General features: G+C 41.5%; 3 protein-coding genes and 1 non-coding gene across 6 annotated transcripts in view; 3 read left to right on the forward strand and 1 right to left on the reverse strand.

Moving 5' to 3' along the window:
- Positions 1-497: 497 nt before the first annotated feature.
- On the forward strand, positions 498-115,050 carry PIK3AP1 (phosphoinositide-3-kinase adaptor protein 1). Of its 3 annotated transcripts, XM_037805401.1 has the most exons (18): positions 516-648; positions 1,885-1,984; positions 8,782-9,198; positions 52,020-52,150; positions 53,809-53,953; positions 55,695-55,837; positions 55,966-56,098; positions 58,694-58,890; positions 62,274-62,463; positions 76,101-76,196; positions 80,824-81,021; positions 84,937-85,002; positions 86,814-87,019; positions 90,101-90,173; positions 96,015-96,170; positions 101,386-101,456; positions 102,359-102,477; positions 113,703-115,050. In XM_037805401.1, the coding sequence occupies exons 3-18, from the start codon at positions 8,811-8,813 to the stop codon at positions 113,758-113,760; spliced, it is 2,370 nt and encodes a 789-aa protein (XP_037661329.1). In that variant the 5' UTR covers positions 516-648; positions 1,885-1,984; positions 8,782-8,810; the 3' UTR covers positions 113,761-115,050. The 3 variants fall into 3 exon arrangements, with proteins under 3 accessions (XP_037661328.1, XP_037661329.1, XP_037661330.1); XM_037805400.1 differs by lacking the exon at positions 1,885-1,984 and having other exon boundaries at positions 498-648; XM_037805402.1 differs by lacking the exons at positions 516-648; positions 1,885-1,984; positions 8,782-9,198 and adding an exon at positions 14,772-15,203.
- Positions 115,051-121,930: 6,880 nt separating this feature from the next.
- On the forward strand, positions 121,931-195,998 carry TM9SF3 (transmembrane 9 superfamily member 3). The gene is made up of 15 exons (XM_037804361.1): positions 121,931-122,191; positions 130,635-130,830; positions 139,160-139,282; positions 144,948-145,108; positions 146,175-146,252; positions 152,470-152,601; positions 153,984-154,150; positions 168,988-169,082; positions 172,046-172,176; positions 179,367-179,506; positions 181,901-181,969; positions 185,903-186,049; positions 186,618-186,701; positions 186,829-186,905; positions 194,344-195,998. Exons 1-15 carry the CDS (start codon positions 122,096-122,098, stop codon positions 194,409-194,411), a joined length of 1,764 nt encoding a protein of 587 aa, XP_037660289.1. The 5' UTR covers positions 121,931-122,095; the 3' UTR covers positions 194,412-195,998.
- Positions 143,578-143,684, reverse strand: LOC119511036. Its single transcript, XR_005212125.1, has one exon. It is a non-coding gene; the product is annotated as a U6 spliceosomal RNA (small nuclear RNA).
- A 6,927-nt stretch (positions 195,999-202,925) lies between the features above and the next one.
- The window catches only part of TLL2 (tolloid like 2), a 146,198-nt gene continuing 60,765 nt past the window's right edge, over positions 202,926-288,358 (forward strand). The window contains exons 1-5 of the mRNA XM_037804520.1: positions 202,926-203,234; positions 231,856-231,966; positions 267,485-267,562; positions 283,210-283,377; positions 285,983-286,100. Coding sequence (XP_037660448.1) covers positions 203,057-203,234; positions 231,856-231,966; positions 267,485-267,562; positions 283,210-283,377; positions 285,983-286,100 — 653 coding nt within the window. The 5' untranslated portion in view covers positions 202,926-203,056. The remainder of the gene's footprint in view (positions 203,235-231,855; positions 231,967-267,484; positions 267,563-283,209; positions 283,378-285,982; positions 286,101-288,358) is intronic.

Here is a 288,358-nt window from a genome sequence, read left to right on the forward strand (position 1 = left end):
AATTGCAGAAAGGTCACTGGAGGGTACTTAAGAGCAGTGCCGAGCACCCCGGACGGGGTCCCCCACTTCCTCCCCTTCCCCTCCCTGGGCCCTCCCCTTTCCTGTCGGGGCAGTGGCTCAGGAACAAAGCCCCAGGGGATGAAGAGGTGGCTTGGCCAGCTGGTGCTCATATTACACCCCCCCAACCCCAGGTCGCAGAGACTGGGCAGCTCAACCTGCTCCCTATCACCTCTCCCAACCTCCCCACCCTTGTACCTCAGGTTGCCTTTGGTGGCCGATCGGGGTCACCTGGTTTTACGAGGAATGGGGCACACGAGGTGCGAAGCTCCTTCCCTCTGCCCTATCCCGGTGCTATGGGGGGTGGAGGGGGGCGTGCGGGGATCAGCAGCCCAGGCCCGCGTGGGGCTCTCACTTCCCCTCCCCAACGGCCGCGGGTGCAGGTGCCGCGGGCCGAGCCCCGCAGGCGGGGCCCCTGTGGACACGCCCCCGCGGCGAGTCCTCGCTGTCCGTCTGGAGGAAGCGCCAGAGCTGAGGCAGGTCCTGCGCGGAGCCCCGCCACCAGGGACGCCGCGGGGCAGCCGGCACCGGGCACCGGGCTCGCAGCCAGCCGGGGATGTGAGCTGCGCCCCCGCGGCATGGCAGCCTCAGGTGGGTAGGCGGGGGACCTCGTCCCTCTCCGGATCCTCCCCACTCGCGAGCCCCTTCCTCCTCTCTGCCGCTCGCTCTCGTCCTCCGGCTGCCTTCGAGCGCGGGCCCTCTCTCAATTCTGTTTGCTTCTTCGGTGAGGGGATCTTGTGTTCTTTCTCTCTGTTCTTTTTCTCTGTTCCTTGTGGCAAACTTCCCACCCCAACTTTCCTACGTCCCCACTCCCGGCCTTTGCGCGAGTGTCTTCAGCCCCTGCTTGTCCTCTTCCCAGCCCTTGTCTTCTGGGTCCCCCCTTCACTGGCCCTCAGAACTTCTGGGGGTTTTTCTCCCCTGTTCCTCCAACTCTGAGCCCGGAGAAGCGGGTGGAAAGACGGCGAAGGGTCGACGCGTCTCTGCCGGCGAAAGTCTTCTCCTAGGGCCTCACCAGACCAATAGGGGGCGCTCAACAGCCCGGTGCCTGCGCTGGGAGGTCCGGAGGCGGCCCTCGCGCCACTTTCCTCTACCTATCCCAGGGTTTGTGTTTCTCGTTTAGAATTGCGCTAGGAACTTAAGGACACTATTCCCAGACTTTTTCTTTAGCTTTATTTCTCCTGTGTTCCTTACAGAAGTTTGGGTTTTGAGGAGAGTTGGAGATTGCTGGGGAATCTACCCCATCACCTGGTGCCAGGGTCATTAGTCTTGGGTTCCCCTCTGGTTAGTCCCTCAGGCCCATGGGCTTGTACACTTGACAAGTCACTCACCCGCTGAGGTCCAGGACAAACCGCATATTTATGAAAATTACAGACATTTAATGAGCACCTACTATGTATTTGAATTGGATACTACGCACCTAATATGTTCTCCATGGTGACCAGGAAACACCTAGTTTCTGCTCTCAGTAATTTACAGTCTTGTAAAGTGCCAAGTAAACAGAGAATCACTAGATGAGGAGATACAGAGTTACCTTGTTTGCAAAATGGTTTTACTTGTATTTATCCAGCCCACCTTATGATGTTTTAATGGAGCTGACATGTGGAAAACTGATGCAAAAGACTCTAGAAAAACAAAATCTAGTCTGCCTGGAGACTGCTTAGCATGAAGAGCCAGTTTTCGCCAGATCTTCTAAGGGCTAGCCTGGTAATGGTGTTTTGGAAGCAGAGATAGAAAAGGCCAATGGTGATAGTTTTATTATATTTGCTAATGCAGGCTTATTATTTAAGTGGAGTGGGAGTAGCTAATCTTAGGCTCACTGCTTTCTAGATGGCCTCTGGAGGTTAGAAGAGGCTGTATTGTGAACAAGAAGTCCCTGGTAATAGCAGGCTCACGGTCCATTTGAAAGCCAAAGAAGAGTTATCTACAGGTAATTTATTTATTCAACAAATATTTATTGCATGCCTACTATCGCCAGGCACTTTCTAGGTGTTGGGTGTATGTTCAGTAAACAAAACAGACAAAAAGCCATGGAGTTCACCCTATGTCTTTGGGAAGGCAGGCAATACACTTAATAAGGAAAGTATATGGTAAGTGCTATTAAAAAACAAGAAAGAGGAGTAAAAGGGTCGGGTTATGATTTTAAATGAAGTGGCCAGGTTAGGTCTCATGGAGAAAGGGACATCTGAGCAAAGACGTGAGAGAGGAGAGGAAGGATGGTGTGTGTTCCAGGCAGAGGAAGAGCAATTGGGTATATGTGGTGTCTTTAGGAACAGCAAGCAGGTTGGAGTGGCCAGACTAGGTGAGTGAAGGGGGAGAAGTAGGAGATGAGGTCAGAGAAAGAAGAGTGAAGCTCCCACCTCCTTCCATGGCTGGGAACAAGTCCCAGGGAACAGCAAACTGGGAGGGCCTTTTGGAAGAGGAGGCAGAGAACACCACTGGTATTCCAAGCACATCCCTCTAGTGGAAGTGGCCAAAGGGGCTAGAAGAGTGTGCTCGGGAGCAGATGGGGACTCTAGCCAAGTGTCCAGACCCGGGGCTGTTTATGGGCTCTGTAGTGGCTTCTGCAGACGTCTCCAGTTGTTAGAGGTGCAAAACCCTCTTGCTGTCAGCATCCTCTGTAGTGAGAGACCGCTCCAGTTGCTACAGGTGAAAGGTGGGCCTCTGAGGGTAGCTGGGGGCTCCCTGAGGCCTGTAGGTACAAGGACCCCTGGGGACAGGTCACAGCAGTGAGTGTACCTCTTGCCAAGATGCCGTAGGCTTGAGAGTCATCCAGCCCACCCTTTCATGCAGTCTTCTTAAGTTCTTAAATTCTTTCCCACTGAAGGGTCACCATCAATCTTTTATTTCTGGAAGCCATGTTTGTTTGTTGATATGGAGAACAACTTGGTGGCAAGATAAAATGAAGTGGAATCAGCCTATCCCGGATGGCCCCCCCTGATGGCATCTCTTGTATTTACATATGAGAGAAAGAGAGGGGAGAGACAGAGGCTGTACATGACTTTCCCACGTGGCCAAGTCTGTGGCTGGGTAAAAGCTAGAACCCAGGCCTCTTGCTGTGTTGGCCTCTCCTGCATGTGCCAGCCTCAAAGTACTTGAGAAAAGCTCTCATACATTTTCCTGCCCCCTCTCTCCAAGGCTTCTCTTAGCTTTAGGTCCTTCTGCCTTTCCTGGACTTATGGACAATAGAGATTGAAGGAACCTTTCATTTCTCCTGTTCTTAACTTCTATCTGATCCTTGAGGTCCCTTAATACTTCTGCTGGGACTCTAAACTGGAACACCTCCAGGGACTGGAGGCTCTGCATGTGAATTATCACCAGGTTAACGCCTGTTCTGGTCACCTACCCCCCCCCCCCCCCTTCAAATATGGTGTCCAGACTCAGACACAATGCCCCAGGGCAGATAAGCAGGGAGCTAGAGTTACCTATAGACTAAAGAAATTATCTGGACTGGGTGGTTTGAGAAGGTCCCTGGCACTTCCTCTCTACTCTTTGCTCAGATGAATTCTGAATCTTCCAAAGGAATCTCTCTTCTATCACTGTGTTTCTTATAACCACTGTCACTCCCTGCTGCCAGCCAGCCAGGCCCCTCTCTCCTGTGGCCAGCTCCTTTTTCCTTCTATAGCCAAACCTTCTGTTCTTTAAATGCCACAAGGGCAAAGACCCTTCCTCATTTCTGCTTAGGATTTACGGGTTCTCTCTTGGTTCATGTATCTAGTTTCATTTAATAAACAACAACCCCAAACCCCTGAGAAAAGTGATTTGGTTTATGTGGAGAAATGACTGATGGTTAAAGGACGGGAATTATTGTTGAAGAAAGGGGTGTCCCCTATAGGAGGGCAAGTTGCTGAGAAAGGCTGAAGACCTATGTTGTTTCCCAGCACATTATGGAGGGACTTTAACTTCCACTTTGGACTTTTTTGCAACTTCCCCAGCTTTCAGTTTCAGCAGCACAGCAAAATTCAGGAAGGTGGTAGCTTTCGTTGTCTGCATTTACACTGAGGCAAAATTTGCATAGAGGTTTGAAGTCACACCACAAGTTGGTGATGAAATAGGTTGTGGTATTGATAAGTTGGAGGCACTAATCACTTTCTTCTCAAGGACTTTTGCCCCAAGGGAGTTGAATTTAATACCAGAAACCCAGGAATGAGACATTTTACATAGTTGCTTTCCATGTAGAAGAGGCTAACCCCTTAAGGACTTTTAATTTTAATTGCATGTTTTAAATAAATGTTTAGCTTTAGAGCAGTTTTATATTTACTGAAAAGATGCGAAGATCGGACAGAGTTTCCGTATATTCCACACCCAGTTTCTCCTCTTAACATCTCACATCAGCGTGGTACATTTGTTACAATTACTGAGCCAATATCGATACATTATTACTAACTAAAGTTCATACATTATTCAGATTTCCTTAATTTTTGCACAATGCCCTTTTTCTGTTCTAGTATCCCATCCAGGATGCCACCTTACATTTAGTTGTCATGTCTCCTTTGGCTCCTCTTGGCTGTGACTTTCTCAGGGCTTTCCTTGTTTTTGATGATCCTGACAACTTTAAGGGGGTACCGATCAGGTAATTTGTAGAGTGTTCCTCACTTAGGATTTGTCTGATATTTCTTTTATGATTAGACTGAGGTTATGTGTCTTTAGGAGAAGACTACAGAAGTAAAAGTGCCATTCTTATCACATCATACCAAGGGCACATACCATTAACATGACTTATCATCGTTGATGTTGACCTTGATCACCTGGCTGAGGTAGTGTTTGTCAGGTCTCTCTACTATGTACTCTTTGGAAGGATGTCATCACGTGCAGTCCACACTTAGGGAATGGGGAGTTATGTTCCACCTATTTGAGGGTGGAGTATTCACAAAGATTAACTGGAATTCTGAAGATTTGTCTCTTCTCCCTCATTTAATTATTAATCATTTATTTGTATCATTATGGACTCATGTATGTATATTTTATACTTTGGGTTCTAATTCAATACTACTTTATTTATTTTGTTGCTTAATTTGTTCCAGCTTTGGCCATCGGGAGCTCTTTCAGTGGTTCCTGTGTCCCTTTGATGTACCCCTAGTATTGTAGGGTTTTTTTCCTTTAATTTAAAAAAAAAACATGTTTTCTTACCTCTTTACCTTCTGCACCCCAGGATGCTCCAGGCTCATCTTGTATATTTCCTGCCCCCGCTCTATAATCAGTCATTTCCCCAAGGAATCCTGGGTCCTTTTATTGGACAATGGTATTAGAAACAAAGGGCATTAGATGTGTTCTAATTGTATTTTCTAAACTATGTCTGCATTTTCTTGACTTTTTAAATAGAGGGCAGTTTAGAGATTAAGAACATGGGATTTGAAGTCAGGTAGACCTAGGTTCAAATCCTCACACCAACACTTAGGAGTGTGATCTTAGGCAGGCAGCTAATCTTTGCCAAGTTTTAATGTCCATGTCTTTAAAGTGGGGCTATTATAGTATATACTTTATAGAGTTGTTCTGAGGATTAAATGAGAGAATGCATGTGAGATGCTTAGCAGAGTGACTGGCACTAAACTTTCCTTGATGAATTGGGGTATTTAATGAACAGCAGGTATGGCAATGTGCTGTGAACAGAGGAGCAGACATGATGGGGCAGGATCCAGGGTAAACGAGTGCTCACTCCCTCAGTGGCCCTGGGAACTTGTCATCTTAAAAGAGTTGTTTTGCTTTGGGTCATAAAGGTGGAGGAAATCGCTCATGACCACACAGTGCCAGGGCAATGTAAAGTCCATTGCATTTCTGCAGGGTCAGTCAGTGCTCAAAGACCCAAACTGCCTTTCTAAGTGTACTTCTTATGAAGCTCCAGAAATCCTCTTCTCCCCTTCTTTGTTTCTTTGCCATCACTTGCCAACTCTATTGTAAAATGTTGCCTGTGGTTTCTTCATCGCTAATGCATGGGACCACAGCCCACTATTTCTGAGTTCTTACTCTCCTTTTAGTCCATTTGCACAGATTGCTTCTCTATTCATGTATGGCTACTGTTCCTTACTTTGGTACTTTTAACTGAATTCTAAGCACAGCATCACTAACATTGCATTCTTAATATTATAATGCAATTTAAAGACTTGTACATTTCATACCTGATGGATCAAGCTCACGCACTCTTTGCACATGAGATTACACTTCGTGTTTAGAAGAATATTTGCTCCTTAGGACAAATCTGCCACATAGGAAGAAGGGGAAGAAAGAAGGTAAATACCTTAACTACTTTTCTCAGTGTGAGTGCCATAGTTTATGCAATTTTATGTGTCCTTTTCTGAAGGACATTTCTGAAGGTAATTGAGGTACAGAAAAAATGTTCTAAGCAGAAAAAAAGATCCAGTCAACAAAGATTTTACTTTATGGAAGGTAATATTGATATACTGATATATGAAAATTCTGTTCTTAATCTGCTTAAACTTTGGGATCAGGGTAAGCAATCCTAAATTAGGACCATTTAGTCTACAATTGAGGAGAGAGATCATGCTTAGAATTGAGTTCTTTGCAGAGCTGCAAATGTCATGGCGTTGACAGGAATTACTGTTTTTCTCCAGTTCCATGTTGTCTTCTAATATTGACCTCTTTTAAAACATACCTGCTTTCCCTTTAAAAGTATTCCCAGGCTGATCAACTTGATGCTGCTGATAAGCCTGTTGGGTTTTGTATTAGCACTGGATTAGGGCTCCAGCAATGCAGGAGCTCCAAAAAGAATGAAACTCCAAACTTTTTTTTATTTACTATTTTAAAAAAATTGGTAATGTCATCCCTGGGAAACATCAGAACTGTGTTGGGTTTCCTTACTCCCATTTTACAGTTTACATGTTGTTCTTTCCCTTTTTTTTTTTTTTTTAAATTGAAGAAGTTGTGGGTTTACAGAAAAGCCATGCAGAAAATACAGAGTCCCCATCTCCCCCCTCCCCCAGCCTTCCCTATTACTAGTGGTCTGCACCAATGTGGCACCCCTGCCACATGAAACTATATCATCGTAACCATGCATAACTATGGACGTATAGTCCACGTGAGGGTGCACTGTCTGTGTTGCACGGTCCCGTGGCCCATGGCCCTTTTAAAAAAAATTTTATTCTAGTAATATATGGACATCCTAAAATTTCCCCTTTTAACCACATTCAAATATATAATTCAATGCTGTTAATTACATTTACAATGTTGTGCAACCATTACCACCATCCTTTTACTTCTATTATAGTGGTGAATAGAGGCAGGAAAGAGGATTCCTCCCACAATCCTTTTAGAGTTTAGAACATCAAGGTCTCACCCTAGAACTGCCAAGAACATTCAGGGAAACAAGGTCCAGGGCTCACCTTTAACTGTGGTGACAATCCACCACCTCAGATGGTTCCCAATATTCACAAAATTCCACCAACTTCCTTCCCAGAGCAGGAGGAGAGCTCCGGCGTGCATTGCACTGGTGTGTGGGCACGTTTCTGTGCTCAGCCCTCCCAATCACTTGCAGAACAGTTTGTTGGATTAGTGGAGAGACGTGGACCCACACCAACGGAAACAGTCATGTTAAAAGCAAAGCTTCTGTAAAATATGATTTATTGTTCATAAGATTCTTAACAGAATTTGTGATGGGAGGTAGCAGGTGGGTTGGAAAGAGGACTGACTGGGAATCAGGGAACCACCCGAGTTTCAGTCCTGGCTCTGCCGCTAATTTGCCTAGTGTGAATTTAAGCAAATCCCTTAATCTTCTCAGATGAAGTGTTTCTTTTCTGTGTAAATGAGGATTTTGGGCCAAGTGATCCTCAAAAGCCCATTCCAACTTAATGCTTCTTTGAGTCTTTTTTACTGTGTTTCTGGCATCTGTAGTTTATTAGAAGAAGAAAGCCAGTGTCACAGACCAGGTGCGTTGAGGGACAACTTAGAAATAGTATTGCATAAACCAAAACATCAATTCCACCATGATTACCATTTACATTAATGCATTATTTATATTCTTCTGAGGATGACACTAGCTGCCAATTATTGAGGTTTTACTGCATGCCAAGTAATTTACATTAAACATCTAATTTAATTCTCATAAAACACTGACAAATGTTGCCATTACGTTTCCGTTTACAGGTGAGTAAACCTGGATTTAGAAGATTTAAGTAACTTGCCCAAGATTACACAGCTAGTACCTTGCAGATTCTAACTCTGGCCACCTGATTCCAGTTACCACTCTGCTTGTTACCACTGTATTTGGGGAAGAAGGGCCAGATTCTGGGGCCAAATGGTTTGAGTTCAAATTCTGACTCTGCCACTGTGGACCTTGGGCAAGTGACAACCTGCCATACCTCAGTTTGCTCATCTGTAAAATGGGGCTAAAAGTAAAACCTATGTGAGGACTAAATGAGTTAATTAAGCAACATGCTTGAAAGAGGGCCTGGAGCAAAGTAAGCACTATATAAATGCTGGATGTTACTACTATCATTATCATTATTATTATCCTATTCTGCACCAGCTAAGGGCAGGCAGAACATGCCAGGTAGAAGCAACAACTCATCCAAAGTTCTGGAACAGCATAGTTCATTTGGGCAATGGCACTGGTGTGGTTGGAACATGAACCGTAAGTGGGGAAAGACAGGCACGCTGGAAGCAGTCAGCGAAAGACCCTGGGCGCCAGGCGCCTCGTCTGGATGGTGTATCCTTCGGGTTGTGGGATGCCCTAGGAGGAGCAGGTGTGTTCACATGCCTCTCATTCTTGCTCAGGGGTGCTCGGAGGGTGCGACATCCTCATCATGTACAGCCCAGATGCTGAGGAGTGGTGCCAGTACCTCCAGGACTTGTTTCTGTCGAGTCGGCAGGTGCACAGCCAGAAGACACTGACTCACAGGCTGGGCCCCGAGACGTCCTTCTCGGCAGAGGACCTCAGCCTCTCCCTCAGCGCCCGCTGCATCATCGTGCTGCTGTCTGCGGAACTGGTGCAGCATTTCTACCGGCCAGCGGTGCTACCCCTGCTGCAGAGAGCCTTCCATCCTCCGCACCGCATGGTCAGGCTGCTCTGTGGGGTGCAGGACAGTGAAGAATTCTTGGACTTCTTTCCAAATTGGGCCCACTGGCAGGAGCTTACCTGTGACGATGAGCCTGAGCTCTATGTGGCAGCTGTGAAGAAGGTCATCTCTGAAGGTAAGGATCTCGCTGGGCCAGTGGAGAGGAAACCACATTGTCCCTTGGGTTCTGTGCTAGGGCAAAAGCCTTCTTTCCAGAATTTTCTACACCTTGGAAAGACAGTGGACAAATTGAACTCCTTCTCAGGGTTCCAACCTAGAGAGCAGAGGGAGTGGGAGGCTGACACTCTGGCTGGTGGGGGTGTGAGGAGCACAACTGCCAACCCTCCTGCTGTTATGTCACTTGCGTTTCATCAATCCTTGACCTTATGATTTTTATTGAAGAGGTGTCGCGTTTGGATAATATGTTTTTCGAGAAACACCCCTCTTCTCTATTTCCTGCCAGCCTAGCTTCCGTCTTTTGCCATTTCTCTTTTTGAAAGTGGGAAAATTCCGATCCTCTCTATCAGGGCTGATGACTTCAGTGGCCCCAGGAAGTGTGACATCCACTCTGATTAATAGAAACGGAAGATGTGCTCTGGAATGGACGCATATTATGGCGTTTCTTCCTCTTTTGGTTTTCTATTTTCGCCACACTGTGGGCTATAAGTGGCCTCTGTGTTTATCTTCTGTTCTCTTTCCACTTGAGATCTCATATACCCGAAGTCAGCAAAGAAGCCTGGAAAAGTATGCCCCCATTTCCTCATGCCTCAGTTGTCCCTGGTGTAACGGGGGCATTGATTTGGTTCATCCATCCGTGTACCATTTGATGAACTGAATCAAGAATTTACTAATTCTTAGTGATGTGAGAAAGCTAATGCAGGTTTCCAGATGCTTTTTTTTCCCAGGAATAGACTGTTCTAAACCAATAAATACTATCAGGTCTCTTTACATAATGAGGCCCCATTTTGTTTTGTAACATGAATGACTAGTGTTAACGTAAAAGATGTCTGAAATGCCTGGGACCTGGTTTGGTCATTCTTCTAGGGTTTACTTTTATTTGCTTCCGAAGGGTGCAATAAGAGAAAAAGCACCTAATTCATATTTGCATGATAATACGTCATTGCTTTGAAAGACTTGTGATCTGCCCAAATGTACAAAACCCTGAGACACAACGGATGTGTTCCTGCAGATGAGCACTGCTGTGTTCACTGCGGCGGTCCCTTATGGTCTCGTGGGCAGACCACTGTGACCCACCAACTGATCAACCCAAATGCCATGGATGTGCTGTCACTGTTCCGGCACCTCACACTCTGTGCTCGAACGGCTTGTGCTTTAAAATATTCTGGGGGTATGATTTTTAAAATTACATGGTAAAAAAAAAATCCTTTTAATACTGTTTTATTGTTTGGATGCATTCAATATTTAGATGCCTGGAAAAATTGATCTCCTATGCTATTTTACTTTTTACTAAGGACTGGCTCAGTATGCTGTGAGCCTTTAGCTTCAAGTGTTTCAGAAAGAATGAAATGTTTCACAGTGGTGATTCTGTTCTGAGAGCAAATAATCTCTCATCAGAAAGAGATTATTTTAATGGGAGATTAAAATAAGCTGCTTAGCGGAAAATTTCTGCCATTCAGAATCATGGCTATGCAGGGACAAATGGAATTACAGGAAAGAGAGGAGGAGGAAGGAAGGCTTGTGGCTCCAATATAAGATATCTTAACTTTCTTATCTGGTATTAGACTTGTGGATTTTGGGATTCAAGGCATCTGTCTGTGCCAGGAGGGCTTGGGTTTGCTTTTGGGGGATCCCATATCCATCGCCCTTGGTCAGCTGTGTAATGTGATCCTTGATTCTTAGGCTAGACAAGCTTACTTAAATCCAACCCCAAGTCTGGGAGTGTAGCAAAAGAGTGTTGAACAAGGATAAGACTCCAATGCCTGGCTCTGCTCTAGGTAAATCCCCAATATTGGGCAAGTCTTGCTGGGTTTTCCTCTCTGTGGAGGAAGAATTAGACTTGATCTAAAACGGTTTCAAGAACTAATAATGTATAACTCACCTTGGCTAGAGAGTCTCAAACATGTTTGAGGCATCACCTCCCTGCCCCATTTCAGAGCTGCTTTAACTCCCAGGAAAATCAGGACTAAAACAGTATATAGGAACAGTGCTATCCCTAAACTAGATTTCTAGTATAGTTGTGTCCTTTCTTATACTCTATAACTTGTGACAGTTTATTTTAATACTCCTCTTGTATATATGGGTTTTCCTAAGGCACCTCAAAATGAAAGCAAAAACAAAATTTTCACACACCCTACTGTACTACAAGTTGCCCCACTCCCATGAGAAATAAATATATGAAACTGGTTTCTTTGACGTTCTGTGTTTTTAAACTTTCTGTAAAAATCCCAGTGGGAAAGGTAATGGGAAATTGATAATGGGGATGAACCCAAAGTAGGGACAATAATTGTAGGGTTATTGAAAGCTTCAGGGAGATAAATTTCAGGAAAAACTTCCTAACAGTTAGAGCTGGGCAAAGATAGAGTTGGTTGCCTTTGGAGGTGGTGAGCTCCATATCACTGGAAGCTGCGCAAGCAGCAACTGCAAGTGTGTCATAAAGGGATTCAGCTTAGGAACCATGGCTGGACCATGTGACTTTCACAGCCTTTTGATCATGAAATTTCCTTACATGAAGTTCTGCTTCTACATCAGGTACAAATTTTCATTCTGAATTCAGTTTTCCTCCTTTAACATGTCTCCCTGGGGTTTCTAACTGACAACTACAGAAATATTGGTCATGTTCCTACTATGACTCCAGCAGAATAATAACAGGAAATTAGACCTTTAAAATGGTAAAGCATAGTTACACACACATACACATATATTTTCTTCTTAACTTTGAGATACCTTTTGAAAATACATGACTATTTAAGATATTCACTGCGACCGACCGTTTACAATTTAGGCTAAAGTTTAGGTCATTTAAAATTTAAAATAAGGCTTACAGATAAAAAGCTTTAGAAAGTAGAGCTGGTAGTAGAGGAGATAATTATTCCAGAAACATAGATTAAAAGAAGTTACAGGTAGTCAATTACATTTTCTTTTGCTGCTGCATTGTCTAAACCAGCGCTTCTCAAAACTTTTACATACGTAAGAGGACCTGAGGTCTGGTTAAAATGCAGATTCTGATTTGGTAAGTCTGGGGTGGGGCCAGAGATCCTGCATTTTTAACAAGTTTCCAGGTGATGCTGCTGATGCTGGCCCAGGGATCCCCGAGCGGCAAGCAAGGGTCTAAACCACTCCTCCCTTGTCAGGTCAACAGTCACATGTCTATTGTGCATGGACCGTTTTCTCAAAGCTCCACTTTCCTGGAAATGGAGGCACTGCCACATCAGGGCAGCTCTTAGGCACCCATCAATTTAGGCATAAAATTAGGTCAGTGCCTGATGCTTAGTCCAGTAGACTTCACTTCAAGGGGGCACTCCTCAGTCGTCTTCCTGTGTTCTCACTCGGATCCAACCTGTTAGCTTTGACAATTTTCAATCTTTCAGTTTTCCTGACGTAAGTGGTCCTAATGTTGGGGTTGGGGTTGATACTGCAATTATGATCCTTACTGCTTCTTCATTTAATAGGCCCATTGGTCGTTCATAATTACTATTCTACTAGAAATTTTTTTGGAGATTTTATTTTCTATCCTCCACCCCAAATTTGCCAGCCACCTTAAATTGAACAGATATTTTAATTAGAGTCTTCAGCGTGTTGCAGCAGCCAGTTTTATTTCTCAAGATCTTCATCTAAACAATGATCTGTAAGGTTTCTTCCAGCACCCAGTGCTGAATTTTTATCATTATAGGTTTTGAAAGAAGGTGGCAAATTATCCGGAACCTTTTTACTGATTAGGTTTTGTTCCAAAATGTCTGCCATCATGTATACCCAGTGTGTAGAAGACTGTTTTATTGTTCTTAATTTTTTGGACTTGTTGGATGATTATTTTTAAATAAGGAAGTGAGAAAACCCCAGGTACAGCACAGAAACTATTTCCTCTTTTTACTGGAGCTCTACTCTTTGCTGCAAATCTCACTGGAATACAAAAATAGATTCTGTTAGACTGTGTGGGAGAGGACTCTGTGGGTGATAACTGAGTTTTATTTCAAAAGTTCTCATCTGTGTGTGTGTGTGTGTGTGTGTGTGTTTAGGGGGGAGGGAAGCACCAAACCTTATTCTTCCAATATTATTCAATATTATACTGGAGATTTGTCTGCTTCTTTATATGCATTACTTTCTCTTTGCCCTCCCAGGCCCCTCCCCATCCCCTTTGTGCTTCAGAAGCTCTATGGTATCCACAGTTATGATGTGTTTTGTCTTTTGCTCCCATGGGAAAAATTGGGAGGGATATGCCCACATCTGGCCTTCCTTTATTGATACTAATGTTCTAATCTGAATATTAAACTGGAGTTTAAAAGAAAATAATGGGATATTTAAAAATGCTTTCAGCTAATCAAATGGATTCCAAAAATCTTTTCCTAAATTTAAAAAGGAACTTTTTTTTCTGAAATAAAGTAGCATATGTTCATCATAACGTTAAAAAGAAAAAGAAAAAAAAATCTGCAGATTATTCCTAGTGTTTTGTGTTTAATAAATACCATTGCAATAAATCTCCATGTAGCTTTGTGCCTAAATCTTTGTGAATCTCTGTTAGCTTCTTCCTGATCATATTTCTGTAGAACCCGCAGAGATAAGCTTACATGCCTGCTCTGGGCATTTCCCCACCCTTCCTGTGTAACCTGAATCCATCACCCTCGTTACTGCATTTTTCTTGTTGCAGTTTAGTTTTGTTGATTTCTTCCCTGTATGCCTGTTTAAGTCCATTGTCTACATTTGCATTTTCTCCTTGCAGAGATGCCCATATGGAGAACTGCCCTGAACCCTTCCTTCCTGTCACGGAAAGAGCTAATATTAAGATGAGTGCTTCTTAGGACAGTTACTATGTGTGATGGGTTGGACACTTTTTGTGTATTTTCCCCCATAACCCTGAGGGGGTAGATTGTTTTACTGCCATCTTACAGATGTGGAGTCTGAGGTTCAGAGAGGTTAAATGACTGTGTAAGGACCGGGAACAGCTCACTTCGGGATCTAGGGCCTTTAGACTCCAGAATGCTTTCCACTTTGCCTTGCTTTTCCTCTGTCTTCCTTCCCCACCCTCCTCTTACATGTTGAGAAGAGGGGTGTGAAGAAAGCTCATAGAAGAGAAAGGACCGGGGAAAACAAAACTCCCCTGAGTTCTCTAGACCACAGCTTCCCAAGTCAAGCTGGGCATCGGTATTGCCTGTGCAGCTTGTTAAAAATGGAGACACCTGGGTCCCCAGACTTTCTGGGGGCCCCAGGAATATGAACTTTGAAAGACCTCTACATGAAAACAACCCAAGTGTCCATCAGCAGATGAATAGATAAAGTTATATCCATGCAATGGAATATTATTCAGCCATAAAAAAGCAGTGGAGTTCTGATACGTGCTGCAGCATGGATGAACCTTGAAAACATGATGCCAAGTGAAATAAACCAGTCACAAAAGGACGAGTATGGTATGATTCCATTTACATGAAATATCTAGAATAGGCAAACTCAGAGATAGAAAGTAGTTGAGAGGTTACCAGGGGCCAGGGGAAGGGAGGGATGAGAGTTAATTGTTTAATGGGTACAGGATTTCCATTTAGGGTGATGAAAAAGTTTTGGAAATATAGTATGATGGTTGCACAACATTGTATATGTATATGTAATTAATGCCATTGGATCATATACTGAAAAATGGTTAAGATGGCAAATTTTATGTTATATATATGTTACTGCAATAAAAAATAAAATAAAACAAATCTCTGCAGCTGGTTTTACTGCATAGCCACGTTCGGAAGGTCTCCTCCATGCCTGGAGCCCTGCTCTTTGGTTTGCTTATAGGAGGAGCCAGTAGCAGCTCCCGTCCTGGGGCTGTCAGCTGTCACAAGCCAGTAGTCCCAGGGGCTCAGAGTGTGGCGGTGGCACAACTTGCTTCAACGTCACAGGCAGCAACCATTAGAGAGGGGAAGGCAGTCAGACCCTCAGAGCAAAGGGGAAGTTGCTGCTCTCCTTGGTGCTCTGGCCTCGTGGATGGTAAGTCATCTATGACTTCTGGGGCTTCTATGGTGCTTGAGGAGGCTGAGGGGAGAAGCTGACCATGGGACCCTTGAAATTGATTGTTTAGTGGCCGTGGATTATTGGGTTTGTTGTTTCTCCACTGTGGCTTAGTCCCGACTCTGTGGTTGGCTCCTCAGGGGTCCAGAGGCCACTCCTCAAATGCCTCTGCTGAAGGATGCATACTTCATATGATCTTCCTTTTGAAAAGATCTTTGATTTGGGGAAAAAGATGCCCAGTTGGAATGGTGAAATCCTTCCCGGCGGCACTAAAAAGATACAGCCTGTCTAAGGGTCTTGGTTTCCTCTGCCAGGTAACCCTTAGAACAAGGGATGTTTACTCTCTTAACTGCAAGACTCACCACCAACTGCGCCTGGAAAAACTAATAAGGACTAATGCCCATGACAGATTTTTGTGCCCCCGAGGTCTCAGATTCCCCCAGGGTTACAGATTTTCCACAAAGCTGTGAGTGAACTTGGCCATGCCTGCTACTTCATCAGCCACCCAGAGGTAGCCTTTTCCTCCCGGTTTTTGTGAGACTTTCTGTGGTCCCTCAAGGAAAGTATCTGCAAGTCCCTTTGTCAACTGTGATTGGTGACTTGCAGTGGAAAGGGAGTGGTGAGTGCTAAAGTTTCTGCTAGTGTGAGAATCTCAAGTGTGCACCTGACTTGGTCTAAATTTGCCAGAATGGAAACATCAGATTTAGGATTTTTATTGGTTAATTTCTTGCCCTGCAGTTTCAGTATTTTTTTCATCTTGCTTCTCTAATGTTAGAAGATACTGGTGTTAGAAGAGAACACTAGAATTTAGGAGGGACCTGACATCTGCTTTACTCTTTCAAAGCCCTTTTGTAGATATTATTTCATTTGGTCCTTGTAACTTCCCTATGAGGCAGGCACTATTATCTCCACTTTAATGATGAGGAAAACGAAGCCCAGGCATTTTTGGCGACTTGCCTGAGGTCCCTCGGCTGCTTTTCCATTACAGCCAGGATGAGGGTGAGGGCCTCCTACCTTGTAATCCCAGGCCTAGTTATTGTCTTATCTAAATACTAGATGGGATCTAGAGCTGATAGGAATTTATTGGGCATCTTTTATTCTCAACGCCCTGCATTAGATTTTGGGATAGAGAGGGAAAAACAGACACAGTCATGGCTTAAATGGTGTTTACATTCTAAACCAGCACTGCCCAAAAGATGTATAATGTAAGCTGTAAATATGAGTCATATGTGAAATTTTTGATTCTCTAGTAGTTGCATTAGAAAAAATAAAAAGAAAGAGGTGAAATTAATTTTAATAATATGGTTTACTTAATCCAGTGTATCTAAACTATTCTTATTTCAACATAAAATCAGTATAAAATTATCAATAAGATATTTTACATTCTGTTTTTTATACTAGTGTTTGAAATCTGTTGTGTATTTTACACTTACAGCACACATTTCAACATGTTCAATAGCCATACTGTTCTCATATTAAACAGTGCAGCTCGAGAGGGAAGCTTACTTTTCAGAGAATTGAAGTCATGTCAATTAATATTTTAGTATTTTAAGTGCCATATGTGTTGAAAATATGCTTATCCTGGTTTCTTCCTACATACATACATTCATTCATTTGTTCATTCATTTGGAAAGTATTGAATGAGCATCTGCCAGGTGCTGGTCCATTGTATAACACCTCTTTCTTTTTTTCTTTTCTTCTTTCACTGTTTCTCTTCCCTGTTGCTTCCCCTTCTTTATCTCTTTCTAGATTATGTCACCTTGTTTAGCTGTGTTCCCAGACTGCCAAGTAGTGTCAGTTAAGACAAAATAAGTTTTGATTAACATTGGGGTTTCTGTCCTTGAAATGAGCAGGTTATCACCTGAACCAATGAGAACGGGCCTCCCGGAGGCCTATGCTATGACAGAATCAAACCAGGTGCTTGTTTGCTCTTCAATAGGTCATGGTTGAGTCATGGCCCAGTTAAATAGATTATTATTATATCCATGCAATGGAATACCATGCAGACTTTCAAAAGAACTAGACAACTCTCTATGTGCTGATATGGAATTTTGCCAAGGTTTATTAAGGGAAAAAAAACCCAAGTATAGAAAAGTGTGCATAGTATAATGTTATTTAGGTATATATTTAACAAGAGCATATATATGTGTGTATAGAGACACACACACATATACTGATATTTGTATAACTTTTTTTCCCTGGAAAGATATACAAGAAACTGTTGATTGTGGTTGGAGAGATGGAGGGCAATTTGAACTTTTTGTTTTAGACATTTTCCCAGTGTTTTACATTTTTTCTACTGTGTTCATATTTTGGTTTCAGTTAGGAATTTTAAAAAGAGAAAAATGATAGAGTCGTGAGAATTTTATGGATCTGGAGGAAGATGTTGGGCTTTCACCCAGCTAATCCAAGTGGGCTGAATTTCAGGTTAAGTTCTTCTGTTTGTGCATACTCCTTGACCTTTTTCCCCAGCGTCATTAGTCTGACTTACTGGGTAAGGGGAAGTGACATGGTATTGGTTTGTGTTATTGCTGTAATGTCTGCACCATCACTCACTTGGTGTGGACAAATGCCTGGTAGGGGGAACAACTACTTATCGTTGAGTCATATGTTGACTCTTGTCAAATTTGGATTGATGTCTTCTCAGGTTACTACAATCTTTGTAGCAATCAGTAAGAGGATATGGGCATGTATTTCATAGACTCTAACTGGTTGTGTCACCTTGGGCAAGTCATTTGACCACCCTGGATGTGTTTTCATCCTCTTTAAGATGCTGAGAGAATACAAGATAACATCTCCGGCCTTTATAGTGGTGAAATTTCGTGATTCCAACTAAATGTGATTTTGCATACCTTGCATTTCATTAGTGGGTCTCAATCCAGTATTTTTCCAGATCCCATTAAGATGTAGTGTATTATTTCAGCTAACAAATTATCCTTCAAACAAAATTTTAAATAGAACTTTGAGTGGCATATTAATAATGGCTTCCTGTTAATGGACATTAGCCTGAGTTCTGTCTTAGGAAAATATATTGTGCCGTTATCTGTATAGGAGTGAAAGAAAGTATGCACTTAACATTCTATACATACTGTTCATTATTGTCTTCGTGTATGTTCTAGTTTGCTAATGCTGCGGAATGCAAAACACCAGAGACGGATTGGCTTTTATAAAAAGGGGGTTTATTTGGCTACACAGTTACAGTCTTAAGGCCATAAAGTGTCCAAGGTAATACATCAGTAATCGGGTACCTTCACTGGAGGATGGCCAATGGTGTCCAGAAAACCTCTGTTAGCTGGGAAGGCACGTGGCTGGCATCTGCTCCAAAGTTCTGGTTTCAAAATGGCTTTCTCCCAGGATGTTCCTCTCTAGCAAGCTTGCTTCTCTTCTAAACATTACTCACAGCTGCACTGAGTTCCTTCTCTTTGAGTCAGCTCATTTATATGGCTCCACTGATCAAGGCCCACCCTGAATGGGTGGGGCCATGCCTCCATGGGAATATCTCATCAGAGTCATCATCCACAGCTGGGTGGGGCACATTCCAAGCAAATCTAATCAGCACCAAAATGTCTGCCCCACAAGACTACATCAAAGATAATGGCGTTTGGGGGACACAATACATTCAAACTGGCACAGTGTATATTTAGTTATGCGGGTTCATAGGAGGATGATGGGGTAAGGGAAAATAGGGGGCAAACATGCATGACAGAATGGGTCTGTTAATTTACCTATCATTGCAGGATGTTTTGACGGCTTTTCAATTTAGTTTCCACCAGCCATTCACATGACTGAAAGTGTGTCTGAAATGGTCCAGGAAATAAGATGATTTATACTGTAAATGACTCTTGATCTACCCTTTGGAGAAATTATTGAAATGATGATGGGCTTGTCATATGGACTTCCTGTTTTAGCCAGTTTGGTAAAATTTAGACTTAAAGAGGGGCGGTTGGTTTCTTGGTCTAAGACACCGAGAAATGAATGAAATCAACAACTGATAAAATTGCATTTTCTTTGGGGGGAAACATTTGGAGACAATTTTATTTTCCCTGTGTTCATGTTTAAAGAAATACTGGTCTCCACTGATAATGTTTTGTGTGCAGAGGTGCCGAGTAAATGGTGGATGGATGGATGGATGGATGGATGGATGGATGGATGGATGTGTGGATGGATAGGTGGATGGATGGGTGCATTCATGGGTTGTTGTCCATCTTCTCTTATTCTTGGGCCCATTTCAGATATCCCAGTTGGATCTCTGGCATACATATCCTACCTAGGGGGTCTGCATTGCTAGTTCTATTTGGATGTGTCAGCCGTTTTCATGGAACAGGTTTCTCTTGGGTCACATAGTGTGTGTCTAAACTGAAAGTCATCAAGTTCATTCAAAGCAAGACAAGCTCTACAGAGTGCACCCTTTCCTCTAGGTCCACACATAAAAATGTACCAGATATGACAACTTGTCTCACAAAAAGAATTGGGTATGCCATTACTGAAGCTTGCTAACAACTGGAATTGATAGTTCCTTGGGGTATGTGGGGGACTATTAGTGGAAGAGATTAAATCGGGTGTGTCCTTTTTTGAAGAAAATCATTACAGTGAAGAAATCTGTTGAGTTTGGAAGAGACCTTCAGAATCGGCTTGGTCATTTTGGAAAATCCTTTTTTATCTGGTTTTATATCTTCTGAATATGTGCATCATGCTTACAAAGTTAGACCCATACTAGGTTTTTATTTAAAAGAATGCTCGTTGGACTTGCTTATTTAGTCTACCAAGTTGCCAGTTTCACAAATAGCCTGCTGGGTCTCTCTAACATCTGATAACACAGGAAATAGAGGAGGAAGGCTGATGATGAAATGAAAATGCTCTCGTTTTAAATTGGACTAAAATAGATTTCCTTTTACACATTTGGCTAATGTTTGAGGCTGTAGCTGTAGTTAAAACATGCAATATAATAGGACTTTCATCGAAACTAGCAGGTAGAATAGTATTAGTGTTAGCTGTTGACTCATTTTCTCGAGCATTTAAAATGTGGGAAAACATTTCTGTTGCAGGATATGGCATTTAGTATTCTAAACGGAGCCAACCTGTCACTTTTTCTGAACCAGATTTTCCCTTTTATTTTCTAAAGTTCTCTGAATATCATTCCTCAAATGCCGGTTTGTTGCCAGAAAAGGTCTTCGACTGTGATTGTAAAGCATTTGTGTGTTAGAGGCTTTTCAGGAGAAAGTAATGCCAAACCAATTGCACAGTAGTTTGACAGCCTACTTGTTTATCTTTATTTTGCAGTCATTTTGAGTTCGGAGTCCCCTAGGTTATAGATGAAACATTGTTTCATCTCCATCCCCTCCAAGGTCCAGTGTGTTTATGTGATTAAAACTTGCCCATACTCTGGAAACAATCTAACTTGAGAGATGCTGTTGGGAAAACTGAAGCAGGGAACCACTGACTCTACAAGATAGAAATACAGAATGTTAACATTAGAAAAGGAACCTTTGGGATCATGTGGCCCAACCCCTTAAGTTTAAATTGAACTAAGTAGGGCTCCAAAACATTTAGATGACTTGCCTGGTGTTGTACAGTTAGTGGCACAGATGAGACTGTTAATTTATGTTTCTGTTCAGCAAATATTTATTGAGTTTTATTGAATGCTTACCATGGGATTGACACTGCAAAGCCCTAGGAAGACTTGACAAAAATGTAGATGCATCCCCTAACTGCACAGAGTTTATAAGTCTATCATCTATGGGGAGAGAGACATTAAACAGCCAGTTGCCTTGTTAATTACCTAATGCCAATAGTGTTCAGTGTTATAAAAGAGAAGTCAGGAAGCTTGGTTATGAAGGAGACCTGAGATATTCTGGGGGCCCCTTTGGTAGTTGCCTACAGCGTCCATTAAGGAAAGAAGGAATTTCCTGAGCATCCATCTTGGAAAAGAGAAGGAAAGGCATGGCTTATAGTTAAGACAAATACTATGCATATGTCTATTTGATAGAAATATTTTCCAGAGCCCAGGCTAACAGTGGCTTTCAGGCAGGGCAGGCATTTCCCCGAGTAGTGATTAGGACTGTCTAAAATTTTAGAGCTTTATTACAACACTCAATTTTTAAAAATGAGCACTATGCTTCTTTCCTTTAGTTTGTATACAGCAGTGATATGGAATATATGTATTGGTACATTCCCAAAATTTGAAAGTTTGATGTTCTAGTTTATCTAAATGGGTGTTGTTTGGAAGGAAGGACTAAAGATAAGTTGAAAATTAATAAGGATCAATATAAAATCCTGCTCAGGGGTCCAAGAAAATAATTGAACAATTGCAGAAGAACAGGATTAAGGGACATATATTTTAACAGTAATATTTCTAAGAAGATCTGAAGGCAAGCTAAACACGAGTCAACAGAGCAAGGTCACCTCTAAAAAAATAAATGCCACGTGACATTTTATGAACAGAGGTATTGGTGTCTAGAGAAAAGATTTCTGCTCTACCCTGCATTGTAGAACTGTTCACCATTTCAGTGGGAGGCTTGCTGGCTAGAGAACATGCAGATATGCATCCATCCATCCTCTCATTCGTTCACTTACTCACTTTGTTTATTGTCCCTTTGATAGAATGTAAGTCTCAGGAGAATGGGGACTTTGTGCACTGATATATCCCCAGTGCCTAGAACAGTGCTTGACACATAGCAGGGCTTTACCCTATCAGATGAGAAATGGTTGAAAGAAATTAGCTTGTCTAGAGAAGAAAAGATTTAATGAAGCCATAGATGCTGTTTTCAGATTTTTGAAGGCCTGTTGTCTGGAAAAGCAGAGGGGCTAGGCCTTTTCTGTGTTTCTGCAGTGGACAGGGCAAGGAGCAATTGATTAAAGTTGCAACAATGGCAGCAATGCAATTTAGGAGGCCCTCATAATCTGAGGACAACTGATCCCAGGAAAAATTCACTTAAAGTGGATGCACTTAAGGAGGAGTTTAAATTTCATAGTAAATACTGAAAAAAAAAAAAAATTGATTGGAATTTTATTTTGAAAAATAAAATTTTAAACTAAGAAAATAAATTTATTTTATCATATTAACACAGTTAACATATATCAACACATAAAATTTGCCATTTCAACCATTTTTAAGTGTAAAATTCAGACATTAATTACATTCACAATATTGTGCAACCATCACCACCATCCATTACCAAAACTTTTTCATCACCTCATAACTGCTGATGGACACATGGGTTGCTTCCACCTTTTGACTATTGTGACTAATTATTTGCTAATTCTTAAATAACACAAAGAGTGAATCAACTGTTGCTTGGTTTTATGCAGAAAGGATTGGGTATATTTTTCTGACAAAATTTTATGCTAGCATAATATATCCCTTTTTTAAAAAAAAACTTCTTTTGACTTTTTTAAAAACAATTTTATTGAAATATAATCTACAGCATATTTGACTTTTACAGTCTTTTCAAGGCCTTCTTTTTAAGCATTATGTAATCCTGCTAGACTTTTTTGATTATTGGGTAGCATCACTGTGATTTTTCTCCTGTCCAATTGGTAATCTCTCCAACTGAAAGCGACTTTATCTGTCCCTTCTAGCCTAGAGACATTGTAAATTAAAAACCTGGGCCATGTTGCTTTATACTATTTTCCTCCAGTTTCTTTCCTAATAATAGTAATAATGATGGCTACGGCAGCAAGAACTATCACTGATTATATAGAGTATTTACAGTGTGCCGAATGCTGGGCTAAACACTTTATAGTGATAATCTTATTTAATCTTAACCTGCAAGACAGATACTATTATCTCCATTTTGCAGATGAGGCATAGAAACACTGAGTTCCTTTCAAAAGGCATCTAGGGGTCAAGTAGGAAAGCCGGGTTTGCTGCCCCTGGTCTTGACCACTATGCCCCATGGCTTTTCAACACCTTTTTGTTTCCAGTCCCTTTTTTACAATGTCTGGATCAAGTGTTCTCAAAGTGTGATCCTCAGGATACCTGCATCAGAACTATATATATTTTGAACTCCATATTTTTGTAAGTATTCATGTTCCTGGGATGTACCGTTTTCCTCTGTGCACAAAAGGTCTGTGTGGAATGGACTGTGAATATTTTTTAAGCAAGTACCGTGAATGATTCTGAACAGCACTAAAGGTTAAGAACCACTGGTTTAGAGCTTTAAAGAGAAGGTTGGAGAGGGAACCAGATCTTGAAACACCTCATATTTTTCTAAGCAGCTTAGATTTTGCTCCGAAGGCAATGTGAGGCACTGAAGAGTCTAAAGTCAGGATGTGACATGATCAGAATGGATTTCCAGAAAGTTCAGTCAGTGGCCGTGTGGAGGCTGGGCTGGAGGCCGGAGACTGGACAGGGGGCTACTGCATCCTTTCAGGGTGGAGGTGATGTGAGCCTGAGGCGAGCAGAGGCTGTGGGAATGGAGAGGAGGGGACACTTTTGAAGGGTGCAGAGCAGGCAGAATCAAGCAGGACTTGGTGATTGGTTGTGGGACAGAGGGAAAGGAAGCAGCCAACTGGGGGAGTTCAGTACATAACAGTAAAAGATGCCTTCTGTGGGACTGCCAGGCATGTGGAATTCAGACAATAAGAAAGCGATTGAAAGCTTCTTGGAGCAGATGGCACTGAAATAGTGAACTGGATTTTTTTTTTTTTAATATAACAGCTTTATTAAGATGTAATTCACAAGCCCCCAAATCCAGAGGCAGTAGCCTCTTCAAGAACATCAACTAGATGCATCCCCTTTTCCCATAATGTTGACACCCCTTCTTAACATAACAAGCTAGGATGGTCACTGCCTAGACATCCCTGAAGATTGGGGAAGTGATTAAACTAGAGGAAGGGGTAGCAACAGACAAGATGGAATTTAACAAAGGATTATGAATACTGAATCTTTATACAATTTTCTTTTTCTTAGTTGCTAGGGTACTAGAATAGCTAGAAGGAAATAATTGAAATGTTGGAACTGTAAAACATAGCATCCTTTGAAATTTGTTCTGTAGCTTCTTGTTAAATTGTAATTTGAAAGCTATACCTTTTTGTATATATGTTATATTTCATAACAAGGAAATAACTGAAACCATGGTACTATAACTCATAACAGCTTTGGAAATTTCCTATATATCTACTTGTTAAATTATACTTTGAAAGCTATTACCTTTTTGTATATATGTTATATTTCATAATAAGGAAATAACAAACTGTGGAATTGTAACCTATAATTTTTTTTCCTTCTATAAAAAGGATTTATTAGGTTACAAATTTGTATTTCTAAGCATCAACAAGCAATATGCTCTCGAACTACTGATTAAATTGCACTTAGAAAGTTATCACTACTATGTATATATGTTATATTCGACAATAAAAAATATGATTAAAAAAGATGTAATTCACATACTGTCCAATTCACCCATTTAAAGTGTACAATTCAGTGGTTTCTAGTATGTTCACCAAGTTGTGCAACCATCACCGCCATCAACTTTAGAACATTTTCATCACCCCCAAAAGAAATCCGATACTCATTACCAGTCACTCTCCATTTCTCCTTATTCCCACCCCACCTGCCCCTGCCCCAAGCCCTAGGAAGCCACCAAACCACTTTCTGTCTCCTTTTGCAAATCAGGGAAGCACATAAAAAAGTAGACTTGTCTACTCTGGTCACTTCATATAAACTGAATCATAACATAATTGTTCTATATGTCTGGCTTTTATCACTTAGCATAGTATTTTCAGAGTTCATTTATCTTGTTGCATGTATAAATACATCCTTCCCTTTTATAGCTGAATAATATTACATTGTAAGCATATAAGTGGGTTGGATGTTAACAGCATTGGTGGGAGTGAGAGGGAAAGACATCCCAGAACCATAGAACTCCAAGGAAGAGGCCTGAGAAGTGGTCTGAGAGGGAGAGAGGGAAAAAAAAAAGTTTGTAAAGATAAATTTGAGCCAGTGGGAGAAGGGCCTTGAACATCAGGTTGGGGAGCCTTGCCCATCTCATCTCAGCGGGTTTTTATTGGTTGGGGTGGTGGTTTGTCCAACATGACATTTGGAGAGTTTGTTTCAGCTCAGCTAAAGGGCTTACCCTAGTTCTTGAGGCAGCTTTTCTCCAAATGTCAGTTGAAGATAGAGCTAAACGTATAAAGGTGCTACTTAAATGAGAAATGGAACCCATATTACACCCAGATTTTCTGATAAAATATTATAGTAAATTTCCACAGGCTCATGAATATTTTACTGAGATAGCATCAAGTGCTGAGTACCTCTGACATCTTTACCCTTTGATTCTTATCGCCAACCCCCTTTACCATTAGTATTTATGCACCATGGAGATCTCAGGCTGTGTGTTTGCCTTGTCTCCAGTGCAGGGGGGAGATGCTGGTTGGCTAGAAGGGGAACGACCCTGACATGCAGTGCTGCCTGTTGAATAAACAGCGGAAACCCCAAGGTTTAAGGGGGGATTGTTTGTCCCTACATCTGCAATAACTATCTGCCACATAAACATACAGTTTAAGAGAAAACAGTGTGCTTGCTTTGCAAAGGTTTGTTACAGACACTTTTCCTATCCCCACTCCACCTCCTTGCCAATAGATTTCTTCCAAACCACCACAGTGAATATTCCCCTCTTACTTCCTTCCCAACCACTGCTTTACCCAGACACCTCTCCCAGCTCAGGCTTCAGGATAAATCAGGGACAGGGATGGGGGCTAGAGGAGATGCATATGCTTAAAATGCCCATCAGAGAGAAAGTTGGGTCTTGTTTTTATATGCTTTCCTGATTTGCAAAGGGAGTTGGTGCATAAAACCTTTAATGCTGGCTTAGGGCGGTTAGGGCCTGAATGAATGGTGACTAAGGGATTGGAAAGCAAAGGGGTATGTACAATAGATTTTGAAGGGAGACTTAATGGGATTAGAGAGAAATAGGAGTCTAGAAGCAGATAAAATATTGGACAGAGGTGACTGGAAGACCGATGTCATTGGGAGGTATGGTGACCTGTTGGGGAAGCCAGGTTGGGCATTTACTCTAAAGGCCCTGATCTTCGAGTGGTGATGCTGCAATGCAAAGTAAATGCAGGGTGGACATTTGGAAGTGTGGGACTGAAACTGAGAACCTGGGCCTGGACAGATGGATTTGTCCCTTTATTCACTATTTCTCGAACACCTGCCATGACCAGGCTCTGTGCTGTGGATGCAAAATCAAAGAAGACTCCGGCTGTTTGTGGAAAGGAGGGGATCTTACTCAGAGGCCTCTAATAGAGATAGAGATCAGATTCCAAAACACAGAGGAGAAGTGGAGTGTTTGAGGCAGTGGCTTTCAACAGGAGAGCCGGGACATACCTATCTATATCCCCTCACCCTTCATAGGGCAGAGTGGGCCAATTTTGGTTCCATGGTTTACCCTTATTTTTGCTACAAATGTTTATCAGCAGAGTTGGTTGTGGTTTGTGTTCTTGATGTTGTATGTCTCCTCTGGCATTTAAGAGAGTGTGGTCAGGGGTTTAACAGTCTGGTCCAATGGCTGCACAATGCTGGGGATGACAGGTGAATAGTGTAAAAACTGGTTGCTTTTATGTACAGTGTGAAATGCTATCGCATTCTTAAGAGGCCAGGGGAAGCACTGGCCCAACTCCCTTCTCTTTAACAATTCTAGTACCCTGGGTTTCTTTTCCCGGGACTTCTGCAGAACTCATTTGTAGGACTTCCACAGGTAACACTCAATTATATAACCCCTTTCCAAATTTCAATTTGGTTCACCCGTTAGAGCATAAGACTTTGGGCATAGGCCCTATGTTTCATGATTCTGTAGGTTTCTCCATTGTGCCTCACACAGTCTGGACAAACAGATCTTAGTAAATGCTGCTCAGTTGGATGACTGTTCGGTTGAGGCATTGTAGCGCAGATATTTTAGTTACTTTGCAGATGAAGCAGCTTTGGAACAGAGTGATTAAATTACTCTCCCATTAGAATCACAGTCATTATCTGTCACAAATGTGCATTGACTGCCTACATCCTGAATTGTTGAAAAAAATGCTTTTGGAACATTAATAATCTAAATAAGGATTCAAATGCAGTTTCACATTTACTTCACATAATCCTGCTGCCCTCCCATTAATATATATTTATTAAACACCCACTCAGTGAATTGAGTGCAGGCTTGGTGCCATATGAGATGCTGGAGAGGGATTACAGATACTGTAGGAAACAGGGCCTGCTGTCAGGAATCCTCTTAAGCTAAGCGGGCACATGGGCATTTGTCTGCTACTGGCCCAGTTTCAGCATCTGGGACTGATGCTCAACAGGATGGGTACACATTTCATCTTTGCGGGTCTAGCCATGGCCTGACTTGTGTTGTCAGAAACAGCTGCCCAGTTCCCTACTGCTGCATTGGGTCAAAACTCGGGCATAGAGAGGGCAGTGAAAGGGCGCCAGGTACAAAGAAAATCAGGTGGCCGAGGCAGTAAATCTAATTTTGGGGTCAGGCAGGCCAGGGTTCTAGGCCAGGCTCCGGTAACTGGCAGTGGTTCTGGGTCAAGGCTCTCTGCATCTCTTTGAGGCTCCATTTGATTATCTGTAAAATGGGGTGAAAATGCCCACCTCACAGGGCCTTCTTGGAATATAAATGAGATGATGAGTGGAACCACATCCACATCCCCCCCAACCCCACCACCTCCTTCACCCAGGCTTGTGCCTGCTCCTCCTCCGGCATCTGTCCACTGGTCCTGTTCCCTCCGTTCCACTCTCATAGCTCCTGGTTTGGCTTTTAGCCCTGATCGTTTTTTAATAAGGAAATTGTAATCTTTTGATCAGCTTTTATTTTAGGGTAATCTTTTAATTCTTTAAGTTTTGGAGATCTTTTTTAAAATTATAAAAGTAATACGTGCTTGTTATAAAAAAATTCTAACAATCAGAAGTCTATAGAGAAAAAAGTGAAAATATTCATCAGTTTTCCCCAATCCTCACTACTCTTCTCCATAGAGATAACTAACATTAACAGACCTTTTTTTTGTATTTATAAAACACACACAGGCATTTTTTTTCACTCTAAATGGAATCATTGTGTACATATTGTTCTGCAGCCTGACTTTTTTTCAATTAATTGGCCCTTTTCTGTGAATTTATAAAATGCACACATGGGAAATTTATGCAATTAAATGAATTGCTGCATGTATTTTGTTTTGCAGCTTGCTTTTTATCTTAGCTCATAGACAACTGTCTTCTAATTTGTCTCCTTGCTTCAATCTCATACCTGTCCAGCCCTTCTTCCACCAAGCTCCCAGAATGATTTTCCTAAAACCCACAGGGTAAAGTCCTGATTCCTTACTATGACAGTTCAAAGCTCTCCATCATCTGACTTCTCCAATTTTATAGATTTTTTTTATGTTAGAAAAACACACAAAACCTGTGTACACCCTCAATGTACACAACAGGTACCTGTGGAGCTCCTGGGATTGTGTGCATTTGTGGGGCCCTCTAGACCCCAGCTTCCTCATGCTCCTCATTTTCCTTCTCTGTTCCCCAACCCCATCTGCTCTCCTACTCTGTATTCTATCTTAGGGCATGCTGACCTCTCTTGAGATCAGCCTCAAAATGTCAGAGATGAATATAAGTCTTCTCAATTTCTCTTTATTCATTATGGGCTTGCAACCCAATACTTTTTTTGGGGGAGGGGGGAGCTTTTTGTTATTTTTCTCTCCTGGAGGAAATGAGTTTCATAATGTTGTTAACTTTTTGATGATGTGTCCTGAATAGATTTTGCAGGTGCTAAGGTATCTCTCTTGGACATGGAGATTTGGAGAGCCAGTTTGTGCTCACTCTTTCTGGTTCTCTGTCTTCTTCATGGTGAACATGGTAGGCATTCTGCTACTGTAGACCTTTTGTCTTTACTTTGGAGTTATTGTTATGTTTAGATCTCCATGACTCTGAAAGATGGTGAGGCTCTTGACAACTGTGTAGCATTTAGCTGGGTTGTCCATGTCTAGATGGCATCTGATACATAGTAAATGCTCAATTAAGTATTTAATAACTTCATCCTTGGAATGCTTGGGCAAGTGTGACAGTTCCCTTTGAGGTGGGTGATAAAGAGGAGATGCATTTTTTCCTTTTGCAGGACATATGAGGCCCATCATTTGCCAGCTGTCAACCCAGCCATGGAAGAGGCACCCAGACAGTAGGCTAATGATGGTCAGTATCCTTTCTTGCCAACCACAGCTTGGCTTCCTCTGCTTCTCCTAGCTGCATGGACCAGAACAATTAAGTCCCAGAATCAGAGAATTTTGGGGTACTCTCTTTGGTTAGTTCACACCAGTGATTGGTTTGTACATCTTGAGTTTGGCAACTACTGGGACGACCACCTAAAAACCACACTGGGATCATTTTATATTCAACAATGGTCATCTAAGAAACTCTGAAAAAAAAGTCAAGTCATAATTCACAAGCTGAATTTTGTGGCTTTTGTGGATATATTTATGTGTATTTTTCAAAAGCAGTAAGTGCACAACCCTCAGATATTCAAAATGACATTCTTTGCTTCTGTTGACCTCAAAAGCCACACATCAGCATCATTACCAGGAGACTGTGTTGGGAGATTGCCATCTCCCTACTGATATTTAAGAAAACCAAAGCCAACTAAACAAACAAAAAACTAAGAACTCTACTGTTGGTTGCAAGACATATATTTGTTAGGCTCTTCAATTCTTGCAAAAGGATTTCAAACTTATCCTCAGCTTGACTCGTTGTAATTGGCAGCATGGAGTATCTATCAGAGGATATCACTTCCAATGCTTTGATCTCTGATTTTAGTCATATTAAGGTCTTCCATTTTTTATACTTCTCGGTGCATGCTTTTTTTTTTCTCCAGTATGGAATGTGTTTGGTCAGCTTTTATCTTTTCCAGTGATTTGGAAGTACCCATTCTGTATTCAATTCTTCTAATCATGCCTCTAAGTTTTTCTTAAGATAGATGATACAGGGTGTGCCGGTTTGAGTGTATTGTGTCCCCCAAATGCCATTATCTTTGTGGTTTTGTGTGGGGCAGGCATTTTGGTGATGGTTGGATTTGCTTGGAATGTGCCCCACCCAGCTGTGGGCAATGATTCTGATGAGATGTTCTCATGGAGGCGTGGCCCCACCTATTCGGGGTGGGCCTTGATCGGTGGAGCTACATAAATGAGCTGACTTGGGGGGAGAAAAGGGAGTGCAGCTGGGAGTGATGTTTTGAAGAGAAGCAAGCTTGCTGGAGAGGAACATCCTGGGAGAAAGCCGTTTTGAGGCCGGAGCTTTGGAGCAGATGCCAGCTGCCTTCCTAGCTAACAGAGGTTTTCCGGAGGCCAAGCTTGCTAGAGAGGAGCGTCCTGGGAGAAAGCCGTTTTGAGGCCGGAGCTATGGAGCAGACGCCGGCTGCCTTCCCAGCTAGCAGAGGTTTTCCAGATGCCATTGGCCATCCTCAGGTGAAGGTGCCCAGTTGCTGATGTGTTGCCTTGGACGCTTTGTGGCCTTAAGACTGTAACTGTGTAGTGAAATAAACCCCCGTTTTATAAAAGCCTATCTATCTCTGGTGTTTTGCATTCTGCAGCATTAGCAAACTAAGACACAGGGTCATTGGCCTTTTCATGCACTAGGATTTTCTTTCGGATTATTCTACACATTCTCCTCACTAACTCAGTACCATATATTGCCCTTCACCCTGGCACAGTAGGCTGCCTTGTACAGTGGCACAGATTGTACAGTGTAGCCATGCCTGCTCCTAGACCAGAGTTCATTAATGGATTAAGGCACATTTTCTCATTGAGCTGGGACTTGACCTCAGCACTCACAGGGCTCTGGAAACCTACTATCATTCCACTGGAGTTGGCACTTGAGATGAAACCAGCATCCCATTTTTTGCTCTAGCACTTTCCCCACGTGTGTTATCTCACTTGATATGTAAGATTTTTCACATCTAGGTATATAAGATAATTTGGAAACTATTTGGAAGTATTCCCCTTTCCCCCACCCCTTACTCACTTTGAGTAACTAGCTATGTCAGTGAGCTTGAATGGAAGGGAATGACTGAGTACCTTCAAGAACTGCCTTTCCTTGTTCACAAACCTTGACTGTTAGGGGTATTTGGAGGGTCTTCATGATTTGGGGTTGAAACTGGGAGAAAGTCAAGGCATTTTCAGAAATTTGTAAATAACTGTCCTCAAGTGAGGTTTACTAGGTCTTAGTAATACAAATATGTTATCAAGTCATTAGTCCAGTTCTTATGTCCAGACTGGTGCCATTAAAAGTGGCACAGTGATGTGACTTGCATCACCTTCTCTATATAGACACACCTTGAGTGTTTTTTTTCAGGGAAAATGGGTTGATGTCTCCCTGACATTCTGGCATAAAATATCTGCCATACTGTTCAATTACAAAAGTAATGGTCTTGAGGTCTTGGGTGAGGTCTCACTCATCTTTATTAGACTCAGCTCTCAGCATAATGGTGGCATCCAGTGCTCAATAAAATTTGATGAAAGGATAAATGAGTGATTGGAGTATCACTATATATGGGTTTGGCTTTGAAAAAACAAGATCAAATTATTTAGCTTACGGAAAATGGCTTAATTTCTTTGGCTCAATTTGTGGTACAACTAAATTGCCATATTTCTGTGGCTGTAAGTAGCAAGAGAATGAGATGTATAGAAGTGATGAGATGGGTGCTCATTAATTTGTTGGTGGATTAGTGTCATAAGTAGATTATTTTTGTCTTAGTAAAATTTCTGAAAGGTGTCTTTTCTTATCTCTTTCTGAATCTGAATTACATTTCCAATATTTGCAAATATCTGGGGGTCCTTGAGTGGCATTATACTCATAAAAAAAGGAAAAAGATCTCTTGGGTGGGGATATATCCCTTTATTTCTAGCTTACTCTCCATTACCTTTGCATACTCACCACATAGTCTTGAGTCACATTCACAACTGAATAGCTTTTCTTCAGCTAATTGGTGAATCCTAGAAATTTCAAGAGATTTGCCAAGTGCACATGGATAGAGAACCTGGTTTTCTATCTATCTGTTTTTTATTTTTTAAACATGATGCAAACTATCCTTGAAATTAGCAAAATTTTCTGCCCTAGTTCAGGTTTATTATCTTGGGGCACCTTTCAAGGGACGGTTCTTACACTTATAAGGGAAGACTTGTATTGATTTTAACAATTCCTAGCACTGAGTCAAATCCTCAAAACTTCAATGTTTAGCCACCAGTAGAGGAAATAAATGTATGCTGCTAGAAACCACTTCAAACACCTGTTTTTAGAAACTTGTTACAGTCTTTAAATGTAGTTTTCAAAATAGGTTTTTAATGGTTATCTTCTGAATAGCTTGGATTTGCAATTGAAGAAGAAAGCAGCTCTCTTTTTTTTCAAGGTAGACTATTTGGGGGGGCAAGCTGTATTTAATTCTGTGTGATGGTTGCTATGGTGATGATGGAATGTAAATTTTAGTTTATGTAAAAGCCTGCTAAGGTTTTGATTAGAGACCACAGGCAAAGATTGTCAGTAAGTGAAATGCCTAAAAAGCATCTACCAATGGGCAGAATAAAAGGATGATGGAGTTGTCATAACCTTCTCCCCTGGCTATCATGCCAGCACGGACTCCTCTCAGGGATCATGAGGCAGTATGAATAAGAGTAGGGAATGAAGAGAAGGTGCTCCTCCTCTCCCTTTGCAATTTCTTCCTTGCGGAAATTGAGGAAGAGACTGCTTGCTTGGAGGAGAGGCAACTCCTGCAAAGCTGAACTCCCCTGTGCCAATTTCATTAGTTTTTAGCAGGTATTTGGCTTGTGGTAAAGGAGAGTCAGCTTCAGATGAGGTTGCTGAGAGGAGTCACCCTTTCAGCACCTCCAGCCATGATTTCTGTAATTTGAGCACTTGCTCTTATCAGCAAAAGAAAGGGCGTAACATCAAGTTACCCTAAACCTGAAGTACTAGAATTATAAATAAACCCACAAGGATAGTGGACTTTTAAAATCTAATGTAATTAATTAATTAAACTTCTAATTTTGAAATAATTTCCAACTCACAGGAAAGTTGCAAAAATAATACAAAAGCAATGCATAGAATTCCAACTTACCACCTTACCAACATTTAGCATGTTTTGCCATATCTGTTTCTCTTTCCCTTCCTTCCTCCCTCCCTCCCTCCCTTCCTTCCTTCCTTCTTTCCGTCCCCCCCCCCCCACATCAACCTATCTATTTTCTAAATCCTTTAGAGCTGGTTGCATATGTCATGCTGCTCTAACACTCAACACTTCCATGTGCATTTCCTAGGGCTTTTGCCTCTTTAAGTGATTCAATCTAAGATGGAGTAGTTAAGGATCAGTGAGCAACCAATTTAATTATGAACAAGTGTTTGTTTATCTAGCTCATACTTTTTAGTGCTACCTACTTAATTCTTTAGCATTAATCTGTAGCTGCTCTAATAGTATATTCCTTGCCCCCATATATATTTATATATGTGTGTTTTTTGTTTTAAGAGGATAAGAATGGGAAAGTATACCAATTGCTTTCCATTAACCACACCTGTAGAGACCTGGCTCTTTAAACCCCTGGGAAAAGTCTCACGCCATCCCTCTCCGCAGGGCTAACCGCAGACCAAAGTACTGAAGACAGGCAAAGCCAGTCTGTAATGTGGGCATTCCAGATAATTTACAGTGAACCAGATTGCAGTCACCGCTACCTATGTCCTAAGTAAAATTGGGAAGTAACTGAATTTGCCTTCTATAACCTTCTAGCTCCTTTTCTTTCAATTGACAGCCCCCTGATCCAGCGCTTCATGCCCAGCTTCACTCACTCTGACTGCAGAAAACACCCTAATAGAATCCTCTTTGTGCTCAATTAGAAGTGCCCCAGTCTCCAGAATGATCTTTCTTTTCGACACCCTCCCGAACCTGCTCAGAATCCCCTCTCTGAATTAGCTGATCTCAGCATAACATGAGAAGCTAATCAGGTTAATGGTCATTCTTTAATGTTCATCCTTGAAGGGGTATCTAGAAAAGTCTTAGACCTTTTGTCCAATTATTCTCTGACTTTGAGGAATGCAAAGAAGTCAGACATCAAATTGTTGGTGAATAACATTTATAGGTGACTGGGTGGTTATTACACTGAGTGGCAGAGCATTACTCAAAATTATTTTGTTCTAGTTCAATAGGGATGATTCTAAATTCTGCTCTTAGGTCCATAAAAGCAATTGAACCAGTGCTGGATGACAGAAATCTGGCTTGACATTAACTTGTGAAAATGAGCTGACTCATTTTCATTGACTACTTGTTTAATTAAAAAAAATAGCAGTGTGATGTTACTACTAAAAGCTATCACAACATTAAGTTACATTAATAAAAATACAGTCCCCAAGTTCTGGAATATTGTAATTTCACAATATTCTACCAAAAATATCGTTCCATCTTGGGCATCACCTTTTTATGAAGAAACTGGCCAGCTGGAATATTTCTACAGAAGGACAACCAGGAAGTCTGGAAACATGTTATACTACCCATTTTGTGGAAGGAGTTGTGGCTGTGTTTTGAGTTGCAGGGTCAGGGAGAACTCTGAGATGGAGGTTCCTGGGAGGCAGGAGTGGTGGACATATTGGTAGAAATTCCATTGTTCTTTCCATCCCAATGATTAGTGGAAGTCAGCCAATCCATGATATTTCTCTGGTGACTGTTACTGAGCATGTGATTTAAGTTGGAACAGTCAGAATGAAGGGAAGAGTTTAGATTCTGTGCTTGGGGGAATTTTCCCTGGACCTTGCTGTGTCTGAGAACGAAGCTCATGCCTAAAATGACAGAACAGAGCAATGGTAAGAACCTGGGTCCTTGATGATGTCGCTGAACCTGTATGTCAGCCAACCCTAACACCCATCCAACATCTAGACTCCCTATTCTAAGAGATAAATGTCCTTATTGTTTAAGGCATTTTGAGTTGGAATTTCTCTGACTTGCGGCAGAATGCGTCTTAATAGATTCCACAGAGTTGGATTGAAGATAAGGATGGGCTTTCACTCTCTCAAGAAGTATTTAAATAGAGGTTGACCATGATTTAAAAAAAAAAAAATTATTAAGTGGAATGATTCCTAAGGTTCTTTCAAACCTTGATGATCTAAGATTCAAAAATAATTTTTACTAAGGTGTGAATGACCATGAAGCTGAACCTTTCCCCAGAGCATTTGCATTATCCCCAGTGTGATAACTCAGATGATGTTTTTATTAGTAGAATGTGGAGGTGGGGGAGATTTTTGTGCATGAGAATCATCCAGGTGCCTTTTGCCTACTTCATATGAGTGGGCTACTCTCCTCTTCCTCTATGGGGTCTTTGTTGTGGTGTCCGTGCTTTTGGAAGGTCGGTGAACCCTGACCAAAGAGGAAATAAATCATATTGTGACTGCTGGACTTGCAAAACTCAATATACAAAGGGACTGCAGTGGCATAAAGAGGAAAAATGAAAAAGTGCAGAGTCTTGCGAACTGTGGGGCTGTTAGCTGGGAGGGGCCAGAGGCTGAGAGGAGTGGGGATTGGCAGACAAAAGCTTGCAAGGATTACATGGAAGCAGTTTTCAACCTTTTTTAACCCATACTCTCTTTTGACAAACATTCCCAATAGTTCCTGTTAGAAAAATAATAGTTTTTTTTTTCATTTTAAAAATTAAAAATAAATTACAACATCATATGGACTGTGTTTTTAAAAACTACACAATCTCTTCAGGCCCTTTCCAACCACTCCCACTCCTCTCTGAGAAGCTGAGAATCACTGGGATAGATTTCTCAATATCTTGATTCTAATGTTGATTAGGCTGTTAGTGGTTCCAATTATTTAAGATAAAATAACAGTGAAACTGTACTTTGTCCTCACGCTCGTCACTCTGAACCAGCTCTCGTGCTGTGGATCTTTACTGCACATAACTAAACTGGGCTTGTTGGGGAGTTATATCTGCAGAAGGTCAAAGGGCTGCTTTTTGGTGCTTAGTGAGAATTTAGTTGTCAAGGCCAGTGGACGCACAGATTGTTAGGGCTGGAAAGGGTCCCAGAAATCAAGTTGTACTGTCCACTCTACGTTAATACAGAGGCGGACACCTGGACTCCGAGAAGGAAGTGACTCTGAGGCTGAGTGGTTAATGGCAGTTAACAGATAGTTGACCTTTGGTTAGGAGTGTGAGAATGTCCAGGGTTTACTTCTGGGCATTGTATTTCAATAATTTGGATTTGTAAGAAAACCAAACATGACTGGTTTTTAAACTAGTGAGAAGGATAAATGTAAGCAAGAGGCAAATGAAGGTGGTGTGAAGAAGCTAATTGCTAAGCCTGTAAATGTGTTTATGTGTAATGGGGTCAGAAGATGGCTCCGCCAGCATTTGTCCCGGTGATGGGAGTTCTCTGCCCTGGACACTGGGCATCTGTGGTGCAGGTTGGTCCAGCACTTCCCAGCTCTCACTTGGGAGGCCAGTGAAAGAAAAGAAGCCATGTCCAGAGATGGCCTCAGTGCTTGTGTTGGAGGCTGCACGAGCAAATGTCTGGTTTATGCCCTGCTTTGGGGCTTTACTTCTGCTTTGGAGGGGCAGGGGGTCATTTCAGAGAGTGGCGTCCTCTTCCCTCACATGGCAAGGCCTAGTTTGGTTTGGTTGGGAGGGTTCAACCAGTTCCGTTCTTTCCATCCTCTCCTTTCCAAACAAGACTGCTCATGTGCTGGATTCCAGCCCCACCACTGAAACTTAGAATTCCCTGGAATAGACTAACGGGGAGATACAATTTGATCAGCTTTGTTAAACTGTTAATTATTAAACAAAATCAATGATTTTTTGTTTAATTTTGATTAATTGAAAGTTAGAGAAATTGAATGTCATTCCTCCAAAGACAAAACTACAGAAATCCCAGTGTGTGTTCTTGGTGACCCTCTAGGAAATGGGAGTTGGAGATGGTGCTGGGAAAGGTAAGAGCATGGTTTCCAGTTTGTCTGGGGGACCCTTTCCTTCGTTGGTTCCTGGTCACTACTGCCACCAAGACATGAGGGTCAGCAAGGCTGGGAGAGGCCTGAGCCAGCTAAAAGCCTTTCATTTTCTTGGGTGGTACCAGCCCAACAAGGGGACACTCTGTGATTCTGGTAAGAAGGAGGGGCCAGAGGCCAGCAGGTAGCCAGGCAATGACCCTCCCAGAAAGTTAGACAAGGTGTGAAAAAATAAAAGTCATAGAGACAAAGGCAAGCAAGGAGTCCCCAAATAGGTGCTCAAAATGTATGTGGCATAGCAAGGAGGCCTGCCTGTCAGAGCCCAGAAACGACCCTGTTCTTGGAAGCAAGGTTTCCCGACCCACTCTTGTCAAGGGAGTTGGCAGGCAACAGGCAGAGGACACTGTAGACAAAACACAACAAGCAGAAGAGAGGAAAGGGGCTTGTGGCTGTAGGTGGATTCCGATACAACACAACATACCCTCTCTGCTCTTCCAGGAAAGCGCCAACTTGGGAAAGTCCCTGTGACCTTTCATTTGTAGACAAACTAGTTTGGTTGTTTGGATTGTGATAGTGCCAAACCATGGTTCTGACTTCACATCACATGTCCCTCTGGTGGCCTCATAAATTCAAATACGAGAATGTAACTGCGTGGGCTGTTCTCATGTCCTCATTGCTAATAAAAGTTTTTTGTTGTTAATAATAGTAATGGGCATGGAAATGGCAGCCACCTTTTATTGAGCATTTATTTTACATCTGACAGCAACAATCCTGAGAGGTAGGAATTATGTAATCTCCATTTACAAATAAGGAAATGAGGCTTGGGGGTGGGGTGGGGATGGGACTTGAATAACCTGCCCAAGGCAACCAGCTAGTAATGGGCAGAGTCAGATTTCAACTCAGATCGTCTGGACTCCAAACCCCAGGCTCTTAAGTAACACCAGGTCTGTGTGACTGGCAGCCGTGGGAATGCACCTCACAGATCTCTGGCTGTGGGGAGTGGAATAGACTGAGGGCCCCAGATGCCACCCATCATGGCGTTTGACTGAGGCCATGCTTCCCACTGGTTGCTCCAGGACAGTGATTGACCATGGCAAGGGATGCTACAGTAGCCACGTCTTCCCGGTACTCCTCTAGCTACTGACCTTAGCTCAAGGACCCCCAACAGACTTGCAGAACTTTCCTTAGGGTCTGGGATGCTTCCACAGAACCTTCTTCCTCCTCTTCTTTATTTGGGTTCAGGCAGTCTGCAGGTTCTCCCAGCCTCCCTCTCCATTTTCTTTCCCAGGACTCTCCCTAATAAAATCCTTGCATGTTTAATTCAATTTTAGTGAATGCTTCACAGAGGACCGGACCAACCTAGTGTACCATGCAGAATTTTCAGGGCAGCTTGGTTCATCCTGCTAGCATAAATTAGGGGGCTTGACAGTTTCCTGTTTCTCTCCAGATTCCACACTAAAAACCTCAAGGCACGAAGCTTTACAGGGATCCTCCAAGTGTTTTTATTCCCCTGCTGGTAACTTAGGTGGTTGGTCTCTCATTCATTGATTCATCCATTTGCGCAAGAAGCATTATTGATTTTTCACTATGTTCTAGGCTCTGGGGATACAAAGATGAATGTCAGGGAATCTCTTTTAAAGAAACCGTGATCTTGTGGAAGAGCAATTTGGTTAACAGAAAAACAACACTAACTGCTAACAGCTGTCAAGTGCTTACTCTTTGGCTGACACTCTTTTAAGCATTTTCCATGAATTTACTTATTTTACACCTCCAACTATTGTATGAGTTAGGTGGTATTATCTTTGTTTCGCACATTGGGAAACTGAGGCACAGAGTGGTTGGGTGGCAAGAGAGTACATGGAGGAGTTGGGGTTCGAATGCAGGCAGGCTGGCCGTAGAACCCTTGCATGCACTGCTACTCTGCCTTGCCCCTTGCCCTGATGCCTGTCTTATGAGAGTGAGACTGCACAACCACAGGCAGAGCTGCCGTCTCCGCCCTGGGAGGACAGGCTTCCACCACAACCGATGCTCTGGGGCTGAAAGCGGCTCAGTTCCCACTTTTAGAATCCCCATCAGCTACACGGTGAGAACCATCTCCTGGGGCGATCTGGTGGGTGCAGAACACCCGTTTTGTTGTGGAGACTCATGACTGTTCTCTGCTGGACCTATTGCTGTTTCCTCTCTCTTTGGCTAAGTGGAGCATCCCTGGGGTGACTACGTGACACTCCCCTCCTGGGTCCCTTTTGGTAAGCTAGCTCTGGACCACTTGATGCGAAAGGTATGCACCGGCCCATTTTTCCACTGATGGAATCATTTCATAGGAACTCTCATTTGGTAAGTTAATAATAACAAAAATTAAAAATACCTTTGTCTACTGCTTTTCAGTTTTCAAAGAGCTCCTACAAATCACTTTACTCCCAACAAACCTGTGCAGTAGGCCAGACAGGTATAAAGATTCCCATTATATGGGAGAGAGAATTCAAGCTTAGAAATTTTTAGATCACTCAATAAATGGTAGAGAGGGGAATTGAGTCAAGACCTTTTGTGGCTTAGCCAAATGTCCTTTCCTGAGACCACTTAGTAGCTGCATTTATGTTGCTAGGAAATATAAAATAGCTTTAGATCCCTGCCTCTTGTAGCCCAAGTTTTAATTGTGTGGGCAATCAGTAACTCCTGATTAAAAAGGAGGGTTTTGTGGGTTTTGTTTGTTTGTTTTTGTTTTTTGTTGTTGTTTTTGTTTTTGGCCCATAATCGTTTAAGCAGAATTTGAAGTGCTGCCTTGTTTTGTGTTTCTTTAAGCCCAGTCACCAAAGAGAATCGTGCCCTCACTCCACCTTGGCCTAACTGTGAAGCTTTTGTACTGAAACACTGTTTCTGGGTGAAGTGAGAGATAGAAAGTTACCCTTTCTAGAAATGGAAAGCGAAACTGACCAGCCCAATTTCATAGCTTCAGCTGGTCAGATTGCTAAGGATCAGCAAAAATGGGGAAAAGTAAACACCATTTTAGCCTTTCCTGAAAGTTTGACAATTGTGAGGTAGAGCGACAAGAGGAAACGAATTTTCTTCACGATTTCCTAGGTTGGCTTTATTATCAAGAGTTGCTTTAGGCCTCTCAGTTCTTGGCTGGGTGGAAATAAGCCGTCTTGACTTGGCCAGCCCCAGACAAAGCCCGTTTGTCTGTCCTCACACCAGTCAATCCAGACATTGGTGTCTGTTTAGATTAGAATTGATTCCTGAACCAGGAAACCAAGAATGGCCTGTTAAAAGACTAGTTATTAATGGCCTCATTACAAGTCTGTGTTGTGCCATTTGAACCAAATTTACATAGAGAGAGGAAGCACATTTATAAGTGTCGGAAAGAGATGAAGAAAGAGGAAGCCTTTCAGGGGGGCTGTTGTATCTCCGGCTTTGTTAGCAACATTGGGGTTTTCTGAACAACGAGCCAGGGTCCTGCAGGCCTCCAGATCCCGGAGCCCTGGGTGAAGAGCTTTCTCCCCAGGGGTAGCCTTTGGGATACAGAGTGGAAAGTGAAGCTTTCCTGGGCTCAGTAAAAATTCTTTTATTGGGTTTGCTTGGTTGGAGCAGTCCAGAGATGCTGGGTGCAGGATGGGGGAGGTTTCCTTGAACCCACTTACCATGGTAGGGAAGCAGATTTTCCCTTACCTTTCATGGGTTCATCCCAGAGACTGGTTGGAGTGAACTGAAGTCTGTGGCCAGGAAGCAGCTCACTCAGGGGAATTATTTCTCTGTTAGGGTCATGTTTCCTGGGAGCAGCCATTCCTCTGGTGGGAAGGCTGGTTACGAGTCAGGATCCTTGAGCTCTAAACATGGTTCCACTGGTGGCTAATGACTAGGACAAGTCGATTAACTTCCCTGGGCCTCCGTTTTTCCACCTGCAAAATGGAGGTCACTGCACTTGTCACGCATGCCTAGGGATCCTGAAAGGAACAGATGAGAACAAATTTGAGGTGCTGGGTGGTGAAAGGGCTCCAAATAATGCTCCACCTTTTGGATGGGGTTGGAGAAGCTAGGCTCTTCTACTCAGGAAAGCTTCCTGAAGGTTGGATTTGGAAGAGGTTTAGAGGGCCCCAGCCCCAGCATGGGGAGGGCCAGAAGGGCTGCAGCCCAGATTTTCTTGTCAGTGGACAAGGGTGAGCACACACTGCCTGGTTGTCATGGCAGCCTGCGTTCTGGTGTTATTTTTGTTTGTGCCGAAGAGCAGGTAGGGTGGGTTGGGGAGGGAAGGGAAGAACCGTCATAGGTTGCTTTCAAAAAACACAAAACTACGCTTTGAATAGCTCATTTAGAGCATCTGGTGGAGGCCAAATAAAGGTCTCCGAGGCCTGAGGTAGCCTCTCCTCCTGCTCTGTTCCCATAAGTGCTGTGAAGAGGGCCAGGTGAATTTCCTGGTGATGGAAGGAAAAACTATTCCTTGTCTGTGTGAGCTGGAAAAGATTTGAATTGATCTGCAGTAGATTCTTGACCCAGAATCTCCTTCCCAGCACAGCAAATCCACTGATGTAATGAAACCAACCAGCCTTGGGAAACTGCAGCTGGCAGAGAACAGCTGGATGGCAAAGCAGGTTGGATGTGACAGGTGAGCCAGCCTGTGTTCCAAAAGCCAGTGGCACTGACTACACCAAGAAGGTGGCCTGGGGTTGTGGGGAGAGTCTAAGGAGGCAGAATGGTCACCTTTATTTATATATAGTCTGAGTTTGGGATGTGTCCATAGGACTCTGCCTTACCTTTTTACATTAGGAGGATGATAATGGCCATCATGAAGACAGTGATTGATTGCAGTATAATTAACTCACACTAACTCCACTAACTAATCCTGACTTGAATACCAGTAAGACATCTGGTGGGGAGGAGAATCTAGCATTTTGCGACCCTGTTACCATCAGTCTGCTGACTGTTTGTGACTTTGACGGTAGTTGGTGAATTGCAGGCTGGGTATACTTGTAAGTGAAAGGGGTGAGTTGGACAGGAAATTCAGTACTCATTAACCAGGGTGTGTGAACAAGGGGGAAGAAAGACCCATGGGTAATGACTAAAATGAAAAGGCAGTCTCCTTGTTTGCCAGGAAGCTGAGGGGGAGGGTGGTGGTTATTGAAACCTAAGATCTGAGTCCCACCATTGCAAGCCTCCCTCCCTGTGAACCCTTGTGCATTTGCAGCCAAGAAAAATCTCCTTCATTTGGGTCCGTACGTTGGGAATTTGGGAACAAGGCCAGGTTTGAGGTCTCCCTTTGCACTTTCTGAGGGTATGACAACAGCAGTGACTGATTTTCTAAACTAATAACTCATCCAAACAAGATACACAGTAGGAAAAATTCTTAGTCTACGTAAGAATCATTTTCTAAGCATTTTGGAAACCATGTTTGTGGGACGTTTTCAGACATCGGGCTAATTACAGCATCTTATTTCTTCATGCATTCCCATAGGGCAGGATGTTGACTTGGCTAACACTTTATTAGCCACTAGTTTGTGTTATTTTATATATTTATATATTTTATATATTTGCTATTTTATACATTTTTATATATGCTCAGCGTGTGATGGGTTAATCAACCACCACTCTTCTCAGTTCTGACCAGGCTTTACAAAGCTGCTGATATAGTCTGCTTGTGTGTCTGGAATTATTCAGGAAAAGAAAAAAAAAAAAACAAACAATAACAAAGAAAATTCAATTTTTTGTGTTAATCTACAGTTTCAATCTTTATTTTATAGATTTGGGTAGCATTTCCTTTTCTCTTTTTGTTGATTGCTCTTCAATATACAGAACAAACTCCTTCACACCCCTCCCCCAGGTGGAAGGCGCCCCCCCACCCCACCCCACGTTGCTTCCTGTTGCCCAAACACATCATTTACCCTCCTGCCTTTGTGCCTGTACTCATGCCAGGAAAGTCTTTCCAACCCGCATGGCAATTTTCTCTGTTCCTTTCAAGGCCCCCTTTGTCACTTTGCAGAAATCATTTCCTTCTTCAATCTTTCTGGTCACTGTAAACTGTTTCCTATAAATTCCTGCTTATCTCACATGAGGTTTTATTTTGAAGTTATTTGTGTTTTTACCCATCTCCGGAGGTTGGAGAGAAATTGTTTCTCTGCTGCATGGTCCCCCCAGTGTAAGTAAGATCAGAATTTTTCTCACTGTTACATTTCTTGGAGACCTAGTATAGGCTTTAAACACATGCAATGAATACTTGTTGATGGAATAAATGAATGAATTATGAGTTATTCTATTAATTTAAACAGAAAATATCATACCCTTTTTACAGAAGGGGAAGCTCAGCATCCAAATGCTATTTGACTTAAGATAACCAAGCTTGTCTTCTTCATCCTTGAAGAAGTTTTCCTTAACTTTGCTAAAGTTCTGTTATATTTTTTATGTGTCAGCACATTTTGAAATGCCAAGAAACCCTAACTAACTTAATTTAGGTATATTTATAGTCTTGTCACACAATTCAGAGCTTGATGGTGAGGTGTCTTATAGTTCTCTCAGTGCTTTCATGAGGAGCTTCATCTTCCACATTTGGTTGTAAGCTCTTAAAGGGCCAGACTATAGAGGACACACTCTTGGGATCCAGGCCAGTGCTAGAACAGATCCTACATGTTTAGTAGATACCGCCTGGTGATTAGAAAACTTTTTAATAAGGTCAGGTTTTGGAATATTTATGTTGGACTTTGAGAAATAGCTGTTTTGTGATTCTATCATCTTGTCTGAGGAGGGCAGATGAGAATCATGGTGGCTGAGAAATTTCATCTAGAGTGGAAAAGCCTCTAGATGCTTCTCTAGACCTCTGACAACTCTCTGTATTCCTGCCCCACTGTGAGTGTTCATGCGATGGTTAAACTTGGATGCCCCACCTGGGATGCAAATGCTAAGGGAAAACTAGTTTTTCTTGATATAAATAGAAGGTAACTATAAAAATAAAAACAATAAAAACCAAACATTGATAAAACATTCCACTAGATATTGATGTCTACAGAAGCCTCTGGGATGGAGACCTTGTTCTCTCTTCGTAAGAAGGGAGATAAATATGTTAAAGAAGGGTTAAAGACATCCTCTCACCACATTGAGACTTTCTTCTTGATATAAACGGGATTGAAAGAATTGAAAGGGGGCTGCTTTCTTATTATGTGGTTTGGAATCATCCTCTATATCACCAGGTATGAGGGTCCCAGGAAATCCTGACAGAGTGGATGGCAGCACAGATATGGGGGTCGCCTCTCCATACATCCTGCACTGTGTGACTTGAACAACTTAAATTTCTGTGCAGTAGTTTTCTCATCTGTTCAATGGACGTAATCATCCAATCTTATAGTCATGAGAGTTGTTAATCATATATGTTAAGTGTTTTGCATGTCACTGGCATATTGTAAATGCTCACAAACAGCTGATGTGGCTGTGTTTAAGAACAATTGTCATTTATATTTTTCCAAAGGCTTAGCATCGCCTTATGAGAGAAGGTAGCTTGTGTATTCTGAAAACACTCTCCAAGATCAGCAAATGCCATTCTTCAACCCTCTTTATTCTAATCCTCAGGCTATCCAAAACAAACAACAACAACAACAACAACAAAAAACGTAGTGCCGACTGAGTGCCAGATGTTGTGCAGTGAAGGAAGTAGTAATTGCTGTGTTCCCTGACCTCAAGAATCTGCAAACTTAACTGGAAAATAAGAGAGTGCAGCTTTTTGGTCAGAGGCAGCTATAGCACCTGGGACCCTGGCTGGTTCAGCTGGCATTAAATGTCTCTTGATTTAAACCCCATCCCTGGAGTGTGCCCGTTGCCTGGTGGTGAGGACACAGCATACTAAAAAAGGCGTCACTGCTCAGAACAGCAAGGCAATGTCCAGCTGCAGAGTCACAATTGCAGACCAGGAATAGCAAGTTACGCTGCCTTCTTCTGCTTCCCTGGACCGATGCATCCGTAGAGCAGGCAGGGTAGAGAGGCCTGGAGTGAATTCCAGCCCTGCCTCTTGCTGAGTGACCTTGCTGAGTTGCTTCCATCCTTGGAGGCATAGTATTTTCATCTATGAAGTGAGACTAGGATATTGATTCCTATCTCACAGGGTCGTTTGTGGTGATTAAACAAGATAAAGACTATCAAGCATTTACCGCAATAGTCAACAAACAGTAATGTTCGTTGTCTTTGTTAGTAGTATTAATAAGTCTGTCACCCGGGATGAGCTGCTCCTTGTGGGTCCAAGTGTGTACATGTGCACATTACATTTAAATTCATACTGTTTTTCAGACCTGGGAAATGTATTTTCTCCTTTTTTAAAGGAAAAACATTGTTATGAATCTTTAGTGTTGACATTATTTTGATTTTGTTTTAATATGTAGAAATATATTTAACTCCTTAAGCTTATTGTTCTTTTCCAACTGTGAAAGCTAAACAGAGAATGAGGTACAAATACAGGTATGAAATAAAAGGCACATTGACCACATTCATGTTCTGTGATAGAGGATGCTGGTGTGTTAGAGCAGCCTCATAAACGTGGCAGGGAGGCTGAGTGGCACTGATTCTGTCAAAGATGCAAACAGCATTCCCCCTGTTTTATTTTGTGACGTGGTTCTCCCACCACATTTCTCTATTTGAAGCACTGTATTGGAAAATACTCATTTATGTATTGTCCTGTCCTCTCTCTTCTCTCCTTATTAACCCCTGGCATTTAGCGCAGCATGACCTGACTGCGAACTGCAAACACTGACACTCACACAGGCACCATAGCCGTATGGCAGCACCTGATTATAATGAGGTCATCAGATCACCTGTAAAATCCTTGTATCACCTTTTAAAGGCATTATCATCTAAATGAAAACACCAAGTACAAATTCTCATAAGGAATATATCTGAGGACTTGCAGGGGATGCCAGTTTGAGAAACATTGATTGATAACCTGCTTAGATCCCCAAAGTATTCAAAGCAGACTCCAAAATTAAACAAAATATAAAAAAGAGAAATAAGCAAAACCAAGGACTGGATGGAGAGTGCACACAGTGGTTATGAACCAGATTTGTTACTGAGTTACCTGGCAGCAAGGGCAAAAGGTGAAACATCATGTTAGCATGTTCTCACTGTCTAGTAAGAGAAAGCAAGCAGGTTTTCTGAAGAGACAAACGTTTCCTGCCACTGAATTCAAGTTGTAATTTTCCATATGGGTCCTTCATAGATGAGACATTGGGGAACCAGCCGCACAAAGAAAGCCTTTTTTGATAATTTCTACAGTTTCTCCAGACCTTATAAAAGCTGAGAGAACACTGTTAAATATTAAACCAGTGATACTGCTACTGCTTACATTGGGAAGGATCCTTAGGGTTGTCAGAGCGCCTTCACTCAAACATTTATTACTTGAGTCTCAGGGTTCAAGCAAAGGTGGTGCTTTCTTCAAGATATGTTGTTTTGGGTGAGAGGGACGGAGGGAGAGGTCAAGGAGAGATCTGCATGTTCAGATGGAAAGTCTGGGGGGCATCCCACTCTGTCAGGTGGGTTTCAGCTCTGTTTATGCTTGGCTTGGTGCCTTCAAAGGAAACTGAATCTGCTAAAGTGGTTAGACACTGGCCCAGTCGAGACACCCATATTCTCTGTAGCGCACTGTGGGAGAGGCCGCTGAGCCTCGGAGAGGCCGCTGTGGCTCAGAGAAACATGAACGATGGTGACCAGAATTACCTGACAGAATGAATGGCATCCCAGCTGACTTCCTGAGTTAGTTAGCTGCTGTTAGCTATCTAAGGTGACTAAACCAATGGATGATTATATGGCTCATCTGAAGGCTGGGAAATATCTGTCAAGTGCTGCATTATTGGGATCCATCTCATGTCAAGCTGCACTTGATGGCCAAATGATTAGCCCATAGATTCAGTTGCTGCTTTTCTCTTCACCCCCACCCCCATTATCAAAGTAATGCTTTCTCACTGTGGAAAATATGAAAATACATGAAAGGGTAAAGGGAAGGTAGAGAGGGAGGGGGAGTGAGGAAGGAAGGAAGGAAGGAAGGAAGGAAGGAAGGAAGGAAGGAAGGAAGGAAGCAGAATTCAACCACACATTTTTTTCTGACCTTTTAAAGTGCATTTTTCTTTATATAAGATACATGATTCTATATACTGCTTTTATGTTTAACCTAGTGTCATCAACTTTTACTTGTGCCACTTAAAACTCTGAAAAAAGTGTTTTTAATATTCTTTCATTGGACATTTAGGTTATTTTCACTTTTTCACTGATACAAGTAATGATTCAGCAGATCTTGGTACGTCATCTTTGTCTACATTTTGGACGTTTATTTCCTCCTCAAGAGAGATTTCTGGAAATAGATTTAAGTGGCAAATGTATGAACATTTTTAAGGCTTTCTCTTCCTCTGTATGTGGCCATATGGCTTCCTGAAAAGTTTTACCAGTTTATACTTTCCTCAGCATCGAATGAGAGCGTCTGTCCTACCTCACCTCTAAACAGCACACTGAGTATACTTTAGAACATTCCCTAATTTTAAAAAGTAAACTAGCAATACGTTGTTTTTATTTGCATTTCTATGACAACTAGTGAGGACGAATGATATTTTAGTTTGGGGGATGAAGTAAATTGTTTACTTACAGAGCTTTGGGTATTTTCTTAGTGAGTTCTATGACCTCTTCATATATTAAAGAGATTAGCCCTTTGCCATATTTAAAATTTTTAACCAGTTTGTGATTGGCCATTGGATTTTTTTGGTAACAGCTTTTTTGAGATATAATTCACATACCACACAATTTACACATTTAAAATGTACAATTCAGTGGTTTTTAGCATATTCACAGATTTGTGCAGCCATCACAAAGCAATCTTGGATTATTTTACTTACATTGAAAAGAAGCCCATATCCTTTAATTATTGTCCCCAACTCTCCAAAACCCCCCTACCCTTAAGAAACCACCAACCTACCTTCTGTCTCCATAGATTTGCCTATTCTGGATATATGATATAAATGGAATCACACAATATGTGGTCTTTTGTGTCTGGCTTCTTTCACTTAGCGTACTGTTTTGAAGGTTCATCCATATTGCAGCATGTATCAGTACTTCACTCATTTCTATTGCTGAATAATATCCCATCATATGGATATATCACATTTTGTTTATTCATTAATCAAGTGATGAACATTTGAGTTGTTTCTGCCTTTTTGCTATTATGAATTATGTTGCTGTAAACATTTGCATTTTGATTTTAGTTTTAGTTTGTTTACTAAAGTTTTAAATTCATGTCATCAAATCTATTACTTGTTTAGATTGTGATTTCTTCAGTTGTTTTATGATAAACAATCTTTTCCCAAGCCAATGATAAAATGTTCAGCCATATTTTCCTCTTTTTAATTTTTAATATTTGTTTTATTTTTATTTTTAATTTTCATCTGAATTCCATCTAAATTTCATTTATTTATTTTTTAAATTCAGTTTTATTAAGATATATTCACATATCATACAATCATCTGTGGTGTACAATCAACTTTTCACAGTACCACCATATAGTTGTGCATTCATCACCCCAATGTATTTTTTGAACATTTTCCTTGTACCAGAAAAAGTAAAAATAAGAATAAAAAATAAAAGTAAAAAAGAACATCCAAATCATTCCCCCCACCCTATTTTTCTTTTCGTTTTTGTCCCCATTTTTCTACTCACCCATCCATACACTGACTGGATAAAGGGAGTGTGATCCATAGGCTTTCACAATCACACTGTCACCCCTTGTAAGCTACATTGCTATACAATTGTCTTTAAGAGTCAAGGCTACTGGGTTGTAATTTGATAGTTTCAGGTATTTACTTCTAGCTATTCCAATACATTAAAACCTAAAAAGGGCTAACTATGCAGCGTGTAAGAATGCCTACCAGAGTGACCTCTCAATGCCATTTGGAATTTCTCAGCCACTGAAACTTTATTTTGTTTCATTTTGCATCCTCCTTTTGGTCAAGAAGATGTTCTCAATCCCACAGTGCTGGGTCCAGATTCATCCCTGGGAGAATAACTATTATGTTTCCAGCACTGTCTGCTGAATCATCCTTCTAGTCAGTCATTTTCTTTACTCTGTTATGATTTCTAATGCTTTATCACATATTAAGTTTTTATAGGAATGAAGTTCAATATTGGGGCTCTCGATTATATTCAATTCTTCTGTCTGTCCATTCTGTTTAATTTTTCATAACTTTAGTATAAAATAGGACTACCCTTCATTATTTTTTTAAACTTTACTTGGAGACATAATATCTACATAAACGGAGTTTTCCTGGATAGGAAAACTGAACATTATAAAGAAGCTCATTGTTCCAAATAATTTTTAATTCAGTTCAAAGAGGGTGTGTGCCTTGTACCCTAAATTTTATTTGAAAAGATAGGGGTTTCTTTTTCATTTGTTATTGATTTAGTCAGGTTTTTTTACTTATTTTGAGACAAGTTTGGAAATTTATATTTTTCTATAAAAATTGAATTGAGATTTTTCAAAATGCTATGCATAGAGTTTTTCACATCAGTCTGTTTCTGTGTCCATGGTTATCATCCCTTTCTCATTGCGTTTATTTACATTTTTTTCTATTCTTTTCTTAATTATATTTACTAGAACTTTGACTCTGGCTAGCAGGCTAGTGGGTCAGTAATCTGGGAGAAATAAAGGTTTTTCTTTTCTTAGGCAATGGTAGGCTGCACTGTGGATCCTTCCCAAGGAGATTATACCTATGTAATAACTTTGAATGCATAGTTGGTAAGAACTGGTACCTGCCACCTTTGCCACTTGGGATAGTGTCTAAACAATTCTGGAACAAGAAGCAGTTCCAGGGAGCTTCTTTCTGTTTTAAGAAGCTGACTGAATGTTTTAAGTCAGTGGGGCTTTTTTCTCAACCAGGAAAAATCTTGGAAACTGCAAAATGGGATATCCAGGTACCCAATAATAAAAAATTGAAGCTTGATGCCATATTATGTAATCATAAAGATAAATAATATTAATGGTCCCTGGTCTTTTTTGGTTCTGTCCTTCACGGGGCTCCTGTGTTGGGTGGGTGTTGTTGGGCTGCACATACAGATAGGTCCATGGGGATAGACCCTGGCCGTTTTAGAAGGGACCCATCAAGGAGAGAAGGGTGTGGGGAATGGCAGATACAGTAGTGAAAATGTCAGCCTGGAGCTGATTTGGCTTGGAGAGCAGGGACGAGGAGACTACTGTAGTTAAACTTTGCAGGGGGATAACTAGCGCTGAATAAGGCAGGGAGCCAGTTGGAAAGGAAAGGAGAGAGATGAGGGAGAGCAATTGATGGCCAGCTAAAAACCCTGTTGCCCTCCTTGGAGATCCCAGGGTCCTCTGCCCCATCTCTTAGCACTGGTTTCCGCCTGCATTCCTACTGATCAAACCAGGTCAGACGATCTGGCCTCACTCAACCGGGCCTTCTGGAACAGTGTATCTGGGGAGAAATCACAGAGAGCGGAAGAGCGGCGGGAGGTGCCCATCCCCACGGGGGCAGCATGTCGACATCCATCAGCGCCAGGTGTCATGCTCTGGGGCAGGACCCAGGCCTGAGGCTGCAGGGCTTGGAAAATCACCAACCCCAACCCTGGCCTGATATTGGGGGTCCGTGCCTCACAGTTACAGCAGTGGGATGTGGTGGTAACTTCGCTTCCCAGCCCTGTACCTGACCTCAGCAGTCATGGTTGTGAGAGCACAGCCTCAACCCTGGCATGACCTGGGTCTAGGGTGCGAGCCTGTAGTCACAGTTTTCTGAGAGGACATATCAGGGGCCTGATCTGCCACCTTCTACCAGGACTTAGTGCCAGAAACCCTGCAGGAGGAAAACTCCTTCCCGAGGATCGAGCCTGCAGGAATCAGTCAGGCTAATCCTTACCTCTCACCCCATCTGCCCATTTAGATTGTGGGCTCTCTGAAGGCAGGATATGTGTTTGATTCAGCTTCATGTCCCCTCAGTTCCAAACACATGTGGCTGGTCTTCAGTAAGTGGTTTAGGAATGAATAAAAGGAAGCCCCTCCTCTTAGCATTTCTTAACTATTTGGGGGTCGTCCTTTGAGGATCTGATGAAAGCTTTGGACTGTGTATCCAGAAAGTATAGGTGTGTGTGCACATGCACACACACACACACACACAATCTTGCATACAACCCCAGGGATAGGCCTGTCAATCAGTGGACCCCGATTAAGAACTCCTGCCTTGGAGCTCTGATGGGTTTTTGTTATCCCATCTCAGCACCATCTTGTTCCGTGCCACACCTCAAACATCTGCACACCCCTGCTCACCTGTCTGAATCTGTACCTGCTGTAATCTTTCCACGGTAGAGGTGTTAGCTGTGGTACTGATGTGGAGGCGGTTGCACTGATGTTTGCTGAAGATAATTTCTTTCACCATTGCTCCCAGAGGGAGTGCTCTGACCAGCTGTGACCCCAAGGCCTAATGGGTTCTTGGGCAGCACAGGTTTTGCTTGATGTTCAAAGGATGACCTTTAAATGGATGGCCCCTTTCTGACCCCACCTGAGGAGAAGGGGCCTCCTTTTCTTGCTACCACCAAAACCAGTCCTGTGGGAAGACTAGAGGCAAAGCTTCGGGAAGCTATTGGTTGAAGCGAGGCTGACCAGCCCTCCTCCCCTCCAGTCATCCTCATGCCATCACCCCGCCCCCCTTGCAGCCTACATGGTGGTCACTGTGATTCATGAGATCCTCTTTTGAGATTTCCTGAATCACTCGCTTCAACTTGTATTTGCTTGACACTCGGAACCATTTCCTCTTTGTAAATGTTTGGGGCTTTCTTGGGGTGGAACATGCCCAGCAGTTCTCCTTCCTCCTGTGCCCACTCAGCAGTGTCATCTCTTCCTTAGATTCTGGCTGCGACTCAGTCACTGACACCGAGGCTGAGGACGAGAAGGTCCTTCTCTACTCAAAGCAGCAGAGCCCGGAGAGTTCGCCTGGGAGCCTGATGGTGGTGCAGCCAGACCGCATTCGCTGTGGGGTAGGCACTGCAGGGGTCCTGCTAAATAAATGTCAGAACATGGGCTTTTCAGCAGTAAAAGAGACTTCCTTTGGGATTTCCCCAGTACATCAGGTATCCTGGGGACCCCATTACCTAGGCCTCGGACACACACAGCTCCTGTAAGTTAAAGAGAGATGAGCCCAGGAAAGTGCATGTCCTTAATCTAAGACTTCTCTTTCCCAGATCAAAAGCATAAACCATCTGGGAGACCAGCAGACATGAGCATTACCAGACACTTATGCCAATCCCAGTTAGAGACCTGGTCTGCTCCCACTAGCCTGGCACTGTGAGGGAGGAGACATGCGGCATCCTGAGAGTGTGCTTCCCCATCACCTGGCTGCTGGCATGTCCCAAGCCGAGTGCCTCAAAGTTTGATGGCTGGAACTCACTGGCCAATTTTGCTTGCCAAAGAGATTAAACATATAAGAATAACGTTACTAAAGTTTGCAGGGGTGGGGCATATGTTAACAGGGCACTTGAATGTGATGGCCTGCCTGAACGCCCCTGTCCTACCAGGGTATTTATAGGTTTTTATTATATTTTCCTCCCTGATGAAAAATATGTGATGTTTGCACTAGTTCAGAGCATCCAAATGCTTCCCTCATGGATATAAGCCCCTCACTAAGTGTGCCAGTGTGGGCTTCTTGCGATGAAGGAGTGAGAGCCTTGGGAATGGGAAGCACTTGCTCCATTGCACTTGTTAGTGGTTTTCTGTGCAGCCTGAGGCCACAACTCCTTACATGGGGGTTGCAAACTGCACCTTTGGGCTGGATTTGGCCCATAGACATATGTGGTTTGGAGCCCCTATCCTTAAAAGTTCAGTCTGAAAGGACCACTGCCCCAGCTTAACCAGCACAATAAAACAAGATCATTTCATTTGGCAGACTCGGCAAGAGATGGTAAAGCTAGGTAAAAATAGTTAATCAGATTGCTCGATGCCTTTAAGTCCTCAAAATCCAGGTAGGGAAAATGAATTGCCCAATAAGTAATTTTTTGCCCATCTAGGAGCAGCATAGGGAGCAGAGCTCAAGATGGCTTCTCTGGGCCAGTGCCTCCCACACTTGAAGGTACAGACGAGTAACCTGGGGTTTTTGTTAAAATGCAGATTCTCACCCAGCTGGTCTGGGTTGGGGCCTGAGGGTCTGCATTTCTGACAAGCCCCCAGTGTTGCTGACGCTGCTGTTCCTTTGGCTGTACTTCGAGTAGCCAGACTGGTCTAGGACAGTGCTACTCCCACTATCTGTGGGGCAGGATTTTTTTTTTAAATTTCCAATTCTGCCATGGACCAAATGCTTTTATATACTGCAATAAAAAGATATTGCTATAAAAATGAAATAAAATGACACACAAAATGTAAGCCCCTGGTTTAAAATTTATTATTGTTAGATTCAACAGACATAAAATTACTCCATCAAATTACAAGAAAGGTTTATAAACCTTTACTACCAGTTTTGGTAACTTCTCTCATTGGGACGGGTGGCAAGCAGTTCGCTGCCCAGCTGGACTACAGACCCCACCCTGCTCTGAGCCCACTCACTAGAGAGAGCCGGGGCCCAGACAACTGGGAAACTCGCTGACCCAGCGCCCCAACAGGGAATCCAGGAGGAAAAGAAACGATGACCGGCCTCTCTTTCCAGGCAGAAACCGTGGTCTACGTTATTGTGAAATGTAAGTTGGACGAGAGAGTGACGACAGAAGCAGAATTTTCTCCCGAGGGTTCTTCCTCTGTAAGGGTAGAAGCCAAGCTGGAGAATGAGTACACCGTTTCGGTGAAGGCTCCCAGTAAGTAGCTCCATTCCCCCCTGGAGAGCAGGCATCCTGTGCGGGAACAGCTCACTCTTGCTTTCTTCTGCCTTTCTTGCCTTTATTCAGCAGTTGAGAGCAGTGACAGCCAAGATTTAGATTTACTTGTCATGTTCTATTTAAACGACACAGAGAAGTTGCAGACAAGTGTGTGTGATGGGTGAGAATTTGATATCTTAAAATTTTTACTATAATAAGTTTAATTTTTTTTAAATTAGAGAAAAGTAGAAAGAAGTTATCTTACACTCTGCCACTCAGCCTTTTTTGCCTTCCATCACAATTTTTAAAAACATAGTTGTTCCGATAGTTTCTATTACTTTGTTTTCTGTCTTTATGTAATCTTATATATTTATTCCCTCCCTGCCCCCTTACTCCTGTGCTATTAAATGGACTTTGTAACTTTTTGATTTTATAACATTTTTTTCTAATACAAAAATGTCTGCCCAATGCAGAAAACTTGTAGAATACGGTAACCATGAAAGAAAATAAATAGAAAATTATGCATATACTCCCCAAAAAGGAAATCACTGGTTTCTGTATTTGCCACACATTCATGCACATAGCTTTATACATCTTGTCACTCACTTTTGTTTTACCTGTATTTTCTCATGTTAATAAACGTGTTCTGTTTTTTTTTAAAAGAAATGATGCTTAATGTTTGCAAGGTAATCCATTGTATGGCTGTGCCATAATTTATATAACGAGTCCCTTGTGTTAGATTTGTGTCTAATAACCATAATTTTAAAAACTGTTTAATACTGACTTGAATCAAAGGATCATCTTTTAATTTTTCATTTCCTCATTGTTGTAAATTTATATAATTTCTGATTGCTTATTATGACATAATGAGCATCTTTGTGCATGAAGATTTTGTTTTGTTTTTTTCTTTTGTATTTAGGATTATTTCCTCAGGGTGGAATCCCTGAAACAATAGGCATTTTTAAGATTCTGGGAAAATAGTGGTTAGTGGCTTTTTGAAATATTATTATTATCAAGCATATTTGCTATACTGTCACCAACACTGGGCATTATCATTTTAAATATTTTTGCTGACTTGATATGTTTTTAAAAAGTAGTCCATTGTTTTCATTTGCATTTCTTGATTACTAGTGAGTTTGAATATTTTTCCGTGTTCTTGTTGCATTTCCTCTTTTGTGAATTGAATCTTTGTGGTTGGTGTATTTTTAATTTTTTTCCCCCCTCAAAACCCCTTCCTGTGGTGTAGAATCCTGACCCAGCTTGAGCACAGAGTAATGACGGCAGCAGAGCAAGTGAATCAATTTAACTCGTCCCAAGGTGGTAGAAACACAGAGTCCTGCCTCCCAAGACCCCTCCCACCTTCTGGCAACCATAACCTTGTGTAAACAGCTTGAAACCCAACTTTTCTTCCTATTTATTGAGGCACAGAAGTGAACAAAACAGACAAAAGTCTTGAAAATTAAATTGCAGTTCCAATGAGGATAATTCCTCAGACTCAGAGTCCTCCCAAGTGGTAGTTTCCTCTCTTCCACGTTCACCCTTTGCCTCACTTCCCCATCCCCCAGCTCACCTCTGAGCTCCTCCTTCCAGCCCCCAATTAATTTCTTCACCATTAAGATGGTGTGTGTGTGTGTGTGCGTGCATGCGTGTGCGTGTGCATACTGTATATACTGAACACTTTTCCCTGGACCCTTGTTCTTCCTCAGCACCTCAGTTTTACATTATCTTGTCTTCTGTTCAGAACTCCCATCTGGGAATGTGTCTCTGAAGCTATATTCTGGGGACTTAGTGGTGTGTGAAACTATTATCAGCTACTATACTGACATGGAAGAAATTGGAAATTTATTGTCTAATGCCGCAAATCCTGTGGAGTTCATGTGTCAGGTAAGGATGGCAGAAGGAAACCTGAGTTTTCTGGGCATTTAGTATCTGCTCATGGGTCAACAGCCTCAAATTCTCTGCATGGGAGATAGCTGGATTAAAGATCTGACTGTGTTTGTTTTTGTACTAAGGCCTTTAAAATTGTGCCCTACAACACGGAGACCCTTGATAAACTGCTAACTGAGTCCCTGAAGAACAATATCCCTGCAAGTGGACTGCACCTTTTTGGAATCAACCAACTGGAAGAAGAAGATATGATGACAAGTAAGTCAACAGGAACCCAACAGTGGGTTGATTCTAGCCTGCTGGTGTTAGCATCCAGTCAACCTGTGCGTGTCCTTTCTGCGGATCCCTCCTTTGAGAAGGTGGCCGGAGATTCTTCTTGTACACAAATCTGAATACTTCACTCCCTTACTTAAAACCCTTTGTGGTTCCTGCTTGCCTTTTAGATAAAGTCCAAACTCTTTAACTTGTGTGCAAACCTTTCCCAAGGGCTGCAGTTTTCAAGCCATGCTGCATTTCTGCTTTCTTCACTCTTCCCTTAGGCCTCCATACTCTACTCTATAGAAGGTACACACTTCTTTCACCTAATGAAAGTGCCACCTGTCTCTTGACTCCTTGACTCATGGGAATGAAATAGTTTCTTCCTCCCCTTTCTGGTTGCTGATCACCTGACTAACTCTTCTTCACCTTCTCTTCACCTTAGGTGGCACTTTCTTAGGAAGCCCTTTCCCAAACCTTCCGTGGGTTCCGTCCACCTGCTGTGGGCTCCCCTAACACCTTGTCCTCTGTCAGAGCACTCTTCAGCTTTGTCTGTCTTTGCTAGGCCATCAGCTCAGTGAGGGCTGGGACTGTGCCTGGGTGCCTGGCTCATTGTGGGCCCTAAACAAATACTTGTTAGGTGCTTGGTGCTCTGGACAAGGCACTTGTCACAGGGCTTCTGTGGACACGGTTGTTCCTTCACGCTGTGGTTGCACTGCACACATGGTTCCCAGGTCTCTGGTTACCTTCTGCATGTGTTCCATCCTTCCATAACCTAAGAGAACCATAAGGTAAGGCCAAGTCCTTCTCCTGGGGCATTCTCTATCTTGTAGCCCTTGGTTTAATCCTACCATGGAGAGTCTGTCCTTGCATCAGCTCCAGCAGAAGTTAATATTCTCTATTCTTAAACTTGGTGCTCAGGAGAGGTCATTTCATAATCTGAAAACATGGGGTCCTGCTGACATTGCAGACCGTTTATCTTGAGGAAGCTGGGTTTGTCACATTAAAAATAATGCACCACTGTTAGACATAGAAATCAACTTTCATGAGAACAACTGTTTCAGTTTTGTAATGCTACTGGAATGCAATACACCAGAAATGGGTTGGCTTTTACAATGGGGATTTATTAGCTTACAGTTTACAGTTCTTAGGCTGTGAAAGTGTCCCAACCCAAGGCATCAACAGGACAATACCTGGACTCTGAAGACAGGCTGCAAGCATCCGGGACACCTCTGTCACATGAGAAGGCATACGGCCTTTCTCTTTGGTCCTTCTCTCCCGGGTTTCATTGCTTCTAGCTTCTGGCTGTGTGTTTCTCTCTTTCAGCTTCTGTCTCTTAACTTTTCCAGGTGTGTTCTTGTCTGTCAGCTTCTCTGGGGCTTTTTCCATGAGCTTCTGTTAATTTTATCTCTTCGCTTCTCTGAGCTCTTTGGGCTTTTTCTGTGTTGTCCTCTGTCCTCGTATAAAGGACTCCAGGAAGAGGATTAAGACCCACCTTGAATGGGGTGGGTTACATCTCAATTGAAATAACCTACCTGGAAGGTCCTACCCACAATAGGTCTGCACCCACAGGAATGGATTTAAAGAACATGGCCTTTTCTGGGGTACATACAGCTTCAAATAACAACAGTAACAATAACAACAACAATAACAACAGATTCATTTCCCCAACTCCCTACACAGACATGTCTATTTTCTTGGTCAAGTTTAACTTGCTATGGCCAGATATTAATAGAGGAGGGGACCATGGGGATCCAATGACTCTCAGGAGTACTTTGTTTCCCACAAATCAGAGGGTTAACTGACCTCCATGGGCTCACATGCATTAATACCAACATCCAAAACCTCTCCCAGGCAAGGACCTCACTGAGCACTGTCTTACTAATCCTCCCAATCTCTTTGAAATAGCTTGGAAATATTTTTTAGTTCAAAACTAAGGGCTGCAGAAATGTTAAGTAACATACTCAGGTTCACTTTGAATATGATGAAATTGAGAATAAGTGCCAAGAGGACAGACTTTCTTTTTTGTTTAGGTGTTCAGTTTTATGAGATTTAAAAATTATTATTAGAGAAGTTGTGGGTTTACAGAATGATCATGCATAAAATTCAGGATTCCCATACACTGCCCTATTTTTAACAGTTTGCATTGGTGTGTTACATGTGTTACAACTGATGAAAGCACATTTTTATAATTGTAATATTAACTATAGCCCATGGTTTCACGGACTTCTCTCTAATCAGCACAAAACAATAATTTTAAAATGCTCCAAAATTTGCAGAAGTCAAAACCTGATTCCTGTTATACTTTGTGTCTGCTACTTAAGACTTTAGAAAACCAGCACATTTTTGATTAATACTGTTTCTCAGGATTCTCCAATCCTTTTGGAGAAGGAAAGTAGGGTATTAGTTAGTAGATTTGCTAATTACTCTGTCATCTGAGGACATGATTTTCAGTGGTGCTGCCAAAGAAGCTGTCAGATGATAGGGGCGGGCCTACCAGGTGCCATGCTGGGCTTGGCAGCTTCGTCTCCTTGAACAAGGGTGTCCTGTGCCTTCATTCTTATCTGTTCATTAAATTTTCCTTGACATTTTTTTCAGATCAGAGGGATGAGGAGCTGCCCACCTTGTTGCATTTTGCTGCAAAGTATGGACTGAAGAATCTCACTGCCTTGTTGCTCACCTGCCCGGGGGCCCTGCAGGCATACAGCGTGGCCAACAAGCATGGCCACTACCCCAACACCATCGCTGAGAGACATGGCTTCAGGGACCTGCGGCAGTTCATCGACGAGTATGTGGTAAGGTCAAGGTGGGAGAGGCCCCAGGACTGGAAGGGCATATGTGATCCCAGGGCTGCCTTTCTACCCAAGACATTGTCAGATTTCATCTCTAACATATCCTCGTGTGCCCTTTCAAGCAGCCGGCAATATTTGTGGAGTTAAGATACCAGCCCTGGATTCAAACTCCCTGCACCTACTCTTGTTAGCCACATGACTTTGGGCAGGTTCCCTCATCCTCTCTTTCAGTTTCCTAATATGTAGAAGGGAAGATAATAAACATTTTAGGGTTGTTTTGAGGATAAAAACTAATATTGTATGTAAAGCCCTGAGTTCCATCCTCAAAGAATTCACAAGGAAGTTTATCAAGTGAATCTGTCTTGGGCTGATGCTGACCTGGCCTCTCCACCCACTTGGAGGCATCTTGGCCAGATGCGCCCATGGTCAGGCCCAGGTGAAAGTTGTTGGGATTGGCTTAGCAGCAACCACAATAAGGTACTGCACCTGGGATGCTAAGTCTGAGGCTCTGCCTGTTGCTAACCGTCTGCTCTCTTCTGATGCTCTACCTGTGTCTGAGCTTTGACAGACAGATATGCCCAGCTTGTCTGCTCATCTGGTTTTGGACCCCAGCTCCTCCTTGATCAGCAACATCTGGGTCCTCCTCTGAGCCTGATTTCACCCCATGCCTAGGTCTTTTTTCTTTTCCTTCTTTATTAGAAAAGCTGTGACTTTACAGAACAATCATGTGTAAAAAATACAGGATTTCCACATACCACCCCACCACAATACCTTGCATTGGTGTGGAACATTTGGTACAATTGATGATAGTGCATTGTTATGATTGTGCTATTAATTAAACTCCATGGTTTAACTTAGAATTCACTGTTTGTGTAATGTAGTTCCATGAATTAAAAAAAAATTTATTACCATATATACAATCTAATATTTCCACCTTTAATCATATTCAGATATATTTCTCAGTGCTCTTAATTGTGTTCACAATGTTGTGCTACCATTACCATCATCCATTACTAAAATGTTTCCATCATTCCAAATAGGAACTATACATTTTAAGCCTTAATTTCCCATTCCCTATGTCTACCTTGTCCCCCGGTAATCTATATTCTAGATTCTGACTCATAGTTTGCTTATTCTAATAGTTTCAAATCAGTGAAAACATACAATATTTGTCCTTTTGTGTCTGACATATTTCACTCAACATGATGCCTTCAGGGTTCATCCATGTCACCTGTATCATGACTTCATTCTTTTTATGGCTGGCAATATTCCATTGTGTGTTTACGCCACATTTTATTTATCCATTGATGGTCACTGGGGTTGCTACCATCTTTGGCAATTGTCAATAATGTTTCTATGGACATCAGGGTGCAAATATCTGTTTGAGCCCCTGTTTTCAATTCTTTTGTGTGTATACCTAGTAGAGGGATTGCTGGTCATATGGTAGTTCTATCCTTAGCTTTCCCTGTGCTTAGGTTTCATTCCGTGCCTCAATACTGTCTCCAATGTCTTGGGCAGCTGCTTTTCATGACATTACCCCTTTCTGGTTTCCTTCTGCCTTCACAGGGGTACAGAGGGCAAGGGAGAATAGCTCAGACTCTATCCTAGGGCTATGGCCTCAAAAGGAACAGTAAAGGCTATCCAGTCTTGCTCTCTCTGCCTCCAGATAGAAGTGAGCCTGACACTTCTCAATAAATTAACAATCTGCTCTGTATTTGAAAATCCAGAAGGCAGTAACTCACCAAAGCCTGTAGGGGGGCTTCCCAAAGTTTTGGGGTATATGACTGTTTTGAATGACCAGAATAGCACAAGTCCCTGTATTGGGTATCACTGACATAAATGAAGCTGAAAGATGCTTACAGTAGAGGAGTATTTACTTGGTTTTTCTTTGGAGTCACAAATGTATCAAATATGGTGTTTCATTTCCATGCCCATAGCTTTTATTATGGATATTCTGTATTCATAGTAATAACTACTATTTATTAGAGTTATTTGCTTGGCAAATGCATTATCTCATTTAATCCTCAGCACAATCCTTTAAAGTTGACACTATTGGTATCCCCTTTCTACACTTGAGGAACAGGGCTTGGGAGGGCAAAGTAATTGTGCCTGGGGTTTCACACTAGGAAGGGTGCAGTTAGGGTTTGAACCTACTTTGATGCTAAAGCCAGGGATTTTTATCCTGCTCAATGTAACAAGGAAGTTTAAAGATGTGCTTTGTATTTGCATTGAAATTAATCTGGTTCACATTTCTCATGTTGTCTTCACTTTATGACTATAATCACCTTCAACCAATTCATCTTCAGCATTACCACCGAAAGATTGTCCCAACATACTGCTTACAACCTCTAAGAACTGTCCTGTTCTCTCTTTCCACCACATCAAAACCAGACGCCAGACCCCAAGTCTCCAGCACTTCACAACTGTCACCTTGTCCACCCCTTGGGTCCTACCAGGAAGCTGACACAGAGTGTCATCAGCAGATCTGCTCTTTGGGGGTAGTGATGATGATAAGGAGGATTTTTATGGGTTAATGCTGAAATAAGGATTGTGAAACACCAAAGTTTCTTACCAGGAAAAGGCAGAGGTTTCAGAGAAGCCAGCTCTTTGGCTTCACAACCATGCCCAAAGTGGGCAGCCTTTCCGACTTTGGTGTGCTGCAACCACAGCCATCTCACAAAGCCCACTTGGGTGCACAGGACGTGGCATGGAGGGATGAACCTGCAAACTGTCAGGTGCTTTGGATAAACCTGCAGGGAGGAGCGGGTACCGGTGTACCATGTTGCTGAGGAGCCTCTGTCTGCGCCTAAGCTGAAGATCACCTGGCTGCAGCCCTCTTTGTCCCATTTAGATTTTGTTGTGGCTTGTTGGTAGGGGTCACACAGCCTTGTGTCATTTCTTCCCTTTTGAGGAATCACTAGGGTGTAGTTGAAAAGTCAAAATCCTGGGCTGCAAGCTCTTGAGTAAGACACTTGTATTTTTTTGAGCCTTGGTTTTCTCATCTGTAAACTAGGAAATATGATACCTTTCTTAAGCAGTGTTAGAAAGGATGACATGAGATAACATATAGGCAAATACCTAGCTCTGTCCTTGACACATAATAGGTGCTCAGAGAAAGTTGTTAATTTGCAACCTTGAGTCATCGGACATTTGATGAATGTCTCTTGAGTGTATAATTCTGAAGATACAAAGATTAAAATAGAAAACCTAAACCACCAATAAAAAGACCTCAGGGAACTTCCAGTTTGGTGGGAAGTGCTGATGTACACAAGCAATTGCAATTCTCACCTAGCTGAGCCTTTACTCTGCCCAGCACAAGCCCATCCGGGTGCCCCACTCTATCCAGAAACTCCTAGTGAGGCTGTGGGTCCTGCTTTCTCCTTCAGGAAACTGTGGACATGCTGAAGAGTCACATCAAAGAGGAACTGATGCAAGGGGAGGAGGCTGATGCCGTGTACGAGTCCATGGCCCATCTTTCCACAGACCTTCTCATGAAATGTTCCCTCAACCCTGGCTGCGATGAGGAGCTGTACGAGTCCATGGCTGCCTTCGCCCCAGCTGCCACTGAAGACCTCTGTAAGTAGTGCAGCCAGTTCTACTTCTGTCTTTCTGCTGAGAAGCAGCTTTCTTCATTCTGGGTTATGGGGGGAAGTCCCTGCTTACCCCCACCCCAATGCCCCAGAGGGATGAAGATCCTGTTTTACACAAACTTAGATCTGTAGTCACGTGCTATGACAAGCAGAATCTTTCTCCCAACTTCCTCTGCTGAGACTGCTGTGGCCTGTGTGACTGGAGAGTTTAAGCAAAGACCTGGAAATCAGAATTGATGAAGGCATGCCTGGTGATCCGAGAATCTAAATCACTGGCTCTCAACCCTGTCATTCCCAAAGCACTCTTTTTATAAGAAATGTTTTGTAACTCCGCCTTTACTACCCTGATATGAGTCACACATAACATAACCGACCTATACTTAAAAAAATTTTAAATAAAATATACTACCCTAATTGAAATGTAAAAGAAAACTAAAGGGAGAGGAAATGCTCAGGGGTGCCTGCATGTGAAGGCAAAATAGAACTGTCAGATGTAGACAGTTATATTCAGAATCACTGTCAATGTCATGGCCTCAAATGCTGATTGGCACACATCTGTTCTGTCGGTGATTCAAATACTGCAAGCAGCATTGGCATCATGCCTGGATTTTCCTAAATGGTGAGCAACTCTTCACAATTTACTCTCCATTTGCATTGTAATTGAATTCCTGGAAAAATCAATATATGTTAAAATCATGCAAAAGTACAAGTTGACTGTATTTGAAACACTTTAGGTTCTAGGCTGAGAAAATCATAAGCAGTTTTTTTTTTTTGGCAACAAGATTTATTGTATTAGTATATAGTAAACTTACTTCCAAAACATTATATCCTAAGACATGATTTTTTTTTGCAAATTGCTTACAAGTTTTGCCCATTTTTGATAATCTTACTTGTTTTCTTTTCTAATTGCAGAAGTAATACATTCTTACAAAAACTTGAAACAACATAAAAACGTATAGCTGAGTTGATAAAAGTTCATAGGACTCTACTCAACCAACCGAGATAGCACTAGTAATAGTTTGGTGGGCATATTTACCCATATTTTCCCTTGTATCTGGTTATATTTACTAAAAATGTATACACATATACACCAATATGTTCATATATACACATACATATTAAAATGTATCATAAGCAGTTTTTTTAACCTAAATATATGTGTAGCAGGATATTTAAAAGTCATGAGAGGCACAAAACAATTTTTCATTTTGCAGAATTACCCTCCATCATTGTGACAACCCAAAACAGCTTCAGAGATTTTCAGGACGCCCCCTAGGGGGCAGTGCCACCCCCTTTGAGAACTGCTGTTCTAAATAATTTTGTGTTTCAATGAATATATCACGCTTGAAGCAGAAGGAGCAAACAATAGGCCCTCTAAGAGCCTTATTAATATGTTACCATCTTTTGCTATCAAATACTAAGCACTTTGAAACATTGCCTAAAACTTAGCTCTCCTTCCTTCTGGGACTAATTAATAGATTCAAGGAAGAGAAGATAACTGTCCCTCAATGCATCAGCTTTATTGATGGAGAGCTTTCTGGAGTGGCTAGATTGTGTATTACCACCTTTCAGCTTGCAAAGAAGACAGCAGGGATGCAGGCCCACAGGGAGCAGCCTGACTTACCCAGCCATGGGCAGAGGAGCAGGTGCTGGCAGCGGAAGGGACAGTGGGCAGAAGCCTGAGGTGTCCCGACACAAGAGGGCCTTTGACACTCTGACCCCGGAACCTGGAAGATGTGGTCCAGTGGATATTAGGCACTTACCAGGCAAACTGGCTGCTTCTCCGGGGAGAAGAGAGAAAGGGAGCAAGAGAGGCAGAAGCTCCCTTATAGTATCCAACTGGGAAGATGGGAAGCGCTGGTGGACACTCCACCCGATGTAAGTCACGACCTAGCAAGAATGTGAGGAGAGAGAGTGTCATCCTAACCATCCACATCCTTCTTCTCACTGAAGCCTTAAAGCAATTCTATAAGGATGACTTTATTAGCTGGACCTCACAAATGAGGAAACCGAGGCACAGTGAGGTTAAACAACTTTCCCAAAGTCTTACAACTAGTAAATGATAGAGCCCAGATTTCAACCTGGCTCTGCTGTCTCTAGGGCCATATTCTTTATACCATGCCAGAAATTTTCAGCTAACACCGCAATTTTAGTCCTGGTTTCTTCTAGAAAAACCATTTAGCAGCTGCGGCCAAGTTTCCTCTTTCTGTGGCTCCAGATGTGGGATAAGAAAACAGCCTCTGGCGCCCCCTGCCCTTGGTCATCCATCCTTGCATACATATATCCAACAAGTGTTTCCGCAGCATTTACTGTATTTTCACTACTTTCCTCTACTGAGTGTTGTGGATACAAGAGGGCCCAAGACTCGGTCCTTTCCTTTGTGGAACAGAGACCCGTTCACCACAGAACACTTGGAGAACCACCGGTATCCGCTTGCACCATCATTTCTGCCCTGTATCTTTATTATGGGGCTATTAAACAATTAAAGACTCGCCCACTTTACTGGCAGTTTAGTTGACAGAAGCCTCAACGCCTGATGTCCCCCGGGGTGCTCCAACACATGAAATCCCCCCACCACATCAGTGGAAAGCGGTGGGGGTTGCTGCAGGCGTCCATCCCATCGACTCCTCATCTGCCACGTCCCTCACAGCGGGAACATTTCCCAAGGAGCGGTGTGCTAGGGAGCAGGCCTGCTTTCTGGCCAGTTGGCAGCTTGTGAAACATCACACAGAGGGTTCTGGTAGCCCTGGAGCTAAAAGGCGGCCAGCAGGAGGCAGGCTGCGGAATTTGACTGCTTTTTGGATGGGGAAAGGAAACCCACAACACTTCTCATTTACCAGATCATATGAACTATGGATTTTCTGATTCTAGACATGGTTTGATTTATGTTTCTCTCTCTGTGGTTGTTGGATTTAATCTTGACATTGATCTACTGGCCCAGAAGCAGCAGCAACTTGTAGCTGGGGAGGAAACATTCCTTTTACTATCAGTGACTCTCTAGGTGAAAAGGCAGTTTAATTCATAAACAAGTAGGATACAGGACAAGCTGATAAGTCTAAGATGCATATTTGCAGCACTACCTAACACAGTAATCACTCTGAACTTCTGGCAGCCCTTTTAAGTCAGACTTCTTGTACTTCTCTCTCATTTGACCATCCTTGGCCTTGGTAGAGAGAGTTAGCTCCATTTTCCAGGGGATAAAACCGAGGCTCTGAGCTTCAGTAATTTGCTTAGGGCCTATCAAGGTAGAACTGGACCAGGAATCTGGGTCTTCAGATTCCCAGGGTAGGAGTCTGTCTGCTCCCCCTTGAGAACACAGGACTCTCCTCATCTGCTCTCTTAGGGTCTGCATTTGTCAGCCCTGGTGTGGACACTTATTTAGGTGCTGTTTCAAAATGTCTAAATAGCTGTGCTTATCTGTGCCCTGGATACTGAAAATAAACAAATTAAGGAAGTTAAGCTGTGTTTATTCATTCACTCAGTCATTTTCAGTTGCTCACAGGACAAACATTGTGGAGTGACACGCATCAGGCAAGTTCCCCACCATCCCTGCAGAGGTCACCTAACCATGATGGAACAAACATGCCCCTTTCTGACTTGAGTTTTGGCAAAGGGATGGTAATGGTAATGAGGTCCTCTTCTCCAGAGGGAATCCCAAACAACTGCCAAGTAGGAAGGTGTAGGAGAAGCTTCCAGTGTTACATGAAAGGGAGCTGGGGTGTGGTATTGGGTTCTACCCTGAGATTTTATGATTCAGCTCCAATCTCTCCTTCCCCTGAACTTGCATGGGTGTAAACACACACATGCGCATGTGTGCACACACACACAGATGCACACTCAGTCTTTAGTTTAGATGTGCTGCCACCAGGTGGTAACTACGTGTCTTTGTTATCAGACCTTCAACTTTGCTCCTGATTCTCTTGAGAATTTTTATTCAATCCCCCACAAATGTAAGCCATGAACTTGCATACCTTATTATATAAGAAATCAATGTCTTTATTAAAGGTAAGCTTATGCAAACATTAAATAAAAATCAAAGCAAACCTGTCTTTGGATTTTCTCACTATCTGCTAATCTTTTCCTCCCTTGGTTCTTTTGTTCCTATCTTTGCCTTCAGAGAATGGTGGTCCTTTGACTTAGGTAATTAGCTTCCTGTTGAAAGCCTTACCCAGTGACTAGTCATTTCCTTAAGGCCCTGGGTATTAAGGCTGCCAAAAACATTTCTGGGAGGCCCTTGTGTAGTCTGTTTCCAAGGCAATCAGCTTGGTGGGTTGTATCTCTGATTAAATATCTCAGAGGCTCATCTTTCTTCCATGAGAAGAAAGGAGAAAGGTATAGTAGCTTGCTATTGGAAACTCGAAACTCACAGGTGTCACTCTAACCAGTTCCAGAAGGCTGTTCTGCCTTGTGTTTGTTACTCCTGTGTCCCTCTCATGGTTCTGTGGCTGGAGTTTGTATGTAGCAGGCAGCTGACAGCACCAGCTAACTTGCTGGCTTCCCTTAGCAACCTCCTTGGAAACTGGCATCTTTGTAACAGATCACCTGGAACAGTAAGAGTTTTCTTTACATGAGCTCTCTGATTACAGCCCCTCTCTGCAAGTGGGGTTCTATCTGAGCTGGAGCACAGTTAAGGGCCTCACAGCCCACCCTGCAGGTCTGAGCCCAGCAGAAAGACCATTTATAGGCATAATTGCTAAGTTACTGCCTTGCTTCTGGAACGTGCCCTCTGTCCCCTATCTTCACCCTTTTTTCTCTGGAGCTGAGGCTCTGTCATCCTCCTGCTTTCCATCATGGAAAGATTCTGGCTAGTAGATTCAAGAGAGGGAAGTGGGCTGGGTGCAAGGCATGGGGTGTTACCAGCAGGGAACAGAACCCATTCTGAGGCAGGGTCGTTCCTGTCCCACGCAGGACTGACCCAGAACATTGCAGGGGGAAAGGGAGGGTTGATGTGCCTTGGGGGAGATGAGGCATGATGCACTTCCTGACTTCCTGTTGCTTCTCTTTCCTTCAGAAGTGCAAGAGCTGTCTTGAGGACATAGACACTTCGTGAGAGCATGCTGATTTGAATGTTTTAAAGTTAATGAGTGAATGTCCCCACCACCAGCAGTGACCTTGTTCCCTCTGGACCTGCACAGCTGGTGGGTCACACTTTTCTCAGGGGCACTGCACACAAGTCACTTTGGACTCTGGTGATTTACATGTTTCTCTTGTTACTGGCTCCTTACCTCTATTCGGAAGCATGTCTTACAGCTTCGTTTCCTCTGCAGTGTCCAGCACAGTGCCGTACACAAATGGTGCTCAACTGTTACTTGACTTTGAAAGCTCCAGAAAACAAGGAGGAAATGTAGATTCTGTGGAGTGTCGTCGTTTTTCAACACTGCAGTGTAAAGACTTCACTTTCCTATCAGGTGCCTCACCGAGTGTGGGACGTCTCCGGGTGGCAGTAGCTCCTTCAGCGGCCTCAGGCTGCCTTTTCTTCCACGTCTCCATACACTTGCTCATGCTGTTCCTTCTGCCTACACGGCCCTTCTCTTTCTCCAGCATGGGAAATACCCAGATGTCTTCACAAGGCTCAGACACCTCCATGTGCATATACTCATTAGTTATTTGTTCACTCATTCGTTCAACAAATATCTATTGAACTCCTTGTGTGTTTAAATCTCTCTGCCAGGAGATGAGGAGTCAGAGGAAAAACTGACATGATCCCGCCACCAAGAGCTTACATTCTTGTGGGAGAGCTGGCTATTAAACAAACTAAATATATAGCTGCACATTGTTTTGTATTGAGAATGAGTAAGTGTGCGAGGTCCGACTTTGGCTCGGGGCACCTGGATTGGCCTCTCCACAGAGGCCCCAGCTGGCTGTGTGGGATGCCCTGGTCCTCACTGTCTCCTCCTTTCCTGCCCGTGGACTCCTGAGATTCAGAGACCATGTCTTACCCCAGCCTGTTTCCTCCAGCCTAGCTCAGTGCTTGGCCATAGGTGTTCAATAAACACCATTTCATCAATTTCCCAGTTTTTCTGATTCTCCTTTTCCTTAAAATGCTTTCTTCATTTGCCAAGGCTGCTATAACAAATATCACATATTGGCTGGTATGCTGGTTTGGATGTATTATGTCCCCCCAAATGCCATTATCTTTGATGCAATCTTGTGGGGGCCGGTGTATTAGTGTTGATTAGGTTGGAACCTATTGGTTCAGTGTCTCCATGGAGATGTGACTCAATCAAGTGTGGGTGAGACCTTTCATTGGATTATTTCCATGAAGGTGTGGCCCTACCCATTCAGAGTGGGTCTTTGTTGGCTCACTGGAGTACTTTAAAAGAGCCACACAGGCCCAGACGCACAGCAGCTGTGAGTGACATCTTGGAGAGCAACTGAGAGAGACATTTTGGAGATGGCCATTGAAAGCAGACTTACGCTAGCCCAGAGTTTGCTCCAGAGAAGCTAAGAGAGGACAGAACACCCCAAGAGCAACATGCTGAACAATGGCACAAGAGCTGAGATAGGAGCTGGGACACAACCTGGAATCAGCAGATGCCTCCCAGCTAACAGAGGTTTTCTGGACACCATTGGCCATCCTTCAGCAAGGGTACTCTATTGTTGACACCTTACCTTGGACACTTTATGGCCTTAAGACTGTAACTTTGTAACCAAATAAACCCCCTTTATAAATGCCAATCCATTTCTGGTATTTTGCATAATGGCAGCATTAGCAAACCAGAATGGCTTAAACAACAGGAATTTATTGTCTCACAGTTTTGGAGGCTAGAAGTCCAAAATCAAGGTGTCAGCAAGATCATGTTTTCTCTGAAGTCTGTGGTGTTTTGATGGTGGCTTGCTGGCAACCTATAACTCAGTCTGTGCCTTTGTCACATGGCCATCTTTCTCCCCATCCATTTCCTACTGTATCCAAATTTCCTCTGTTTATAAAGACTCCAGTCATATTGGATTAAGACCCCCCCCCCCCATTCAGTTTGGCCTCACCTGAACTAATACCATTGTCAAAGATCCTATTTACCAATGAGTTTCCATCCACAAGGCCTGGGGTTAGGACTTGGACATGTCCTTATGAGTGGCATGAGTCAATCCAGAGCAAACACCAACACCATTGTCCCCTTTTTTTTGGAGCAAGAAGAGCGACTCTGGTGTAGTTGTAAGCTCTGAAACCATAAGGATCATACTTTATGCTTCTTTGTATACCCATGGTGCCTAGCCCAAGACTTGATATACTGCCTAGGGGCTTAATAACTTTTAGTTGGTTGATTTAATTTAAAGTGCCACACAGTTTTCACTTGTAGTTCCCAGTTATAATTCCTGACTGCAATCTTCTTGTTCCTCCTCTAAGTAAATAAATGGTAAAACAACATCAGTTCAAAGTCCTGGGATAGAGCAGAGAGACCTCTGTGTTAAGCACTTTGGTGATGTGGACCACTCCGAAAACTGTGGCTTTGATAAGTCCTGTCGGGAGGAGGAGAAACATGGAGGAGGAAACTGGGAAAGGAGTTAAATGTCTGCCTTCTCTGTGATTTCTCAGAATGTTGATGGTTGACAGTTCCGGGTTTCTACCAGAAACGGGAATTTGTACACACAGATACAAGGGCTAGAGTTAAGCTAGCTTTAAACAGTGAAGCAATGGGTGTTTACAAAGCTCATATATTAAATACTTCTTTTTTAGCCAGTGTTTCATTAGGCAGCTGTAGGAAAGGCAGAGAGATAACTAAAAGTAAAAGCAGGCCCCATCACTTGAGAATCTGTTGGGAATTAATTGGGGAGCAATAGAAAACCTACAATTGAGCTCTTCTCAAAACAGAATTCTGCTAGGTTTTCTAGCTCAGCTAATAAGTAGAAAGGGTTTCTCTTCCCGGGGAAGCCCTCATGTGAGAAGTCCTGACTTCGCAGCTGTGCACTCCACAAAGAGGCAGCGATGTCCTGGAAATGATGAAGGGAGGCCTTCAAACAGCTGCAAATCTCCTAGAATACAAATAAATGCACTGCACCTGAAAATGTGTGCTAAGGAGGCTGCCTCCAAGAGTGCAGCTTTCACTTTGGGAAATGCCGCTTTACACTACAAGTCACTCTAGGCTAATGATCCTGGATTATTTGTCAATCACTACCTCCCCAGTGCCTGGCACAACGTGTGGCACAAAGTAGGTGCTTAGTAAATATGAAATGAATGGACACATTGCATGTAAATGCTCATAAAATTGGCAGGTCTATCCAGTGGACAAGGTTTGGACATGACCCCAGATGCCAGTGGAACTGTGTCTTAGTTTGGGTTTGAATGCAAGTAGTTTATTTGAGAGGTGATCCTAGAAAACTCCTGCATGGAAATGAGTAAGGAAGACAGGGAAGGGAAAGAAGCCAATCAGAGGTGCTTCATCAAGCATGTTACCTGCTGGGGTACATAGGGAGATGGGGTAGAGCATGTGTCTCAAAGTTATCCCACCCAGGTGCTGAGAGAGCTGAGGAATCTGTCCACCACATCCTGCCAGTTGTCGCTGTGGGAAGGCGTTACCTCCCTGACACTTTGTCCTTGTGGCAAAGCAAGCCATCAGGCAGAGAGGCAGGCCTGGCTGGTGAACTGAGTTAGCAGGGGCTGAGGGGCTGAGGGGCTGAGGGTGAGGCCCACAGCATCCACTGCAGACCGCGTGAGTCCCTCGGGCATATGCTGGCTCTTGGGTCACAAAGGCATACACCGCCTTCGGCATGAGTCATGGATAAGAGGGTTTTCTGTATTTTGGAGGCAATGTTTATTTTCATCTTTTTGTTTTAACATGCTGCCCTGCCCACCCTTCTTAGCCAGGTGCTTACCGCATAGTTAAACTTGATCTCAGTTACCAGGAGTTGTCTTGTGAACCCCAGTCACGGGACTAGCTGCAGGTATGGATGTGGACAGCGAGGGGCTATGTGACAGGGAGTTACCTTACCCACAGCACCCCACCTGATTCTTGCACAGCTGAGGGGGGCTTGTGGGCTTGTGAGGGGTACTATTTGACGCACTAGTTGTCTGTGTAAGAAAACCACAAAACTTCTGTTGCTTCTCTTCTCCCTTTCAGTCTTAGCCTCTTCTCTTTCATTGCCAATGCCACCTACTCTTTGGCTTTTCTAAACACAGACTGCTCTTTTCCTCCCCCATCCCTCTCTTTAACTCTTTTGCCTTCTCACATCTCCGTTAGGGTATGGACAGGTCGGACATTGTCAGTCAAAGCTCTCCATTCCACTGGGTGCAAACTGAACCATCATATTTAGGTTCTCTTCAAATGTTTTTGACCACAAAAGATACTGGTTAAAAATTTTTTTTTTGTCCTACTTTCAGGGTTTGAAAGTCTTTCTGGAAGAATAGTCTTATGAAGATATTTTACTGTATTACATACTCAGACTTGGTTTTGTATTAAATTAGCAACATATAATCTGGAGTTTCCACTGCAGCTAAGTGGTCTAGCTTTACCTCCCATGAGGAGTATCAGATGGGCCTCTGGTAGAATTCATTATTGCTCTTGACTGATTCCTTAATTAAGTGCCTGCCTGGACTCTCATCTGCTCAAGCTTCTTTCTTTCAAGAATGGGCTCTTTTTGATTGACTCCTTAAATAAAGTATGATGTAATTCTGTAGCTGGCTCCTCCCAGATGGGGAATGTAGACCCAAAGCTTCTTTTTTTTTTTCTCCTCTGCTAAAATGAAAGAACTTTGCACTTTTCTCCTTAGACCAGTAGATTTAAGCACATTTCAGTTTATTTTTAACTGATAGATGGTGAAGGTTAAGTGTTTGTAATCTGAAGTTATAAACCCTGAGCATCCAGGAACACAGGGATTTGTTGTTCTGCTTTCCTTTAAAAAATGTCCTTTCACTTATAAAATTTTCTGTCTTTCAGCCACTCGTGTTTCACTGTATGACAGGTACACATAGGGTTGTAAAATGGAGAGTTTGAGAAGCTCTTATTTCCAAACAATAAGGTATATTTACTTTTATGTATTATGATAAAAGTAATATCTGCTACTACTAGGTATTTAGTGCCTAATATAGGTGTGGGAAATAGGTCTTTTAAAATAATGTACCAAGTCCAGTATTGAGTTGCTAAAGTGCTGTGTTGAGAAGGATTCTGAGGCCAGAAAGCAGCTTTGATTGATTGGTGATGTTTGCCATGAGTACAGAATACGGATGTGGAGGCCGATGTATATATTTTTGGTTTCTGGTCTAATTCAAAGATATTTATGTTTGATTAAGTATAAACAGAATCATTTTATCTAAAATATAAGTTGAAAGAAAATTGGTTTTAGGTAATTTCATTTGAAGCAGGGAACATCCAGAGACTCCATAGAGACCAGCATCTACATCAGGACAAGGCCCCTGAGTCTGTGTGTGAATATGACCCACTTTTTTGAGTGTGCTCTAATCCCTGCCTACTACCCCCCTCACCAGCCCAATATGGGAGGGAACTCAATGCAGATAAGCTCTCCACCTGACCTTACTGACTTTGAAGATGGAGGGAGAGGGCCAAGAGCCAAGGAAAAGGGCAAAGAAAACAGATGCTCCCCGAGATCTTCCAGACAGGGACAAAATTGTTACAGTAGTCATAGAAAACTAATACACCATCCAGGTTGCTTTAATAAAATAATGATAGCTATTAATATTTAGTGTACGGGTGCTGTTGCTAAATACTTTACAAGCATTGTCTCAGTAGGCTCATTGAATCATCCTTTGAGGTAGGTATTATTATTTATCTCTATTTTACAGATGAAGCTATAGAAGCTTGGTAATATCGAGTATTTTGGTGCAGGGCTAGTAAGAGAGTCAGGGCTTGAACTCAGGTCTCCAGGACACTAAAGTCGATGTTAGTAACCACCCCCTCCGACTACGATGCTGCCCTGTACTGGTCGCTCAGCTGCCTGTGATCTGGGCCTCTATCGCTTACCTGGTTTTAGCTGTTGCCTTTCTCTGACTTACGTCTGTCTCCTGAATGTAGTTTGTTTTCTTGGCTCCAGGCCTTGTCAGTGTCTTTACCAGACTTCCAGTCCTTCTACTATGTCTGTAGACCAGCCTCCTCCTCCTCTCTGCACACTTGCTCCCATCATGCTTTTCCAGCCATGCCCTGGATCCTCTAGCTTTGAGGTCTGTCTTTAAGGTCTGCCTCTACCTGTGATTCTGGCTACACAGCGTGGACAAGAAGGATTGAAGGTTTACTGGAATTTCCCCTTGGTGTTCTTTGCTGACCCCACCAATAAAGAGTGTGATGAGCCCGAGGCCTTGGAACAGGGAGGCTTCCAGTCTTGTATTGGTTTTTTATTGCAGCAGCAGAGTTGGGCAAAGGCGAGAAGAAGCTGCCCTCTCTGTCTAGCCAGCGCTTGGTGTTCAGGAGCCACGGTAAAGAAAACGTCTGCATGCCTTGTCTGTGTGAAGCATGGTTTCCTCAAGTCATTGTATTGTAAAGAGTTGGCATTTGTTGTTTTAAGATGCCCTCTTGCCTTAAGCATATTGAAATGTAAAAATATTGATTGGGCAAAGCCCTTTCTAGGAGAGGTAATAAATGTGAAAAATGAGACTATATGTGGAAATTCTAATATTAGAGTTAACCCACAAGCATTCATTACTTTGAAGGCAGAAGACTTGGGTTCAAACAGATAAAGTTACTATTAAAAGTGTAGATAGAGTCCTTTTTAAAAAAAATGTTCCCTGCTTAATACAGTAGCTTGGGTATAGTATTTAATAATAATAATTTAAAAAATAGTAATAGCAGCTAGCATCCATTTATGTGCCAGGCACTGTGCTAAGCACTTTGCAAGTTTCTCATTTAATCCTCATAACAAATCTATGAGATACTATTATTACCACCATTTTACAGACAGGAAAAGAGAAACCGAGAGGAATTACCTTAATTCCTTAATTGTGGGCAAAGAGTTAATATAACAGCTATTGTTTCCCTTTCTACATGAGAATTTGACCTTCGGTTGACTTTCTAGCTCTGTTACCTGGGTAAGCTGATAAGAGTAAAATCTCATATGCTCCTAGGCAACATTGCCTTTGATAAAATGACCCCTGATTGGTAAATTCGCAAATGAAGATGGAACTATAAATACCTGAAAGGGGTGTCATACTTTGGGTTTCCCTGAGTGCAGTGACTGTTGTAACTGGCATGTACAGGCCTGTAAAATACAGCTTCCTTTCTAATTTTCTAACTCCATGGAAAGGATGTTGTGCAAAAACACAATTAAGCCAATTAAACTGGTTATCTCAAATAAGCGGAATTTTTCAGGTCTTGAATATCTAAAGAATAAAGCAATTCTGATCAAAGAGTTCTTCTTTCTGAGTTCTTATCAGAAATGTATTTAAAATAATAAAAACATCTTAAAAAATTTAAAACATCTCTAGGTATGCCTCAGGATCAGTTCAAAGTCACCCCAGTCTCTCTACGGTCTGTTATGGAATTGAGTGGTGACGAGAGAGGTAGTGATTCACTGAACATTTGGAATCACAGGACCTTGCACTAGTGGGTATCGGGGCATTATATTCATTTACTGTATCCACCATGTCAGGAAACATTTAAACTGAAAAGGTGGGTAGCAAAAAAGGTGTGGTTTTCTTTTAAAATTAATATTTAAGTTAACACAAACATGATCAGAATACTGCATTTCTGTTTTGTTTTTTGAATGGGATAAACAACTAAAATATAAAAGGTTGACAATAAAAAATCTTTCTCCAGTCCTTGTCCCCCATCTGCTCAGTTCCCAGGAAACCACTGATCTTAATTTCTTATGTCTCCTTCCAGTTTCTTTTTGCAAAAACGAGCTGATATAAAAATAGATTCTTATCTCCCCCCCCCAACTCTGGAGGCAAAAGGTAGCATATTAATTATTAAAGTGCTATATTTCTTGAAGATTCTGCCTTCAAAAATATTTATTTCTTTTTCTTTCTTTTTTTGTCTCATATCTTTTTAAAATATAGCTCCAGTTGCAGCTTCCTCATAACCACTCTCCTTCCATCCCAATTTTCCTCTCTCCCTATCCAGAGATAACCACTACCATGAGTTCAATGTTTGTCATTCCCAGCAAGTTTCTATTTGTTTATTAAATATTATGAATCCATAAACAATTTTAGTATTGTTTTATAGGCCTTAAATCTTCGTAAAAACAATATCATACTGTAAACACCTGTCTGCAACTTTTTTCACTCAACATTATGCTTTCGAGATGTAACCATGTTGAAAGAGTGACCCCAGTACATTCTTTTTAACTGTTGCACTATTTTTGAATGAACCACAATTTATCTATTCTCTGTTCCTGCTTCCAATTTTTTTGGCTCTTATAAACAATGCTAAAATGTATATATTTAAAAATTAAGTTCTTTCTGTCAAATGCAAATTAGCTTATTATAACTTTGGAGTCCTGTGGTCCAGGAAAGCTCCTGGGGGTAGTGGATGTTGCTCTCCCTTATGTCTGCCACTCACTGGGTGTCCTTGTTATTGAGTGGTTGGATGGACGGACAGATGGATAGATGGATGGATGGATTAATGCATGCATGAATCTCTTTTAAGACGGTCACCAAACCTTATATCCATCTGTAAAATATCCTTACCAAGTTGCCTTTGTGGAAGAACAGCATATCAATTAATCTCCATTTCCTTCTAGATGTAGAAATGCTTCAGGCCAGTACATCTAAACCAATCTCTGGAGACAGTTTCTCTCGGACTACCAAGGACTCTATGATTCGCAAGTTTTTAGAAGGTAAGTTGTACCTGTGAGCAGGGAAGCAAAAAGAGGGAAAGAGAGACAAATGCAAGACATTGCCTGGTTTCGATGTGAGGGTTGTTCCACTCAGGGGATACACATGGTATGTGAAGTGATGGCCGGCACCCCACCCTCACAGGCGCCCCGTCAGCCTGTTACAGGTTGGCCAGAAATCCTGACCACGGGACCCACTCCTTGGGAGTTGACTCCAACAGGACCTCATTAAAATGCATGTTGATTTTTATTTGACCAAAATTTCTCAAGCATCTGCTCTGTACAAAGCACTGTTTTGTGTGTTGGGCTGGGGAACACAGAGAAATAAGATATGATCAGTGCCATCAGAACAGTTCACTTTCTGGCAAAGGAGGGGAATATATGCAAGTATTACTAAATTGAGACAGTATTGCAGAGTGGTTAAGAACATGGACCCTGGGCCATATTCAGTTCCTCCTTTGGTTAGCTGGAAAGCCTTGAGCAAGTTGAGGTCCAATTCCTCTGGACCTCAGTTTCCTTAGCTGTAAAATCGCATTACTGTGACAATTAAATGAGTTATTGTACATTAGACAATTAAATGAGCAGGCTGGGCATATAATAAGCAGTTGATATAGGTTGATGATTATTATTTTTATTAAAGGCTTCAAAGGTGGAGGATGTCAAATTGGATGGGTAATTCCTTAACCCTCTCCAATCATTTAGAATTTATGGTGAGGTCTGTTGATCAAGTAGGTAATGAAAGCCGAGTACCAAGAGGAAGGGAATCAGGATGTGACAAGGAATTTTGACAGTGAAGGAGAAGGAAAAGCTCGAAAACAGTGGTAGGCAAACTACAGCCTGGCTGGCTGCTTGTTTTGTAAATAAAGTTTTATTGGAACACAGCCATGCCCTTCATCCACTGTTGTCTGTGGCTGCTTTCTCACTACAAGGGCAGAGTTGAGTTGTTGCGACAAACACAGTATGGTCTGCAAAGCCCAAAATATTTACTTTCTGGCCCTTTAAGGAAAGTTTTCTGACCCCTTCTCTCAAGCATTAAGTGTTTCTCTGTGAGGGAAGTCCTGGGCAGCCAACAGTCAGTCACTTGGTTGGTCAGTGGGACAGCACCAGGCACCAAGAGTGGACTGGCTTAGCCCCAAAGATGGAATTTGCTTTGCCAGCTTTGTTGTTTGCCCCACTATATTTAGGCGCATTTTACCAAGCACATTTTAAGTGCTTTAGAATAAGACCCACTTAATCCTCATTGCAGCACTGTGAGGTGGGTATCGTTATCTTCATTTTGCAGATGAGTAAACTGAGGTCTGGAGAGGTCCTAAAGCCAGTATGCTGCAGGTAGCATCAGGATTCAAACCCACCAGCCTGGTTCCATCTTCTGTGCTTTAACCACTGAGATGCCCAGCTACCTTCTCCAAAGGAAGTAAAACCCTGTTCCTACCTTCTTCCTAAAGGAACACCATGTAACATAAAGGTTAGAGAAATGAGTAAAGAATAGATAAAGCCTTGTGTCATTGCTGGTTTCATCATTTGATCAGTGAGCAACATGATGTTTTTCCAGCTGTCTTTTATCAGGTTGTTAGTCTGTGCCAGGCACTGGTATATAGAGATGAGTAAGATTCGGTCCTGCTTGGCAGGGGAGATAGACACATAAAACAAGAGAGCTTTCATTCAACATGAAAAGTAGAGTAAAGAAAAATGTACGAAGGTTGTGGAAACTGCAGGGGAGAGTGGTTAACTGTCTTAGGGGATCAAAAGGATTTCATAGAGGCAAATTCCAATCCTGTATTTGCCACTAATTAGCTTAACCTTGGGTTGTGTGTTATAACCTCTTTAAGACTCAGTTTCCTCGTTCTGTAAGCTGGGGATAAAAATAGCACCCTCTTTCAGAGAGCTCATTGGGAGAAAGCCTTCGCACACCATCATACACACAGTAGATGCTCAATATGTATTAGCTTCTAGAACAGTGCTTTTCACACTTTTTCCTTTAACAATAGTTCTCAAACTTTAGTGTGCATCAGAATCACCTGGAGGGCTTGTTAAAACACAGATTTCTGGGCCTCATCCCCATGATTTCTTCTTCAGCAGTGAACCAGAACGCTGTGTCTGGCACATAGAGGACTCTTGACAAATATTTGTTGTTGAATTAGTTATTCTAAATGGTGTGATCAGATCAAGACGGGTGCATCTGAGAAACAGAATTCATTCTGTTGGGGTAAGAAGGGAATACACTAGCATGGAATTTGTGTTCTTTTGAGGTGACCTTAAACAATGTCTGGTAAATTTTCTATGATCTTCATTTTTTGCTTCCCTAGCATTTCCCAGCCCCTGGGGGACTGGCAGCTGGGGTGGAACTGGAGATTCTTTCTGAGGATTTCTATTTTTGGCGAGTAGGAGCCCAGGGAGTATTAGGGTTGCTTATCTGTAGCTGCTGATGGTATGAGGGAGAAGCATGGGACTCCCTGATGCACAGCCCTCCAGTAAAAGGGGTGCTTCTTACCCAGGGCGTCTGTCAAGCCATCGGCAGCACACCCACCTTGGAGACAGATGTTGCTAAGGGATGCAGTTGCTCTACCTGCCCAGGCTCCACAGTGTCTGGCTCTCTTGGCTTCTAAGCCATAAAAATGTCCCCTGCTGCAGGAGAAAAGGCTTCCTCATCTCCTGATAAGGCAGCAAGCACTGAGAGTCTCCAAGGGTCTGCCTAGATCAGGAAGATGCTGGGAAGGAGGGCAGGCACCGTACTGCGACCCTTGGGGATGCTCAATCTTACTGTATTTCTCTTTGGCCCAGAGAGTGCATTTTACTCAGATTTAATTTGTTTATTCATTCTAAAATTGTTATCTAGCACCTGTTGTGTAAGAGGCACTGTGTTTGGCTCTAGGACTGCAGGCGGGCAGGCCTGCCCTCACGAATTTCACAGCCAAGTCAGGGAGGTAAGCATTAAACAGCTCAACACACTCATGCACGTGTAATTTGACGTCGTGACAGGGTCATGAAGGAAAGGAACAGGCAGGGTGAAGATAAATGACAGGGCAGACCTAATTTAGACTGGATAGTCAGTGAGCTGCTCCTGGGAAGTGACAGTTCAGCTGAGACCTGGGGGAGCTGAGAGCTGGCCTGGCAAAGCGTGAAGGGAAGACAACTCCAGAGGGAACAGCATTATGTGAATTCCCCGAGGCAGGAAAGTATTTGACTTGGTAAAGAAACTGAAGGGAAGCCAGTGTGTCTGGAGGCAGTGAGTGAGGGACAGGCATTAGGAGTGTCACTGTTTACCCTTGGGGGCAGCTGGCAGCTGTGTGGGACACCTCATTTTGCTTACACCGGACAGACCTCCCCAGAGCTTATGTCCTCACATGGGCTATCCAAAGATGAACAGATGGGGCCTCTTCCACTAAATGGCAACTTCCTTGAGGGCAGAGCCTCAGGGCCCAGAGCCGTCTGATGAGTTGGGACCAGCCTGGCCAGTCCTCTGAAACTGCGGCACTGGGAAGCCACTGGTAGACTCCCAGAAGCTCGGAAAAGATGCACGGAAAACAAAATTTCCCAGCAAATTCCCAAAGAGAGCCCAAGTTTTTTCATTCCTGTATCTCTATCAGGCATTCAATAAATTTTTGTTGACTGAATGGTGCTGGGGAGAAGCAGGAAAGGAGAACAAAGCACCTACTGCTGAGTACCTCCTATGAGCCAGACACTGAACTGGGTGCTTGTTATTTATTATCTTATTTTTCCCTCACAATAATCCTGTGAGATAGGTCTCAGAGGGAAGTCAGCTCATGTGTTTGAGGGGCGAGTGGTATTCAAAACCAGATGTGCTGGGACTCTTGAAGCCAGGTTTTTTCTGGTGTACACTGTGCTTGGGTCCCACCACAGACCATTGCAGGCTGTCTTCAGGAAGGAGGCAGGGAAAACTGGAAGGGTTGAAAGGCAAACTTCTATTGCAGAGTTGCAAATCTTTCTGCTCAGTGGGGAGCAGAATGGGGCAAGGGTTGCAAAAGAAGCAGTAGAGCATGGTGGTTAAAGCACAAGCACTGGAGCCAGCTTGTCTAGGTGCCAGTCTGCCTCCAAGTGACTTTGGGCAATGTATTTATAACTCTCAAGGCCCCTGTTTCTTCATTTACAAAATGAAAATAAGGATTGCACTGACTCTCATGGGTAAACTTTCCTCGGAACAGGCCAGAAGAAGTCCTCAGGAATTAGTTGCTCTTATCATTTAGGTGAGGAAGAAGAGGACACTGGAGTTGGTGGTGGTGAGGACTCTGGGACACCCTGAAACTGCCAGCCAGCACCAGGGGGTGGTCCCATGCATAATGCTTTTGGGGTTGTGCTGTCTTTATCCATAGTTCTAATTGATGAATAACCAGATCCCACCACCTGGTGGGATTCAGAGATTCCAGAGCCTGATGCTCACTTCCCTTTGTTGCATAGATGGGTGGCAAATAAAGGTAACATCAGTAATTTTTCAGTTGCCTCATGGGGTTCTGAGTACATTACACATTACACAGGAGATGATGTAGGGGAAGGCCCTTTGCTGAAGGGAAGTACTGTACAAATAAGGCATGGTCACTCTCTGCTCTGACTTCTGACAATCCCCCAGTTCTTTTGACACCTGCTTTCATTCTCCTTTCTTTGTATCTCCTAGGCGACAATATGGGCATGGCCAGTTTGGAGAGGAAGCAGCACCATCTTGGTGAGAATGAAGATGTTTATCACACGGTGGATGAAGACGTCACCTTTCCTGTGGACCTGGCTAGCAGGCCCCCCGTCCCAGTGCCCAGACCAGAGGCTAGTCCTCCTGGTGCTCATCAGCTGCCCGACAAGGAACCGTACATTTCTAAAGGCAAGTGTGGCTGGAAGTGATGTCCAGCAGGGTCTTCAGAGCCTCTCAACAGGAATTCCCTGGCCCTCTTAGCTCTCTGACCCATTGCTCAGAGACTGTCCCTGCCTGAATGGTCTCCAGCCAGCCCTGGGAGATTCCAGTCATGCCAGAATCTCAGGGCAGATTCTGGAGCTAGGTTAGTGGTGGTGGTCAGTTCAGTTCTGGCCTTGCTGGAGGCATTCATATGAAGTTGCAGAGACAGAGGTAAACAAGATTTCCCCCAACCCCAAATGGCAAGAACCCTGGTAGATTTTTATCTCTTGATAACTTTCTTCTCCTCCTCCTCCTCCCCTTCCTTCTTCTTATTGTTAATAGCTAACGTTTTTTGAAACCTACGGTTTTGGTTTGCTAAAGCTGCCGAATGCAATATACCAAAAATGGGTTGGCTTTTACAATGAGGACTTAATAGCTTACAAATTTACAGTTCTAAGGCTGTGAAAATATCCAAATCAAGGCATCAACAGGACGATAAGTTCTCTGAGGAAACACTACCGGCATCTGGGACAGCTCTGTCACATGGGAAGGCACATGGCCAGCATCTGCTTGTCTTTCTTTTCTGGGTTTTGTTGCTTTCAGCCTCTAGCTTCAGTGGCTTCTTCTCTCAGCCTCTGTGTGTGTGTCCTTGTCTCTCAGCTTCTCTGGGGCTTCTCTCTGGGCTTTTTTTGTATGTCCCTTATTCTCTTATAAAGGACTCCAGTAAGGGAATTAAGATCCACCTTGAATGGGGTGGGTCACATCTCAATTGAAATAAACTAATCAAAAGGTCCTATCCACAGTAGGTCAGTACTCACAGGAATGGATTAAAAGAACATGGCTTTTTCTGGGGTGCATACAGCTTCAAACTACCATACCTACCAAGAGTGCTCTATCTGGAACATGGCATTTAATCTTTATCCTATTAGGTAAGGACATTATTATCCCCATTTTACAGATGGGGAAATGGAGGCTCACAGAAGTCACTCTGTCAACAAGTAGCAGGGCCAGAATTTGAACTCTTTTTAAAGAGTCTGACTTCACAATCCTGGCTTTTAGTGACTGGGTTAGGCTACCTACCTACCTATATTAATTAAAGATTGGTGAGAATTGGGTTTTGACTTTTCATACTTGTCCATAGGACATCAGTTAGAAACCAACAGCATTGTCAGTTTCACTCTTTCAGGACTTGATTGTGTTAATATGTCACAACTACTGTAAGACTCTAGGATTGCTATATCCATGCTCCCTGACCTGCATTCCATCTTTAGTAGTATAAGAAGATGTTGTAGAAAATGTGGCAAAAAGTGATTGTAAATTGGGGAAGGTAGCCCTCAACCAGAGCCCTAGCTAGTTGAGCTAGAGTTTCCAGATAAAATACAGGATGCCCAGTTAACTTTGAATGTCAGATAAAGAACAAGTAAATTTTTAATATAACTATGTCCCAAATAGTGCACTTTCTTGGTTTTGTTTTTGCTAGATCTGGCAACCCTAAATTGGGTGGAAATAGTCGTGGGATATTAGGTTTTGCCAAGTGTGGTTGGTGCTCATGGTTTGCCATCTCCTGGGGAAAGGTCTCCCTTGGCAGGTGTAGCAGGAAGTGTGGGTGCCCCACCCACCTCACTGTAGCACTTTGCATTTCTGTGCCCACTGGCTGGACCTCAGTTGTCAGCACCTGTGCTCAAAGCCCACAGGCTTCTTCTGACAGCTGGGACCTCCACTGCCCTCTTGCAGAACAGGCTGAAAGTGCTGGGGAATCAGCAGGCGTGGGCTTTGCCCTCACCCAATGACTGGCAGGAGTTGGCGGATGTGTATCCCAGCCCCTCTGGTGGGAGAACTCTTAGGTGCATTGTTCTACATTGTTTCCCAGAGATCCTCAGCTTTCTGACAGTGGTAACTGACTTGATAATCCACCATTTATTACTTTAGCCCCTTCCCTGTCTCACCTCTATCACCTCCCAAATAAACTACAGGCATACCTCATTTTACTGTGCTTTGCTTTGTTGTGCTTCACAGATATTGCATATTTTATAAATTGAAGGTTTATGGCCACCCTGCATCGAGCAAGTCTATGGACACCATTTTTCCATCAGCACGTGCTCACATTGTGTCTCTGGGTCACATTTTAATTAAGATATGTTCATTTCTTTTTTAGACATAATGCTGTTGCACACTTAATAGACTACAGTATGGTGTAACATGGCTTTTATATGCACTGGGAAATAAAAAAATTCTTGTGAATCGCTTTATTTCAATATTCGCTTTATTGCAGTGGTCTGGAACCAAACCTGCAGTATCTCTGAGGTATGCCTGTACTTGCACTTGAATCCTTGTCTCAGGGTCTGCTCCTGAGAGAAGTCAAATTAAGAAGTATGCAAATACATATTGATAATTCCTGAACAGCAGAGATGGGGAGTGATGATGGCAAGGCTCATTTCTGGGAGGCAGTTGGGACAAGGGCACAGGTGATTCCTGAAGACCCCTGATAGACTTGCTAGGAAACTGTGGGAAAGCAAAGGAGCAAGGCAGAGGATGACAAAAGAGGCAATGGCTTGGAGGCCAGAACACCCGGGTTCATCTCTCAGCTCTCACGTGTTCCAATTGCATAGCTTGGAACATTGAGTCAGTCATTTCCCCCTCTTTAGCTTTAGTTTCCTCATCTATAAAATGGACATCATGATAATGCATGTATATTATTAATACACATATGAGAATATGTAATAATATCCGCCACAGTCTTATTATGAGGATGGGAAAGTACTTTAAAAACTGTACTGTATAGATGTCATTTGTGTTACCTGGCATGTCAGAGTGTTGCTATCCTATTAGCATCAATCTCAATTTTTAGATATGAATAAACATAATTCAAGTTAACATTGAGCACTTACATATGCCAGACACTGCTCTAAGGATTTTCTGTGTATTGACTCATTTAGTCCTCACAACAACTCATGAGGAGGGTACTGTTATTGTCCTCATTCTACAGGTAAGGAAACTGAGGAAGGGAGAGGCCAAGCCTCTTGTCAAGGTTGTCTGACTCAGGAGAGGCAGAGCCAAGCTTTGAACCCTGGGAGTCTCTTTTAGAGCCCAGGGGGTCTTGACTACCGTGCCATCCAACCGCTGAGGGCACATTTGTCACTTCCCAGTGATCCCTAGTAGCCTTTATGAGTCTGTCTTCATCTAAGTCCCTATGGGGAGCTGCACACATTTTGCCTGTTCCATTGCTCAGAATTATATCTTCTGGCACTTGTTGACATATTAAGTGGCATTTCCTTTTATTCTCAAACTTTACAGTGTTCCCTGGCTAGGTCGAGGTGTTTAGGAATTCCAGGAACATGTGCTTGTTAACATTCCCCTTTCTTTAATGTAAATGCTGATCATGTCTTCTGGCTGGCTTTGTCTTTTTTTTGTGAGCTCATCTGTTTCATATCTCATTTGAGAACCCTTGCTCCTGCTTATTAGTTGCCTCTTTCTAGGGTTTTGATTTACAGAACTGCACACAGCATGGATTCATTATTATTAATACTTGCACAAGATTTAGATGATTTTTTTGTATTGTGGTAAATAGCTTCCTTTACCACCTTCTATTGCTAAAACTTTTTTGTCACCGCAAACAAAACGCTTTACCCATTAAGTAATAACTCCCCATCCCCCCACCTCAACCCCTGGTGACCTCTAATCTACTTTCTTTCTCTATGAATTTGCTTATTCTCAATATTTCATATAATATTTGGAATCATGTAATATTTGTCCCTTTGAGCCTGGCTTATTTCACTTAGCATAAGGTTTTCAAGGTTTATTTATCTTGTAGGATGATAATGTTTTCCTTTTAGATGCACAAAATATATAAAGTCCTTTAGAAAGAGGTCTTCCTTGGCTCTTACATTATCCTTTATCTCATAGTTTTTGCAGAAAAAAGTCAAGAGCGGCCTGGGAATTTCTATGTTTCTTCGGAGAGCATCAGGAAAGGTAAGGTGGATGCTAAGATGCTACCCCTAGCTTCTAGGTGACAGAAGCTTTCATGTTTCAGTGATTTCCAAGTATAACAACAATTCCTTTGCATGAAAAATAAGAGAGGTCCAGGAGGTACCTTAGGGTGCAGTTGTCTGAGCAACTGTAAAGATGGTTAAGTGAGTGAGGAAGAGATTTGGAATAACCTATTACTGTACAAATTGATCATGCAAAGGAAACACACAGAAAGCGTCCACACAGCACACAAAGTACAATCTAAACATTGGGATTGATGCCAACAGGATGAACATGGGTGGCCCAGCACCCAGTCTTTACCTAATGATACAACCCTCTGTGCTATTTACTTACCCTATCTCTAACAAAACCATACTTTCATTCAGCTTTCTGTAAGAGACATTTTGTTTGCCATTGGGAAACAATTTGGACATCCCATTTTTTTTTTTCCTAAAGGCTTTTTAAGGAAGTTTGAGAAGATAAGTTTTTTTTTTAAACATTAATTTTCTTGTGCTAAACAGAGGCATTCAATGTTATCCCATCGATGATTCTTTTGAAAAAGCAACCCTGACATCACCTATGCCTTTGAAGGCATTCCCAAGGACTTTGGTAGTGGGAGATGGGCACTGATTGGCTTGTGCATTTTGTTTTCTTCCCCCACCTCTTCTCCCAACACCATCAGGGACTGCCTTGAAAAGGACAAACCTGGGAGAAGGTATGTGAGTGTGTAGGCGGATGAGTGAATACTTGGGCAGAATGATAGATCACCGTCTTTGGGGCTTTTTCAGGGCCCACTGGTGAATCCATCTCTCTTTTTCCTTGTCGCTATCTCCCTGAATCACAATGACTAAATGGAGTCCTGCTGGAGAAATTTAGAATCAAGGATAGCCAAGCACGAATGAGCAGTAAAATGTCAAGTTGTCCTCACATGCTCCAATGGCCCCCACAAGTAATTCATTCCCTGTGAAACTTAGTGAAGCAGAGGCACAGCCTGGAGAGAGGGGGGATTGGCTTCATATTTTCCCTGGACTCTCCAAAGACGAGAACCATGAATTTGTAATGTGGAGGAGGGGTGGTCACTGGAAAACCCAAGGAGAGCCAGGTGGGGCCCAGCACCTAATTTACGCCAGGGGATGTTGGACCTGGGTCATGGATCCATTGGTATTCCACCTCCTCTGACATTTCATGCCTGTCAGTCTGCAGTCTTCCTGCCCCATGTTGCCCAGAGGTAGTGAGGACAGGTGAGGCTGGGAGTGGTGCTGGAAGAAGCCTCTTGGCTAGGCTACTACACTCTGTACATTCTTTTCTGGGAGAGGATTTTAGTCTAAAACAATGGTTCTCAACTAGGGGTGATTTTATCCTCCAGGAGATATTTGGCAATATCTGGGGAAATTTTGGGTTGTCACAACTGGGTGGAAGTTTGCTAATGGTATGTACTGGGTAGAGACAGCCAGGGATGCTGCTAAACATCTGACTATACATGGAGCAGCCCCCACAACAATGAATTACTTGGCCCAAAATGTCAATAGCACTGAGGCTGAGAAATTCTGGTCTAAAAGTTTCTCAACAGTTAAGGCTTGGGGTTTCTATTGACTCATCGAGAAGACTTCATACATCCCTAAATAAGTTTTGAAGTGATTAGCTCCTTCCATCTCCCCTGTTTCCATGTCATTCCCCACCCCCTTGGTTCCATATTTAATCGTTCTTTTGAGATGTGTCCTCCTGAACCAATGACCAGCCTCATTAGCCCCCTCCTCCTGTAGGCTCTTTGCCAGTGGGGGAGTTGAACAGCTGAGTTTTACCATCTTTTCCAGAGCCACCCGTCAGGCCATGGAGGGACAGACCCCAGTCGAGCATATATGACCCTTTCGCCGGGATGAAAACGCCAGGTCAGCGGCAGCTCATTACGCTCCAGGAGCAGGTGAAGCTGGGCATCGTCAACGTGGACGAGGCTGTGCTCCACTTCAAGGAGTGGCAGCTCAACCAGAAGAAGCGATCCGAGTCGTTTCGCTTCCAGCAGGTAACTAACTCCATATGGTATTTGTTTCACGTCTATTTCTCCACTAGACTCTAAGTAAGCCCCTGACAACTGGGCTGTTCCCATAAATATTTGTGTGCACATCGTCCTGAGTCAGTGCCTGTGTGTGTGTGTGTGTGTGTGTGTGTGTGTGTGTGTGTGTCTGTGACTCTGTCACCTGTAGTTTGTAACCACACAACTCCCAGCTTTTCTGGTTGTCATGAGGCTAGAGATCAGGAACAAAGACTCAACTGTAAATCCTAATTTTGCTGCTGTTTCCCACAGTGTCCTGCCCTATGCTTTCCAGTTTTCAGAGTCCCTCTCTCTCCTCCTGAATGCCAGATCTCCAAAAGAACTATCCACTTTAGAACTCAAGAAGAACTTGGAAAACTTTCAAGAAATATGGTTAAGTGAACAAACAAGGCAGATGTAAAACTACTCTCACATATGCACAGACTCTGTATTTCCATATGCATGTATGTAAATGCAAAGGCAAAGCTCTGGAAAGGGCCATCCCACACCCATCAGGGAGAAGGAGACAGGACTGGAGGACTGGGGTGGTCAGAGGAGGCTCTTGCTTATCCGTATGGTTTGAAGTTTATTTATTTTTTTGAGAATATATTCATATTCTTGATGTGTAACTTAAAATAACCAAAAGAATTCAAAAGAGACTTAGAAAGCTCATCCCTAGTCCAACTACTTCCTATGGAAAATAAGGAAATTGAGCCCAGAGTTAAAGGACCTGTCCAAGGTGACTTAACTGGTGAGTGTGGAGTCAGGACTGTTAACGGTTACCGCCTTCCCCCGCATCCCCCCATCAGCGGTGCTTCCCAGGGGGGTGTATTCCAGCCTCTGTTCTCACCGGATCTGACAAACCAGCTGTTGGGGGCAGGAGCTGGGGGGAGCACTCTTCCAGTGCTCAGATGGGAGCCATGTCTTCTTAGAGTGGAATAGGTGGTGAGGAGGGGGGAAGTGGGTCATCAAGCAATATTTGTTGAGCTCTGACAGCAGTGTGTTGGGCACTGTACTAAGTGTTGAATAGATTTAATCTCTTTTGCTCCTCACAGCATGCATGGAAATAAGTAGTATTACTCCCATTTTACAGAAAACAGGCTCAGAGAGGTGAAGAGGCAGAGTCAGGATTCAAACCATCCCTTCCTGTGCTCCCTTCCTGTACCTTCTGCCTTCTTAGTGCTCCTTAAAATAGGGGTTGCCCTCTCTGCCAGCCTGCCCACTGCCTCTTGGGGTCTGAGGGTGGGAAGGCATTCTGTGCACTGAATGCAAGAGTCCCCGGTCCTCCTTACCTAGGAGACTAGGGGATGCTACCATCTCGCCAGGAAAAGGCTGTCCCTGGCCAAGAAATGATGTTTCCTCCTTGCTAAGTCATGTGGCACGGTAGTGAGAGCAGCTAAGGGCCCTGGGGCCAGGCTGGTTGAGGGACATCCTGGTTCTACCACTTGCTGGCTGGATGACCTTGGCCCCTCTGTGCCTCCATTTTGTCATTTCTGGAATGTGAAGAGAGAGGACTAGATGATGTCAACCATGCAACGTGCTTAGCATACCTGGCACATGGTAAATACAGAATACAGGCTAACTGTAGGTTGACAGCTGTCTTTCTATGTCTGTATCCAGAGCCCTTGGCACTGGCTTGTTCTGTGCCCTGACAGCCTCCTGGCTCTTTCTGAGCATCCCCTATCCATGGGCAGGTGGGCGTGGGGACCGGTTCCTGGGTTGCCCCATCTTCCTTTTCCTCTGCCTCTCTGTCCACTCCTCTGTCTCCTCTGCTTTCCCCTCCCACGAGTGGGCACTGCTCAGTTTCCCTTCAGCAACTTCTCTATGCAGGTGCCTCTTTGTTGGTGCCTCTAGTCCCAGCATTACAGCCCCTGAGGCACCCTAGACTCTGCAGCATGTCCAACAACTATCCCTCAAGGCTGCTTTCCTTTCCAGTTCTGTTTCTCTCCACTGCACTGTTATCTCCAGAGGCTGAGGTTCTGACTTCAGAAACTCTTCTGCTCTTCCCCCACCTCCCACCATATCCAGTCCACTACTTGTCTTGCCTGGTCTTGCTCTGTGGCATCCATCCTCTTGCATCTGCTGCTTTCTTTCTGTTCCTCCAGACCCATTGCAGTGTCCACTCTCTCACCTACATCTGTCCTAGTGAGTAGTCTCCAGGTGGGCCTTCTTGCCCCCAGCTCCATCCCCTTCCAGCTTGCCTTAGCCTTAAACCTATGATCAGCTCAAAGCATCTAGTGTTTCCTTTCTGCTTCCTGGACCAAGTTCAGTCTCCTCAGCTTGGCAGTTGCAAACCAAAAAACCTTTCCTGTCTAGGCTCCCGTGACTCCCTCACGTGAGCCTTTTGCCCCAGCCAGATTGTCTGGACATTATTCCCTGGGGCATTTTCCCTAGAACACTCAGACACTTAACTTTGTGGTGGTTGTTGTTTGTTGACTAAAATAGCAACAAATCTTGACCCTCATATACCTACTCAGCGTTCATTGAGTGACAACAATGGGCTAAACAGCAGGATTACAGAAAGGTTCAAGACCCGCACTCTTGCCCTTGGAGAGCTTACACACTCACATGATGTGGCAAGGTAAGTGCCAGTGTTTGGCATGGGCAGTCACTAAGGCCTGGAGCAGTCTGTGGAGGCTTTGGGGAGAAGGTGAGCCTCGACCCGGGCCTGGAACAAACTGATGGAGAGGAATCAGGAATGGAGATGTCAGGCAAGTGAAGTGAGAGCACTATCTCAGAGGCAGGAATATGTGTGGAGTGTTTGTGAGCAGGTAAGAAACTGGCTTACCTGGCGGAAGGCAGTGGATAATAAGGCTGCAGATGGAGCTGGGAACCAGAGGGGTGGGAGGCACTTTATTTTGGAAAAGATATCTTCTCTTCAAGCACAAATTCTAGGGGTACTTGGATTTCTTTGGGGTCCAACTGAAAATGCACTGATCCTCATTTGCATGTTGAAAATGTTATTGCAATGTGATATACCTTGCAAACAGCATCACATCAGAAAGAAACTAATGCCTGGAAGGTATAATTCTGTTGTATACTTTTAAAAATAAACCATTTTTTTTTCCCCAGGAAAATCTTAAACGGCTTAGAGACAGCATCACTCGAAGACAGAGAGAGAAGCAAAAATCAGGAAAGCGGACAGGTATGAGGCTTCAGCAAGGAGAAGGCTGGGGGTGCTGCACTGAGGGGAACTTTGCTGTGATCTGTTGCCCTTGACTCTTCTTTTTGCTGTGGTGTGTGAGGGCAGATCTCTTGCCTAGCACCTGTCACCCTGTTTACAGATCTGTGTCCCTCTCCAGACTCTGAGGTCCTTTCGGGGAGTGATTTTGTCTTGTTTATTCTGTATATCCAGTACCCAGCACATAAGACTTTCCCAGTAAATGAATGAATGAACTCTGCATCACTTAATCCTCCAACTCAGAGAGGATGATAATGCTTTCTCCCCAGGTACCTGACTCTCTACTTAGCATTTAGGGAGACATTTGTCTTTGAGCAGAGAAAAGCCCATTCACATAGTGTATGCATCTGACTTAAGTGTGGAATGGCATCATACATTGCTTCAGAAGCCCAGGACCCTGTGTAGCAGGGATCCCACCATGTGTACGAGGAGTACAAAAGTAACAGCATGAATTCCAGTTGTGTACATGGCAGACTGGGCCCCTCTGCTCCCTTTGACCCACCATCCTTCAGGTGCCATCTCCTCTGAGCATAAGGGGTTGGCAGTTGCCCAGACTGCATCTTCCCACTGAGAATTTCTGGCGTGGTGGAACTCTATGATTTAGCCCAGCCGTCCTTGTGGCAAGAGGAGCTGGCAAGAAAAGGCTTTCAGAGGCACTCAGCTCTTGAATGGATCCCTATTACATAAAGAATTAAGTTGAAATCTAACCCTGCCTGTGTGTAACTTCCATGGTCTGTCTCTCACTCCCTCAACAGCCCAACTTCCCTTGAACCTGATCAGGCTGTTAACACTCTGGTCCCCAAATAGGACACTTTCATGCTGCAGAGCACTTGCTCATGCCCCTTCTTCTCAGCTTTATGGGAACTACCAGGCTGCCAGACTCAGCCTTGGCAGCTCCTTCTCTGTGTAGCCTTCCTGGACCACTCCAGGCTTATATTCCTTCCTCTTTTAATCATCTACAGAAGCTATTATCCCTTCCATTCATCTGGCACTTCTCTTTTACTGCCTTTGATTGCTGTTAACTCATTCCTTCATTTAAACCATCAGCAAATCCCAGAGCTTTGACCTCCAAAATGCATCCTAAGTCTGATCATTTCTCATGACACAGCCACAGCCGAGCCACCCTTGTCTCTTGCCTGGACTAATGCAGTAGCCTCTTCAATTGTCTCTCCACGTCTCCCCTTGCCCCTCTACAGTCAATCCTCCAAACTGTGGCCAATGACTGATGTAAAAATAAAAATCTCATGATGCCACTCCTTTGTTCAAACCCTTCCAGGGACTCCTGTCTCAGAATGAAATCCAAACTCCTCAGTGCAGCCTGCAGGGCCCTGCATGACCTCAGGGGAGATCAAGGAGACCATCCTAAGACTCCTGCTTAGGTGTCTAGATTTTAAGTTTACGCAGCTGCTACCTAAGCTCACACATGTCTGCCCTTCTGGTTGAGAAGAGGATGAAGGAGAGAAGGCAGAAAATCTGGTTCAAGATCTGCACAGTTAACTAGGGTCAGACAATAGGGCTCTAGGTGGTTGAAGGACTGAGTACTGATAGAATCTTTGATTAAAGGAAACATTTTGAGCTTTTAAATATCGGCAGCCTCAAGATACCAGGTATCATCACAGCATTTCCCACGCTCCCACCTGTGGGCTCCACCTGGTGCCCTTGGTGACACTGAAGTGAGACAGACTCATGTGGAGTGAAGTGTGGGGTGGGGCCTGGGCTCTGGAGCCAGCAAGGTTGGGATCAGTGTTCCAGCTCACTCTCACCTCTAACTATCTGGGAACTGTGGGCAAGATACTTAACCTCCCTGAGCCTCAATCCTCATCTGCAGAATAGCAGAAATAAAAGCACTAACTCCACTGGGGTAGCTGTGAGGATGGAGTGAGTCAGAGAATAAACTGGACCTAGCACAGTGCCTGGCACTTAGGCGTTCAGGGCCTGGTTCCAGAATCCCAGTTTTGACGCATAATACAAAGTTCACCCAAGGTTAATCAGGCTCTGAGTAAGTGATTTCTACTCCCCTGTGGCTGTAATCTATATTAGACTGGTCAATGTCTTAAGTTTTTCCAAAGGAAAATGGTTGAATCTGCGCTTCAGCCCCCTCCCCTCCCTAAGAAGCAGACCCTCTGACCAAGCCTGGAGAACAAGCAGCTTATATGGGAGGTGGAGGCAGAGGATACTGTGGGGGTAGGGAAGAGAGGTGGGGAAGGGAAGGTGGCCAACACAATGCAGTCACCAGTGCAGACCGCGGAGCGTCACTTGCTGGAGCCGCTGGGAGTCAGTGGGGAACCCCAGAGTTATCGCAAGAGAGTTGGGGCCTTTATACACCAGCTCCCTTCAGGCATCGACTGAGGCCTCTGGGGGGTGGATGTTCATGATTTGCTATCAGAGAAAGCCTCGGGCAAGTGAAAGTTGGAGCCCTGCACTGCAGTAGTGAGGTTGGGGACAAGGGAGGTTCATCATTTATGGCTAAGTAAATATGACGTATCAGTTAACTCCATAAAACTCAACTATGTATTTAGTTGCGTCATGACTTATAATGACCTATTCAGGGTGCGGGTTCACACCAAGTTCCTGGAGATGCTTCAGGGCTGCCATATGGGTGTTTGGGGTAGGGGGAAGGAGGGGGTCGGGTGGTGCATGTGGAGGTGTGTTGGGGAGGCAGTGGATTTGGGTTGGATCACCCCAGTAGTCAGCATTTGAGGTCACTTAGCTCTGCTTCAGCCATCGTGGCTCCTTTTTTTTTTTTTAAACTCAGTTTTATTGAGATATATTCACATACTATACAATCATCCATGGTGTACAATCAACTATTCACAGTACCATCTTACAGTTATGCATTCATACCCCAATCTATTTTTGAACATTTTCCTTATACCAGAAAGAATCAGAATCAGAATAAAAAGTAAATATAAAAAAAAAAACACCCAAATCACCCTCCCCATCCCACCCTATTTTTCATTTAGGTTTTGTCCCCATTTTTCTACTCGTCCATCCACATTTACCCTGTGGATAAAGGGAGTGCGATCCAGAGTTTTCACAATCACGCTGTCACCCCTTGTAAGCTACATTGTTATACAGTCATCTTCAAGAGTCAAGGCTACCGGGTTGGAGTTTGGTAGTTTCAGGTATTTACTTCTAGCTATTCCAATATATTAAAACCTGAAAATTGTTATCTATTTGGCGTGTAAGAATGTCCACCAGGGTGACCTCTCGACTCCATTTGAAATCTCTCAGCCACTGAAGCTTTATTTCGTTTCATTTTGCATCCCCCTTTTGGTCAAGAAGATGTCCTCAATCCCACATCATGGCTTTTAAAAATCTGTTTTCCACACTGACCTTCTGTTTCCACTAGAGGAAAGAATTCTGCTTCCCAAAAACAAATGAACGAAAAACAGTTGAAAACCATTGACACTCAGTAACACTGATCTGTAAGAATGTTAAAGCTGACCAATGGCATTTCTGCTTAAAGGACCTTTTGCAGGAATATAACCTACTCCAAATTCAAGGATGACTCTGTTCATTTGGAAACTACATTAGCCTTAGAAAAGAAAAAAAAAATAGTTCTTTTTCTTTAATCTGGGTTAGCATCCCAAGGATAATTAAAGACTGATAATTTGTCAGGCCTCCTTCAGCCCTGGGGAGTTGATTTGCTCTCACTGGAATGCTGGAATGGCCCTGGTAATCAGAGGAGGGCTGGCGCGACCTGTGACCCGGGGGCACACTTATCCTCTTGAATGCCTTGGCCCCACAGAGAAGACAATCAATATTTGTGTTTTGGGCATGTCAGTGAGCAGTCCGGAGGTAGGACAGCAAGGAACAGTCTGGCTTCCCGGAAACCTGGCTCTCATCCTCACGGTCACCAAATCAATTTATAATCCAGGGCAATTCCTTTAACCATTCCGTGCCCCAGTTTCTTCATTTGTGGTTACACCTGGCTTGCCTGCTTGATGGAGAAGTAATGAAACTCAAACAAAATATGACAGCACACTTTGGGAAAGTCACTATACAAATAATAATGAAAATTATTATTCTTGGCATTGGACCTTTACTTAAAAGGATATTGGGATTTTTGTAGACATTTAAACTGGTTCTACTTGATTTTTTGAACTTTTGACCCTCATTTTTTTTCCCCCTTTGTATTTTACTTTCCTTCCTCATAGAACTGGTTGAGGGTAGAAAACTGCCACATCGAAGTTAATGAAGCAGACAGGAACCTTCCTTAAAGAGGTTATTGGAATAAAGCTAGGTCTAAGCTGAGAGGAAAAAGGAAAATACAACACTTGTTTTGGCCTTAGCCACCGTGGTCTCACACCCCTGTGAGGCTGCATCAGGCTGCTCTCTGCCCAGGTAGCTCCAAGCTTGGGTGGGTGCTTCTCCTGTACAGTTGTGAGCCAGGGAGCCCAAGCACAGGAAAAATAAAAATCTATGTTACACAAAGACCAGGAGAGTGAGTTTAATACTTGGATCACACACTAAACGTGGAATGGGAGTCTCTAGAATCAGGAACGCTTGTGCCTACACGAGCTAACAATTCACCCTTTTAAAATTCTCTGTGCAGGATGTTTGCCATACGATTTTGTCTTGTCTGTCTTGCTCCTGCTCTTACAAACTCTTCTAGTTTATGCATTTACCTGTCTTGGCAGAGTTCTGATGTGGGCCAACAGTGCCACCTCTGCCCCCTGGACTCCCTGAACTTCCTGCCACACCTTTTTCACTGAAGGGTAGAAGCAGGGGAGGAAGTGGTATGGGGAGATAAGCGTCACAGCCCCTAAAGTACACGGAGCTCAGAGCCCGCCCTCTCCTGAGAGGCCCTACCCTGAGCTTGAAATTCCCCAGCTGTGAGCAGAGGCCTGTGTCAGGAGCTCACCTAACTTCCATTCTTTCTGAGGAGAAAGTTGGTGTCGGCATCCTGGTATCTTACTCTGCTCAGAATAAGGAGTTGTTTTGTGCTCTCACAAAACCCTGTGGGGACTAAAAATAAAACCCTGGGCAGGACTAAGCAAGTCAGGAGATCAGTTCAATACTTTGCTGGGTAAGGGAGTCTATTTTTCTGAATTGGTGGGGCCACTGGTGGGTTTTGCAAATCACAGTGTCTGTCACGTGCCTGGTGGATCTTCTCATGAACTCTTTTGGGTCCTTGATGTCAGTTGTGGACCGCCCACCCACCACCCATAATTCATTGAGGGATCCCAGAGACAGTTTGGACTAGTGGTTGAGTGCTTGGACTCTGGAGCCTGGCTTCAAATCCCAGCTCCCGCCACTCACCAGTTGTGTGCCATGGGCATGTTACTTCTCTTCTCTGTTCCTCAGTTGCTGCTGGGAATGATGATAATAGTGTTTACTTCATGGGTTTTGTGAGGATTCAATGAGCTGAAAATTTGGATGCACTTAGAACTGTGCCTGATGCGTGGGATAACCAGTTATTATAATCATGACAGATACAATCCCACTCCTCAGACAAGGGAAGTGATTCAGAGAAGTTGATGGACTTTTGAAGTTGGAAATTGGCAGAGACAGGGCCCAAACCTTTCTTTCCACTACCTGATGTACGTCTCAGCCCTTTTCCCACATTCCTCCATCCCTTTCCTGTCACCCAGAATTGCCACACAGGATTCTGTGGCATTTCAGAGATGAATCAGGCAGGGATCCTGCCCTCTAAGAGAGTCCAGGGCTTCCCTTTCTCCCCTTCTCTCCCACAGCCTCTAGGTTCAGGTGAGGGAGGCAGGTGGAGAAGGCGTGGCTGAGCAGTGCAAGCAGTGGGCAGCCTGGTGCCGCCAAGCTTATCCCTCTTTCCTCTAATCACAGACTTGGAGATCACAGTCCCGATTCGGCACTCACAGCACCTGCCTGGGAAAGTGGAGTTTGGAGTCTATGAGAGCGGCCCCAGGAAAAGCGTCTTCCCACCAAGGACGGAGCTAAAACGAGGAGACTGGAAAACAGACAGTACCTCCAGCACAGCAAGTAAGCAGGCTGAACTCGAGCTGGTGCCTTTGGGCCTTTGGAAACATTCTCTCTTGTGAGTCCAAGAGTTCTCAGTTGGAGCCTGATTGGTGTGTGAGAGGTGTAAGAAATGAGATCCTTTATGCAGTTACCCTCAAAGCCAGATTGCATGATAAGTATTACTCTATCCTTTTCATAAATAGCAGAACCTAGTAATTATAACAGCTAGCATTTATTGAGCATTTACTATATGTTAAGCCTCTTCTAGAGATTATCTAATTTAATCCTCACAATAACTCTGTGAGATAGGCACTATCATCTCTATTTAAGGATGAAGAAACTGGGGCTTAGAGCATGCACGTGCCTTGCACTAGGTTACATGGCTGATACGTGGTGGAGCGGGGAGTTTGAACCTGACAGTCTGGATCCAGAACCAAGACTCTTAACCATTCTTCATGTTGCCTCCCCAACTGTGCTAAGGGGAAGAGACGAGTTCAAAGTCAGAATCAGAAAACAATGGATTCAAATTTGAGAATCTCAACTTCACAGACGAGTGGAGGAGCTAATTAGGAAACGTTTCCTTTTGGCTTGAAAGCTTGAATAGGAATCTGATTGCAACACACAATATGCGCTGATGTGCAGACAGGAACCGCAGGCTTTGTTACAGGATCCGGGGCAGTGTTAGCTGACTCCTGATACACTGGCTTTGCAAGTCCAATGGATTGAGTTTCCCTTATTTCATACATTTTGGTGTCATCATGAAAACAGAAAAGAAAGCAATAAAAGAGCAAGAGAGAAGCTGGATTTTGGGACTCTTGTCTCCTTAAATGTCAGGCACAGGACCCCAAAATAAATGTTGGAACAGGAAGGTCATCTGTCCTAAGGATTCTTAATCTTTTCTGCATCACAAAACCCTTTGAGAATCTGACCTGTGCTCTGAATCTGTTTCCCAGAAAAATACATGTGCTGGTGTGCATGCAGGTACACACCCCTGATTTTGTCTCCCCATGGACTTGGTCAAGAGCTTCTGTACTAATCTCCTTCCCTATTTATAGATGAGGTATTTGCAATCCAGAGAGGGAGACAGTTTTGCCTAAGGTCACACAGCCAGTGAATGGCAAAGGTGGAGCAGAAGCCAGCTCTCTTCTCTTTCAGATCAGCGTTCCTGCCGCTGTAGTTATCCATACAGATGCAAAGAGTGTCATAAGGCCATATGAGAAATCTAGACTGCACCGAGGAGAAAACCTCCTCTTGTATATGTGGGTGATTATGTATAATCTAAAGCCCCTCTAAGGCAATTTAGAGAATTCTAACAAGTCTAGAAATGGGAGATATTTTCCCAGGGATCACAGGTGGCAGAGGAAGCAAGGAGCAGGTGACCCTTCTCTCAGACATGTGTGACAGGGTAGGAGTGGGTGAGTAAGAAATGATATAGACTTCCTAGGGTTAGGGCAGTGCATTCCAGGGAGGGGGACACCACAGCTGGAAATGTAACAAGTGCAAAGTACTCATTTCAGGTTCAGATTAATGGAAAAATTTTATATGTATGTTTTACTTTGGGATACCTTGAGGTGAGGACAGGAAGGGAAGAATAAGCTGTATTTCTTGCTTGGTGTGGTGACTTATTGCCCAGGAATGGCTAGCACATCTAGTTAGAAAATGTTATTAAATGATGAGGCAATGGATTTCACTCTACTTTGTGGCCATAGACTGCATCCAGTCCTGTTATACAGTTTCAGTTCTCTGTTGCTATGTAACAAACCATCCCAAAACTTGGTGTCTTGAAACATAACCATTTATTTACTCCTGATTCTGCAATTTGGGCAGAACTCAGTGGCGATGGCTCAAGTCTGCTCCATGTGGCATCAGTTGGTGTCACTCATGAAAGTGCATTCAGCTGTAAGCTTAGCCTGGCCTCCATCATTCGAGATGGTTTCTTGTACTCCAGGCCTCTCTCTGTATAGCTTCTTATCATTAAATAGCTGAACTTCTTACATAGCAGTGGGATCACAAAAGGGAAAATTCCAGGAGGATAAGCCTTGGCTTGTGTCATGTTTGCTCATGTCGTATTGGCCAAAACAAGTCACATGGTTAGGCCCAGAGTAAGGAGGGGTGGAGGCATGGAGGAGTGGATCCTGGGAGAAGAGGTTTGTGGGGTCACTAGTGGATAGTCTACCATCTGGAAATTGATGATGATGATGATGATGATGAAGATGATATTAGCTGCTACCGTTAATCAAATATTTACTGTGTGCTGGCTCCATGCCAGGCATTTACCCACATGATCTCATTCATTCAGTACAACAATGCTGTGAGTTTCTAGATAAGGATATGGAAGCTTAGAGAGGTTAGGCAACTTGCCCTGGGTCACTTTGCAAGTAAGAAGGGGGTCTGGGATCCACATCCATATCTTTCTGTGCTCTTAACCATGGGGACACACTGCTTTCCAAATAGAAAATGTTCCCAGGCAAGGAGGGAAGGTGAGGATAACTCATCTCGGATCCATCACCTGCCCTCCCCCCAACCCCACAACCCCAGCAGAGAGTCACACTGAAAAAAAAAAAAAAAAAAAAGCAGTATGTTTATTTTGGTGCGGGTGTCATCTCTTGGGAACCACAGAAAAACAGTTGCAGGTTAAATCTAGTTACAACTAAATTTTAATGCCCCAGAATGTTAGGGTTGTTCTTAAGGGAATGAAAGTCCCATTACAGAAAGAATGTGTAGGGTATATGGCCTAAGTTTCTTTAAGGGTCATATTTGGTCATTGCTTCCCTCATTCATCCCATTCACCAAACATTGAGGACTTGAGGACAGCTTTTTACAAACTGAGCTAGACTTTATGCTGGAAATAGAGGGATGAAAAGAAATGGTTCCTGTCCTCCTAATAGAGGAGGGTGTGAGTTAGATTCCTGTCTGATCTTTCTTCCCTGGAGACAGAAGCCTGGCAAGGGGTGGGCACTGCCCTCCTTCTTCCTGGCAAGAATGGGGACCAGGGCCAGAGTCTCCTACCAACTAGGAAGCCAGAAGGGATGTGGGCAAGCAAGTCATCAGCCTGGAGAGTGGAGAGGACCAGGGCAGGTGATCCAGGGAAGCCAAGGCTTAGAGCCAAACACTGGAAGTTAAAGATTTAAGAGTGCCAACAGAAGGGGCAATGGAAGCTAAGGGGCATGAATTTCTGGAATCATGGAACCAGTGCCTGTGACATTTTTTTCCTAGAGATAACCTTTGGAATAAGCATGGCTCATTGGAAGGGATTAGCCCCAGAGGGACAGAGGCCCATGGGTGGGAGGGGTTACTTCTAGTTGGGAGAATCTCAGAAGGTTTCAGTAGTGTTTGTCCTGAGCACTGAAGACTGAGGAGATTTCAGACTTGTGGATAAGGGTGGACCGGGAGGAGCGGGGAGAAAAGGACATTCTGGCCAAATATATAGTGTCATTATTCTGCCTGGATATATTAGCAATGCCAAGTATTGTTATTGCAGCTAAAGTAATTATATCATAAAAACATCAGTCCATCTGAGAGTACTGTAAGGAAACAACATTACAAGAGAAGTATATGAATATGGGCTTCCTGGCATAGGGAATGCAAATCAGGGGCAAAGTGATATGCTTCTTAATATGCCAACTCTGAATTCCTTGGTTTATAGAGATACTTTTTTTTTAAATCTTTATTGTATTGAGATATATTCACATACCACGCAGTCATACAAAACAAATCGTACATTCGATTGTTCACAGTACCATTACCTAGTTGTACATTCATCACCTAAATCAATCCCTGACACCTTCATTAGCACACACACAAAAATAACAAGAATAATAATTAAAGTGAAAAAGAGCAATTAAAGTAAAAAAGAACACTGGGTGCCTTTGTCTGTTTGTTTGTTTGTTTGTTTCCTTCCCCTATTTTTCTACTCATCCATCCATAAACTAGACAAAGGGGAGTGTGGTCCTTATGGCTTTCCCAATCCCATTGTCACCCCTCATAAGCTACATTTTTATACAATTGTCTTCGAGATTCATGGGTTCTGGGTTGTAGTTTGATAGTTTCAGGTATCTACCACCAGCTACCCCAATTCATTAGAACCTAAAAAGGGTTGTATAGAGCTACTTTTGAACATTATTTTAAATTAAAAAGTCTGCCCCCAAGAAAATAATCCAAAATTAAAATCTTAATCCTCTATGTTCAAGCTAATACTAAATTAATTTGGTCAAATCCAACATCATAATGAAGTCAAAACTAAGAGTTTTTAATAGTCTGTATATACCCTTAAGCTAATGTAAAGAGGGGCTACTTTCAGTGGAACTTCAGCAAACCTAAGATCTGGCAATACTCTTAGCAGCAATATTGTTAAGTTAAAATCGAAATCCCTTGTTGGAAGTTAAAGATTTAAGTTAAAGTTAAGTTAAGTCAAAGTGATCAGCTTTTATTTTTCCTTCCACACTGCTAGATCAGTATGTGTTTGAGCTAGTTCTAATGCTGGGCTGTCCAATATAATAGCACTAGCCACAAGTGGCTGTTTAATTTTAAGTTAATTGAAATTAAATAAAATTTTAAATTCAACTCCTCAGTCACACTAGTCACATGTCACACTAGTTACTGTATTGGATAGCGCACAGAAGAACATTTTCTGAAAATATTATTGGATAGCACTGTTCCAATGATATAGGTGACAAATTCCCAACTCAAAAGCCTTGAGCACTGAAACTCACACAGTCACATTCCTACCTTGAGCCTAAATTACACTTTTGAATCGGTGCTTTGTATTTTGTTTTGTGTCAAACTGGCCCCTTCTTAGAAGGTATATATGCATGTGTGATACATGCACATGCTTGCTGTAATTCCTAAATAAATGAAGAACTATAACATAAAATTTGTTTGCAGATCTTAGAAATACTGCTGGACCACTGAGGACCAAAGTGCCTCTGCTTCCTTGTCTGTCAAACTGGGGCACTGACAGCAAATAGGATTTTCACAGGGATTAAATACAATGATGTTCTTAAAGCACTTAACATGTGGTAAGCGCTCAGTAAATGGTAGTTATAAAATGGTAATAAAAAATGGAAGCCGAAAGAACTGAACTCTTAATAAAATGGCGAAAGATAGTAGCACTTTAAAGAATCCCATGTTCACAGCTTATGTATTGTTCCTATCAATAAAAATGTCAGTGCGAGAGTTCTGCATTTTCCTTTCAGCTGGAGCGAATCCACATTCTGATTTTGTTTCTACCCATTAGGCAGCGCAAGTAACCGATCCAGCACGCGGAGCCTCCTCAGTGTGAGCAGCGGGATGGAGGGGGACAATGAGGTGAGAGCCAGGGACCCCCCACCCCCAGCTATCTCATCTTAGTCAGGGATCATTTCATTGCAAGAAAGAGAAATACACTCAGACTAGTTAGGCCAGAGGGGCCTCTGTGGGAAGGAGCCGGGTGAGTGTCAGGGAATCCAGGGGCAGGGACCACATTGTCTGAGGTCAGGAGCTTTGGGGCCACTGCTCCCGAGGGTCAGAACCGAGGTCCCTTCATCTCTGCCGCTCTGCGCATGTCCGCTTTCATCTCTCATTGCACACTAGCTTTTCCTGCTTCTCCATGTGTATAGAGGTGCACAGTTCCATGAGGGCCAGAGGGCCTCCCAGTAGAGGGTAACTGCAGCCTCAGGCTGAGGCCCCATTCAAAGCTGGCCCAGTTTGGGTTAGGGTATCTATCGTGATTCAGCTGGGATGAGTGGCGGGGTCTGCAGCCAACCCAGAGACTCCCTGAGAGACGATTCTAGGGTGGGTGGCCCTCTCGTGCACAGCTTGCGTTACCCTATGACCGAGGGCCACTCTCAGTTCTGTCTTCCCAAGAAGGAACCTTGGTTTAGAAATAAAATAAAATCTACACTGCTTATATAGAGCAGGTCTGGGGATTCTGCATTTCTAACAAGCACCCAGACGATGCTGATGTTGCTGGACAGATGCTGTACCAGGCCACACTTTGGATAGCAAGTACCTAGAGGCTGAGTGATTAATGATAATTTGGGCCTGATTGTCTTCCTTAGTGATGAGAGGAAAGCAAAAGCTGCTAGGGTGCTGCTGGGTTGCTAGTCAGCTCATGAACAACTGTCAGTCAAAGCTTGAAGAGGGCCGAGGGGCTTTTGGGATCCTGGTGTCCAGCTGTGCTGGTTGCTTAATGAAATTTTTATCTTTCTTTCTCATCTTGTTTGCTGTAGGATAATGAAGTCCCTGAGGTGAGCAGAAGTCGTAGTCCAGGCCCCCAGCAAGTGGATGGAGCACCCAGCTTACACCTTGAAAGGCCCCCCAGGGTTCCTCCTCGAGCTGCTTCACAGAGGTAATATTGAAGCTGATAAGGAAATTGTCTTCATTCTCTGAAAAAGCATGGGGGAGAGAAGGATTTGTGGACATCTAAGATAATTTAACAATGAGTATGGTGCTAACTGAAATGCTTATTTTTGATAAATTTCAATATGGACTCTTCATTAATTTAAGTGATGCTTTATTTAGTTGCAGATACTTTAAATAGCAAATGCAATATTTCATAAATGTGATATATTGCTATGCATCAACTTTTTGAATAGTTTTGATCTGTTTGGCTAGCATTCACTAATAGCTAATTCCTTTGACTTTCACGTGGACAATTATCAACATGCTTATTGGGGAACAGGAGATAAGAAGGTATTGGAAATGAAAATGAAGCTGAGAGGCAGCATGGTATGGTAGAAGGCGTGGCTCTAGAGCCACACTATCTGGGATCAAGTCTCTGGCAGCCACTGTGAACTTGGATGAATTACTTAACTTTCATGTGTCTCAATTTCCTTGTCTATAAAATGGGGATAATAATAGAACTTCCTTACAGAGTTATAAAAATTAAGACTTATAGTAAGAGCTCAATTTGAGTGGTTTTTATACAATTCTCAAGTAAACATATGGAATTTGGAGATGAGCTTTAGACAACAGAATTCGACTGATTAACTGGACTCTGATGTACATCTTTGTTATATATGGTACTGGGGCTTGCTGCTAGGAAACTTTTTAAGGTCTTGTGGGGGAAAATGGTCAAAGCTAGTTTGTCCGTCTGCCAATAGAGTAAGAAGCCCTTGGGAATAAAAGCCTAGGCTTGTCTTAGGAGTTTAATTCTTTGACATTTAAACTATAAGGTGGGGAAGAAAAGATTAAGAAGTAGGGAAGCTCTTTTTTTTAACCAGGGAGTTTTGCATTTTGAAACGTTTAAGTAAATCTAATCCATGAGATTTGTTGAGAAAGGACAACAAGGAGGCATTTCTTTTGGTTTTTTGGAAAGAGAAGCTGACTCTGTGTTAGGGATCTTTTCATTTCTCTTTTTGTTCTTTACTGCTTTTTGGTGTCATTCATATATTGACACTTGCTACACAAACATCACACAGTTCTAACAGCAGGCATGTCTCCTTGGTGTTGATTGGAGGTCATATATTAGAATATTAGCCTGGGAAGAAACCTTAGGAATATTCTATTCCAGTCCTCTTAATTGACAATATTCTGTTGCTTAAGAATTATTATATAGTTGATGATGGGAGAGGAGGGTTTATGAAGAGGCGTTATGATAATAAATGCTAATATTTGTTGAGTGCTTATCATGTGTCAGGTATTATGTTGAACACTGCAAATGCTTTATCTCATTTAATTCTTTCCACAACTCTGTGAGGTAGATATTTAGTGTTAAACCATTTTTCAGAGGTTCAGTTGAGACTTACTCTGTGTGGCAAACCCAAGTCTGCCTGACTCCAAGACCTAGAATCTTAATCATTATGTTATATATGTCCAAGAAAGTCTAGGTGTCATGGAAGGAGATAAAAAACCCAGCACTTTTGTATTACTGAAGGTTGGGAACTTTGGAGGCAGTTGCCTAATTGTACCAAAATAAAAGAGTTGGCAAGCTTGAACCTATAGCTACAAAGATTTTGTGGGATTTTGTTTATGGAAGAGAAAAATAGGACACCTGAGATATGGATTCCAGAAATTTAAGAACAGAAACTGGGATGCATTTGCATGTGAAAAAGAGATGGCAGATTGTTTGCGGAGAATGGAAGTATGTTGTAACAAAGGTAGGGAGAGAAAAGGAGGAAGACACTTTTTGCTAAAGAAACAGTGCTTACAAAGAAAGCTCTGATTGACAGAACTTGGGATCTGGGTCATTTTTGGTGTGAAAAAAAAGATTTGCTAGTATGCAATTGTTTTGTAAGTACCTATGCAATTTTCAAAATAGAATGATATCATCTTTTAGCAGAGAATAAAATGGGCCTCTCTTCTGAGTGGCTTAGATGCCTGACCCTCTTACAGACAGGAGGGGAGGCAGACCTTGTTGGTCTGCCTCCAGGAATCGGCAACTCTTCCCACCCATGTTTTCTGAAACTCCTCTTCCTGCCCATCCTCAAGGAGCACTGGGGGATGCAGCCTCCATCCCACTCCTTATTCCATCCCAGTCCTGGTCCATTTCTCTGTTCGTTCTGTTTCCTTTCCCCAGAACTTTAATTGCCACCAGCAGACAAAGACTCCAAATCTCCATCTCCACCTTCTAATTCTTACTGATTACTGGGATCTTTCCACTGACATCCCATAGATATCTCAAGCACAGCCTGTGCAAAACTGAACTCATCATCCCACCAACCATTCTCTGCCCCAAACTGCCTTCTTCTCATGAATTCCCAATCTGAGATAATGGCACATTCTGTCCCTTCCCTGAGCTCCAAATCTGGAAGCCATCCTCGGTTCCTGCCTCCCTCATAGCGCCCACCTCCAGTGGGTCTCCAGGATCTGTCTATTCTACTGCCCTTTCAGCTCTCAGATCTACCCGCTCCTCTCCATCTGTCAGTGCTATTTACAAGTTCATCCTTTTAAGCCTCTCATGGGTCCCTCCTCCATACTTTTTAAAACATAAAGAGCCGATGATGTCACTTCCTGGCATAAAAGCCTTCAAATTCAATTCTAAGTATTTTAGCATGCTCTGGTCCCATCTAGCCTCAAGTCCCACCTCTCTCCCATACTAAGAATTCCCAGTGAGCTGTACCACTTTGAAACTCTGTGTCTTTGCCCAGTCTGGTCCTTATGTCTGGAATGCTGTCTTCCTATTCTCTTCAGCGCTGCTTAGAAAATTCCTATGAGTCCTTTAGGACTCAGTCCAAATATCACCTCCTCTGTAAAATCTGCCCTGATGTTTCCGTGCAATATCACTCTCCTCCTTCTTTTGGTTCTCCAAATAGCTCTATTATAATGCATTCTACATTATAGCCCTTGGTTATACAGCTGTCTCCTCAAGTGGTTGGTGAACCTTTTGAGAATAGAGAAGGTTTTCAATTTTTAAATTTTTGTCTATTATCTCCAGTGCCTAGCACATAGTGGGAACTTAATAAATATTTATTGTGTGAGTGAATAAATGGATGAATGGATGGATTGGTACTGCTTAGGTTGATCCCCCTAAGCTCTTAAACAGTTGGCCACCAAGTCATCTACTGTGTGTGTGCCACATTATAGGGTTACAGACGAGTGGAATGAGACTACATTCCCACCTGCTCTAAGGACCCAATATGTTTAGATGAAACAAAGTAAAGGAAGGTAGATGGTGACAAGAACAGGAACAGAGCATTTTATCTTTGTGTACTTTTTCCCTTCCTCCTTGGTGTCTACAAGGTGGGCAGCTGACAATCATTCTCTGCATAGGTGTTCTGGTTTGTTAATGCTGCCAGAATGCAAAACACCAGAAATGGATTGGCTTTTATAAAAGGGGTTTATTTGGTTACAAAGTTACAGTCTTAAGGTCATAAAGTGTCCATCAACACAGGGTACCTTCAGTGGAGGATGGCCAGTGGTGTCCAGAAAATCTCTGCTAGCTGGGAAGGCACTTGGCTGGCATCTGCTCCAAAGTTCTGGTTTCAAAATGGCTTTCTCCCAGGATGTTCCTCTCTAGGCATCAGCTCCTCAAAAATGTCACTCTTAGTTGTTCTTGAGGCATTTGTCCTCTCTTAGCTTCTCCAGAGCAAGAGTCTGCTTTCAAAGTCCATCTCCAAAATGTCTCTGTAAGCTGAAGCTCCTCTCTCAGTTCCAGTGCGTTCTTCAAAGTGTCCCTCTTGGCTGTACTAGCTTGCTCCTTCTGTCTGATCTTATATAGTGCTCCAGTAATTTAATTGAGACCCACCCTGAATGGGCGGGCCACCACCTCCATGGAAACTATCCAGTCAGAGTCATCACCCACAGTTGGGTGGGGCACATCTCCATGGAAACACTCAAAGAATTATAATCTAATTAACACTGATAGGTCTGCCCCCACAAGATTACATCAAAGATAGTGGCATTTGGGGGACATAATACCTTCAAACTGGCACAATAGGTAAGGTTGAGGAAAAAAGCCAAATCTTGGTGAACCATTATCCACCCCCTCCTTTTATTTTTTAACTTATTTTGTCCTTCCAGAAGAATGATCATTAGCAATCTATGCACTTCTCTTTGAGGCATAGCCTGGGTACGAACTAATCAGAACACAGTTCTGGAGGCCTCCTTCAGTGTTAGGAAGTTAATCTCTTAGATGATGAATTGTAAAGAGGTCTGTGGGGTCCCTTGGAGAGGCTGAGGTGGTCAGGAAATGGGGGACACTTGGGAGACTTAGGAAAGAGGCTATTAACTAACTAATAAGGAAGTGTAAATATATTTTTAATAATGTGTGTTACTATAGAAGAGCATGCCAGCTAAATAACAGTCCTGCTTTAAAAGAATGCTAACCAACATCAGGATTGCTGAGTTCTTGAACCAGACTCAGTGTCAGTGAAACCTCACTTTCATCAGAGTGGAGAAAGCAGCCAGATCCCAGGAATCTCTGGACAATTGTGTCTCCAACTACAGCTTCTCAGGTCCCAGAGGGTCTGTCTCTCCAAGGACCAACCCCTGAATCTGATTTTTTTAAAATTAATTTTTATTTTGAAATTAATTCAAACTTACAGTAACAGTTGCAAACATAATACAAACCCCATACACAGAACTCCAGCATACCCCAACCCCCCTCCACTGATACCCCGATCTACCAACTTCAATATTTTGTCACTTTACCATTTCTTTCTTTCCCTCCCTCCCTATCATCCATCATCTATTGCTCTGTCTTCTGAACATATGACAGCAAGTTGCACACATCCTTGAACAAATAATATAATTCACATACACATTTCCTATGAACAAGAATATTCATTTATGTAACCATATTAAATGTAGTTAAGAAGTTCAAGAAATTTAACACTGATATAAAGCTTACGTTCTGTATTTCACTTTTTTCTTATGTCACAATTGTGTCCTTTTGAGCCTTTTCTCCTCTATTCTTAGATCTCATGCAGGATCATCTATGGCATTTAATTGTCATTATCTATTTAGACTGTCTTTTTTTTCAATGGTGGAAACATATATACAGCATAAATCTTCCCATTCCAACCCCTCCCAAGCATTCCATTTAGTGGGATTAATCACATTCACAGTGTTGCAATGCCATCACCTTCCCACCATCCATTACTAGAAATTTCCCTTCACCCCAAACAGAAATCCTACACTCATTTCTTATTAACTCCCCATTGCCCCTTCCCCCACTTCTCAGAACCCCTACTCTACTTTTCATCTCTATGAGCATATTCTCTGATACTTCCTTTGTGTTTACCATGGGGCTTAAATTTAACATCTTAAGTCTATAACAATCTTGTTTTCTTTGATACCAACTTAACTTCAGTAGGACACATAAACTATGTTCCTATACTCTTCCATTCCACCACCTTATGTAGTTCTTGTCAAAAATTACATATTTTATATTGAGTACAAAATCACTGATTTATCATTATACTTTATGTATTTTAGATCCTCTAGGAAGTAAATAGTAGAGTTACAAATCAAAAATACAGTAGTATTGGTATTTATATTTACCATGTGATCTTTACTGGAAATCTTTATTTCTTCATGTGGTTTCAGTCAATTGTTTAGTGTCCCTTCCTTTCAGCCTGTACAATTTCCTTTAGCATTTCTTATAGGACTGATCTACTGGTGATGAAGTCCCTCAGCTTTTGATTATCCAGGAATGTTTTCATCTCCCCCTCATTTTTAACCTCCAGGTGTTTGTGAATTTTCTGAGTCTCTGATGATTATTGACTTCTATTTGTATTCCATTGTGGTCAGAGAATGTGCTTTGAATAATTTCAATTTTTTAAAATTTATCGAGGTTTGTTTTATGTCCCAGCCTGTGGTCTATTCTGGAGAAAGTTCCATGGTCACTTGAGAAGAAGGTGTATCCTGGTGATTTGGGATGTAATGTTCTATATATGTTCTATATATGTCTGTTAAATTTCTCTATCTCTCTCTCTCCTTTCTTTGTTTCTCTGTTGGGAGGGCTCCCTGTAGTATCTGAAGTAGAGCAGGTCTTTTATTAGCAAAATCTCTCAGCATCTGTTTGTCTGTGAAAAATTTAAGCTCTCCCTCAAATTTGAAGGAGAGTTTTGCTCAATAAAGTATTCTTGGTCAGAAACTTTTCTCTCTCAGAATTTTAAATATATCATGCCGCTGCCTTCTCGCCTCCATGCTGAGTAGTCACTACTTAGTCTTATGTTGTTTCCTCTGTATGTGGTGAATTGCTTTTCTCTTGCTGCTTTCAGGACTTGCTCCTTCTCTTCAGTATTTGAGAGTCTGATCAGAATATGTCTTGGAGTGGGTTTATTTGGATTTATTTTATTTTGAGTTCGCTGGGCATTTATGCTTTGTGTATTTATATTGTGTAGAAGGTTTGGGAAGTTTTTCCCAACAATTTCTTTTAACATTCTTTCTAGACCTTTACCCTTCTCTTCCCCTTCTGAGACACCAATGAGTCTCATATTTGGATGTTTTATTTTATCTATCATATCCCTGAGATCCATTTTGATTTTTTCAATTTTTTTCCTCATTCTTTCTTTTGTTTTTTCATTTTCCAATCTGTGGTCCTCGAGGTCACTGAGTCATTGTTCAGCTTCCTCTAGTCTTGTACTATGAGTATCCAGAATCTTTTTAATTTGGTCAACAGTTTCTTTTATTTCCATAAGATCATCTATTTTTTTAATTTACTCTTGGAATTTCTTCTTTATGCTCTTCTAGGGTCTTCTTCATGTCCTTTGTATCCTGTGCCATGCTCTCGTTGTTCATCTTTAGTTCTTTGATTAATTGCTCCAAGTACTGTGTCTCCTCTGATCTTTTGATTTGGGTGTTTGGGTTTGGGTTATCCATGTCGTCTGTTTTTTTCATATGCTTTAAAATTTTCTGTTGTTTTTGTGCTCTTGGCATTTGCTTTACTTGATAGGGTTCTTTTAGGATATGAAGGATTATTCAGACACCAATCTCTAATTTGTCAGATCTACAGCTTGGTGGCATACACTCTAACTAACCAGCTGACAGCATCCGCAAGTCACCTATTCCCAAGTCAGTTCTCCCCAACTTTATCTTTGTGGTGTGTGGGGGTCTGGTTCTTGTGGGGTCCAATTGGTGCACCAAGTTTGGGTGTGTTGTTGGTGCTGTCTGCCCTGAATGTGGGGCGTGTGTCTGAGCAGTGAGGGAGGCAGGGCATCTTTAATAATCAAACTTCCCAGGTGTTCCTGGAGATTTAAAGCTGTTTCACGAGTCTAAACCTTCATTTCAGTCTTGCCACAGATTGTCTCTGCCACTGACCCACAAGTCCTTGGTATTGGCGTAGGGCCCCTGGGATTTCCACGTGGGTTCCTTTTCCCAGCTGTGCCCATGGGAAAGCTGTGCTACATCACAAGTGCGCACTGTCCCTTAAGGGAAGCCCTGGCCGCTGGGCTGTGCAGGGGCGGGCGCTCCCAGGCTGCTGTAAAGATGGCTGAATAGGGTGTGTTAATTTCCCCCTTTCCACACAGCTCTGCCTTCCCAGTTCTGGGACAATTAGCTTTGGGTGCACGAAAGGCTATTGTCCACAGCCGATATTGTGGCATGTGCGCGGTGTTGCCAGAAACACTTCCTGTCACACTGGGCCCCTTGGCATGGCTCTGGGCTGTGGCTCCAGCGCCGGACAGGGGCGTTCCCAGCCCACCAGGAAGGTGGCTGCAAGGGTTGTGGATTTTTCTCCTTTTGGCTCACCTCTGCCCTCCTTGCTCCGAGACAACTAGCAGTGGGTGTGCGGAAGGCTATCTTCCACACCAGATATTGAGGCGTTCGCACAGCCCTTTCCTGCTGCACTTCACTGTGTGGTTCTTGCTGCCGTATCTGCAGCTGCTTTTGGGTTTTTTTAAAAAAGAACTAGTTCGCATCCAAATGCCAACCCATGGTTTCCCCACACCGCAGCGTGGCTGCCAGACATTCAGCAGGCTCACTCACTTGTTTCAGAATGGAGACTCCTGGTTTCACCAAGTGCACGGTCCCTGTGGATTCAGCAGACCTTGTCCAGCTGGTGCATCGCTGGAACTGGTGTTCTGGGTCACTTTCTGGCCTCAATCTGGTGTTTTTCACGGAGGTGTTTTTTTGCCCTGTCTCTCCTAGCTGCCATCTTAGGTTCTTCTCCTGATTCTGATTTAATGCTCTTTTACCTCCATGATTTTGAGACATCTGCAATCACAAATCCATTTTCCTGAGATGGGGCTTCCAATCTTTAGCAGGTTTTGTTCACCAGGACAAAAATAAACAGTTGATAAGCGTTTAGGCCAATCCTAACTGCTGAGTTGGGCAGCAGAGAGAGGATGAGGGGCTGGGAGGGAACTGACACCATCCTTGTGGTAGAAGATAAAATGTAAGTCTTGTGGGGCACAGGTGAGAAAAAGATCTAAGACTGTTTCTTTTTTTAAATTAAATAAATTCAATAAAAAGTCAGAACAACAAAGGCGCGCGCGCACACACACACACACACACACACACACACACATACACATCTTAAAATAAACTCTTTTAGGACCAAGTGCGTGTTTCTTCTCCATAGTACAGCACAGAGGGTGGGGGGAGGGCAGGGGGCGGGGGTCCCCTCCCAGTGTCTCCACAGGCTGGAGTACTGGGCAGTGGGCCAGTTCCATGGCGAGTGCCCCCTCCTTCCCTCCCTGTTAAATACACAAATAAATTATATTCAGTATTTTCCAGCAGGAAAAAAAAATATGAGAAAGAAAAAAGAACACCCCAAACATCCCATCTCCCTCATCCCCCCTATTATTTAAGACTATATCTTTAATCATCAAAATAAAAATATTAGCTTTACTTCTTGAGTGCCTGCTTTAAGTCAGATACTGTGCTACCCATTTTCCAACTGTCATCTCCAAGCCTCATATAACTCTCCAATATAGGTATCATTACCTCTGTTTGGCAGGTGAGGAAAGAGAGTCAGAGAAGTTGAACTTGTCTTTCAGATGTGTGGATAAATATCTCTGCTATATGTTCCCATAGGTTCTGAACTTTCATTATCAAAAACAGTAAAATTTATTAATTTTGCTTACTGTTTATCTCACACAGTCCATTCTAAGCATATTGAGGGAGGATCTATGCCCATCTTCTTTCGATCCCCACCCCCTGAACAGTGGTAGACACATAGTAGATGTTTGTTGAGAGAAAGAAAGAAAGGAATGAAGAATAGATGCCTGTACTTGCTCAGGTAATAAGTGGTATCACCTGACTACACTTCAGCTTTCTCCCATAAACCCACTGTGCACAGGGCAAGCTGAGGAGATGGAAGGAGAACATCTATTTGGTTTGCTAGTGCTGTCATTAATCAAAATGCCAGAAATGGATTGGCTTTTATAAAGGGGTTATCAGATTACAAAGTCACAGTTCTAAGGCCATAGAAGGGTCCTCTGTTAGCTGGGAAGGCACATAGCTGGCGTCTGCTTGCTTCCGGGTTGTGTTTCAAAATGGGGTTCTCCAAAATGTCTGCATCAGCTTCCAACAGCCGACTCAAAATGTCTGTCTCAGCTACAGCTATGAGCTCCTTATGTCTGAGTTTATATAAGGCTCTTGTAAACTAATCAAGGCCCACGCTGAATGGGTGGGGCCACACTCCACGGAAATACTGAACCAACAGGTTCCAACCTAACCCACACTAATACGTCTGCCCCCACAAGATTGCATTAAAGAATATGGCATTTTCTGGGGGACATAATATATACAAACCAGCACAGATACCTTCACTGAAGAATGGCCGATGGCATCCGGAACACCTCTGTCAGCTGGGAAGGCATGTGGCTGGCATCTGCTGGTCCTTTGCTCCCAGGTTGTATTTCAAAATGGCTTTCTCCAAAATGTCTCTGGGCTCCTGTCTTCATTTCTCTCTCTTGTTCCTGTATGTCCTTGTTTCTTTCTCCCAGGGCATTTCTCTCTAAGCATCTGGAAGTCCTCTCTTAGCTTCTCTAGGGCAAACTCTGGGCTTCATCTCTTAGTTTAGCATCTCCAAACGTCCTTCTGTCAGCATCTTCAAGCATCTCTAATGTCAGCAAGCATCTGGGTCTTTGTCGGCTCTTAGCTTCTCTCTTAAATACTCCAGTGAACTAATCAAGACCCTCCCTGAATGGGTAGGGCCCACACCTCCATGGAAATAATCAGAGTTTCACCCTAATCAACAGACTAATCAGTCTGGCCCCACAAGATCACATTAAAGAACATGGCTTTTTGGGGGACACAATATATCTAAACCGGCACACCATCCATTAGTTTTCACTAGCTAAAGCTCACTCAGTGACAACCACACAAAATCATCTATTCACAGGGGCCAAAGCAAGACCTCCTAAGGATATCTGTGGTTATTCTTTTCTACTTCTGTCTCCCTGTATTGTTCCTAAGATGGCCCCTCTTTCCCCTACTGTTTAGTCATTTCCTTGACCTTTGCAAAATTTCCATCCAAGAGACATTTAGTAAATATTTACTAATTGGTTGATTCGATCTTCAGGGTAACACAGTTCAATTACAGCACTTTACAAAGCTCTCCTTCTTGACTTTTTGACTCGCTTCCTCAAGAAAATTAAATATGGTTTTACAACACATATATGGAAATGCCATCTGAAGTTGTTAATCCCATCTGTAAATAGAATCATCCAAGTCTATGTGGAGTGTCATTTAGAACTGTTCAAAAATCATCCAAAATAACATGGAAGGAGCGTCTAGTTAAGCAAACATAGAATTGGATGATTCACACTTAGCCATTGTGAGTAGCAGATTTTGGAAATTCTCAATACCTCTCTCAATTCCCCCTCCACCACTATACTATTTCTTTTGCCTGACTGCGTGTTGGAATCACTACTGAAAGGGGAACACTATCAAAAAGTTTTGATGTTTGATCCGTATCCTCCAGAGATTATAATGGAATGGATCTGGAATGGATCCTGGGAATTGGTATTTTTTTTAAAGCTCCACAAGTGATTCTAATGTGCAGGCAGGATTGTGAGTCACAGCTAACATGTATGTCACTTGAGGTCCACGTGTGTGTCTGGTCTCATAAATAGAGGACCAGGTCCTTTGCATAGTATACCAAGTTTGCAACAAATTGTGGATGCCTGAAAACTATTTTATCAGATTGGTTTTAACATGGAGTTGCTTTCTCTTTCATTTCAGGCCTCCAACCAGGGAGATCTTCCATCCTCCTCCACCTGTTCCACCCAGAGGTCGCTGATTCCACCTCCTAAAACCTGCCTAATCCAGGACTTTGAGACTTATGATATTCAGCCCATTAGCAATGTCTTCATGTTGAGTTTTATGACATTGACTGCTGTCCTTAAGACCAACTCTCATTGCCGATATTGCTGCAGCCCTGCTGGTTTGGGCAGTCCTTGAAGAAGACTTTGCTAAGGCATGAAGAAGTGAAAAACTAAGGACCTGATTCACCATCACCAAGTATATTGATCCATGTCCTTGTGTAATCAAAAGGATGAAGAATTATTGGAGTACTTACCTCTAATTTGGCCTAAAAAAGATTGATCAGAATGTACTTTACAAGTGATTTTACTAAAATGTACTTATATTACACCTTACATATTTACTAGTCCCAGCCTAATTTCTAGAAGCGGTTATGAAGTAAGACTTCCAGTGTTCAGTAAGTAGATAAGTGTCCTAACTTTTAAATAATTCTTCAACTTTTTGTAGATTCAAGTAGCTGTTTAAATATTAGGGTTGGTCACATGCACACACTGGAAAAGACATTTAAAAAGGATTAGTCTTAACCCCTCTTATATAGAGGGCAAGCCTGAGGTCCATAGAGTCTGCAACCAAGAGTATCCAGTTGGTTAGAGAAAGAGGCCCGTCTAGAATCTGGCCTGCTGATTCCATGTCATCACGCTTTCCATCTCCAAATAGCCAATCGCTCTCTCTTTTCAGAAATGGCCCAGATGTAGAAATTCAGTTGGTGACTATTGGCTCTTCAGAAGCTTCCTTCTTCAATATCTCTCAGGCATGAGATTATCAAGTATTTTTTTTTTTTTTCAATCTGGGAATTTATACTTTGGTATGCATTCAAAACCTTGATGTTTTCAGGGAACATCTAAAAAGGTTAGAACTAGAAGCCTGAGATGCCAGGGACTCCATTTACTGCTCTGCAGCCTTTATAGGTCTTATTTCTGCCCATAACAAGAGAGGATCCTTGCCTTTTTCTCTGCTGTAGGATCAGAAGAGGAAAAAAGAATCCTAAAATAGAAATAGTTCTCTGTTTCCTAATATACCTATTATTGCCACCAGGCTTGGGAAATCTGTGCAGATAAGGTAGAGCCTTAAATATGTCATTAATGTTGAGAACCTGGCACATAAATCCACTTTCAAAGCCTTAATTTAATACTTAAACATATAGTAAATTAGTATCAGACCAATTTCTTTAAAAAATAATGGAAATCTGGTTGTTGCTCTTGAACTTAAAAAATTATTCTCCATCCCACGCAGCTAAATAAAGCCACACTGCTAATGAACCACTTAAGTACAGTTTTGTTGGTTGTTTCTCTAATGATTAAAAATTCTTTTTTAATCTCATTCTTCAGTCCAGCAAACAAGGACTCTTAGTGAGTTAATAGCCTCTGGGGTCTTGAGTTTGTTTCCTGACCTAAAATACACTATTGGTCTTGTAAATCTTGAGAGTATTTGTACAAATTACTTGGCAGAGTGACTGGCACATAGTTGCCATTCTGCAAGTGTTCCCTCACTGATCCCTTTACTCCCCTTGTGAATTATTTGGAAGAAATAGAGTAATGTAAGATAAAAGGAGAACAAGAAATTATAATATTGGCATGATTGGCCATCTTGTTATTTATAGACAATCTCATTTTAAGCAATTTGATTTTGATAAAACCTACACTTTTGTCCATTCAGCACCACTAAGGCCACTTTTTGGATGCCAACTTTGGATTTTTGTACAGTCTCTAATGAACAAGACTTTAAATCAATAACATGGCAAACCTACTGCCAGGCAATGGTGTTACCTAACTATTTGTATAGCACTGTTTGTGCAATATTTGAATTACTTTTGCACTTTATGCTTATATGAGAATAAGAAGAAAACATAAACATGAAAGTACTGATGGGAAGCATGGGTCTCATGATGATGGTATAACTGAGTCATGGCTGGAAATGATTAGGAGTGCCAAGTCAAAAGTGGCAAATCTTAAAACCTCACTGGATATTCATTGACATCCCAAGCTGGTGGGTTGTGTGTTCAATCATAAAGGAAAATAAGAAAAAGAAAGAATTGGGTGAAACCCTGGGCCTGTGTTATTAAAGAATGGTGAGGTGTAATTTAGTATAATTTTTTATTTTCTAGAAACAGAACTGGACTTATAAATTTATTGAACTTCCACACATTCACCTTTTTTACATATTTTTAGGAATACATTATGTAACAGAACCATGGTCTTTCAATACCATGAGGATCAGAAACTGAAGATTAACTAGGTGTCCAAAGAGACTGTCAAAAGTTTTCTATAGGATGCTTTGGGAGACAGCTCTGCTGCTACTATCTTTCCCCAAAATTGTATAAGCTGGCTTAATATAAAGTGAAGCTATTGGTCATATTCACTGTCATTGCCTCTACCCCTAAATGTACAAGGTAAATTTGCCAACAGTTTCTAGGCTAGCGCTGTTCCTTCATTTTATATTAAAAGCTGTGAGCAGACAGACAAATTACATGAGCAACAAAATATGAAGACTGAGAATCTATGAATAGGTTAGTGTTTCAATCAAATAATTTAACTTGGCATATTTAAGATGTGAATAATCCCCAGTGCTTTGCTATAAGTAGGCAAAGTGATAGTATGTAAATGACTTCAATTAATATTTGTTTTAAAGTCCAGCTAAGTTTCCTCCAACCCCCCACCCCCACCTTTTTTTGGCTTGTTATTAAAAAAGAGAGATCCTATTCAGTCCTTATCACCTCAATAACTGGGACTTTTGGATACCGCTTCCATATGTTCCAGGAAGTAAGTCAGTTTTCTCTGTTCCTCCTTCAAAGAAAAGTGTGTGGGTTTGCAGCTGGTTGGCTGAGGAGGCATTAGTAACAGATTTATTTCTAAGAAAGACACGTGGTTAATTGGAATACATCTGAACGATTCATCCTAGAATAATTATAACTTCAATTCTCAATTTGAGGAGTCTGCTTGTATAAATATTTGCTTTGGTTTGATAAATAAATTGTGTTCTGTTCATTTCCAAGTGAGTTATTAAGAATATAAGATGCCCTACCTCCTCCATTCCTGCTGGTCAGGTAGTACCAGGGTGGTGAGAGAATGAGTAGGAGGTTGAAATTTGTGTTCTGAATTCTGAGTCATAACTTGGAAATCATTTTTTCATAGAAAATATAATAAATAGTAGTTGGTTCCCAGAGTAAACTGCCAAAGCCCACTTAACCCACAATGTAGGAGAAAATGTCTTAGCTAGCCACTCGGTAAGAGCGTGGTGTAGGAAAGAGAACATGGACTTGAAAGGCAGGAAACCTGGTTTTTAGTCTGGTCTGCTGCTAACTTGCTATGTTCACATAACTTGAGTACACTGGGTATGAGTTTCATCATCTGTGAAATGGATTTGGTTGTAATATTCTGGGTCCCTTCAACTCTAAGTCTAAGGCGAGGGGCAGGGAATCCTTACTTCTGAAGAAGGAGGGAGGCAACCCTACTGGAGTTGCCATCTAATTGGCAAGGGATCTTATGTGGCAGCTGCTGTTCCAAATAAGTGGCCTTGCCCTGTATCTTATTATAATAGATCAGTTCAAAACTTTGTGAAAGACAGTGAAATGAGAACTGCACAAAGAAATTAATGGTCTTAGTTTCTCTTCAGTCCAAGAACCAAATGTTTTCCTAAAGAAAGAACTCAGGGAAGTCATAAAGTTCTTTGGTGGGTAGAGCATTTCTGCTAGAACAGAAAGGGTGGAGGTAGAAGGTAGCGAACAGCAATAGGACAGCAAACTGCTCCCCTTCCCCAAAGTAAATAACTGGCATGAGAAATGTAACAAAGAAGAAAGAAGAAATAGAATTTCACAGAAGAGGTAGCTAAGGATGGAAATCAGAGGATATGCTGTCGTATATAGACAAAAAATTTTGATGATCAAGTTTATAGAGAATGAGAATAAAAGATCGAAATTGTGGTTTTCTAGAGCATTTACTAATGATAGGCTCTTTAACCTATTGGGTCTTATTGGCACCACCATAAAAAATAGGCTCCACAGCCAGTGCTGTGGAGAGGATGGACTCTCCTTTTGTTGGCATTCCCTCCACCCCCCTCCCACTCTTTCTGGTGTCAGGGAATGAAGACATCAGACGAAGAAAATGGTGAACTGCGACAAATCAGTGTATCACTTCCCAATTTGGCAGAACAGCCTTAATTTAGATGGTACTCCCGAGCACTGTTTTGTAGCCTTGAAGTCATCAGGTTCTCAGGATCTTTGAAACCACACTTCTTTTCCTCCAATCAGTTACTTTATCTCCTGTACCTCTTTGCACACCAGCTATTATCAGACTAATGCCATTTATCATCAGCATACCCCTAGTACCTACCACAGTTTCTGGCTCATAGTAGATATTAACAGCTGTTGAATTAATGGCCCTAAATCCTCTTCCCCCCATTAGACTTTCTCAAATACTCCATGAAATTAGGGTTCCTCTTCTGATTGCCCATTGCTCATATTGTCTGTTGAATATTTGGACAGTTGGTCACATTTTGTGCAGTTCTTTTTCCTTCACTGTTATGCCTGTTCTATGTTGTTTCTATTTCCCATTGTAAGTCTACCCTCCCCCAAACGAATACTTTATACTTTTTCTTGTATCCTCCCTACCCTGAAGCATTTGCCAGCCCAGTACTCTCCACAAAACACCTAGAAAATGCCGCCTGAAATCTACTGATGACGGTGATGGATGTTGAAGCAAAAAACCACTCATCCTTCTTAATTCAGCACTTGTACTGCTTGTTCAATTGCCCATCATTGCTTCATTCAAAAGCAGTGATTATTCATTCGCGGAGCATTTACTGAGCTTCCACTATGAGCAAGTCACTGTGCTAGGTGCTGTGGGGGATATACAAAGATGTATAAGAAGCCTCCTCTGATTTCTATAGCAATTACTGCCTGTATGATTCATTCAGCAATTAATCATGTACTGCCTTGTGATGTCTCTGTCTCTTACACTGGCTAGAAAACGTTATTTAAATCTTGCTGTTAACTTGACTGCTCACTTGTTAATCTCTCCCTTCATTCATTCTTTCAATCATTAAGCAAAAAGTTTTGAATGTCTGCAATGTCACAAGCACTATTCCAAAAGCTTTGGTAATATAAAGATAATAAGTGACAGTCTCTATCATCAAAAAGATCAGCATGTAGTACAGAAAAGGAAATGGGAACCTATGATTAAGATGTAACATCCAAATGCTATAAGAAGGGATGTTCAACTATTCTGGGAAATCATGCAAGGTTTCACTGAAGAGGTGGTAATTCAGCTAGGCCTGGAAGGACAGTATCTAATGGACAAGGCGAAGCAGGGCATTCTAGGCAAATGGAACATCAAGAGTCAAGGCACAAAGGTGTAAAAGAAAATGAGGTATTTGGGAAATAAATGGGTGAAGCTGGAGTGCAGGAATTAGTGGAAGTAAAGTTGGGGAGATAAATTGGGGTCTGACTGTGCAGGTCCATGCATAACAGGCTAAAGAATCTGGGCTTTATCTTTTAGCAAGTGTTATGGATTAAATCATGTCTACCACAAAGAAGTCTGAGCCCCTAGTCCTGTGAACGTGAGCTCATTTATAAACATAATCTTTGGAGATGTTAGTAGTTAAGGTGAGACAAATTGAATCAGGGTGGGCCTTAATCCAATATGCTAATAAGGAAATTTGGAAATCTGGACATAGTTGGATGGAGAGAAAGATAACCATGTGATAAGAGGCAGAGAATGAGTTATAGGTTGCTGACTAGCCACCACCAGAACACTACAGACTTCAGAGAAGCCATGATATTGTCAACACCTTGATTTTGGACTTCTAGCCTCTAAAATTGTGAAACAATAAATTCCTATTATTTAAGCAAACCAGTCTGTGGTATTTGTTTTGGCACCCGTGGCAAACTAAGACAGCAAGGAATTATTTTTTTTCCTGACTATATTTGCAGCACATGCTCACTGTATAAACATTCAAGCATTAACAGGCATGTACAAAGTAGAAAGTTGATCACTGTTAATGGTTTGAGTCATAGTTTTTTAGATTATTTTTTATGGATAGACTAATGTATTACTGGGCAAAATGGAATTATACTTTTTTTCAACTTTTTTCATTTAGAAACGTCTCTTGGATATCATGCCATGACAGTCCAATGCAGATCTAGTTCATTTTTAAAAATGGCCATATGGTTGGTAGCCCATTAGTAGTAAAAAAAATTCTGGAACCAGACTGTTGGGGTCTGGTTTTTCAGTAAGCTACTTAATAAGCTACTCTCTGTGCTTCAGATCCCTCATTTGTGAACGAGCATACCAATAGTGCCTGTCACACGGTGTTGTGAGGATGAAATGAGACAATACATGTAAAGGGCTCAGAACAGTGTCTGGCAGATGAAAAGTGCTCAATACATCTAGCTAAAGCTGCTGCTATGAAAAATACCAGAAATGAATTGGCTTTTGTATAGGGGATTTATTAGGTTACAAATGTACAGTTCTAAGACCATCAAAGTGTCCAACTAAGGGATAAACAAGAGAATACCTTCACTGAAGAAAGGCTGATGGCATTTGGAACACCTCTGCCAGCTGGGAAGGCATGTGGCTGGCATCTGCTGGTCCTTTTCTCCTGGGTTCTGGTTTCAAAATGGCTTTCTCCAAAACGTCTCTTAGCTTCTCTTTCTCAGTTCCTGTACATCTTTGCTTGTTCTCCCACGGCATTTCTCTCTAAGCGTGTGTGTGTGTGTGTGTGTGTGTGTGTGTGTGTCCTCTCTTAAGCTTCTCCGGGTGTGTGTGTGTCCTCTCTTAAGCTTCTCCGGGTGTGTGTGTGTGTGTGTGTGTGTGTCCTCTCTTAAGCTTCTCCGGGTGTGTGTGTGTGTGTGTGTGTGTCCTCTCTTAAGCTTCTCCGGGGAAACTCTGGGCTTCATCTCTTAGCATCTCCAAATGTCTTTCTGTCTGCATCTCCAAGTGTCTCAGCTATTAGCTTCTCCCAAGGGCAAACTCTGGATTACATTTCTTAGCTTCTCTCCAAAATGTCCGTCTCAGCTTCTCTGAGCTCCTTCTCTCTATGAGCTCTCATAAAGGACTCTAGTGATCTAATTGAGACCCACCCAGAATGGATGGGGTCACATCTCCATGGAAACACTCAATCAAAAGTTTCCACCCAACAAAATTGGATTAAAAGATCATGGCTCTTCCTGTGTCCATAACAGTTTCAAACTGGCAAACCAATATTCAAGGAGTGTTTTAAGCAAGAGAATGCTATACTCAGGCTTTTTTGTAGAAAGACCACTCTGGCACTCTTTGGAGAGGATAAACAGAGAGGGAAGGAAGATAGGTGACAGGGATTCTGTTAGGAGACTGCTGCAATATATAATAAGTTATGGAAGATTGGTTGTTATTTGCAGGGTTAGGAGAGGAAAAATAAACTATTGAGACCTAAGAGACCAAAGGCTAGAAACTGACTACAAGAGACAATCTGAGGTTAAGTTTCAGATTTTTGGCTTAGAGGACTGTGTAGAAGGTGATGCCATATTCAGATATTTGTTCAACCGTGGGCCTGGCACTCTTCTAGGCACAACAAATATGGCCATTATTAAGATCCCTACTCTCCGAGTTTACACACACAAGAGGTATTTACATCTGTGTATGGGAGACCAACAAACAAGTAACCTATAAAATAAAATAAGCAAAATAATAATTTAAAAATAATAAATAAAATATTAAAATAAATAAAATAAATTTTTGAAATAAGTAAAATGAGCAAGAATTTCAACGAGCATTTCTTGAATAGTGGGGAATAGGCAAAAAATGTTGAATGACTTTAAAACGCTGGTGCAACCCTGTATAAGCTGAACAATCTCCCACAGTGCATGATTCTTTCATGGCGGCAGGTCAGACGATAAGCCGGAAGGGTTAAGCATCCTGGCTAAGGTCACACTACCCGAAGCGCCGGGACGCAGCACGATGGAGGCCTGACCATCCGCGAGAGACACAAGCCCGAGCTGCAAGCGGCCTCGGAGTAGCCCGAGAGAGACCTTTGGAGGCAGGGAGAGTGTGCCTGCCGGGCCCGGCGGCCGGCGACGGTTGCGACCCCGCGTCGCGAGGCACTTCCGGCGTGTGCCGGGGTGGCGGGATGACGTGGCTGAGTCAGAGGAAGAGGCTGAGGAGGTGCCTGGGGGGCGGGGGAGGTTCGGGAGCGGGCGGTGACGGCGGCGGCGGCAGCGCGGTGGAGGCAGCGGCTGGGCCCTGGCCTTGTTCGTTTCTGCGCGCCCCGTGAATGCGAATCGGCTGCGGCGGCGGCGGAGGAGTCGGTGCGCCGACGCCGGGCCGGTGGGAGCGCGGAGAATGAGGCCGCTGCTGGGCATTCCCGGCGTGGTGGCGGCCGCCGCGCTGTTGCTATTGCTGCTGCCCCGGACCAGGGCCGACGAGCACGAGCACACGGTGAGAGGCGTCCTCGGCCGGCGCGGCTGTCCTCAGCCGGCTCTCCGGCTCACCGACCTGGCAGGCCTGGCGCGGCCTGGAGAGCCTCGCTGCCCCGGCTAGTCCCGCGGCCGCTCGAGGGCTTCTTCCGGTTGGGCCTGGTGGAGCAGGAACCCCGAGCGCTGGGAGGAGGCATTTCCGTGCGCTCCCGGGACAGGGTTCCTCGCCCCGGGTTCCTGGACTTCCTTTTCCCACCTCGATCTAAGTGGCGCTGCATCCCTGGGTTTGGGGTTCTGGGGCCCGGGAGGAGCCTGGTGAGAGTCGATTCACTTCGCGGCGGGAGTGGGGGCCGAAGGTAGGCTAGGCTGCTCTTCTGTTATTGGGGGCTACGACATAGAAGAAGACGGATGCATCACTATTACCCGTCATACGCTAACCAGGAATTATCCACGAATTTATGGACCTCACCGCGTGCCCCCCCCCCCCCCCCGCCCAAGCAGGATCAAAACCTTGGCATGAGTACAGCATTAATAAACTTGGGGTGAAGAACAGTTTACACGTGTACACGCACGCAGCCCACACGTACCCAATCCGAGGCCTTTCTTTAACTTTCTCCTCTCCCTCTTCTGGCCTCTAGATAGAGGCCTCCACCCCAGTGGTCTCTAGGGCATCTTCTGAGCGAGACGAATGTTGAGTTTTCCAGTCTTCATGTGGGGTCTGGAACAGTCCCTTTTGAATTTGTGCTAAAATTGATTGGAAGTTTATTTAATTGGCGTTTTCACATCAAAGCATGGATAATAACAACTCTCCAAGTGACTTTCACTTAGGGCTATAACTCCATGGTTTTCAGGATGGTAGATGTGAGCAACTCAGGAAAGTCATGTAAATGAGAGGTGGCTTGGAGAATAATTTTCTGTATACCTTTACTCATTAATAGGATTTTGTTTATTTTCCTTATTGGCTCACAATGTGTGAGATGTTGTGTATGTACTAAATCTGAAAGATTTGGGGGTAGTCTTCAGTCATTTTTGGTGAGGATATGAAGCAATTGTCCTTATCTATTTAATGGACCCTACTTTAGATTTTATTTGCAATGAACAAGTTTTCTTTTTTGCTAGTCCCTGGGTTAGCAGGGCTCTCATTTTAGCTAATAAAAGCTCTAAACTTTTGGCCATTTTACCTTCAATCACAGCCAGAAACTTCTTACTTGTATATTTTTTAGAGACACAAATTCTGAATGGGTGACATGTTTTTTGTGTGCTATACTTATTACCAGAGGTTAAATGGTTAAATTTAAAAATATTTCTTACTGCTGCTTCTACCAGGTAACTTGTCTCAAGGTGTAAGAACTGTTATTGTTTCACATAATATACAGGAACCATGTATAGATTGGGTTCTTTGATTACTTTTTCGTTAATGAGATTGTTGTTAATATTTGCTAATTTTTGAGCACTTAAAGGAAAGTTACCATGTAAAACTCAGAACTCTTTCTTAATTATGGTTCCATCATTCAGGCATGCAAATTTTAAAGGTAGTATTCTATTTTTTAATCTTGTGTTTTATCCTTCTATGGCTAGGATAAACTATTAGAAATTAAAATTTCTTAATTGGAGGTGGACACAGGCCTTAGGATAATTTACAAATTTAAGGTGTAAATACTAGTTTCAGTGAAATTTTATTGCCAGGGACATATATATTTTTTTTTTATGACATGCTATAATTGACTAGAAAATATTTGATGAAATATAAAGGGTTTTTGTGGATTGCCACAGAAGAGACTGTGGTATGTAAGAAATGGTTGCTGGGCAGAAAATTTTAGAATCCATGGCATTTCACTTCTTTAATCTGTCTACAGTGAACTACTCTCACTTGGTTACACGTTATTTAATACCCACTATTTAAAAAGAAAAAAAAAGTTACAGAAAGAATAACATTAAGATACAAGTATAAAATATAAATATCTTTTTTTTTTTTTTTTTTTGCTGTAAGCCAACATCTTATTTTCTTTCATGTTTCTAGAAATATTTCTTGAAAAATAGACATTCATCTTAGCCATATAATAGTGCTGGAAGGGTGATGGTCAAGTGAATTTTTTTTTCCACCAAGAGGCTGAAGTAGCTAGTGAAAAGAATGATACTGAAGGTGGAAGGGACAAATTGCCAATGAAAGATTGCTGAGTTTAGAATAAGTGTTTAATAAATACACTTGTGGAACTGAATTATTAAAGGGCAGTTTTCAAAAGCCAGAACTCATTCTTTAGATTAATTTTCTGTGAAGACTGTTGTCAGGTAAAAAAGAATAATGAATACAGTATATGTAGCATTTACTGTGTGCTAGGCTCTGTTCTAAGTGCTTTACATATATTAATACTCATATTTTAAACATATATTAATAATCCTGTGAGGTAGATGATACTATGCCCTTTTAGAGCTGAGTAAAGTAGGGCCAGAGAGGTTAAGTAACTAGCCCAAGACAGCACAGCCTGTTGGCGTGGAGGTGGGATTTGAACCCAGGCATTCTTAGTTAATGATCTTCTACACTCTCAGCTCATATGCTCCATAGCCCTTTATCCTAAAAATAGAACAGTAAAACATTGGTATTAAGACTGATAATTCTCTGTGTTGCTAGTGTTTTTAAGTGCTTAAAGAAAGAAATGTGTGGATAAGTCTAGTTTCATAATGGGTTGTTACTGAGATGTTGGGTTAGCATTAAGAAGGGATAGGGCTGACCTTTTGGACATGCACCTGTGCTTGGTTTACTGCTCTGCTGTTCCCATCTTGAAATTCCTAATTTGAACAAGGGGTCCCACATTTTTATTTTGCACTGGGTCCTGCAAATTATATAACTGGTCCTGAGAAAGAACCTTTTGCAGTTCCACAGAACCCCTTCTTTCTCTTACTTTACCTACTGAATTAGTATTCAGTTGACCATTTGACACATGTGGAATATTTTATGTGCTTATTTATCCAAAGCTCTTTTAATATTCTCAGAAGAATGATGTGAAGGAAATGTACTGTTGATTTCTAGAATATATACACATTTAGAATATATACAGATATGTTCCTGTCAATTTTAGTAAGTTGAATCACACATTGATTACAGGGCATATTGTTTGAAAAAATAATAAAAGAACATTTCATGAAAGGCGGGCTTTTAATAAGTTATTGAAGAGTCATAAAAAGAACTCTTTAAAGTGAGTGAAAGGTAGAGTATGGTTTATGCTTATTTGGCTTTCAGAAACAGAAAGCACATGGATGCATCTAGAGTTAGATTACCACGTCTCCTAAGACCCTAAAGAACTTTTTTTTTTTTAAATTTCAAATTTGGTATCATGAATTTCAGACAAGAAAAGGACTTGAGATCATTTAATTCAAACTTCTCATTTTCCTAATGACCTGTAGAGGCCCAGTTACTGGCCCAGTGCCAGAGAAAGAATCTGAATTTCCTGATCCTTAGTCCTTTTCTACCTATCTTGTACATATTCTTTCCACAGTAATGATATAGAAAGATGTCAGCATCATAAAAAAAAAAAATACGTGAAGGGTAAAGCATTTTATGATTTGTACTATGGCCTTATATTTTATGGGTTTGGTTTCTTCACAAGATCACAGTCAACATTTTTTTTTTTTTTTTTTTTTTTGCTACATACTTAAATGCTCTGTTTGGCACAATAAATTGTTTAATCAGTGTTGAGTAGTTAGGGAGATACTAGATACAAGTATATGCAGTGTTGGAAGTATGAAACCCTATTGCTTATTACTATAAGCAATGAACAGACCCAGGTCATTGCTTTTTTTTACAGTTCATAGTCTTAGAGATGCCTTTTGTGATTCAGGGCCCCTGCCTCAGCCTAAATTCCTGTTTCTTTGCAGCCTACTATACCTCTGGTATCCTCAGAACTTCTAATGTTCCAACACCCAGTCTGTGCCTAGAATAGTCTATGCTCAGCCTCTGCCATAAACACTTTGTATTGCACCACTGAGTGATTTTAGAAATGTTTTGTTTGTTTTACTTTGGCAAATGGCACACTTTGCTTTTGTGACTGGTGTGAGTATAGGAACTCTTAAAAGTTATTTGAAGAATCGTGAAGAGAATAAGCATTTTACTATAACTGAATTTATGAGTGCTGTAATATAGATCTGTTGTTTAGGAAATGCCATGATTTGTTGTCCTATTTTCAGCTGTACTCTAGTAGACTAAAAGTTTTTTTAGTTACAAAGCTATTTTGAGATACAGCAGTTATCTCAAGAGACTGTATCCAAAAATATACTTTGAATTTATATGTATTACAACTCTGGAATTTTGATATGTTTTAAATAAATAATTAAAAGGCATTGAAATGATGCTTTCTGAAACATCTTCAGACCTGGATTTTGCCTATCTATTTAAGTTCTAATTTCTTTATTCAGACTTTACATGAGGATGTCAGTAACATTATTACCTACGGTGTTCATCCTGAGAAAGATTAATCCATGACCTATGTCAAGAGGAAAATTTTTGTCATCCCCACCCCCCTCAATCTATAGAACATTTAAGTAAGGGAGACCTGACACGGGTGACCTCTTGAGACTAGAGGTAACTCCTTTAGAGATTAGAACACAAGTGGCTTTTTAGGAAAGTTTTTTTTCCTGTAGGGTGGATTAAAGGCTCAAATGGAAAAATTGTTCAGTATTCTGTATAGTCTTTTGTTTTTGTACAACTGTACTTTTTCATATTTCCTTTACTCTTTAGTTAATGATAACTTACTAGAGATTAGCAAAAGAAAAAATGTAGTCTTAAACTTGTAAAATTAGTACTGATTATATGATCTTGGACAAATTATTTAACATCTCTGTACCCTAGCTTTTTTGTTTGTTTGCTTTTGTAAAGTGGGGGAAATAATAGAACCTATCTGTTAGAGTCTTGGATGGATTAAATGTTCATATAAAGACCTTAGAACTATGCCTGGCACATGACATATGCTTATTAAAAGTTACCTAATCATATTACAAAAGGTGGTGAGATCATGTCATATTAGGGATTGATCAGGGAAGGCTTTACAGAGAAGGGAGGATTTGAGCAGTTTTGAAAGATAAGCAGAATTTGGCCAGGTGGAGAGAAGGGGTGGCATTATTGATTTGGAGGAATGGGCTAAGAAATGAGGTGGAGCAGGAAAGGAAAGTAAAACAGTGTTCTAAACCATTTTGGCTGGAGTGGACAGCTCAGATACTGAGTTCAGGAGTGAAACTCTTTGGGAGTTGGAAAATGAAGGCTTGGTAAAGGTGAAGAATGCAAATAGCCTGAACTGGCCTCCTGTCATTTGGCCACTTCTCAGAGGAGGCCTCATACGGAAGGATCCATGCTCAGGGATTGTATTTTTTTGACATTTTTACCCCCTTCTGGTTATACTCTGCAGCTAAGTATGAAATGCCACCTTTCTCAGTAAGTACCTATTGGCCAACTCAAAGTTTTCCAAGGGAAATAGTTACAAAGAGCTTCCTAGGATTTCCTGGAATGTTTTGAAAGTGAGTAAGACGAATGTTTGGCCAAGGGTACCCAAGTAGGACATAGATGGAGAGAAGAGCATTATCTGGCACTTGGTTCCCACACATTGGGACTCTTCAGTTTCCCCAGCTCTGCTCAGGGATTTTGTCAGCAGCTTTAGAGAAGTATATTATTTCTCCTTAATAGACTGTGTGATGCCTTCCTTTTGATATTTTCTAATTTCAAGGCATTTGTATTTTAAAACACATTTTCTCTCTTGAGAAAGAACTCTTGTTGTGATCTTGTTTTGGGGGCGCTTATTCTGAGACAATCAAGAACTGTGATGAAAAGCAAGCAAAATTTTAAGTGTTGCTCTGCATAGGAGTTCAGTTCATTATATTTGAAATGGTCTGCATAAGGAGCCATTTAAAAGAAAAGAGACATTATCATTGCCTTAATATTACCCCTAACTTTCCTATCTTAATATTTATATTAAATATGCATATACATACATATATACTTTTTTCTAATTACCGTTTCAGTCCTCTTTCCAGAAGGAATATTAAAACTACAAAATGGTATGGATTTTAGTAACGTACGGTTTGTATCATGTCAGCACAACTTTACCATCCCTTAATAGGGACTTCAGAATGTGCTGTGATTTAACACACATAGCAACCCTTATTTTAATTCTGTTTCAGTTTATATAAAATAAATCGATGTTCTGTTTTAACAAGTATTTATGCTCAAATTTTTATCTATTTTTAAAGGAATATGCATATTCCTTTAAAAGGGTAGAAAAAGTGTTATGTGCTTATTTTCATGTGTAACACACATAACATTTCTGCAGACTCTACAAGATTAATAGCGAAGTCCTTATTAATAGACCCTCTTGCTTAAAGTTCTAAGCTTATCTGGATGCGTTCTGTCACCTCTTCTTTTTTATTTCTCTGGAAGGGTACTATTGCAGTCAGTCAGTGCACACACTGAACATTTTTTTTTACAAAGTTGCTAATAAGCTTTACATTTCAGCATTTGTTCAGTGTTTTCTCATGTGTAAATTATACTACACAGAGTGCTTTCTGTCTGGGCAGGAATGGTGAACCTGTTTCAATTCTAACACCAACCCTGGTCACCCAATAGTGGCTGGTTTAGAGCACTGTTTTGAGAAGGATTCTAAGGTTATATCTAGGTTTAGCAGAAAGGAGTTCCTTGTTGATTAGTACTGTGTGAGCATATGCATTGGAAGGAAGAGTGGTAGCATACATGTTTGTCTTCCCAAAGAATAAAAAAAAGTAATTACGAATGGGAATGTATGGCTATATCAACATTCAGACCTTTGATTCATTCTTAATACATAAAGATTATTTATAACTATTTCTCTGATCATTTACCTGTCTGACTCAGTTATGGATTGTGAACTTCTTAAAAGAAAGGAAGGTATCTTGTTTATCTTTATTATCTTTAATGCCTAACAGTATGCTTGGTATGTCTCTTATGTATTCAAAAAGTGAGATAGTTTGTTATTTCCTTGATGACCTGGATAATACCCTATATGAGCAATGGCACATTTATCAAACATTTATTATGTTTGAAGATGAAGTGACTAGATCTTAGGGTGGTGATGGTGTGAATCAAAAGGAGGAAGCAAATTCTTTGAATAAGATAGATAAGTCAGTGTTTGGTTTTTTGAATGCAGAAGGGACTTAGGATTTTAGTCTCTATGTCTGGGGGAGTGGTAGTACCATTAGAAAAACAAAGGGGGAGATGAGGAATAGAAAAGGGTAGGATGAGTTTAGTTTTGGAGATGTTGGATTTTCATTGAAAATATTAGTTGAAGATGCAGAAATGAAGATAAGGATTTGGTAGTTGGGATGTATGGACAGCTTCCTCTGTTATATGCACCATAGCACCCTATCTTATTAAAATTGCTGATACAATGTCCATTTTTCCCTTTAGATTCTAAGCTCCAGCCGAGAACATGGCTGCCTTGTTTAAGGCTGTATACTGAGTTACAAACTGAGTTACAAACGCAGTTGTTGGCACATGGTAGGCACTCAGTAAATGGTTGTTCAATGAATTACCTTACTTCTGCACTACTAGTCGATTTAAGTGCTTCCTTTGTTGTCTTTAATTTATTGCTAATTAGGATAACTAGTTTTTATATTACCCAGGTAATTGTTTTTATAAAATCATTGGAATTTTAAACTCAAGGAGAGCTTAGAAATATTTGGTAGATTCCCTAGTTGCAGCTTGGAGGGGTGATGTTGCCTACCTAAAGTCATTGGACTAGACTCTGGATTTAGTTATGTAGTATTCACAAATGGATAGAACTGTAATTACTTATTCAAAGAAACATGCGTACGAAGTAGAGTCTTTCAGGCTGGTGGAGAGGGAAGATGGAATGTTGGCTTGAATGGGCTGTGGAGGTTTCATAGTATGCCTTTCTCTTCTTTTGTTTAGTCATTTCTTCCAGTCGAGTACTTTGACCATGGCTGCACAAAAGAGTAGAAAGGAGATGAAGTTTTATCATTTTTTTGCTTGTTGGCAACATTGATTTATTGGGGTTTCTAATGACTACCATGAGGTTCTGGACAATCTAATGATTTTGTTTCCTCCTTTCTTGTCCATATTAGAGTGGTGAATCATGCTGGTTCTAGATTTACTGTTATTTGAGAGTATAAGTATTAATTATAAACATACACTTATGACTCTATTGGACATCGTTTAAACATCATCTTCTGTAAAACTGAGTTTGGAAAAGGTAGCTTTGCTTGAGACCACAATCAGAGTATATAATTTTAAAATTCATGAAATTTCAATTTTAATGTGTGGACATCAATCATCAATGTAAAGTAAACTTGCAGTGTTTTATTTGTTCATTTATTTGTTCCCTGAACAGGGATAGTACAAACACTTTTGTTTAGAACAAATAACAAATATTTCTTTAATTTGAATGATTATTTTAAACATATTCTTATTTGCTTTTTTTTTATTTTAGTATCGAGATAAAGAGGAAGTTGTTTTGTGGATGAATACTGTTGGGCCCTACCATAATCGCCAAGAGACATATAAGTACTTTTCACTTCCATTCTGTGTGGGGTCAAAAAAAAGTATTAGTCATTACCATGAAACTTTGGGAGAAGCACTTCAAGGAGTTGAATTGGAATTCAGTGGTCTGGATATTAAATTCAAAGGTAAGTTAACTTGAATAGTCTTTATAATACAAATTAGACTCTAGATCAGAATTTCTCAACCTTGGCACTATTTATATTTGGAACTGGATAATTCTTTGTTGTGGAGGGCTGTGCCGTATATTGTAGGGTGTTTAGCAGCATCCGTCACCTCTGCCTACTAGTACAGATGCCGGTAGCAATCCCCCATGGTTGTGACAACCGGAATTTTTTCAGATATTGCTAATCACCCTCCATTGAGACCATTGCTCTAAAAAAATGTTTTAATCTGTGAGTTAAGTGTATTGCATTTAGAAAAATATATTAGTAACTAACAAAGATTTGAGTTTTTGTAAGATAAAAATAATTGTTAATAAAATTATTTTTCCCTACCATATTTCTTTCTGAAAAGTGTTTTCTGGTAAACCCTTTAATATTTGGGTATATGTGGTGCAATAAGGCCTTCATAGATTCAGTGGAAGTGTAGGACTATATTGGGGTGTCGGGATGCTTAAAAAATTTTGTGTAGACCATCAAATTCAAACTTGTATTATTGGCTCAGCATCTATTTATCAATGTATTAATTTACCCTCTCAAAACTTATAGCATAGAGTGGTTTGAAATTTTAGTCAAAGTCTTGTTACGCTTGGGTAGAAATCCTATTTATCTATTTATTATGCAGGTTTCTATTTTATCCGGCCCTTTAAAAGTGTATTTATACTTTTTACTTTCCTCTATGAAGTTTGTCAGAGTGGTTCCTACACGGGTATTTTTAAACTGTTGAGCAGAAGCTTGAGTAATTTAATTTCTGAGAATCTTTGATTAGATGTTTTGATTTTGTATTGAGCAAGGATCTTGTAATTAGGAACTTTGAATTTTAATCCCATTTCTTTTACTATATTGCTTTTAGTAAAGTCATATACTCCAATTTTGACTTCATTGTTTTCACAATGAATAATTGTGAAATGAATAGTAACTGACTTCTGGTATTTTTAACACTTGGGGAGGGTGGTGTTAAATGAAATATTTAAAAGGTAATGTCACTTTAATTTTATCTGGCTAAATTTTATTCTTCTTCCTTTTAGGAATGGCTTGTTATTGTTGAAAAGAGGTGTGTGTGTGTGTGTGTGTGTTTGTGTATGTGTGTGTGTGTGTATTTGTGGTCATTTTTTTCCTCCATAATATTCTTTAGAGTTTAATTATAAAATTAAGTTGTAAATTTAAACCATAGTAGCATGACCTATAAGTTTATGAATCATTGTCACTATATTCTGAGGCTCTTGTTTTAATTTAATTAGGTGATTTAAATATTTAATCACAAATAATGAGAAAACTTAGACTGGGATATGTGATCTTTGAGAACCTTAGTGCTACATTTATCCCCATACTTTCCCCTTTTCCTTATTGGGTGTACATTTCCAGTTTATTAAAGAGGAACCAGAGAGAGAGAGAGAGAGAATAGGCAGAAACCCTGAGTCCTACTTTGCTAATACGGACAGCTTTTATCAATTTTTGAAATCTTCACCTTCATTTACTAAAGAGTTGACTTATTCAACTCTTTTAATCTTTCTTCTTTTATCAGTTCCTTGAGGTTGATATGGAAAGATTATGTAAATGGAGAGAAATGGTTTTCATGGGATATTAGGTGGGCTTTATTTTCCTGTCAGACGACAGAGTACCTTTAGAGTAAAGGAAAAAGAGCTGGCCACCTGTTATTTCCCCAGGAGTTGGCAGTTTTTTAGGATCTTGTCAGTTTGCACCTCTAGCATGAATGCTGCTAAAGGAACAATTAAGTAAAGTTGACCAGATAAAATAGTAAATGCCAATTTGATTTCTTTTTTCCCCTTTACTGTAGCTTTTTGCTTGTCCTGTTCAAAGATAAAAGTTGATCATACTATGACAGTGTTTTAGGAGGCTTCCTGGTTTTCATAGTATCGTAGAATGCAGCACAGAGATTGTCTTATCCGATTCCCTCTCACCAAGGCCTAGAGGTGGAATGATTTGCCCAAAGTATATCACAGCATAGTAATATAATAGAAATGAAAGCATTCTGACTCTGTGTGAACTATAGAAATATAGAAATATTGATATTGGTAACCTTTTATCCCTTAAATATTTTATTTCAAAATTTCAGCTAAAGGCATATTCAAATAAGAAAATAAAAATTCACAAATATTGTGAAACCAGAAAAAACTGTGTACACATACATATACACATACATGTGCATACGCACATACACACACACATACACAGCTTTTTGACCTAGTAGATTTTGTCCAGCTAAATGGATTGGTATTGTTTTGTAAAGTGAGCCTCACGAAATATTAAATTAAATAAAGTCTAAGTTAAATAGACTATTTTAAGTAACTAGTGATAGTTTAAGTCTAATGCAGGATACCTCTCACTTAAGGTTTTTTTTTGTTTTTTTTTTTAAATTTGGTTTTGAGATATGTTCACATACCATACAGTCATCCATGATGTACAGTGAACTTCATGGTAGCATTATATAATTGTGCATTCATCGCTCCAATCTATTTTTGAACATTTTTCTTAACCAGAAAGAATAAAAATAAGAATAAAAAATAAAAGTAAAAAAAGAATACCCAAGTCATCCCCCCATCCCACCCTGTTTTCCATTTAGTTTTTGTCCCCATTTTTCTGCTCATCCATCCATAAACTGGATAAAGGGGGTGTGAGCCACAAAGTTTTCATAATCACACTGTCACCCCCTGTAAGCTACATAGTTATACAATTGTCTTCAGGAGTCAAGGCTACTGGGTTGGAGTTTGATAGTTTCAGGTATTTACTTCTAGCTATTCCAATACACTAAAACCTAAAAAGGGATATCTGTTAGTGCATAGAATGCCCACCAGAGTGACCTCTTGACTCTGTTTGAAATCTCTCAGCCACTGAAACGTAATTTATTTTGTTTTATTTCACTTCCCCCTTTTGGTCAATAATCTCACTTAAGATTTTATGCACAACTTTCTTTTTCTTCCAAATTCATATATACTAGCACTAGAGAAAATGCTAAATTGACACTGTTTAGAGGAAATATATTAGAAAGGGGGCAGTAGAGCAGGCTTAAATCAGGCACTGTGAACCAGACTTGAATTCATTATCCCATAATTTTAGAGTATGCCTTTTGGAACCTTGCCATTGTGGAATGGAAAGAACATGTGCTTTAGGGTGATGCACCCCAGCTTGATGCACCCCAGCTTTGCCTCTGGCTACCTGTGTGATCATGGGCAGATTATTCAGTCTCTCTGAGTTTCATTTTTCTCATTGTGAAGTGTTAAGAGTGGGAAATAATATTCACTTGATAGAAGGTTTAAATGAGGTAATGCATGCAGAGCATTTATCCAAGTTTCCATGTACAGAGTTTGTATTCAAGAAATGATAGTTGTTATGAATTCTAATAGCACACGGTGAGGATCTATAGTTCCAACTTGATTTTGTATTAGGAACTACGAAATACTAAATTAGTTTATTGATTGCAGGATTTGATTTATCCCCAAGATGCTGCATTAGCCTGTTTTTTCTTGTTCACTACTGCATCCTTAGCTGTTAAGGCATAGTAAGCTCTTAAATTGTGTAGCACCTGGACTATTTGTGTCTACTTGTTCTTGTGATGATTACTTCATTATGATTGTTAGATGGTCTGGAGTAGTAATTCTCAACCAGGGAAGGGCACAACCCATTCCTCACCCCTCATTTGAGGATGCTTGAATAATGAAGGATGTTAATCATTGAAAAATCACTGACTTCTAGAAAATGCCTTCTTCCCATTTGTTTTATTTATCTTCACTTGAATTTAACAGAGGGATGAAATTGTTTCACAAGTATTTCCTCTACTTTTCTAAAGTGAAATGGTAGTTGAGAGTACTGAAGTATGGAGAAATGCCAAGGGCTGCTTAGAGCCTTATATATTTCCAGTTTATTGATTCTCAACCTTGGCTGTTTTATCCTCAAAATAAACTTATGAAATGTATTAACTGCCTCCCCCCCCCCCCCCCTTTTCTTTGGTAATGAAATTGGAGCACAGAGAGGTTAAGTAACTTGTCCAATGCCACACACCTGGAGAATGGCAGAATAAGGATAGGAACCCAAGCAGTTGAGCTCTAAAGTTCTCAATTTTAATCTCTATGCAATATTTCTCTCCAGATATCACCTGGGTGGTTTAGGCCTGCTTGCCAAGGGTACAGACAAGCTTGGGGGACAGATGGGGGGCAGTGGGTCCTGTCATTCAGCCTGAAAATTTTTACCTAAGGTAATCCTCCCCACCCTATTTTCAGCCCCTAGCTTTTACTGTTCCTGCGATGCCTGAATCTGGAGCCTCCTTGGTTTAAAGTCTCTAGAGGAAAATACCTCTGTTTTACTGCAGGAGAGGAGTTGAGGTTATTCATCTGACTCGTTGATGGGTGGAGAAAGGGACCTGGGCATCCAGCCTTTCCATGTACAGAATTACATACAGTTCCCCTATATGTTCAGCCCTACATCGGTCCCCTACCTTTTGAGGTCCATGGTGCTTCCAAGTCCTGAGTGTCTCTTGGGTTCTGTAATATCAATTCCCTCTCTTCTTATAAGTATTCTTTTTCTCTTATAGTTTCATCTGCTCTATTAGTTATTTGCCATCTTCCATCTGTTTTCCATTTTCCAAAAACTTGTTGAAATCTTTTGTTCACTGTCTTCTTTTGGTCTTAATGTTAGGCGAATGTTCATTTCCAGGGGCAGGGGTGGGGAGTGGGAAGAGAGAGACAGTATTTTCATTGCCTTCTTGAAGGGGTATGTGCCCTAACGCTAAGGATACTTAAGAACACTGAATACACTAGCACTTTTAATTCTTAAAACAACTCTGGGAAGGGATGTCATAGATGTTATCTCTGTTTAATGGTTGAGGGAGCTGGGGTAAAAGGTTAAATGACTTGCTTTTGTTCATATAGCTAGTAAGTGATAGAGCCTGTACTGAAACTCAGGTTTCCTACCCATTTCTCTATAAACTTGTCTATAGTGATTTCATGAGAGATGTCACCAAGTACTGCAGCATTTATGGTAGAGTATTTCTCATTCTCCAATTTAATAATGTTATCAAAAGAGAAAGTAAACAAAGTATGGCATGATGTGTTCTTAGTGAAATCATGAATAATTATAACATTTTCTCAATGTTTTCACTGTCTGTTCACTTATTAACTTGAAGTTTTGTTGGATTTGATGACAAACTTATTGGTGCATAGTTTCCACAGTCTTGCTGTTTGAAAGATCAGTATTAACATTTGCCACTTTGTAACTTTGATTTTATTTTTCCCCCCATAAAAAAGTATTTACATTGGTGAAATTTTAATGGCATCTTCTTCAGAATTTGTGGTGTGTGTTTCATCTGAGAAAGGTATACCCAAATATAATTTTAAGTGGTGGTTTATGTTGATCATTTTTTTTAATTTTTTTTCCCCCAGTTATATAGAATGCTGAATAATGATTTGATATATTCAGACACACTGCATTCATTATCTTCAAAGCAGTTCCCATCTGACAGGAATCCTGTATCGCCTGGGCAACCAGGCTCTTCAATTGTTTGTAATGTTTGTATTTTGCCTACATGCCTGGAAGAGGAACTTCATTAAAATATGACCATCCAGGACCCTTTTTACAGCTTGCTGTACTGATAGGTTTTCTCTTTTACCACAACATTTCTTTTCTGAATTTCACATCAGTGAAAGATATTCTTCAAGACCTCTTTGTCAATCTTCTGAGATTCTCTGCTCAAAAATTATATTTGTTTATATCGGCATTTTCTCCCCCCCCCACCCAGTTCATTCACAGATGCATGCATATGCATCTACTCTAATATACTTAGTGATTTACTTTGCCAAATAAATGGGAAATCATGTTACTAAAATTTGTTTATATTTATTTTTTTGCTTGTTTGTTTAGTGCCTGCTCTGTGCAGGGCACTGAAGCAGGCATTGCTGGGGGTAAAATGGATGTAATCCATAGCTCAAGATATGATGGTCTTTTTGAGAAACTGGTATGAGGTAAAAGTGGTATGGGTCTATGTGCCACCAGAAGGGAGGTATGGACAGAAAGCCAAGGGACTTCAGAGAAAGGGGCAGGCTGTGAGGGGGTGAGAGGTGAGGAGGATGGGGAATCAGGGATGTCTCTGGAGGAAAGAGTCCTAGTTGGAGGGATGGAAAAGATTTTAGGATAGATATTTCAGGTGGAGATAACAGCATGAGCAAAAAGTCCAGAGGCCAAAGGAATGCAAAGTGTGGGAACTTCGGCAGTTGACTTTGGCTAGAGCTTAAGGTGATCAGAGAGAGGTTATAGAGGATCAGTTGGGAAAGAGAATTAAAATGATGTTCAGACTTTGAGGAATCATCACTCTTTTAAAAGGTTTATACAAGTAGATGTCATATTGTATACCTCAGGACTCTATACTTAAAATTACTATTTTGTTAATGACCATTATCAATGAATGTCCATTTATAAGTTGCTCTAACAGCAAAGGGATTCAGTGGCTTTGCAGAGGTAGCTGTGAGGTCATCTATAGCTATTTGTTGCCACACAAGCCTGGACCTTTCTTTGATTTTCCTCTTTGTAGTTCCAGTTGCCTGTTGCCCTTTGCTCATTATCAGATTCAATGGATATGATTCCATTTGGGAACCTCTTACTGCCAGTTCACCAAGACCCTGCTGCAGGAGATTTATAACAATCTCATTTTCTAACCTTTTCTCCCTTCTCTTTTCTCCTGCTTACTTCAGCTTCAATTTTTACCACTATGAAAATCCTAAATTCCTTGCTTCCTGGAAGGGCCTGGGTAGAAAGAAAATTTGTGTGGGAGCCATTATTGTTGGAGACAAATTAATTTTCTCCTCCTACTTTGGGGGAAGAGGGTAGTGGGGGGTGAATTTCCCTGTCTCTCTTCCATGGGATTTCAAAATATCCTACTAACTTTGGTGTTGTAGCTTTGGGGTACCAACTCTGAATTGACCTATAGTAAGGTGGATCTGTTCCCTCTGTTCAGGGAGAAATGTTACTGGTATATTGAGTTAGAACTCAGAGTGCTGTTTCTCATAGAAATAATATTATAGGTGGCAATCAAATTAATTTTAATTCAGCTACAATTTATGTTTAAGAAGTTTTAATCAGTATTTAATATGTTTAACATTGTTTCTTTGGGAATTTGCATTTCAAGTTCTAAATAACATTCTAGTACAGACAAGCTTAAAAACAAATAACTGCTTTATTTTTTGTTGTTAGGGCTAATTTCTTTTTTGGGTTTTTTTTCTGATTGCATAAGTAACATACAAAAACAAATTAATCATTTTATTGGATAGTTAGAGCATGTGTAGATTTTTTGGGTTTTTTCCTTTTGTTTCATTTTAGTTGGGAACCAATGATCATAAGCACATTTATTTATTTATTTTTTTTAAATTAGAGAAGTTGTAGGTTTATGAAACATCATGCAGAAGGCACAAGTTTCCCTTATATCCCCCTCACACACACACACACACACACACACAGGCTTCCCTATTATTAATACCTTGCATTAGTGTGGTACTTTGTTACAACTGATGAAGCAGTGTTATTACAATTAACTGTAGCATAGTTTACATTAGGGTTCAGTTTGTGCTGTACATTTCTATGGTTTTTTAAACTTTCTATCCTGGTAACATATATACAACTCCAAATTTTGTATTGTATCCACTTTCAAATATACAATTCAGGGGCATAAGCACATTTTTGAAACACTAGGTTTATAAGTTGGAGACAATCTGAACAGTTTTATGATAGTATTTTTTAAAGCAATCAAGAGTGGAAATGCCTCATCTCTAGGAAACTTTAGGATAATTTATAAACAGTGACACCTGCTGGATAGAAGTTTGCCTTTTAAACTTCCTAATTAGGAAGAATCATGGGATTCTTCATAGACTCTGGTCTATATCAACTTGCATTTCCAAGAGTGTTAAAATGAATGTTTATTTCAGAGATTTTATAGTTAGAAATTATCACTATTTAAGATCATATTCTTGAGAGTTTTTGTATATAGTAAATGAAGACTTTCTTAGTTAAGTTTTTTGTAAATTTTTTCATATAATTTTTTGGCCATAAGGGAAGATTTCTTCACTTAGTAAGGTAATCCTGAAAAATAAAGATGATTAAAGTTCTTTTATTATGAAAAATCTTAAACATACACAAAAGAAGAAATACTGAATTCCTATATATCTATCACCCAGATTCAACTTTTATGAATAGAAAATTTTACTTCAGGAAAAGTTGGCTTTTCTCTTGTGTTATTTTTCCCATAAATATTTTACAAACTAGTGGGCTAATTTGCAGTTTTTATTTTATTCAGATGATGTGATGCCGGCCACTTACTGTGAAATTGACTTAGATAAAGAAAAGAGAGATGCATTTGTGTATGCTATCAAAAATCATTACTGGTACCAGATGTACATAGATGACTTACCGATATGGGGTAAGTATTATATTTAAAGTTTGGGAATATTATGTAATGACTCTGTTAGGGTGATTGTGCACTGGGTCAGTAAATGTGTTGTCATCATTTTCCACAGAATGATATGGTTTTTGATGTTGCTCAAACTTACATGGAACTCCCCTAAAATATGTGTTTTATGCAGTATAACTTATAAGATTTGGGGATTAAAAGATGTTTTGAACAATCTGAAAATATCTTTCCCCACCTTGTTTTTTTATATCTTATTTTAACTTGTTTTATGAAATACCGTCAGAGGGACCAAACAGGATATTTGAAATTTAATTCTGGCTTTCTCTCATGTAGTACTGTGGTAAGTGGTTTTCAGATGTGATAGTCCTTGAAATGGCTTGTTTTGCTAGTTCTTATGTTATTTTCCCAAACTCCTTATATTTAACAATTTTTTTTGATGTTTTAACTCTTGATCTCCATTTTAGTGGAGAACTGTGGCATAGCAAATCCAAAGTAATACATAATCCAAAAATCATGTTAGACTTGATTAAATTATTTAAAATGCATAGCACAACCAAGTATCATAGCCAGCATGTTTGATCACATTTCTGCCTTAGTGGGTTTTTTTTTTTCTTCTTCTCTACTCCAGTGATGCTCTTGTATGTAATTTATATTTCTCCTAATTCTGAAAGTTGTTAGTAGACCACCATGTTCGTGAGCAGCAAACTGTGAAAGACGAAATGTATAAGATCAGACTTTAATGTTGTACTAAGAGGAAAGTTGTAAGGAAGCTAATCGCAAGATAGTTGTATATATCATCGTTATTGCATGTTAGTTAGGTATAAAGAGTAAGCATTTTATACAAATGACTATAATTAGTATTATGTTAATGCAGACATTTCTATGTTCAGTTCTGAGAGTAGCAGGAAGATGTGTTAAATATTCACCAATGACCTATGAGCCTATAGTTCAGGAGAAACCATTAGTCCAGGCTTCCTCCTTTTCTGGCAAGAGAGCAGGTTGAGTACTTCTGAAAGAGAAAGTTCCTCCCTGTTCTTTTCCATTGCTTATAGGCTTCTTGTCTGTAAACGTAGTTTCTTTCAGTCATTACTGTGGACCCCTTTAGCAACAGCAACAATTGTGGTTTCCTAGCTTAAGATAAAGATTTTGTAGCCCTGGGATTCTAGGGTCTGCCTTGTTTTGGAGTGACACTTTTGGGTATCTTAGAATGTCTGAACCATGGGGAATCTGTCAGAAAATAAATTCTTGTCTGGCTCTTTTTGGAGTGAAGGTATCATAATCATTAAAGGCCCCTTAGAGAATAGCTTCCTATTTTGTATAATTGTATCTCCATCCTCTAAGTCTGGTTTTCAGAGTAGATAGGTAAATAAACCTTAATGAAATTAATTATTGGAAGGATTTCATTATCCCTTTATAACCTCATGGAAAATGAAACAGTATTCCTTGAATTTGTACCCATTAGAGAGCCACTTTAGGTAATGAGCTCTTTGGTTAATCCTCAATAAGTACTTTTTTTATAAAAACTAATTAAAAAAATTTTTTTCTAATAAACTAATGAGATGAATTGACCATAGAGGGACAGCCCTAAGGAGCAACTTTTGGAGCATGAGATTCTTGGGAGTTATTTAAGTTTGGATGGAGAACATTCGACAAAAAGCTGACAGTATGAAGGGACAAGAGATGGATCCTCAGTTATCACCTATTTGCCCTCACAGATTTTTTTTGTTTGTTTTATTTGTTTTTAACTTTTAATTTTGAAATAATTTCTTAATTACAGGACAGTTGCAAAAATAAAAAACTAATATAGAACACTTCAATATGTCCCTTACCCACTTACCCAGATTTACCAAATTTTAATATTTTGCCACATTTCTTTTTTTTCCAGCAGTTTTATTGAGATGAGATATATTCATCCAAAGTGTCCATCCAAAGTGTACAATCGATGGTACATAGTGTCATCATGTATTTGTGCATTCCTCACCACATTCAATTTTAGAACATTTTCATTACCTCAGACAAAATCCAAATACCAACACATCTCATAACCCTTATTACCACTGTTCTTGTATCACGTATCTGTTTTCTAAACATTTGAGAGTAGATTGCATACATCATGCTCCTTGAACACTTAATACTTCCATGTATGTTTCCTAAGAACGAGGCTATTTACTCATGTAACCACATTAAGTATAGTTATCAAGTTTAACAAATTTAACATTGATATAAAACATCCACTCTATATTCCAGTTTTTTCAATTGGCTAAATTTTCTTTTGGCATTTTGTCCTCCATTATTAATTCCAGTCCATGGTCATGTATTGCGTTTATTTGTTATTGTCTCTCTCTCGCTCTCTCTCTAAAAATATTTATTTATTTATGTATTTATTTTAATGCAATTTTATTGAGATATATTCACACACCATATAATACATCCAAAGTATACCATCAGTGGCTCACAGTGTCATCATATAGTTGTACATTCATTGCCACAGTCAACTTTAGAATATTTTCATTACCCCAAAATAAAAAAATGAAAATAAAATGAAAAGGAACACCCAAAACATACCATACCCCTTATAACCCCCTATTATTTATATATATTGTTTTTATTTTATTACTCTTCTGTCCATACACTGGATAAGGGAGTGTTAGTCACAAGATTTTCACAATCACATGGTCACACGATAAATTTTTTCTAGCAGTTTTATTGAGATATAGTCACATAGAATTATACAGTCATCATCAAGAATCAAGTCTACTGGATTACAGTCCAACTTCAGGTATTACCTTCTAGCTTTATTCTAATAAACTAGAAACTACAAAGGAATATCTATATATGAGAATAACTTCCACAATTACCTCTCAACTCTGTTTGAGATCTCATAGCCACTGAAACTTTATTTTGTTTCATTTCTTTTCTCCGTTTTGGTCATGAAGGCATTGTCAATCCCATGATGCCAGGGCCAGGCTCATCCCAGTGAGTCATGTCCCATGTTGCCAGGGAGACTTTAACCCTGGGAATCATGTCCCATGGCAGGGGAGGGTAGTGAGTTTATTTGCAGAGTTGGCATAGAGAGAGAGGCCACATCTGAGCAACAATAAATGTTCTCTGGGGGTGACTCTTAGGCATAATTATAAGTAGGCATAGCTTGTCCTTTGCAGGAATAATTTACATAAAGGCAAGCCCCAAGAGTGAGGGCTTGGCTTATTAAATTGGGAGTCTCTAATGCTTGTAAGAGTATCAGGAATTCCCCAGCTGGGAAAGTTTAATATTTCCACATTTTCCCCCAGTCCCTCAGGGGGTCTTTGCAAATACTTTTTTATTTTCTGCCCAAAATACTCTGGGATGTATTGGGGTATTACATTAACCTGTACAGAATAACAAGATCTCATTCCCTATTTTAGATTCCATGTAATTATGTCATTTAAATAAACTGACCCATACAGGTTAAATCAGATAGTGTGCTACAGAGAATATAAATTTTGATCAAATAAACATCTCTTAATTAACAGAACTCAGGAAAAGATGTGACTGCTATAAGAGCTTACAATCTAGAAAACTTTATAATAAGCCTTATTGAACATTCCGTACTCCTGCATTGTGAGTTGCCCAATCTCTGCCCATGTTCTATCCACTGATAACCTATGCTCTTGAATTCAATTCTTAGCATTTGCTTATTATGGTTAGTTTATATTAGTGAGGACTTCCAATATTGGTCCTTTCGTTTCTGGCTTATTTCACTCAACATAATGTCCTTAAGGTTCATTCACCTAGTTGCATGCCTTACAACTTCATTCCTCCTTGCAGCCACTCAGTATTCCGTTGTATATATACACCACAGTTCACCCTTCTGTTCACCTGTCAATGTATCCTTAGACCACCTACATCCATTGCAAATTAAGAATACTGCTGCCATAAACGCCGGTGTGTAAATGTCTAATCGTGTCCCTGCTTTCAGTTCTTCCAAGTATATGCCGAATAAAAGGGTTGCAAGATCATATGGCAACCCTATATTTTAGCCTCCTGTGGAACCACCATACTTCCCTCCAGGGGGCAGTAAATGGTGCTTCTCTCTCTACTTTTAATCCTAACAGTGAATGGTATTTCTCTCTCTCCACATCTCCTCCAGCACTTGTGTCTTTCTGTTTATTTTTAAATGGTTTTATTCTCACGGTGCAATCCATCCTAAGTGAACAGTTGATAGCTCCCGGTATAATCACATGGTTACGCATTTACCACCACAATCTATATGGGAACATTTCCATTTCTTCCACAAAGAAAGAAGAGGAAAAAAAGTAAAAGAAAAAAATATGGAACACTTCATAAATTTGCATGTTATCCTTGTGCAGGGGCCATGGTAATCCTCTGTATATCATTCTGATTTTAGTATATATGCTGCCAAAGCGAGCACTCTTATTGTCTTTTTAGTCAGTCTCTCTTGCTCTCCCTCCCTCCCCCTCTCCCTCCCTCCCTCCCCCTCTCCCTCCCTCCCTCCCTCCCCCTCTCCCTCCCTCCCTCCTCCCCCTCCCTCCCTCCCTCCCTTCCCCCCTCTTTAATTGTGACAATATATATATACAACGTAAAATTTCCATCTCAACCACTCCTCAGCATACAATTCAGTGACATTAATCACATTCATTTTGTTGTGCTACCCTCACCATCATCCATTATCAAAACTTTTCCATCACCCCAAAGAGAAACCATGCACCCATTATGTATTAACTCCCCATTCTTCCTCCCCTACCCCATAACCTGTGCTCTACTTTCTGTCTCATTCTAGTTATTTCATGTAAGTGGACTCATACAACATTGTCCTTTTATGTCTGACTTACGTTACTCAACACGATGTCTTCAGGGTTCATCTGAGTTATAACATGTATTGAAACTTCATTCCTTTTTATGACTGGATAATATTCCATTGTGTGTATATACCACATTTTGTTTATCCATTCATCTGTTGATGGACACTTTGGCTGTTTCCACCTGTTGGCTGTTGTGAATAATGTTGCTGTGATCATTGATGTACAAGTATCTGTTTGAGTCTCTGATATCAATTCTTTCAGATCCTCACACAGTTTTATTTTGGGTCTTCTTCCAGTATTTCAAATTGTGATTGTGGTGATCATTTTTAACTATTGTCTTTTCAAGTCTTCTTTCATTTTGATGACTACAGAGGGACATGTCCAGGACTCAAGGAATAAGAAGAAGGCATTTAAAATTTTGGGATCCACATGTTGCAGAAGTGGGTAAATCATAGGTTATTAGAGACAGTATTGGTCTGGGCTTCTAGTTCATTGACCTTGCCAGATGTTAATACAGCACTTTCCTGAAATTTTGAGTTATTAGAGGCATGCACATATAAGGTTGTAATTGTTACCATGAAGATGATATTAATAACAAAGCTGAGCTTTGAGGATCAAATTAGCAGCAGGTTATATTGAGCCATTTCATCACTTTTTCACCATGGTTATGACCATAGTATGTGTTTGACAAGTAATTAACACGTACGTCACAGGCTGTGACCCTGGAATCAATTGTACTTTCATCTTGTTCTAACAATGAGGGATAATGATAATATTGCTCTTTTATATCAAAAAAATTAATGTTTTTAGCTTCTAGGTTATTTTAAATATTAAATAGTATTACCTTTTATAAAGCATTATTTCTTTTGTAGGTATTGTTGGTGAAGCAGATGAAAATGGAGAAGATTACTATCTTTGGACCTACAAAAAACTTGAAATAGGTTTCAATGGAAATAGGATTGTTGATGTTAATCTAACTAGTGAAGGAAAGGTGAAACTGGTTCCAAATACCAAAATCCAGATGTCATATTCAGTAAGTGTGAAAATAATTTGTATGTAGGAAAAATTGTTTGATACCTGGTATCACCAATTAAACATGTTTATAACTTTAGTAAATGAAAATGTAGCTTAAAATGGGAGATAACAATATTATTAAAACTGTGTTTCCTCAGTGTATCTAAAAGCCTTCCCTTTCAGGGAAAGGGAGATTTGTTTCAGTTCTATAGTATTAGATACCAATTATACATTTGCAGGGCCTGTCATTTGCCACAGCATAGTTTACCATTACAACTTGGCAGTTAGGCTAACCCAGTGTATATTTTCATGATCACATTTTTAGATTGCAATTTTCCATGTTCTGTGTCTCTTTCCTTTCTACTGTTGCAGATACAGATGATGCTGTGTTAAAAGTTGCTGAATGGATATAGTTTACCATGTTTTGTTTTTCAATTGGATAAGATACTCCTGCGGAGTAAGAGATTGTCAGAGCCTTTTGGCAACTCTTAAGTTAATTCAGGTCCATTAGGATTAAAAATAGTAGAAAGAAGAGAGAAATCCAATGTAGGTAGCTCTCTCTTTGCTACTCTTTTTCTGGTAACTGGAATGAGTCAATCACTTTGAGCCAATTTTGAAAGTTTTTCAAGCTTTGTGCATATGTAACTAGTGCAAGTCATATATGCATAATTGAACTTAAAAATAAATTTGTTATTTTAATAAAATTAATGCAATCTAAAGACAAAGATGTATATGTTCATATCTTAGTCATATATACTTGTAAAATGAGCTTGTATTAATTCAGTTTTTATCACATTTGTCAGATCAGAGTGTTGAAGCCAGCAATAGTAGTTCTTGAAAACAGAAATGATCCTTCTAAGAAAAATTGTTATATTAATAATAAGTAGGGAGGAAAGTTGGTTAGTTTTTTTTATCATACCTATTTAAATTTCCAAAATTAGAATTGGTAACTTTCTACCGTTTTTGTTTTTGTTTCATATTACTTTTAAATATATAATCTTTCTAAATTTTGCCCAGAGTTTTGTCATCAGATTATTAGTTTATTTACTGGCCTTAATTTTCAAATGAAAAATATTTTTTTTCAGGTAAAATGGAAAAAGTCAGATGTCAAATTTGAAGATAGATTTGACAAATATCTTGACCCATCTTTTTTTCAACACAGGGTAGGTAAATAGTTTGTGTATTTTAAGGCTTTCAATATGTGCACAAATTGATTTGACAACATTATTGAGCATCTGCCATATGCATGGCACTGTGCTGAAGGCTGGGGATTTAAAAAATTTAGCTAATGGTGATTTCATATTTGAGCCAGGAGCATTAAAGTTTTATGGAGTTTTAGAAAAACACGATAACTCCCTTCTTCACGGTGGCTTAAAACAGTTTAGAGAAAGATAAGGAGGAATACCTCATCTGGGAGATCAGAATATCACTTTTAATCCTAATGAGGCTAATATTGGATAATGTGACTTATATTTGTGGTCTGGTGTACATCTTAATGCTGAAATTCAGAATTAGGTAGATTAAACCCATTCAGACAATTCTGGACTATTACAAGCTTCCCTATGTAGGTTTCTGTCCTTGTAAAACTTACGGTGTAGAGAAACTGAGCGGAATATATGCTTTCTGTGGGAATGGAGAGAGTCCAGGAGTTTTTGCTAGTGGAGCTTCTTCCACATAGAAAGAAACTTCAAGAATGGGAATAAATGCCTCCCACCCTCCACCAATAGATACAAACTGGGTTTCAGATCTTAAGTCCAGTGGCATTGGTGCTGGTTTTGTACAGGTAGTTAGGTTGTCTTTATTAAAAAATAGACTTTATTTTGGTGTCTTCTTTCTTCCAAGATGGAGATACAAAGATAAAAGAGCATAAGGAGAGATACTCATTCTTCTGACTTTCTTATTGCCATGCTTTTTCTGTCTTTTGATCTGACCTTTTAGACTGGAATTCTAAAGTTTATTAATCGTCTATTTTTAGGATAGCCCATAAGTCTTTAAGGTCTCTGATTTGTATTGTTGCTGCTGGGTTTCAGCCTTAGATTCCAGCAGACCTTATCACTGCTTCTAGTCTTTCTCCGGGTCCTAGGATAAAAAAAATTAAGCAATTTGGGTTTTAATCTTTACTGAAGGATTTAGTAAGCTACTCCTGGAATTAGATTCCCTCTCCTTCCCTGCCTCCACCATGCTCTCCTCTTCCCTTCACCATGTTCTCAGGTGTAGTGCTCAGGCAGTCTTGAACATAGTAATAAGGTTAAAAGTACAGGCACAAATACCTTAAAGCTCTAGATAACATTTGAGAATATGAAGACTCTCAGCCAACTCCTAGGAAGAAACCCCTAGGTCTTCCTTGTTTCTAGTCTCCTAGGGTATTGACAACATGGGGGAGAGGCTGCCTTTTGGCATTTTCACTAATAGAGCAGTGTGCCATATTTATTCTTTCAACAATTATTAATTAAGTGTCTGCTGTGTGTCAAGTGCTGTCTAGATAAACGGGGTACATTAGAGGATAAAAGTCAAATATCCATACCCTCTTTCTTGGAGCTTACGGTCTAGTGTGAGAGTTAGGTAATAGACATTTTAAGTAATTGTATAGGGTGTTATTAGATATGTGTATGCATCAAAAAAGGGAAAAGTAGAGCAGTGCGGCAAGAGTGCCATGAGTGGGATGAGTTGCATCTTTAAATACAGTGGTCAGGATAAGACTTTGAGATGGAATTTTAAAAAACAGAGCTTGAAGGAGTTGAGGGAACAAGGAATGTAGATATCTGAAGGGAAAGAGTATTCCTGGCAGAGGCAACACATTGAAAATAGCCCTAAGGTAGGAACATGTTTGGCATGGTTTGAGTTTTAGCAAGAAGGCAAGTTTGGCTGGAGTGGAGTGAGTGGGGAGAGCAGTAGAAGATAAAGTTAGAGAGGTAGCAGGGCCTAGCTCAAAATACAGGACTACTGTAAGGATTTTGGCTTTTATTCTTGAAAGTGATGGAGAGCATTGTAGTGTTTTCAACAGAGGGGTGACGTATCTGACGTTTGTTTAAAAAAGATCATTGTTAGGTTGAGAATAGGTTCTGTGGCGACAAAGGTAGATTCAGAGAGACTGGTGGGGAGGCTGTTGCAGCAGTCCAGACCAGAGGTAAAGGTGGCTCAAACCAGGGTGGTAGCAGTGTAGATGGTGAGAAAATGTTGGCTTGTGAATATATTTCCTGATGGATAGGAAGATAAAGAAAGGTTGAAGAAAACTCTAAGGCTTTTGGCCTGAGCAGCTGTTAAGACTGGAATTGCCATCACTGTATCTGGAGGAGATTTGGAGGGGAAGATCAGGGCTCAGTTTGGGACATGCTAACTTTAAGGAGTCTGTAAGACATTCAAATAGGGATATTGACTGGCTAGTTGGACATATCAGTCTGGAGTTCAGGAGAGAGGTTCAGCCTAGAGATAGAAATTTTGCAGTCACTGACTCCAATGGCATTTAGCGCTATGAGACTAGATACTGTTAGCATGGAAGGAAATGTAAAGAGAGAAGACTACCAAGGATTGGGCTCTGGGGGCAATGATAAGACTTTAGGAAGAATAGAAGAAACCAGTCAAAAACTGTGAGAAGATACCAGTGATGGGAGGTGGGGGTGGGGGAAGAATGTGTGAAGTCTTGGAATCTGAAGTGTTGTTGGGTCTTATGAGTACTGGAATATGACTGCTGGACTTATCTGGAGTCATTGGTGGACTTGAGAAAGAACAATTTTGGTGGAGTGATAGGGCAAAGTCGGAATGGAGCTAATTTAAGAGAGAATGGGAAGAGAGGAATTGGCGACAAGAAGTATAGACTCTTGTAAGAAATTTGGCTGCAAAAGGGAGCAGAGAAATGGTGCATTAGCTGGTAAGGAAGATGGAGTCAGAAGATGCGTGTGTGTGTGTGTGTGTGTGTGTTTAAGTTGAAGGAAAACATTATGCTTATACACTGGTAGAATTTAGTGGAGAGTGCAAAACTGGAAATGTTGGATGAGTAGGGGAGAATTACTCCAGCATTTTTCATAAATAAGTGGAAGGGGATTGAATCTACTGTTTAAGTTGTAGGGATTTTTTTTTTTTTTTTTTAATATGGTGATTTAAAGCACAGGCATAGGAATTAGAACTGAATTCAAACTCTGACTCTGCCACTTACTATTACCTTGGTCAAATACTTAGTTTCTCAGCTTCTTTTTCTTTAACTGTAAAGCAGGGATTTTACTGTTTTATCGGGTTATTGTGAAGTTTTAATTTAATAATATATTTAAAGCATCACACATGTTCAGTAAGAGGCAGCACTGTTGGTATAGTTATCTCTGGCTTTGTTAAAAAATTTATGACACAGAAACTTAGGGTGCTGCTTTAGGATTAGCAGCACTAGGGGGTGCTGGAGTACAGCAGTTGGTAAGGTTAGTAACCCCTTTGTGACATCTGGTTTCTTTATTATTATTTTCAAGAATTATTTCCTCTGGTTTAATAATTTCAAAACCAATACAGCATTTTGTAACTCTTAGAATAAAGGGATACTGTAAAATGTCAGATTGTTAGTGCATTATAATAGATATTAAAGTTTATATCTTAGGTTACGTATATTTAGATTAAAAAATAGCAGAAAACCTTGTTAGAACTTTTAACATTTTAAGTGTACCTTTCTTCTTATTAAATAACTTATTAACTATAGAAAAGTTCTTTTCTCTTTAAAAATTTGATAAATTGACTTAAAGAAGATGTGAGTCATTTTTTTTCCCTCTCTTGACCTTTTTTGGGTTGTTAATTTTCCAGGGTAGTAATAAAATCAAGTCTTCAAAAAAGTCTGTCTGTATTAACTGCTTTTATAAATCTTGAATGACACCTTTATGATAAACTTGAATTTACATAACTTTTTTTGCCAAGATTTCAAACTGTCCAGATGTACAAGACAGTACTTCTTCATGTGATATATTTTCATATGTTGTACCTATATGAATTTAGAGCAGAAGGACATCTGTAAAGAACTCTGGAATATGTAGATGAGAGATTTTTTGGAAGCGGTAGTGCTTTAAAGAGTGAGTAGAATTTATAGAAGTGGGTAGGAGATTCCACGTGAGCAGAAATTATAAGAAAGATACAGAGGTGGAAGTGAGTATGCTGTATTTGTGAGTCGCTGAGGAGGAACAGGCTGGATTGGCATAAAGGGTATAATAGGAAGAAAGGTTAGCTATGTAAGATGAGGTGGCCAGATTATGGGAGGGGAGAGGTATAGAATATTATGGGGAATAGTTTAGGTTAAAACATTTTTTTAAAATAGTTTAGATTTGATATGTGAGAATATCTGGGATGTCACTGTAACAGAAGAGTTAAAATGTTGAACAAACCAAAAATAAGGCCTACTGAGAGGCCATTTAGAGCTATCCGGGTGTAAGATAATGGCATGGGAACAGAGAGGAGAGGGGATAGATAGAAGAGACATTTTGAAGGAAAATAGAGGCTTAATTGTTATTACCTATGAAGGATCAATAAGGAAGGGTCAGAGACAATTTGAAATTTTTGAAGCCAGATGTTAGTATTATTAGCAGAAATTACAGAATCAGAAGATGGTGTTACATGTGAGGGGGAAGATTATGAATTTACTTAAGGGCATGTTAAGTCCAGAAAGACATTCAAGTGGAAATTATCATAGCAAAAATCTGGAACATGATAGAAAAAGAGAACTGGAGATTTGGGGGTGGGGTGGTGGTGGTGGTGATAGTGGGTTTCAGCATTATCTTTGGAATTGTATTAAAAGTACTGAAAATTTAAAGAAATCACAGCAGAGGACCAAGACTGGTACTTTTGGAAGAGCCCACAGAGGGTGGGGAGGAGTAGGTATCAGAAAGGAAAGAGGAGAAGCAATAGTGAGTGATGGAGGGTAATACAGTGTCAGGAAAGGTCAGATGTGGAGGAGAGATCAAGGAGAGTGAGGCAGATATTGGCCACTGAATTGGTGTAGGAGTTCATTGCAGGCCTTTGAGAGAAATTTTTGGGGGCAGAAATGAGATTGTATTGAGTTTAAGAGAAAGTGAGGGAAGAAATGAAACTTGTAGCTCCCTCCTTAGAAATGTATTGGGATTGAAATGGGAGAGGTAAGGAGAGGAAGAATGGAAGAATGAGGGGACAATAGAACAAGCAAAAACCTTCAAAAGTAGTAATAACAATAACTTTGAAATTGTGTTTCATGTTTATAATGTGTAAAAATATATGCTTTACATATATTTTCTTGTTTTAACCTTATAATAACCCCAGGAGGGTAGGTATCATTAAGATAAGGACCCTTGGAGATTGCTGAGAATGGTGGAGGTTTAGGGATGAAAAATGAGAGGAAATAACAATTAGTGAGATCTAGATTTCAGAGGGGAAATGACTTCTAGGAGAGTGACAGGAAGAATGAAAGGCTGAGAGGGTAAATGCAGGTGGCCATGGTAGATGGTAGAAGACAGGATCATCTGCTACACGTGAGTGCAGGAGAAAATGGAATTGGAGCTTTGAAGAGAGAAAAGAAATTTTGGAACTGTTCCTAAGGAATTTTGTGAATTAAAATATAAAAAAGGAATTACAAGTCAAATACACTGAGTTCAAGACCTCAGAGACACAGTAGTGTCTTGTGATTATGAACCAGAAACTATACATAATTTTGGGACTAATATGTGGATGAAATTGAAGTCAAGAGCCTCAGGAACGTTGAAGAACTATGGGGTACTTCATTGTTGCATGAACTGTGGAAAGGAGTGAATAATGCTGACAGCAGTTGGGGAGGATGAACTGAAAGTAAATGAAGCAAATCATTCAGGAAGGTAGCCTAAGTCTGTGGCAGCCAACAGTAATAGATGGTATGGTCTTGGTATTTTAAGGAGGTTTTCAGGTTGTTGTTCAGTTAGGAGGTACGGAACTAACATTTATTGAGTATTTACAAGCATGGTGCCCTTAAGCCCTACAAATTACTTATGGGATAAGTATTATTTCCTCCATTTTTCAGATGAAGAAAACCGAGGTTATATAACTAGAAATCAGCAGAGCCTAGGTTAAAACCCAGGCCTCTTTAACTCCAAAGCCCATGTTCTTTCTTTTGTAATACTGAGTAGCGTATGCCCAATGTTCAAATTGTGCTTTATTTGTACAATAAATTTGATTCTGAAAATTTGGGTAACCAATGTAGTGTTTTCAGGGTATCTAAAGCCTTATTGTAAAGAAAGCCAATCCTTTGGCGTGGTGAATACTCATTCCTAGTTTGTCTTAAATTTGGATTTTCTTGTCATAGATTCTAGAAGACTTTTTTTTGTTTTTGCATTAACATTGCAGTTTTCATCATGAAACCTAGGAATTTTGTGACTGATACTTCACATTGATAACAATTTATTATTATTTTAGATTCATTGGTTTTCAATTTTCAACTCCTTCATGATGGTTATCTTCCTGGTGGGCTTAGTTTCAATGATTTTAATGAGAACTTTAAGAAAAGATTATGCCCGGTACAGTAAAGAAGAAGAAATGGATGACATGGTGAGCAAACATTTTAAGCTATCTTTTTCAAAACAATTCAAGTTAGTGTTATTTTGAATGGTGGAATGTAGGTCCACAATTTCTAGTCTGAAGTTCTTGGGGCCAGATGAGTTTCAGGTTTCAGAATTTTCAGATTTTAGAAAGCTATATGACTCCCTGTTGGGTCTGGGGCTGTGCCCTGTAATCAGATATATTAATGTTTCTTCACTTAATGTGAATGTTCACATTAAGTGGGATTAATAAACAGTATAAAGAATTTCTTGTTAGTTCTGGCTAGATTTTGCCACCAAATAAGGATGTGTCAAGCTTTTGAAACAGTCTTTCAGTTTTCAGAGCTGTTGATTTCAGAATTTATAGCTAGGAGACTGTAGAGTTGTATTGGCATCTTCTAAATACTGCTGAATATTGCATAAAATTCAGGGAGTGGGAGAAAGAATTAATTTACATTTAGTTTAGTGGATTCAGAAAGAAGGCTTGCTTTCTAAATTCTTTTCCTAAGTTACGAACAGTGTTGTATATGAACAAAAGTCTGCTCCATAGAATGCTAATGGTTGTTATATTCTCCATCATTAAATAAGTTTGGGAACCAGTTAAGCAAATTTAAATTTTAATATTTTAATGTGTATTGTGAAGCATCAGAAGGGTAGATAAAATATTAGGTATTTCTCAAACATATCCTACCAGCCCCCAAACAGCAACCCCCCGAACAACACCATCACCACCCAGATCATCTTGAAGAACTGCTGTTCCTTAAGAAACACTTTTTTTAGATACTTGCTTTCTGAGGTTAAGTAAAGATTGAATTCCTTTTAAAAAGTGCTATAGACAGTTAAATAAAAACATCCATATCTGATATTTTCCCCTGGATGTTTTCTTAAATTCCAGAGTATAAAGGACGTTTCTCCATTGTTAGTGCATCTATTATTGGTATTGATACCAGTCTTTTCCTCTCCACCTGACCTCTGGTTGTATAGGAGCCACAGTCATGATGTAAATGGCAAGAATAAATAGTGTCTGAAAGTCAGATTAAGACAGTCAGCATTATTTTCTCCCAATTTGACCATTTCTTCTTGCTTGCAAAACTTTTCTCTTTACATTCTTTGAAATTCTCTGGGCACAATGGGGACCCACCTTCCTGATCCTCAGTAAATGCCACAACACTTTAACATCTTGAGATATTAAGGCAATGATTATTTAAAATTTGAAATGTCTTTTCTTAGTATTTTTTGAGCTCCTTTAAATAGCGATAAATTCAGGGGGAGGGAATTTTAAATTGTGATTGTAGCTTTTGCCTATCTTCTATATTTTAATAATTTGATTAAATAATTTGATTATTAATTTGATTTTGAATGATTTTCTTTTCTTTATACATATACATATAGGATAGAGACCTAGGAGATGAGTATGGATGGAAGCAGGTACATGGAGATGTATTTAGACCATCAAGTCATCCACTGATATTCTCCTCTCTCATTGGTTCTGGATGTCAGATATTTGCAGTGTCTCTCATTGTTATTATTGTTGCAATGATAGAAGATTTATATACAGAGTAAGTGCTTGGGCTTAAATTTAGTACTTTTTTTTGTTCTTGAATAGTTTTACTCTTAAGTCAATCCGATATTTGCTTGTGTTAATTGTCTTGGAATTTAAATATCATAAATTCATTATTTCAGACACATAATGAACAATAATCTTAAGCTTTAAATATATTTTTCTGTTATATGCTAAAACTAGCATGACTGAACGTTTTGGTTGGCTATAAAGGTTATGTTCCATTAGAGGTATAAGCAGAAGTTACTTTTAATCCAGAGCTGTTTGACCAAGCGAATAGGCACTCTTTGAAGCTGAAGATCCTTCATAGTTACTGAATTAGAACTTTACATTTGCTACTGAAGACCAGGAGATTCTCTACAAATAGAAGAAAAGATTGTAAATAATAGTTTAAAAAAAGAGTGGTGGAAAAATCACATGAGATTAGAAAAGTAATTGAATGACTTCTTAAAGAAAAATCAGTATACCATGTCTATTTGATTTGTGGTATATTTTTTCTTTGCAGACAAATCCATTTTCAAGAAACTCTTGATTTGCGGTCATTTGAATTATAAGAAAATTTGTACATTCGTGAAGGTCTTAAGACCTTACTGAGTGATCCTATAACCTTGTACTCAGAGAACCATCACCTCCATGAGAGCACACGTGCTTTGAGTCTGGATGGCAGTGCTTTTAATTCAGGCCCTTCATACACTGGCCCATAAAATTCTTCTCAATCAGAATGATGCCTTTTTCTCCAGTTATACTTTGTTCCTTTTTTTAGGTCATAACGCATGGCATTTGGTGGACAAGCAATAAATTGTTGCTGAAAGAATGGCTCTTTGGTTATATATTCAATATTAAGCTTTTTACTCAATTGCTGTTTCTACTGCTAGACAGTAAGTTCCTTGAGAGCAAGGACTGAGTCTTAACTTACTTTTGAATTCTCAGTATTTAAAGAACTTTGCACATGGAGGGTATTCAATCAGTGCTTGTTGAACTAAACACCAAAAAAGCTGTTTAAATTTGTCATTCCTATTATGTTTCTTTAATATAACCTTTGCAATTTATTTACCACATAAGCTTTAAAATAACTGATCAAAATTGGAACTTCAAAGTTCTGATGAGTATTTCATAGTTTTGAATATAGTAACTTTCAAATGAACTAAATCCCATAAACAAGAAAAACATTTCAAATCTGCCGTGAAATAGCATTTCACATTATCTACTGGATTAAATTCATCACTACTGATTTGACACTGACTACTGTCACAGTCTTACAAGCCACTAGAGGGTAACCTCTCCTAGAATCCATTTTTTTCTTTGTTCTTTCTCAAAATGGTAGTGTTCCAATTTAGGCCACTCATTTTTAGATGCAGAATACAATCCTTCAACTTCTATAAATATGAAACCTCTCCATAATAAGTGGTATTAGCAGGTAAAGCATATATTATTATTTTAGTCTGTCATTGCTATGGATGATTTATAAATGTTGTACTTATTTGAAGTGAATGTAATTACTTATAAGCACTAAAATAGTAAATATTATTATAATATTGAAGTAGCTAGCATTATTGAGGTTCCATGTTAGGAGCTTAATGCACATTAGCTCCTTTAATCCTCACATCAACCCTTTGAAAGGACTGTTATTTCCATTCTATAAATGAGAAAAGATTAAGCACTTGACTGAGATCACACAGGTATTAGAGGTAGAGCTGGGATTTGAACCTAGGCACTCATTCCAGCATGCTCTCCTAATTTGCCATGCTAAAGAACAGATAATGCAATATGTGAAAAGTACCTTGTCTCTGTGATCACCTTAGCCATCAGAGAAGAAAAAACATTTAGAGGGTTTAGGTAGAGGTTCAGCTGCAATGTGGATGCCTATTATTGTGCTGTTAATTCTTGAGAAGTCACTGAGTTTGAGAAGGGATGGATAAGCCCTGGTGAAACTGCTGCTGCTGCTACTCTGAAACTTTCAGTGGTGAGTGGTGAGGGGGCAAGTGTGGATAAAGTAGCTCCTTAGTTGTTCCCACCAGTCTTACAGAGATGAACAGGAGGTGAGTTCCTTGCTTCAGCAGATTTTCAATGTAGATGAAAATGGTCTGCTTTAGGGGAAAAAATGCCCATAGAATATTTATGAACAAAGAAGCAAAGGATATGTCTGATATTTAAAGCTTTTTATGGACACTCAAACTTGCATTTAGTGGAAGTGTCTCTGGGGACTGCAAACTTAAATATCTGTTAGTTATTGTGGACTCTCAGTCACATGGGCAGCCTTTTAGAACCATTTCTGCTGGAATTAGCACCTTCTGACTGGTATTAGATTGATGTTAGGCGGAAAGAAGTCTGTTCCAGTTTGCCAATGCTGCCGTTATACAAAACATCAGAAATGAATTGGCTTTTATAAAAGGGGATTTATTTGGTTATACAGTTACAGTCTTAAGGCCATAAAGTGTCCAAGGTAATGCATCAACAATCAGATATCTTCACTGGAGGATGGCCAATGGCATCCGGAAAACCTCTGTTATCTGGGAAGGCATGTGACTGGCGTCTGCTCCAAAGTTCTGGTTTCAAAATGCTTTCTCCCAGGACTTTCCTCTCTAGGCTTCAGCTTCTCTCCAAAATGTCACTCTCGTTTGTCTTGGGGCATTTGTCCTCTCTTAGCTTCTCTGGAGCAAAGGTCTGCTTTCAATGGCTGTCTTCAAACTGTTTCTCACCTGCAGCTCTTCTCTTAGCTCCTGTGTATTTCTCAAAGTGTCCCTCTTGCCTTTAGCAAGCTTGCTCCTTCTGTCTGAGCTTACATAGTGCTCTACTAAACTAATCAAGGCCCACACCGAATGGGCAGGGCCACACTTCCAATCAGAGTCATCACACACAGTTCTGGGGGGTCGCATCTCCCTGGAAATGCTCAAAGAATTACAGTCTGATCAACACTAATGCATCTCCCCACACAAGATTACATCAAAGATAATGGCGTTTTGGGGACATAATACATTGAAACCGGCACAAAGTCTTTCAATTTTCAACATTTTTAGGCCTGAGTCAGTCTTTATAAACAGATTTATAAACAGAGAATGGACAGAATTTGTTAATGATAGTCTGGAAGGAATAATTTAGTACTTGCCATGTTAATTGAGTTCTTAAAAAATACAAATATAGTTTTTTTTTTTTTTTTTTTTTTTGAGCCTTTTTATTTTATTTTTATTTTTTTTCATACAAAACAAATTGTACTTTCGATTGTTTACAGTACCATTACATAGTTGTACATTCATCACCTAAATCAATCCCTGACACCTTCATTAGCACACACACAAAAATAACAAGAATAATAATTAGAGTGAAAAAGAGCAATTGAAGTAAAAAAGAACACTAGGTACCTTTGTCTGTTTGTTTGCTTCCCCTACTTTTCTACACATCGATCCATAAACTAGACAAAGTGGAGTTTGGTCCTTATGGCATTCCCAATCCCACTGTCACCCCTCATAAGCTACATTTTTATACAACTGTCTTCGAGATTCATGGGTTCTGGGTTGTAGTTTAATATTTTCAGGTATCCACCACCAGCTACCCCAATTCTTTAGAACCTAAAAAAGGTTGTCTAAAGTGTGCGTAAGAGTGCCCACCAGAGTGATCTCTCGGCTCGTTTTGGAATCTCTCTGCCACTGGAGCTTATTTCATTTCCTTTCACATCCCCCTTTTGGTCAAGAAGATGTTCTCCATCCCACGATGCCGGGTCTACATTCCTCCCCGGGAGTCATATTCCACGTTGCCAGGGAGATTCACTTCCCTGGGTGTCTGATCCCACGTAGGGGGGAGGGCAGTGATTTCACCTTTCAAGTTGGCTTAGCCAGAGAGAGAGGGCCACATCTGAGCAACAAAGAGGCATTCAGGAGGAGACTCTTAGGCACAAATACAGGGAGGCCTAGCCTCTCCTTTGCAGCAACCGTCTTCCCAAGGGTAAAACTTATGGTAGAGGGCTCAACCCATCAAACCACCAGTCCCCTATGTCTGTGGTCATGTTAGCAACCATGGAGGTGGGGTAGGCGAATACCCCTGCATTCTCCACAGGCTCCTCAAGGGGGCACTACATCTTTTTTTTTTTTTTTTTTTCCTTGTTTGTCTTTTTTATTTTTTTTTTTTTTTTTTAACTTTCCCTTCTTTTTTCAAATCAACTGTATGAAAAAAAAAGTTAAAAAGAAAACAAACATACAATAAAAGAACATTTCAAAGAGACCATAGCAAGGGAGTAAGAAAAAGACAACTAACCTAAGATAACTGCTTAACTTCCAACATGTTCCTACTTTACCCCAAGAAAGTTACATACTATAGCAACATTTCAGTGAACTTGTTCCTACTACATCCATCAGAAATTAACAGACCATAGTCATTTCTGGGCATCCCCAGAACGTTAAATAGCTTATCTGTTCTTCTTGGATTATTGTTCCCCCTTCCTTAATTGCTCTCTACTGCTAGTTCCCCTACATTCTACATTATAAACCATTTGTTTTACATTTTTCAAAGTTCACATTAGTGGTAGCATATAATATTTCTCTTTTTGTGCCTGGCTTATTTCGCTCAGCATTATGTCTTCAAGGTTCATCCATGTTGTCATATGTTTCACCAGATCGTTCCTTCTTACTGCCGCGTAGTATTCCATCGTGTGTATATACCACATTTTATTTATCCACTCATCTGTTGAAGGACATTTGGGTTGTTTCCATCTCTTGGCAATTGTGAATAATGCTGCTATGAACATTGGCGTGCAGATATCTGTTCGTGTCACTGCTTTCCGATCTTCCGGGTATATACCGAGAAGTGCAATCGCTGGATCGAATGGTAGCTCTATCTCTAGTTTTCTAAGGAACTGCCAGACTGACTTCCAGAGTGGCTGAACCATTATACAGTCCCACCAACAATGAATAAGAGTTCCAATTTCTCCACATCCCCTCCAGCATTTGTAGTTTCCTGTTTGTTTAATGGCAGCCATTCTAACCGGTGTTAGATGGTATCTCATTGTGGTCTTAATTTGCATCTCTCTAATAGCTAGTGAAGCTGAACATTTTTTCATGTGTTTCTTGGCCATTTGTATTTCCTCTTCAGAGAACTGTCTTTTCATATCTTTTGCCCATTTTATAATTGGGCTGTCTGTACTATTGTCATTGAGTTGTAGGATTTCTTTGTATATGCAAGATATCAGTCTTTTGTCAGATACATGGTTTCCAAAAATTTTTTCCCATTGAGTTGGCTGCCTCTTTACCTTTTTGAGAAATTCCTTTGAGGTGCAGAAACTTCTAAGCCTGAGGAGTTCCCATTTATCTATTTTCTCTTTTGTTGCTTGTGCTTTGGGTGTAAAGTCTAGGAAGTGGCCTCCTAATACAAGGTCTTGAAGATGTTTTCCTACATTATCTTCTAGGAGTTTTATGGTACTTTCTTTTATATTGAGATCTTTGGTCCATTTTGAGTTAATTTTTGTGTAGGGGGTGAGGTAGGGGTCCTCTTTCATTCTTTTGGATATGGATATCCAACTCTCCCAGCCCCATTTGTTGAAAAGACCATTATGGCTCAGTTCGGTGACTTTGGGGGGCCTTATCAAAGATCAGTCGGCCATAGATCTGAGGGTCTATCTCTGAATTCTCAATTCGATTCCATTGATCTATATGTCTATCTTTGTGCCAGTACCATGCTGTTTTGGCAACTGTGGCTTTATAATAGGCTTCAAAGTCAGGGAGTGTAAGTCCTCCCACTTCGTTTTTCTTTTTTAGAGTGTCTTTAGCAATTCGAGGCATCTTCCCTTTCCAAATAAATTTGATAACTAGCTTTTCCAAGTCTGCAAAGTAGGTTGTTGGAATTTTGATTGGGATTGCATTGAATCTGTAGATGAGTTTGGGTAGAATTGACATCTTAATGACATTTAGCCTTCCTATCCATGAACATGGAATATTTTTCCATCTTTTAAGGTCCCCTTCTATTTCTTTTAGTAGAGTTATGTAGTTTTCTTTGTATAGGTCTTTTACATCTTTGGTTAAGTTTATTCCTAGGTACTTGATTTTTTTAGTTGCTATTGAAAATGGTATCTTTTTCTTGAGTGTCTCTTCAGTTTGTTCATTTCTAGCATATAGAAACATTACTGACTTATGTGCATTAATCTTGTATCCCGCTACTTTGCTAAATTTGTTTATTAGCTCTAGTAGGTGTATCGTTGATTTCTCAGGGTTTTCTAGATATAAGATCATATCATCTGCAAACAATGACAGTTTTACTTCTTCTTTTCCAATTTGGATGCCTTTTATTTCTTTGTCTTGCCGGATTGCCCTGGCTAGCACTTCCAGCACAATGTTGAATAACAGTGGTGACAGCGGGCATCCTTGTCTTGTTCCTGATCTTAGAGGGAAGGCTTTCAGTCTCTCACCATTGAGTACTATGCTGGCTGTGGGTTTTTCATATATGCTCTTTATCATGTTGAGGAAGTTTCCTTCAATTCCTACCTTTTGAAGTGTTTTTATCAAAAAGGGATGTTGGATTTTGTCAAATGCTTTTTCAGCATCTATTGAGATGATCAATTGATTTTTCCCTTTCGAGTTTTTAATGTGTTGTAATACATTGATTGTTTTTCTTATGTTGAACCATCCTTGCATGCCTGGAATGAACCCCACTTGGTCATGGTGTATGATTTTTTTAATGTGTCTTTGGATTCGATTTGCAAGTATTTTGTTGAGGATTTTTGCATCTATATTCATTAGGGAGATTGGCCGGTAGTTTTCCTTTTTTGTAGCATCTTTGCCTGGTTTTGGTATTAGATTGATGTTAGCTTCATAAAATGAGTTAGGTAGTGTTCCATTTTCTTCAATGTTTTGAAAGAGTTTGAGTAAGATTGGTGTCAGTTCTTTCTGGAAAGTTTGGTAGAATTCCCCTGTGAAGCCATCTGGCCCTGGGCATTTATTTGTGGGAAGATTTTTGATGACTGATTGGATCTCTTTGCTTGTGATGGGTTGGTTGAGGTCTTCTATTTCTTCTCTGGTCAGTCTAGGTTGTTCATATGTTTCCAGGAAATTGTCCATTTCTTCTACATTATCCAGTTTGTTGCCATACAGTTGTTCATAATATCCTCTTATAATTTTTTTAATTTCTTCAGGATCTGCAGTTATGTCACCTTTTTCATTCTTTATTTTGTTTATATGGGTCTTCTCTCTTTTTGATTTTGTCAGTCTAGCTAGGGGCTTGTCAATCTTGTTGATCTTCTCAAAGAACCAACTTTTGGTGATATTTATCCTTTCTATTGTTTTTTTGTTCTCTATGTCATTTATTTCTGCTTTAATCCTTGTTATTTCTTTTCTTGTACTTGGTTTAGGATTGGTTTGCTGTTCATTTTCTAGCTTCTTCAGTTGATCCATTAGTTCTTTGATTTTGGCTCTTTCTTCCTTTTTAATATATGCGTTTAGTGCTATAAATTTCCCCCTTAGCACTGCTTTTGCTGCATCCCATAGGTTTTGGTATGTTGTGTTCTCATTTTCATTCGTCTCTATATATTTAGCAATTTCTCTTGCTATTTCTTCTTTAACCCACTGATTGTTTAGGAGTGTGTTGTTTAACCTCCAGGTATTTGTGAATTTTCTAAGTCTCTGATGGTTATTGACTTCTAATTGTATTCCATTGTGGTCAGAGAATGTGCTTTGAATAATTTCAATCTTTTTAAATTTATTGAGGCTTGTTTTATGTCCCAGCATATGATCTATTCTGGAGAAAGTTCCGTGAGCACTAGAAAAGTATGTGTATCCTGTTGATTTGGGATGTAATGTCCTGTAGATGTCTGTTAAATCTAATTCATTTATCAGATTGTTTAGGTTTTCAATTTCCTTATTGGTCTTCTGTCTGGTTGATCTATCTATAGGAGAGAGTGATGTGTTGAAGTCTCCCACAATTATTGTGGAAACATCAATTGCTTCCTTTAGTTTTGTCAATGTTTCTCTCATGTATTTTGTGGCACCTTGATTGGGTGCATAGACATTTACGATTGTTATTTCTTCTTGCTGAATTGCCCCTTTTATTAGTATGTAGTGGCCTTCTTTGTCTCTCAAAACATCCCTGCATTTGAAGTCTATTTTATCTGAGATTAATATTGCTACACCTGCTTTCTTTTGGCTGTAGCTTGCATGAAATATTTTTTTCCATCCTTTCACTTTCAGTTTCTTTGTGTCCCTGTGTCTAAGATGAGTCTCTTGTATGCAACATATTGATGGTTCATTTTTTTTGATCCATTCTGCGAATCTATATCTTTTAATTGGGGAGTTTAATCCATTTACATTCAACGTTAAAACCGTGAAGGCATTTCTTGAATCGGCCATCTTATCCTTTGGATTATGTTTGCCATATTTTTCCCTCTCTCTATTAATATCCTTTATTGTACCCATACCGAATCTCTTTAGTACTGAACCTTTCTCCAAGTCTCTCTGTCCTGTCTTTGTTTCTCTGTCTGTAGGGCTCCCTTTAGTATCTCCAGTAGGGCAGGTCTCTTGTTAGCAAATTCTCTCAGCATTTCTTTGTCTGTGAAAAATTTAAGCTCTCCCTCAAATTTGAAGGAGAGCTTTGCTGGATAAAGTATTCTTGGCTGGAAATTCCTCTCACTCAGAATTTTAAATATATCGTGCCACTGCCTTCTCGCCTCCATGGTGGCTGCTGAGTAGTCACTACTTAGTCTTATGCTGTTTCCTTTGTATGTGGTGAATTGCTTTTCTCTTGCTGCTTTCAGAACTTGCTCCTTCTCTTCTATGTTTGACAGTGTGATCAGTATATGTCTTGGAGTGGGTTTTTTTGGATTTATTCTATTTGGAGTTCGCTGAGCATTTATGGTTTGTGTATTTATGTTGTTTAGAAGATATGGGAAGTTTTCCCCAACAATTTCTTTGAATACTCTTCCTAGACCTTTACCCTTTTCTTCCCCTTCTGGGACACCAATGAGTCTTATATTCGGACGTTTCATATTATCTATCATATCCCTGAGGTCCATTTCGAGTTTTTCAATTTTTTTCCCCATTCTTTCTTTTATGCTTTCATTTTCCATTCTGTCATCTTCCAGGTCACTGATTCGTTGTTCAACTTCCTCTAGTCTTGTACTATGAATGTCCAGAATCTTTTTAATTTGGTCCACAGTTTCTTTAATTTCCATAAGATCATCCATTTTTTTATTTAGTCTTGCAATGTCTTCTTTATGCTCTTCTAGGGTCTTCTTGATTTCCTTCATATCCCGTACTAGGGTCTCATTGTTCATCTTTAGTTCTTTGAGTAGCTGCTCTAGGTGCTGTGTCTCTTCTGGTCTTTTGATTTGGGTGCTTGGGCTTGGGTTATCCATATCGTCTGGTTTTTTCATATGCTTTATAATTTTCTGTTGTTTTTGGCCTCGTGGCATTTGCTGACCTTGATAGGGTTCTTTTAGGGTTTGTAGACCAGTTGAAGTCCTTATCTCTAATTTATCAGATCTACAGCTTCGTGGAGTACACTTTCTGTAACTAACCAGCAGGTGGCGTCCACGAGCCACCTGTTCTCCACAAGCCAGATCTCCCCTGCTTAGCCTTTTTGGTGAGTGGGGGAGTGAGTCTTGTGGGGCCCAATTGGTGTCCCAAGCTTACGTGTGTAGTTGGTGTTGCCTGCCCTGTATGTGGGGCGTGTTTCTGGGCAGTCGGGGAGGGGGGGTGGCCCTAACTATCAAATCTCCCTGATGATCCTAGAGTTTTAAAGCTACTGCAATAGTCTAATCCTTCAGTTCAGTCCTGCCACAGTTTGTCTCTGCCACTGACCCACAAGTCTTTGGTATTGGCGTATGGCTCCTGAGACTTGCAAGTGGGCCCCTCTTCCAGGCTGTGCACCCCGGGTCCTCTGTTGAGGGATGACTGTGCTATGTCACAGGTGAGTGCCGTCCCCCCAGGGCAGTTCTGGGCTGCTGGGCTGTGTTGGGAGGCTCCCAGTCTGCTCAAATGATGGCTGAATGGGGCTCTGTTAATTCACACTGCTCCCCCTTCCCAGCTCTGGGACATTCAGCTGAGGTTGCAGGGAAGGCTAATGTCCACGCCCAGTTTTGTGGTGTGTGCCTGTTATTTGAAGCACTTCCGTCACACTGGGTTGTCTGGGGCAGCTCTGGGCTATGGGGCTGGCGATGGGCAGGAGTGTTTCCTGTCCACCAGGATGGTGGCTGTGAGCGGACACCCCCCTTTTCTTGGGAAGTTGTGTTGTTTAGTGAATTTTCTCAGCCACTGGATTATTGCCTTTTGTCTCAGAGCTCTCTTAGTTCTGCTCTTGACTTGACGTGCCCAAATTTCAATTCTTTGAAGCTTTCTGTATTGAGCTTCTTAGAGTAATTGTTTTAGAAAAAGCAAAAAGGATTTAAAAAAAAAAAAAAAAAAAAAACGGCCCTCCTCAGAGATCTAATGGGTTATTGAAATGCTAATAGACAAAGCAACCAGGGCCATTAAGGAAAGGTGCCCAGGGCAGAGAGATCAGCCTTGCTTCGGGATTTGCATATGCGCCTCAAGGCCTGATCTCCGCCCTTCCCCTTTCTGTGTTCACCAGAACTCCAAAAATCCTCTGCTTTTATTTTGGAGTTTTTCATGTTGTTTTTTTTCTATGCCTGTCTCCTCTCTGCTGGGCTGGCTGCTCTCAGAGTCTCTGGTGTCTGGCCTCAGTCTATCTATGGTTGGAGTTTGAATCAGTAGAATGAGTTTCCGATAAGAGCAGACACTGCAATTCTCCCTTCTCCTTCCTGGAGCTGACAGCCCCTCCTCCCCCGGGACTGAGCCTGGCAGGGAGGGGCGCGGGTCCCCTGGCCGCAAAAACTTACAGATTTTGCTGATCTCAGCAGTTCCACGTTTTCATGAGTGTTGTATGAAGTATGCCCAAAGACAGATTGCTCTGTGGTGTCCAGTCCACGCAGTTCCTGGCTTTTTACCTACTTTCCTGGAGGAGTAACTAAAACATACAGCTCACCAGTCTGCCATCTTGCCCCGCCTCCCAAATATAGTTTTTAACACTGATTAAGACCCACTATCTTTTTTTTTTCAGTGTATTTTTTTAAATTCAGTTTTATTAAGATATATTCACATACCATTCAATCAGCTGTTCACAGTACCATCATATAGTTGTGCATTCATCACTACAATCAATTTTTGAACATTTTCCTTACTCCAAAAAAAAAAAAAGGAATAAAAATAAGAGTAAGAAAGAACACCCAAAGCATTTCATTCCCCCATCCCACCCTTTCATTTAGATTTTGTCCCATTTTTCTACTCATCTGTCCATACACTGGATAAAGGGAGTGTGAGCCACAAGGTTTTCACAATCACACGGTCACACCATGTGAACTACATAGTTATGCAATTGTCTGCAAGAATCAAGGCTGCAGTTCGACAGTTTCTGCTATTTCCTTCCTGCTATTCCAATACACTAAAAACTAAAAATGGATATCTATTTAGTGCATAAGAATGCCCTCCAGAGTGACCTCTTGACTCACTTTGAAAAATGTCAGCCACTGAAACTTTATTTTGTTGTTTCATTTTGCTTCCCTATTTTGGTCAAGAAGATTTTCTCAATCCCATGTTGCTGGGTCCAGGCTCATCCCTGGGAGTCATGTCCCATATTGCCAGGGAGATTTACACCCCTGGGAGTCATATCCCATGTAGGGGTGAGGGCAGTGAGGTCACCTGCTGAATGGGTTTAGAGGAGAGAGAGGGAGAGAGAGAGAGGGGCCACATCTGAGCAACAAAGAGGTTCTCTGGGGGAGACTCTTAGGCACAATTATAAGTAGGCTTAGCCTCTCCTCTGCAGTAACAAGCTTCATAAGGGCAAGCCCCAAGATTGAGGTCTTGGCCTATTAAATTGGTAGTACTGTGTATGTGAGAGTATCAATAATAACCTGGGTGGGGAAGTCCAACATTTCCACATTTTTCCCCAGTTCCTCTGGAGGGCCCTGCAAATACATTTTTATTCTCTGCCCAATTTACTTTGGGATATATCAGGATTTGACACTAACCTGTACAAACCTACCAGATCTCACTTCCTATTCAAAGTTCCATGTTAATTATGGTGTTTGAATAAACTGACCATACGAGTTAAATTATTTAGTGTGCTGTAGAAAATATAGATCCTGCACCAAATAAATATCTCTTCCCTTAAAACCCACCGTCTTTTAAACAAGGAATGACATTCTTTTGTTATACCACATTTGTTCTTAATTGTGTATTGATGGAAATTAAATATTGTGATGTTGTAACTATTATGTATCCACTTTAAGACAGTGAGCATAAGTGTTGGGGCAGAGAAATGCTACATATTTGAAGACTGTATGATGTGATTATTTTACAGAGGTGGACAGTGGAATATAATGATAATCAGGCAGAAGGCAGTTAATTTATGAAAATTGTATATCCTTTCAGTACACACATTAGTGTTGATGTTCTTGTAAATTCTTCTTTAAGAGACTGTTCTTTAACCCATACTGAGTTAACCTCCTAGTTAGGCTGAGTTCTAGAAATGGTCTTTATTATTAGTGATTAAGAACATTTCTGTATTATGGCAAATGACACTTATTTATGTTTTAATATGTCTCTTTGCAATTAGGCATTTAAAAATATTTCATTCAGTTTGATTCAACAGGAGGGTTGATTTGAATTCCCTAGATGTTATTATTAGAAGAAAAAATTAGCAATTGTCGATCTGAGTTTACAGATTTTTTAAAAAATTTGTGAAATAACTTCAGACTTACAGGAAAGTTCCAAAAATCTTGCAAAAACAGTTAAATAGAACTCCAACATACCTTATCACCTAGATACCCAGGTTTACCAACTTTTAACTTTTAGCATTTTGCCATATTCGTTCATTTGTTCATTCCCTCCCTCCCTTCTATCCATGTCTTCCTTTTGTTTTGTAAATATTTGAGAACAGGTTGCATACATATGCTCCTCTAACATGTAACACTTCCATGTACATTACCTAAGAACAAGGACACTAATTTATGTAATCTTTATACACAGCTATCAAGTTCAAGAAATTTAATGTTGATATGAAGCATATAGTACATATTATAGTTTTTCAGTTGTCTGGATAATGTCCTTTTGAGCGTTTTCTCCTCTATTGTTAGTCCACAATCATGTATTTCATTTGATTGTCATTGACTCTTTAGTCTTTTTTTCTTTTCTTTTTTTTTTTTTTTTAGTTTTCGTAGCATATTTACAACATAAAATTTCCCATCTCATCCGCTCCTAAGCATACGATTCAGTGGCATTAATCACATTCACAATGTTCTGCTACTGTTACCACCATCCATTACCAAAACTTTCCATTGACTGAAACAGAAACCCTGCACCTATTATGCATTAACTTCTTATCTTCTCCTGCCCCCTTTCCCTGCTCACTACCCCTGGTAACCTGTAATCTACTTTCTGTTTCTATGAATTTACATATTCTAGTTTTTTCATTTAAGTGGTATCATACAATAGCTGTCCTTTTACATCTGACTTATTTTATTCAGCATGATATCTTTAAGATTTATTCATACTGTAGCATGTATCAGACCATCATTCTTTTTTAAAGCTGAGTAATATTCCATTGTATGAATCTACCACATTTTGTTTATCCATTCATCTGTTGTTGGACACTTGGATTGCTTCCATCTTTTGGCTCTTGTGACTAATGCTGCTATGAATATTGGTGTACAGATACCTGTTATCAGTTCTTTTGGGTATATACTAGAAGTAGGACTGGGTCATATGGTAGTTCTGTGTTTAATTTTTTGAGAAACCACCAAACTGTTTTCTACAATGCACCAATTTACATTCCCACCAACAGTGTACAGGGATTCCTGTTTCTCCTCATCCTTGCTAGCCCTTGTTGTTTTCAGTTTTTTTAATAATAACCATTCTTGTGTTTGAGAGATGGTATCTCATTGTGGTTTTGACTTGTATTTCCCTAATAGCTAATGATGTTGACCATCTTTTCATGTTCTTGTTGGCCATTTGTATATCTTTGGATAAATGTCTATTCAAATCCTTTGCACATTTTTTGATTGAGTTTTTGTCTTTTCATTGTTTGAGTGGTAGAAGTTCTTTATGTATTTTGGATATTAAACCTTTACCAAGATATATGGTTTCCAAATATTTTCTCATTCTTTAGGTTGTCTTTTTACTTTCTTGATAATGTCCTTTGATGCACAGAAGTTTTTAATTTTGATGACGTTCAGTTTATCTGTTTTTTTCTTTTCTGGCTTATGCTTTTGGTGGAAAGTCTAAGAATCCAAAACGTACGGATTTTTAAAAAATCTTTTTTATAGTAAAAGGAAACTAAATAGGGAAAGTTTCAATTTTATAAGGCAATATTTAAAATAATAGTTAATGTAAATTATACAGCTTCCATTTTACTCCTGTCAGAGATCTTATGCAGTTGAGTTAAATTATGAAGAGGGATATTTTAGTAATTTTTCTTTGCAGGTAAATATCCTGTTCCATATGATGTGTGTTTGGCAGGGTTGCAAAACAGCCTTAGTGCTAGCTTCTATTATTTTTGCCAAAGAAATGTGAAATATTTGTTTAGAATGTATTATGAAATTTAACTGTAAATTTAAAAATATGAAATGTAACTAAATTTAAAAAATTAGGATCAGCTTGGTAACATTTAAGTGCAGTTTTAATTAGAAAGTCATTCAGTAGATAACCTTTTTGGGTCTTTTGCAGTCTAGGATATGAAACTTTGGTATTTCTGTTAAATTTATCTGTGAATTACGCTAGTTGCTAATGTAACAGAATATATGATGGTTTTAAAAAAATCTTTAAATGGTTGGTTTTAATTTATCACATTTGTTGTTTTGCCTTTTAGGAGGGGATCAATGCTCAGTACAGCCATATTTGTTTATGCTGCTACATCTCCAGTAAATGGTTACTTTGGAGGAAGTCTATATGCTAGACAAGGAGGTAACTCATGAGTTATCACTTTGTATTTTAAATCATAGATGTTAATATTTGACTAAGATATTTGGAGTTTAAAATGGGTAGTATAGCTATTATAAAATCATTTGTGGTCCTATTTCTCATAATCTCTACAAAACCTTTTATGTATTCTATCTTTTCTTATGGAATCCTTGTATTTCATTTCTTATAATTATGAATATTTAATAAATTATCTCCCTTACCCACTATGAAATTAGCCTTAAGAACATGGAGGAGAATATGTTTAAGTTATTGATATTGTTTTGCTTCAAGGTGCCTAATTCCCTAGATGTGCTCCATGTGAGGCCTCCTCATCAAGTATAGCCTTTATGCTAAATATAAAGCAAGTATAATGGCTTTGTATATAAACTTTCTGGGCATTGAAAAGAGAATTGGAAGGAGAGCTATTCATTTCTGCTGGCTCTTAAATGGATTTCTGTCATCCTGTGTCTCAATCTCTTGCTAATAGTGCAAGGACACTACTCCCTGGTATTTTCTTTCTGTGATGGCATTCAGGGGTCTTTAATTTCCCTTTTTTCCCTTGTAATAGTCTGGGGCCAGAAAAGTGCTAGTAGCAGTAGATGGCATATTTTAGTTTATGGATAAAGAGTTGTTGAAAGACTTTAAAATTATATTTCCAAGGATGAGAGACTTTCTAATGTGATTTTCACAGCTCACCCTAAGCAATATTAATAATGTTAGAGGATCTTGCTTTCTTTTAGTAGACTAGAGAGACTTGCAGGTTATAGGAGCTAAGAGTGTAGGATCATGTAAAATTCTCTTAGGATATCTTGGTTTACCATTCCTTTTTTTAATTGGTCCTGGACTTAACATGATCTGTACCTTCAATACAGATAATTCCTTGGGTTGCCTAAGGGAGTATCATCTTGACTATTTTAGTTAGGTTTTTGGTCTCTAAGTTCTGTCTCTAGATTTGAGAAACAAGTCCTGTCATATAGGACTACCGTCCTAAGGAAATAAGGATGCCTATGTTGAATTTGACTTGGATCTACTAGTTAGGTTAAAAAATTTCCAGTTTATAACAAAAAAAAAAAGAAAAAAAGAAAAAAAAAAAGAAAAGAATCAAAGAAAAGGGCTCTACAGCAAAAAAAAAAAAACCAGATTTATTTAAAACAGGAAATTCGTTTACATTTGGATAGAAATTTACTTTTAGTATCATTGCAAGTTAAGAACACTCAAGAAGACTTCTTTATTATATTTATTCTTCAAAGCTGGCAGAGTTAACACCCAGGCCTAGGAGTATCAGATTTTACCAAGAATAATCCACAGATTATTTTCTAATTGATAGTGCCCTGATAATGTCTTATCGCGTCCTGATATTTTGTCTGATAGATTCCTAAAAACCAAGTTAACATGATCAATCGCAAGAATTAAGAGATTTTCAGGTTTATGTCAGGATTTGAACTACAATGAAACTCAAGGTCTTCACACTGTTCTCAGTGTGCTGGATAATGCCCCTGACTCAGTTTGAACCCAGGAGTAGCCTGGAACTTGACCAGGGTTCAAGCATGTAGGGAGCAGTAGGAAACAATGCAGATGCCTGAGCTACTGATTGTTCTCTGTGGAATGTTTGTGGGATTCTTTTTGATTGTTGGAGGAAAAGGGAAAATAGAATTGGATGTGGAATTTTATTAATATAAGTCTCAATCTGAGAAGATACTATATGGTGCGAGGAAAAAGAATGCTAGGAAGGAGTCAGAATTAAATAGGAAAAATAATACTTAACTTTAACTAGTTGCCATCCTTTTTGTGTTGTTCAAATGCTAGATATTAGTTGGAAGGGAGGGGCTTTGAAGCTTGACCTGGAAAGGAAATGAAATAGACTGAGAGAATTCAGTATCAAGGAGGTTTTTCTGGAGAAAAGTCAAACTTTGGAGTAGTCATTGTATGAGAAAGATATTTTGAAAGAACTTTACAGAGATGATAACAAAAGTTAGGGTATTGCTTGTTTTTTCCTTTAACACTTTCTGTTTGAGTCCCTATTGCTTATGGTTGTGGGGTTGAATTTAATAGGGATCCAGTGTTAAATCCGGACATTCTGTTCCTAAGCAATAGGTAGATGTTTCCCCTGGTGGTGCGCTTGCTTGTGCACTCTGCTATATTAGAAATATAGCTCCTTATTACTCTGCTGGTTGATATAAACACGATTCAAACATTTTTATTGTGTAATTAAAAATTGTCCCTTGATTATTTAAATAATAGATGCTCACTGTATAGAATTTTGGCAATACAAAGAGGCATAACAAAGTACTAAAACTTACACATCTGTAGTTCCAATTGCTGAAAGAGAGCTAACAAAACTGTTGTTTTTTCCTTTTCAAATATAGAAATAAATTTAAACACATAATTAGAGCACTTAGAGTAAATTTAGAGACCATCCAACCCATAGATTTTTAAACTATTTTTTAAAAGCAGTATAACCCCCTTTTAAAATGAAAGTGTACATGAGACACCAATGTGTAAAACAGTTGAAAATGGAATTGTTCTGGTTAAAGCAGGGCAAGGGCACTTGAAGCTCTTCCCTCACCAGTGACTTCTGGGCACATCTAAGAAGTCCCAGAACTCCAAGTAGTAGTTTGAAAACCTCTGGTCTAGACCAACATTTGGCCCAGAAAGATTGAGCATCTTACCAAAGTTTATAGCAGTTCATTGGCAGAATCAGGACAAAAAATATTAGAGTATTTTACTGCATTTCGTTGCTCTTTTCCAGTATACACACTTCAAAAGTTGTTTCCATTACACAAAGTTTAATAGCTGGACTGGTGTTTATTAGCTGTTGTTTTGAAACAGTTATTAGGATGTTAAGTTTCTAGATCTTTACATTAAAATTTTAAATAAGTAATTTGGTAATAAATAATCACATTTTAAACATTAATATATGCCTATCTATTGGTGTCTGATTTTCATAATTTCCTTTTTTCTTTCAGGAAGGAGATGGATAAAGCAGATGTTTATTGGGGCATTCCTTATCCCAGCCATGGTATGTGGCACTGCCTTCTTCATCAATTTTATAGCCATTTATTACCATGCTTCGAGAGCTATTCCTTTTGGAACAATGGTAAGTTTCTTGAATCTTACTTTTAAAGTGAAAAAGTGTAAGAATTCTAATATGAGGACTGCCGTCTCCTCAAAGTGCCTCTTTTTAAGAGGTTTGGCCCCTACCCAGTCCTGGAAAGTTAGGTGAGTTAAAAACTGTTGTTAGACCCTAACCCTGTGTAAGTTTGGTTAATTTTAAACCTACAGTTGCCTTTTTTTTTTTTTCTTCATTCTGTGAGCCAGTGAAGTGAAAGACTGACTTTATGACAAAAGAGAGCACTATAGCTTTTTTCAGAGATGAGAGAAACCAGTGAATACATTTTAGAGAAAGAATAATGACATATCAAAATATGTGAGTGTTTTAAGGTGATAGGTGAGCACAGTAAGAAGTGAATTTTTTCCCTAACACTTTTCTTTGATAACAGTATACTATTTTTAGAACATCTTTAAGCACTTGTATTAATATTGATAATATATGTTGCTATGGGTATTAAAATCCTCACATATCTTACCTGTGATCACAGACTGTGAGATGTTTTAAATTATTTAAATATATTAAAACTAAAACACAGATATAATGATGCTTTGCAGAGTTAATCCACAGTCTCCAAATTCTTTCTGTTTTCACCTTTTACTAGAGGCAGAATTTTAAGCCTGGGCTAGACTGTAATCTTAGTACATTTGTGTACACATATGTACACACACACACAGCATGCTAGTTGTGGGGTGGTTTTAAGAGAGGCTAAATAACTTGATCAAGGTCATACAGCTGGTTAATGGCAGGTAGAACTTCAACTAGAACCTGCATCTCTTTCCAAATTTTAATCTTGTTTTGGTTTTCTTTGTGTTGTTTGAGAGTTATTGAAAGGTTTCACAGAAATTCCAGATGGCTTTGGCTGTTTTAATCAAAGGCATATTGCATATTCATTCTTACCTAAATCTTCAATGTTTTAATTAGTGATATTTTGAAAATTGGTTCAAAATTGAAGGGGTTTTTTGCAAGCCAAAATAAGTGAATTGTTAGAAAAAGTAAAGTAATTAATTTCATTCAGAAATGAAAATGAATTTGCTTCATTGTAGGTCCAGGCCATCAGAAAGTACATATAGGAAGTCAGGTTACTTCTTAAAGATGATCTGCTGAAGAAATTATTTTCATAGTGCTTTAAAAATTAAGATTGTGATTCTGTTCTAATTTTTTCTCAGAATGCTTTGAATTTGATAGCAGTGAAAATTGTATTTCAAAGTTGCTTCATTTTACTAAAATTATAAATTTTACCACTTTGTAAAAGATGGTTTAAATGTTAATATTCATTATAATTTGCCTTTAGATAATTACCAATTATTAGAGTATAATAAACTGTATGCTGAGCCAGAGAAAGTTTATAAAATTGATGTTTGGCATGTAAAAGACTGGCTTGTTGATGCTTAGCAGGCACCCACAGTATCTAGTTCTTAATTTGCATTCTAACTTGGAATGAAGGAATATTGATGGCAGAGCATTCTGGTAGCCTCAGGTTTTAACCAGGTGTGTGGGCTAACATTTTTTTTTTCTTCATTTAAGAGTATCCAGACCAGTTTAGAAAATGAAATTTAAGAACTTGAGGTGAATGTTTGATATAGCTGTTTATTAAGTGTTTTAAGTACTTAAATTTGTATTTTCAGTTGTTTGACTTGTTGACTTTATGAAGGAAATGGTTATATATTCTTATAAAACCCATGGTTCTCAACTCTGGCTACACATTGGAATCACTTGGGGATTTAAAAAATTTCAATGCTCAGGGCCTCATCCCAAACCAAATAACCTACTGTGCTTTAAGCCTAATCTCTAGTGTTACCTCAACTAATGCCTAGCATCCAGGGATTGTCCTGTCGGCTGAGAGGTTCCCAGACCATAGTCACCATGTGTCTGAGAAGCCAGATGCCCTTACTAACTGAGTACTCCTAGTTTGAAATGCAGGAGTCTTCAAAGCCTCCTGTATACTCTTCCCCAGGTTTTCTCTCCTTCTGTCCCTATTCCTTTGAGCTCTTGGACAATTGAGCCATTTCTCTAGGTGATCTTGGCTCTAGTTCTTTACTTTCTCCAGAGTTTCCACAACTATGGGCTTAATCCAACCTTGGTAAAAATGACTTCATACTTCTGCCTTGCCCTACAGGAGCACGAGAACAATAGGGATTTTGCTCACTTGGAATATGGAATCTGGGCATTCTGAGTTTGGGCCATTCTACAGGACTAACTGGAGATAAGATTGAAAGTTGGGCGAAGTATGTCTTTGGACTCCAACTTTTCATTTGTACATAGAACCATTAAATTTGTGTCAGATTTAAATTGTTGAACAATAATCATCTTAGCAGCTTAATTAAGTTTAAGGGAACATTGGTGGATGGTTGTGGGCAATATCCTGAGCTAATTCCTAGTGTCCCAGGTTTAAGACATAGTGCTTTGAGTCAAGAACATATGACAAGAAGCTGTAAGAAAGCATTTAAATGAAATTTTGGGTCAAGACTGTCCAAAGATGAATATACCTGTTCTTGAAGTTGTTCTTGAAGTTAGAGTATTCTGGCAGAGATACCACAGAGAATGGGAGGGAGTATATGATAAAATGCTTGTATTTAAACTGTACAATTTCATGGATTTTGATATATGTAAACATTTGTAAAACCATCACCACAATCAGGAAAAAGAGGATATTCATCACATCCAAAAGTTTTTGCATCTTTGTAATCCATCCCTTCCTTTTTCCCTCTTTTCTCTGCTGCCCCATTCTCAGGTAACCATTCATCTGCTCTCTGTCACCATAGCTTAATTTGCATCCCATAAAATTTCATATAAATGGAGTCATACAGTATGTATTCTTTTTTGTGTGGCTTCTTTCACTCAGAAAAATCATTTTGAAATTTATCTGTCTTGTTTGCGTGTATTAATAGTTCATTCCTTTTTTATTGCTCAGTAGTATTCCGTTGCATGGATATACCACAGTTTATCTGTTCATGCAGTAATGCACATTTGAGTTGTTTCCAGTTTTTGGCTATTACAAATCAAACAGAGCATTCATGTATTCATCTTGGCATGAACATATATTTTCATTTCTCTGGGATAAATAACGGGGAGTGGAATGGGTTGTTATATGTTAGTTAAACTTTTCAGAGATTGCTAAACTGTTGTTCAAAGCAGTTTTGTTATTTTACATTCCTGTCAGCATTGTGTGAGAGTTACAGTTGTTCCCAGTCATTACCAACGTTTGATATGGTCAGCCTTTTTAATTTTAGCCATCCTAGTGATGTGTAGTGGTGTTACTGAGTTTTACCTGGCACTTCCCTAATAACTAATCATGTTGAAGATCTTTTTGTGTGGTTATTTGCCATCCATGTATCTTCTTTAATGACTGTTCAGATCTTTTGCCTATTTTTAAATTAGGTTGTCTCTTATTATAGAGTTGTAAGAGTGCTTTATATTTTATAAATACAAGTACTATACTTCGAAAATATGTCAGCTGCATGCTTTGCAATTATTCTCCCATTTGTGACTTGTTTTTTTTTTTCATTCTAAGAGTGCTTTTTGAAACAAAAGTTATTAATATTGAAGTCCAGTTTATTGAATTTTTTTCTTTTATACCTTATGTTTTTTTCTGTCCTGTTTAAGAAATCTTTGCCAAACCAGAGGTCACTAAGATTTCCTTGTAAGTTTTCTTCTAGAAATTTTGAAGTGTTAGGTCTTAAATTTAGGCCTATGATCATTTCTGGTTAATTTTGTATATAGTATGAGTTAAAGGTAAGGGTTTTTGTTTGTTTGCATATGGCTAGTCAATTGTTCCAGCACCACTTGTTGAAAAGATTTTCTTTTCTCCATTGAATTGCCTTGTCATTTGTTTTACTAATAAATTCTGTCTATATTTGTTTATCTGTTTCTGAACTTTCATTCTGTTTCGTTGCTCAATTTGTCTTTACACTGTCTTGAGTACTTGTAGGTTTATAATAAGTCTTGAAATTAGTTCTTTTTCAAAGTTGTTTTGGCCGTTTTGGTCCTTTGTGTTTCTGTATAAAATTTAGAATGAGCTTGTCAATTTCTATAAAAAGCCAGCTGGGAATTTATTAGTATTGCATTAAATCTATATATCAATTTGGGAAGAATTGATATCTTAATAATGTCATTTGATTCATAAACATGATATATCTCTTGACTGACTTAGGTATCTAATTTTTCTCAGCAGTTTTGTAATTTTCAGTGTTCAGGTCTTGTACATATTTTGTTGAATGTATCTCTAATTAGTTCATATGTTTTAAGCTATTTGTAAATGGTATTTTTTTCACTTCAAGTTCCAATTGTTCATTGCCAGTATATAGAAAAGCAATTCATTTTTGTATATTGACTTTGTATCTTGCTCCCTTGTTAAACTCACTTAGTAGTTTTAGTTGCTTTGTTGTAGATTCCTAAGGATTTTTTTACATAGATTATGTCATCTGTGAAAAAAAAAGACAGTTTTATTTCTTCCTTTCTAATCTGTATCTCTTTTATTTCTTTTTCTTATTGCTAGCCCTCCTTTAGCCTCCTAGCCACTCTTGGTTTGAGGTCCAAGATTTTCACCAGTGTATTAGTCAATGGTTTTTGAACTCTTTGTTGCTGAATTTCATTTTTAAATAAATTTTTAATGTGAAAGCCCAACACAGAAAACAGATAAAATCATGATTCTATAAATATTTTTGAAATTCAAATTTTTAACACTCTAAATTTTGTGAGAACAATCAAGTTATGATAAGTACAAATCTAATATCAAGGAATATGAATAACAGCTCAATTGAATCTTCTTCAGCAGTCAATTTATTTGATTAGATGTCAGTATTGAGAAAAATCACAACTTCATGGATGAGGTAGTTCCATGATATATTTTTTTAACAGGTTGCCCTGCAATCTGAGAGTATTCTTCAAGAAAACTCATCCAGAACTTGAAAATAAAAGAGCAGGAAATTGGTTTTACAGTTTAATTACTGATAGTTTCTTATGTACTGCTCAAAATTTTTTATCATATGTATAAAAAGTCACAATAAAAAAAATTTAAATGAATGCTAAAATCGTGGATAATATCTTAGTGAAACTGGTTATCGGTTTCTTTATGAACTGTTGTTATCCTTGAAATGAGAACAAAAGGCAAGATGTGCCCTCACTTCATCTGCCACTTAATTGCCTGTGACATACGTGTACTGTAGTAGTACTTTTGCTTGCACAACTTTTAATGAGCAAATATGTACAGGCCTGAACTGGGGTAGGGTAGGGGAGAACAAAAGATGAGCATCTCCTCATCAGTGACATACTTACAGGAAGTTCACATATATACATAGTGATAACAGGAAAAAATTTATTTTGAGATTTGCATGAGAATAAGTTAATCTGGCTGTGTTATCTCCAAGTGTATTAGTATTTGGTATAGAACATATTTGAGTGTATATTTTTATAACAGTTAAAAATATTTGAAAAACTTTTCAAAAGGATATTAAAACTGCAATAGAGCAAATACAGTAAAATGTTTATTGTAGAATCTAGGTCATGAATATATGCTCATTGTACAGTTCTTTCAACTTTTGTATATGTCTTTACATTTCATATTAAAATGTTAGAAAACAAAAACAAAAGAGGGATATGCGAATTTTTATTTGTGGAAGTCTTGAAATGAGGATTCTTCAGAACAGTTTGAACACCATTTTTACTAGACCACATGATTCCAGATGTGAATGTTTCCCTTCAGTTTCTCTTCAATTCATATTTGAAATTAGAGTAATTAAGGGGAAATATATAGATTTCTGTTATAATGTGAAGGTTTATCAGTCTTGTATACTTAATATTAGCAAATTAGTTATTAAGAAAGCAATCAGTAGCAAAAATTGCAACAGAATTCACATCCCGTAAATAATGTGTAGAAATGTATAATTCATAACCTGTTATAATATTTAAAAGATCTTAAAAGACACCAGCTTATTTTTCACGTTTAATATCCTTACTACATAATATGTACATAAATTCATGTTATTAATGGATCTAAACTGAGGCACCAATAAATTGAGTTCCCAAGACTCACTATTTAAAACGGGATTACAGAGCCCTCTTAAACTCTCACACATTTATACAAGTTTTATCTGAAGGGAAGACAATGTGACCTTTTGGCTTGTTTTTAAAAAGTTAAAACACAAAAGAAAGTAATGGAGATGTGGAGTTTTAACTAACATTGCTTCAAAATAGTTTCTTTCCTTCTCATGCAGTCAGAGGATTTTTTACCCCATACCTTTTTGTTTCTCACAATTTTCATTCTGCTTTTCATTCACTTTTACTTTCTATTTATTAAAAGCACAAAATGCATCAGTTGAAAGAGACCTTAGAGGTGATTCAGTCCTACTCTGAAGGTCAGAGTGAAGTGATCTCAGCCACATGCTGGCTAGGAAAAGAGACTGAATGTGTGTCTTTATGTATCAATATTTACTCATAAAGACAAAAAATCACAAAAATAAATATTTTCTTAGCTGACTGCTTTGCTTCTAGAATCTCCATATGGTCTCCCCTGTAACCTAAACTTTGAACAAATAATGGACAGAAATGTATTTGTATATCATTTTAGTAATGATCCACATAGACATAGAGAGAGATATGCTTCTATTGTTAAGATCCTATGGCAGTATAGAATGGGGGGGGGGAGAGCATGCTCTTTGAGACAAGCAAATCTGAATTGAAATTTTAGTCTGGCTACTTACTAGCTGTGCAATCCTGGGAAACTAGCCTCTCCAAGTCTCATTTTCATCATTTGTCAAATAGGGAGATAATATACGTAAAATTCCTTGTGCATGTTAGGAGCTCAGTAAAGTGTACCCAAATAAATAAGAAGTTATTTCTAATGATGAAAGATAGACGATAGATAGGGTAAAAGCATGACAGCTGAAAGTGAAAGAAGAGAAGAAAGGACTATAGCAGAGACAGTATGGAAATTAGGAAAAATGGGGAACTAAAATGGATAGGAAATAGTTCAACTTGTATTTATTTCAGTTCTAGTATTTGAAAGCACATTCTTTTCCTGTTTTAATTAGAGTATATCTTGCACAATTTTAGTCCATATTGAACTTAAACATCTTGTTTTGTGATAGAATTGTGTTTAATTTTTTAAAATGTCCCTTATATTTGTTCCTATTGATGTTATTGTTCTCTAATTATATACATTTTTATTTAATTTACAGGTGGCCGTTTGTTGCATCTGTTTTTTTGTTATTCTTCCTCTGAATCTTGTTGGTACAATACTTGGCCGAAATCTGTCGGGTCAGCCCAACTTTCCTTGTCGTGTCAATGCTGTGCCTCGTCCTATACCGGAGAAAAAATGGTAAAGAGAATGCTTAATCTTTTACGTGATCTTTTTTCTCACAATATTTAAGTTCTTAAGACTATTGTGTATATAACTTTAGAATTGGCATATGTTTATGATAAAGACTGTCTTAGGTTTGAGCTTAAGAATTCATTTGTTTTTACTTTTCCTTCACTCTCCATTTTTAAGAGTAGTAATAAATTATATCATTATTTCACCTTCTGAATTTTGGTGCCATTTACAGGTAAGTCAATTGCATTGATAAGTACACTAGCATGTAAGAGTGGGTGGGAACTAATGCTTACAAGTGTTTACTGCTACAGTCCCTGTGCCAAATCTAGACTGTGTTTGTAAATAGTTTTGTAGGACACAGCCACACCCATGTGTTAATATTATCTGTGGTTGCTTTTATCATATTTGATGTGGCATAGAGTTATGATAGAGACCATATCACCTATAAAGCCTGGAATATACTATCTGGACCTATTCAGAAAAAATTTGCCAACCCCTTTAACATTTTGTTTTCTTTTCCAGGTATTTTATTATTCTAAACAATACTGACATTTACAGCCATGTACATCCTGCTGATTGAGACGAATTAGGATTGAGAGAAATTATAAATTTTTGGCATATTCTTTTCCTTCACTTTGGGATAGTATAGAATCTTTCAAATATGTGTCTATTACATTTTATGCCCAGAATATGTTGTTTAGGACCTTATGTAATTCAAGATCAATCCCAACAAAGGACAGCAGATATTTCTGTTTAACAGCTAAAGAAGTGCCTCTATGACAATAGTATGAACATAGTTAACAGTTCACTAGCCCAGGCGGCTTTTAAATCATGATTCTTGATGGATTTTTAATTTGGGGGTGATTTGTAGTTTTTCAAATTTTGAACATAAAATGAAATGTCATTTATATTTTTATGTTTATAATTTTTGTAATCTGAGTACAAAATGAACTCATTTTATATGTTTTACCTTTCAAAATTAGTAAATGAAATGTTTTAGTAATGATTTATGCCATTGTGTATTAGTTCTTTATTTTCAAATTGTATAATAGCAGACAAAAATAGAAGTCTTACTGTACATTTATTATATTCCTCATAAGAATAGCTATATATACAGTAGACTACATGTGCATAATGTATAAATATTGAAAAGCTTCTGTTTCTAGATATTTTACCATATTATAGATGTAATTTATTTTTAAATACTTACACAAACAGGTTATAATTATTCTCTTTTATAATGAGAGAAATGGAGGCTAAATAAAACAGCCCCTAGACTTAAGGGTTGGCCATATTTTTCCCTTAGATCAGTGCTTATAAGAGACTTCAGCTGGAACTTTTGTAGTAGTCTGTTTTATTGTCTTTTTTTTTTTTTTTTTTTAATCAAATCAAGATTAAGCTATTAGGACCCATTTTTATCCTATTGTTCACTTCATTTCTTGGGTTAAGGTTAAAGGAAAACATGGTCAGGAATCACAAAAGTTCCTGGGCCTAGCTTATTTTTTTCAGTCCTTAAAGCTTTTGATTTTCTTTTTGAGCAGTTTTTTAGTTCATTCCAGAGATATTAGTGTAGAATTTTTTATATGCCAGTTTCTGTGCTAGGCACTGGGAATATTGAGAATAACTTCTGCCTGCCAGGGTTTATAATGTAGTGAGGTGAGATGTGTATAATTAGACAGTTACAATACAATGTGGTAAGTGCTGCAGTGGACTTACGTTTAAGAGGAAGTGGAAACAGAGAAGGACCCACCTCTTCCTGGGAGACTCAGAGAAGGCTTTACAGGGAGAATGCTTGAGCAAGGGCTTGCAAGTGGAAAAGTAAAAGAGGAGAGGAGGATTCCAGTTTGAGAATTACTGATTGCAATCAGTCTTTGTTTGCTGAGTGAAAGAATGAGGTTTGAATTTTATTTTTATTCTTTCTTTGCCTCCATTATAACTCAGAACTCATACCTTAATTGTATAATTTGTGGGAAAAGGAAATGAATCAAGAAAAAAGTGAGCAAAGAGATGGCAAGGCCACAATTTGGGAAATATTATTTCAGATAAGGGTCTCAGGACTATATTTACTTTCCCTGTGGCTTTCTGTAGTAAATGCCTATAGAGTTTTAGAAATTATTGAGAACTGGTAGAGTAGGAGCAAATACTTGGAGTCTTTCTTGACTTTAATAATTTGTGGTTCCCAAATTCTTCTCTGTTTTTAGTGCTGTAAAGAATTTTGACTATGAAATAAGTTTGAAGTTCCTCCTATGTATTGTGCCTCGTGGATTTGAGTTTTATTTTTACTGGTTTGTTTCTGTCCTAAAGTGATGATTGTAAGCATCAAGCATCTGTTTTCTACTATTAGGATTTATCTAATATAAAATGAAAATCATATTTACTGTTAATTTTAATATTTTCCAGGTTCATGGAGCCTGCAGTCATTGTTTGCTTGGGAGGAATTTTACCTTTTGGCTCAATCTTTATTGAAATGTAAGCTTTGATGATATATTTATGTTTTGAGGGGTTTGATTGTATGTAGTAAGAGAATTTAAGAGTTCGATTAGGTTTAGAATCATCAAATGGGAAGTTCTATAATGAAGTTAGTCTGTTAATTCCTTGTCTTGCAGAAAGGGCTCTGTAGGTTTTCTAACTAGTTGTCTGCCCTGTTCTCAAATATTCAGGTGAAGTTTATACTTTTTAATATTATGTTCTAGGCCTTTCTCACCTAATAGAAGATCTTAGAAATCAAAGCGTGCATGCTACAGGATGGTAGACAGCCTTTCACCACATGCATGATGTAGGGAATTACTGTTTTCATTGTATTTTGTGAATATGTTTGAGGGTCTGTGGACCTAGGTAAACCATTGCCTGCTATTCAGTCTGGACCAGGGCATCTTTTTTTTTGATTCAGTTTTATTGAAATATATTCACATACCATACAACCATCCATGATATACAATCAACTGTTCACAGTATGATCATATAGTTATACATTCATCACCACAATCTATTTCTGAACATTTTCCTTACATCAGAAAGAATCAGAATAAGACTAAAAAAATAAAAGTAAAAAAAGAACACCCAAACTATCCCCCCCATCCCACCCTATTTGTCATTTAGTTTTTATCCCCATTTTTCTACTCATCTATCCATACACTAGATAAAGGGAGTGTGATCTACAAGATTTTCACAATCGCACTGTCACCCCTTGTAACCTACATTATATACAATTGTCTTCAGGAGTCCAGACTACTGGGTTGGAGTTTGATAGTTTCAGGTATTTACTTCTAGCTGTTCCAATACATTAAAACCTAAGAGGTGTTATGTATATAGTGCATAAGAATGTCCACCAGAGTGACCTCTCAACTCCATTTGAAATCTCTCAGCCACTGAAACTATTTCATCTCATTTTGCGTCCCCCTTTTGGTCAAGACGATATTCTCAATCCCATGATGCCGGGTCCACATTCATCCCTGGGAGTCATATCCTGCATTGCCAGGGAGATTTACACCCAGGACCAGGACATCTTTTGATGCATGGTCATTCCTGTCTCCTTCTATCATGGTCTGCAGAATGCTGGGATGTGTATATGTGTTGGAGGGCCAGGGATATGCTTGTGTCCAGTTAAGCCCACCACGCTTCATAACTGCATCCTTGGTCATCAGTGCAAAATAAAAGCCTCCCCCTTCCTCATCTTCTTTCCCAGTGTTCCTTGGTGGAAACACTCAGGTTATTTTAGGAATGACAGTTCTTTGTGTGGGACTTTCTCAGGTACTATAGTCGTATAACCCTGGCTCCTGCCCACTAAATGCTGGTCATTGTGACAACTCAAAATACCTTGTATGTTTCTAGATGCCCCACTGCTGATTCTCTCCTGTATAGAAGTCTTAAATGGACATGATTGGATCTGGTAGTTAGTTAATTGTAAAGGAATTACAGATATGTTACATACATAACATTTTGTTTATTTTAAATTCAGTTTTATTGAGATATAGTCACATACCATACAATCATCCATGGTGTACAATCAACTGTTCACAGTACCATCATATAATTGTGCATTCATCACCCCAATCTATTTTTGAACATTTTCCTTATACCAGAAAGAATCAGAATAAGAGTAAAAAAATAAAAATAAAAAAGAACACCCAGACCACCCCCCCATCCCACCCTATTTTTCATTTAGTTTTTGTCCCCATTTATCTATTCATCCATCCATACACTGGATAAAGGGAGTACGATCCACAAGGTTTTCACAATCACACTCACCCCTTGTAATCAACATTGTTATACAGTTGTCTTCAAGAGTCAAGGCTACTGGGTTGGAGTTTGGTACTTTCAGGTATTTACTTCTAGCTATTCCAATACAATAAAACCTAAAAAGTGTTACCTATATAGTGCATAAGAATGTCCACCAGAGTGACCTCTCGACTCCTTTTGAAATCTCTTAGCCACTGAAGCTTTATTTCCTTTCATTTCACATCCCCCTTTTGGTCAAGAAAATGTTCTCAATCCAACGATACCGGGTTCAGTCTCATCCCTGGGAGTCATATCCTGCATTGCCAGGGAGATGTACACCCTTGGGAGTCAGGTCCCACGTAGAGAGAGGGCCACATGTCAGCAACAAAGAGGCAGTCAGGGAGAGACTCTTAGGCACAATTATAAAGCAAGTTTAGCCTCTCCTTTGCAGTAACAAGCTTCATAGGGGCAAGCCCCAAGACAGAGGGCTCAGCATCATACATAACATTTTAACTTGAAACAATTAATTGTACATTCTTTACTTTAAAAAAAAAAAAAAAATAGAGAGCCAAGGCTTTTTCTTCTAGTATGTATCTACTGCTTGGAGTTTCCATCATTTTTCCTTTGAGATTCATAATACATCCTTTGTATTTTCTAGTCTTTTTAAAATGGAGTGAGAACTTAAAGACTCTAAAGCATTTTAAGTACAGAATGTGCCTAGAACTTTACGTTTTATCTCCAGTCTTTTATAGTCGAATCACCTACACCTAATTATTTTGGGGGAGGGGGGCATTCTCTTCTATTTTTTAGTAGCATTGGACAAATAGTGAGATACTTTTTTTTTTCATTGTTCACACGACTTTTTTTTAAAAGTAGATCAGTTGTAGGCTTACAGAAAAACCATGCAGAAAGTACACAGTTTTCCCTATTATTAACATTTTGCATTAGTGTGGTACCTTTGTTACAACTGAAGGAACAATATTATTATAATTATACTATTAACTATAGTCCATAGTTTACATTAGGGTCCATGCTTTGTGTTTTACATTTCCTTGGGGTTTATTTTTTTATTTTTAAATTTTTTATTTTGGTAATATATATATACAACTAAAATTTCCCATTTTATCCACTTTTAAATATTCAATTCAGTGGACCCACACCTAATTTGCTAACTTTATTTTTAGTTATTCACCTTACTCAATTTCTTTCCAAAGCATTCAACATAATTTTCGTGAAAACCACAGCTCCTTCTTGTTCTCGTGTTTATTGGTTTATCTAAAATTTAATTAAATTGTCTATATCAGAAAGTACAACTGACATAAATTGATTTGGTAACAACTCCTGGTGGTCACCTACCAGCTGCATGTACACTGTGAGCATTAGGCAGTGTTTTAGAGAGGACATGGAGTGTGTGCCACTCTGGCTCACAGGTTTATAAAACCAGTTCTTGGAACTTCTGAACCTCTAGTCTGACACTCCTTTGTTTTTTCACCCTGACTTGACCTCCAACTATTTTTTCCCTCCTACCCCTGTTCTCAGTACTCTCTGGGTAACATCTCTTCCTGCTTCCTCAGGACTCTTTTCCATTAGATAGCCTTTCTTCTTTAACTTCCCTTTTGTTGGTACATTCAACTACCCTCAAACCCATCGTCCTTCTGCTGGTCAAAGTGATCTTCCTAAGGTATCAGTTTGATCATGTCATTTCTTTGCTAAAAACATCTCATTTTCATTGAGATAAGGTCCAAACTCCATAATATGATGTACAAGGACTGATCTGGCCCCTGTTCAGTTCTTTATCCTCATCTCTTAGCGCTCCCCGCTTTATCTGAAGTTTTAGCCATAGTGAACTTCCTGATCTGTGAGCCTTTGCCTTTGCTGTGCCTTTGCATGGAACATTGTTCTAGCTCCCTCTATTCCACATGCCTTACCTGAGTCTTCCTGCTGTCTTCCCAGCCTCACCCAGCCAAACTGGTAAGATGCCCCTCCTGTGTGCGTTGGTGTAGTACGTATCACAGTGCATTTGTGATTGTCCCGTTACTGGTATTTCCTTCTTAGGTTGTAATGTAGAAAAACATTTAAGTGAGGAAAACAGTGGGAACTACAATGTAAATGAGGCTTAGCAAAAGTGTAGTGAGCTTCAAGAATCAAGACTAGAAAACCATGCCTTTATTGCCTTTTATTTAGGTATTTCATCTTCACATCTTTCTGGGCATATAAGATCTATTATGTCTATGGCTTCATGATGCTGGTGCTGGTCATCCTGTGCATTGTGACCATCTGTGTGACCATCGTGTGCACGTACTTCCTACTAAATGCAGAGGATTATAGGTGGTAAGTACCTACCTGTAATAGATGAGGCTAGGGACTTTTTGAATTTGTGGGAAGAACCACTGGGGATGCTAATATGTTAAGACAAGATGTCATTTTAAGTGTATCGAATAGAGTAAAAAAAATCTTTATACAGATTTTGCTACTTAAGATGGTTTAGGTTTTTTTTTCCTCCAGTTATGAAAATGATGAAGATTTTAGGGGAGAAATAAAATCAGGCAGGTTTTTGTTTGTTTGTTTTTGGTATTAATGAGGGGTACTATGTTAGAAAAAATTTACAGAGTGTTAGATGTGGAAAGAGTTTAATGAGGAAGCGTTACTCCATTTTAAATACAAGGTATCTTAGGTCTGAAAAAGGAAATGGTTTACTTCAGATGACTTACAGGGAATCGGACAGAATTCAGGATCTCTTCTTCTGGTTCTTAGGCTTGCCCCTTGTTGATACACTTGTGTCGTGTGTGCATTTGTTTCTAAAATATATAGAATTTTAATGGATGTTTTCATAAAATATTTTGCTATAAAATCTTTGTTTCAGTGCTATTTATTCAAAAGAGTTATCTTTTTTTTCCAGGCAGTGGACAAGTTTTCTCTCTGCTGCATCAACTGCAATCTATGTTTACATGTATTCCTTTTACTACTATTTTTTCAAAACAAAGTAAGTGGAGACGTTCTCTCAATTTGCATGTAGTAAACTGAATTTCTCCTTTGAATACTAAATTTTCAGGCCTTATGTTAAAAGTAAAAATGGATATACTATAATTAGCTATTTTGTTTTATTTCAGGATGTATGGCTTATTTCAAACATCATTTTACTTTGGATATATGGCAGTATTTAGCACAGCCTTGGGGATAATGTGTGGTAAGTTCTGAAATTCTTGGAATATCATGAATAAATCTTTGAGGGTCTCAGAATCAGAAAAATACAGTCATTGGAAAATTAAAAATTATTTTCTCTGTTATTTCATCAGGAACACCAAAATAAACTTGAGTCTGATTTCAGTCCTTTTGACTTTTCCACAAAACGTAATTTATGACTTCATTGATTTCTATTTTTATTTTCTGTTCCTAATAATTGTGTAAGCAGTGTTTTCAGTACCACAAATAATATTTTCATTCATATTAAGAATTAGTGCTTTTATCTTAGGTTCATCCAAAAGGATCAAAAACAGACCTGGTTTTATATCCCCATGCTGCCACTCAGTATATTTTTGGCTGTGGGAAGTCAAATTGACGTCTCTAATTTGTGTAAAGCACCAAGCATAGTGTCAGCACTATTAAATAGGCAGTAATTGATGTCCAGTTATATGGAGCCACAGTGTGGAATGAGAAGAACAGGGACTTTGGGGGTTTTTCAGAGCTGGATGTGAATCCTGGTATCCCACTTAATAGCCAGGCCATGTTAGCCAAATTATTTAACCTTTTGTTTTAGTTTGCTAAAGCTGTCAAAATGCAATATACCAGAAATGGGTTGGCTTTTACAAAGCGGGTTTATTATCTTACAATTTTACAATTCTAAGGCCATGAAAATGTCCATATTAAGGCATTAACAAGAGGATACTTTCTCTGGGGAAAGGCTGCTGGCATCTGGGACTCCTCTGTCACATGGAAAGGCACATAGCTGGCGTCTGCTAGTCCTTCTCTCCTGTGTTTTTTCTCTTTGAGGTTCTGGCCTCAGTGGCTCTTTTGGCTTCTGTGCGTGTTTTTCTCTCTCTCTGAGCTCTCTGGCTTTTTTCTGTCCTTTTTCCTGTCACAAAGGACTCCAGTAAAGGATTAAGACCCACCTTGAATTGGGTAGGTCACATCTCAACTGAAACAACCTAATTAAAAGGTCACACCCACGGTAGACCTGCACTGACAAGAATGGATTAAAAGAACATAGCCTTTCCTGGGGTATATAACAGCTTCAAACCAGCACACCTTTCTTCAGTTTTTTTCATTTGCAATAGAGGAATAATGCTTCCCTCATAGGGTTGTGGTTGAATGTGGGTAGACATCAGGTAAGTGGTAAATGCTAAGTGAATGGTAGTAGTTCTGTTTTTGTATTGATGCAGCTTAAAGTCTTTGGGCTTCCTTCTGCTCTGGGATTTGTGTCTCAGTTTCTGCACATTATTTATGGGATTCTATACATCATGCTTTCACCTCAGAGCAATTTCATGTCAGAGTCCAGGCAGAGGTACCTGAAGGGTAGAGACTCATACAAGTAACTTACTTTTTTTCTAGTTCAGTTTTTACTCTATTATAAATGAGGCTAATTTCCTAGTTACCTCATAGGAATGATTTAAGACTAGAGAACTAAGCACTGTGAAACATTTCCAGATAGTGCATAGTTCAAATCTATCTCCTTTTTCTTTTTCTTTTTTTTTTTTATTATTGTGGACTCATTATTAATTTTGATATTGTCTGTTTGAAGAAATTTTTTTCCTACTTTGAAATGACCACAGACTTACAAAAAATTTGGAAATATAATACAAATAGTTAATTGACTGAGTTACAAGAGTTTAGTAAGTTGCCCAACTGATATCTCCTAATTCCTGAATACTTTCTTTACATACCATTCAAGTTTTGCTGATGGTCCAAATAATATTCTTTGATAGCAGAAAGGATCCAGTTCACGATCATACATTGCACATACCTATCATGTTCCTTTAGTTTCTTTCAGACTGGAACAGTACCTCAGTCTTTTCTTGGCTTTCATGACTTTCCTTCACTTTTTTTTTTTTTTTTAGTTTTTTGTTAGAGAAGTTGTGGGTTTACAGAACAATCATGCAAAAAATACAGGATTCCTGTAATACCACCTCACCACCAACACTTGCATTGGTGTGGAAAATTTGTTAAAATTGATAACACATTTTTGGAATTCTGTTTTTTTTTAACAGTGGTTACATTTGTTGCAGTTGATGAGAGATTATTAAAATAGTACTATTACTATTGTCCATAGTTTATGTAGGGGTATTTTTCCCCATACTCCTGACCTATTATTATTATTTTTTTCATGCATGTCTCTGTTTTATTACTCATCTGCCCATACACTGGATAAAGGAGTGTCAGTCACAAGGTTTTTATAATCACATGGTCACATGATAAAAGCTATATCGTTATACAGTCTTTATCAAAGATCAAATTTACTGGATTACAGTTCAACAATTTCAGGTATTTCCTTCTGGCTATTCTCATACACTAGAAACCAAAACGAAATATGTATATAATGACTCAGTAGTCATAGTCATTTGTCAAACTTAATTTCTCAGTTACACCTCTTCCCTGTCATTTGATCACTCACTCAATCTTCAGGGATATCTGAGCAATAATCATTTTAGAGTCTTCATGCTGGAAAGGGGTGTTGACCTTATGGTGTAGAGTAATGGAACTGGTTGATATTCATGGAGAGTGGTACTGCTGGGTTTCAGGGCTTACTGGCATAGGAAGAATCTTGAGGGCTTAAGTTTCTGAAAAAATAAACTTACTAAGTAATACATTTATAGAGTCTTAGATAGAGCCCAGGGTATTCTTTAGGGTTTTCAGGAATGCTGTTGGTTGGGTGCTTGGCATACTGTGGTAATTTGCAGTATGTCGTTGAAGCTTGCATAAGAGTAACCTCCAGAATGACTTCTGAACTCTGCTTGAAATCTCTTAGCTACTGGAACTTTATTGTGTTTCATTTCTTTCCCCCTTTTGGTCAAGACGGCATTCTCAATTCCATGATGTTAGGACCAGGCTCATCCCAGGGAGTCATGTCCCACGTTGCCAGGGAGACTTATACCCCTAGGAGTCATGTCCCATGTAGTGGGGAGGATAGTGGGTTTATTTGCAGAGTTGGCTTAGACAGAGAGGCCACATCTGAGCAAGAAAAGGTTGTCTGCAGATGACTCTTAGGCATAATTATAATAGGCTTAGCTTCGCCATTGCAGAAATAAGTTTCATAAGGGCAAGCTTCAAGATTGAGGGCTTGGCTTATTAAATTGGGAGTCCCTAGTGCTTGCGAGAATATCAGGAATTCCCAGGTGAAGAAGTTTAATAGTTCCACATTTTCTTTTCTCCAGTCTCTCAAGGGGACTTTGCAAATATTTTTTTTAATTTTCTGCCCACAGTACTCAGCAGTGTATTAGGCTATTACATTAACCTGTATAGAGTACCAAGATCTGTTTCCCTATTCTAGTTTCCATGTAATTTAGGTTGTTTAAATACACTGACCAGAGAGGTTAGGTTAGGTAGTGTGCTACAGAAAATATAAATTTTGGACAAATTTCCTTCACTTCTGAAGATTATAGGCCGATTATTTTGTAGAGTGTTTCTTAGTGTGGGATTCTCTTATATTTTCTCATGATTAGATTCATTTTTGGCAGGAATATTACAAAAGTGATTCTTTGTTCTTATTGCATCTTATCAGAGGTCATATGATTTAAAAAAAAAAAAAATTAGAGCATTTTCAGGTTACAGAAAAATTGCACAGAAACTACAGAGAGTTGCCAAATACTTCCACACCGGCATAGTTTCCTCTGCTTTTAAAATCTTGCATTAGTGTGTACATTCCTTACAGTTGAGAAACCAATTTTGATACATTTTTAGTAACTAAAATCCATAGCATACATATGGTTCACTCTTTGTGTATACTATTCTTTGGGTTTTGACATATAAGTAATGTCATGTAGCTACCATTATGATATCACAGAGAATAGTTTCACTGCCCTAAAAATGCCCTGTGCTCAACCTATTCATCCCTTCTCCTTTTTCCATTGTTTGCTGTTGTCTTCTATTCTTTTTGATGGTTCTAATTTTAGCTTTAGGATGGGCAATGGAGTAAGAAAGACGATAATCTTATTTTGCAGGGTAGGTCCTACCTACTGTGACATTTGTGAACACGTTTAGGGTACCAAGATTGCTTTTTTCCTCTATCAAAAGAGTCTTTTCAGATCATATGCATCATGTACATGATTGTGTGTGTGCATACACACAAATCAGGTTTGACTGTAAAGTAGTGAAACTAATTTCACAAGGTACAAGGGAAGACATGTTTCTATATTATAGTCACAGTTTATTTATAGCTGCTGTGATAACCATTCCCTGTGATAATTAATTAGTTAACTGAGGGAAATATGAATAGAAATTAGAGATTAAAAATCAATTTATGTCATGTGGGAATGTCCTTGTTATTTCTAGGCAACAGAAGTTTCCTTTGGTATTATTGGGTTTCATTCCTTTAGAACACTGTTCACTGAACTCTGAGTTCAGTCTGATATCACCAACATATTTCTTGACATCACCAACATTCAGTGAGGTATGGAATTATGTGAATAAGCAAAGAGTTACAATTTTTTTCTTGAGTTTTTCTATATCTTGGAAGACCTAAAGAGGTAATACTTTGATATTTACAAAGAAGATGGAATGAATCCAGTTAAATTTTTTGAGTGCTTTTCCTGTTGAAATTTTATCTTGCTGCCTGAAACTTGGAACATGTACCATTCCCCTTCTCCTCTGGCACTGTCCCAGCATTATTCTTTAATGGTTTTATGTGCCTTCAGTGCTAATCTTTTTTTGGGGGGTGGGTGGTGGTGGACTGTTGAGACTGGAAGTGAATAAAATGTCACCATAATGCAATTTATGTTGCTAATTTTTTTAAAAGAAGGTAATGGAAAGAAAAATTTGTTCATTTTTTTAATGTAGAAAAAAGAAGTCACTGATAAGATGGGAAATATTTAGACTTGTAATCTTTATATTTTGAGCACAGCATTTTAGTTTTAAGGAAAACAAGTTTAAAAAGATTATCTCTTATTCTTAAGACATACTTTCCTTGAGAGTATATTCAGTGTCCTTTTATAGTGTCATGTTTATAAGCTTATGCTTGAGGTTCTTATAAAATTAGGGAAAATGATTCTCAAGGTTGATACTGTTTTTTTTTTTCTTTTTCTTTTTTAATTTTTATTGGGCTTGTTCAGGTACCATACAGTTATCCAAAGATCCAAAGTGTACAATCAGTTGCCCCTGGTACCCTCTTACAGCTGTGCATCCATCACCACACTTAATTTTTGTTCAATTTTTAGAACCTTTTCATTACTCCAGGCAAGAAATAAAGTGAAAGATGAGGGGGGGGGGGAAGGAAACTCGAATCCTCCCGTATCCCTAACTGTATCCCTAGCTGTACTTGCTTTTAAGTACATCTGTGCTCAAAGGGGAACAGTGTATTAGAGGATCTGGAAAATTGGATTTGGTTACTGGACTGGTATTATATAGTGCCAGTTAAGTTTTTGATGTTAGTTAAGTTTTTATAGGTATTTTACATTTCAGAAGTTCAGGTTTATTTTTACAAAATTGAGTGATTTTTCTTTACTTTGAAGGAAATGTATCATAATTATTTTAAAATGTGTTATCACTATTTTAAAATATATCATTATCTTTTATGGTAACAGAAGTGTTCATACTGGAAATGTATTTGCTTTGTGGGTTTGGTGGCCTTTCTTTTTTTTTCCTTTTTTTTCTTTTCTTTTTTGATTTTTAGCATTTAATTATGGGAAAATTTCAGATACATGGAAAAACAAGAACAATAATATAATGATTTGCATGTGCGAACACCCAACATCAATAATTATCAACCTATGGCCAGTCTTTTTTTATTTATACTTTTACCTGCTCCTCTTATTCTGGCATGAACCGCAGACTTCATGTCAGTTCATCTGTAAATATGTCAGTATACATCTCTAAAAGATAAATATAATTCTTTAATACAATCAAACATTCAGTTATATTCAAATTTCCCCAACTTCCTCTACTTTTAAAATACCGTTTGTTTGCATATAGAGCCAAATAAGGTCCAAGTGTTGCTTGGTTGAAATGTCCCTTAAGATTGTTTTAATCTAAAAATATTCTCTTTTCCCTTGCAATTTATTTAAAGACCATTTTTTTCCTTTTGTTGTTTGCTTATTTTTTATTCTTGTAGAGTTTTCCACACTCTGAATTTTATTGATTATATCCCTGAGGTGTCATATGTTTCTTTATGTGCCCCTTCTCCAATATTTTCTGTAAAATGGTAGTTAGATCCATAGACTTGATCATATTCAAGAATAGTTGGCCAAGAATACTTAACAGCTGGTTTGTAAACTTTTATTAGGCACACAGTGTTTAACCATCTCTCTTTGTGAGGTTAGCAGCCATTGTTAATTATTGCCTCATTCACATACTTCATTAGTGGTTATAATATCCTAATTCTGTTGTTCCTTTTGTATGTATTTGCTGGAATACTTTTATAAGGAGAAACTTTCTTTCATCAGCCATTTGATTACCTTGAGATACAGTTCATATATAGGAAAGGCAGGATAAAAACTTGCTTCTTTTCTTACATACACCAGATGGGTGAATAAAAGTTAGTTCAAAGGTAACCTGTTAGGCATGTGTGTATGTGTATCATTATTAACTCACAAAAAGTTTACTTTTAAACTTTCAGTAATGTTGGGCTAGTTGGTAAATTCCTGTGACATGAATGACCAGCTGTCTTGCTGTTAAAAAAAGCCCTTAGTGTATGCAGTGAAGAACGATCTAGTTCATTCATTCATTCATTCAACAAATATTGCTTGAGTACCTTAGCATGTGCCAGACTCTCTTTTAGGCAGTGGTGATAGATACTTCATTTAACAAAATAGAGAAATATCACTGCTTTCTGATGTTTTGAGACCTAGTTGAGGCTAATTATTCAAAAACAACATTTCAAAATTCCTGACCTATGTCTTTTGCCCACTCCTTCAAATATGTCTTCCTTTCTACCAACCACACAGCTTCTCCAACTAAACATTAAAAAAAAGAGAAAGAAACCATGAGAAAATGCCTCTTCTTTAGAGCTTCAAATGCTACTGGGCCCTGGTTTTTGTCCTTCCTTGAGAGAATTCAGTCACTTATCCATAAGGTATCAGTCATACGGTTTTGGAAGCATATATTGATATTTCTTTAATGACCTAGAACAATATACGGTCAAATCAAAGAAGACATGCTTTTTAATCTGTCATATTTTTGTCGTTATCAAATTGTCTTGCTTTGTAAAAGATGTATTTTAATTCTCGTTATTGATTTATAGAAGTAATAATTGATGCTTGATTTTTTAAGTTTACATCATGTCAAACTTAGTGTATGAAAGTAACAGGTGATTTGCAAAGCATATAATATAATTTTAATAAGTTCGAAGAGAATAGTAACATAAAAATGTGATCTTGAAAAAAGAATAATTTTCCAGAGCAGAGAGCATTTAGGGCTCATAAAAGATTGATACCGTTCTTTGTGTATTTGTTTTAAAATATTTTATTTTATCTTTGCAGGAGCGATTGGTTACATGGGAACAAGTGCCTTTGTCCGAAAAATCTATACTAATGTGAAAATTGACTAGAGATCCAAGAAGACCTAGAACTCCGGATCAATTTCTCTTTCATGGGGGTGGAACTTGCACAGCAAAAAAAGCGCAAGAAGAGATTTGGGCTTTAACACTGGGTTCTTTGTCGGTCTCTGTTTCCTGGATGGCTTAAAGTAACATCTATTTCCATTGATCCTAGGTTCTTACTGACTGCTTTCTCCAACTGTTCACAGCAAATACTTGGATATTATGCAGTAAGCGTTACTACAGTACATGGCTAATCTTCCCAAAAACTAGCTCATAAAGATGAAATAGACCAGCTCTCTTCAGTGAAGAGGACAAATAGTTTATTTAAAGCATTTGTTCCAATAAAATAAATAGAGGGAAACTTGGATGCTAAAATTACATGAATAGAAATCTTCCTGGCATTTAGTGTTTCTATGTTATTGAAAAATGATGTTCCAGAAAGATTACTTTTTCTCTTATTTTTACCACCATTGCCAACCTATGTGGGACATTTTTATATATTGAATCTATGTTCTATTTTGACCTTTTTTTTTTTTTTTTCAACTCAGCTGCATCCTTTTTTTAAAAGAGAGAGTTAAAAAATACTAAATCCTGCATGTAATATATCTACTGTCATCTTGGACCAACTTCCCATTTATTTATCTTAAAATTATCCAATTACATCTTAATTCCATCCAAAGAAGATACAGTCTGAAGGTAGAGGTGTACTCTCTACAATGCAATTTACTGTATAGTTAGAAAGCAAAGTGTTAAATGGAGAAGATTTTTGTTTTTATTAAACATTTTGAGATTTAGATAAACAACATTTTAACTGAATGTCTAAAGTGATTATCTTTTATCCCCCCCAAGTTAGTCTTATGTCTTTTTTGGGTTTGAATGAAGGCTTTACATAAGAAATTATTAAAAAGAAGGGGGTGGGTGGGTAATAAGTGTATATAACATTAAATAATGTAATGTAGGTGTAGATTCCCAAATGCATTGGTTGTACAGATTGACTATGGAGTACTTTTTTCTGATGATCGGTGTAGAAATGTGTGAATTTGGGTGGCTTTTTACATCTTGCCTACCATTGCATGAAACATTGGAGTTTCTTCAAAATGTGTATGTCATACTTATTTTGGGAAGGGGGATTGTTTTCTTCTGTTTCTTTTCAGAGACTCCTACAGGAGCTAAATTTGTAATTTAGAAACATTTAATTTTGTTAATCCTGTCTGGGACACTTAAAAAGTAACATCTAAAGCATTACTGCTTTAGAATGTTAAAATAAAATTTCCTGACCAAATCGTTTTGTGAAAATAGATGTGTTTGCAATTTGAATATATCTGTTCAAAAGGCTATTAGTGAATACCTTTAAAAAAAAATGTAGTATAAACTATGCTTTTCTAATACAGGGTGCCCATACTTTAAAATCCCCAAACTTGCCATCTAGTACAGTCACAAAGTGAATGACAAGCCCTTCCTGAATGAAATTGTGGCACAAAATCTGTTCAGGTTAGTGTACTGTGTGAAAATGGGGATGTGGTAAAAGTAGTTAGCTTACTATTAGATGAATAAATAAAGGTTACATTTTCTAAGAGAAGTGATTTTAATTTTGAATACGTCTTTCTGGAATTATCCATAATGTGAAGTTTTCCTAGAACCATTGAGTTTTAATAGTTTGCTATGCAAATGACCACCTGAAACAATACTGTATATTGGTATTTTTAGAAAGATACAGAAAGAGCTATATTTAAACCTTTATGCACAGCTCATACCATTAGTAGTTATATAAAATACCTTTTTTTTTTTTTTTTTTTTTTTTACAAAATATGTTTCTATAAATTGATGAAATCTGAGTCCTATAATTTGGTTATGAAGAGTGAAGAGTTTGTTTTCGTACTACTAAGTATGTGAACAAACAGGAATTCGATTGGAAGCTAGAGGTAAATTCTCTTCTTCGAGCCTGAATATATAAATGTAAACCATTGGTTCTTCCATTTTCTCTTCCTTTTCACTTGCCTTTAAGATCTTACAAGAAACTAAAAATCAACATTTAATTGCATATATTATGTAACTTTTTACTACATGTAAAGTAATTTTAACATAACAACACATAGTCTATCTAATGGAGTGTAAATTGGACAGCAAACTTTAGTCTTAATGAAATTAAATTTGTTTCTCATAATGAATCTTACAGGTAAGAGGTAAGGTTTTTAAAGAATGTGTGGTTTAGCTGCTTTTAGTTACACCATTTTTTTCCTATTAAATCAAGCCTTCTTTGAAGTTCTTTGGCATACGCAGTGAAAAAATAATTTCTTCATTTCCAAATACATTAAGAACTCGGTTAAAATGAATATAAATCACCTGCAAAAGTCCTTTAGAAATAGATACTGGTTTATGGCTTCAGAGAGGTGCTGAATGAATATCAGTGTGTCTTAAATTATAATTCACTAGTGGTGTAGCTCCAAAGCTCTCAGTTGTAGAATATGGAATTTTATGGAATATGTAAATGTAAGATTTATGGAAGTAATATGGAAGATTAAGTTAATTAAAGGGTGGGATTTTCCCACCCCATTAAAGCTGTGTATCTTTCCTTCATTTGCTAACATTATTTACTCAGCTTACCAAACTGATGCTTTGAACACTATCAGAAACTAACCAAAAGATAAACTCTCCCAATGTATCTATAAGCATGCTCCTCCTGAATTTGGAACTACATTAGAAGTTGAAATCATTATACATATATGCTATACAAGAGTAAGATAAGGTAGAAATATGATGGCTGGATGGTAGTATATCATGTTTGAATCCTAGATGGTATATAGGGTTTGCCCATAAATCAAGCCCTTAACATAGAATTCATTATATTGTGCTGATACCTGAACCAACTGAATGGTAAGCTCGAACATTTTCCATTGAAAGTAGATGGACCTCTTTATAAAGGTGGTGGTTGCAAATTCCAGTTCTTCCAAAAACCACTTTATTTAGGGTTTATCCACAAATTATATTCATATTGATAAAGCTTTTGTTTCCTAAATGTTTACTAACCACCTATGCCAAATGTCTTGCAAATAAATGTTATTTGAAAACCTTTTGAATTCTTAGAAATGTAGAAAGGAAAAAGTGTATTACTGTAATTTGTTCAGGAAAAGCTAAGTACCGAAGTTCTTCTGCATATGAATTCTAGGGGGAAAAGCCTATTTGTTTCTTCTTGGTTTTACGTTTAGGTTGCACTGTGTGTTAGTGCTTCATTCTGTTGATTTACTGGAACGTGTAATAAGTAGAAGTAGTGAAATATGAAAACACAGGTATTAAAGTTTTATATCTTCATAAAAATTTCATAGTTATGAAGCTGTATTTTAGCATTTAAGGTGTTTAAAAGGTCAGAGAATTGAAATTTATGAAGATTCCTCAATTTGTTTGGAAATGTACAGAAACAGATGAGACTAGATTTAGAAGTAGGGTAGATCAAAAAGTTAACATTACAGCTGCAGAAATTTTGTAAGATTTAAATTCAGTAAGGAGAATAGCTCTAGTTCTTTACCATATGAGCATTTCCTAAAAGCCATCTGATTTGACATCCTTATTGGAACTGTAGACAGAAATGTGCAAAGACAACAGTAAACAAAATTATGGTTCTTATTTCACCCTGTTAGGAAGTGGTAATAAAAAAAAATGTAAAAGCTGCTTTTGTTGAAGTATTGGCTTTCTAATAATTGATAAAGCAGCATATTACCTGTTTACTCTAGTTCATCAGTTTAGGTCATTTGAGAGTTGTAAAAGTTTTAAGTAAGGGCTTAAGGCAAGGAAGAAATAACATGGGATTCTATTTGAAGAACAGAGCATACTTGGAAAAGCAGTCTCTCTTGGGCTTTTCAACTGTGTCAAACTTGAATCTGTAAATCCCCACAAAGTATGGACAATCCTTAACAGAGTTGGAAGGAGATAATTAATGCTCGATGATTACTTCCATTTTGTACACAACCCTGGTTGGTGTAGGTTATATTCCAACTGGCTTTTTAGTAATAGAAATCCAGTATATAATGTATCAAATACATCTGCGGTTCTAATCTAGTCTGTTACTTTAACTGAAGTTGGATTTTTAAAAAGTAATAAAAAGTTAAATGTACTTCCCTTGGATCTTTTATTTCTTTCCTTTCTGAAACAGGTGAACCAAGCATAATAATGGGATAGCCCATTATTATTGGTATATGCATATGAAGAGATTACTAACAGCTTTCTATAAAATAAAGCAGGGATCAGCAAACCTTTTTCTATAAAGGGCAAGAGTAAATATTTTAAGCTTTGCAGGCCTACAGTCTGTAGGAACTATGCAACCCTGCCATTTTGGCACAAAAGCAGCCATGATAGACAATACATAGACTAATGAGTATGCCTATGTTCCTGCATAACTATACAAAAACCGGTGGTGGACCACAGTTTGCTGACCCCTAAAATGAAGGACTTAAAGCTTAAGGTTTGAATTCCACCCCACCCCCCCCAACTTGATATTTTGAAAACAATTCAAATGTACAGAAAAGTCAGAAGAAAGAATGCTACAACAAAGTTTTTTTTTTTTAATATGTTTTATTCCCATCCTCTTGACTTTTTTTTTATTTACAAACTAACTCCCACACTCAGGCCTCACTGCCCCTAATTTCATTGTCCTGACTGATAAAACAATGCGTTTTCCTAGTACTTACTTACTTATCAAAGCAGTTTCGCATGTTCACTTACACCACTCCTGTGAAGCTAGTAGTGTAGATAGCTACATTTTACAGATGAGAAAATAGGGCAGAAGTAATCAAGATTAGGACCCTGTTGTTTTCACTTTTGTAACTGTAAAATGGAGATCTCTCTCCAGGAGACAGAGGAACAGATAAAATCACATTGAAAATTGGTGTTCTCTCCAAATTTAGGGATTATTTTTGTGCTACATCAAAGTCAGTGGTTAGTTTCTCCAGGTCCATTTGTACTTTTTGTTTTTCGTCTCCATTTTTCAACTAGTTATTTAAATCCTTGTCAACCTCATTGGCTCTTTTCTCCTAATTTTATCAGCTGTCTCAGTTCACATCTATACTTGACAATTCGTGTTAGTCAAATAGTTAACATTGGTACAAATTTGGATCACTTCAGATATCTTTAATGACTCCTTTTCATCGGCTGGAAAATTAAGGACATAAGGTGGTCTATTATGCTTCTTTAAGAGCGGCCAGTTTCTTGGTTTCAAAGTTACAACTTTTATTAAACGGTTCATCTACAATTTAACATCAGAAAAGTGTTGGTTGGAAATAAACCTACATTGGGACACGACCAATGGTAATGTAGTCTACAAATGTGTTTTAACACTTAAATTAATTAAAATTATTTTCATTTCAGTGTTTCTATGTTTCAGGTGTTAGGAGTTTCAAATTTAAAAAAAAGGAGATGGTTGTAGGAAGAAATTGATGTAATTCATTTTAACTGACCAGTGTGAAGGTTACTCCATGTGAGTCCATCTAAGCCACTAGGATTATGAGACTTAACCTTGAAGGCCAGTGAAAGGGACAGAGTCTACAGAATGAGATATGGATGGTGGTTCCAAATTGGAGTTGGTCAGAGAGGTCAGCTCCAGGTTAGAGACTAGTAGGAGTAGGGCAAATAAAAACAGGTGTCATAAATGTAGTAGCTGCTTTAATAAATCAGCACAAGGATGTGGGGTGTTTGATTATCAAGGCATCTCAGGCAAAGATAGGGAGGTGTGAAGCAGCAAGATCCTATTAGGATGGCTGCTGCGTTTTGAATGCAACAAGAGTGGAGAGTGCATGTGGCAAGAGCCAAGGTTGGAAAGTTAGGAGGGATGCCTGACGGTGGATGGAGAGGCTGGGGTGCCTCCCTCAGGATCTTGGATAGAGATTTAGGAGAGCCATGAAGCATTTTAAGGAGTTGCTAAAAATTGTAACTGTTGACTATTTTTTACTTCCTTCTCCAAAAGCACTTCCTCAGTGGTCAGCAATGTACATTAAAGAATGAGCGAGCAGACAAGTGTGCCCCCTTTATTTTGGAGATTTTAGCTTGTCATGGGAGGAGGTTATGATAATATATAGTGGCCTGGAAAGGCAAAATTAGGAGAAAGCCTATGTGGAGCATAGGCAGTCTTGGAGGGGTTTGAGAGCGACTAAGAAAACCTGGGCACCCTTGGTATAAGAATACATATATGCAATGTGTTGGGCAGGGACAGACCTCTGACTCGGGGAAAAGCTTGCATCTACTTGCAGGTTTTCCCCAGGACCATAAGATGGAGGAGGAAACTGGCAGATAATTATGAGTGTAATAACAGTACTAAGTTGAGCAGCCTTAGGTCATAAAACCTTTTAATCTAAATTTACCTTCAGTTTTTTCATCTGATGTAAAAATACATTTTAAAAATGGAGCCCAGATTAAAATTTAACATATCAAACTAGTGAATTTAACATCAAGACATTAGGAGCTAAAGCACTGATGAGAGAAAATATTTACCTTTTTTTCCAATTATCCCTGTCTTAACCATTCTATTCCTGTGATCCAGATATTTTGTTGATATTTGTTGGGTTGGTAGCTGAAGTAGCATCTAAACAAGGCCTCTGACATAAAATTGTGCAGCTTGCTCATCCAAGGAGCACTATTACCTTAAAAATGTTTGGACAAAGGGTATTGGTGAGAAGACCTGGCAGCTCTTCATCAGGTGGGGATTAGAGGCAGTAAAAGCTCACAACTTCAGTACTTGAAAAGAGGTCAACTCTAATGTCTATTTTCCGGGGGTGGTTTTCCTAGTGCCATATGGAGACCTGGAAGTGTCACAGAAGTTTGTTAATCCTTTTAGATGTTGAATTTGTGGGCGTGTCTACTGACAGGTGGTGACCTTCACTGGGGTAAATGCAGAGAACTATGGCGTTGGGTTTGACTCCTGGCACTCAGGCAGAAATGCTGTCCAACACCCTTCCACACCTCTTGCCTGTTTGCTGGCCACTTTGCCTTCTCTGCCATTTGGTGTCATCCATCCCCTTCTTCCCTCAGATTCCTTCTTCCCTGCCTGCCAGATCCTAACCAGATCTTCTTGCCCAATCTGGCTCCATCTTTTATGTGCCAATTTGATGAAAACTCAGGTAGCATGAAGCAGGGTCTACTTCTGGCACTTCTTTCTAAGAGCCAGAGCAAAATATCCAGTACCACCCTTCCTGTGGTTAACTTTTAAACCTTTACTGGTTTGAAGGACATGTTATCCTAGTTAATAGATGAGAAGACGGTGACCGTAATGCAAGAAAATCAATGTTGGGTGTAAAATCTCAGCTCATGGGTCCCTGTGGATTTTTCTGTGGCAGTGAAGTCATGTGGGAACCCAAAAAGATATTTAGACCATTTGTCTGCTTTTTCATTTTAAGTGAAAAAGATTCTGCTGGGTGTGATGCCAAAAATCTATACATGGGTGTGTTTTCTTTTTCTTGATTAGGGCAATTTTACTTGCATTAAAAAGTCTTTGAAAAGTCTAATCATAATTTTTTTTTAGATCTTTTAATAAAAATGGCTCCTAAGGCACAACATAGGAGTAAGTTTCAAATATCTCTTGAATATTTTCCTAAATTGGTTGGGCATTTGTTTTTAATGGGCAAAATACAACCAAACTTCATAAATCGGTCATTTTTACTCAAAGTTAATAGTGTGTGGCTTGTTTAATAAAACATGTCTGAAAATTAACACAGATGGGCTGTTCATTTGCCTGTGTGACGCATCTTAGACTGTTTACTAAAGAATATTGTCTCCTAGAAAGGAAATCCGTCATTTAAAATCATTTCTTCCTTACAGTTCGGTAGCCACTACTTCAAATTAGGTGGGTGCCGCAGCAAGCGCCCTTCACGACGGGGAGAGGGGACTAGAGCTGGAAAGCGAAGACACAAACTGTCTGTTGAGAGAGCTGAGAGAGTAGTAATCCTTGATTTTTCTGCGCCGAAAGGTACCTGAGAGACGGATTCACCTCATGCATGCAGAGAAACCACTGTCCGAAAGCACAGGGCGAATCGGCAGAACGCGCACGGCTCACATTGGGCTCCTGGTCCTGGGCTCCGAGCTCTAACCACTGCTGCCTGCCTTCGTCCACGTGGGCATCTGGAGTTGGGAAGTGAGTTATGAGAATAAAACAGGTCGGAAAGTCCAGGGGCAGCGTTCTCGGGGGCTGGAGGCCGAGGACGTTCTCGTAGAAGAGCGCCCCGGCTCGGTGGGAGCGCGGCGGGATTCGCGCCCGTGCCTTCGGCTGCTTCACATCCCTCTCCTTGCTCCGAAGTTGCGGAGGTGCCGGGGAGGGGAGGGGCCTCGCGCCGGGCGCCTGAGTGATTGGCTGCCGGGGGCCCCTGGCGAGCACTCTGTCGTCCAGCCCGGGTGGAGAGGGGCGGAGCGGCCACTGCTCCAACCGCCGCCGCCACCGCCACGGTCGCAGCAGCCGCAGCGTCGGCCGCCCGGCAAGTAGCTCGGAGCCGCCGTTTCCCGGCGTCCCGCTGCGGACAGTGGGCGCCGCGCTCAGTTCACTCCGCGCCGGAGCCATGTCCGGCGGCCACGCGTAACCGCAGAGCCGAGTCGGACCAGACCCCGTGCGCAGTCCACCTCCCCAGCCGAGCTTTCCCTGCACACGGCTCCCTCGGCCCCCCCGCCAGCTCCTTGCAGCCATGCCCCGAGCGACTACACTTGGGGCCCTGGTGCCACTGCTGCTGCTGCTGCCGCCGCTTTCCCGCGAGGCCGGGGGGCTCAGGGAGCGCTCTGACGCCGCGTCGTACTACTCGGCGCTGGAGGGCGAGGAGGGCGCGGAGCAGCAACTGGAGCTTTACCACGACCCGTGCAAAGCTGGTAGGTATCGCCGCTGCTGCCAGAGAAGTCCGGCCGAAGTTTACCTTTGAAATGTAAAGGAAGTGATGGGGCAAGCCTGCGCTGCTGTCTGTGGGGCAGGTCCCCCCTCCCCAAGGTCCTACGGGCTCCCTAGGAAAACAGTGCCCGCGAGGAACTGCTTAAATGCCACTCTGAGCCTGGGACGTCCCGGCCCTGGTTTGCGGCACTGCCCGGGTGGCGACCGGGGCTGAGGCGCACCAGGACGGGAACCCTAGGCCGGGAGGGCGCTGGGGGCTGGGCGGAGTCCCGCGCCACCTGACGGCCAGGTAGTCAGGACGAGCCGCCGCCGGGCTCTTCGGGGCTGGAGCGGAGGAGCCGGGTTGGGAGGAGTTGGGGGTTCCGATTGCACGTCATTCCTAAGTTCACACAAAGTTTCCCAAAATCTTGTGGTTTCTTTTGGGGAGAGAACTTTAAAAAGAAACACTTTACAGCAGGCGATAGGAGAGGGTCGCCGAGGGAGAATGTGGGTGACTCAAGTTGCTGCAAACTGCCCTGTTACCCCAATCAGCGTCGTCCGGCCCGAGGGTCGCGCCGGGCGGGCGGAGATGGAAGCCGGCAGGTGCTCTAATCCGGTCAGGAAGCGGCGCCTCCCGGCGCGCGGGTCTTTCTGGCGCAAATCACAGGCCGGGCTCTGCAGCTCCCGCTTCCCACGAGCCAGCAGCCGGCTCGCGTGTCCCGAGGGGAGCTGATTCGAGCTGGAATCGTTGAGATGTTAGTCCAGAAAGGTCCGAGCGCAGGTGCCTGAGAGAGTTTGGGGCAGTTCGCAGCTGGGATGCAGGAGTCCTCACTCTCTCCCGGGAGATGATGGTCCCAGGGGCCCACCCCTGGACGGCTGCCAGGTTCCTGCGGGTAGTAGGGATGGTGCCTCCCGGTGTCACTTGGCGGCCGGCAGAGAAGAGCGGAAAGAGGAAAGAGCAGAGCCACCACCCGTAGAAGGGCAGGGTGCTTCCGGCAGGTGCCGGGGCTGGCCAGGTGTGTGTGAATGCCAGGGGCCGGTGGTCCCATTTCTTCACTCTCTGGAGACCTCTGTCAGCCTGTTTCCTCATCTATAAATTGGGGATAAACTTAGAGTAGGACTAAGTTGCTTGTGGGGTTCTGAGTTAGGAAGGTGGGCAGAAGAGTTGGTTCCTGAGCAATGTTGAGAGAAGATCCGCAGGTATTATTCCCTGATGAAGGTATCCAGCTTCTCATGGGAACCTAACTCCCAGTCAGGAAGAAGAGTCCCCATGAGCACTACGGAATGGTGGCCCTGCCCTGAAAAGAGGGAACTGCACCTGGGAAAATGGGGTAAGGGATGGATCAATCACCACCCTGCACCTGTCAGATCCTGGGCCCTGCTGGGTGCAAGCTGGGGGCTCTGGGAGGCAGGGTGGGCAGCTGAGGCCTGGAGTGACCCATTTGTTTAGGAATGTGTTAAGCACCTGTGGTATGGCTGGTGTTGGTCTGGGCACTCTGAATCCATTGGTCTGTCTGCAAGAGCTCCCAGCTCCCCATCTCAGCCTTGTGGGATAACCCTGAGGCAGGTTTGTCCATTGGAGCCTCATTCTTTCCAGTAATTTTGGGGTGAGAGGCCAGGATACCCAGTCAATGCCAGATAACAGGGACATGCTGGTTCATCACAGAATGGGATGGGCCAGCAGTCCTGAAAGGTAGAGGATCTTGGAGAATTGTTCTAGCCAGCTCCATATATCCTCCATAGCCATCCCTGGATCCCAACACATTGGCTTCTCCCTGGGCTGCACTAACACTAAGAGTGGCCAGAAGAGGGTAATGGCAAGGGAGGCCTAGGCGGAAACGTAACACCTCAGTCTGCCCATCCTCTTGGAAATTAAGGAGTAGCCTCTGGGAGGCCGAGTTTGCGGGGGATGGGGTGGGCCCTTGAGACTCAATGGATGGCTTTGCCTCTTGGCTTAGGGGGCTTTGGGTAAGAAGGGGTAACCCACTGCCTTTCCTGGTTGCATATTTCAACAAAACCTTTAGGGCAGCCTCTCATTCTATCCCAGTCAAATCTGAGACCCTGATTCCTGCAGCCAGAGGCTCTGCGGTTAGGCAGCTCAGGGACTTAAATCTGAAGCACCTCCCACCTCCCCCTTCTTGAGTGTGGGTGTGTTCTGGACTCTCTTGGGTCTCTTCCTGCCTTCTCAGTAGCTGTGTGACCTGGGGCAAGTCCTCTCCTCTCTGTGCCTCATGTTCTCTCTCTGGAGAATGAAGATGTTCGACTTATTAGGGCTGCAAACCCCCAGGCCCCAGGGACCTGGCTATCTTGGTCCACTTGGTCATCTTGCCCTGGGCCCACTTCACACCTCACGGGGACTGAGTCTGTGCCTCCTGACTCTTTCTGCCTCAGTATTCTGCGATTCTCTGACCTTTGGTCCTAGCCCAGTGTTCTAGTTTGCTGATGTTGCTGGAATGCAAAACACCAGAGATGGACTGGCTTTTATAAAAGGGGGTTTATTTGGTTGCACAGTTACAGTCTTAAGGCCATAAAGTGTCCAAGGTAACACATCAGCAGTCTGGTACCTTCAGTGGAGGATGGCCCATGGTGTCCGGAAAACCTCTGTTAGCTGGGAAGGAATGTGGCTGGCATCTCCTCCAAAGTTCTGGTTTCAAAATGGCTTTCTCCCAGGACGTTCCTCTCTAGGCTTCAGCTTCTCTCCAAAATGTCACTCTCGGTTGCTCTTGGGGTGTTTGTCCTCTCTTAGCTTCTCCAGAGCAAAAGTCTGCTTTCAACAGCCATCTTCAAACTGTGTCTCATCTGCAGCTCCTCTCTTCTCAGCTCCTGGGCTTTCTTCAAAGTGTCCCTCTTGGCTGTAGCAAGCTCGCTTCTTCTGTCTGAGCTTATATACTGCTCCAGTAATCAAGGCCCACACTGAATGGCTGGGGCCATGCCTCCAGGAAATTATCTCATCAGAGTTATCACCTACAATTGGGTGGGTCACATCTCCATGGAAATACTCAAAGCATTCCAAACTAATCAGCACTAAAACATCTTCCCCACAAGATTGCATCAAAGAACATCGCTTTTTCTGGAGGACATAATACATTCAAACTGGCACACCCAGCTTCTCAGAGCCTGAGCAAATGGTTAAGTGTAGTATCCCAACACTGCTGTTTCCAAGCTGTGGGACCTTGGGCAAGTCACTTAATTTCTGGGTGTCTTAGTTTCCTCATTTGTAAATGGAAGTGATTCTTAATAGATTAAAGTGATTAGAACAGTCCCTGACTTATACAGTACTTTATAAACAGATTTCTCTTAGAAACATTGAAGAAAAAGTCTTCACGTTGACCTTTGAAGCAGATTTTAAGCTGTGAAATATAAATTTGCCAATAGACATCATATTTGATACTGTAAAAAGGGGTGGTTTCCAGTCAGATGGTTGTGGAGTGGGAGGGCATCTGTGAAGCCCTGATGACATGAGGCTGCTATTGTACGGGGCTTCTTGCACATAGTTTCTGTGTGACAATCCATAGCTCTGCCATTTGGTTTTTCATCTGGTAACAAGGATCCAATTGACAGTAAACCATAAAACGTCCTTCCAGCCACCACACCCCTGAGAGCAACCTCTGCAAAGCTCCCGATGGCCTCTCCTGCCTGGCTGCCCGCCTCCACATTTCTTTTGCTGGCTTCAGAGCCAAAAGACCTGGGTTCTTTCCCCACCCTGCTTTTTACAATCTGCATGGCCTTGAGCAAATCAGTTCACCTCTTCATTCCTCAGTCTCCTCATCTACAAAAATAAGGATAGAACAAAAATGCCTGCCTTGTAGGGTGGTCATGAGTCTGGTTTCAGTTGGGTTCCTCTGAAAGCAGAGCCTTAGACAAGGACTTGTGTGTAGGAAATTCATTTGGAAGGTAGTCCCAGGAGGCAGGGGTGAAGGAGCAGGGAAAGTGAGGCAAGGAAGGAGGAAATTCAGTAATGGGAGGGTAATGGAGGTAATTGCTTTAGGCAATGGGGTCTTAATCCACCGAGACCTCGGAGAAACTTCCAGAATGCCTCTGAGAATTACCTGCCCAAAGAACAGGAGGCTGGATCACTTATCCAAGGGCTGCTGCCCTCCTTTGTTTCCCCCGTTTTCCAGTTTCTATTCCTGTGTGAGAAACCAGCCACAGTCAGTGGTGTGAACAGCCACCGTTTTATTATGCTCCTGATTCTGCGCATCAGGACTTTGGAATGGCACAAGCAGGGGTGGCTCGTCTCTGCTCCACAATGTCTGTGGTCTCAGCTGAGAAGATGTGCAGGCTGGGGTGACTTGACACTAGGGTGCTGGAATCCTGGGCTCATTCATTCACATATCTGGCAGCTGAAGCTGGCTGTTGGCTGGGATCTCGGTCTATCGGCCACAGCATCTGCAAGTGGCCTCTCCATGTGGTCTCTCCATGCAGACCACTTAGGCTTCCTCACAGTGTGGCAGCTGCATTCTAAGTGCAAGCATCCCAAGCAAACCAGACAGAAGCTGCACCGCCCCTTACGACCTTGCCTAAGAAATCACATTTTCACTTCCACCATGGTTACAAGCCCTCCCAGCTTCAATGGGAGGAAACACAGACCCATCTCTTCGTGGGAGGAGTGTCAAAATCACATTACTGAAAGAGCTTGAGGGATAGGAGTTATCGTTGCAGACAGTATTTTCCAGTTTTGGAAAATACAATCTGTCACACTACCCAAGGCGTTAACTTCCCAGTACGTCCAGTCTGCGTCTGTGTGCACAGACTTAACGGGCTCCTACAGCTTCAGAAAAAGTTCTCAAGCAGAAAAGTGGGGAGGTGTGCAGCAGACACAGGGATCTGCCCAGAGTTGAGCTGAGGGGATGTGCTCAGGTCACCGAAATTGTCTGCATGAGATTCAGATGGTAGGAAAATGCTTTGTAAACTGTAGAGTGCAGCACAGCCTTTTGGGTTTATTAAATCCAAGGGATCTGGCTGACAAGAAGCTGTACTTTTCAGCTGGTAGCTTTATAAATGCTGTATGTGGCTGCCTGTGCTGAGAATTCAGCTCAACCAAGCAGGCATAGAGATTGTGGCAGTCAGATGCCAAAAAGAACTTGGAGGTCCCCACTGCGGCCAGGGCTCCTGCAGAGGAAGGCGGCAGGCCCCTTTTGGGTGAGGATACTCCAGGAGCTGAATGATAGCAAGAACATTACCGCATTGACCTCAGCACAGTCCTGAGAGTAGAAAAGCAGCTGCAATGGATTCCCATTTTGCATGTGGGAAACTTAGCTACTGCCTGACCCTGAGGCCCCTTTGATTTTCAGCATCTCTGTAAACCAAGCCCAAGTTCTGCAGACAAGAGAATCCAGTATGGCATCATCGAAGGTAGGCCCCCGGCTTTTACATCAGTGGAACATGTTTTGTTTTTTTTCTCCTGCCCACACCTACAGTGATCAGCGCCTCTCACCCTCTTGTGGGGGAGGCCAGTGTGTGGAGAGTGTCTTTTAACCCTCTGTCCAGTGCAGTGAAGGGACAGCAGGGCTGGGGCTGTGATTGTACGTCAGAGCCACTCATGAGAGCCCCAGATGTGCAGGGTGCCTGCCCCGGGGCAGACTCTGCACTGGGTGCTGAGGATCTCAGGGCCAATCAGGCCTCGTTCCTGCCCTCTGGGGGCTTCCATCTCAGGGGTGGGCATGGCCTCAGCAGGAAGGTACCGGGGTGGAAGCTGACGGCAGACAGGTCAACAGGTCACTGCACTTGGCAGCACCTTCTGTGGGCCATTCTGGACCTTCCATCTATCCCCACTTCCCCCCACTCTCACGGCACTCCCTGGCTCCCAGGTGGGTGGAGTGCCCGGCTCCTCCCTGGTCTGTTGAGGCCATTGGGTAGCATAGCCGAACTTTGGAATCAGGCAGACTTAGGTTTTCCTTCCCAGCTCTGTTACTTCTGAGCTGTGAGACCTTGAGCAGGTCCCTCGACCTTCAGAAGCCTCAGTTTCCTTCATCTGCATAATGCGGTCAATTGATCTTTTTGGCAGGCTTGTTGTTACATCACAGATACTCGACACAGTGCCTAGCAAGCAGAAGCGCTCAGTAAATGTGAACTATCGCTCTAATTATGTGGCCCTGAATAGCCTATTATGCTCAAAAAAGTGTGTGGATTCAACTGAATCATATGGACGGCGCTGCTCCCGTTCCTAACGGAAAGCCCAAGGGTTAAGAGCAGGCTCGAGACCTGGACCTGGCATCGTGGGATTGAGCAAGCCTTCCTGAGCCAAAGAGGGAAGAGAAATGAGACAAAATAGATTCAGTGGCTGAGAGATCTCAAATGGAGTCGAGAGGACATTCTGGAGGGCATTCTTATGTGCTATATAGATATCCCTTTTTAGTTTTAGTCTATTGGAATAGCTAGAAGGAAATACCTGAAACTGTCGAACTGCAATCCAGTATCCTTGATTCTTCAAGGCAATCGTATAACTGTGTAGCTTACATGGTGTGACTGTGATTGTGAAAACCTTGTGGCTCACACTCCCTTTATCCAGTGTATGGACAAATGAGTAGAAAAAAGGGGTCAAAAAGTAAACGAATAATAGGGGGAAAAGGGAGTGTGAGATGTTTGGGGTGTTTTTACTTTTATTGTTATTTTTATTCTTATTTTTTGGAGTAATGAAAATGTTCAAAAAGTTGATTGTGGTGATGAATGCACAACTATGTGATGACACCATGAACAATTGATTGTATACTTTGGATGATTGTATGGTATATGAATATATCAAAATAAAATTGCATTTAAAAAAAAAAAAAGAGATGGCAAATAAATAAATAAATAAATAAAAAATCGGGCTCTAGAAACAAATTAACAAATTGCCCTGGCTCTGCCACTTACTGGCTGTGTGGCCCTGAGAAAGCCACTTACCCTTACTGGGTCCCAGTGTCCTCATCTATAAAACATAGATACTAATGTCTACCTCATAGGGTTATTATGATAATTCAATGAGTTAATGTAGACAAAGCACTTAGATTAGTGCCTGGCAGTCCGTAAATATTTGTTACTGCTTTTATTATTATCCCACAGAAATCCAACAAGGTTTCTGGGTGGCGAGAAACCAAGTATCTAAACAACTAAAGCCAGGTGATGTTTAAAGACTTCCTGTTTTCTAACGATGCCAATGCTAATAATACCTCTATATCCAGAGAATTTGATCTAAAAAAGTCTGCCATGAGTCTCCTTGGTTTCCCTGAGGATGGTGTTAGGCTGGGGGGTTTCCATGCGCTGAGAGCCAACCTGGTGTCCAGGCCCCACCAGGAAAGCAGCACCCTGGGCATGCCTGCCTGGGGCTGGGTCCCAGCCTCCACCGGGCCAGTGGCTCCTTGCAGCTCCTCCTCCTTCTGAAACGGAGTTCTTATGCCTCCAGGCTCCAAACAGCTGAGATGCAGGCGGATCTGGACCCGCGTCCTTCCCACCATGGAGGCCTGGTCGAGCAATCTGACCAGAAGCTGTAACTTCATTGGTCCCCAAACCTTTGTCTTCTCGACCCTCACCGAGTTTTCAAGAGGAAGAACAGTGATATTACAGTGGTTACAGCCTTGCCTTAGAGTTTTGGGCCACATTGATGATTTACAAAGCTCTTCCCTTCTAGTCCTTCCATTGGCTCCCCATACAGACTTGGAGATGCTCTAGGGGCTGTCAGGGATGGTTGGATGGTCTGGGGGTTCACAGGAGATGGTCTGTGGGCTTACAGGAGATGGTCTACGGGCTCACAGGGATAGTCTGGGGGTTCACAGGAAGGTCTGGGGGCTCACAGGGATGGTCTGGGGGCTCACAGGGATGGTCTGGGGGCTCACAGGGGTGGTCTGAGTGCTTGCACAGGGGAGAGGCTGGACTCTGAGAGGGACTTGCACAGGGCATTGAGCTTGTAATGGTGGTACAAGAACCTCAGATCCCTGTTCTCCCCTGTACATCTCATGGCCCCTCCAATCCTGGAAATGCTCCCCTTTCCTGACTCCTCCATGCTGCCCAGTCTGAAGGTCAAGTTTATGCACCTGTTCTAGTGCACCATAGCCCACCACCTTCTCCCTATCTTCTTCTCCGGCCTTGGCTTGGAATCTGACAAGGATGAGAAAATGCTGGCCTTCAAAGTACTCTCCATCTCAAGACACAGGGAAGAATAAATGAATAATACAAGGTTTTTGTATGTTTCTGTCCCCTCTCTCTTTGTCTTTCCCTCCTGCGGAAGGCCCAGGTGGTGGGTGGGTGTTGGGTCACTTGAGGAACTTGGGTCCAGGCACTTTCCTTTCCCCCCAGAGGGAGAGGACTTAGATGGCCAATGCTTCCCAAGGAGTCTCAGGTGAATTGCATCCTGGATGCCAACCACTTTCTAGGGCAGATGCCGTGAGACACGCAGTTTAAGACAGTTTTAGAGGGCAGGCAGCCTGTGGCTTGAAGCCTGCCTTTGGCCTTGCTACCTGTGTGGTTTTGCTGAAGTTTCTTAACCTCATTTTCCTCATTTGGAAAAACAGGAATGATAGTAAAACCTGTCCATAGGTTTGTTTGAGGATTAAATGAGGCAGTGAATATTAAGAATTAATCCAACTGTTATTGTCAGTTCTCTTTCTGTTATTATTACTTATATTATTGTTCCCCATTTAAGAATTTCCCTGTAAGTCACAGTCTCTCAGTGACCTGAGGATGCTTATCTCCCTCTCTCAGGGCTTCAGAGCCTTCTCCCGGGATACATAGCATGTGGCAAGTGATAATTTATTGCTCCAGCTAACTCTCTCTCATCCATGAAGCGGGAAGAGGATGGCAGATAAACCAAATGCATATAAGCAGGGTTCTCATGGTATCCTCTTAGCCCGCTTGTAACATACTTCTGCCTGGATGCAGACCTAGCAACAGGAACTGTGCTTTCCTGCTGATTGGTTACGGCCCTATCTGTGATCACGCCACCCTCTAACCACTTCTGTCAATTACCAATAAATATTCTCAAGCTCGCCTGCATGGGCACTTGAGTGTTGATGTTCAGCCCCGAGTCTTTGCCTGCTCCGCCAGCTGGGCCACTTATCTCCCAGCTCATCCTGCAATCCGCACCCAGCCTCTTCCCCTTCCTCCCACCTGGGTTACTGGCCTTGAGTTGATGGGAGTCCTGCTTGAGCTAATTTCCCACAGGAGCAGCTTCAGGTAACCTTCCTTCTCAACTCTTCTTCATGTCCCTGGTCAGTTCTCCACCCTGCTGAGCCAGCCCTGGCTTTGCATCCTCTCCTCCTCAGCTCAGAGTCTACCGTGATTCACTAAGTCCTGCCCCCCATGGTTGCAGCTAACAGATTTGTACCAGAGGCTGGCCAGGTGCTTAAGCCAGAAACCCAGTCACCAGCCTGGACACCTCTCTCTCCCTCCTCCTCTCGTGCCGTTCAATCCAAGTCCTGCCAATTCTCTTTGCAAAATCCAACTCAAGCCATCTACTTCTCTCCATCTCCACTGCCACTGTTTTGTTCCAGCCCTGCCAGCTTCCACTGGGCCATTGCAGGAGTGTCTGACCCAGTCTCCCTGCAGCCTGTCTTACTTCCCCACAGTCTGTTGCCACATTGCAGCCAGAGTGATCAGACCTGCTTGGGGCCCTTTAATGACTTTTTGTTGCACTTGAGATGATGCAGTCCACAGGCCCTGTGTGCTCTGGTCACTGCTTGTCCCTCTGACTCATCCTGTCTCCCTCCCCATGCCCACCATGCTCTAGCCTCACCCGCAGTCTTCCTCCTGCCTGGAAAGGTCCTGTCCTGACTGTCCATCTGGTCAACTCTGACTTATCCTTTAGGACTCAGCTTAGGTATCATTCCCCCTATGAGGTCTTTCCAGCCCCCAATCTGAATCAGGACCCTTCTTTTAAATCTCTTAGCACATTTGTTTTCCTGCATAGTACTCTTCACCATCTTTAATTGGGCATATTTATCAATGAGATTAGTTGCTGACGGTCTGTCTCCATCCTGGACAGTGACTTCCATGGGGAAGAAATGAGACCCATTTGGTTTCCCAGTTATCGGCACAGTGCCTGGCACATGGTGGTACCCAACCAATATTTGTCAAATCAAAGTGAACAAATGAAATTGGAATTGGGAAAAGGTCGCAATCACTGGAAGACAACCAAGGAAGACAGGTGGTAAGGGGGTGGTAAGCCCTACGCTTGGCCTTGAAGGACTGATGGACTTTGTAGAAGCTGGGATGCAGGAGAAGGCATACAGGGAGAATAAACAGCCTGAGTCAAGGCGTGGCAGCAGGAATGCGTAGCATGGGGCTGGAGGTGAGGATTTACTCTGGTTCACTTTGCAGAGTGGTAGCGATGAGATTGGAAAGGGCTTGGAAGAGTGAATGTCAAGCTAAGGATTTGAAATGTGTCCTTTAGTAAGGGGAGCTGTTGTTTTTTTTGAGCAGTGAATTATTAAAATGAAGACATGATGCTTAGGATCTGTAGAAGCAGGAGGCAGGGGGACCCCTGGGGACATGACCACCAAACTTGGGCTGTGGCCTTGGGAATGGAAAGGAAGGGAAGATGGGAGGGAGATTATGATTCTATCTGGGGGAGAGGTCCCAAGCTGTACCTCAAGGTCATGGTTGAAACATGAGTGAGTGAATTCAGACATATTCAGCAAGCACTGAGGTATCTCTGAGAAGGGCAGCAAAGGGAGTTGTCTTTTTTTACTGTAAAACATTTTTCTTAATTACATAGATAATACACATCCACTTAGAAAACACTTAGAAAATATAAAATGCAAGCAAGTATAACAAATTCCAGTAATTCCACTGCCTAGAAGTAACCTTTCTTGACATTTTGTTATATGATCTTCCAGACTTTTTCTATGCATGTTGTGTAATGCTTTTCTGAATATTTTTTTCTGAAAATTCTATACATATTGCTTTGAACCTAGTTGTATTTTACTTTCATTTTATATTATGAACTTTATTTGACAGTAAACATGCTTGTGTAATAAATGTATTTGTACAGTGTCAATTTAAAAGTTGTTTTGTACACCATTATATAAATGCATCAGAATTTATTCAGGTCAATCCCCTATTGCTGAACATATAAATTTTTCCCAATCTTTTGCTTTTATAAACAGTGATGCTAGAGTCATTCTTGTAGCTAAATTTTTTGTGTACATCTTTTCCTTAGAATAAATTCCCAGAAGTAGAATTCATGGGTCAAAAGTGTAGATGCTTTTAGTATTTCTGATACTCATTTTCAAATTGACCTTCAAAAAGTTTTAACTCCTTTACACTCTCATCAATATAAATGCTTTGTATTCTGGTTTTTAAAAATCTTTGCTGGTTTGGTAGGAGAAAAAATATTTGGCTATTCAATTTGCATTTATATTTTATTTTCTGTTTCTTTTTGAAATGATTTTGAACCTTTTAAAATGTATTTTGACCATATTTCTTTCACTGGGTGTATTTCCTGTTCATTTATTTCCTTCTATGTTCATGTGTCTAATTGGATGTTCATTTAAAAATATTTTGTAAGAGTTCTTTAAACACTAAGGACTTCAACCTCTTGTCATATTTGTCACAAATGATTCTTAGAGAAGATTTTTAAAAAACAGAAAGCTTATTCTGCACCACATCATTGTATTTTTTTTTTTTTTTCTCCCATGGAGATGATTGTACGACTGTATCAGTTAAGATTAGGTTAAATCTCTAGTACCAGACCTGAGGAAATTGGCTGTGTCATCAGGATCTAGTTAGGAGATGGAAAGTGCATCAGCTAACTGAACAGGGAAAATTTAATAGAAAGAAGTATTAACTAGCAAAAGGGTTTGACTATTTCAAAAGGTAAAAGGAACTGTAAACAGTACAGGAGTAGCAGGTGTAGGGAGCAACCACTAGGAAAGGAATAAACTTGAAAGAGGCCACCTTCCCCCTTCTGTCCCCCAAAACTGAAATTCAAAATCATAGGAGAGAGTGTGACTGTGGCCCACTGAATGCTGGAGAAGTTCACTGAGACGCCACAGGACAAGGCTGGCGGGCAAGAAATTGCCCATTGGAGTGCCAGCAAAACTCTGAAGGGCAGGTGCCAGTGGGTCTCCTGAGCACTGTTGGCAGCCACTCTATAGGAGCAAAAAAGAAAAGATTACTAGAAACGGTAAGAGAATTTCCTTCCTTTTGCAGCATCCCTCCCATGACCTCTACTGACAAACCTAATGTGCCAGCTGGCAAAGGAGAAATGTTTACAAGGTTCAGTTTCCATATCACAAAGCACGGCAAAGAAGGGTAGATTTGGAGCTGAGAAGCAATATATACCTAGCTAAAACATTGGCTTAAACAAGTTAGAAACTTATTTCTCTCTCACACCAATATCTGGAGGTCTGAAATCTAGGGCTGATATGACAGGCCTCCTTCAGGAAGTCCTCCAGGATCCAGACTCCTTTCAGCTTGTCACTCTATTCTCCTTAGGTTGAGTCTGTCGTCCTCACGGTCTAAGATGGTAGCCAAGGCTCCAACCATCACAAACATGGTCTAGACAATTGGTTGGATTAAGGTATGGGGAAAAAAAAGGGAACAATGAATATATGGCAGGGAGGTTCCCAGGAGATGCCACTTGTCACTTCTGCTTTCACCTCATTGGCCAGAACCCAGTCACGTGGCCTCAGAGAGCTGCCTGGGAGTCTGGGAGATCTTTCTTCTGGAAGGCTAGAACTAAGTCAGAGGTTCCATTCTTATGCAAGAAGGGACAACAGATATTGGTGGACAATAAGCAATCTCTGCCACGATAGGCTAAACTTTAACTTGCTGGATCTTTATGAAGAAAATTTAATCAAAATGATGATAGGTTCACTGTCATTGCAGAAAGTTAACCACATAGACAAAGTAAGAGCTTGTAAAAGAGTAAAATCATGTAGAATGATTGCAATGGAAGAAACCTTTGGGATTGTTTATTTTAAGCTCCTCATGTTTCCTATGAGAACCCTGTGTCCAGGGGGAGCAGTAAGTTGTCCAAGTTCACATGAATAGCTATTAGCAGAGCTGGAGGTAGATCCCAGCTCTCCTTTACTTTCTGCTTAGTGTATCTTTTCACTCTCTGCACTACTTAAGGTCTCCCATGGGCCTTTTTCTCCAGAATGAGTTATGCATAGTGTGCTGGTGCCTTATGGCACTGAGAGACCATCCCACAGTGGAGATATTAGGGCTTATGAGATGCTCCTGGTCCTGGAACCAGACACATAAGATCTAAATTAGAGTCTAGGCCAAAACACTTCTGGCTCTAGGACCTAAACAGTACTGTTTTCTCCAATAATGAGTGAAGCCCCTGGGAGCTTAGGCTGGAATTAAACAGGGAAAAGTGCTGTCTTGGACCAAAGTACTCATTGCCTTTACCAGTCAGAATCCCGTCTTCTTATTTGGTTAAGGAAATAATGGTAGGATTAGGAGTGGGTGGGTGACTCAAGTCTATGAGTCAGGGTCCCAGGAGAAGACAGAATTTACCCCAGATGCTGGAAATGAAGCGAGACCTTAACAAAGGGACTACTACAGAGGCTGGGTAAAGGGAACAGACAAGGAAGGTTAAGGCGCCTAGAGACTAGCAAGCACGGGAAGCCAGGAGCTGAAGGGACGAGAGGAGGAGCAGTGATCCTGGCGCCGTGGCCATGCAGGAGGTACTGGGAAGATGCACCTACCGCCAGAGACGCAGCACCGAGGCCCAGGGAGGAAATGCCCAGGCCTCCCTCTCCTCTTCCCTCTGGTCTGCCCCTGTGTCTTGCTGGTTGAACACAACCAGAAGCCAGAGGGCAAGGGAAGCTGGAGGATGCCATGCATGGGAGCAGCCTTCCTAGGCACAAAGCAGAGCAGAGAAGGGCGGCGAATAAGTATAAAAAGGAGTAATTTTCATCATAGCTCAAGCCTTGCCTCAGATATTTGTTTACATGGGCTGAAGTATTTTTAGTATCTTTAAGACATATGTTTGTGAATGGCTGATATGTGACACATACAATGCCACTTCACTCCATGCCGATGACAGACACTGCTGATTGGTCATGGCTGTCTTCCCCATGGGTCCAAGTCATCTCAGTGCTCAAAGAAACACCACCAACTGAGTGGGATTGGCATGTGAGATGGAACCTATTTGGCAAAACTTAAATAGCTTTGCAGATATGGCCTACCGGTCTATACCAATCTGGTGGATAATTTATCTTTCTGGGAAAGTACCTGAGCAGATATCTCATAAGCCAGGTGAGTCCTGCTTGGAAAGCCAAGCTGTGGCATGGCTCTGAAACATATCGGTGCAGCCATATTATGATATGGAGGAGGAGCAGAGGTAGGAGGCTCCACCTGCTTTGAGCAAGGTGGCCATCAACCCAGGACCCCTCTTGGCTCATCTCTAAAGTGGGATGAAGCCAGCCAAGGTAGAAGCTGGAAGAGCTGGATGTTCTTTCGAGGTGCAACCAGCTTTCAGATCTGAGTACCCACCCGTGCATGGCGCTCTCCTAGGTCCTGATTGGCATTAAACATGGAGCATCCATAGACTCTCCAGTCCTGCTACAATTCTGGTGTGCACTTGCAGACTCCCGGGTTCAGGCTTTATGTGGCTCTGAATGGAAGACCCTTTGCTGAAACGGATGGGTGGTGGGCCATGGGCATTGCCAGAATGGTGTAGAAATAGGCAAATAGGTCTCAACTCATGTGCTGTTTCCTATCTATGTGTGCTGGCTATCTGTGGTATTGTGTGGAGAGGGATTTGGAGGCTGTGTTCAGTGTTCAGTATGTTCAATGTGTTCTGTGTTCTGTGTGTGTTCTGTATTCTGTGTTCTGTGTTCAGTGACAGTAGGGCCACGATCAAGTAGGGTTATCTGCCCCTGGTGAGAGGGAGTGAGGGGAAAGGCACATGTTTTTGTCTCATATTTGCCACCCATGGTATAGCAGCAGAGCACCAGTTGGGAGTCAGCAGATATGGCTTCTAGATAAGATACCCTGAGCAAGTCATTTGACCTTCCTGGACTCCAGTTCCTTGTATGGAAAACAAGGAGATTGCTTAGATGACCTTAAACTTTTTCCATCTTAGAAATTCCATGATTCAAACTGTCTTCTTACGTCTTCAATGTAAAACTTGCAACAGATCTGTTTGATACACTTAAGATATTTCCAGCTCCCTACTGCTTTCTGCCATGTGCTGGAATAACAGCCAGCCCTCCCTCTCCAAGGCCACTGCCCCACGCGGGAGCAGCTGGGGACCCTGGAGACAGGAGGCCTCCCATACTCAACAGATCTTACCCTTCAATCTCAACCAGAAAGATCCAGGAGGCCTGATTCCCATCTCGCCTGTTTCCTCTCCTCTGTCCTCCCCACGCCTGAGCCTCTCCCCTCCTGCTCGGCAAACACGCCTGAAGGCAGAGTCCTGAAATTTAGGTTCGTGGTTTCAAAGTTCATGGTCCTGAGAATAAACAAAAAAACTATTGTGGTTGCACAGAGCTGTGGACCCCATTAACACCGCCCCATGAATATTTATAGCGTAGAACTACAAAGGAACATAGAAGCCATATTGTATTTCCTAGAACTTTCTTTCCATGGGGTCCTTTCTCGTGGGTCACTTTAATGTAAGCTTTGCTTATTTAGTTGCACACTTTAAGCCGATTAACTTTCTACTAAGGAAAAAAAAAAAAAACCTCCCTGTTTGTTTGTACATACACTCCCTTCCATACAGTCCCTTCACAGATTCACAGAAAACTGCTTTAAACCTGTTAAATCCCTTTGCTGGAAACTTGAAGTGAACTAAAAGGGTCTCTGGGTTGGATTTCCCTGTAGCCCTCCCCACCTCGGGCCCCGCCACCCCCCCACTCAGCCTGTTTCCTGAGGGGAATTCCAATGGCTCAGATGTCCCACGTTTAATTCGTTCAATAATCCGAGCTTTTCTCTAGGTGACTATCTTCTGGAACATTAGCAAGGTCCTTCCTAGGCAGCTTGTTACTGGGATGGACAAACGGCAGGACCCGGGTGGATTCCCTACTCTTCTGTAAAAGAAACGGCAGTGAAATAAATGAGCTGGGGGCCCTCAGAGAGCGTCTACTCCACTGGTTCTCAAACTTCAGTGTGCCTTGGTCGTCTGGGAGGGAGGGAAGGGGGAGCATGGATTTAAAATGCCTATTCCTGGGCCTTGTCCTAAGTGGGTCTGATTTCCTAGTGCTGGGCCAGAGCCTGGGAATCTGCCTATCGACATTCTCCTCGGAGATTCCTAGTGCCTGGGGTTTGTGGGCCATGCCTTGAGAAACACTGAGCTGGTTCAATGGTGTTATTTGTTTAGGTGAAGAAAAGGCCACAGAAGGGAAAGATTACTTGCCTAAAGTCACACAGTGGGACCAGAATCCTGACTTCCTCTTCCCTGGGATTGAACCTGCCTGTGGTTCATACTGCTTTAATTTGGGTCTTTGCTCTCCAAAACTACAGCTCTACTGTGGAACATTAGTGATTAGATCAACACTTGGGAAGCTGATTGAAAACTGAACCGCTTCTTTGTGCAGCTCCAAGTTGTAAGGGTAGATATGAAAACAGAAGTGGCCTGGTTGGCTGAGGCGAGAGGAGGTGAGTCCGGGGCCTGCATTCCCACTGCCCGGTCAGGCTGGGAAGGGCGGGGGGTGTCCTTGACTGCCCTGTGCCTGCCTTCTCTGGGCTCCAGGAAACAAAGGGTCCTGGGGAGGGTGCAGGGAGCCACAGAGAGCAGCAGCAGAGCCGGAGTTTCCCTCTGACCATCTGGGCTGCCGCCTGGCATGCAGACTTCCCAGCTCTGCAGGCCCCACAATGGGGGCCACTGAGCACCCCAGAATCCCTCACCGGATTCTCAGAATCTTGGGTAGGGAGGGCTGTGAAGGACGCTGCAGGCCAGCCCCCTCCCTGCACTCTGTCCCCGGGGCTGCGTAGCCTTTGCCCGGCCAGTGTCTCCTCTGGTAACAGAGTTCCTACCACTGATGGTGAGATCAGTCTCCACCTTCAATCCCAGTTCTAGATCTTACGACCTTGTGCAAGGGCTTCTAGATATGATGGAAGGCACTGAGCTCTGAGATTAAAGCCAAAAGGTCTGAGTTCAAACCCTGCTTGTTTCTCACTGGTGGTAAAGTCGGGCTACTCATGAACTTCCCTAAGTCTTGCTTTCTCAGTTATAAAATGTGGATAACGGTTGTTGGCTGCCTTCCCCTGGGACTTGGGTGTATAGCATCCATTCATTTGCTCATTCATTTATCATAATGTTCTGAAGGTTCCTGCTGGCCCTGTGCTAGGGGCTGGGTATTGGGAGGAAAAGGCTTGTAAACTGTGAAGCATTACATCAAAGTGATGGATTCCTTGAGACCAAGTCCACCTTCGGTGCTGTGATAGCCCTGGAATTCTGTCCCCCTGGGTCTGAGTCTTCTTTTTGCCCAGGCTCCTGTGGCCTCACATCCTGCCTTACTCTCCAGTCTCTTCCTGGGAAAGTGGGCTCCATGGCTGGCCCCCACGTCAGCCAAACCCCACCTCCTCAGGCCCCTTCTGCTCTTGCCCTGACGGTGCCTGACTGTTTCTCACCCTTGGGACTTGGCACATGCTATTCCCTTTGGTCAGTGACCAGCTTCGGCTCATGTCTCATCTTCCTGCTCATGTATCTCCCCCTCTGTGAGGGCTTCCCCGATTCTGTCCCCCACGAGCCTCCTCTCCATGCTTCCATCCCTTACTAAGCAGCGTGGGTCACCGAGAGGCAAAGACGCATAGCAATTAAGAGTTCGAATTGAGAGGGGGCCTGGTGAAAATGCCTAACCCCTCTGAGTCTACTTTTCTCATCCAAAAAATGGGTGTCGCAATGTGTATTGCACACAGTTGTTGTGATGGATGCATGAGTGGTAACGAACTTGGCTTGGCACTGAGGCTCAAGAATTATCAGTCCTTCTCTTTAGTGCTTTGGTTCTGAGACAAGATGTAAAACTCCAAATTTGGAAGAATCAGAGAGAACTGTTCAAAGATCAAGGGAGATGTTTGGGGAGGGCTTGAGCTCCCTGTTGCTGGAGGTGTGTGAGAAGAGAGTGTTCAGGTGTCAGGTGGTGGGTGGGCCCCAGTGGCCTTCATGGTTCTGTCTAGTCCCAGGAGCCTGTAGTTCCCGGAAGATTGCTGAGCAGTGCCACAGTCTCCAAAACATGTTCCTTGCTACAGGAAACTCATGAGGTACGGTGAAAACAGACCAGGGGCAGTGATATTGGGAAATACCACATTCTCTGTCTTTCTTGTGGAGAGTCATGATATTTGTTAGCATTGTACAAGCTCTGAGAGGTCTTGTAGTCAAGAAAGTGGTTCTCAACAGCATTTCTTACAATCATCTTTAGGAAGAGCAGACATGGTGGATGAAGGCTCTGAGTCTGGAATCGGGGAGGCCTTGGTTGACTTAAAACACCTGCACAGCCTCTTCCTGGCCATGTGACCTCAGCCGAAACCCACATCCTCACTCGGCTTTTATTTGCTCACCTTTATGAAAGTGGGGACAAGTGTGGCTTCCTCGCAGAGCTGGTGAGAGACATGTAGAAGGCATTTGGTCTCGCCCCTGGGGCATGGGGAGGGCTGCGTGTCTCTGCTGTAGACGGGGAAATATCAGACAGGACGAGACCTGAAAGTCCGGAGATGCCACAGTGCTGGGCCTTTCCCTGTGGAGCTCAGAACACAATCCTCCTCCGTGGACTTTCAGGCCAGGCACACACATGGAATCAGATGGGAACATAACACAACTTTAGGAACCGGGAGGTACTTTATAGATAATTATTGTTATTATTACAGCAGTGTGCTGGAGCTGGCTCTTACCAGCTCGTGAGAGCTGATTCTGTGCCTCTCTTCCCAATTCCATGTTCAGTGACCTTGAAATCAGCCATGGTGGGAGCATTTACACCATGGAAATCAGCGAACTTACAAACCAGGGCTTTCCCCTCCCCTTCCCAGCCAATTGTTAAACCTCTGCAACCACTAATTATATATTATTAGAAAGTATTACTCTAAAGTTAATCGCCTTTTATATTTACAAATTATTTAATAGCTTTAAAAATTTGTACTGGATACTCTATAAAGATTTCTAATTTTGATTTTGGAAAAGTGTTTTTCCTATTGTATTTCACAATCTATTCTTGAAAATAATTAGCCAGAGCGTCATAGTGAAACGCCACCACCACCTAGTGGCAGTTCCCTAAATTGCAGGTTGAAGTTCCAGTGGGATCTGGCAAGACGGGAGCAGAGGGCACTTCACGGGTGGGCATTTTAGATGCTTCTTATGGCTTAGTCAATCAAGTCCTACATTTCTATGAAGAAGTACCATGTTTGCCCTTTTCAGTAAAGCCATGACAAATATAAGAGAGATGGAGGGAGCACGTGATCCCAGGGGCATGTTCGTCAAAAACAAAGCCTCCAGTTCCTGATCAGGGTCAGTGCTTCTCAAACGCTCGTGTGTGCACACGGTTCACCTGGGATCCCGTTAACACGGTGATTCTGATTCAGCAGGTCTGGGGTGGGCCCTGGGCGATGCTAATGCTGACCGTCTGTGGGCCGCATTTGGAGTGGCCAGGTGTTAGGTGATGCAAGAAGAAAGTTATCCAGGTGGTGGAAGTTTTCGAGAGTCTTCTCTTAGGAGGATGTGGTGGGACATGTTTTGCCTCTAGTGAGAATTCAGTAGATGTCCAGTGTAGGATGTAGAGACTTAGCTCACTTGATTTTAAATATTGGTCAGCCAATTTGTTGGTCTAATTCTTAAATTTTTTTTTTTTTTATGTATTTGGCACTTATTTTGGTGTACAATATGAGGCCCACAGCCATCTTGACTTTTTCTCAAGTAGCTAACCATTTGTCTCAACATAATTTGTGTGTTAGTCCTCCACCTTTTCACTAATTTATGAGGCCTCCTTCATCATTTATAAATTTCTTATGTATTTAGGATTTCTAGAATATTCTATGTTGTAGAATCATTGTAGCTTTATAACATATTTTGATGTCTGTTGAGGCTAGTTCTTCATCACCTAATTGTCCAGAGACATTTTAATATTTAAACTTTTCATTAATGTTTTTCATATTTTGTCAAGAATAAGAAGTAATTTGGATTTTGATTGCAGTGTGTTAAACCAACACATTCATTTGAAAAGAATTGTCATTTTAATTTCAGTCTTCTGCTTACAAGAATGTAGTATGTCTCTCCATTTGTCAGTCACTTTTTATATCTGTTAGTAAAGTTTTACATTGTTTTAACACAGGTACACACCTTTCTCATCAAGGTCATTCTTAGATATGAAGTGCTTTTTGTTGCTATTTTAAATGTAATTTCTTTTTAAAGTTTGATATCGTAGAGCTGGGCTGTTCAATGTGGTAGCCACTGCCCCAATGTGTCAATTTAAATTTAAATTAATTACAATGAAATAAAACATAAAATTCAGTTCCTCGGTCACAATACCCATATTTCAAACACTCGATAACCACATGTGGCTAGTGGCTTCCATATTGGGCAGCTCAGATCTAAGCATTACCTCGTGGCAGACGTTCATTTGGACAGCATGGTAGAAGGGGTTATTGTTGATATGCCATTTTTTCCTAATATATTAATACAGTGTATTATTAATTTAGATCATTTTTCAGTTTGTTCATTTAGGTTTTCCAGGAAGAGCAGTTTCTTTCAAACCCAACTTCTGCTTCTTTTCCCTTCCTGATTCTCTTCTTACAGATGAAAGCAGGGGTGGCAGATCCTTGCCGGGAGGATGGCCCCTTCCCCTTGCAATGCCCTTGAGGGTGGAGAGGTAACAGCAGAGCCGCGTGCGGAAGGCATCCAGGAAGGGACGTGCCCTCTCGCCGGTCACTCAGTGAGCCCTGTGCATCCTTTCTAAATGTATAGCCCCCTTCAGCGACATGCCTTCCTTCTGACTTTGGGCTCCTGGGCCCTGCCATGCCTGCTATGGGTTCTCTGGTCATCTCTGGTGCTCCAGGGCAACATGCTGGCACCTGCTGGGGACACCCGCACTCTCGACCATTTGGCTTGGGGTGTGAATCCTACTCTCTGGCTTTCTCACTCTGGCCTCAGGCCTCTGCAGAGCCACAGGCCCTCTCAGTGCCTCTGCACACCAACCTGGGCACTTGGGGGCAGCCAGAGCCCCAGCCCACCAGGTGGGGGCCTTTGGAGCATCCTCTGGCCCACGTGCCTGTCCCTGCCCTCTGCCAGTGTGGTCTGGCTGTCCTGGGTGTGGCCGACAAGGCAGCTTCTCCCAGACCTGCAGCCTCCCCTGGCTGTGCCTGGGGAGGTCAGCGGATAGCCTGCCTGGCCTGGCTGCCGTGTCTCTCGGGTACCTCGGCCACACCTCCCCCTCCTTCGCTCTGCCAGGGAGGGGTTTCTCTTTCTTCCACTTCCTGTCTGATGGGGTCTCTCCCTGGGTCCTTCCCTGAAGGGACTCTCACCCTTTCAATCTCGCTGAAGCCACAATCATAGAATGGCTTTAAGGAATGTGATTTACTATGTGTTGAAAAATTCATCCGTTTGTTTTTGAAATATTTTCATCATTTCAAAAGATGGTTAATAGGCTGGTGACTAGGAATTAACTTGGCCTGCTTTGGGCATTGAAATTCCACAAATATAATTTGGAGCAAATTCTCCTTTTATTGATTTATCAATATGTATTTTCTGAGCATCTACTAGATACCCCACACTGTTCTAGGCACTGGGGACACTGTAGTGACCGTAGCAGACAAAAATCTTTGTCTACATGAGTGGACCTTCTGGTGGTGTCTGTTCCCTGGTTGTTTGGTGGCCTCCTGGCCAGGGAGGTAATTGGAGCCCAGTTTGGGGGTGTGGGTGTGGCCTGGTGACTGCCTCCCACAGCATTTCCTGACATGGCCTCAGCCTGTTGGGCTGAGATGTGGTGACCATCCCATGGGTGAATGAGTCTTTTTGTTGGGAGTGTAAATAACCCTTAAAGAAGGGCTGAGAAGCTCTGCAGGTCTCAGATTCCCTCCTGGGGTGGAGAGGACTCCAGACAGAACTTAGTCCTCTGCAGACTCTGGAATCATGTGTTCATTCAATATATATTTACTGCATCCTGCCATGTGCCTGTGGTGGTCTGGAGCTGTATGTACTCCAGAAAACACATGCTCTTAAATTTAATCCATTCCTGTGGGTGTGAACTCATAAGAAGGGCCTTCTGATGAGGCTACTTCAGCTAAGTTGTGACCAACCTCGTCAGAATGGGTCTTAATCCTTTTACTGGAGTCCTTTATAAGAGAAGGAAATTCAGACAGAGAAAAAGCCACAGGTGGAGCAGCCAAAAGCTGAAATAAATGGAACCTGGAAGAGAAGGGAGAGACCAGGAGATGCCCATGCCTTGGTGTATGACAACTCAAAGACCAAGGGTCGCTGGCAGCCAGCCCCTGAACGCCGCAGTCTTGGGGAGAAAGCATCATCTTGGTTTGGACATTTTCCCAACCTCAAAACCGTATGCTAATAAATTCCCATTGTTTAAGCGGAACCATTTCAAGTATTTGCTTAAGCAGCCTAGGAAACTAAAACAATGTGTTATGCTGAGGATAGATCGATGGACCAGGTAGACACAGAGAAACAGTCCTTGTCGGCATGGGACTGGAAAGAGAAGTTCAACTTGAAAATTAATTAACCTCAGTTGTGATGACATCACAAAGGAAAGAGAAGGCCAAGGTAGAACGGCTCTGTGGATCTAGAGCATAGCCCCATGTCTCAGCTCAGGAGGATTCAGATATGGAGGAACCTTCTGTGGTCCCTCAGGAGAAATGGGACCCTCCAGGCCCTTCAGGAGAGGCCAGCATGAGCTGCCTTTGAAAAGAAAGGAGGCACAGACTTTCTCGATGCTGCCTCTGGAGATCCCTGTGGTGCAGACAGAGCCCTGGTCATCCTGGGACATGAGCCTGACCAGAGGCTCTGGTGGCATCAGTGCCATCTCTTTGGTTGCAGACAGAGCCCTGACCATGGGCTTGGCTCAATAAATGCTGCCTTCCTGCCTCAGTCTGCCATTTACTGCACCTTTTTCCCAGAGGAGAAACCATAAAGCCTCAGTAGATACTGTGTTGACATGAGGTTTTGACAACTGGGGAATCCTTAGCTCCCAGAGTAATATCTTCTACCTCTAGAAGGTTTGTGATCTTCATCCGGTCTCCTACAGTGCACTGAGATGCTTGGAGGAACTGTTATAAAATGCTTGTTATGGCAGGGGTCTGGGGTGCTGGCCACCCTCTGTTGCCTTAGGATCCTTTAAAATGTCAAAGGCCAGTTCCTTCCCCTTTTGGTCCAGGGGCTCATCCCTGGCTCCCAAATGCCTGTGGACAGATTCTGCTCTGCTGATTCAGACCAAAGCATAATGAGAATTGTCAGTAGTCCTGGACCTGAGTCTCAGCCCTGGCAAATTACTTGCCATGTGACCTTGAACAAGTCGCTCAGCCTCCCCGTACAACATGCTCATGCCTGTAGAGTGAGGGAGTGGGGGAAGGTCTCTAGATGACATTCTGATTCTGGACCTCTGTCCCGAGCCACCATGCTGCTTCTGTTTGGAGCCTGTCACTGAGTCTGAGGTAGGAGGGTTTCCAGGGCCCAGAGCAGTACTGAGGAATCATTCTGTAGGAGAGGTCTTCTCTAAGTAATGGGCAGGCAGCCTTCTAGGACTGTGTCTTTGATGGGAACTATTTCTGGAATCCTGGAATCTAGGATGGGACAGAGGGGAGAGTTTGGGATTCAGACCCCATGACAGGGATCCTCCAGGATCGCAAGATTGAACACTAGGCTGGTTGTGAGAAGAGCCTCTCTGGACCCAGAGTTTGGATAGAAGCCAGTGTCAAGCACATGGTCTTTCTCATTTGTTCTTCCAGAAGGCCAGGCCTGTGCCCTCTTCTGGCTGCTGTAGGTAAGGGCTGCTCTGGGCTGGGCCAGAGTGGTAACTCAGTGCCCTCCATGGGGGTCACACCTGTGAGAACACTCCTGCCATGTCTTGGCCTCACTGCATATCACCATTAACGTAGGCCATTGCTAAGGACCTCGATGTCTGGAGGGCACAGTTCTGATGGCCGTCGGTTTACTGAGTGGGTCATGGGCCAGCCCACTGCCAAGCACTTACAGGCATTATCTCACTCAATCTTCACAACACGGTGGTGAAGATATTATTATTATTCTTTATCCGCATTAGAAAGATGAGGAAACCAAGGCTCAGAGAGGTTAAGTTACTTACCCAAGGTTACACAGGCAGGACTTGAGCCCAGGTCCATCAGTTTTTATGCCTCCACTCTTAGTATCTCATCTGATGACTTTCCTTAGTGTGTATAATAACAGGGATTTGATATATGAAATATACATATGTAATACTGCCCTCAAAGCATTTAGAATCTGGCACGTTTGGGAAGTTGAGTGGATGCCATGGGCTGAGGAAGCCATTCAGGTGCCTGGAAAGAGCCCTGGTTTTGGAGTCAGAAGGCCTGGGGTCTGGAATTCTACTTCTGCCACTTGCTGGCTGTGTGACCCTCAGTGAGTCATTCTCCTCTCTGGGTCTCAGTTTCTTCATCTGTGAAATGCGGATGAGGTCAATATGGGTTGATGAGCAAAGTAAAAGAAGAGATGAATATAGGAAATGCACTGTTAATCGTAAAGCATTATAGAAAATGTTATCTCCTCCCCATACCCCTGCTCCACCTCCTCTACACTCAACCCTCTCCCCCAGTTACCCACACCCTGGCCCATGGCTGGCACTGAGTGAGCTCAGTAAATGTTTGTAGGTGGATTTGTGGACACAGTCTAGCCCCTGTTGTCTGGCTGAGGCTGAGTATCCCAAGGAAGGCAGAGAAAAGAGGAGGTGGGAGGGAGACCTTCCTGTAGGAGACGAGGGTGTTGGTGCCTGGAGGTGAGCTGAGCCTTGCAGGGAGAGACCCCTCTGGGTGACAGGAGGTGGAGCAGCGGAGAGACAGGTGCAGAGAGGAGCCCAGTGATAGGGCGGTGCCATTAGTAACCGAATGCTCGCCGTGGGCCAGGACTCGTACCAAGTGCTTAACACACCTTACCTTGGTTAATTCTCACACGACTCCACGGTGGGCGCCTCTATTTCCAGATGAGGAAACCAAGGTTCAGAGAGATCAAGTGATGTGCCCCAGCTCAGCAGCTATTAGATGGCAACACTAGGATGTGAAGCCAGCTCTCTCCAGGCTTAAAAGTCCACGCTTTTAATCTTCACGAAAACCTGCCTCCCTAAACAAAGCCTGCAAGCAGGAAGCGTCTTCACGCAGGATTCCCTGCAAAAGAATCAGCTGGGGCTCCTGCCCTCCCTGGTCAGGAGGATGCTTGTGTACGTGGTGTCAAAGTGCTCAGGAGCCGGTGGGGACCAACAGGGGCTCGGCAGACCTGCAGGACTGCTTGGGAAGAGATTCCCAGCAGCCCTTCGTCGGCTGGGGGAAGAGCAGCCCACACTGCTTTGCCCTGATGCTGCTTTGCCTGCTCTCCTGCCTCTGCCACTCTGCATACTGGGGTGTGCAGTGAAGCACTGCAGACTTCCCAAGGAGCGCACTATACGCAGAGTTAAAGGGATGAGTTTTCAGACACTTAAGCTTTGGTACAAGATTCTGTACCCACGCTGTCACATCCCTGTTCATGTGGCCCTTCTCCCACTTCCTGGAAGAAAGGCTCGGCCCGCCTGTCACCGTGTGGAACCCCAACGCGTGTGTCTCTCTGGATGTAGAGTCCTCTGAGCATCAACCTCCTTTGATGATGAGTCAGCTTAGACTTGTAGTTCTTCTGCCTTTTCCTTTCTATATGAATTTCTGTTAAGTAGGGTAAGTTGGTGGCTGATTGTTTTAACTATAACTGGAATGTTTTCTGGATTTCCAGATTTTTCAATATAAAACCCATGAGGAACATTTTCTTTGTTTTCTTTCAGATTCAGATTCAATAAGGTAGTTAAGCCTATTTTATCAAATTGAATTATGAAACATTTATTCTAAATATAGTTAAGCCTTATCTTATAAAATGTTTTCTTTTCTCCTTCTTATGAGCAAAATAAATGTATTTAAACTTATGATGGAATATCTTAAATCAGGTCAACAATATATGTGGGGACATGTAGTTTTTCAAAATTATTTTGGGATTACAGGAGCACACAAGTTTGAAGACCTTTCTTTTACTTCCCTGTAGGGGATTTCTAATTTTGGGTTAATGGATCCCTTCTTCTCTTGCCTTCTGGCTTCTGTGCTTCAGTTTTTGGAATGTTTGAGAACTAGCCCTGGTTGGTGGTCCGTGCCAGGGTCGACACGGAGCTTTTTCTCTTTGGGAGGAGGATGGCAGCTGACATCAGCCGGGCAGGTGTTCTGAGGAACTCGTAGGAGAGGGCCTTTCGTCTGTGAAGCCTGACGCCATCTCCTGGGCACAGTTCTCCCATCCTGTTCCTCCGCAGCCCTGGGCTCCACCCTGGGACGGCCTGTCCTTTCTTTTCATTATTTTTATTGGCCACATCTGAAGAGGGTGCTGGAGATATGTCTGCTCCTTGGGGCAGCTTTTCCACCTGCTTCTTCCCCGTGGAAGATTAGGTCACCAAGGGTCGTTTTAAATCCCATCACAGTTTCTTGTAGTCCATGCTGGTAGCTCTTTCGGCACTAAACTTTTCTAAAGTTAGTCATCTGATCTGTTTGAGTCAGCTCCAGTTGACATAGCCATTCCCACAATTATTTTCTAGACATGCTTCTCTCTGCAGACTTAATTACTAGTACTTTGAGCTTATGAGGCCTTTGGGAGGAAACCACACCCTTAGTCTCCTTTCCCTGAATGATTTTGTTCCCAGCTGATGGGATTCAATCAGCAGTATTTTGATTGATCCTTGCCATAAGGTTGAGGGTTTTTTTTTTTTAACAGATTTTATTGAGGTATAATTTATGCACTGTAAAATTCACCCATTTTAAGTTACAACTCAGTGATTTTAGTAAATTTATAGTTGCAAAACCGTCACCACAATCTAGTTTTAGAACACTTCCAGCACTCCAGAAATTCCCTCCTGCCCATTTGTAGTTAATCGTTGCTCCCATCACCAGCCTTAGATAATCACAAACCTGCTTTCGATCTCTATAGATTTGCCTTTTCCAGACATTTCCTATAAATAGAATCATATAATCATAGCCTTTGCATCTGGTTTCTTTCTCAGCATGATGTTTTTGTGGTTCATGTATGTTGTGGCATGTGTCGGTGGTTTGTTCCTTTTAATTGCTGAATAATACTCTATTGTCTGGATATTCCAGATTTTGTTTATCACCAGTTACGGATATTTAGGTTGTTTCCAGTTTGAGGCTATTATGAAGAATGCTGCTATAAACATTGGAGTACATGTCTTTGTGCAGACGTAGACTTTCATTTCTCTTGAGAAGATCCCTAAGAGTGAAATTGCTGGGTCTTATGGTAAGTTTATGTTTAATTTTTTTTTTGTAAGAAACTGCCAGACCATTTACTGTAGCAGCTGTACCATGTTATATTCCCGCTATCAACATTTGAGGGTGCCCATTTCTCCACACCACACAGCTGGCTTTTAATCAGTCTTTGTTACAAAAAAGGCTTCTCTGTTTTCCTTTATTGTTTAATGATGGGGATCAGTTGCCTCTTCCAACTTTCCAAGTCCCTGAGATTCCAGACTCTTATATTCCTTTTCATTTCCTCTTACAAATTGTTTGATTCTTTTTCAAGCCCATGTCTCTCTGGGCTAATAGCACCTAAAACGTGCTACGGACACTGTGACTCCCAGTCTCTTCACTTATCACCGTAAGCTCACTCAGCTCATCATCTGCTTTCCAGGTTAACCCTGGCAATGCTTTTAGCAAATGTCTTATCACTGCCTAACACAGGGCACCTCCTTCCCACCTTCAGTAACAATTTCCTTGCCACCTTTGGCCTGAACCAAAGCCGACAGATTTTTGTTAGAGTAGTAAGTCACTTCTGATACCAGTTTCTGTGTCAGTCAGGGTGAAGAGGCTCCAGTAACAAACAACTCTGAATCCCAGAGGGCTGCACAAACAACAGTATTTTTCCTCTTTCATGCTGCATGTCCTTTCTGATAGGTTGCACCTCTGTTCCTCATTGTCTTTACTCCAGAACTCAGGATGATAGGATTGCTGGAATGTTGCTTGTCTTCTTGGAGAGGGAAGAGAGGACATGGTGAATCATGCACTAGTCCTTAAAGCTTCCTGTCACGTTGACGGGCCAGCAGACCATGTGGCTAATCCTGACATCAGTGGGGCAGGGAAATATAATTTTCCCCAGGGAAGAGCAGCAAATGTTGTGAACAATTATATAACTTATCACATTATGCTTTTTCTTTTTTATCCTGAGGACCTTGAAAAAGAGAGAAATAGCTGTCTTTATGTGGTGGTTTTGTACAGAGCTGCCTAGAGCTGGAGTAAGCAAGGGTGACCTTTCAAAATACCTTAGATTGAGGACTTTGATTGTCATGGTGGTTGGGTCCCAGCCCTGTGGCCTTGATGCACAAACTTATTACCTGTTGTCCTTCATTCTCTACGAGCCCTGTCTCTTAGGCTCAGTGAGAGGTTTGATTCGACGGCCTGGTTTTTCTAGAGTTTGCAACCGAACCTTCAGTGCCCCTTGGGGGCATTAGTAAATCCATTTTCTTGGCTTCCAACTTAAATTGATCCACGTATGTTTTTTCTTCGCAGTGGTATTTTGGGGAGACATTGCCTTAGATGAAGATGACCTGAAGTTATTTCACATTGACAAGGCCAGAGACTGGACCAAGCAGCCAATGGAGGAGATGGGGCATAACACAGGTAAGTACAGCATACCCCCTCCCCTGCCCTGGGTGGGGGGGCTCAGGGACTCCAGTAGCGGTCAGTGCCAACCAAAGTCACTGGTGTCTGACCTGTTTGTCCAGTGCCCAGCTGTCTGTGGAAAACCAGAGGGTTTGCTGCACTTTCTCCACTGGAGGCTGTGGAGCTGGGCCCTCTGAGATTTCTGATCCTTCTTGGTAAATCTCTATTTGCCTCTTCATCAGAGGGTTCAGAACTTGAGCATAGGGTTGGTTCCCAGGGCTCTGACCTCAGGGTCTAGCATGTCCCACTCTGGAGAGAATTCTCGAATGGCTTGTTGTAGTGCACGTCTGATGGTGATGCTAATAACAGCTGGCCCTGTGAGATGTTTGCCCAGGGGACATTGTCAGCTGGTTTAACTGACACCCATGAGAATATGTCGTGGGTCCAGGCAATGCCAATCAGGCTTCAGATTCTGGTTATTTTCTTCCCTTTTCAACCTTGGGGTGAAGTGTAATGGGACTGGTCTCCCGAGTTTCTCCTCACTTCCCTGCCCATTGGGCTCAGATGGCTCAGTATTAAGGAATCGCCAGCCTTGGGCGCAGCTCAGGGGAGCTGATGGACTGGTTGTGGCCGATCGTGACCTGTGTGCAAACCTGCTTGATGCTACACTGTTTCTACCACCTGCTGGGACCCTCCCTCCTTCCTCCTTTCCTTCCTCCTCCTCCCCTTTCTTTCTCTCCTGACTTTTAATGAGCACCTCTCATGGGCTGTGCTGGTGAGGGAAAGAGGAATAAGATGTGATCCCTGCCTTCAGGAAGACCTTTATATCAGGCAGTCAGGCTTTAGACCTGGAAAATCTTTCTAACATCTCCAACGTTCAGTTTTTCTCTCTGTAAAGTGGAGATGAAACTGACACTCGCTCCATAGAGCGTTGGAAAGAGTGACTGAGAGTAAAGGGCTAGCCCAGAACCTGCACATAAGTTCTCGGGGAATGGCTGGTTTTATCACTAGGGTATTCCCCGTCCTGTGAGATGAGAATGAAATGCAAGCAGATAAACTGTAACTCCTCATAGCAAGTGCTGTAAAGAACTCAGAGCAGTGAGAAGAGAGAAGAGTGAACAGAGAACCCTGCCTGGTGGGTCAAGAAGGGGAATGAGGATGGGCAGTCTTGAGGAGTGTCTTGAAGGTGAGTAGGAGTCCCTGAGGTGAAGATGGGGGAAAGGACGTTTCAAGCAGAGGAAAAGCCATGTGGAAAGCAGGGGCTGTGAGACGGACTGTTTATTTCGGGAACAGAGGTAAAGTGTGGGTCCCAGGAGGCTGCTGCTTTGGGGTAGGTTGTGGTGGGAGAAGGGTCTGGAGAGGCTGTCTGGGGCCAGACTGTGAAGAGCTTGCCCATCGAGCTAATGAGCTTGGACCTTCCCTGTGGGCTGCCAGGGGACCGCCTGAGGTTTCGGAATAGGAGCATGACCTGTCCAGCTTTGACGTGGGGGTGCTTTGGTGAAGTCCCCTCTTCCACTCTTCTCATCAGCCACCAGCAGCCCCGAGGATGCTGGCTTCCTGGCTGGATGCCGGGGAGAGCTTGGACAGCCTCACCACACTGTTTACTGCTGGTGAGGGTGAGGTATCGGGCAGCCCCCGCCCCCAGGCTGCTGATGCACTTGGTGGCATCCAGGAGTATCCCTGAAGCCTGGGGTGCTTTGTGAGGCTCCAGGATCCCATTAGAGTTGGTTTAACAATTCTTCATTTCTGTATATCCTGGCACAAAAGGCCCTGGGATCTCTTGTCTCCTTGGGAGGGAGGAAGGAGAATATACTGTACTCAAGTATCTGGATGTGGCTCCATCCATCCATCCATTCATTCATTCACACATTCATTCATTAAAACCTCTAGTAAGTGCCCACTTGGTGCCCAGCCCTGTGCCAAGTCCTGAGAAGGTATAAATCAAGGTCTCTCTTTTCAAGGACTCACAGGCTACTGGAGAAAACAGGTGGAGAAACCAAAAGGAACACTGAAGAGTTACCAGAATGGGGTCCTCGGAAGCAAGGGCCAATGGGGGCACCAAGAAGTACTGGGGTCATTACTGGGGGGCAGTCAGAAAGGCTGCCCATAGAGATGATGCTTGAAAGGGGGAGGGGCTTACCAGGCTGGGGAATAAGGGGTGGGGGCGGAGACAGACAGAGGGAGGGCTTCTTCGTGGGGCTTCTTGTTGGGAAATGGGGTAGAGGTCACCACTGAGGAGTTTCGTGGCCTCCTGCTTGTCCACTGATGGGTGCCCTCATTCTCTGGAGGGGGTGGGTGGGAATGTGCCTGTGGACTTAGCCCAGAGCAGGGGGCAGCTCCCACGGCTCCTGGGGAATGTGAGCAGCTGCAGGGACCGGGCCACACTGGGTCTGGTGGCTGAGGGGAAAGCAAGAGGGTAAACAGGTCAAGAGGACCCCGTTGCCAATGGCAGGGTGGAGGGAGGAACAAATAGGCACTTTGGAGCTTCTTTTCGGTTCTTGGTTCTGTGACTATCATTTTTTTTTTAGGATTTTTGAGACTGCCCATGTATGGTTTGAAAAGTCTATCATATTTTTAAATGAAGTTATATAAACCAAATTACTTTTCACACCAATATATCCAAAAGAAACATCTCTTCATAATTCCACCACTCCAACTAATCATACTGTTTTCCCCAATTTTTACCTGGATGCCTAGAGAAATTGACCTGGTTAGTGTCATTAAAAATATTTTAAAACTTCTTTTTGAGGTGTCACTTTAAAAATAGTAAACTATACATATTTTTATGTGTGGACATGCCCATGCAACCACCATTCAGATCAAGATATGGAACATCTCTAGAATCCCAGAGACCCCCCTTCTCAGTCAAATACTCACCCCAAAGTAACCCCTATTCTGACCTCTATCACCATAGATTCATTTGACCTCTTCTTGAACTTCACATAAATAAATCATACAGTGTGTAGTATTTAGTGTCTGTCTCCTTTCACTTGTCTTCATGACTATGAAATTCATCCATGTTGGCACAGCAGCAGTTGGTTCTTTTTCGTTGTTGTGCAGTGTTCTATTGTATAAATGTGCCTTCATTTACAGGCTTGGGCTATCATAAACCAAGCTGCTACTGGCATTCCTGTACATATCTGTTGGTGGACACAGCATTCCTTTCCACTTGGCATATACCCCAGAGGGGAATGGCTGTGTCCTAAGGTAGATGTAAGTTTAGCTTTAGTAGACACCGCCAAGCTTTCCAAGGTGGTTGTACCTTTTTACACTCCATGTGGGTCCAGTGTTGATTTGGAAAGTGGGAGTGGTGTCCGTGCAGGATCCAATGAAGACTTGGGGTCTTGGTCTCCCTGGCTTGGTACCTCGATCGTATCCCCTGGGCCTGTCCAGCAGTGAGTTGACTCCCATCCACCATCATGAATGTTCGGATTTGCCTCTATCTGCTTTCCATGGGGTACCAGCCATGGCACAGCTGGAGGGCCCAGGCTTGGTGAACGTGGGTGAGAAACCCCAGAGAGGCTGGACAGAGGCCAGCTACCATGCCTGCTGTATGCCCCACTGCTGGAGAGGCCAGTTGCCTGCTGGGAAGTTTGTCTGAGGAAACTGCAGTGAAGGGAAGCCCCATAGCCCTTCCTTCGCCTCCCTTGTGGCACTCCCTCAAGGTGGGTGTGGTCAGCCTGTGGACTAAGAACGTGAGTGTCTGTCTTCCCTTTCCTTCTCCTCGTAAGCTGAGAGCATCTGTCATATTTAGCTTTGGATTCCCAGAAGGTGGGCCAGCACTGGCCAACTTGGTGTAGAGGAAGGAGGGATAGAGTAGGCTGAGACTGCTGGGAAGAACTGGGGCCACCTCCAGGGGCCTGAGAGGAGATTGAGCTCCAAGACAGCTTTGCTCCCAGAATGATGGTTAAAGCATTGGCCACCACCTCGATCACAGTGAATCCTTGAGCTGGGCCTCACTCTCTCCATCTGTCAAATGGGAATAGAAATAATCCTTACCTCAGAGGGATGTTGCGGGAAGGAAAGAGAAAACATGTGTGAAGTGTTTAACATAGTGCCTGCCACATAACATGTGCTGCCTCCTCCTCCTCCTCCTCCTTGCTGTGTTGTTGTTCATATTTGCAGAGAGAACATCGACCTGGGAGAGTTAAGGTTAAAATGGAGAGCGGGGGAAATTTGCTATGTGCTGGAGAACAAGGTAGGAGCTCGGGCATGGCGCCTCTGAAAACACATGCCTGGAGTTTCCTCTTTTGCAAGCTCCATGGGTGTGTGTATGGTGGGGGGGAGTTCTGTGTGCTTTTAAGGCAAAGTGATTTTTATCCTTATTGCTTTTCTCTGAGGACCAATAGTACTTTGCATTTATCTAGAATAGTTCTTTTATTTCCAGACTGGGAATTTTTTTTATTGTTTTTGTTGATTAAACTAATCCTGCTGGTTGTTAGAAAAAAAAAAAAAGAAATTCAAAGCTCAAAATCATATAAAGTAGAAAGTGAATATCCCCTGTTATCCCAGCCCCAGAGAACACTATCATTATCTGTTTGCTGGATTCCTAGTCCTGATGTGCTTGGGCGATGTGTGTATGCATCTATTTTAAAATATTATAAAAAAAAGGGATTTTATTTGCCATGCTCTCATGTAACCTGTGCTTTTTACTTAACAATACATCATGGACATCTTTTCATGCAGTGCATTATGGTCAGTCTTACTGTTTTAATGGCGTTAGTGGGCCATGTGCAGCTCTGCCGTAATTTATACAACCGACCCCTTACAGACAGGCATGAAGGTTGAACCTCTTTTTTTCAGTTTTTTTTTCTCTGTTTTTGATTAGAACAGTGCTGCTGTGAGCAACTTTGTTCATAGATCTTTAAACATTTGCTTTGATTTTAAAAAAATAAATTACAAAGAAACCACACCCTTTACCCCCTCTTCCCACTTCAAAATGTGTGAAAGGTTGTATTCGTAAAAATCAGTTATCTAATTTCCAAGCTTTGGTAAGCACCCCTGTCAAGGGGTGGGGGGCTGATGGGGAGAGGGATGGGCAGATGGGGGGTGGGCAGGGTCTGGAAACTGGTAGTGCAGCCCTAGAGGCCTCCTTTCCCTGGTTTATCCTCTGAACTTGGAGCTGCTTTCCTGGCTGCAGAGTGAAATATCAGTTGCCTTCGAGGTGACCTAGTCTGCCTCATTCCCTGGATGTGCCAATGTCCAAGATTCATTCAGTGGCAGAGCAGGACTAGAATCCAGGCTTCCCACCTCCGGGCTGCTGTGCCTGCTACTGCCCAGCCTGTCTGCCATACTGCCAACTAGAGGGAACCGAGAACCACAGAGGCGCCCGCATTCCTTCCTTTGCAGTTCCTTGGAAAGTAGACTGGAGTCTTTTCTGGGCCAAAGTGGGGAGTAAAGACCTTGTACTCAGGTTGGCTTAAGAGCCCACTCATCCTTCTTCTGGTTCTACTTCCCTTATCTTACTTCTGGATTCTCTCCCTGGCTCTGACTTTGAAACTATCCTCCTCAAAACCCTCCAGTGGCTCAGTGGCACATTAGAAGCAAGACAAATAGAAGCAAAGCTGGGGGGTGGGGTGGGCAAGATGGCAGCACAGAGAAGAGTGGAGTTTAGTTATCCCCTGGAGCAATTAATAAACAACCAGAACAACTAGTAAATGATCTGGAATAACTGCTGGGGGACAACCGTGACTGTCCACACATCGTGTGCCAGCCTGGATTGGGTGGAGTGGCTGAGATCGCAGCAAAACCTTGCTGTGGGAGAAACCAACAGTCCCAGAGCAAGCAAGTATAGCTCAGCTCAGCTCCAACTGGGGTTTTAATTAACAAATGTAGACTGCTGAATACAACTACAAACAGAGACAAACCCCTAACAAGCAGACAGAGGCTTTTAGTGACTGCTGACTTTAAAGAGCCAGAAAAGTCCTGTGTCCTGGGAAAGGGAGCCCAGAAGACCAAGTACTATCTCTGGCCAATGGGCAAAATTGGGGGGCTTTGGACTGGCTCTGAAAGAGGGCTTTCTTTCCCTTTTTGTCTTTCTCAGCCTGAGTGGCTCAGTGGAGAAAGCCTCAGCCGTTTTCAGTTCGCAGTGCTCTGACCAAGACAGGGGTGGAGATAACAGAGTCAGAGAGACAAAAGAGCTATTCAAATGCAGAAGATAACTCCCTAGGGGTGTCTCTTCCCTAAGAGGAAGGAGGTGGGGCCCAACTCTACTGCTGTCTTCCTTTCAGAACTCAGACCCCAGAATCTGGGGGAAAACAGCCAAAACAGAAACTAAAGGGGCCATACCTCCTTACACCAGCCAGGAGTGACAGGCTGACTGGCACCACCTGCTGGGCAGGTTAGGAAATGCACAGTGGCTAGAGACCTCACAGGAAAGTCTGTCAATCTCTAAGACACACCATCAGGAGACTTGAAACTGAATATAACCCCATTCTGAGATCTGAACCCATTCTGGTCTGGGAAAATCTGATTGGGGTAACCAGGGAAGCCAGATGCCTAGACAACAGAGGACTACAAACTACACTGGTAAGGGTGGAGATATGGCCCAGTCAAAGGAACAAGCTTACACCTCAATCAAGATACAGTTGAGATATTGTTTCACTTTAAGGAAACAATCAATTAAAGATTTTCAAAGAAGTATGTTAAATCAAATAAAAAACCAAATCAATGAGTTCAGGGAAGATAGCAAAAGAGATGAACCATATAATGAAAACACTGGACATACAAAAGGTAGAAATTGAAAGTTTGAAAAACCAACTGACAGAATCTATGGAAATGAAAGGCACAACACAAGAGATGAAAAACACAATGGAGACATACAACAGCAGATCTCAAGAGTCAGAAAAAAACACTCAGGAACTGGAGAACAAGACACCTGAAATCCTACACACAAAAGAACAGATAGGGAAAAGAATGGAAAAATATGAGCAACAGCTCAGGGAATTGAATGACAACATGAAGCGCATAGATGTACATGTCATGGGGGTCCCAAAGGAGAAGAGAAGGGAAAAGTGGCAGAAGCAATAATAGAGGAAATAATCAATGAAAATTTCCCATCTCTTATGAAAGACATAAAATTACAGATCCAAGAAGCTCAGTATACCCCAAACAGAATAGATCTGAATAAACCTACACCAAGACACTTAATAATCAGATTATCAAATGGCAAAGACAGAGGATCCTGAAAGCAGCAAGAGAAAAGCAACCCATCACATACAAAGGAAGCTTGATAAGTGGAAACCATGGAGGCAAGAAGGAAGTGGTGTGATATATTTAAGATACTGAAAGAGAAAAACCACCAACCAAGAATCCTATATCCAACAAAACTGTCCTTCAAATATGAGGGAGAGTTTAAAATATTCTCTGATAAACAGACAATGAGAGAGTTTGTGGGCAAGATACCTGGTCTATAGGAAATAGTAAAGGGAGCACTACAGACAGATAGCAAAAGACAGGAGTGAGAGGTTTGGAACACAATTTTGGGTCATGGTAGCACAACAACGTAAGTACACTGAACAAAGATGACTGTGTGTATGGTTGAAAGAGGAAGGTTAGGAGCATGTGGGACACCAGAAGGAAAGAGGAAAGTTAAAATACTGGGACTGTATAACTCAGTGAAACCTAGGGTGCTCAACAATTGTGATAAAATGTACAAATATATTTTTACATGAGGGAGAACAAATTAATGTCTACATTTCAAGGTGTTAAAAATGGGGTGGTATTGAGGAAAAAATACAATCAATGCAAACTAGAGACTATAGTTAGCAGAAATATTGTATTATGCTTCCTTTAATGTAACTAAGGCAATGTACCAAACTAAATGCATATGAAAGGGAGACATAAGGGAGGGGCATGGGACTTTTGGCATTGGTGATGTTGTCTGACTCTTTTATTCTACTTTAGTTTAATTCAGTCTTTCCTTTGTTGCTTTTTAGCTGTCATTTTTTTTCTTTCTTTTTCTTTTTCTTTTGTCTCTCTACCTTCTTTGATTCTTCCTCCTTCTTTGTGGAAGAACTGGAGATGTCCTTATATAGATAGTGATGATGGTGGTGAATGCATAAATACGTGATTATACAGGGAACCATCGATTGTTTACTCAGGATGGAATATATACTGTGTGAACAAAATTGTCTTAAAAAACAAAACAAAATGGATTGATGAAGAAACCTTGAGGGCACTGTATTGAGTGAAATAAGTTAGACACATAAGGACAAATATTGTATGGTCTCACTGATACGAACTAATTAGAATATGTAAACTCATAGACATGAAATATAAGTTACCAGGATATAGAATGAGGCTAAAGAATGGGGAGCGGTTGCTTATTATGAGCAGAATGTTTAACTAGGTTGAACTTCAGTGTTTGGAAATGGACAGAGGTGATGGTAGCACATTATTGTGAGAATAACTAACAGTGCTGAATGGTGTGTGAATGTGGTGGAAAGGGGAAGCTTAAAGTTACGTATGTCACCAGAAGGAAAGTTGGAGGTTAGAAGATGGGAATGTATAAAACAGTGAGCCTTGTGGTAGGCAATATCTGTGATTAACTGTACAAATATTAGAAATCTCTTTCATGAAGTAGAACAAATGTATGACACTATAGCTAGAAGTTAATAATAGAGGGGTATATAGGGAAAAATATACCTATTGCAAACTATGTATTACAGTTAATAGTATTTTAACATTGTTTCATCAATAGTAACAAATGTACTATACCAATACTATGAGTCAGTAATGGAGGGGATGGGGGTTAGGGTTATGGGAAGATTTGAGTTTTCTTTTTTTGTCTTTATTTCTTTTCTGGAGTAATGAAAATGTCCTAAAAATTGAAAAAAACTAATTAATTGTGGTGATGGATGCACAGCTCTATGATGGTACTGTGGGCAATTGATTGTGCCCTTTGGATCTTTGGATGATTGTATGGTATGTGAACAGTCTCAATAAAATTAAATTAAAAAAAAAAAAACCTTCAGTGGCTCCCTATTGTTTATCTGATACATTCCTTAGCCTGCCTTTTTTTTTAAATTCAATTTTATTGAGATATATTCACATACCATGCAGTCATACAAAGCATACATTCAGTTGTTCACAGTACCATTATATGGTTGTGCATTCATCACCAAATTAATTTTTGAACATTTTCATTACCACACACACAAAAATAATAAGAATAAAAATTAAAGTTAAAAAGAACAATTAAAGTAAAAAGGAACACTGAGTGCCTTTTTTTTTTTTTGCCCCCATTTTTCTACTCATCCATCCATACACTGGACAAAGGGGAGTGTGGTCCATATGGCTTTCCCAATCACATTGTCACCCCTCATAAGCTACATTTTTATACAATCGTCTTCAAGACTCAAGGGTTCTGGGTTGTAGTTTGATAGTTTCAGGTATTTACTGCTAGCTATTCCAATTCTTTAGAACCTAAAAAGGGTTGTCTATATTGTGTGTAAGAGTGCCCACCAGAGTGACCTCTCGGCTCCTTTTGGAATCTCTGCCACTGAAACTTATTTCATTTCCTTTCATTTCCCCCTTTTGGGATGTTCTCCATCCCATGCTGCCGGGTCTAGATTTCTCCCCAGGAGTCATATTCCACGTTGCCAGGGAGATTCACTCCCCTGGGTGTCAGATCCCACATAGTGGGGAGGGCAGTGATTTCACCTGCCAAGTTGGCTTAGCTAGAGAGAGCCTTAGCCTGACTTTTAAGGCCCTCCATACCATGCCTATAACCTACTTACCCAGGCTTTCTTGCCTCTTCTCATCCTTCAGACAAACACAGTTACATTGTGTCTGCACACACCCCAACTTCCCTTCCTTCAAAGCGTCTCTTCCAGATTCTCTTACTCCCTCTGCTCGAAGTCCCCATTCTACAGATAAAGAATTGAAGGTCCAGAGAAAGCAAATGGCTTGTCCCTACAGCTGGCATGCATTTGTGACACTTCCTTTCTCAGCCCAGCTTCTGGCTGTGGGACCCCACTTGGGTTAACAGTGCTGTTAAAATCAGCCTCATTTTGTGCTTGGGATGGAGAGAACTCTCCTTCCCCCCATTTCAGACAGGCCCATTCTCTGCCATAGGAGTTGCCAGAGGACGTGGCAGCAAAACAGCACTCAACACCCTTCTGCAAGAGGGTGTAAGCATTTTGGATGGGGCGTGGGGGAGGAAAGAGCACACTCTTTAGGAAGAGAAAGTCCTTGTGTTCATTATTTGCAGTGAGAAGAATGTGAGTTCTGGGCAGTCATGGGCCAAGCTGTTCTATGAATGGGACCCTTGAATTAACATTGCAGAGTTTCCTAAAGCTGCTAATCGGATTAGCTGTGTAGTGAAGGAAGTACTTAGCGGGATACACACACAGATGCGCACGCAGGCGCACACACAGGCACACAGACGCCAACCCTCTTGCACTCTCCTGGATGTGACAGTTGCAGAACCCGCCTGCCCTGGTTCTGCCTGCTTACGTATCTTTCCTCCTAACCATACATGATGCAGAGGGGAAGCCGTGCATTAGATGCTTTGGACTTTGGGTTTGTTTGTTTCTTCCTAAAGAGCCCAGGAAGCCAACGTGGAACATTTCCATCTTTGCAAATGTCTGAGGGTCTGGAGAGGAAATCTTATCCTGCATTTCCATTTGGAGAATGGGTCTGATTTCTCGATCTTTATAATCAGGTCTCTGAAAGGGGAAACGGTTTTAATTACTCATTGGCTCTGCTGGAGGCTGATGTTTCCCTCCTCGTCGAGTCTGAACCACTGGGCCGTATCCATCTCGATTTCAGAAAGCAGCCTAGCTCCACACTCTCACTTCCTAAACATCTGCTGTCTGGGTGAGGCATCTTCTTAAACCTGATGGGTTGGGTATCAGCATTCAAAATAATAAATAAGCAGGAGAGAGTCAAAGACGTGCTTCCCTGCTCTGGGCCTCATCTCTGAATCACAAAGTCCCTTCCACCTGGCACACCTGTTGGCTCCTGGAGTTCCTTTTTCTACTCTGGCCATGACTTGGAGTGGCACATGCTACCCTAACCTGGTCCCAGTGTTCTTGTCTGAGTAGAGGCACTGATGAAACCACGTTCTCATTTCTCTCAAACCAGTTTGAGCTCTGCTATTTCAAGCTAGAGAAAAGAAGGGGAGCAATGGCTATTGCACATTGCGGGGCTAAATTTAGGCCTAAAAGGGTAATTCATATCCATGAGATGCCCAAATGTACTAGGAGCCCCAAATCAGGGTTTCTGGGTCCTGCCTTCCCAGGTTAGGGTCTAAAAAGAGACCCAACATGTCTCTGCTTCCAAAATATTTTTAGTTTGAGGATCTAGAGAGAACCTGTGGGTGAGTTGTTTTAAGCTGCTTCTACCCCCCCTGGAGATATCCCCCAGGTTTTGTAGACGTGGCTTCATAATTTCACTAATTTTGGGGGGTGGGGTGGATGGGTAGGAATGCTGTTAACCAAGTGTCTACGTGAAAAACGGGACAGTGGGTGGCTCCCGGTGGCATCTTGTAGGAGGGACAATGTCTTCAGCTTATGAATAAATGAAAGTCTTGATGGGGCAGTTCTTTGCATTTAAGTCTGTCTTCTCTCACGTCATGTAATGTCAAGTGCCATTTCTTCAAAATCTGGTCACTTCTGCTGCAGGGGCTGCTGGTTTGGAAAGGGGCACCAGAGGCTGCCTGGGATCACTTGTACTCATCTCCATCCTTTCCCTGCTCTCCTCAGGAGCCAGGTGAGGAGGGGGGCCCAGAGAATCATGTCTTGGTGACTTCTTTTCTTTCCATACATTGTACTTGACATATGGGGGATCACAGATCCCTTTGAGAATCGAACATGATGAGCACTTAAAAAAAAAAAAAAATCCAAATACCCAATACATAAAAATACACAATTCTGCTTACAATTTCTAGAGATTTAACTATTCCATGGATCCCAAATCATGGAACACTGATCCATGGTCTCTTTTTCTGTCAGCCTCCTTGCTGTTGGAGATGCTTTTCTTGTGAGAACTCCGGGCCTTGTCAGATGGCAGTGTAGAAAGATGTGGTATTGGAGTCAGGCAGGCTCTCTGCTAGAGTCTGGCTCTGTATTTATTAGTTGTGGGACCCAGGGTAATTCATTCTTTATTTATAAGATGGGGTAAGAATACCTGCCTTGCAGGGAGGATTGAATGAGTGTAGGAGGTAAAGCACTTCTCTCAGGGTCTGTCACCAGGTAGTTGCTCAATAAATACTAGCCACCGTGGCTGCCCCTTTGCTGGCTTCTCTGTGTTCACTTGTCCTTGGCCCACTTCTGTGACCGAGACCCCACACTCCCAGTTATTCTTCATTGCAGTTCTCTGCCAGCGTCTTCTTGAGGTCTCTCAGCTGGACTTGCACCAGCAGGCTCCGATTTGGATCCCAACCAGCATATGAGAAAGCTCTGTTTCAACCCAACTTAAAGACTTCTCTCATCTTCCCACGTCACAAAGTTGACCAAAGGGATATTTGAAAATGGATTAGATACTGGTTTCTCTTTAATAGCAATGACAAAAAGAGTAATAATAACCAACACTTGTGGTGTACTAGTTTTCTGTGTTACATGCTTGATATACATTGCTTCATTTAATATTCACCTGCTAGGTCTCTGTGGTAGGTAGTAATATTATCCATAAATGTGAAAACTAATTTTCAGAGAGGCAAGTAGCCTGTCTTTGATCACACAACTAATTATTGTCAGAGCCACAATTATGGTGTAATTGTCCAATGCCAAAGGACTACTTTTAACCTGTATACCCCATTGCTTCTAGAAACAGCTGCTGGCATCACTACTACCCCTATCCCTTTGAGCTGCTGAAGACTTGGTCTCTCCACCACTACCCTTGAGATGTGATGGTAAAAGACCGGGACAAGTTCTGTGAGCCTGCAGGGGCTGCACCTCAACCTGCCCTGTATTATTCTCAGGTTGCCATTCCATGGACCCCTTGCTCCATCACCCAGACCATAAGCAGCTGTGCCTTGCCTTTGTTTGGTCTTGACTCTCCCTCTTTAGTCCCAGCACCAGGCTGTGCAGATAAATGGTGCCAGATGAACCCTTGAGAATTGTGGCTGGGCCCTGACCTGAGGACTGCCTGGTGACCTCGTGTGCGTCCCTGCTCCCCACAGAGGTCAGTCAGGGTTAGGACTGAGGGTTTGAGTGTGCAATGCCTCAGAGCCCACCTGGGATCAGGAGTGGTGATGAAAGAACTGCTCAAGGGTGGTGCCCTGGGCTGGGCAGCCCCAGATCATCTTACAGGCAGTGTCTGAGAGGGGCATCTTTTGGGCATGCAGTCAATAGCTTGTTTTTACTGGGCCCTTTGTTCAGATTCCTAGAAGGAAAATGTGGTTATTCAGGATCTTCTCTAAGCCAGAGAGTGAGAGCCAGGGCTTCCTGCTCACCCCTCCAGGCTCCTTTCAGCCTCTTTCTCTTCCCAGACCTGTGGGCCCGGCAGCTAACCTCCCAGTTTCACCCCTGCCCATCCCACGAGATTTCTCCTGGGCTTCTGCAGGTTAGAACTTGATGTTTATGTACTGGACATGCTATTCGGTTAGGCCCGCCTCTCTCTGCCCCGGCTGCTCTGCTGCCTTTTTGACATCAGCAACAGGATTAGATCACCTCCCTCCCTCCCTGCCTCCTCTAGTTCCCTCCTTCAGGTAACCAGTGTTTATTGGGGGTCTCATGTGTGTGGCACCAACGATGCAGCAGCATCCACCTTTCTCCCATCGTAAGGGAGACTGAGTTTTAATGATGAGATGATTATTGTCATATTCTGGGGGCAGCAGAGAAGGGGCCAGGCTTGGAGGAGCAGGACCTAGGATTGAAAGCAGCCTCTGGGAGGGATGGCCCAGGTGACAGCTGTGGTCCAGGCGAGGGGCTGGTGTTGGGGGACCAGCCTGGGCCACAGGGCCTGACCCACAGGGAGGCTGGAGTGTGCAGTGACAGGCCCAGGCAAATAGCAGCAGACTAATAGGCTTCTGGTTTTGTGGGGGGAACTTCAAAAGGACCAGGCAAGGTTCCCTACTTCTTGAGTGAAGTAGAAGTTAGGGGGACACTGGAGCAGGGACTTGGTCTGAGAGAATAAGGAGGACAAGAGTCAGAAACAAAGCAGATGTCCACAGATCAAAATCATGGCCCTGGTCAAGCTGGGCCAGAGGTGAGGGGAATGTGCTGCTGAGACCCTTGAGCCTTAAGTATGAACTGCATCAGGACCCCTGACCGAGGACAGGGCTGACCCCAAAGCCAAGGCCTGGGCTCAGCCTGCCGACCGCAGTCAACCTGCCTTAGCTGGGAGACGAGCAGGATTGAGGCACAGGGGCCAGGCAAGTTCTGGCAGTTAGTCTACACATACAATTTTTAATTCAGTACTTCACTTGAGATGATAAAGAAGCATCTAATAACATGCACATCTGCTCTTGGGGAAGGAAAAAAGAATGCGACATAAGGATCCTATCATCTCATTCCTTGAGGCCTCACTCCGGGGTTGACATACCGTGGATTGAAGCCAGGGTTCACTGAGAATGTAAAGTGGTGGAGAAAGTAAATTCACCTTTAGGTTGGTTTCTGTTGTGACCACACTTGTCAGAATTTGGAGAAGCTGGGCTGGGGGTCCACCTGGACCCACAGTGGGGGGCAGAGCCAGGCATGGGCAGGGCTGGGGCTACTCTTAATTCCCACTGGGAGATGGTTATCCAAGGGCCCCTCATGGGCCATGAATGTGGGAGCCTGAGCCATTGCGGGATTAGCTGAAGAAACCAGGACAAACAAGAGTTTAGTACCTGACATTCAGCCAAGATTGTTTTAGTCGTAAGATACGGAAACCTACTCAAGACTCCTCAAGTAAAAGTTTTAAGAATATATTCTCATGGGCATAGAGCCAGCCTCTTGGGACTGGACTAGGAATTGGAGAGAAGAGAACAAGGCTGATCTCTCTTCTCAGGGGTTGCAAAGCATCTCTCATTTTTGCTTTTGGCTCCTCTTCTTCCACCTGATCCAACAAGGCCGCCCTGCCTGACTCTACATCGTGATCCCTCAATCCAAGCATCCTCCGCTGAATGCCTCCAGTACCCGCCTGTGTAGCAGTGCTGTGGAAGCTGTAAGAGTAGAGGAGATCTCCAAGTTAAGGAGTGTAAAATTAGAGGAGGAGAGAGCTGACAACTGAGCCCTGGGGGAGTTGGGAGATGGGACATGGAAATGACCTGAAAATGGAGGTAGGTTGGTGGGTCCGTGTCTGTGGTTCAGGGGAAGGGCGGCTGACCGAGCAGCCTCTGGTTTGTGGGAGTGGGGGCCGGTGGGCTGACCCCGTGGGGGTGGAGGTGGACCACGCTGGGGTGGTCCAGCTTCTTTTTGGGTTAACTTGGCCTTTCGGGCTGAGCCTGGTAATCTCACCCTCACTTTACCCTTTATGATATCATTTTCTTGGAAAAATACATTGTGAGTTTCCATAACTGTCTTAGTAAATGACATGTGGGGGCACAGCTTCATGAGAGCTGGGGATTGCTTGTGTTGGGCAAGGATCCAATCTTTGCCTCTCAGTTCTGACAAACAGAAGGATTGAGTGGGCCTTTTGTCTACCCCATTTCCCCAAGCGTCGCTCTTTTAGTTCCTTATAGTCTGATTCTACTCTTGCTCTCCTTTAACTGTGGGTATGTGTTTTGTTTGCTTTTATTGAATGGAATTGTATGTTTCCTGCCTTAATTTAAATAGTAGTTGATCTCTAAAGCAGAATGAAATGAAATAAACCATACTTAAAGTATTTTTATTTATGCAGTCTTCCAATCAATTTTTCAGTATCAGTGGCCTAAATATAAAAGTGCTCACTACTCTGATTTAAAAGAACCCTGTGATGAATCCTTTTTGATAAAAAAAAATTTTTTTTTGAATACTTTTGTCCAATAAGTAATCACTTCCTAAAACTTTGGAACTTAGCATTTTCCGTTTTCTTAAATTTTAGCATTTTCAGTTTTCTTAAAGCTAGGCATTCTTGCTCTTGTATTTCAGAGTATCTTTTTGATGGGTGTATTTTGTTCCAGCCAAAAACCAACCTTTGGTGTAAATGCATTTACTACTCAAGTATTTTCTCGTTGAGCATGATGATGAGCTAAATTGTTTTTGGACAAAACTGGTGCCAGACCCTTCAGAGATAACCATCTGCACAGCAGGACTCGAGGATGTCGCTTCATCTTAAGGGAACCTCAGTTTCCGTATCTGTAAAATCATTACCTTCCTGAAGGCCAAGAGTGAGTCTTTTGGTTCTTCTGCCAAGAACAGTTCCCTGAATGTAGTGGGGGCTGGATACTTGGTGTTTGCTGCATGCATGGTTGAATTAGATAACCACAGTGTTGTTGTTGTCTTCATTTGTTGCCTCGTGGAACTTCAGAACTGTCTGCTCAAATTGCATCTAACCTGAGACCTTCCAGGGGGCTCCCAGAGGTGATGGCAGAGGTGTGACTATGGCCTCCTTTTGTTCCATCTCAGAAAACAACAAACAGCAGTAGGATGGAGAGAGGAGGTTAAGAGAGCCCAGCCTGTCTCCAGCAGCAGAGCTGTGTGTGGCATGGGGAGCACCTGGTGACAGGTGGACTGGACTAGGAGAGCCCGAGATGCAGCTGGATGGGCAGCAGGTGGCCTTGCTGGTGTGAGTTTGGACTGAGGCTCCCCATGGTGCTAACCTGGGGCTGATGTGCCGAATGGTCTGGCAAAGTCAGTTTTCTTCTGGGGCTTTTTACACTGAGTTCTGCAAGTCATTATTTGTGTGGTTTCAAGGAGGTCCAGAGGAAAAAGGTGATGATGGTGGTAAAGTTGCTAGTGGAATCTCGTTTGCATTCCAGTCATCAAATTTCTCTTTGTTCCCCTTTAGTGAGCCTAAAGATCCTGAGGAAAAACCTGCAGCACTGAGCCTCTGTACTTCATCCTGCCCACGTCCCGTTCCTACCGTTCCTTGCTTTCTGCATCCCACGGTTCTTTTTTTTTTTTTTTTTAATTTTATTTACTTATTTTCTCATTTTTTCTTTTCTTTTTTCTTTTTTGCTTTCCAGGTTCTTGATCACCTTCTTTCATCCTTGAACCTTGGTGCCATTGCCTAACGAACCCGTTTTCTCTGACCTTAGCACCCGCTCTGAGGCATGACTTTTCCCATTCACCCTCCGGTCCAGATGTCCTAAGAAATCACCCCACCAGCCAAATCTGGTCTGCAGATGTGTTTTGTTTGTTCTGTAATGCTTAAACTTTTTAACTTCTCTGCCAACATTTAAAAATCAGATTTCTCACAAAACATCCAGAATTCTGGCTCCTCTTGAAAAGTTGGAAGATCTGGTCATACTGGTCCAGCAACCCCATGAGGCAACAATCAGCATAATCATGGGCTGAATCCTGAATGGGCAGTTGCTCTCCAGTTTGCCACAGACCCACCACTCCCCATAATCTTTCACACTCGACCTGTTTCACTCTAGGAGTTTGAGCTTGCATGTTGGGCCAGTGGGTAGGGGGAACCATCCTCAGACCCTAATTCATGCCCCATGAAACTGGCCAGGGCCACTTCCCTCTTCTCCATCAAGGGAGGAGCATCCTGGAGCTTCACCTGTTGTCCCAAGGTAGCCTGGAAGACGATCCTTCTTCTGGAGCCTTTATTCTTCTTTCTGTTGGATTTTCAGTCTCTGGCACCTGCTTGTAATACAGAATGCCATGTCCAGGGCTCTGCATGGCATGGGGGAAACACAGAAAAGACAAACAGCACAGGACACACACAATGTTTTGCAGTGAAGGGTTTATGGCCCTGCAGTTGTGTTGGCATCAGACCAATCAGTGGAATGGGACCATTAACGAAGGGGCCGCTGCACTTTATTGGCATATGCCATCACCCAAAAGAGCACTAGTTACCTCCACCTCTATTTGCCTAGGCTGTTGAAGGGGAAGCAATGGCTCTGCAGTTCTCCTTGAACTGAGCTAACTTTTGTCCCTAAAAGGTCAGGGGCATGCCAGTGGAGTTGTAACTCTTTCTGCCTCTTTCCTCCAGTTCCTTAGAGAGGGCTTGGGTTGTCCTCTTTCTCTGACCTTTTCTTGTTTTGATTTCCTGATGGGTTCTGGTCCCTGATTTCCACTTCACTCCCCTGGTTCCATCCCACAAAGCTGGCCTGGCCTGGTTCATCCGAAAGTGGCTGTTTTTCATTAGTTTTAGCTCAGTTGGTTGAATTGCCAAACTAATGAGGCTGAGTGATGGGTTCAGTTCCTGGGTGGGCCTGTGAGCTGTACCTGCTCTCCCAGGCGGCCACCCTGCATGAGCAGACTGCAGTCCTGAGGGAGTGGGTGCCCCCATAGAGCACCGCACATCCATCACTGCTGCTGAAAACCACTCTCCGTCTGACCCAAGGAAATCGGCAAAGGTGGTCTCCATTTGTGTGGGGCGTGAAGCTCCTGCACATCCATTATTTGCTTCAGTTCAACCTCACCACAATGCTTTGTGGAAGCCAAGCTGGGATTCTTATGCCCTTTTCAGCAAGGATGCAGAGACCCAGAGGAGTCAACAGTCCAGTCCATTGTGGTGCTGGGAGGACTTAGCTCATTAGCCGCCAACTCCAGGTTCTTCCTGACGCCATCGACTGCCTCCTGCTGATGGGCCAGAACCACCTGCTTTCTCCAGGGCACCCCTTTCTTACTTCTTAACCTGATTTGATCTGAGGAGTTGGGTTCATTTGCTTCCCTCCTCTGATGCAGTGGGAAGCTGAAGGCCAGATGCCGCAGATGAGCCTGTTATGCTTGAGGAACCTGAGCGACCTCAGAGACACTGAATGAAGCACCTCTTCCCTCTGTCATCCTTAGTGAGAAATCTTCTTTTCTGCAGGATAGAAAGTGCCTAACTGAATGCTCTTCATTGTCTAGGGGTTTCCTTCTCCTTCTCGGCTCTATGGGAAGGAGCAACGAGACAAACACAGTGTTATGCTGTGGAAAGAGCCAATGCTGGGGAATCAGAGCCTCCCAGCACTGCTACGCACCGGCTGGTGACAGCAAACTAAATGGCTTTATCTCATTGAGCCTCAATTTCCTCATCTGTGAATGGGGGATAACAATAATAATGCATCACCCCACACAGGGGCAGTGAGAACTATGGAGATAATTTATACAGGCATTAGTCAAATTCAGTCCCATTCAAATGAATGTATTTGTTAGGTATCTGCTAGGGATACCGCATGGTAGAGTCCCAGTTCTCAAGGAACTATCTGTCTTACAGGGTGACAGATTGGTTCAAATAATTATACTACAGGCACAGTATGAGCAGAGCAGGGAGCTCCTTGAGGACAGGGGCTGTGTCTGATCCACTTTTCTCTCCCTGGCACCTGGCCAGGCATGAGGGAATGAATGATGAATAAGTAAAGGTCAACGAGGGAGGTGAAAGCGAAGCACAGAGGAAGGCGATGGCTTCATGGAAGAGGTGACATTTGACCTGGACCTTGAAGGATTTTGATTAGGGTTGCAGGGGGAGGGAAGAGCCTGAACAAGGGCATGGAGGGGGAACTTGGCCATGAGATCTGAGGACCCGGGAAGTGTATGGTTCAGGGTGATGGCAGGAGGGTGAAAGGGTGGGACGAGGGAGTGTGGGAGAGGAGTTGGAAAGGCATGTTGGGCTCACACTCTGGTAGGAACGGGTGGAGTAGGGACTCGCCTGAGGAGGCTGCCCCTTTCCCCATCTCAGGACCTGGGCACACGAGCCGTTCTCTTCCTGGAAGGTCTTCGCCGCCCACCTCCCGTGTTTCCCTGACGCTCAGCCAGCTGCTCTCTGGGAAGCCTCCTAACCCTGGATTGCTTCCTCTTTCTCCCAGGCTGGACTGTGAGACCCGAGAGGTGGGAATTATTTATCTGTGCTTTCCCAGTCAGTGCCTAATCCTGTGATGATTGCCTGTTAGATGCTCAATAAATTTTCCGAATAAATGAACCATCACAAAATGAAATTCTGTTTCTGCTAGACTCACCACAATTGAACATTACCATGTTTGTTTGTTCGTTTGTTTGTTTTTGCTAATTTGGAAAATGGTACTTTGTCTTTGCTATTATTTTCATTTCTCAAGGTTAAACTTCTTTTATATGATTATCTACTAACTAAAATCTACTTTTGTCACATGCTCACCAATTTCCTTTAACCGTGTATCTATTGGAAACAAGATTTTTCTCATCAATTTGCATGAACTATTTATATAGCATGGATAGTAACAATTTTTTAAATTTTTTATTAACTTTATATAAAAAAACAATAAAAAAACACATTTCAAACAAAACCAAAACAAAGGAATAAGAAAAACAACTAACCTAAAATAACTACATTGCTTCCAACATGTTCCTACCCTACCCCAAGAAAATGAATATAACCAAATAAAGGAATAAGAAAAACAATTAACTTTAAATAACTACATTTCTGTGAACTTGTTCCTACCATCCTCTCCAGAAATTAACAAACCATAGTCGTTCCTGAGCATTCCCAGAACATTAAGTTTACCCTCCATAACTTATCTGTTCTTATTAGATTATCATTCCTCCTTCACTAGTTGCTGTCTATCGCTAGGTCCCCTACATTCTACAATATAAACCATTTATTTTACATTTTCACAGAGTTCACATTAATGGTAACATACAATATCTCTCTTTTTTGTGCCTGGCTTATTTCACTCAGCGTTATGTCTTGAAGGTTCATCCATGTCATATGTTTCACGACCTCGTTTCTTCTTATCGCTGTGTAGTATTCCATTGGTGTGTCTATACCACATTTTATTTATCCACTCATCTGTTAAAGGACATTTGGGTTGTTTCCATCTCTTGTCAATTGTGAATAATGCTGCTATGAACATTGGTGTGCAGAAATCTGTTCGTGTCACTGCTTTCGGATCTTCCGGGTACATACCGAGAAGTGAAAATTGCTGGGTCGAAGGGTAACTCTATGTCTAGTTTTCTAAGGAACCTCCAGAATGTCTTCCAAAGTGGCTGTACCATTATACAGTCCCATCAATAATGGATAAGAGTTCCAATTTCTCCACATCCTCTCCAGTGTTTGTAGTTTCCTGTTTGTTTAATGGCAGCCAATCTAATTGGTGTGAGATGATATCTCTTTGTTGTCTTAATTTGCACCTCCCTAATAGCTAGTGAAGCTGAACATTTTTCCATCTATTTTTTGGCCATTTGTATTTCTTCGTCAGAGAACTGTCTTTTCATGGCTTTCACCCATTTTATAATTGGGCTGTCTGTACTATTGTCACTGAGTTGTAGAATTTCTTTGTATATGCAAGATATCAGTCTTTTGTCAGATATGTGGTTTCCAAATATTTTTACCCATTGAGTTGGCTGCCTCTTCACCTTTTTGACAAATTCCTTTGAGGTACAGAAGCCTTTAAGTTTGAGGAGTTCCCATTTAGCTATTTTTTTCTTTTGTTGCTTGTGCTTTGGGTGTAAGGTCTAAGAAGTGACCTCCTAATACAAGGTCTTGAAGATGTTTCCCTACATTATCTTCTAGGAGTTTTGTGGTACTGTCTCTTATATTGAGGTCTTTTGAGTTAATTTTTGTGTAGGGTGTGAGGTAGGGGTCCTCTTCCATTCTTTTGGATATGGATATCCAGCTCTCTGAGCCCCATTTGTTGAATAGACTGTTATGTCCCAGTTCAGTGGTTTTGGGGGCCTTACCAAAGATCAGTCAGCCGTAGATCTGGGAGTGTGAATAGTAACAATTTGTTATCTGCAATGTGGATATTTTCCCTCATGTGGTTGGTTTGTTTCCATTTTGAGGAGTTAGGCTTTCTAATAGAGGAAAGTTATAAAGGTTTGAAGATAAACATGTCAAACCAAATTTTTTTTTCTTGTTCTTCTAAACTTAGAAAATCATTCCTAACATAGCTTTGAGAAATACCTTCTGTTTTTTATAGAGTTTTTCTATGGTTTGTTTGCTTATGTTTACCTATTTCGATCCATTTGGTTTTATCAGGGGTAGATTTTTTTTAAATTCAGTTTTATTGAGATATATTCACAAATCATACAATCATCCATGGTGCACAATCAACTGAGGGGGTGGTGACGGGAGACGCACCCAGGGCCACATTCTGTCCTCAGTGGGGGTGGCTGGGGAGCAGCAGGCTGATGTGTGGGGAGAGGTTCAAGTGGGGGAGACATGGAGGGCTGGTCCAGTGTGGTCCTGGCCAGAGCTTACTGCACAGTATGGTCCTCAGGAAACAGGAGGTGGAGGTTTCCTAAGGTGACCTGACAAATACTCATCAGTATAGCTGAATTCCAACAGTGTGCCAGATACCATATTAGATGCTACTCACAACTCCAAAAATAGATCCTTTTATACCCATTTTTATGGATGATGAAACTAAGGCTCAGTGAGATTTGGTATCTTGCCAAAGATCATTCAGGTCAAAAAATCTGTGCTACCGAGCTAGGTGAGGCATTCCCCTTCTATGTTCTGTCCTGCCTGACTCCCTCCCATCTCCACTTGTTGAAACCCTTCTTGTCCTTCAATGCCACCTCCAGGAAACCCTCCTGGACTTACAGGTTGGGAGTGGGATTCCCTCTGGGTGGTTGCTCTCTGTTCTTTGTGCCTTATGGCTTCTGTGGGTAGGGCAGTGCCTGGCTCACGGCTGTTTCCCCCCACTTGGCCCAGCACCCCATGGAACTGACTTGATTCAAGGCAGGTGGTGAGCCCTGGCCAGAGGTTGGCCCTTTGGATGGCTGTAAGGGAATCTGGTGGTTCTGAGTTCAGCCCTCCTTCATGTCTGGAAGAGTCACTCTCTACTCCTGAGGAAGGACCTGATCAGTCTTCAGGGTCATCTAGTGTGATTCCTGGTATAGGGCTGAGAGCTCTGACTGGGGTTTTCTGCTGCAGGTTCCTGGGTCTAGTGCAGCCCTGCTGGTGGAGTGGGGTTCTCCTTGGAGAAGGAGAATGGTTTGCCAGAGGCAACTTCCCTGGGGCTGAGGAGCCCATTCATCACCTGCCTTCTCCTCCCTGCCCTCATCCCTCTTCTCCTCCTCTTTCTCCGAGATCCTGCCCTAGCTCCTGAGAACTTCACACGCAAGAAATCAGACATGACTCTCTAAGCCTTCAGAAACATCCCTGAAATGGGAACCCAGAGAGATCTCCCTGAGATCATGAATCTTTGTCTTCTGTCTGCTCAGAGAGTCAGGAGCTGGGATTTTCCTGACCCTTTTTATTGTTGACATTTAATGAATATTGAGGTTAGAATCCGTAGCCTGGTATCATAAAGGCCATCAGTGGAGTTGGACTGTCCTGGGATTGCATCTGGGCTTTGCCTTTTACTAGCTGTATGACTGTGTGTGCATTAATTAACTTTCCTAAGCCTCAGTTTTCCCATTTGCAACTGATGCTAGTAATAGTCCCTCCTTCATAGGACTGTGCTCACAATTAAATAAGAAAATACATTTAATGCAACAAACACAGTCCTCGGCACATATGAGTGCCCAGTAAATATTATTGGTTCCATCAGTGGAGCTGTAGCCTGTAATTTTGGACCTTCTACCCAGTGGCTGGCACTTGACTATCTTGGCCAATCAGCTGCACTTTCCCAGGCAGTGATAAAAGAAAATGGGATGATTGCATATAACCTTATCACATGAGTCTTTTCTCAGAGTATATATTTAATTTTTATACAGTTTAATATCTCAAATTGTTATAGGTAAGAGCCATATGGAGCAAGGTTTAAAGAAATACCATGCCAGTTAAAATGAGATGCCTTCCGTTCTCTGATTGTCGGTGACTATCAATGGATTCTCACCCTAAACTTGGTTTTATTAAGTCAGCTTTAAGGAGAAATTGAACTTTTTTTCTTGGCTTGTGATGCTTCAGATATAAAATATCTTCTTTCTGTGGCTTATTGTTTCATCCCATCCTGCTCCTTCTGGCTTTGGAACAGTTTTAGTGTCAATAATGATAATAATAGTAGTAATAATAGGCTAACTCTTAATGAATGTGAATGCTGATTATGTATCAGGCATTGTTCTACACTTTGCACTGATTATCTCCATTACTTTTCATAACAAGTCTACGAGGTAGATCTTTTTATCCCCATTTATGACGAGGAAACTGAGACACAATGAGCTTAATTGACTTTTAAGGTCATACATCTTATAAGTGGCAAAGTAAAGTTTCAACTCTAGACTTCCTGGGTCCAGAGCTTGCACTCTATGCCCATCTTGTAAATCATCTGACCTGCTAGAACCATAGGAATACAGAGATCAGGCAAGATCGGGCTGTTACATCTGTAACAGTGAACCTTACCTGGCATATCCACGCCCGTGTATAGGCCCCTCCCTCATTGACTCCAGGCTTGAACATGTGTCTTACTTTGATCAATAGGAAATTAGCAAGCATGATGTAAGCAGAAGCTTAGAAGTGCTTGCACATTCGGGCTCATCCTTCTGGAATGCTGCCATTTGGAAACTCGAGACCATCCTGTTGTGAGGAGAGGTGGCATGGAAGAGAACCGAGGAACTCAGGCGACAGTCAGCTCCGAGGCCCCAGCCGTGTGGCTCCAGGTGAGCCATCCCAGCCATTTCAGCTGTCTCAGCTGAGGCCCCAGACATTGTGAAGCAGAGTCAATCTGGCCCCATTCGTGCCTTGCCCAAATTCCTGGCCCAGAGAATCATAAGCAAGCACAGAATGGTTGTTTTTTAGGCTACTCTGTTGAAAAGGATGGCTTATTATGAGGCAATAAGTAACAAAAAGTGCCAAGAAGCCAAGGCCAGGCTGGGCCAGGTGGACAAATATGCCTGGGGTTCAGGGTCAGGAGAAAACTGGAGGTTTGAAGGCAGGTAATCACCGGGGACTCCAAGAACATAGCTAAGCAGAAGGACTGGTGGTAACTCATTGAATAGTCAGAGACCAGGAAACATGCAGACACAGGAGTTCAGGATGGACAGAAGGTCCAGCACCAAGCAAAATGGACTTCCGATGGGAGGTTCTGGGAAGAGGAGAGCTCAAGTCTGCATGGTTAGGAAACCTCCCTTGAGCTCCTGGGGCAGGGGCAGATGCTGAGGCTGGAGAGACCTTCCTGCCTTCTCCGATGAGCTTTCCTCTCTTCTCTCTTGCCGAGGTGTGGACTTATTATTTTTCAGAGCAGAAAAGCAGGAAAGAAGATTGGATTACAACTTTTCCATCTGCATAAACACAACTGTGTTTCTTTCCCATTGGAAAAAGGTTTCCTTGGCAACCATCTGTGTGTGTGTGCGCACACATTCGTGCACTACAAAGCACAGAGCACATGCTCTTCGGCAAAGTGTATGCTGTAATCTAGCTGTTCTTTTAAAAAATTCTTTTTTCCCCGATTATAAAAGTAATATGTTGAGCAAAATTTGGAAATTACTAAAAATAACGTAAGAAAATGCAATTCACCCCCAAAATCATCACCCTGAGAAAATCACAGTGGACATTGTGGGTATTCCTGCCCAGTGTTTTTCCCCATGTTATTTGTGTATGCTTGTTTTAGTTCCCTGGCTTCACGACAGGAATTTATTGGCTCGTGGTTTTCAGAGGCTAGAAGGCTTGCTTCCTCCCGGGGTTGGTATCTTCTGGTTGGCTGGCAATCTTGGCTTTTCTGTTTTCCTTTCTCTTCCCAGTTCCACTGACTTCCAGCTTCTAGCTGCTCCCCATGGTTTCTCCCTCTGTGGCCTTCTCTATATGGCCTCCAGTAATAGGATTAAACCCATCCTGATTCAGTTGGGCCACACCGAGTTTCAAGTAACATCATCAGAAGGTCTGATTTACAATGGGCTCACACCCATAGGAAAGGATTAAGGTAAAGAACATGTGTTTCTGGGGTACATAACTCCACGCCACCACAGTGCTTTTTCAAAAAAGTTGAAATCATACTGGATATATTATTTCCTAACCTGCCATTTGACTTACAAAATCTTCCTATTTAGTAAGCTTTCTTCTAAAACAAATTTAAAAGTTACACAGTGTTCTATTATATCATAATTTATCTAACCACCCTTCTGTTGGGGAGATACGGTAGTTACAATCTTTCTTTATTATAAAAATGTTGAGATGAACATCCTTTGCCTGCATTGCCAATTAATTCCTTGGTATGGATATCTGGAAGTTGTATTTCTGAGTCAAAGGACATGGCTGTTTTAAAGGACTTTGATACTTCTTGCTAAATTACCTCATAAAGCGTTACCTTATTCCTCCTCCACCAGAAGGAGGATAAGATTGCTTGTTTTATTACACACTAGTCAAAATGAAATCATTTCATTAACAAAATCTGGCAATGATCTTTTAACTCACTTTCCCTTTCCCTTCTGTAGCATTTGAGATTTGGCATGGATATAAACGTTTCTTGGCATTGAGTTGCTCTTGATGACATATTGGGCATCCTTGTGGTTGCCTGGTTCATTCCTAACCAACCTTTTAAAGTGGCTTTGCTTTTTGATTTTTTCCTAATGAACAATTAAAACCTTAGCTGAGCAGATGTGTTTTTCAGCTTGTTTTCTGATGGCGGGGCCCAGTTGTTCCCTCTACTGGCCTTGCCCAGGATATTTTTCAGATCACACCTGTACTGGCCTGGGATGGAGGGCAGGGGCCTAGGAGCTTGGATTCTGAAGTCCAGTGAACCTGCACTGGAATTCAAACAATCACTTTGAATCAATCAAACAATCAATCAAGCAACCAATGAATCAATTAATCAAACAATCACTGTTGACCTTGGGTGACTTATTCATGAGCCTCAGTTCTGTCTTCTGTGAAAGAGGAATAACATTATTCCTCACAGGATTGCTGTGCATATTAAATGTGGCCAAAGGGCTGGGCAAATTAAGAATGCCTAGAACCTGGTTGACCGATAACACTCAAAAGCCCCACCCAAGCTGGCCCTGCCAGGCTCACACCCACAGCCTGAGCTCCGGCCGCATCCGACTGTCTTTCCTTTCCCTTCCTTGGGGCCTTTGTGTTTGCTCTTTTCTCTGCTAGAATACTCTCTCCTCATGGGTGTCCCCTCTCATCATTCAGATCCCAGCAACATGTCACCTACTCTAGAGTCCTGCTCTGGGTTCCCTGCTAATGTCACATACCCCCCAACACCACCTGCATCACTCTTTCATAAAACTCTGTTTTAATTTCTTCCAAGTACTTCATCTCCCTCTGAAATTATCTCATGATTTATTGCTAATTTTCATGCTTCCACCAGAATGCAGGCACTGTGAAGACAGGCACTGAGCACAACACATCAGCACATCCCATGTAGGTGCTCATCAGTGTTCCTTGAATGGTAGTAATAAAGTGATTTTTATTTATGTATTTATTTATTTTTTCATTTTTATTGAGATTGTTCAGATACCATACAATTATCCAAAGATCCAAAGTGTACAATCACTTGCCCCTGGGTACCCTCATACAATTGTGCATCCATCACCACACTTAATTTTTGTTCAATTTTTAGAAACTTTTCATTACTCCAGACAAGAAATAAAGTGAAAGATGAAAAAAGAAAAAAAGAAAAGGAAACTCTAATCCTCCCCTATCCCTAACCAACCCCCCTCAATTGTTGACTCGTAGTGTTGGTACAGTACATTTGTTACTGTTTATGAAAAAATGTTGAAATACTACTAACTGTAGTATATAGTTTGCAATAGGTATATAGTTCTTCCCTATATGCCCCTCTATTATTAACTTCTAATTGTATTACATACATTTGTTCTGGTTCGTGGAAGCGATTTCTAGTATTTGTACAGTTGATCATGGACATTGCCCACCATAGGATTCAGTTTTATACATTCCCATCTTTTGATCTCCAGCTTTCCTTTTGGTGACATATATGACTCTGATCCCCTTTCCACCTCATTCACACACCATTCAGTGCTGTTAGTTATTCTCACATCTTGCTACCGACACCCCTGTTCATTTCCAAACATTTAAGTTCATCGTAATTGAACATTCTGCTCACACTAAGCAACCACTCCCCATTCTTAAGCCTCGTCCTGTATCTTGGTACCTTATATTTCATATCTATGAGTTTGCATATTATAATTAGTTCCTATCAGTGAGACCCTGCAATAATTGTCCTTATGTGTCTGGCTTATTTCACTCAGTATATTGCCCTTGAGGTTTTGTCATCAACCCATTTTTTTTTTAATATGGTTTTGTTCACTCACCGTACATTCCATCCCAAGTAAATACTCAATGGTTCTCTGCGTGGTCATACATTTATGTGTTCACCACCTTCACCACTATCTATATAAGGGCGTCTACATTTCTTCCACAAGGCAGGAGGGAGAGTCAAAGAAGGCAGAGAGGCAAAAGGAAGAGGAAAAAAAAATGACAGCTAGGAAGCAGCAAAAGGAAAAATAACCCCAAATCAAAGTAGAATAAAGAATCAGACAATACCACCAATGTCAAGTGTCCAACATGCCTCCCCTATCCCCCCCTCTTATCTGCATTTACCTTGGTATATCACCTTTATTACATTAAAGGAAGCATAATACAATGATTCTATTAGTTACAGTTTCTAGTTTATGCTGATTGCATCCCTCCTCCAATGCCTCCCCATTTTTAATACCTTGCAAGGTTGACATTTGCTTGTTCTCCCTCGTAAAAGAACATATTTGTACATTTTATCACAATTGTTGAATACTCTAGATTTCACCAAGTCACACAGTCCCAGTCTTTATCTTTCCTCCTTTCTTGTGGTGTCTCACATGCTCCCCACCTTCCTCTCTCAACCATATTCATAGTTACCTTTGTTCAGTGTACTTACATTGTTGTGCTACCATCTCCCAAAATTGTGTTCCAAACCACGCACTCCTGTCTTCTATTACTCTGCAGTGCTCTCTTTAGTATTTCCTGTAGGGCAGGTGTCTTGTTCACAAAGTCTCTCATTGTCTGTTTGTCAGAAAATATTTTGAGGTCTCCCTCATATTTGAAGGACAGCTTTGCTGGATATAGGATTCTTGGTTGGTGGTTTTTCTCTTTCAGTATCTTAAATATATCTCACAACTTCCTTCTTGCCTCCATGGTTTCTGCTGAGAGATCCGCACATAGTCTTATTAAGCTTCCTTTGTATGTAATGGATCACTTTTCTCTTGCTGCTTTCAGGATTCTCTCTTTGTCTTTGACATTTGATAATCTGATTATTAAGTGTCTTGGCGTAGGCCTATTCAGATCTCTTCTGTTTGGAGTACGCTGTGCTTCTTGGATCTGTAATTTTACGTCTTTCATAAGAGATGGGAAATTTTCATTAATTATTTTCTCTATTATTGCTTCTGCCCCTTTTCCCTTCTCTTCTCCTTCTGGGACACCAATGATACGTACATTATTGTACTTTGTTTCATCCTTGAGTTCCCGGAGACGTTGCTCATATTTTTTCATTCTTTTCTCCATCTGCTCCTTTGCGTGTAGGCTTTCAGGTGTTTTGTTCTCCAGTTCCTGAGTGTTTTCTTCTGCCTCTTGAGATCTGCTGTTGTATGTTTCCATTGTGTCTTTCATCTCTTGTGTTGTGCCTTTTATTTCCATAGATTCTACTAGTTTTTTTGAACTTTTGATTTCTTCCATATACACGCCCAGTGCTTCCTTTACAGCCTCTATCTCTTTTGCAATATCTTCTCTAAACTTTTTGAATTGATTTAGCATTAGTTGTTTAAATTCCTGTATCTCAGTTGAAGTGTACGTTTGTTCCTTTGACTGGGCCATAACTTTGTTTTTCTTAGTGTAGGTTGTAATTTTCTGTTGTCTAGGCATGGTTTCCTTGGTTATCCAAATCAGGTTTTCCCAGACCAGAACAGGCTCAGGTCCCAGAGGGAAGAAATATTCAGTATCTGGTTTCCCTGTGGGTGTGTCTTAGAAAATTGCTCCACCCTGTGATGCCTCAGGTCACTGTGCTTTTCTGCCCAGCAGGTGATGCCTGTTAGCCTATAATTCTTGACTGGTGTGAGGAGGTACAGGCCGTGTTCCCCCAGGCTCTGGGGTCTGGTTCTGAATGGAAAGGGCCCCACCCCTTTCCTCCTAGAGAAGACAGACCCCCCAGGTGGAGGTCATTAGCATCTCAATGGTCTCTCTCTCTCTGCTTGTGCTGTCTCTACCCTTCCCCGAGTCACAGCCCTGGAAACTGAAAATGATTGGGGCTTTCTCCACTGAGCCAAAAAAGAAACAGATAGTCCCCTTCAGAACCAGTCCAAGGCAACCCTCTGGCTTTCCCAGGTCAGTCGTCACCCAAAGCCTCTGTCAGTTTTTTGGGGATTCTTACCTGTAGTGAGCAGTTCACACTCGCTACTTAAAACCCCAGTTGGAGCTCAGCTGAGCTATATTCGCTTGCTGGGAGAAGGCTTCTCTCTGGCACCACGAGGCTTTGCAGCTCAGGCTATGGGGGAGGGGGTCTCGCAACTTGGATCCGCAGGTTTTACTTACAGATTTTATGCTGTGTTCTCGGGCATTCCTCCCAGTTCAGGTTGGTGTATGATGAGTGGATGGTCTCGTTTGTTCCCCTGCAGTTATTCTGGATTATTTACTAGTTGTTTCTGGTTTTTTGTAGTTGTTCCAGGGGGACTACTTAGCTTCCACTCCTCTCTATGCCGCCATCTTGCCCCTCCTCCTGTAATCCCAATAAAGTGATTTTTAACATCTTGTGCTGGAGATTTTTTTTTTTTTCATTGTCTTAGAGAAAGCAAAGCAGTTTCATGCAAGATTTACCTCTGATAGGTTGAAGCTGTGAATACAGGTATTGAAAAGTCAATAAATGTGAGAACCAAGGTGGCTGACAGGGTTTCTTTAGCCTCTGATGTGTATTAAGGGCTCTGATACCAACTAATCTGGAGAGGATCTCAGCTTCTCCACCCAATGGCAGTATGTCCCCAGCGATGTTTCAACTGCTCTAAGCCTCAATTGCCTGTATGTAAAATGGGAATAATGACACCCACCCCAGAGGGTTGGTTTCAGGATTAAATAGATAACATGTGAAGTACCTGCAAATAGTGGGCACTTCAAAAATGGCAGTTATTCTTGTGTTTAAGAAAACCAAGGGCTAAGTAATGTTAGGCACTAAGAAGGAGGGATAGAAGGAACAATTAATATAAAGTTTTGTTTCTTAATTACATTAATATTCAAGGTCCCTATGGTGCAAATGGACAATATTGAGCTATGGAACAAGGCTCTCTCCTCTTGGGCTTTGGGAAAGACCAACTCTTTCTGCCTAGATGTTTTCGGAGGTATAAAGTTAATATTTCAATAATTATGGTGGAGGGGCGTTGTGTGTACATCAGTGTCTCATATGACGCATATAATTAAGCCACTTTTTGTTGGGAGCGGAAGAAAATTGGGCTTTCCCAAAGAAAAGCAGCTTGCTCCCAAAGTTGCTAACAGATTGCTTCTTAATTGAACTTGGGAGGTGAATTATATGGTGAATTAGAAAAAAGAACAACTCTGAATTTAGTGAATTGTTCCATAAAGGAAACTGTGAGATTGAATTGCAAATGCTGGCTAGAAACATTTCAGCCAGGCCCATGCATCATGGGCTACTGACCTCTGCTGTGTTTCAGCCAGGGTTTGAACAGGCCGGGGCTCTCTTTTCAAGGCCTGAAGGGCATTCTTTCCCAGAGACCAGCTGTAGGCCTGGGTTTCTTATGCAAAGGAGACGTTTGAATAAACCCCTGTGACTAATGCAATCTACAAGGGCTTTGCATATCCTCTCACTGAAGAGATAATTAACCAAAGATCAAATATGAGGATTTATATATTTTTTCCAAATATTTTTGTTTTGCAACCACACCCAAGGTAAAATATAACCCTACACTCTGAATCTCCCAACTCCTTATCTTTGTCTGCATCGGGCTCTATTTTTCTTTCCGGTTCTGTGGCGCTGACGTGATAGCCCTAGTCACACCTGTTTTACTCATTTGCTAGCTTTTACTGAAAGAAAGGAGCACTTTCCAGTAATTTAGGGGTGAGAAATGACTTGTCTTAGTGGTCGAATTGTCTGTCTTCAGCTCCGTGTCTTCCATTCCTGGCACTCTTGGGAGGAGGGAGATTGGCTGTAAGAAAAATATCCTGAGAGAAGGCTTCATTTTATAGGGTTCTCTGAGTGGTTAATCTCACCTTGGCTGCACTTTAGAATCATCTGGGGTGCTTTTAAAAATCCCCAAACCCAGGTCACGCTCCAGACCAATTAAAGAGGAACCTTGGGGGTGGGGCCCAGTCATCAGTATTTTTAAAAGCTCCGCAGGTGATTCGAAAGTGGAGCCAAGGTTGAGAGTCACTGCTCCAGGAATAGCTTCCTCCCTCCCTCCATACAAGCTGATAAAGACAAATTTTCCTATTAGTAAAGCCGAGTTGGAAATAATTGAGTTCTCTTTTTAAATGCTGTCTTCTGATTCATCCATCCATCCATCCTTCCATCCATCCATCCATCCATCCTATATTTTATTGAGTACCTGCTCTGTGTCATACACAGTGCTGAGTATTCATTGTCGGACAAGATAAGGTCTCTTCCTTCATGATGCTAAAAGCTAAAAACTAGACTGTGGGGGTATTTAGCTGAGTGACCAGGAGGTCCCAATAGCTTGTGGTGAGGGCTAGGATGTGAATAAGCCCCTGTGGGAGCACAGAGGAGGGACTTCTAACCCAGGAGGGACACAGGGCAGCTTTCCAGAGTAAGAGGTGTCCCAGACGAGACTTGAGTGACCAGATGAAGAAGTGGCTATGGGGGACAAAGGTGCTTCACTAAGAGGAAAATGGAAATCCAAGCCCAGTAAGCAGCATAGGGGGGCTGGAACACAGAGCTGGAGTGGGGGAAGGTAGCAGGAGACAGGCCCTCAGGCCCCGCTGTCCAGGATGCTGGCAGGGCTCTTCACCCTTGAGGGACCTCAATAGTGTTCCCAGGCACTGGGGAGCCCTTGAAGAGTTTCCATCAGGGGAGTTGCCAGAACACGTTAATCCCAGGAGATCCCAGGCTCCCACCTGGAAGCACCCCCTTGTTCTCCTTGTTCTCCTTTCTGAGGCCGAGTGGAAGGAGCACAGGTTTGGGTGTCAGACGGATCTGCCTCTAGCCTTCACTGTTTACTCACCACCTCTGTACCCTCAAGACAGGCAAGTCAGTTCACTCCTCAGAGCCTTGGTTTAATCTGTTAAGTGGGTCTTTATGAGGCTTGAATTACAAAACTCAAGGAAAGCATTTGGCACCATTCTTAGCACAGGGTCAGCATCATAACTGGCACTTAATGAACACTGACTTTCCTTCTCCACGTACTGGGGTGAGGGCAGGGGGTGCCTGGTCGCCCACCCCCCCCCAAGTCCCAGCTTTTGCCCCCGTTATAGCCCCAAGTGTCAGAGAGCGGGGGCATTCAGAAGTCCTAAGGCAGAATGTCAGTCTCTCTGGCCTTGGCTCCCTCAGCACAGCCTCCAGCTCTCCTGGAATCAGGTCTGTGCTCTGGTCTCTTTCTCACTCCCCCACCCCTTTTGCAGGAACCAAGCAGGTCTTAATTTACCAACCTCCATGCTGGGCCTCCGATGCTATATGGAATCCCATTTCAAATCCCAACTCCTCTGCCCCCCTCCTGTCCTCTACTAATAACCTCTGCATGTGGTTACAAAGGCCTTTCATGCCCATGGTTCCCCATCGAGATCACTCAGAACAAAACCCAAAATGTTTTGCAAGGCCCCACATCATCTGACCCTAGAGGCTCTCTGCTTCCTCCCTGACCTCATGTCCTATAGCTTTCTTCCCCACTCTGTCCATTCCAGTCACACTCACTCCTTATTGCCAAGCCCACTCCTGCCCCAGGGCCTTTGCACTCTCGGGTTGGGATGTTCTTCCCCAAGTATCCTCAGACTCTCACCCTCAGTCTTTCCAGGACTCTGCTCAAATGTCACACAGACACACTGTCATAGTCTTCCTTTTCTTTGTCACAAGAAATGGCCACCCCTTATGCCCAAGTATTCTCCGTCTTCCTCACTCTCGTTTATTTTCTCCCCAGTGCTGGTCAACAACCAATTTTTGTATTGACTTGACTAACTGTTTATCATTTTCTCCTCCACTTGCCTTCAGAATATAATTTCCATGAGCTCAGGGTAAATTGTGTTGAGTGTCGTGTCTCGAGCAGCAGGAACAGCATCTGGCAGGTAGCAGGTGTTTGATAAATATTTACTGCATGAGCTACGCCCAAACCCATGACCTCATGTGGTCCTCGCAACAGCCCATTTGACAGATGAAAAGTACTAACGCCATTGGGATTTCCCCTGACTTTTAGCTCAAGAGGAAATGATAGCACGACTGGAAGAAAACCCAAGGGCTGGGAGCTGGCAGCCCCCACCCCGGCAGCTGCAGGGAGTGTGGGAGAGGATTCCGAGCTGGCCAGAAAGCCAGTGTTACAAGCAGGGTGATGGGATACAAAAACATCAGCATGTCCCACGCAGCTCCAGGCACGGAGCCTCCCGTCTCTGCCTCTCTTTAAGGGGGCACTTCCCTCCAGGTGGTGTGGGAGCTGCCGTCCCTGCGACATCATAGTCACGAAGACGGACACCAACTGTGTGTGCCAGAAGTTGGGGTGTGAGACCACACAGCTGTCTCCAAGTGGTTGCCCAGGGCCTGGGGATTGGGTCATGTCTGGGAGCGTAGCACTTGGGTGTGACCCTTCAGTGAGAGTGGTGTCATCCGTGCACCGGCTCTTTCTTGTCTTTCAGGTCACCTCCTCAGAAGGATGTCTCTGTACACAGTATAAGCAGCCCCTCAATGCCACGTGCAGAATCTGATCTTCTCCAGAGCGTTTTCTGAGCTGGCAATTTTCTTATTTACTTACTTCCCACTACTGTTTATTATCTCATGCTCATTCTAGAATGTATGCATCTTGAGGGCAGGAATCCCATCTGTTTTGTTCACTGCTGGATCCCCTGTGCCTGGAACCATTCCCAGCACATAGTAGGTCTAATAAATAGATATCTGGTGATTGACCATCTTCCTGGTGCAGAGAAATGTTTCCATGGTTTAGAGCTGATGGCTACATGCCTCACTCTCCCTGAGGAGACAGTGTCCGCAGGGCCTAATATAGAAAGTGAACAGATTAATTTCTAAAAGGATCACCCACCCACCAAAGAGGAAGCCAGGATGCCAGCCCAAGCCCCGGCAGCAGTGGCTGCACACAGCAGGCTTTCAGGATGGGCACTGATAACGTGCTCCGGCCTTCCACACCAAGTGGGCTCGGGAAGGAGAGCATGCCTTGTCTGCATTTGGTCTTATGGAAGGAGGGTGAGGAAGCTGGCCTTGGGGGGCCCTGCTAACTTTGTAAATTTGATTCTGTGAGTCCTTGGACTGATCAAGGAGAAGACTTGTATTCATGATTTATGTGTTCGTTGTGTGTGGTTGGAAGGAAGCAGATTCTTCATTTGCCCTCGTGTTAGAAGGATGCCCGGCTTGCAGTAGATGCTCAAGGAGCTTCTGTTGATGAAATCTTCTCCGATCCACTGGTGCTTCTGGGCATCTCCATGTGACTAGTTTGCTCCCTTATGTCTTAGTGTTAGTGCCCAGAAGGCTGATATGTCCTCATGTGTCTTTTCTTTTCTGTTCCTTTAGGTGGGCTTGAAGAACAGCCAACTGAGAGCTGGTCAAACACGACAGCCGGGAATATGAGCAGTGAGGAAGCCAGAAGGGGTAATGTGAGGCCCACTTAGACCAATGGGTGCCTTTTTAAAAAACTGTTGTGAAATACACATAACATTTACCATTGTAAACATCTTGAAGTGTACAATTCAGTGGCATTAATGTATTTACAATGTCGTGCAGCCATCACCACTGTCAATTTCCAGAACTTTTCATCACCCCCAAAGACACCGCGCCTACCCATTAAGCAGTTTGTCCTCCTTCCCCCATCCCCTCAGCCCCGGGCCTTGGGTACCTTCCATTGTACCCATTACTTACTATCTTAGCGGCTAACATGGACTAGAAGCACCGACGCCTGTGGGCAAAGGGAGTGTTTCCTTTTGCTGAGTGGGGCAGGGGAAAGGATTGGAAGGGTGGCATTTGGTTGCTCAGGGACTGTAAGCTCATTAGTAAAACTCTGCTCTCTTGAATTGACTTTTCTCTCTAGAGCTTGGCCCGTGAGTTGTGTTCCTTGAATGACTGAGAGGAGGGATGGTGAGGCCTAGGGAAATAGTTATATGAGAGCATAAGTAGGCCTAGGAGGCAGGGGAAGGGAAAGGAAGCTGGGGTGGGAGTTGCTAGGGGAGAGCAAAGACTAGAGACTCAGTGGGCAGCTATGGGAGGGGGCAGGTGCGGTCACTGGTTGTTTGTGGGCAGGTGCCACCCATCAGCATGCAAACATTCAGATGTGAGTGTGGTCTACCAGGTATTTCTAGCTTGAGATTATGGTGCAGCATCTCACTTGAGACACCTACTTTTGGAGAAGCTTTTCGTGTTCAGAGGAGAATGGCTGCTGGGCTTCTGTCTAGCCTGCACCAAGCAGGAGCAATGGCCACCACATTTCTTCTGCATAAACTTAGCTGCAGAGCAGAAGGAATACTTTTAAATGCCAGACTCCAATGTTTTAGGGATGCAAATGTGGGGATGAAATGGAAATCATTGGTTGCTTTATTTTATGGTTTGCTTAAATGTTTTTTTTTACACATGCATGTGCATATATAAATATATGATTTGACACAAATGCATATATGTGATTATATCACATAGTTTTTTTAGTATCATCTTTTTTCCTTCCCTTTTCACTTAGCTAACCCTTTGTTGCTTTATTCCGCATACCAGCCCTCCACTTTTTCGCAAGTAATACATGTTAACAACTTTGTATGTGCCCTTCCATATTTTCGCCCATGCACAGTATAAATACATAGAGATATACACACATATATAAGCATATGAACATATATACAGATACAGGCTTTTGTCGTTGTTTTTTTTTAAATGGGATCATATTCAATACATATTTTTAACACATTTTGCTTTTCTCACTCAATGCTTCATGGGAAACCCCTCCAAGGCACTTACTTGGTATAGCTTAAATTTATCTTTTTTAATAGTTGCAAAGCTTTCCTGGTGTGGATATACCATGCTTTATCCAATATTCCCCTTTCAATGAGCATTCACTTCACTTCAACTTTTTGCTGTCATGAACAATGCAGCAGTTAACGGTCCTGAACATATATCCTTCCACACTTAGGATGCTTTTAAAAGATGCTGTTAGATGATGTTTCAAAAGATGTAACAAATTCACTTCAGCACAGCAGTATCCTCCCTGGCATTAAGTATTATCAGTGTTTTTAATTTTTGCCAGGCTGATGGGTATAAATGCTGGTTTGTCATTACTGCATTTGTATTTTCCTGACTGCCGAGGACCTTGAGTGGCTTTTCCTCCATGTTCTTCTGTGGCTCGCCTCTGTGTCCTTTGCCCAATTTTCAGTTGGGTTGCCAATCTCCGTGTTGTCAGTTTGACTTCATTTAGAGAGAGGCAGGTTTTTTAGCTCCTCCTCTCTGTCCCCACCCCCTGCACATGACAAACCTGCATTTGTTTTTCAGCTGCACAGCTCATTGCCTGTGCTGGGAGCAGACCCACCTTTGAACCTGCAGTTTTCTGCTTTGCTTGTCTAAGAGTGTCTTAGGGTCCCAAGGCTGCCAAAGCAAAGTATTCTCTCTCAGTTCTGGAGGCTGGAAGTCTGAAATCCAGGTGTCAGCAGGGCCCTGCTCCCTCTGAAGTCGGTGGGGAAGCATCTGTTCCAGGCCTCTCTCCTGGCTGCTGGCGGTGGCTTTTCAGCAACCCAGGGTGTTCTCTGCCTCAGTCGCCACACGGCCTTCTCCCATGGGTCTGTCCCCTCTCCCTCTCTTACAGGGGCACCATCACAGAGGATCAGGGCCCACCCTAATCCAGTTTGACCACATCTTAACTGATGACAGTTTCAAAGATCCTATTTCCAAATAAGGTTACATTCACAGGATGGAGGGTTAGGACTTGAACATGTATTTTTGGGGGACATAATGGAGCCCATAGCAAAGAATATTTTGACTTATAAGTCCTGAGCCTCTTCAGACATCTGGTATACCATTTTAGCCCCAGACAACCCCCACTTAGTGGCAAATGGATAGTTGCTGGCAGTCCTTTTGTGGTGGGGTGTGGGATGTGGGGATGAGGGCCAGGGGGGTTGCTGTCACACTGCAGTGATGGAGATTCCACAAATAATTCTTTCTTCCCTATGTAAGTGATCTATTGTTGCATAAAAATCACCCCCAAACTTAGTGACTTCAATGATTTTTTCTCTCTCATGATGCTGTGGGTAGATTGGGTTCAGTGAGGTGGTTCTTTAGCTGGTGTTGGCTGGGTCACTCACTCATCTACATTGATCTAGCAGCTGATCTGGGCTGGAAGGTCCAAAAAGGCTTCAGTCATACTCCTGGTGCCTTAGTGCACCTCCACATGGCCCCTCTCTCGCCACTAGATTTTCACAGTTCAGTTGTCTAGCCTGAGGTCCTTTACAGTCCAGTGACCAGCTGCCCAGGGGGAAGAAGCAGGAGCCAGAGCTCCCAGAATGCTACTTCTGCCACACTCTCTTGGCCAAAGCAAGCCACAGGCAGCCCAGGGTCAAGGGGAGGGAAATAGATTCCACTCTTTAATGTGAGAAGGGGCATGAGTTTACAGCAAAGAGAGGTCTTGTTGGCAGCCATATTCAGAGACTATCTACTGCCTCCTTTCATTGCATCTTACCTCCCCACCAGAAATAATGTCGGAGTTTTTAATATTTACCAGTGTGATGGTTATAAAATGACAAGACCAAATAAACTTGGACAGTTGGGCACACTTGAGTTTGAATCCCAGCTCAGCTGTTTAGTAGCTATTACCTTGGATAAGTTATCCAACTCCTCCAAATTGGTGAGAATTGGAAATCATATATATGAGAAATGCATAGCCAGATGTTCAATGGCTGTGGCTCCTCCTCTTTGTCCTCCCCACCTCCACCTCCAAAAAGTATATTATCCAGCATTGAAAGCACATCATCCACTTGTGGACTGGGATTCCACAGCTGTTCAACAGCTGCACAGAAACACAATTAAGGAGGACAGGAAGGAATAAGGCTGGTGCGGCCCATTAAGACTGTCTCCAGTTCACTTATGCAGAGGATCCAAATTGCAACGAGATCGCAGCCTTTTTAAGGAGGAGGATGACAGCACCCGCCAGCCCCTCCCTACCGCCCCACTGAGGCTGGCTAAATCCCTAGTCTGCAGCCCCTCAAATGACCCAGGTTTGGTTGAAGAGGATATGGTCAATCCCTCCACTCTGCATTACAACAAGAGACAAGCAAGTCTTGAAGCATCCATCCAGTCTTGAGGAGGAAGGAGACCCAAAGGTGAGGCGGGGGCAGGCTGTGCTGTCCAGCCCCTCCATCCTCCCAGGACACTGTCAGGCACCAGCCTGGGGTGCCTCCTGTTTTTGTTTGAATTAAAGATAAGACAACTTGTGTCAATCTGAAATTCCCCTTTAATCACCATCCCCCCTCTTCTACCACCCCTAGAAAAAAGAGACCGCCCAAGCAGGAGAAAGGATCTGAGGGAAGCCCCCAGCCCTCTGGCTTTGGCAGCAGGTTTATTTCCTGGCATTATGTGGCTCCCGTCAGCCCTGACAGTGGGGATCTGTGCTTCCAGCTTTGGGGGTAGTGGGGCTCTAGGGACTGCTCACTCAGCAGACCCTGCTGACCGTTTGGTCAGAGGTGCCTCCTTCCCCTGGAGATGAGAGCCCAGCGTGCATTTCGGGGCTGGTAACAGGATTAATGAAATGGAGTGTGCAACTGCTCTGCGAATGGAGGTGTGACTGTTTTGATAGTGACTGATTTCCAGATCCATATTCCTAAAGAGAATGGACCTTTCACTTTTAGTAACAGTCCCTGAAGGCTTTGTGCTAAAGCAAAGAATAATGGAATCTGGTTGCTTGGGAGAATAGGGATTCTGCAAATTTGGGCACAAAACACTCAGCCCTTGAATCCCTGAATGTCACTTATCTCGGTGCAACTGTAACCCCTGAGCCTGACTAACTTTAGCCCCTCTTTCTAGCCCGTCCCCAAACACAGACCTTCAGAGTGATTGCTGCAGCTCACCCTTACTGAGCCCATCCCCATGGTGGGTGTTTGACATTCATGATCTCTTTCAGTGCTCACACCAACACTGTGCAGCAGGAAGTAAGGCTCAGATTGCTGAGTGGCATGTCCAAGGCCACATGGATAATGAATGGGCAGCATTTGCCTTGATCCTATGCCCCCCGGACCCAAACCCCTTGCTCTTAACCTTTGGGCATGGGTTCTCAAACTTGCCTGAGCTTTCAAATCACCTGGGGAGCTTTAAAATCTCTGGATGCCTTGACTCCACTCTAGGTCATTCAACTGAGTCACAATCAGAGGGCAGGGAGGCAGACGTCACAATTGTTTAGAAGCTTCTCTGTTGATTCTAACATGCTGCCAGGTTTGAGAACCACTGTGCTGAATAATCAACAGTGTCTCCTTTTATGAAGGGGGTATTCTTTAGTTTTTGAGACTCACCACATACAAGGTGGGAATTTGCCCATCACCCTGCTGTGAGGGTTATGCAGGGGGCTGGACTTATCCGAGCGTTTACTTCTGGTGTGGGGGTGACCACTCGCCTAATCTAAAAATTGCACTTCCTTGCCTGAGAAGGCTCGGTCAAGGCTTGTTCCATTTATGACACGGCTGTGCCTTCAGCTGGAAATGGAACACTGAATAGCAACTGCCGCTCTGCTCTTTGCAGAGAGTACAGGATTCTTGTTCAGAGCCAGAGAACTTAAATGGACTTCATCCTCCACCCCACCCCACCCCCAGCATGATAAATTCTTTCAGATGCCCCTGAGCAACTCTTCAAATGGACTCTTGGCCTTAATAAATAATTACATCCTTCTATTTGGACTCTGCTTCCAGATAGTAGTAATCCAGGAAAATCCAATAATGACAGTTGCATTAAGATCCTTCTTCCAGGCTAAGCAGAACATCTGTTTAGACATATTTTTAATCGGCAAATGCTTCCTGTGTTGAGTCCTCAGCAAATTAAATTTCTCACTGGACCGAGGGGAAGCTGTCATTCAATAACCCATCTCTGGAAATTACACCCCAGTCTCCTTCCAGGTGCACTTGAGATTTTCCCATGCTGACTTGGCTACATAAAACTGGCCCTTACAATACTAGGTCACATATAGAAAGCACAGCTCTTCTGAGAACATGGGATGTCTTAGTGTTATTCCCTTGGATCGAGAAGTATGTTTGCCCATTTTTTTCTCCAGAAAGAGTTGGCAGCAGAAGAAAATTAAGAGACTTGTTGAAAATCATATGGGAATTGAATAACAAACTTCCACTTGCAACATCACTGCTTGCAACTACGTAAGACATGATGATTCTCAGGATGTGGACATTATAGGCTTCAGCATTGCCAACATTTTGGGAAGGTTTCCTCCACACAATTGTTTGGACTGTTGGACTGTTTATTTTTAGAGTAACTTGTCCCTTCTTTAATTCATTCATTCAAAATTCAAAAGTACTGAATGCTTCCCACCAGCCAGGTGCTGTGCCAGGTGTGGAGAACAGAATGGTGAACAAGCCAGCCTCGGTTCCTGCCCCACAGAGTTTCCAATCTACTGGGGCAATTTACATTTGAAGTCTTGATGCACTTTGTAGTCTAAGGCTGGGATAGCAAATTAGAGTATCAGGAGAGGCCAGGCTTGTAATCCAGTCACAACCAGGATCCAGAGCATACGGGTGAAGTGGGCAGGATCAGACAAGATGAAGTGGAGAGAGATGGTGGCAAATGCGAGAAAACAGGCTCTGATCATAGGGAGCAGATGCTAACTCCAGTGGGTTGTACCATGATGGAAGATGGACCCACTGTTGCCAGATCTTTCCATTTTTAAGGAAAAGCTGGAAAATCTGAATTCTTACATAAAATCTCTTGATTTTTAAAAGCCGGCTTCTCAAGTGAGATTGATTTTAAAAAAACACAGTATGGGCCCAAAGTGTCCAGGCCAAACAAAATACATCTGTGGGTTGGATTTATCCCAAGGGCTTCAAGGGCATGACTTCTGTTCGAGAGGTTCTAATAGTAAAATGATTATTTTCGAATTTAAAAGTGTATTGTATACCAGTTTTCTGGTTCTGGCAATAAGACTGATGAACTAGTAAGAACTCCTTATACAAACATGGAAATGGTGAAAAAAAAATAGAAACTCTACCCCAATTAAAAGTATGAATCTATCTCAAAGGAAAGAAAGGTAAATCACCATGATCAGAAGAGAATAGGGAAAGTACATCTAGAGAACTAAGCTCCAGCTGGTGCAATGGCTGTGCAGAGTTCACTGGACCTTGACTGGTATTTGAGGGGCTGCAGGCTGGTGTTCTAATGCCCATGAAATGCCCATATGGGTAAGGGAGATATGGCTTGGTCCCACAAGAGGCAGAAAGTGGAGAATGAGATCCTACATAAAATGAGTGCCCCCAAAGGGCCCCCTACTCATTAAAAAAATAGGCTAGAAAAATTCTCCCCAGTAGCTCAGAGGAGTGGCAAGAAATCTTGCTATCTTTCCTAGGCTCTGTGTGGGGGTAAAATTATCTTCTGTGAGAAACTAAATCTCAGGTTAAAACCTCTTCCTTGTGCAAGATATGAATTCTCAATTTATACTTCCTATATATGGAAACCCTAAATTGAGAAATTATTATAAAATTTGATCTAGGAGCCATAAAATCCTCAGAACACTGGCAGAAAAAAACATGCAAAACAGAGTCACAACCAGGACTACTGAGACTACTGAGGAAAGGAATAACTGCCCTAAAAAATGAACTTCACACAGAAATATTAGCAACCCCAAAATTTAATACATGACGGAGAATCAGCAGACACAATAAATTGGAGATTTGATATCCAAATATCTAGAAATAATAGGACAATCTGAAATAGATTATAATAAGTATGCCTAAAATGATTAGAGAGTCAATGGAAGAGACTAAAACTATATTGGGAAAAACACCCAAATATACAGGACAATGTGAAAAAAAGAGCAAAAAGATTTGCAAAAAGCATTAAATAGGGCTTCTAGAAATGGTAACTATATTCATTGGGATAAATGGGATAAATAGTGTATTGAACACAACTGAAGAGAGAATTGATGAAATAGAAAATAGATCTGAGGAAACCACACAAATTGCAGCACTGAGAGATAAAGAGAGAAAATATGAAAAAAAGGTGACGACACATGAGGATAAAACAAGACTGTTGATGTACAGTCACTAGGAGTTCTAGAAGGCAAGAGAACTCCCATCGAGAGACTGGGAAAGAGGCATATTTAAAGGGATATTGAATTAGAATTTTCCAGAATTGAAGGAAGATGTGAGTTTTCAAGAACCACACTGAATCTCAATCAGGGAAATAAATCAACATCTAGACAATCATAGAAATATTGAGGAGCACCAAAGACAAAGAACAAAAGAAAGAAAACAGAACAAAAGACAAGAGAGTTAACAGATGAAAGAATGAACATTGAACTAACACGATACTTGCATTGGCACCAATGAAGACAAAAGACATTGGAATGATTTCTTTGAAGTGCTGGGGAGAAAATATCTTTCAACTTAGAATTCTGTGCAGTCCCAGCTAAACTTTGTTTCAAGAATGAAGCACGCGACAACATGGATGAACCTTGAGTACATTATGTTAAGTGAAATAAATCAGACACAGAAGGGCAAATATTGTATGATCTTACTGATATGAACTAATTATAATATGTAAACTCATAGACATAAAATACAGAATATAGGTTACCAGGATATAGAATGAGGCTAAAGAATGGGGAGTGGCTGCTTAACATGTGCAGAATGTTTAACTAGATTTGGAAATGGACAGAGGTGACAGTAGCACATTACTGTGAGAATAAATAACAGTGCTGAATGGTGCGTGACTATGGTGGAAAGAGGAATTTAGAGTCATGTATGTCAGCAGGAGGAAAGTTGGAGGTTGAAACATGGGAATGTACAACACAGTGAATCTTATGGTGGACAGTCTGTGATTAACTGAACAAATAAAAAAAGTTCTGTCATGAACTGGAGCAAATGTATGACACTATTACAAGGAGTTACTAACAGAGGGGTATATGGTGAAAATGTACCTATTGCAAACTATGGACTACAGTTAACAGTAAGATTTTAAAACTCTTTCATCAACAGTAACAAATGTACCACACCAATGCTATGGGTCAAAAATGGGGAGAGGAGGGAGAGAAGGGGTATGGGAGGATTTGGGTTTTCTTTTTTCATTTTTATTTCTTTTCTGGAGTAATGAAAATGTTCTAAAATTGATCATGGGGTTCTATGCACAAATATGTGATGATACTGTGAACCAATGATAGTATACTTCAGATGGTTTGTATGATGTGTGAATATATCTCAATAAAACTGCAAAAAAGTTATAATGGGGTGAGGATAAAATAAATATATTTACAGATAAAGAGTGAAAGAGTTTATTGTCACCATGAAAGAATATTTAAAAATTCATATTCAGGAAGGAGAAGTGGGATGCAAGAAATAACAGTGAGCAAGGAAATGGTGAATATGTAGGTAGATATGCATCTATTGCAAACAAACAAGCGAGCAAGCAAACCACAGCAATAGTGTCTAATTTGAGGGTGTTAAAAGCAAGTAAGCAATAACATGAAACATTGGAGGGTCTTTGACAACTTAAAGTATTTTCAGATACTTGTATTTTTCAGAATGAGAATGGAGATTCTGATTTCTTCAGATCTATTTTCTAGTTCACTAATTCCTTATATTTTGTTAAGTCAAGGATAAACGTTAAAAATTAAAGGTGATATGTTTTCACAAACATTGGGGACTGACGACTTGATGTACTGAGCCCTCTGTCTTGGGGCTGACCCCTGTGAAGCTGGTTGCTGCAAGAAGAAGCTAAACCTGCTTATAATTGTGCCTAAGAGTCTCCCCTGAGTGCCTCTTTGTTGCTCAGATGTGGCCCTCTCTCTCTAACTAAGCCACCTTGGCAGGTGATCTCGCTGCCCTCCCCCTATGTGGGACCTGACTCCCAGGGGTGTAAATCTTCCTGGCAATGCAGGATATGACTCCCGGGAATGAATCCAGACCCAACATCATGGGATTGAGAACACCTTCTTGACCAAAAGGGGAGGTGAAATGAAACGAAATAAAGCTTCAGTGGCTGAGAAATTTCAAATGGAGTCTAGAGGTCACTCTGGTGGACATTCTTATGCACTACATAGATAACACTTTTTAGGTTTTAATATATTGGAATAGCTAGAAGTAATACAGCTATTATAAACTACCAAACTCCAACCCAGTAGCCTTGACTCTTGAAGACGATTGTAAAACAATGTAGCTTACAATGGGTGACAGTGTGATTGTGAAAACCTTGTGGATTGCACTCCCTTTAATCCAGTGTATGAATGGATGAGTAGAAAAATGGGGACAAAACCTAAATGAAAAATAGGGTGGGATGGGGGGAGGATTTGGGTGTTCTTTTTTATTTTTATTTTTTATTCTTAATCTGATTCATTCTGGTGTATGGAAAATGTTCAAAAATAGATTGGGGTGATGAATGCACAGCTATATGATGGTACTGTGAACAGTTGATTGTACACCGTGGATGATTGTATGGTATGTGAATATATCTCAATAAAACTGAATTAAAAAAAATTAAAGGTGATACTAAAGAACAGAAAGGGGGTCATGAAAATAAAAAGTAAATGTAGAAAAATTTCTTAATCTAATAGAAAGGAGGAAAAGAGAAAAAAAAGAGCAAAGATAAAAATGGCACAAATAAAACAGAAAACAATGGGAAGAAAATAAGTCCAGGTATATCAGTTAACAAAATAAATATAATCCACCTGTTAAAGAGAAATTCTCAGGTTGGACATGTACAACAAAAAATATTGCTCTTTGTGGCTTATAAAAGACATCTAAAACCTAATTACACTTCACTGCAAACATTGACAATATAGCGAATCTAATCCAATAATGTATAAAAATTTATACACCATTACCAAGTGGGATTTATTCCAGGTATGTAAGGCTGGTTCAACATTTGAAAATCAAACAATGTAATCCACAATACCAACAGGCTAAAAATGAAAAAGCATATGATCATATCAATTGATGCAGAAAAAAGCATCTGACAAAATCTAATGCTATTCATGATAAAAACTCTCAGCAAATTAGGAATACAAGGGAATCACCTCAACTTGATAAAGATCATCTACAAAAAACCCTACAGCTAACATCACATTTAGTGATGAAACACTGAATGCTTTCCTCCTAAGATCAGGAATAAGGCAAGGATGTCACTACTGTTATCCAACATAGGTCTGGAAATTCTTGACTTCAGTGAGTCAAGAACAGAAAAAAAAAGGCAAGCAGATTGGAAAGGGAGAAATACAATTGTCCCTATTTTCAAGTGACATATTTATCCATGTATAAAACCACAAGGAACCTATAAAAACAAACAAGCAAACTAGAATTAATGTGAGTTCAGCAAGATGTCAGAATATAAGAACAACATAAAAAAATCACTCACATTTCTATATACTAACAATGGACATACAGAAATGAAAATTAAATGCACAATAACCTTTACTATTACTTCAAAGAAAATGAAATGTGTAGCTTTACCTTTAACAAGACATGTGCAGGATTTGTAAGCCAAAAATTTAAAAATGATAATGGAGGAAATCCAACCTAAATAAATGGGAAAACGTGCCATGTTCATGGATTGGAGGACTCAATATAGTAAATATGTCAGTTCTCTCCAAATTGATCTACAGGTTTAATGCAGTTCCTATCAAAATTCCCATAAGGTTTTTTGTAGACGTAGACAAGCTTATGCTAAAATTTATATGGAAAGACATATATCCGAGAATGGCTAAAACAATCATGACAAAGAATAAAGTAGGAGGAATCATTCTACTTGTTATAAAAAAAAAAATTAAAGGTGATACTAAAGAACAGAAGGGGGTCATGAAAATAAAAAGTAGATTCAGTTTTATTGAGATATATTCACATACCATACAATCATCCATGGTGTACCTTCCTATATAGCTACTGTAATTAAGACAGTGTGGTATTGGTGAAGGAATAAATTCACAAATCAGTGGAACAGAATAAAGAGTCAAGAAATAAACCCACACAGGTATGTTCAACTTATTTTTTTTCAGTGCTGCAAAAGCAAGTCAATAGAGGAAGGATAGCTGTTTAATAAAGATGTTAGAACAATCGGACATCCACAGGCTGTTCACCACCAAAAAATGAACCATGCCCTAAACCTCACATCTTACCCAAAATTTAACAAAATGGATCATGGACTTAAATGTAAAACATAAACCTGTAAAACTTATAGAAAAAAAGTAAAAGAAAATCTTTCAGATCTAGGGCTAGGCAAAGAATTCGTAGACTTTACTCAAAAGTACATCCCACAAAGGAAAGATTAATAAATTGGACCTCATAAATGTTAAAAAAAATTCTTGCTCTGCAAAAGTGCATATAAAGAGGATGAAAAGGCAAACTACAAAGTGAGGGAAATATTTACACACCACTTAACCAACAAAGTACCAGTATCTAGAACATGTAATGAACTCTCAAAACTCAATAGTAAGGACGAACAATCCAGTTAGAAAATGGGCAAAAGACATGGACAGATATTTTACCAAAGAAGACATAAAGATGACAAATATATATGTGAAAAGATGTTCAACATCCCTGACTATCAAAAAGGAAATGCAAATTTAATCCACAGTAAGATGTCACTACATGCCTATCAGAATGGCTAAAATTAAAAATATGGACAATGCCAAATGATGAGGATACAGAGAAACTTGATCACTCATACATTGCTGGTGGGAATGTAAAATGTACAACTACTCTGGAAAAATAGTTTGGCAGTTTCTTGTAAAGCTAAACAGTCAATTACCATATGGCCCAGCAATTCCATTCTTGGGCATTTATCCCAGAGGAATACAAAGTTATCTTCACACAAAAACCTTTACATGAGTGCTCATAGCAGCTTTACCTGTAATATCTAGAAACAACCCAAAAGTCCTTCAATAAGTGAATGGTTAAACAAACTGTGGTATGCCCATACCATGGAATACTACACAGCAATGAAAAGGAATGAACTATTGTTATACACAATGCCTTGGATGAATTCCCAGGGAATTATGCTGAGTAAGAAAAGCCAATCTCCAGAAGTACATACTGTATGATTCCATTATTTAACATTATTGAAATGACAAAATCTTAGAAATGGAGAACAGATTAGTGGTTGTCAGGGTTTAGAAATGCACAGGTATGGAGGAAGGGAAGCAGGTGAGGTTATTAAATGGCAATGCAAGGGATCCTTATGGGGATGGAACTGTTCAGTATCTTGAATTTGGTGGTGGATACACAAATCTATACATGTGATAAAATTGTATAGAACTACACACACACACGCACACACACACACACACAAATGAGTATAAGTAAAACTGGAGAAATCTGAATGAGACCAGTGGATTGTATCACTGTCCGTTTCCCATTGTACTATGCAAAATGTTGCCATCTGGGGGAACGGAGTAAAGGGTACATGGGCTCTCTGTGTATTATTTCTTATAATTGTACAGAAATCTTCAACGATCTCAATTAAAATTTCAAGTTAAAAATTATGTACAATAAAAAAATAACATTAAACCTCAGGATTATGATCATTGCAAAATTTGTTTTAATGTTTTTTATGGGAAATGGAATTTACTCACAGAAAAACACCCGTCAAATGACTCATACACACAAAAAAACATAATTACACAAAAAGATTGAAAATAAATGGATAGAAAAAGCTCTATCAAGCAAACTAATCAAAATAAAACTGGTATAGCAATAATAATATCAGACAAAATAATTTTTATTATGGGTGAACATTATTATGGATAAAGAGGGCCATTGATGATAAAGGAAACAATTCTACTGCTGCATTGTGAAACTTACATGTCCTTAATCAATATAGCCTTGAACTATATGAAACAAAATTAAGAATTAAGGAGAAGATGACAATTCAGTAACTGGTACACCAAGCAACCCAAAATATTTGTAAGTAGAAGTTTTGAACGATATATTTAGAATCCTTCACCCAACAATTAGATAATACATATTATTTCAAGAATACCTGGAACTTTATGAAAATTGATCATGTACTGGCTACAGAGGAAGGCTCTAAATATCAAAGAATTGATATCTAGGAATATGGGCCCTCAATCTGTGGCCAGGAGACCACATCCAGCCTGCCATCTGTTTCTGTAATTAAAGTTTTATTGGCACACAGCCAAGCCCATTCATTTAGTATTGTCTATAGCTGCTTTCATGCTACAATAGTCGGCTGCTGCTTAGTTTGATCTACTTATCCATACCATCATCTGAGGGTTGTGCCTGCTGAGAGTAGTGAGTAGAACAGATTTCATGTTTTATATACTTGGAATAAATCTTGGGTTTCATGAGATCTGTATACTTGCAATAAATCTCCTTTTACTTAAGCCAGATTGATTGGGTTGCTATTTTTTACATACAAACAATCTCTGAAAATAATGGGGTTTTAGCTGAAAACAAATTCTCCCATTGGGCAGAAATGATGTGTCATTTAGATTCCAATCAGAAAACAGAAACCACTCTGGGTGTTTCAACGGACAGAATTTAATCTAGAGAATTTATTTTACAAGTGATGAAAGAACAAAGGAGCTGAACAGGAGACGGTGAAGCACCCCAGGAATTGGCAACGACAGTAATGCCGCTGCCCTAGGGCCGGAGGAACCTAGGCTGTGACCCCAGAGCCTGGAGCTGGGGTCACCGGGTAGAAATTGGAACCATAGTGGCAGCTGGTGCTTTGCAGCAGGAGCTGGAGCCACGGAAGAAGCACAGAGATGCTTCCAGAGACACCATCAGAAGCAGAGGAGAGGAGGAATATCCTGACTGCTCCCCCTTTTATGGCCTCTTTATGCCAGTATATCCCGTTGGTCAAACCCACGCAGACACTGGAGGCCTTGAACCTGAGAGTGGTGTTTCCTGCCTTGGAGCAGCAGCAGAGCTGACTGGTTGCAACAGAGGCTGGATGACCTACATATGGCATGATTCTGTCCATAGGAAATGTCCAGAACAGGCAAATCCATAGGGAGAGAAAGAAGATCAGCAGTGGCCTGGGGGTGGTGGGGAGGGGGAAATGAGGAAGGACTGCTGATGGATAAGGGGTTTCTTTTCAGGGTGAAGAAAATGTTGTGGGATTAGATAGTAGTGATGGTTGCACAACTTTGTGATATACTAGAACTACTGAATTGTATACTTTAAGAGGTGAATATAATGGTAAGTGAATTATAGTTCAATTTAAAAAAAGAAAAAGCAGAAGCTAGAAAAGGAACAACAGAAAAAAAATGAAAATAGAAGTAATAAAATTAATAAAATAAAAATGAAAAGAATAGTCAAAACTAAAAGGTGATTCTTAGGGGGAAATTAGAAATACTAAAGATAAAGTACTCTATGTGAGAATAATAAAGGATTCTAAACAAAGAGATTGAAAACAAAACCTTTAATTATCTGAGTGATGAACAAAACTGAATGAGGATCAATTGTTTGGTGACCATAGGGTTAAGGGACCCTATTTCCTCTGTCTTGTCTGCTGTTTCCAGGGGCCTAGCCCCCGGGCTCTGACATTAAATTGAGCAGAACCTCCGTTTGGTCCCCACCTTCCTCTCTTAAAGGTCTAGATGTGCAGAGAGACTTGGAAGAACTGGGCAATTTTATGAGGCTTTACTGTTTCCAGGGGTTTACCTTGCAAAGAATGTATTTTCCCAGCATCACAGACAGAGACACTTTGTTGTACTGGTCAAATTATTTCCAAAATTTGCAACTTTGTTGATAGGCCACACCAGAGGACTGACTCTGCTTGTTCTCCCCAATTGCTTGTGGCTCTAGGAGAACGTACCTCACTACCTTGGCCCCACGTTGGCCCGAAGGCTGGGGGTTGTCTGGGCCCACTTGGTTCTGAGGCCCACTGGCTGCATTCGAGCCCCACGGGGCCTCTTTCAATGCCTGGAACAAGCCAGAATCTCTCCCAGCAGAGGCCCGATGCACTTACCCTTCCCTTTTCTGGGGAAAAAAGCCTTGCCAGACCCAACACCTTTTTTTGTACATGTTTGAACACTTTGAAATGAAATTAACCTCAACTGGAATACACAGGAGGACTACAAGGGCAAAGTAAACAGTAATATGATTATCTTACAGATGGCCAGGACGGTGCCATGCTTCCACGGAACTCCGGGGAGAGGCACCCGAGGACCTGGAATTCTGGAGCTGAGACTTCGTCCCGGGTCCGAAGAGCCACAACCTCAAGGACAGAGAGGATCTGGCCTGGAGGGGTCATCCCCTATGTCATCGGAGGGAACTTCACCGGTCAGTTGCTCCAGACAGACCTGCTTTGAGGCTGGGTGATCTTTCGTCCTTGGAAGCACTTGGGGAATTGAGCAGACGCCTGGGGCCACAGCAGTTCTGCCTGCCTGCAGGGCCAGGTCCACCAGGACAGGCCAGGGAAACTCAGTCTCCGCTGGGGCTGCATCCTCAAAGATGGTCACCTTGTTCCCGAGGCTGCCGTAGGGGGTGACATAGGACCCTGGTCTTGGAGGACAGACAGGCAGGGTTTGCACAGTGGCTGTGACTGGACAGGCCCCCTGGGCAGAAGGAAAAGTGTGAGCAGTTACACTTGGTGGCTTTACTGTCCTTTGCCTGGATGAGCACCCTAGACTTTGTGGTCGGACTTTGTGGTCCCCCACCAGCACCCCCAAGCTGTGCTCCACATGGTAACCGAGTGAGCCAGTCGACACGGTGCCTGGGCCCAAATCTGCACTTAGCAGTACATCCCGGGCCAAGCTCCTTGACCTCTCCATGCCTCAGTTCCCGCTTCTGTAAATGGGAATGACCATATTTTCTACACCATATGGCTGCTTTGAAAATTAAATGAGTTAATATAGATAAAGCACTTAGAAAAGTGCCTGCACATAGTAATTGGTATTATTTACTATTAGTATTATCTTTAAAACATTTGACTCATTCAATGGCTTCCTTCCTATTGCCCCAACTTCCTGACTGTGGCCTGTAAGGGCCTTTCCCGAGTGGCCCTAACTTCCCACTATTATCCTCTCTCTCCCTCAGTCCCTAGCTCGAGACGCCCCAGCCAAAAACCTTCTTTGACTCCCCTCTCCCCTCACCAGCTCCACTATTCCAGCACCCTGTTTTACAATCTTTAAAGCACCTAACTCTACCTGAAATTATTTTACTTATATTTTTGTTTTATTTTCCTGTCTCCATCCAAGGTCTGTGCGAGCAGGGATCCGGTTCTCTCTTGTTCTCACTTCCGTATCTCTGACATCCAGAACAGGGCCCTGCAGGCCAGCAGCCGATGTCAGCCTAGTGCCCGAGCAAAAAGCTCCACTGAGCTCCCTTTTCTGGGCTCTCTGTGCTAGCAGCATTGATGATTCCTTTATCTCTCGGTGGCTCTGTGACTTCCTCCACGGGAAGTGGTTGCTTTAGCGGATGCCCTAATGACTTGCCAAAGCTGCCAGCAGTCGCTGATGAATCGGGCGGTAAAGGAACTGCGAAGACAACAAGGGGAAGGGAGCAGAGCTCCTCCGGGGCCGGTCCCTTCCTCGCTTCTTCCCGGTCACACTCAGGCATCCCTTTCCCTCCCACGGCGTTAACCCAGGGCCCCCGGGTGCCAGAGGGTGAGGCGCTGACGACAAAAGATGGCCAGGCTTGGTCCCGCCCTCAGGGAGCTCCCGGGTCTGATAGGAGAGGAAGATGTGTGCATGAATAATTGAAATGTGGGGATTATAAACAGCTACCAACTTTTGTTCTTTGGTATCTTAACTGTGTTTTTTGGGCATCTGGTGTATTTTTCCGACCAAAGATTTACAATACCTTCATCAAAATTTAATTTTATAGAGAGCTTCATTTACACAGTGATTTTATCTTATTCTGTGATTAGTAGAGTTGCAGTTTGGTGAGGAGTGAGTGATGAACAATTTGCACCAAAAGTCTCAAAATGTCAAAAAAAAAAAAAAAAAAAAGGACAGCTAAGTTATTCTTTGCCTATATGTATGTTTTTTTGGAACAACAACATACTGCCTCATCCACATCTTCCTAGACTGTGATGGGGGCCTCCCCCAGTGTTTTATTTCCCATAAGTTCATGCTAGAACTCAGCCCTCTCATCGTTCTGTGTTCCAAACAAACAAATGTTTTTCTATATCCTTCTCTCACCTACTAGTAAACATTTGAAATAATCTTTCTGGCAGAGTCATAGATTTTGGGATACATACATATTGGCTATGCATAACTATCAGCCTAAAGTTTACAGCTACCTTATTCCTGTCTTAAGTCACTTTACTTGATTCAAAAAATTTCCAATCAAGGAAATATGAAGACAGGTTCAGAGAAAGTATGAAATCAACCTGTTTCAAAGGCCTCATAGAAAATTAGGCTTAAGGGTTCCTCAGAAGACACTAACCCATGCAAGAGTAGCCTGAAGGTACATACAAATACAATTTTTAGAGTACATGGGAGCATCCACCGACATATATAAAATAAAATGAGGTGGTGGGGAGGGAGGATGCAGTACTAGAGAACTGACTACCCCCTAATTCAAAAGCCTACAATTTCCAAATCAAATAACCCAGGTAAGGTTTTTTAAAAGTTTAGAAAGATACTTTCAATATGAAAGAAAAGTTAGGAAGCCCAGGATACTTTGAAAATCTATTTTTATCACCCTTCTAATTTGTAAACTCCTTAGTTTCTAGGTTTTGGTAATTCAGTAAAGCTATGTTGTATTTTTAGCAAGGTAAGTCTTTATTCCTAGTGTATTTCTATTCTGGTCATCAGAATCAGTTATTTGGGGGTGAGGAGGTGGGAGGGGGTCATCGGAATAAGACTTGTCTTAAGCCATTGTGCTTTAGAAAAGAATGGATCCTTGAGTGCAGTGATGGGCACTTGCTCTGTCATTTCAGGAAGCCAGCGAACCATTTTTAAACAAGCTATGAGACACTGGGAGAAGCATACCTGTGTGACCTTCATAGAGAGGACCGACGAGGAAAGCTTTATTGTGTTCAGTTACAGAACCTGCGGGTAAGTAAAGGAAAGCAAGGCCACCTTGGCAGAATCAGAGGGAGACGAACCAGATGATTTATGAGTCTTGAATTTTCTCTCTAAAACCAGGTATTTCCAATGAGCTATGATTTGTAGGATCCCAGGGTTTGCCGTAGTTTACCAGCTGTGCCCCTTGTCCTCAATGAACTCACAATCCAGTGGCAGAGTACACTCAAGAGATCAAGATGAAGACCCAAGAAGACAGGTGGATCTCCTGTCACCAGGAGAGCAATTGAGGGAATCGGGGTGTTTCATATGGAGAAATAGGGTAGTAGTCTTTAACCTGTTTCAGTTCTGTGACCCCACCGAGGATCTGTTGAGGCTGTGGGCTCTCTTCCCTCGTACAAGGATGTATTCATATGCAAAATTCTACATGTAATTTTAGGAGTTCCATGGGCTAGTCATTACAGACTTCCTATAGAAAGCATAATGTAAAACAAGATGACTGGATTGTGCTTAAACTTATCTGTTATGTCAATAAATGTAAATATGAAATACTCTTATACTGAAAGAAAAAGATTCCCATATTGGGTCAAAACTGAAACCCAACTACATGTTCTCTACATGAGATAACTACTGAAGAAAATGACTAAGAAAGGTTAAATGCAAAAAGAAAGAAGCCATATTGACAAATAATAATAAAAAGAAAACTGAGATCATAATATTAGTTATAGAGAAAGGTTTTCTTGGCTTTTTTTGTTGTTCATTCGTTTTTGTTTTTAAAGTCAGAAAGCGATTGGAAAAAATAAAAAGACCAGTCTCTTTAAATGAAAAAAATGTACAAGCTACAATGAGGATACACCTGTCATAAAGCTTTATGCACCAAATAGCATATCATTAAGAGTCATAAAACAAGCTCCAGGGAATTCAAGGAGAAATCGACAGAAACACCAGTGGCAGTAAACTTTATTTCATTTCTGTTAGCTTAAGTAGATCAATGTCAAGTTGACCAAAACATAAGAAGAGGTTTGTGTATTTAAAAACATATAATTAGCAGAGCTGATTCTTTGGATCTGTCAGATTCTATAGCCTGATAACAGAAAATACATCTTTTTTTTTAAGTTTCCATTGAATATTTACACACCTTGATCATCTGTTAGGCATTAAGAACACCCCAATAGATTAAAAAAGGCAGAAATAACATTAAAATATTCTCAGTTTGCAAAGCAATGAAACTGGACATACTAACATAATAACAAAAAGAGACTACACCTCCCCCATTAGCTGATAAGTTAAAAACTCTCTTTTTTTCAACTCTTAGGTCATAAGGAAATCAAGTTTAAAATTGCAGGTCAATATAGAAAACAATAATGAAAATCCTACAGTTCAAAACCTAAGAGAGTGACTAAAGCTGTGTAAAGAGGAAAACCCATCAATAATTAAGAAAGAATGACAATAAAATATTCAATTCAAAGAAGTTAGAAAAAAAAAAGAAAGAAAGAAAACCAGTCACCACAATAAAATAAACCTAATGAGAACACAAGAAAACAGATAAGGTGAAACATTGTAGGACTGCTAAATAAATTCAAAAGTAATTGCTTCAAACAAACAAACAAAAAACAATTTGTTAGTTTAACTAAGATAAAAAAGTGACAGTGCAGAAATATACAAAACTAGAAAATGAAAAAGGAGTCACAGCCACAGATTCAGCAGAATCCTAAAATGTACTTTGCAAAACTCTAGGGCAAGAAATTTGAAAATCTGAACAATGTAGATGACTTAAAGGTAAATATAGAGGACACGCTAATAACTTTGAAAAAAGTTGAAAAAGTGAGGAAGAAAGCTATTTCCCCTAAAGCACCAAATCCAGGATTTCACAGATGAATTCTTTCAAACTGTGAAGAAACAGATTTTTCTGTACAATTTAAGCTTTCTAGAGCATAGAGAAAGAAGAACATTTCTAAATTACTTTTAGAGAACCATCATGGCACCGCTGCTCAAACCTGACAAAGATGGCACCAAAAAAAGAAAAAATCCTGGACTTATCTCACTTATGAAAACCATGCAAAATCCTAAATAAACTGTTAGCACAGAGAATTTAGCAGGAACATAAAAGAAGAGTAGGTTGCCAAGTAGGTTTATCTAAGAAATCCAAGACTAGCTTAATATTAAGAAATCTATTCATATGATTCACCATATTGATAGGTCAAAGGGAAAGCAGAATTCATATCTCAGTGGATGCTAAAAGGGCTCTGAAACAACTCAACATGCAAGTTTTTTTGTTTTAAAAGTAGAAG

Source organism: Choloepus didactylus, chromosome 15, assembly GCF_015220235.1.
Source record: "Choloepus didactylus isolate mChoDid1 chromosome 15, mChoDid1.pri, whole genome shotgun sequence".
In the NCBI taxonomy this organism is placed as follows: Eukaryota; Metazoa; Chordata; class Mammalia; order Pilosa; family Megalonychidae; genus Choloepus; species Choloepus didactylus.

Bases quoted from the DNA above. Each gene is read 5' to 3' on its own strand.
- PIK3AP1 (XM_037805400.1), top strand. The intron at 9,199-52,019 runs GTAAGGATCTCG...TCTCTTCCTTAG, and splicing joins GAAGAAGGTCATCTCTGAAG to ATTCTGGCTGCGACTCAGTC. The intron at 76,197-80,823 runs GTAAGTTGTACC...TGTATCTCCTAG, and splicing joins GATTCGCAAGTTTTTAGAAG to GCGACAATATGGGCATGGCC.
- TM9SF3 (XM_037804361.1), top strand. From the start codon at position 122,096: ATGAGGCCGCTGCTGGGCATTCCCGGCGTGGTGGCGGCCGCCGCGCTG. The intron at 122,192-130,634 runs GTGAGAGGCGTC...TTTTTATTTTAG, and splicing joins CCGACGAGCACGAGCACACG to TATCGAGATAAAGAGGAAGT. The intron at 146,253-152,469 runs GTAGGTAAATAG...TTATTATTTTAG, and splicing joins CATCTTTTTTTCAACACAGG to ATTCATTGGTTTTCAATTTT.